Here is a 288358-nt window from a genome sequence, read left to right on the forward strand (position 1 = left end):
TTTAACCAAGGCTCTTTGGGTTACAAGAAGCAGAAGCCCATTAAAGTCGTTCAAGAAATGAAGAGGGGCTCTACTTCGAAGCCCTGGTGGGGGCCTCTTGGGGAACCCAAGGCAGGAACACGGCTGGCCACAGGGACCTGAAAGCCCTCAGGAACTGAGGCCATGTTCCATGTCCCCCAAATCGCAGCATGTCCCCCATCCTTGCTCCTTCTCCCTCGCAGGCCTATCCACCTCCTCCCTCTCCTGACGTGCTCTTGCTTTGCTCGTCTTGTACGTGGTCTGGCATGGCCCTGACACACTGCCGTGACCTCACAACTCTGTTCCCTACAGCAACCTGGAACATCTCTTTGAAAGTCTGAATGCACATTCTCAATGGAGGAAATGGGGCCAATTTTTCATCAAAAGGGGCCATCCCCCAGAGGCAGAGTCCTTTGTAGAAGGCTCTGTCGAGATGGCAGGAGTGCCTGTGACCTGGTTACTTGGTGTCAGGTGTCCACTCCTGGTCCGAACAGCTCAGGGAAGGAGACGAGGGTGGCCACCACCTTGTATATACTGTCACCCTTTCCAAAAGTTAAGGGATGGGAAGAAGGCTTTGATGCACGTGAGTCATCAAGGTGGGAATAAGAAGTGCAGTTCTGCGCCGTGAGTGGCCAAAAGGTGGCATAGACAGAGCACCACAGGACACGATGGAAAGAAACAGTTTCAGCCTGCAGAAATTGGAGAAGACTTCCCAGGAAAGGGAATAGGTGGGTAACATCTTGGAAGAAGAATAAACTGTGACTTATCTTGGTGAGGGGTTTGGTGATGAAGAACATTCGAGAAGAAACAGCATGCTTGAAGGCACGGGGTGAATCAGGGCCTGGCAGAGTCATGGGTTAGCAATAGTTGTCGTGGCTAGAGGATAGCATTTAAAAGAACGCACAAGAACACACAAAAAGCAGTCCAGGAAAAGGGTTTGGCTGCAAGGTTCGGTCATTTTTTTTTTTGCCAGCCACAAAATTGACAGTGAAAAATGCCTGTTAGCCAATGAAACGGTAGATGCAGAATCATAAAATCCATTTGTCTCCATCTCTCCCCTTTCATGAGTCATTTCTGGGTTATCCAGATGTTAGACTTTGTCAAGAGAGAAGCTGCATTCAACCACAGAGACCTGGTTGAACCAGGTCTCAGGACTTGGTACTACTTAAGATGCCACCACTGAGTAGCTCCATGCACTTGGGCCAGTCCGCCTTCCTCCATTTCCTGAGCTACAAAAAAGGTTTTAATATGTGCCCTCTGAAGCTCAGTACTTCTAGCTTTAACACTGGGATTCTAGAATATACGTACATATGTATCTATGATGTATCTCTGTGTGTGTGTGTAATTAAACTGTCCACTGACCTCATCTGATGGAGCATAGCAGATGTCCTTTTGCAATCCCTTGGCTTCATTGGCCTGTGTGCTAGTGTGGAAAAGACACAGCCAGCCATTATGCACATGGCATCCTCAGCACTTTTTCCTGGCGGAGCTATAGCATTCCCATCCCCTTGATTCATTTATTACTTAGAGCAATCTTAGCTGCTGTAATAAAGAAACCCCAGGATGTCGGGGCTTAACAAAACGTTTTAGCATTTCTCACTCACATAATAATCCAGCGAGAATGGTCTCAGTCAGTAGGTGGCTTTCTGCCAGGCAAGGATTTGGGAACTCAGTTTTCTCCCATTTTTCGATGCTGCCAATCTCAGAGGCTTTGGAGTCCTCTTCCTTGGGTCATAGGTGGGAAAGAAATTAGAGAAGGCACATTTCTCATGCCTTGGCTCTGAAGTGCTACTCATCACTTTTGCTCGTATTCCTTTAGTAAAGGTTACTCACTTCAACCCAGTCAAATGCAAAGGAGACAGGAAGTACAATTCTGGCTGGGCTACCACTTCCCAATGACCATTCTATCCTACAAGACATGATTTTTTTATGAATGGTTACCTCTGCCACAACCCCTTGGTGATTAAAGATAGGTATTTTTAGTAGCAATGGCCAAAAGCAATCTGACCTATGTCCATGTTGGAGCTTTGTGGTTTACAAACCTTTCATGTTTTGAGTTGGTTAAGAACCGCAGAAGTAGATATCATTTTCATTTTATCAGTGAGGTTCCTAGAGGTTAAACAATTGACCAGGAGCACACAGATAGTAAGAGGCAGGTCACAAACACAAGTCTTCTAATTGTAAATCAGAATGTCATAGCCTTCCGTGATACACACCAGAACAAAGGATGAGCCCCTCAGAAGGCCATTCTTCCAGTGAGGGACCCTGGGAGGCAGCCAGGGTCCAGGAGGAATAGCTGAGAAGCCAGCCCTCTTGGCCTAATTCAGTCCCCTTCTCCTCCTTTTGTCCCCATCCTTAACTGAGCAAGGACCTCCTCTAGGGGCAGCTGAGTGGACCCAGTAAGAGTCAAACTGTTGAAAATTTCCAAAAAGGGAAATTTCACTGTGATGTGATTTGGGTTGATGAGTCTAATTATTCACAATTCATGATGGTATATTCCCTGGTCCCAAGGAGGGGGTGATTCAAAAGACATCTTAGGAAAGGGTTCCTAGAAAACTGCTCCTAGAAGGCATGCCATATGATATTCATAACATGTTCAGAAAATAACAGGGGAATCAAACTGTCTTCATAAGAAATAGGATTAACCTTTACTCATAAATGTGGAGGGAATTCATCATTCTTTCTTAAGATTCTGGAATGGAGGTGACCCAAGGTAAACTACTTTGATGCCTCAAAATCCTCGGATTCTGATTTCTAATCTAATTTCTAACCTTTCTGCTGTATCTCAGGTTGGTCCCAACTTCTCCATCAGGTGAAACACAGTAGGAGCTGGTTGTCACTCTGTGGCCCCCCCACCAATGACCTTTATCACAAGGTCAGATTACATGAGTGACATTGCTTCCACATTGTGAGGTAATTCACTCTTCTGCTCTGATCACGGCCTCTGGCAGACTCCTTGGTCAATCCGTTTCTCTTTCCATGACTGTGCAGGGCAGGAATTAAGCCTGGTAGGCAGCAGAGTGATGCATTTGATCCATGTATTTTTTTTTTTCTTTGATGGTTACCAGGAAATGGGGGAGTGGACTAACAAGATTGATGTTTTTGTTTTTAATTTATTTTTAATTGAAGGATAATTACAATATTATGTTGGCTTCTGCCATACATCATAATCAATGTATTTTTTAAGTAGAATAGTTTTCAGTGTCTTTAAACAAGCATTTTGTATAAAAATATGGATTTTAACTTCTCTGGCCACACTGGGTGAGCATCCCTTCATGGCAATACTCCAGCAGAGCTGATCGGTGGCCACCCCGTGTTGACAGGGTTTCAGCTCTCAGTTCCCCCGAGTCCCTATCCAGCCTTCCACTCTCATTCACAGGACCTCCTGGTCCCTGGAGCCACTTGTGCGTGTGATACCTACTATGGGGTCAAGGTTTGGGCTTTGCCATTTGACCTTCTACACATCGGTGCTACCCTCCAGTATTCTATGGGGTTTGAATCCCAGTTGTATCATTTTTACCTTTTGTGGGGATTTTTAATCAAGTGACTTTAACCTCCCTGAACTTCATTTTCTTCGACCCAGACATACAGTTGTTGCAAGGTTAAAAGAACCGTTTTTCAAGGCAATTACCATAGTGCCCTGTACCTAGCACATACCCTAGAAATATTCCTTTCACCTCACAATAATGCTTTGTGGTAAAATCCCTTACAACTGGTGCCATTGGGGTCTGACATGTTCCAGGAGCCTGGCAGTGTTCCAGGGGGTAGATGGATGACCTCGGGCCACCTTATACAACATGCCGTCCCTCTTTATGTTGGTCCAGGCAGGCTCCTTGGAGGTGGAGAAAAGCCCTTCATAGTCTTGCTTCTGTAGCAGGAGCAGGTCTCTGGCTTCTTGGCCTGCATGGGGCACAGAGGTTAAGATTTAAAGGGACAGCCAAGGGGCACCAGAATCCCCAGGTCAGGCAAGCCCCTTGGACTTTGGAGAAGTGGGGCAGATATGTTTGGCATCAAAGAAACAGTGACACAGAAAGGGACAGCAGCCCATATGGAGTCTTCCTTGCTAATACTAAAGTGGGTCATGGTGTAGAGAAATACCTGCGGACTCACCGAAGGAGGTGAAGCTTCGGGAGAAGCCATGTAGTCTGGCCAAGGCCATCCAGCAAGTAAACAAGCTGGACTTAACTATGTAGGCCCACCAGATTTCAAAGTCACTGCTTATTATCTTCATTCACACCTGTTAGGTGTGTAAGACATGCTTTGTTTACGTTCATAGAGCTGATTAAAAGAAATGAGCGTAAGTGGGATGACTTGTTTTGGTTTTTCCTGGACTTTCCTGGTTTTAGCACTGAAGTTCCCATGTTTTAGGAAACACTTCAGTCCTGGGAAATGAGGATGGTGGGCCATCCTAAAATATTCTGTCTTACAGAGTAAGACTTATGCATTATTGCTACTACTAGTAAATGTAGTCTCTGCACATGCATCTTCTACCATGTTATACTGTCATCTTTCCCCAACCGTTCCAAATCCCATTACTCTCAGCAAGTATTTCAGTTGGATGAGGTCCTTTACCTGGTGTGATAACTCAAACCTTCATCCCAGAAAATTTGAAATCTTGGTGTTTTGCTCTAGTTTTTCATTGATTGGTATTCTCAGGGAAGGGAGTATGAAAAGGCACCCACAATGAATCCCAAGGTTCCAAAATAGTCCTTGTTTACAAGTACTCTCTTTAGGTACCCCTAAATAACTGGGATAATCACCCTACCCAGTTAAGTGATCTTCTTTGCCTTCTTGATATAAATAATCTGAAACTGTGTTCCCTGGTAGAGGCATTTCTCCCTTAGGCTTTAGGACCGCCAGACCTACTGAGACCAAGGTTATAGGGGCAGAAAGTAAAATTCTTCAAGGAGATTATTAGGCATAATGATGAGAGGGAACACCCCACCTCCACTGTTTAGTCCTCAGACTTATGCATCCCGTCTGGAAGAAGTCAACACTATACTGGTTCCCAATTTAAAGCATGTTGTTGCTGTTGTTACTTAGTCAATAAGTTGTGTCCGACTCTTTGTGACCCTATGGAGGACTGTAGCCCACCAGGCTCCTCTGTCCATGGGATTTTCCAGGCAAGAATGGAGTGGGTTGCCATTTCCATCTCCAGGGGATCTTCCCAACCCAGGGATCAAACCCATTTCTCCTACCTCTCCTGCACTGGCTGGCAAATTCTTTACCGTTGAGCCACCAGAGAAGCAATTTAAAGCATACACTGCATTCAGTAGGATAGCATCACAGCCTCACAAGGTATTACCTCCCAGTTGGTGCTGTAAGTGAGTCTGCAACAGGTCATTTCACTATTATCCTCAAGTCAACCATATTTGAGTGATAGGAAATGTGCTGAGTTAGTGCCTCTGATTAAAGACTGTGTTATAAAAGATATATGGCAATGGATAAGGCAATCTGAATCCATAAATGATGTTAGCAGAGACACTGTGGGCAAATCCACACCCAGAAATTGTGTTCAGCTCCCTGCCAAGACTAACTGCTACCTCTTCCATGATGAAAATGATTCAGTGTAATCACCCAGGTAACTAGCTGATCTTCCTGGAACATATCAAGGGCATATCATATCAAGGGCTTATCAATTACCTCTGCAATTAGCAGGTTGTCCACTTATCAGTGGCAAGAGCCAAATGAGCCTCAGTGAGGCGATCCAGTTACTAAGCTCAAGCATAACTTCCATCCCTGTTGCCAGGGCAATTTTATGGATGAATCCATTGAACAAGCCACCAGAACAGCTGGAGAAAGGGGCCAGCTAAGATCTATAGCATGAGTCATCCTGTCCATCTGATGACTGAGAACTTCTACTACCATGATCATTCTTGGGAAGGCACTAATATCTTCACACTTTGAGCAGCATTCCAGAGGTCCACATATACACATCTTCAAACTTCCATGTCACCAATTACCTTCCTTTCAAAGCTTCAGGGAGCCAGCCAGTCACCCTTTTTTCACTGTGTATGAATCAATGTGGGCTTCCCTGGTGGCTCAGATGGTAAAGAATCCATCTGCAATGAAGGAGACCTGAGTTCAGCCCCTGAGTTGGGACGATCTCCTGGAGGAGGGCATAGCAACCCCCTCCAGGATTCTTGCCTGAAGAATCCCCATGAGAGGAGCCTGATGGGCTATAGTCCACAGGGTCACAAAGAGTCAGACACGACTGAGCAACTAAGCACAGCACAGTGCGTGAATCAGTGTAGATTCGTAATTCAGGCTAAAATGGGCAGTCAGATGATCTGCCTCAAGTTTGGCCCTGAGAGAATTTCCACCACTGTGGTCTCTGAGGGCCATCTCAGGGGGGCTAGAGCAGCGTGCTCTCCACTTTTGGCTGGTTCTGATACACTGTGGATCCACCCGAGATTAGGTTCATGCTTTCCCCGTGTTTATTAACTGGCCACAGGAAATGATCTGTGAAGCCACAATATGGCTGAAAAAGAGGCAGCAAAGCTGTAGGTACAGTTGCTATAAGCATCTAAGTGAGCGAAGTTGCTCATCTGTGTTCAACTCTTTGCGACCCCATATTTGAGTGATAGGAAATGTGCTGAGTTAGTGCCTCTGATTAAAGACTGTGTTATAAAAGATATATGGCAATAGATAAGGCAATCTGAGTCCATATGGTAGCCCACCAGGCTCCTCTGTCCATGGGAATTCTCCAGGCAAGAATACTGGAGTGGGTTGCCATTTCCTTCTCCCAGGGATCCTCCCAACCCAGGGGTTGAACCTGGGTCTCCTGCATTGCAGGCAGATTCTTTACCCTCTGAACCACCAGGGAAGCACATAAGCATCTAAGCCACCTGTTTTTACAGCTTACTGGTGCCTGCTTGACTTGACTGGCTTGGGTTCCATAATTATCTCTTCAATTTTCATAATTAAACAGCTGCTTTGTAAGTCTAATTTTTATAGTTTTGGATAAGGTGCCCAGTTCTACACAGTTAAAGTCTCATGTTACTTGGTTTCACTCCTTCCCTACTTGTGTCCTTAAGATATATAATATGCATGCTCAGTCATTTCCAACTCTTTGCAATCCTATGGACTGTAGCCTGCCCGGCTCCTCTGTCCATGGGATTTTCTAGGCAAGAATACTGGAGTGGGTTGGTGTTGTGTATTTAATTGATGCTGTAACTTGGACTTGGTCCATATATCCCTATCCTCCCAGTGCCTACAGGTGAGGAAGTATTCCTTTAAAGTTTTCTGGGAGGATTTCCAGTTGCTTATGGGAATATTCATAATTTTCATTTGTCTTTTTCCTTATGTATGATGTTTAAGGCCATAAAAAGAGCTGGGTGGCCCCACCATTTTTATTACTGTTCTAAATGCTGCAACACGTTAATCTCCAAACACCTTGCTTTACCTTCTGATAAATTGGGTAATTACAATCCTACCATCTACCATGAACTGCCTTGACCCATTTATCCTCATCCAGGAAGTTATCTTTGGACTCCTCAAATACATGACCAACTGTAGCCCAAAATTCCATTTTATGAGTTTGTTTCCTGGAACCACTTCCAGCATCTGTCCTGTGTCAGTCAGAATCCTAATAGAAATAAATGGCATTTTCAAATTGGGATAATCCAGAAGTGTAGACTGTATTGAAAATCCAGGGCTGGCAGCAGTGAGACTGTTGCCACTTCTTGGCTCAAATAGCAGGGGAGGAGAGATTTTTGGAACTGAGAAGGAGAGAATCATGTCCATAAGTGTTTTGTTTCTGTTGTTGTTCAGTCACTAAGTTGTGTCCAAATCTTTGCGACCCCGTGAACTGCAGCACATCAGGCTTCCCTTCCTTCACTATCTCCCGGAGCTGGCTCAAACTCATGTCCACTGAGTCAGTGATGCCATCCAACCATCTCATCCTCTGTTGCCCCATTCTCCTCCTGCCCTGTCTTTCCCAGCATCAGGGTCTTTTCTAATCAGGAGAAGCTCTTCACATCAGGTGGCCAAAGTATTAGAGCTTCAACTTCAGCACCAATCCTTCCAATGAATATTCAGGGTTGATTTTCTTCAGGATTGACTGGTTTGATCACCTTGCTGTCCAGTGGACTCTCAAGAGTCTTCTCCAGCACCACAGTTCTAAAGCATCAATTCTCGGTGCTCAGCCTTTTTTACAGTCCAGCTCTCATATCCATATGTGACTACTGGAAAGACCATATCTTTGACTATACAGACCTTTGTCGGCAAAGTGATGTCTCTGCTTTTTTAATACACTGTCTAGCTTTGTCTTAGCTATTCTTCCAAGGAAAAAATGTCTTTTAATTTTGTGGCTGCAGTCACCATCTGCAGTGATTTTGGAGCCCAAGAAAGTGAAATCTGACACTGTTTCAACATTTTCCCCCATCTATTTGCCATGAAGTGATAGGACCGGATGCCATGATTGTTTTTTGAATGTTGAGTTTTAAGCCATCTTTTTCACTCTCCTCTTTCATCTTCATCAAGAGGCTTTTTAGATTCTCTTCACTTTCTGCCATTAAAGTGGTATCATCTGCATAGCTGAGGTTGTTGCTCTTTCTCCCAGCAATCTTGATTCTAGCTTGTGCTTTATCCAGCCCGGCATTTCACATGATGTATTCTGCATGTAAGTTAAATAAGCAGGGTGACAATATACAGCCTTGACATACTCCTTTTCCTATTTTGAACCAGTCTGTTGTTCCATGTCCAGTTCTAACTGTTCCTTCTTGACCTGCCTTTCAGGTTTCTCAGGAGGCAGGTAATGTGGTCTGGTATTCCCATCTCATTAAGAATATTCCACAGTTTGTTGTGATCCATACAAAAGCTTTTGCACAATCAGTGAAGCAGAATTAGATGATTTTGGGAATTCCACTGCTTTTTCTGTGATCCAGCATATGTTGGCAATTTGATTTTCTGGTTCTTCTGCCTTTTCTAAATGCAGCTTGTACATCTGGAAGTTCTCAGTTCATGTACTACTGAAGCCTAGCTTGAAGGATTTTGAGCATAATCTTGCTGGCATGTGAGATGAGTGCAACTTTATGGTAATTTGAACATTCTTTGGCATTGCCTTTAGAATTGGAATGAAAACTAACCTTATCCAGTCCTGTGGCCACTGCTGAGTTTTCCAAATTTGCTGACATATTGAGTGCAGCACTTTAACAGCATCATCTTTTAGGATTTGAAATAGGTTAGCTGGAATTCCATCACCTCCACTCGCTTTGTTCATTGTAATGCTTCCCAGGCCCACTTGACTTTGCACTCCAGGATGTCTGGCTCTAGGTGAGTGACCATACCATCATGCAGCAATTTCAGTTGAAATCCAATCAGTACAAGGCAAACCCAAGAAAAGAACCAGGGGAATAAATACCCCTCCTTCCTCCCTTCCCACCCTCCCACCTCCTGCTGGACTCCTGGTTTATCCAGACAGCACTAGAATTCCACTGATAATTCACACAAGCCAGCCCTCCATGGCAGAGCAGGCAGAGTGGAGAAGGGAAAGAATAGATGTAGAGAGCCAGGCAGATTTCTAGCATAGCATACAGAGTTGTTGCAATGATTTCATGAGATAACAGACTTGGCAAAGCGCGTGACATATAGTAGGCACTCACAGGTGAGAATGCTGAGGAGGCCCAGAGAGGGAAAGCTACCTGTTCAAGGACACACAGCTAGTTCATAGCAAAGCTGGCGGGGGTGGGGGGCGGTGGGGGGACGGGGGGCGGATTCCCATAGTGAGTGCTGTCTCCACTTCCCCTCCCTGCCCTGGTGTATCACATGGCTTTGCTTCTGACATTGAAGTGTCCCTTCACCCTTCTCCTCAAGGAATTATCTTCCCATAATACAGCCTCTATCACACATTTCTGCACTGGGAGGTATATGTCACCATGCTATTTACATCTCATTTCACTGCCTCAGTAAGTAAATTTCACCATACCTCCCCCTAGTGGTAGTAGTAGTTTAGTCGCTCAGTCATGTCTGACTCTGCGACCCCATGGACTGTAGCCCACCAGGCTCCTCTGTCCATGGAATTCCCCAGGTAAGAATACTGGAGTGGGCTGTCATGCCCTTCTCTAGGGGATCTTTCTGAGCCAGGGGTCGAATACGGCTCTCCTGCATTGCAGGCAGATTCTTTACAGTCTGAGCCACAAGGCAAGCTCATACCTTTCCCTAAACATCTCATATTTTAGATGCTGACATGATGTATTACTCAACATCACAGTAGACACACTTCTTCTTCCACATTTAATGGACTTCTCTGCTCACATATGTCATATCTCTCTTTAGATGTGCCAAATTAAGCTCCATTAAGAATACTAAATTAAGAGCCAAGAATTTTAATTACATCTCTATCACAAGCTAGGTGTCTGATCTACAGAAGATGACTTAACTTATCGAGGTCTTGGATTTTTTTCATGTATCCAAGTAGGCAGTTTTCCGGGCTCCTCCCAGTGCCAAAGTTCATTGATGATGCAAAGGAAGAGGAGGAAGATGATGACTCACAGAGAGGGAGCCCTCACCTAGGCCATCCTAGAGTGACACTACAAGGTCATCCTCATTACCTCACTGAACCACTGTGGCCACCCTGCGAGAAAGACCCATTATCCCCATTTTACAGATGAAGAAACTGAGACTCAGAGCAGACAAGCGATTTGCCCACAGTTACCCAACTACCTCTTAGAAGCACCAGAATGTACTTGGATTCATCTGACACTAGAAACCACATTCTAACCCAATGATTCTCAAAGTATAGTCCCAAGATGAGTAACATCAGCAGCATATGGAATTTATTATAAATGCAAATTCTCAGGCTTCATCCCAGATTCCAGATCCCTGGGCATGTATCCTAGCAAACTGTGTTTAACAAGCCCTCCAAGTGAATCCAATGCGCAGCTCAAGTGTGAGATCCACTGCTCCAAACCACTATGCTCTATAACGTCTCTCTCCCTCTTACCATGTACGTCTCATCATACGTTCAAATATGCATATATCAATACTGCTCTCTAAAGATAAACCACAGTATCTTTCTGTTTGTATATCTGGTTTTCTTCTTAAATGTGCTAATTGCATAATTCTTCCCATATAAACATCTCAATGTATCTCCTACATCCTTTGAATGTTTTCATATAACTGCCCTCATTTAGGTTTGCAAGGTATTCTAAGCCTAAGGTGGTGACCTTGGTCTAGCTGAAGTAATAGGCATAAGAATTACTGATTGTAATTTGGGTAAGGACATGCGCTTTAGTGGTCAGAGAGGCAGTCTGCTAGGAGCCTGAAGCAGCGGCATTTGATTCTAAAGCAGCATATAATGAACAGAGCAGTTGGGGTTTCTTTCTAAAAGGAAGTAATGCTTGAGTAGTTTCAAATATTAGTCAGAAGAATAATGATTGTTATTGTTTTAATCTTGGTTCTTTTTTTAAAAATTTATTGAAATATAGTTGATTCACAATGTTTTGTGTTGTTTCAGATGTACAGTAAAGAGATTCAGGCTTATATATAAATATATGTATATATATACTTTTTTAAGATCCCTTCCTCTTATAGGTTATTACAAGATATTGAATGTAGTTCCCTGTACTATAAAGTAGGTCCTTGTTGGTTATCTATTCCATATATAGTAGTGTGTATGTTTTAATTACAAACTCCTAGTTTATCACCTACCCCTTTCCCTTTGGTAACCATAAGTTTGTCTCCTATGTCTATATATCTATTTCTGTTTTGTAAATAAGTTCATTGTATCATTTTTTTAGATTCCACTTACAAGTGATATCATATAATATTCACCTTTACTTGACTTACTTCAGTTAGTATGATAATCTCGAGGTCCATCAGATGGCATTACTTTATTCTTTTTTATTACTGAGTAATATTCCATTGTATATGTGTACCACATCTTCCTTATCCATTCATCTGTCAGTGGACACTTGGCTTGTTTCCATGTTTTGGCTATTGTAAATCATGCTCTATGAACATTGGGGTTTATGTATATTTTCAAATAATACTTTTGTCCAGATATATGCCCAGGAGTGGGATTGCTGGATCATATGGTAGTTCTATTTTTTAAGAAGAGTTTAAGATTTTTTAAGGAACCTCCATACTGTTCTCCATAGTGGCTGTACCAATTTATATTCCCACTAATGGTGTAGGAGGGTTACTTTTTCTCCACACCCTCTTCATTATTCATAGACTTTTTGATGACAGCCATTCGGATCCATGTGAGGTGATACCTCACTGTAGTTTTAAAATATCAGACAAATAAAATATTTTCACCAGCTCAAAGATTTAGTTGACCACTCCCCAGTGACAAATTAAGAAAAGACTCTAAAACAGGCACTCCAGTTTTCACCATATTCCTCCTGAAAGCTCAGGACTATGGCTGGGGTAAGATCAGGGTGGTTTGGAAGCACTCAGGAGGAAGCACCAGGAGTCAGACTGGGTGAGCTAAGTTTTGAAGGACCAGACATAACTAGCTATACAAGGAAGACAAATGAGGATGTACATCCCCAGGCAGTTTGGCAATGCTGCATGAAGAAGTGATGGAGAGCTCAGGGTGGCTTATTTGTATAGACCCAGTCTTCCCTGTCCATCACCAACTCCCAGAGCTTGTCCAAACTCATGTCCATCAGGTCAGTGATGCCATCCAACCATCTCACACTCTGTCATCTCCATCTCCTCCTCCCTTCATTCCTTCCCAGCATCAGGGTCTTTTCCAATGAGTCAGTTTTTCACATCGAGTGGCCAAAGTATTGGAGTTTCAACTTCAGCATCAGTCCCTCCAATGAATATTCAGGACTGATTTCCTTTAGGATTGACTGGTTTGATCTCTTTGAGAATCCAAGGGACTCACCAGAGTCTTCTCCAACACCACAGTTTAAAAGCATCAATTCTTCAGTGCTCAGCTTTCTTTATTGTCCAACTCTCACATCCATACATGACCCCTGGAAAAATCCTGCCTTCAATCTTTCCCAGCCTCAGGGTCTTTTCCAATGAGTCAGTTCTTCACATCAAGTGGCCAAAGTATTGGAGTTTCAGTATCTGTCCTTCCAATGAATATTCAGGACTGATTTCCTTGAGGATGGACTGGTTGGATCTCCTTGCAGTCCAAGGGACTCTCAAGAGTCTTCTCCAACACCTGAGAAGGGCTGAGTCTAGGATGGTAATAATCTCCCTAGCAGATTTCCAGAGCAGTCGCCATTCTCCTGAGAGTCTATTCTGAAGTTGCTTAAAATAGCCCACATGCTGCCCTGCAGCGCTCAGTCACCAGTGTGAAAACCTCAAACTCCAGCAGTCTAGCAGAGACACCTCAGCCTATTTCCAGTTTGTTTTTCCAGTTTGAGATGTCTCATTCTTCCCAAACCCTCTTCCTCCACCCTTGCTCCAGGCCTGTTAGTCCTCTCCCTCCTTCCCTCCCCCATCATAATTTTTTCCTCTTGAACTCAGCTTTTCACGACTCTTCATCAGCCGTGACCCTCCCTCAGGGCTCTCTCAGCCACTCCTGATTTCCTTCTTGCCTTTCTTCTGCCTCTCCCTGCACGTGGCTTCACCTCTTGCTCTGCCTGATTCTTATTTCCTCTCTAAACATCTCTGCATTTTTTTTTTCCTTCCTTAGCTGGCAATCGCAGGCCCGTAATGTGGATTCCCTCCAAGGGTGCTTTCTCACTCCTGTCCCGCTTCCTAAAGGTGCATTTGTTGCATCTCCCTGTCCTGTATCTGCCCGCTTTCCTCTGAGAATGCTCAGCACGTCTTCCCTCTCTGTGTGCCTCCTTGTCCCCTGAAAGACACAAACCTCCCGTGGTGCGAGGCCAGCTGCTCTGTGTGCAGTAGAGCAAAAAGCCCAGGCAGAAAGAATCCGTCTTTGAAAGGTGAAGGCAGTTACCTGAAACCAAAGGTAGTTCAACAGCTGAACCAGGATGAAAAGCTGATCTTCTAAGTCCAGGACTCTGGGAAATTAACATCAAGTGTGCAGGTCTACAGGGACTCCAACTTCTCGCCTTAGCTGGACTCCTGCTGCTGCGCAGGGGTCCTCCCCACCATCTCCTGCTGACTCCCCACCACCTTCCTCAAGGAGAGAGCTGCCTTCCCAACCTTCCTGCCTCAAGCAAGTAGACTTCTCTGGTCTTAGAATCTGCTGGCCCCAGGTCTCCTCCAGGCCAAGGATTTTAAAGGCACCTAGGATCAAGGGAGTCAAATTAAACACTCTGGAGTCATCTCTGCCCAGCGTGGTTCTATTGGGTCTCAAGGGTGACCCCTTAGAAAGCAGTGGGCCTGCGTGCTCAGTCACTTCAGTCGCATCTGACTCTTTGCGACCCCATGGACTGTAGCCCGCCAGGCTCCTTTGTGCAATTTTTCAGGCAAGAATACTGGAGAGGGTGGCCATTTCCTTCTCCAGGGGATCTTCCCAACCCAGGGATTGAACCCACGTCTCTTAAGTCTCCTGCATTGGAAGGTAGATTCCTTACCACTAATGCCAGCTGGGAAGCCCCTCAGAAAGTAGAGTCTATGTCTTTAATAGGAAGGAGAGATGTCTATAGAAGAGAGTTGCTAAACATGGGAGAATGGGGGAGGATAGGGAACTGGAAAACCTCGGGTTCCATTTGCAGCTACATAGCACATCTCTGAAAGTACTCCCCTTAAAAAGCTCCAATTCCTTCCCCTGGGCCAGCATCACAGGGGGTTAAAGAAATGGGTCACTCATGGGAATTTAGAAGATGTATTCATACAGCATAGGAGCCCATTGGAGGAGAGGAGATGAACTGGTCCCCTGGGTCCTGTCTGGTCCTGGGGTCAACACCCTGAGGGCGGAGTTATCTAGAGCAGCAGGCCCAATTAGGGCTCTGAGATGGTGGGAGGCTGGAGGTCCCTGGGACTGGAATGGAGCAACCAGAGATTCTCTCTGGGCTCCTCTTCCCTTGCATTCATCACCAAACCCACCATCATAGGACTGTGGTGGAGCAAAAATTTTCTACTTCCCCAGAATTAATGATTAGGGGCCAAGGTGAAAAAAACAGAGATGTCAAGTATCCCAACAGTTAGGGCCTTGATACCCTCCGCTAAGAGAGCATGACACTTGAAATAGCTTTGGAACTGACCATCCTTCCCCAGCCCAATCTATAAAAGAAGGATCAGGGAGAGAGTGGAAGGAGATAGATAAGAAACACTGGGTTGCCTCCTCACCTCCTTGAAGCTGAAAAAGCAGGGAGGCTCTGAGAGAATTGTTCATGAGGGGTGTAAGCTGGATGTTGGTCTGACATCTCTTTTCCCAGTTAGACATCTGTGATGCAGGCAACTTGCTGATCAGCTTCCTCTACCTCGTGAAGCAGGAGCGGGGAGAAGTTGGAGAGATGTAGAGAAGAGGTGATAAGGATTAACCTGCACTCCCACCAACTGGTACAGCAAGGGTGTGTGAGTTTCCCATGGGTAAATGGACTCCCCAGAAGAGAGCCAGGTGTGAGCTATAATTCAGGTCTAAAACCCAAGGCAAGGTCCTAGGGGCAAAATGGACATGGCATCATGCATTGGTGTGCGGAAGTGTGGAAAAGGTCAAGCCAGAATTGGACTTCCCACACACAGGCTCTGTGTATGGGGGGGGGGGGGGGCGGCGGGCCAGGCACCCAGATCTGGCATGGACCCCACAATATCCCATATGGTATTTAAGCATCTACCACCCAGAGGGCAAGCAGTGCCAACCTGAGAAGCCACCACAATGAGCAGAAAGGGAAATGACTCTTGTCTGTTAACAGATCCCCCTGGATTCCCTGGCTGTCCAGTGGTTAGCATTTCATCTTCCAATGCAGGGGGTGCAGGTTGGACCCCTAGTTGGGGAGCTAAGATCCCACAAGCCTAGGGGCCAAAAAGCCCCCAAAACATAAAACAGAAGCAATATTGTAACAAATTCAATCAAGTCTTTTAAAAAATGGTCCACATCAAAAATACCTTAAAAAAAAAAAACAAACAAAAGAGAGACCCCCATGGTTTTCCTTTCCCTCCTTCTTTCCCCATCATCTCAGGAGAGCTGCTTCAGGATAAAGTAGAGGAAGAATTGTCTCAGAAACTGACTGAAGCCCCCCTGCTCTTCTCCTCCAAGCTGCTGGGTTGCCAGTTCACCATTGGGCACCGCAGTATTCTTGGGCTTCCCTTGGGGCTTGGTTGGAAAAGAATCCACCTGCAATGCAGGAGACCGATTCGGTTCCTGGGTTGGGAAGATCCCCTGGAGAAGGGAAAGGCTCCCCCACTGCAGTATTCTGACCTGGAGAAGTTCATGGACTACAGTTCATGGGGTCGACAAGAGTCAGACACGACTGAGCAACTTTCATAGACAGACAGACAGACAGGGAAGGAGGAGCTAAACCAAGCTGGAGACTGAAGCTTTGTCATTGGGCAGAACTGAGCTGGTAAATAACTGAAGTAACCAAGAAGGTATGGGAACTGCCTGAGCTGTCACAAGGAAAAGGAGTACTCAGGGCTGTATATTGTCACCCTGCTTATTTAACTTATATGCAGAGTACATCATGAGAAACACTGGGTTGGATGAAGAACAAGCTGGAATCAAGATTGCCGGGAGAAATATCAATAACCTCCGATATGCAGATGACACCACCCTTATGGCAGAAAGCAAAGAAGAACTAAAGAGCCTCTTCATGAAAGTGAAAGAGGAGAGTGAAAAAGTTGGCTTAAAGTTTAACACTCAGAAAATGAAGATCATGGCATCCGGTCCCATCGCTTCATGGCAAATAGATGAGGAAACAGTGGAAACACTGTCAGACTTTATTTTGGGGGGCTCCAAAATCACTGCAGATAGCGATTGCAGCCGTGAAATTAAAAGACACTTACTCCTTGGAAGGAAAGTTATGACCAACCTAGACAACATATTAAAAAGCAGAGACATTACTTTGTCAACAAAGGTCCATCTAGTCAAGGATATGGTTTTTCCAGTGGTCATGTATGGATGTGAGAGTTGGACTATAAAGGAAGCTGAGCACCAAAGAATTGGTGCTTTTGAACTGTAGTGTTGGAGAAAACTCTTGAGAGTCCCTTGGACTGCAAGGAGATCCAACCAATCCATCCTAAAGGAGATCAGCCCTGATTATTCATTGGAAGGACTGATGCTAAAGCTGAAACTCCAATCCTTTGGCCACCTGATGTAAAGAGCTGACTCGTTGGAAAAGACCCTGATGCTCGGAAAGATTGAGGGCAGGAGGAGAAGGGGATGACAGAGGATGAGATGGTTGGATGGCATCACTGAGTCAATGGACATGAGTTTGGGTAAACTCTGGGAGTTGGTGATAGACAGGGAGGCCTGGCGTGCTACAGTCCATGGGGTTGCAAAGAGTTGGATACGACTCTGAATGCAGAGTTCCAAAGAATAGCAAGAAGAGATAAGAAAGCCTTCTTCAGCGATCAATGCAAAGAAACAGAGGAAAACAACAGAATGGGAAAGACTAGAGATCTCTTCAAGAAAATTAGAGATACCAAAGGAACATTTCATGCAAAGATGGGCTCGATAAAAGACAGAAATGGTATGGACCTAACAGAAGCAGAAGATATTAAGAAGAGATGGCAAGAATACACAGAAGAACTGTACAAAAAAGATCTTCACGGCCCAGATAATCACGATGGTGTGATCAATCACCTAGAGCCAGACAGACATCCTGGAATGTGAAGTCAAGTGGGCCTTTGAAAGCATCACTACGAACAAAGCTAGTGGAGGTGATAGAATTCCAGTTGAGCTATTCCAAATCTTGAAAGATGATGCTGTGAAAGTGCTGCACTCAATATGCCAGCAAATTTGGAAAACTCAGCTGTGGCCACAGGACTGGAAAAGGTCAGTTTTCATTCCAATCCCAAAGAAAGGCAATGCCAAAGAATGCTCAAACTACCACACAATTGCACTCATCTCACATGCTAGTAAAGTAATGCTCAAAATTCTCCAAGCCAGGCTTCAGCAATATGTGAACCGTGAACTTCCTGATGTTCAAGCTGGTTTTAGAAAAGGCAGAGGAACCAGAGATCAAATTGCCAACATCCTCTGGATCATGGAAAAAGCAAGAGAGTTCCAGAAAAACATCTCTTTCTGCTTTATTGACTATGCCAAAGCCTTTGACTGTGTGGATCACAATAAACTGTGGGAAATTCTGAAAGAGATGGGAATACCAGGCCACCTGACCTTCCTCTTGAGAAATTTGTATGCAGGTCAGGAAGCAACACTTAGAACTGGACATGGAACAACTGACTGGTTCCAAATATGAAAAGGAGTACATCAAGGCTGTATATTGTCACCTTGTTTATTTAACTTCTATGCAGAGTACATCATGAGAAACGCTGGGCTGGAAGAAGCACAAGCTGGAATCAAGATTGCCGGGAGAAATATCAATAACCTCAGATATGCAGATGACACCACCCTTATGGCAGAAAGTGAAGAGGAACTCAAAAGCCTCTTGATGAAGGTGAAAGTGGAGAGTTAAAAAGTTGGCTTAAAGCTCAACATTCAGAAAACGAAGATCATGGCATCCGGTCCCATCACTTCATGGCAAATAGATGGGGAAACAGTGGAAACAGTGTCAGACTTTATTTTTCTGGGCTCCAAAATCACTGCAGATGGTGACTGCAGCCATGCAATTAAAAGACGCTTACTCCTTGGAAGGAAAGTTATGACCAACCTAGATAGCATATTCAAAAGCAGAGACATTACTTTGCCAACATAGGTTCGTCTAATCAAGGCTATGGTTTTTCCTGTGGTCATGTATGGATGTGAGAGTTGGACTGTGAAGAAGGCTGAGCGCCGAAGAATTGATGCTTTTGAACTGTGGTGTTGGAGAAGATTCTTGAGAGTCCCTTGGACTGCAAGGAGATCCAACCAGTCCATTCTAAAGGAGATCAGCCCTGGGATTTCTTTGGAAGGAATGATGCTGAAGCTGAAACTCCAGTACTTTGGCCACCTGATGCGAAGAGTTGACTCATTGGAAAAGACTGTGATGCTGGGAGGGATTGGGGGCAAGAGGAGAAGGGGACGACAGAGGATGAGATGGCTGGATGTCATCACTGACTTGATGGACGTGAGTCTGAGTGAACTCCGGGAGTTGGTGATGGACAGGGAGGCCTGGCGTGCTGCGATTCATGGGGTCACAAAGAGTCGGACACAACTGAGTGACTGATCTGAGCGACTGAACTGAACTGAACCCTGAGGAAAGAAGATGCAGTGGAACACAGCTGACAGCCAGGATGGCAGAGGGAGAATGTCACACTTGTACCCACAGGGTGCTGCAATTCCTCAGCTGCTTTCACGGAGAGTTACTTGCTGCCTCTCCAAGTTCTCCAGCACTGGGGCGTGGATAGTTACCTGAGACCTAGCCCACCCCCACCCCTCCCCTCCCCTCCCCAGGGTGGGGCGTGGTAGCTCACAGGAGAGAAGGTGCCTTCATCCTCTGCTTTACCCACAACAGAATGATCATTACCCTAATGATCATTACCTTTATGTCAGAAGTCATTGACATAAAATGCACTGTGGAAACTGTGAAAAACAAGTCTTTTTGTTCTTGGACAATGTAAAAATTGCAGATTTTTTCCATCAATATGGAAAATACAAAGATAATCTATGTTGTGATAGTCATCAGAGTTGTCCACCAAATACTAACTCTACTTCTGTTAACAGATCCCCCTGGACTCCCTGGCGGCCCAGTGGTTAGGGCTTTCACCTTCCAATGCTGGGGTGCGAGTTGGACTCCTAGCTGGGGAGCTGAAGTCCCACAGTACTAATGCTGCTTCTGGGCACTTGCCAGCTGCCCTTGAGCTAGATGGGACCATGTGATTTGTTGTAGTCACTGAGATGCGAACAAAGTGACATGGCACTTTAAGATGGACGCTTTAAGAACCAGGGTACAATGTAGCATGTTCTCTCTCTCTCTCTCTTTTTTTTTTTTTTTGCCTTCACAATCAAGGAGAATGGCACCTCCCTCAACCTGGGTCCCTGATGACAAGAAGCACCCCTTGCTGATGAGTGATGGATATGTGCCAGGAGGAAGACGAATACCTTTGTGACTTAAGTGGGTAGGGAGCAGGATGTGTGTTACTGCATCTTATCCTGGCCTCTCCTGAGCCAATGTGCCCATTATCCAGTGAAGACACCACATCCAAGCAGTCAGTGGCCCTCCACCGCCAAGCGTGTGGATGACCAGGGTTAGCGCATGTGCCACATACAGGATGGCAGACCATTAGCTGCAATCAAAACTTTGGTTAGGAAGACCCCAGACAACAGGACCTTCACAGAGCAGCTACGGGAAGAAGGGGAACAGTGCACACAGTGGGAAGGATGAGGCTGCCCTGATAAGGTGTTGGCACAGAAGAGTATAAGGGGTGGGTCAGATTTGACAAGAAATGACGAGATACCTGCATCACACACCTGACGGGCGTATAATCAAAGTCATGCCCCTTCCTTGTTTAATTCATGAAAGTCACACAAAGGGGCACAGTGATCCAGGCCACAAGAATGAGGGCTTGGTTTGGTATCACTTTGTGAAAAAGATCAAGTTTTGCCTGTCACCCCTGTAAAACGGGGAGGGGAAAAAAGGTCAAATGCCACAGACCAGAAGATCAGGTTTCTAAGAAGCTCTTCAGTGTCCTTGATGGGCACACCTAATGGCCTTGTGGGTCATTCAGAAACCTGGGAATAAATGGTCAGATGAGCAGACTGGCTCCCTCCGGGTTTTTATTCCTACCAGGAGTCTGGTGCTGCCAGATTCCCAGACCCCTGGGGAAACCAGGGATGAGTACCAGCCTGGAGACCCCTCTTATAGTATCTGAGGGACCCCAGCAGCAGTCATCTCTTGACATCCAACTGACAATTTCCCCAGTCTTCCCCTCCCCACAAAGGCCAAGCATGACTCAGAAGCCTTTGGGTGAAGGAATTAACAGGATGGGTCTACGGTTCCCTTTTCCTTGACTGCCACTAGGAATGGTCCTCTCATCTTTGGAGAAAGCAGAGGAAGCCCAAACAGGGCTGCAGGGTCAACCCCAAGTCTCCCAGTAAGGTCCTGGATGAGCAAACACTTCCCTTATTTCTCTTCCCAATCCCTGAAGCCCATGATAGGCATCTGCAAATTAGTGGTTTTTAAATAAGACTCTAAACTATGCAGAGAGAGAGAGGGAAAAAAAAAATGCACTCACAGCTGAATAAAGCCACGCAGAGTGAAGGAAGGAGAAGGCTGATGTTCTAGTGCCTGAAGGAAGGCAGCCCACAGTGGGCAGAGCTCCGGGCATGGAGGGGAAGATCTGAAGGTGATGCCCGGCTCTGCCTTTCCCAGCCTGGTGCAACCCAGCAAGTCCCTGAGCTTCCGAGCCTGTGACCACACCTGTGAGATGGGGGTAACCACACCTGTGGCACTGGGCTGGTGTGAGTATTAGTTCAGGGCCCGTGGACACAGCAGCTCACTGTTAGCCCTGGAGGAGGGAAACCAGCCGGACCCCATCTGAAGGCTGAGATCCTTCCCCAGGAACGCTTAGCTAAAGAAAGGGCTGGGGGCAGGGTCATTTTCAAGGGCATTGTATTCTGTTTACCTGCAAAGGGTAAGGGGATGGAGGTGGCAGAAGGAAGTTCTCAGAGGCGGGAGAGGAAGCCACTTGTGGACACAGCTGCTTGTGCAGAGAGGGAGGCAAAGGGGAAAGATGTCTGTAGCACCAGAAACAGTCTGGAGCCTCATCTCTGCCGCAGTGTCCATGCTGAAGGCCTCTGGCAACGTGAGCCAGACCAGCAGCCTTGACCTGAATACGTGCCCCACAAAACTAGGGCACGGACGGCGTGAACCCCACTGGAGCCTGCTCCCTGGTTACAGTCGCTTCCCAGCCTGGGGTCTTGAGCTCAGGATTACAGCCAACATGCCCACTCCCATCAGCCCGAGCCATGGAACGGGCTCCCCCAGCCCTGCCCGCCAAGCACTGCCAGCAACATCCCCTGCTTTCACGTGACGGCTTGTGGGGCTGGCTGCACAGGGGCGGGTTAGAGGAAGCGTTACAAACAGGGTGCCAGCACTGTAGACAAGGGCCCAGGGGATCCAGGTCTTCACTGCAAGCCTGGCACCACCTCATGGCCACTTCTGGCTCCCTTTCTGGTCTAGCCCCTCAGACTTCCTAAGATCAGAGTGGAGGGCACCTGGGCCACAGTAAACAACTAAAACGTTAAGGAAATGAACGCTTTCCAGCAAAGGAAGCCACCCAAAGAAAGAGGCAACTGCCACCAAGGTTTATGCATTTTTTATTTTTTATAAAACAAGCTACAAACGGTCTCCCTCCCTCCTCACAAAGGAAAACCACACAACTCAGCCTCCACACGTGTGTGAGAGAGAAGATGTCCCAGGGAGATTCCAACTTTCTTCATGGAGGCGCTTCCTTCAGGGCAGGGAAGGAGGCTGAGGTCTCCCAGAAAGTCCACCCAGCCAGCACACGGGGCTTTCTGGTCCAGACTGATGGGCCAGGGCTCTTGTTCCATCCTACCATGTTGGGATGGGGTCTCCAGTCACCCTGACACAACCTCTGGGACTTTCATTAGGACAGCAAGAACCTTCTCCAGTCAGAGGATGGGATGGGATTAGAGATGCAGAGATGCGGCCAGATTTCCAAAAGTAACCCACAAAGGCGCCCATCCTGGAAAACTGCCCACCCTCCCTCCCTGCTGCTCTGGCTGCTCATGGAAAGGAGGGCTCCGTGTCACCCGGCACCCTTTGTTGGATGACTGTCAGATGGGCATGCCCCCACCCCTGCCACCCCGGGCAAGAGGAAGCTGGGGTATGACCAGAAGGCTGGGCTGTCCACGTTGGAATCACAGTAAAACGCCTGTGGGAAGCTAGGCCTGGATTTCCCCATGGCTGGGCCATTCTGTCCTCACTTCCAAGGGATGCAGAAGTAACAGGCCCAACATGAATTTGGCCCTGGAACTGGCCTCAAGCCTGGAAGCCCATAAGAGAGTTTAGGAAAACAGGAAGAACCTCAGTACTGAGTTTAACAACAAAAAAAAAATAAACGGTTGAGTGACCAACAAGGTGATGGATGCAACTCTTCCCGCAGGCTTACGCTGACCTGGAGAACAGGAGGGGAGAAAGAGGACTGCAGAAGTAGCTGCCTAGTCTGACCTCGGCATTGGGCGTTGTCTCAGGAAGCCTCATTCATGGGTGTGTGAGAGGTGAGAAGCCTTGGGTGGGCACTGGACTCACCAGGACAAGCCTTCTGTGCTTCTATCTCCACTGCTCAGATATTACATTTAACTACTAAATACAAGGTCCCGCGGGGTGTCTTTCTTCTCTGCCTCCCCTCTCCTGCTTTACGTGGAGTAGATGCTAAACGTAGCTGGAAATGTTTCAAGGCACCCTAACGCAAATCCTTAGGGCAATTTGTTCAGCGGGCGCCAATGACACTGTGTACCCACTGAGTCTGGGCCACCTGGGGGTCTGGATGGCCTGACCACATGGGCGTTGGAGGATGGGACTCGTGAGGGCTACCGGCCTCCCTCCAGGGGCCACTCCCATTGTCCTGCAATGTCCACTCCCTCCCTTGAGAAGGTCAACCGCCAAGTGACTTGCCGCTCTGACAGCCACGGCAGAAGGTGGCCCCTTCCTCCCACCAGAAAAGATACCCACGGAGTCTGCACTGTGATCACAGTGGAATCCAGGCTGGCCAGGGATGGAGTCCTGGGTTCTAGAGAGTGGGGCTGTGTGTCCGGAGCTCTCACAGCTCAGAGCAGGGAGAGGGAGGGGAATAAACAGATAGCAATGCCAACACCTGTACAAAAGAACTATACAATTTACATATATATTTATATACAGTATATAAATCTCTTTCTTCTCAGTCCCAGAAAGCCTCCCGCCCTCCAAACCCTAAAAGTTGTCAGTAGCAGATTCAAAAACTTAACAATAAAAGAGAATAAACAGTCTTTCTTCCCTTTCCTTTTCCCACTGCGATATTAGATACTAGTGTTTAAAAATGAAGCCGAAAAAGAAAACACACAAATAAGAGTTATTAAAAGTGCAAACACGATGGGCACCACTTATGTTACATGGGATGTGGCTGGGCCATGGCAACGTCGAAGGTTAGCTGTCTGATGATCCATCCTGCCTCCCTGGTCTCTCCACCTGCCCTTTGGCTTTCTGCTCCTTAGACGAGGCGTCCTACTGAGAAGGGGAGGAATAAGCAAGAAATCAGAGCTGGGTTTAAGAGAACTCTGGGCTTCCCTGGTGGCTCAGATGGTAAAGACTCTGCCTGCGATGCAGGAAATACGAGTTCAATCCCTGAGGCTGGAAGATCCCCTGGAGAAGGAAATGGCAATCCACTCCACAGATGGAAAATCCACAGATGGAGGAACCTGGCGGGCTACAGTCCCTGGGGTCACAGAGAGTCAGACACGACTGAGCAACTAAAACACTTTTGTTAGGACTCCAAATACATATATCCATTCCATCACTCGAGAGGGTTTTTCTGTTCAGGGTTAGGCACCATCCTCGGGCAAGTCAATGGGAGGGGTGGTGGGTTTTTTCAATGGAAGGACTTGTCTCCAGTCTCACTGAAAAATAATCCTGATAACTGCGCTTCATAAACTGGGAAGGACCAGTTAAGAAAGAGACCCAGCCCTGAGAACACTGTGCTGGGAAGTCAGCTCCCCAGCGAGGAGTCTGGTGGGTGAAAATGCCTGGATTCATGGGGCATTTCCCAAAATTCAGTCCCTCGGACCCAAAGCTACAATCACCCCCAAACTCTATGTCCTGCCCCACCTGACTTTTGCCCCCCACTAGGTGTGCAAGCCCCTCTCAGCCCACCAGAGGGCACCGCACGACACCAGATGACCAACGTCTGCTTCAGTCCCCACATACAATCTACCCAGGTGGCTTTTCTGCTGCTCCCAGAGCACAGAGACCCAGCAAAGCTGCTGGCAGCCCAGGGCTGTGTCGCTCTGTGTCGCTTCAGTCGTGTCCGACTCTGCAACCCTATGGACTATAACCCACCAGGCTCCTCTGTCCATGGGATTCTCCAGGCAAGAATACTGGAGTGGCTTGCCATTTCCTCCTCCAGGGGATCTTCCTGACTCAGTGATCAAATCTGGGTCTTTTACGTCTCTTGCGTTGGCAGAAGAGTTCTTTACCACTGGTGCCTCTTGTGTTCCTCAACTATTTCTAATTTCTTCTGTGCATTCACTGTAAACCAGGCACCAGCTTGTTAAATCTTCACACCAAAACTGTGAGGCAGATGCTATCATATCCACTTTGCAGATGAGGAAATTGAGGCTCAGAGACTTTGGGTAGCTTGCGAAAGATTACAGAGTTGGGAAGTGCCAGGGCTGCCTGCTTCCTTTGGGTCCTGCGCACCTGGTACCTGACAAAGCTTCAGAAGGCAAGACCGGAGGCCTCCGTGAGCTGCGTGGACCTGAGGTGCTAAGCACACCCAGCCTTCCCCTAGCTGCTGTGTGCCGTGCGGACCTTAACTATCAGCACGGGAAGCGGACCAAGGGCAGAGGGCTGGTGGAGCTCTGTGATTCCAAACCTACTGAGCTCAGAAGTGCTCCAGGTGGGCCTGGGGGTCAACGCAAACACTGGGGAGTCTCTTTCCAACACTGGGCCCCAGCTTGTGCTCTGAGAAATGGGCACAGATTCTAAGTATGCCAAAGCATAATGTGACCACACAGGACATCCCTCTCCCAGCCCTTCGTCATTTGACCAGGATCTAATGCACTGTGCCTGCGGTTAGGAATTGAGAAGGCACACCCATGATGGCAGGGGAGAATCAGGAGCGTGGACTGCATGCAGGGTGATCAGTGCTTCTGACAGCTGCAACTGTCTCATGAAGAACAGTATTATCTACGGAGCTTTCACGGAGGTCCCTCAGTGCCTCAACCACTTTCACAACTGCTTTGACTTGCTGTCTCAGTGCGTTGGCACAATGGCCCTGTGAGGTGGATACTATGGTTATTTCCATCTCACAGATGAAGAAACGGAAATCTGGGATGGTTGAGTAGTTTGTACTTGGGTGAAAGCTGGTCTGTGGCTGAAGCAGGGTTTGAGCCATGATGCTGCACCATGTCCTGGGGACTCAGAGTCATGGGGTCACAGAGAGGCATCCTCATCAGACAGGACTGCCTAGAGGAGCTGACGGACGTCAGGGTGACTGAGATGCATGTTTACAGATGGAAGGAGAGGGGAGGCAGCAGGAGGTGAGAGAGTTTAAACTATATAAGTGTGATGGGAAGTTGTTGAAGGGATTCAGTCTGAGAAACAATAACATCAGTTTTGGTAAAAAAAAAAAAAAATCTTCTGGGGCAGTGTGGGAAATGGATTGGGGATGAGCATCACTCACCCAGGGTCACACCTGCCAGGGTCAGGGCCACTACAGGTCACTTACCCAGGGTCACACATCCCAGAACCAGGGCCAGATCCCAAGACTGGGTACCTCAGCCACCTCCCCAGCTACCTTTCAGGTTTACCCTGTCAACCAAGGGTTAGAAGAAGGAAAAGCCCTTATGTCTCCTTCAAGGCAGTTCTCGGCACCAAACAAGTCAGAATTACCCAAATCGGCATCATCAGCCCAGACCCGTTACCTGCACTGCGACTCTCTAATTTTTGGGGTGCAACCAACTTGACAGGTCCAAGTCATGTCTGTTATCTTCCCCATCCCCTAGACCTGCTCTGCTTTTCCTCCCATGCTGCCCATCTCAGTGAATGGCCCGCCCTCCAGTTGCCCACGCCAGCCTTCATCCCTCTTTGCACTCAATCACCAAGCCCTGAAGTCCTACCTAGTCACCTCCCCCAGGACTCTGCAACCCAGCCGGGTTTTCCCTAACTCAGGCCTCCCTCATCTCCTGCCTGGTCGGTGCTCTGGTCTCCTGTTGGGTCTCTGCCCTCATTCATCCCCTGATCCATTTCCCACGCTGCACTAGAAGAATATTTTTTTTTTAATCAAAACTGATGATATCATTTCTCTGACTGAATCCCTTCAACAGCTTCCCATCGCCCTTATATAGTTTAAAATCTCTCATCTTACCTCCTGCTGCCTCCCTTCTCCTTCTACCCGTAAACATGCATCCCAGTCACCCTGACATCCTTCAGTTCCTCTAATACTCTCCTTCTCCACTTCCACAGCCTCACTCTTCACTTGCCTCAGTTCAGAACACTCCTCCCTTCCATGACTTTTCAGCTCAGCTACCTCTTACTCACTGGTCAAGGATTTGTCCAGAGCAAGGGCGGCAAGCTTTTCTGTGAAGAACTAGATGCAATCATTTTAGCTTTGTGGAGCATGGACAATATACAACAGTCTTGGTTGCATAGTCTTCTTTTTTGAAAATTACATCCTTTTTAAAATAGAAAGGACATTTTCTCTTTGTAAGGAAAGTTATGACCAACCTAAATATATTAAAAAGCAGAGACATTACTTTGCCAGCAAAGGTACATCTAGTCAAAGCTATGGTTTTTCCAGTAGTCATGTATGGATGTGGGAGTTGGACTATAAACAAAGCTAAGTGCCGAAGAACTGATGCTTTTGAACTGTGGTATTAGAGTAGACTCTTGAGAGTCCCTTGGACTGCAAGGAGATCCAACCAGTCCATCCTAAAGGAGATCAGTCCTGAGTATTCATTGGAAGGACTGATGTTGAAGCTGAAACTCCAATACTTTGGCCACCTGATGCGAAGAACTGACTCATTGGAAAAGACCCTGATACTGGGAAAGATTGAAGGCGGGAGGAAAAGGGGACGACAAAAGATGAGCTGGTTGGATGGTATCACCGACTCAATGGACATGAATTTGAGTGAACTCTGGGAGTTGGTAATGGACAGGGAAGCCTGGCATGCTGCAGTCCAGGGGGTCACAAAGAGTCAGACATGACTGAGTTGACTGAACTGAACTGAAAAATAAAAAAGCCACTCTTAGCTCCCAGGCTGTACAGAAACAGGCCGTGGACTAGACTGGGCCCAAGGGCTGTGGTTGGCTGACCTCTGGCTAAGACATCACTTCCTTCCTGAAGATTTCCAAGCCTGATGGGCCCTGAGCAGACGTAGGTGCCTTAGGTATATTCCCACAATACTCTGCACTTGCTGCACTGTGACAGAGACCATCAGCTGTCCACCAGAATCCATGCTCTCCTCCTCTTCCTGGGCCCCAAGCCCTCCTCACTGTGGGGTGTGGTCTAGTGATGGAGATCCAGCCAGTGAAATAGGAGAGGTGATGTATGTCACTTCCAGGACTGGTCCATCAACCCTGCCCCATGGGCACTGCTCCAGGGTTTACGCCATCCGGCTGACTGGAGAGGGAGAAGACCCACAGGGTGACCTTGGATGTCAGAGAATGAAGTTGGCAGAGTCATTCTCAGCCTGGCTCTCAGAGTGACTGCACCTGGAGCAATCTCCACTATCCCTCTACACACACACACACACACACACACCCCCTAGGACCTGGAATCACGGTGAATTACTATATGGGCAAGAGGAACTAATTTCCACTGTGTTGAGCCATTACTTGTGTGGTTCTACTTGTCACTGCAGCCTGGTGTATCCCAGTACACCCTCATGGTGCTCACCACAGTGTATGTAAACGCTTTAGCATCTGCCTCTTCAATAGACTGTGGAAGGATAGGAAACTTACCCTTCCATTCCTCCACTGTGTCAGGTGTCTAGTGCAAAGCACGATGCGCTCCAAGTAAGTAGTCAAATAAACACATACCTGGGAATCTCATCTATTGCAGGGTCGGGGTGTGGGGTTCCCTTGGTCCCCTCCCTCCAGGAGGGGCAAGTCCTGGAGGGCCAGGAGCACAGGCGATCACTCACCTTCTTTGCTAACACCCAGGCAGCCCTTCAGCTCGGGCAGTGAGATGACCTTGTCCTTGTTCAGGTCACAGTAGTCAGTGAAACGCCGGGCACATTTCTTGGGCTTGGCTTTCTTCTTCACATAGCGCTTGAAGGGCTTCATCTCGCGCTTGTTGATGTCGCTGCTGCTGTTGCTGTCCAGCTGGCTGAAATACCAGTGCACCACGCGCTCCTCCAGGGTGTGGCTGGGGTCTGGCTCCGAGAACCTGGGCCACGGGCAGACACCCACCCCCAAGCCCCGCTCAGGATCCTGCAGGAACCACCAGCCCCACCACAAGCCTCTCCCACATGCTCAGATGTCAAGGGTTGCCGGCAGCCAGGTAGAAATGGCTCCTCCAAGCCCAAACCCTCCCTGCCCTGCTCAGCCTGCAGCAGAATCACGTCACCCTTTCCAACTTGAGCCTCCAGCCCAGACAGTTCATTTCTGGGGGATCCCCAACTAGGTGAATCCGCCACACCCTGCCCCATAGCTAGGGATGTTCTCGTGCAAGAGGGATGCTCAGGACATATGGACTAGATTTCATCCACTGAGAAAACCACAGGGATCCAAACTATTCTCCTAGCCTAGTGTGGCTGATGCACAAACTGCCATCACACATGAACTTGACACCCAAATGAGTGTGACTATGAAGGGAGCTTGGAGCCTGTACCACCCACTCAGCACCCAGGCTGGGTCCCAGGAGGGCTTCCAAAGCAGCAGGAGTAGCCCCTGGCTTCAAACAATTGTCTTGGCAAGACAGAGTCAAAAAGAGTGAAACCAGGCAGCAACAAGTCAACGTGAAGTGTGAAGTTCCTGTGGGCCATCGCTGTTGGGTACCAAGTGTGGTAGGAATTGGGAGAAGGAGGCAATTGAGACGGACACAAAGAGAGGTTCTATAGCTGGAGAGTCCTGACCTACTAACGGTGAGTCTCTCCACACAGAGGTCTTAAGAGAGGGCAGACCCAGGAAACCACATGTTAACTCCAACACCTGGGGAATTCTGCTAAGAAGCAGAGTAACGTAGAGTAACCAAGAAAGCTTTCTGGGGGTCGAGATACATGGTGGTGACCGCATCTAACACACCCCTGATCGTAACATGACAAGAGCAATGGCCACACATGTAACATACACAAGGTCTACCCATTCATTTTATTTACTCATGCCTCAAATTTTTCCCCAAAAGGATTCAGGGTGCTAGGTAATACTGAAAACTTTAAAAGCCAATGATGAGTCTGTTCTAGAGCGGGTGACTGGCCAGGAGAACGGAGCCACACGAGTCCCATGGCTCCTGATGCCAGGGTTGGCACAGAGTGAATGTGGTCCAGAACCTTGTGTTTAAAGCCCTGGGTAACCTTCCCTCGGTTGGGGGACTGAGGCTGAGGTTGGCCCATTGTCTGCAGGGAACCGGACAGACTACACCAGGGGTCCTACAGCAGGGATTCAGGACCTGCCAGCACACTCTGAAGCTGTACCTAGCAAGAAAAATATTCAAGGCACTTGCCAATGCCTTGGGGTTCTTCTCTGGAATTTGCCGAGGTTTCCAGGAGGGAAGGGACAACCCTGACCCCTCCCCTATGAATGAGCCGGCAAACTCCCTCCCTCCCCAACACCCAAGTGACCTCACCATTTAGGGAAAAAGAAGTTTCATTACCAAAAAAAGCCAGGCGTCCCTGCTGAATGCCCATTCCTAATTAAGTGTATTATGGTCTTGGGCAGGCCCCACTGGGCACCCTGGACCAGGTCCAAGACAGCACGGTGAATAGATTGGCCAGCAGGACCTCATCCTGACATGCCTGGAGCAGGGAGTACCTGAGGAAGGTGTGAGGGACTGTCTGCTTCTGGCTCTTGGGGAATCTGCTAGGTCCGTCATAGAAACCAGGCTTGGAACAGCTTGCAAACAGGCAGGGCTCAGACTGTTGTCTCTGCCAGTGCACGGCATTTTGGTGGTTTTGAGCTTCCTCTATTTTCACTCCAATATTCACTCTCGAGCCTGAGAGGCATATACCAGGAGGGCCCCAGAAACGTCTCTACCAGGATGCTCCTGGAGCAGGAGGGAGAGTGGTCAGCTCCCTTGCAGAGCACCCTGTCTGCCTCCAACTTTCCCCAAATGAGGGAGGACCCGGGCCAGGGAGGAGAGCCAGGACGGGCCCCAGGGGAGGCGCTCCAGTTATTCCCCTCCAAGCTTTCTAAGGCGTCCAGGGGAGGGAGTCAGGGTTTTCCCCCTCAGCCCCTCCCTTGAGGGGCCACGAGCGCCCCTGGCAAAGGCAGCTCTTCCTTTAACCTTTAGGCTCAGCATAGCGTCATGTCTACCTAGAGGCTGGAATAATAAAGCCTCAGTTGCTGAGACGGAAGGGATGAGGTCATCCCACCCAGACGCCCTGCCAGGAGAGGCTCGCTGCCTCCAGCACGTGTTCCTGGGCTCTCGCCTGCCTGCCCGGTTCTTGGCGACTCTGTGACTGGGGCTCCCTGCACCTTCCTTTGGGCTAGTCTGCAGCAAGAAGCGGCTCTTCTCCCCAGGCGACAACCTCTAAGAGTTTCGTCTCAGGCCAGAGAGTGACTGTCACTTGGCTCCTTACTTCTTTTCCCCTTTCTTCCCCGTCTCCCTGGTCTGGAGAGCCAAGTTTCTGCCCTCCTCACTCCCAGCAGGACCTCCCAGCCCGGAGCAGCCACAACTTCGGACAGCTACATCCCTGCATGTCCCACCCCCGGCCTCCACTGAGGATACTTGCAGAGGAGAGGTGCTCCAGGGGCCCTCCATGCCTGCCTCTGGCTCCCAGAGCTCTGCTGCAACCCACAGGCTGCCTCTTCCCTCCCTTCTCCCCAGCCCGTGCGAGGCTCTCGGCTTCTGAACTCCTCTGACTTCCAGAACCCATGCTGCATCCTCCCCCAGACAACAGGGCCCAGCTCTACATGTATAGCTGGGCAGCGCTAGGGTCCTGCTTTGGAATCCAACCTTTTGTCTAGGCCAAGCTCCAAGTACATTTAAGGCAAGAATTTCTTAGCTTGGGGGAGATCACGGACCCTCAGAGAACACAAACAAAGCCACAGTCCCTCTCTCTGAAATGCAAGTGCACCCAGAACGCTGCGGATTTTAGGGGTTTAATAGATGCTCCAAACCTCATTCAATTTAAGAACCCTCGTCTAGAGGGAAAGAGACTCCAGACATGACCCTAGAAGAATAAGTATGCACCTTCTGGGAGAAGATGGGATGAGACAAAAAAAAACAGCAATTGGAAGGAGCCTGGGAGTAGTTTTCATGTTTCCAGCAAAGCATAACGAAAAAAAAAAAAGAAAGAAAACTACCAAAGGCATCTGGCTCAAAGCTCTGAAAGCAAGGTTTCTGGCTTCACAGCAGCTTTAAGTCCCCAAACTACCATACTTCATACAAGAACTAGTTAAGAGTGAGACTTATCAGGAGTCCTGATTTAGCCAAACCGGCAGTGGGCATGTGTGAAAGACGGGCACCTCCATTAACCGAGATGAGGCTGGGATTTTCCCAGGGCAGCGTGGGGGTGGAGCAAGATGGCCTCCTCCAGAGGCCCCAGGAATCTCTCAACAGTCTTTGCTGGAGTCCTTCCCATCACAGCTAGGCTCCCCACTATTTACCACTGACCTCAAAGCCACACCTCACTGATGCCTCCAGCTCTTGCAGCTTTCTAGCAGAATCCTTTAAAAACACAGGCTACTTGCAGTCCCAGTTCCAGGGTTACACTGACGTGGACTCCAAACTCTCCTGTACACGTGCACACAGAAACCCCGCTGGGGTCATCAAAGCTACTCATCGGGCAAGGGCTGAGCACCCAACATTAGAGCCAATAATGGCTCCTTAGGTCACCTAACAGTGACACCCAGGTCCTTGCTATGGGCTTCCCTACAGGTAAAATTCCACTTCTATTAAAAGGGCTCCTTGGGTGTGCAGAGGATCCAAGTTTTCTCCCGTATGGCATGAAGAGCCAGTAAAATGTTGGTGTCAGCCCTGCCTCTGGGCTTTTTTGGTAGCCGTCCTCGTGCCTCCCGCCTCCTGGGAGAAGGAAAACCACTAGAGCCAGGCCCCTCCCTGGACTGGCCCCACCGAGTCTTCTCCCACACTGAAAAGCGGCAGGTGCCGCCCTTCCCCTGCAGCCCTCACTGCGTCGCTTCTACAGCCTCAGCCAGGCCAGGCCTTGGCTGCAATGCACAGCTGGAGAGCCAGCCCCATTTACCACAAGGAAACCGATGCTGGCCGAGATCTTGGGCCCGATTCTGCTGTCCCAAGCAGTTTTAAACAAGGTGAGGTGGGATGGCCTAGAGGCATGAGCCAAGCCAAGCAGACCAACGGAGCCCCATCTGGAATCGGGTCCAGGCCCCACCAGCTGTGCTGGCGGGTGAGGCTGGGAAATGCCAAGTCAGCCACATTCTCAGCCTCTTCCTTGCAAGACCATCAACAAGTAACCACACTGGGCAGGAAGGAGGAAGCCTCAAGACAAAGAGCCTCTCCTTTCAGGACCACGTGAGGGGCTGGGAGGCTCGTGCAGCTCAGCCCACCTCCTCTCGATGTTGGCTTTTTCTAGGAAGGCCGATCTATGGGGTAGGGGGAGGAGGGCTCTGCTTCTTGCAGGAGGAAGGACCAAAAGCATAATTCAATGATCCATCAACCCTTCACAGAGAAAAGCTATCATCTAGTGATACCTGTGGGCTTCCCCTGTGGCTCAGGGGTAAAGAATCCACCTGCAATGCAGGTGTTGCATCAGATGTGAGTTCGATCCCTGGGTTGGGAAGATCCCCTGGAGGAGGGCATGGCAACCCACTCCAGTATTCCTGCCAGGAGGATCCTATGGACAGAGGAGCCTGGGAGGCTACACAGTCCATGGGGTCACCAAGAGTCAGACACACATGCAATGTAACCTGCTCCCTCTCAGGCTCTGGCCACAGATGTTTCCATGGGTACCCCTTTCACTTGGCCTATTTTTAAATTTGGGCCACACTGCTTCCCCCGAAAATCAAGCTAGATGCCAGAAAAGGAAGTAGACATCTCTCTCTTCCACTCCCTACATCCAATGAGTCTTCAAATCCTATTGATTTCATTACTTGAACTTCAGTAGATGATCCTACCCCCCACATCTGTAATCCACACTCTCATCACCTTTCACTCAGATGATGCTGTAACTTTCCTGCCCCATCCAGCACCCCTCCCGTCCAGCTCCCATAGGAATGCCTATCTAACTCCATGACTCCCTGCAGCCTCTCTGGCATGGATCACAAGGTCCACCAGGGTCTGGGCTCTGCCCAACTCTACAGCCTCATCTACAACCTGCCTCCCAAGACTAAAACTCTGCTCATGATTCCTTCCACAGACCCTATGTGTGTGTGTATGTGTGTGTGTGTTAGTTGCTCACTTGCATCCAAGTCTTTGTGACTCTATGGACTGTAACCCACCAGGTTCCTCTGTCCATGGGATTTTCCAGGTAAGAATACTGGAGTGGGTTGCCATTGCCTTCTGCAGGGGATCTTCCTGACCCAGGGATCGAACCTGGGTCTCCTGCATTGCAGGCAGATTCTTTACCATCTGAGCCACCAGGGAAGCCCACAGACCCTACCTTGTTCATACCTCACTATCCCAAGGGTCCCTCTGCTGGGAAGTTCTTACTCCTGGTCCATCTAGGTCAGGACGTTGTCTCATTCGTAAGTGAAGATGTGGCTTAAACATCATCTCCTATAGAAAGCCTTCTCTCACGTGCCTTCCTCCCGAGTCCCTGCCTGCATGACTTCATCTGCCTCTGTTATCACACTGGCTTTACAGGGCACTCACGTGACTACACAGCTCTTCTCCCAGGAGCTTCTCCAGCCCAGGAACCAAGTCTGCATCCCTGTATGTCCCCAGAACCCAGCACAGAGCTTACACTGGGTGTGAGATGTAAGAGTTTGTGCAAAGCTAAAATCTCCAAGCCTGACAGGTGGTAGTTTGGGACGAAGACACCCTCTCTTCTACTCAACCCAAACATTCCCCCGTCCCTTCTTCCCAACGCCACTAAATAAGACTGTTTCCCACTGGCCCCAGCTGGTGTCCAGCTTTACTTGCCAGACCCTGAGAGGATGCAGGAGGGATCAGCTGTGGCTTCCTTGACTTCGTGCTTACAGCCCCAACTCTGCCTGAATTCAGAGCCAAGGCCTAAACCCAGGCAGCCTGGATCCCCTCATTCTCTTCACGGGCCCTGCTCCTCTGCCTTTGCTCTTCTGTCCTAGAAAAGCGCCTGACCAGGGCTGTCCACACAGCGCCCAAGTCCTGTGGGCCCATCCAGGGCACCATAAAGCTCTGGTGGCAGTGAGCTTCAGGGCTGGCTTTGGCCTCATACTTAGTCTTGAAGTAGCTGCTGGACCCTCAGACATGTGCCAAGGAAAAGGCCTCACTGAGACATCCCTCTCTGTGCCTGACAGAGATCCATCCATCTACCCACCCATCCTTCTGGCTATTTATTCATTTAACAAATGTTTACGGAGCACCTACTGTATGCCAGGCACTTTTCTGAGTTCCAGGAATAAGCAGGGAAGAAGGTGAAAAATGTTCCTTTTCTCACCGAACTTCCATTTTCATTGGGTGGGGTGAGGCAGATATAAATGAACAAACCAGCAAGACATCAGGTAGTGATAAGCACTAGGCTGAAAATTAGAAAGAGGTGTCATGATAGAAGGTGACAGGGCTGTTCCTTTCGTTCGGATGGCCACTGAGAAGGTGCTATTTAAATGGGGCAAGTCACGGGAAGATAAGGGACTCACATTCCAGCCTGAAGAAGCAGCTGGCATGGAGGCCCTGGGGTGGTAAGAGCTTGGCCTGTTTGAGCACCTGAGAAGGACCAGCGGCAGCTGGCATGTAATGATGGGAGGTAGTGGCATACGAAAGGAGGGTGAGCGCCATCAAGACCATCCTTCAGAGCCAATTCACGGTCAGAGTTAGGGCTTGATTTTCCTAAACATTGGGTCGACATCAAAGTTCACTCAGGTTTTTCCGTAACAAATTATGGAAAAACCCGAATGAATTTTTTTGCCAACCCAATATAATAGAGAGATCTGAGAGGGATTTAAATGCAGTAAAATCAGTAACCCTGACCAACTACCCCCCTGTATAACCACTCCTCTCTCCTTCTCCCCGCCAGGCCCACCCCGACTCCCTTGATCTCTAAACTACTTCTCGATTCATCTTGTCTGTCTTTTGATTACAAGTATAGCCTCCAGGTAACACAATTACCAAATGCAGTTCAAACCTTTCATTCTCATCAGAACCAAACACGGTCAAGTTCATATGAGCTTAAAATGAAAAACATGTTTAGGAAAGAATATTAAAAAAAAATTTTTTTTCTTCCAGCTCTCATTATACCTAAAAGAGATTTTTTTGGAAAGAAAAAGAAAATCACTTCCCTAAGGACATAGTAGGATTAAAAGCATTTATAAACTTCTTAGTTTTTATTTTCTGTAAAAATGTCCTCCCCTGCAATTTGAGGGCAGAGCGTCCATCTGAACTTGGTCTGGCAGCAGGCCTGCCTGTGCTTTTGACCCCCCGGCCCAGGACCCAGCTGGGCTCTGCTTTCCCCGTCACTGAAGCCTGCCTGGATCTGAGGCCAGGCAAGGCTCAAGGGCTGGCCTCCTGCAGAAGCAAACAGGATGGAGGGTGAAGTGCTATCTCCTTAGGACCCATGTACAAGCACAAGGCAGGCTCCCTGAGGGGTGGGTCAGAGCCAGCAGCCCAGAAGAGTTGTGAGTGGAGAGGAACCAGATTTTGGATTTTTAGGGCCATGTCCCCTCCTTGTTTCTTTAGTCCCTCTCTTCTAAAAAAACATAAATAGCTCATACTCATTTTTGCATGAAACAACAGGTATGTTTTCACATTCCAATCATGAAAAGCAAAAAGGTATACAATCCTGAATGCTGCTACTGCTACTGCTAAGTCGCTTCAGTCGTGTCCGACTCTGTGCGACCCCATAGATGGCAGCCCACCAGGCTCCCCCATCCCTGCGATTCTCCAGGCAAGAATTCTGGAGTGGGTTGCCATTTCCTCCTCCAATGCATGCAAGTGAAAAGTGAAAGTGAAGTCACTCAGTCGTGTCCGACTTGTAGCGATCCCATGGGCTTCAGCCTACCAGGCTCCTCCGTCCATGGGATTTTCCAGGCAAGAGTACTGGAGTGGGGTACCATTGCCTTCTCCACAATCCTGAATACACCTGTTCATAATTTCCCGTCCCTCTTCCTGGAGATGAGGACACAGCTCTCTCTGTCTTAGACCTCCAGTGGCTGAGCACTACCTCTGGGCAGTTCCCATCTGCCAACCTGTCAGACCCTGTCTCCATCTGCCCTGCTCCTCCTGCTGTTGGGGAGGCCTGGCCCCATTCACAGGGTGAGCAAAACAAACCAGCCTCAGAGCTCACAGGACCACGGAGTAGCTGAGGGCAAGCAACCCCAGACAGGGGGTTTCCTAGAGTGGCAATCCACGAGGCAGTCTCTGCACTCATCATGATGGGACATAAATGGTTTTTACCAAAGGCCACTCACTGTATGAGCCCATCTATATAAAATGTCCAGAGTAGGCAAATCCATAGAGACAAAAGTTAATTAGTAGCAGTAGTAGTAGTCTGGGGGAGGGCCACTGAGGAGTGACTGTTAATGGGTACAGAGTTTCTTTGGGGGTTGATGAAAATGTTGTGGAATTTTGGCTAGTGGTAACTGTACCACTTTGTGAGTATAATGAAAACAGTTGCACGCTTAAAAAAAAAAGCCAGGGGGCCACTGCCCTCGTCTGCCTTGGGACACAGAAGTGCTGAAACCTGTGCTGGGAGTCCTGGTTCCCACCCTAGATACATGCCCTGTGGTCGCGCTGATCGCTGCTGAGGCAGTCAGCCTTCCACCGGCCTGGGGGCCTGGGCCGGTCTCATGGTGGCACTCCTTGCCCGTTGACAGTTCTGCCTCTGAGCAGGTGCGGAGGAATCAGCCCTCCCTCCTTGGTGAACCCCACAAGCTCAGAGTCAGGCTGCCCACTCCTGCCAAGCACATGGTAGTTCCTGTTGCTACAGGGACCTGAACACCGCCCAGCTCTGCCGAGCCTCACCCTCTGGCTTCATAATGGGAAGCACATCGCATGGGCCCTTTGGGACCTGGTCCCCACCTCCTTCTCTGCATCATCTGCCACCTCTGTCATCTTCTCCATCCTCTCCTCTCCTCTTGCATCCGCTCCAGCCCAGCCATACTGAACTATGGCCATGCACTTGCCTGGGGTCACAATGTTCTTTTTCTCCTAGAATGGCTTTCCTTCTTTTACTAGCTAAGTCCTACCTGTCCTTCAAAATCCAGTTCAGGTATCACCTCCTCCTGGAAGCCTTCTCTGATTCCTCCAGACTGAATGAGCAAACCCTTCTCTGTTCTTTCACCTCTTATCTAGCACTTACCACAGAGTTTGCATCTGTCCACAGCCTAGTATTCTCACTGCTGCTGCTGCTGCTAAGTTGCTTCAGTCGTGTCCGACTCTGTGCGACCCCATAGACGGCAGCCCACCAGGCTCCCCCGTCCCTGGGATTCTCCAGGCAAGAACACTGGAGTGGGTTGCCATTTCCTTCTCACTAGGTTCATTCTTTGAAGATAAGGACATGCCTCACATTCCTGGATTCCCAATCCCTAGCCCAGGGCTTGTTGTGCTGTGCATGTTCAATAGGTCTGAGCATGCATGCTCCAACCGACCCAATGGGCCCAAATCGTGAGCGCTGGTGATGCTGGTTGTTAAGGAGCAGGTGGATTTCGGCCCTGTGTCAAGACTGCCTTGGTCAGCATATCAACTCCTGATTTAGGTAGGGTCTGGCTATGGTAGTGTCCAATCCCAACACTCGGAGTCCCTTGGGATTCTCAGGCATGTGGCTCCTGCCTCCTCAGAACACAAAACCACCAAGTGCTCCAGACTTCCTCCTTGCTGTCCCCATCACATGCCCACCCCACTTCCTGCCGTTCTGAACTCACCCTAAGGCATACACTGCTGAGACTAAAGTGCTGGAAGTCTCCAGACACTCCTGGTGCGTGCCATGCTAAGTGGCTCCAGTCATGTCCGACTCTTTGGAACCCCATGGACTGTAGCCTGCCAGGCTCCTCTGTCCATGGAATTTTCCAGGCAAGACTACTGGAGTGGGTTGCCATTCTCTTCTCCAGAGAATCTTCCTGATGGATGGATCGAACCCATGTCTCTTATGTCTCCTGCATTGGCAGGCAGATTCTTTACCACTAGCACCACCTGGGAAGTCCCAGACACTCCTGGACTTACCTGTGATCAGGTAACTACAAGCTAGAGAAAAGCAACTCCCAAGGACTGGAAAGGGGAGAGGGGTGGTGAGATTTTTGGCAGAATGTTGGACAAAGTCACAGCTACATGGTTTCAGGAAAAGGATCAACTTCCAGCCCTTGCGCTACCCAAGCCCTCCCCACCCTCAGCGTCCTGCAGCATCTAAACGTTCAGGGGCCCCGAGGTCCCACTGGCCTGAGTCCTGCCCACACTCTCACCTCCCACCTCCAGTGGGCGCTGCTGAGTTAATGGCCTGCACCATGTCCGTGGTGAGGGCGTCCAGAAGGCTGGTGATAAATTCCAGTTTCTTCCCTTCTGGACAGCCTGAAAGACAAAGCGAGATCTGAAGGCACGGGCCGGGTACGTGATCAAGTAAACCAGCTTCCTCCACTACCGCTGTTTCTTCAACCTCTCCAAGGCCTTCTTGTCCAGCCAAATCCACTTTGGGAATTGTCCACAGCTCAAACGATTCGGTCTCCAGCGTTACAGGCGGATTCTTTACCAGCTGAGCCAGGGAAGCCCCAGATGATTCTCATAAACCTCCAGCGTTCCTCTCCCCACAGCCCACAAGGGACCATCAGACCACGTGGACAATAAGGCTTTCGGTGTTCTTCCATTCCACAAATTTTTGCTGAGTATCAACTCGGGCACTATGGTATATGTTAGGAATATACTAGACAGCGCTCTTCTCCTCATAAAGTCCATAGTCTGCTGGGAAACTCAAGTGGTACAGTGAGACCAGGCTACTCCAGAGGTGAGGACCAGGTGGTAAAAGGGCATTAGGAATGCAAGAAATCCAAGGTCAAAGTTGACTCAATGGACCTACCAGTTTACCTATGCAAGAACCTCTTCCTTTTTTTCCATCTCTCCTCAGCCAGCTTAGATTATAATGATCAACCCTCCCTTAGAAGTACTCTCAAATCCTTTGTTTATTCCTCACGGTGGGACTCCAGCAAAACCCCAAGCATGGATGAACCTTCGCACAGATATGCCTTCTCCAAATCCACACCCCCAGAGCTGCATGTTGCTGGTGTAAACACCACCACACCATTGGAGAGATGGTTTTCCTGTAAATTCATGACTGCCAGCCCCAAACAGTCCCTCAGCACTACCTACAATTCTCCTCTCTGCAGCAACTATTTCATTCTCTTCTCTCTGCAGTTCCCCCAGGTCTCTGGTTAAATGCCACTTTCTCAGTGAAGCCATGGATTTCTTCCTGTCCTTCTCCCAGCACCTCACTCTTCCCCTTTAGAGTACCTAACACCATCTTCATGTGTTTGTATTCATTTATTTGTGTACTCTGTCTCCCACACTACATAAGCTTCACTTCCATTTTGATTACTAGACATACCCAGCGCCTGGCACACAATGAAATCTCAGTTCACATTTGTTGAAGGGATGGCTAGACAGAGGGATCCTGGCCTCTACGACTCCGTTCTCATGACAGAGTGATTTCTACAAACCTCACTTGGGAACCCCCGGACTTTCAAGAGCCTCTGTTTTCAGTTCTCCTTTGGAGTCTTGATGGAAACAGTGGGAGCTCCCATCAGCACTGACCTGATTAAAACTACAGTGTTTTGAGACATCAATATTTAGTAATCATATTGTAACTCACGGGCAGAGAACCCGGTAAATAAGGGAAACCCAGCCCAGCAGCCCTTCAGAGGCCCTGGCCCCTGCCTATGCCTCTTGTGCCACACTCCAGGGACAGTTCTGGGCCACCAAGGGTCATTGCAAAGGCACTCTACAGGGTTGGCAACGGACACTACCATGCCCTGCAGGATAGCCTGTTCTGAGAGTTAGCTTTTCTTTGCAGCCCTGGAGAAAAGGGTCCACAGTCCCCAGATCACTGTCCCAATCACCCTGCTGCTGCTGCTGCTAAGTCACATCAGTCATGTCCGACTCTGTGCAACCCCATAGACAGAATCCCACCAAGCTCCTCTGTCCCTGGGATTCTCCAGGCAAGAATACAGGAGTGGGTTGCCATTTCCTTCTCCACCCAATCACCCTAGGTTAGAGAAAAAACTGGAGCATTTTTTGAGGGTAGGATTTTAAGCCAACACGTGTGCGTGCTAAGTCGCTTCAGTTGCGTCCTACTCTTTGCAACCCTATGAACCATAGCCAGGTTCTTCTGTCTGCGGGATTCTCTAGGCAAGAATACTGGAGTGTGTTGCCATGGCCTCCTCCAGGGGATCTTCCTGATCCATGGGACTGAACCCACGTTCCTTAATGTTCTTTACTATGAGTGCCACCTGGGAAGCCCTTTAAGCCAAGGACTACATTTTAAAGATGAAAAAGGGAAGAGCAAGGAGGAGAAACCATGTGTTTAAGGCTTCGGGACTAATTAGGGACACATACCAGACTGGATGCCGATCCTGTGGCTCCTGCCATGCCCCTGCCCACTGTCCGTCCCCACCCCAGCTTACAGATGAGGAAACAGACCCAGAGGCGGGCGCTGCTTCTGCACGATGAGTGGGTGGCGGGACAGGAAGGGGTGAGGATGTCAGCAAGAGGCAGTGTCGTCTCCTACCTGGCAGCTCCCTGTCCTTGAAGGGGTCCTCCACCTCCGCACTCTTAGCCCTGGCATCACTCTCACAACTGGGCATCACATAGCTGAGAAGAGAGACAGGCAGGGGGTAAGAGGGGCTGGAACCTGAGCCGACTTCAGCCCTTCCACTAGCAATGATCTGTGTGGTCTCCAAGCCTAGAGCACCCAGAGCTGGTGGAAAAATATCGCCCACACTGTCCACTAGCTACAGGGCAATCCCAGCATCAGCGTCCCCACAGAGACACGTTCAGGCATGTTGCCACATGGTCTCAGCTACTCAAGTAGAGTGGTGTCCCCTTATGTCTGCACACAGGATCTTTTTGACCCATAGCTCCTAGTGACTCAGGCAGGGCAATAACCTGCCTGAGTGAACTGAGGCTCAGAGAGATTACCTCCTTTCCCCAAGGCCACCCAGCTAGAAAAGGCCAGCCCTGTGACCAGAATCCAAGATCCAGGTCTTTCTACCAGGACCTCATCTGCTCACGAGCAGAGATGCTGCTCCCCAAGTGTCTCAATTCCCACCTGGCCAGGATAATAAATCCGGGAGATGCGAGGCGCTAGCCTAACAGGAAGCTGGTTGTCCTGCCCCAGGGTCCATCTGAAGGGCAGGACAGGCTCCGGGGGCTTACCGTGTGGAGGTCCCCGGCAGCGGACGCCCAGTGTCCACCAGCACACACCAGCAGTAGCCAGTGGACTGGTGGCACTGCACTGGTTTATAGAGCCCCCCAGGAGCACACTCGGGGATCACAATGCCCTCGCGGGGGTTCTGCCGGGCCTCTTCCAGGGCGCTCTGTCTCTCCTGGTCACACGAGTGAACTTTCTCTGCAAGAAAAGACACAGCCCGTGGTGACTTCCCAATCCTATGCTTTCCCTGTCAGGACCTGGCCTGGCCCCCAGGAACTGATGATGGCTGACTGGTGAATCACCAAGGGGTGCGGGGTCCCCACGCCAGCCCTGAGTGAGGAGCTGGAGGCTCCGAGCACCTCACTCTGGCCCTCGCATGGCCAGGCTGCGGTAGCATTCACGCCGGGAGGCAGGGCTTCTCCTCATCAGAGCTGCAGTTGGCCTGGGAGTGGAATCTCCTGACTGTTTTCAGAACCGTCCCTGCTCATGTCTCCTAGCTCCAGCCCTGCAAGCTGACAGCTGAGGCAGGAATGCCTGTGTGTGTGGACACTCTCCCAAACCCAGACCCCGTAGGACAGGGCCACAGTCACTGTCCTCAGGGTGGGAAGATGCTCTGATGCCTGGCACCCAAGAGAAGCAGAAACAAGGCCCAAACCCACTCCTTCCAGGGCTCCATCAGAGCCGGACAAAGTAGGCTGAATGGAGCTGAGTTGATTACACAACACTGCTTCCATTACACAACACACCTTCCCACAGGAAGGTGTCTGTACTCAGCGGCCTCAGAAACCATGCCAGCGTGTCTGAACAGCCAAACCTGGTTTTCCCAGAGTCAAGCCCAGCTTGAGGCACCACAAGGTGCCCTGTGCACTGGGGGCTTTAGAACCCCACGGCCCCTAACCAGTCAACCTGCCCAACTTCCCCTTCTTGTTTTTTTGTTGATACTATGTGGGGCTTTGGGGTTTGTTTGTTTTTTTTTTTAGTTATTAAAAATAAATAGCATTGGGTTTCTTTTCTCATTATAAAGAAATATTTGAAGAATCGCTAATCCCACCAAAGTTAAGTTCTACCTACCCTGGATCTTTTCTTTTGCATGTACACACATGCAAATACATATGCACACACGAGGTTGTTTTTTTTTTAAAAACAATAAAAGGGACCATATCATAAACTTGTACCACTGTTTTTGATCTACTTATTTCTCTTTTTATTCATTTACTTTATCATCACTTTATTTCTCTCATGAACAGTAATCCACAACTTTCCTCGTGAAGAATGTGACAGGAATCACCTTGGGTATCCCGTGACTTTTTCACAGTGTGTTACAAAAATACCACTCGGAGAGCCAGGAATTTGGCATCAGCAATGTGGAGATTCATCCTGCTCACTGAACAAATGGATGAAAATAACAGAAGCTGAACTCTGATGGAGCCAAAGCCTTTGAAATAATGGCTCTGTTAATGATACACATACGAACCGGACAGATGTTGAAGCAGACTGTAGGTGTGCAGAGATGCAATGCTGTCTTAGAGGAAAGTCAGATGATGGGGAAATGATTTCTGGTCTCCTAAAAAAAATGCTGAAAAATTCTCATTGCAGAGTGAGGGAATATTTCCTTAAGGGCATAAAAATATTGGATGGTATATATATAGCATATTTGCTATTAAAATATAATTCTGATATGGAAAATGAAAAAAAAAAGGAATTACTGTTTTCATAATGCAAACATAGCAAAATTGAACAGAATCTCCTTGGCTAGATGAACAGGCGTTTAGAACAGTTGACAGACAATAGACTTATGATTCTAAACCCAGTTATAACTACCACCAGAACTGCCCCTAGAGCCAGCTTAGGGAAGAGACAGAAACTGCTGGAGAGAGGGGGCCTTTGGGGAGACCTGGCCTGAAGACCCAGTATTTTGAATCGGGCCCCTGGCTAGGATGGAGCCTGGCACCTTCCAGAGGATTACACAAGAGTGTTTCAATAGCTCTCCCAACCCCAAGTGGGTAACTTTATTTTCCTACCTCGTATTTCATGCCACAAAAAAAAAAGTGACAGATGAGCAAAACCAAAAGAAAACAGCTTTTTACTGGCCCCGCGTTCATGTAACAACCTCTGACAGAGACTTTAAATTATAAGATCCTCCAGGCCAACATTCTAAAGCCGTAAATCAGATGGAAGGCGAGATGTGAACAGAGGTGGAGAAAGCTTCCCTGGGGACAGAGCAAATGATGGGCCTGACTTCACACCATCGGGGATCCTGAGACTGCAGGGATGTGGAGAGGAGCCAGCCGAGGAGAGGTGGGAACCCGTAGTCTGGGGGCTGTCGACAGATTTCTGGACGTCCTTGAAGGCTGTTCTGAGATGTTTGCAGCCCACTTCCATAGAGGCTGCACGGAGTTCCACGGAGAATAAAACCATACAAATGATGACGCGAGCTAACTTGGAAAAACTAGGGGGCTAGCAGTGGAATTTGAGAAAAGGCTAAACGCAGGGTTTATTACTTTATTACTTTTTTGTTTGTTTGCTTGCTTGCTTATTACTTTATGATGATCTCTGCAAGTCCAAGTGCTTCTCTAAGAAAGACGCAGGAAAGGTTTATAATCATAGTAATAACCATTTGCAAAGAAAACACAGAGAGTTTGTCTTCCAACAGAGAGAAAATCTCTCCTAAAATCCTCTTTATACTAATAATAGTCAAAGCAAATATTCACTGAGAAGCATGCACCAGGCAGTAGAATAAAGACTCACTTGCCTAATCTCTTCGTCCCTGTGAAGTAGGTGCTGCTATTAAGCCCATTTTATTTTTTAAAAAATATGTATTTATTTATTTAGCTGTGTTGGGTCTTAGTTGTGGCGCATGGGCTATGATGCATGGGCTTAGTTGCCCTGTGGCATCTTAGTTCCTCGACCAGGGATCTAACCCATGTCCCCCACATTGGAAGACAGATTCTTAATCACTGGAACACCAGGGAAGTCCCTTTGCCACTTTATAGACCAGGAGACATTCATGAATTTTCCCAAGTTCACTCAGCCAGGCAAGAGGAGAGCTGAGGCTCTGGTCAAGAGCTCTGACAATCAAGTCTGTCTTGCTGAACTCTAGACAGAGATTGTTGCCTCTAATCATTTGCTTTTAGGGGAAAGTACATTTATTTTTATGGTGTGAAGATTTTCCAGCCAGTCCATTTGCAGACTGCCATAAACGTGCAGCATTCTAAAGCAAATGTGTAAAAACCCACACTTACCCTTTTGACACAGCACTGTTTCTTCTGAACCAACAATTTTTCTCCGCTAGAGCGCACCCTGGACCTCATACCCTCATATTTTTCCCTCTTTGCCTCCGAACCGGAAACCTAAAGCCAAATCTGTAACTCACCCACCACTGACAGACAGTAACATGAATAATAATAGCTAACTGCTCTCTGAGTTTTTACTACGTGCCCAGCTCAGTAATGGGCACTTTTGTTAACTCAAACTCATCATGAGCCTCTACAATAAGTGTTACTATACTCTAATAATAGTATAGTCACTGAGCAGACTGGCTGTGTGATTTCCCCAAAGTCAATAATGAGGAAGTGGCAGAGCCTGCATTCTAGCCCAAACAGTCTGTTCCCAGGCCATGGCCTTCATCCTTCTTAAATATCAGCTCTCACTGCCATGGGCTAATCTGATTTTTATTCTAACATATGTTTTTCTTTTACTCGGTATCGTAGACAGTTACAAGATGGTACCAGTGGATTGTACCTCCCTGTATTCACGCCATTGGATAGACCCTGCACGCTGTCTCTGATTTGCTTTGACCAGTGGAAGGGATAGGGGTGACAGTACCGTTTCCAGACCTAGACCTGAAGACTCCTTACAATTTCCACTTGCCCTTTCTTGCAGTCCACCCTGAGACCCCTCCATAAGGAAGCCAGTCCATCCCCCTGGAGGATGAAAGACCACAAGGAAGAAAACCAAAGGGGTTCAACCCAGAGCCAGCACCACCCACCAGGTGTAAGGGTGAGGTCATCCTGGACATCCCAGCCCAGGTGACCCTCCAGTCGGACAAGTCCAGGAGTAAGTGCAGCCACGATCCATCAAGGAACCACCACTAACACCGTAGAAAGAAGAAATTATTTTTGCTGTAAGCCTTTACATTTCTGGGTGGTCTGTTACCCAGCAATAGATAACTGAAACACTCAGACTTGCTCAACTCTTTATCAAAGTGTGTGTGTGCATGTGCTCAGCTGCTCAGTCATGTCTGACTCTTTGGGACCCCATGGACTGTAGCCCGCCAGGCTCCTCTATCCACGGGATTCTCCAGGCAAGAATACTGGAGTGGGTTGCCATGCCTCCCTCCAGGGGATCTTCCTGACCCAAGGGTCAAACCTGAGTCTCTTGCATCTCCTCTATTGGCAGGCAGATTCTTTACCACTGTGCCATCTGGGAATCCTCTTTATAAAATTATCCCATAAGTATTATATACCCCACAAGTATTGCAGCCCTCTTGGACCCCTCAACCAATCAATCAATCAATCAATTATTCCTTTAGTGCTTCTCCAGAGGTCATGCAAATGCTGATCAGTACATAACGGGAGGCATAAGCTTATTCTGCATCTGAAGACGCAGAAGCCAGCTCCACCCTTAGGGCCATTGCTACCCTCTGCCCTTCTCAATCACTCCCAAACAAATCTCAAAATTGACAACTGTGAAGAAGTCACCTTCCAGAATGCAAGCCAGGGGACCTATTTCAAGGGTCTGTCCACTGGTTCAGAAAGGAAGCTCCTCAGAAGTTGACACTCGCTGTTCTGAAACATTCAGTCTCTGATCAGGGAAGTTCAGGGAAAGATGAGACGATTAGAAGGTCCAGCCTGATAACTCTGAGAATGGGCTGGGACATCTGTAAACACTGGGAAGACATAAACATCGGGGGAGAGGGAACAGGCAGGCCTTGTTCAGGGTGACTCGGGAATACCTAACCACACATTCTTGCACTCAAGCACACTCAGCCCTTCTAATCCATTCCGAGACAGTGCAGACAACAAGTGAGAGCCGATGCACTCCCCACCTGGCAGTGGGTCATTTCACTCTCACTCACAAACCTCCGGCTGCCTGAGAGAAGAAACACAACAGAGAAGTAGCCCGTGGAAGGAATGAAAACGCGGTCCAACTCTTGCCACCGGAAAGCACACAGCCCTCCCCACCAATCACACAGCAGCGGAGCAAAGCAGGGCTGTGCCTGGGTGGGAGTGGGCAGGGAGGGGGGCCGGGGAGAGAGAGACCAGGCCGAACCAGACAACACAAACCCTGTCTGCAGGCCCAGGGTGCAGATTCTCGGCTGTCCAGCCAAGACGGGAGGAGTGTGGAAAACAGCCTTGTCTGCTACGGCCAGCCCCTGCCTCTGCACCTCTCAATGACCCATGGTAATTAGGAGCAATGGAGAGCGTGGACAATTTCAACCCCCAACTAACCCTCCATCTCGATTTTAGCCCAGTTTATCCTTTGTTTCTGGGAACATTTTCTTCTTTATCCTCTGTTTCTTTTTTCTTCTTTACTTAAAAAAAAAATGTCCAACAAACATAAACATGAAAAGATTCAAGTTTCAGGTCCTTGGGCTGGTCTTTCTCTCTGGCTGCTGCATTCCAGAGAAGCTGCTGACGGAAGGAACAGACAGAAAAGCTGGGAGGCTGGGTAACCAAACACCCGAGTGAGCAGGTATTGACGAGCCAGGCATATCTTGAACTCTTTGGAGAAGGAGCTGGGGAGCCATATAGTGATGGAGACCCAGAGGGAGACAGGAGGAGAGAGAAGGCAGAAGTCAGACAGCATCAGCAGTGGTGGGGGCTCTACAGAGAAACTGAACCAATAGAAAAAAAGAAAATATATATATATATTTGGATATGGCCATATATGTGGAGAGAGAGAGATTTATCTCAAAGATTTGGCTCCAAGCTGACAAGCTAGAAATTCAGGTAAGAGTGATGGGGCAGTCTCTAGTCCAACATCAATAGGTCAGGCCAGCAGGCTGGAAATTCAGGCAGGATTTTTATGTCACAGTCTGGAGGCAGCATGCCTTCTTTTCCAGGAAATCTCAAGTTTCACTCTTAGTGCCTTCAACTGATTGGATGAGGCCCACCCACACCACAGAGGATCATCTACTTTACTTCAAGTCAATTGATTATAAAAGTTAATCATGTCTAAAATAATACCTCTGCAGCAACATCCAAACTAGTGTTTGACCAAACTGACTACCGTGGCCTAGTCAAGCTGGCCCCTTAAATTAGTCGACACTGGGTCCCTAAGAAAAATGAGACCCAGAAAAAAGCCCAGTCTTATAGAAAACCATACACAGAAAAGCTGAGAAGAGTCATGGGTCCCAGAAACATGTATCAGGAAAGATGCCTCAGTGAATGATGCAATCTTCCCAGAGAAAGAACCAGAAGCTCTCCTCCGAGGGGAGGATCAGCTGGGAATTAAAGGCAGCTTTTCAGGCTGCCTCGACCAAGCACCGCCTATGTTGCAGACAGGGGAGTGGGGTGTGGACAGGGCCAACAAAAATGTCCTGAGAGCGATCAGTGCTCCTGGGGTTTCAGATCTAATGTGGGATCTGGGGTAACATGGAGATTGGGGCTCACAGAGAGGATGCAGAGGGGGTCGAGGGACTTCCTGGCCCCTGGGACTGGGTGTGTGCTGGCACCATGGCAGGCTCAAGAAGAGGTCAGAAAAGTCTCATAAGAGGCAGCAAGAAGAAAGAACTAGCCACGAGATCCTGACCTACCCTCATTCTAGGCCTCCTCCATCCCCAGAGCTTTCCCTGGGGGCCCCGCCTAGAGCAAGGCCTCCCTCTGCTCTCCTCCTGGACTCCTCACCCTGGGCACCAGGACTTAACAAGACTGCAATCTCCCAAGGGCAAGGGCCCTGTCGCAGCCTTCCTGACCCTTTCCCACATCCAGCCCTGAGCCCCAGCACCGCACTCATAGGAGAACCATGGAGACCCAGGTGTAAAGGATGCTCAGAGTGTACAGCCCCAGAACCCTGCTATTGCTTGAATACTTGCTGTGCCATCCCCAGCTGCAGGATTCTGTGCTAACCTGACACTCCAGAGATGGGTCCCCACGGCTGAGTCACTGCCAAGTGTGTGTGTTGGGGGCAGTGGGAGTTGGGGAGGGATGAGACCACAGAGTCTAGAAAAAGAAAATCTGTCCCTTTGACTCATCCTAGGAAATGCCACACTCAACCCTCAGACCATCCAGCACTAGATTTTCTTAAAAGAAAAATCAATACATGGTACCTGCCTGAAAAACAGGAGCAGTGTATCTATGCTGTAAAAGGAATTGTCCCACCGGGCCAAGAATACCAAGGAAAAAGTAGCGTTGTGTCGTCTACAATTACCCTGAAACCCTTCAAATACCTCACACCCACCTAGTCTCTTATCAAAAATGAATGAAATGCTGAAGGATAACACAAAATAACAAGCTAAAGTTTTTAACAAGTTAAAAAAAAAACCTTTCCTGAAATTCCAGAACATGAAATTCCAGAGGCATAAGAAATTGCGTGGCTCCTGCCTCAGGGTTGGCACGAGTGGCGTGTGCTCTGGGGAGTTTCACAGAGGATCTGGCCGATGAAGAAACTGCAGGAACAAAAGGAGGGACTGGAGGGACCAGGTTTGAAGGCACTGACTTCCTGTTTCCGAAGAGCCAGTCCTGTGACTGGACATGCGGACTCCAGGGAGGAGATGCTGCAGGATGTATGATCTCGGACAGTTCGCACGACACCACTGAGCAGCCCTTTCTATTTATTAAGCCACATGTGTCAGCACCTGCGACCGCTTTTCTGTCCTCCCGTCATGCCGAGCAGTGAGCTTCCACTTGGCTGTCATCAATCCCCTAGTCTCAGAGTCATCCAGGGACTCCAAGTAACCCCTGAAGAGGAGGGGAACCCACAGAACCATTCCTCAGAGCTCCCTCTGAAACAGACAGTGGCCAAGAAAAGGACAGGTCTTGCCAGGGCAGGGAAGAAGCAGACCCCCTGACAAATAGAACAACGTCAACCCTTGAAACTGCTCAGGTGTGTAGCAAGCAGGGGTGGACGTAGAGAGAATAGACACAGAATACGCACAGATTTAAAATGGTCACCTCTACCATGGGAATAGGTTTCTCCGAATGACCCTTTAATCAAGGGAGGGCAGAGGATTCGATGGTTGGATGGCATCACTGACTCAATGACCATGAATCTGAGCAAACTCCGGGAGATAGTGAAGGACAGGGAAGCCTGGCGTGCTGCAGTCCACAGGGTCACAAAGAGCCAGACACAACTTAGAGACTGAATAACATGATGCTAAAGCTGAAACTCCAGTACTTTGGCCACCTCATGCGAAGAGTTGACTCATTTGAAAAGACTCTGATGCTGGGAGGGATTGGGGGCAGGAGGAGAAGGGGACGAGAGAGGATGAGATGGCTGGATGGCATCACTGACTCGATGGACATGAGCCTGAGTGAACTCCGGGAGTTGGTGATGGACAGCGAGGATGGGGTCGTAAAAGAGTCGGACACGACTGAGTGACTGAACTGAACTGAACAACAAAGAGGCCTTGATATGAGAGCTGTTGATGGGCTCGGAGCCCTGGGCAAGGCCCTTATTAGTCTGGGCTCCTTTTTCTCATTTAAAATGAAGCAGTGGTAGACTTCCCTGATGGTCCGGTGGTTAAGAATCCAATTGCTAATCCAGGGGTAGTGGGCTTGATCCCTGGTCTGGGAACATTCCATATGTCATGGAGCAACTTGACTTCTAGCAAGATGGAAGAAGCCAATTACAAGCCTGTGTGCTACCACTACTGAGCCCAGGCACCTAGAGCCCGAGCTCTGCAACAAGGGAAGCCACCATGATGAGAAGCCCATGCACCGCAACAAAGAGTAGCTCCCACTCATCGCAACTAGAAAAACCTGCCTGCACCAATGAAGACCCAGAGCAGCCAAAAATAAACAAATAATATGAAGACTCTTGAGAGTCCCTTGGACTGTAAGGAGATCAAACCAGTCAATCCTGAAGGAAATCAACCCCACATATTCATTGGAAGGACTGGTGCTGAAGCTGAAGCTCCATTACTTTGGCCACCTGATTTGAAGAGTAGACTCAGTGGAAAAGACCCTGATGCTGGGAAAGATCAAGGGCAGGAGGAGAAGGGGACGACAGGATGAGATAGTTGGATGGCATCACTGACTCGATGGACATGAGTCTGAGCAAACTCCGGGAGATGGTGAAGGACAGGGGAAGCTTGGCAGGGTGCAGTCCATGGGGTCGCAAAGGGTCGGAAACAACTGAGCGACTGAACAACAATACATCTCTTTAAAAAGGCAAATGCAGCAGGGGTACTAGAGGTGGCCACCGCCATAGCCCACCCCTTACAGCCAGGCCAGAGTTTCCCCACGGCTCCGGGCCTGAGCCAGCTCAGGCTCCCCCACCCCAGGAGAGCCCTAGAACCAGGAAGCAGCTGAGCACAGGGCAAGGCTGCCGTTTTGCCCCCAGGCCTCGCTCCCCCAACCCCCACTCCTGCCATGGCCGTACTGCGTCCAACTGCCTGTGGCTTAGAACCCACCCCCGCCAAACAAAACTAACAATGCCCGCCTCGTGTCCCCGACACACCCACTCACAGGCGTGTGTGCAGTAGGCTCTGTAAATAGGGCCCGGTGCTCGGATGAAGTGCTGTGGGTCAGGAGGCGTAAGGGAAAATTACAAACCAACCAGCCTGTCTAAATAATTTCTCTCTGGGGCACCTAAAATGGGCATGCACGGTTCACCGTTGTCTGAAGTCGTACCCTCTGTCTTCCCACACAGACAGACGCTGAGAACTGGAGGAAAACAAGATCTAAATTCTACAGAAGATACTTCTTCTAGGATAGACTGTCCCAATATAGCATATAGGCACTTTTTTTAAACTTTTTCCCCAAAGCATCACTGACTCACAGCCACTCGAATTTTAGAAAAGGCGCCATCTCTATTGACTCATGCTCATATGACCCTTCCACCAAAAAGAATATGAAACTCTTCACAGTGGTTTTGCAATGACAAGTACTCAGAAGTGGCAAGCTGGCATCTCTGTAGTTTTTCTCACTAACTTCGATGACCTTGACCTGACAAGCTCTTCCTTTAAGGACAAGAGCTAGCAAACAAAAATTCAGGTGAGAAGGAAGGAGGGGTCGTGGAAGGGGGAGATGGAAGAGAGATCTTTTTTAGTTTGTCAAATAAAGTATCATAATTTCACTCTTCTCCTCCAAACAATAACGTGGCACATATGAGTGTGCTCATAAACTATATACCCTGTCTACTTCCAAAGTCTTCTTACAAATAAACCCAGAATGAGGCTGCTCAGACCAAAGCAGAGATGGCAGCTGACTTCTAACAAGTTGGAAGAAGTCAGTTACAATTATCTCAGCAGGGCCTTCGATTAGTTTTTTCTTTTTTTTTTTCCAGCAGCAGAGGCCAAAAGTAGAACATTAGGATGTGGTGTGTTTGCTCTTACCACCACAAGCATACAAACTCAATAAAATCTTTGCTAGTGGAGCAAGTTCCAGACCCCTCCCAGTCACACTGCACCTCTATGTTCCAAACAGACAACATGGGGTGAAGGAGCAAGGCGACTGGGAAAACCGATCTTAAAACAAGATTAAAATGGACTGTGAGGCTAGGCTCTCTGGGGCCTCCAAATGTGTTTCAGATTCTCTTAGCAAAGGGAGAACTTAAGAAAGGCCTTTGTTGTCGGAGAGAAAGTCATAAGAATGACCACCCATCCCCATCCCTGGCTCTTATTCTACTGGCCATGATGGACCAAGACACCTGCAGAAGATACGTGGGCAGACATCCAGAAGGCCAGTGATAGAAATAAACATCAAGGATTTGTTTTTACATAGATATTTTAAATGCACCCCAGCCCAGCCCCATCCGCGGCTGCTAACGTTAGTGGATTACTCATTCTTCCTTCCAATCACGTCATGCGCAAGTCTCCAGGTGGCTGTGGGGTATTTGCTTACAACGGCTACCGCTGGTTTCCCTGAAAACTGTTTGTTTTTCCAGGCCTCAGGTCATTACATCACCCCGCGGTTTCTGGGCAGACCAAGAGCACTGGTTTAGGGGGTGGGGGATCCAGCTGGGAGGTGCTACTGCCTTTGTGACCCCAAGTCCCAGCTCTAGGAGCAGCCATCCCAGCAGGAACTTCCAGGTAAGGGAAGTGTATCCAAAAGGTGACCGAGGGGCCCAAAGTAGGCCTAGGAGAGCACTGTTCCGACCCTGGCAGGTCAGGACAGGATGCTGAAAACAGCTTACTTGTGATTCGGATGGTATCTGAGGCAAACACTCTCACGTTCAAGGAGGGCGGGGGTGCATTTCCACCTGTGTCCCCCCTGGTGGCTGGTCTCCAGGGAGCAGAGTTACCAGCAGCTGCTGCATTTGCAGATGGACAGAAACAAGGTCTGCCAGGCAAACAGGTGAGGAAGGAAAGACACAGTCTATTTGAATTGAACCCACAGCGCCAGGTGCTAGGGCCTCTTGAAGTCAGATCATGACGTTAACTAGAAAAGACGGAGATAAAGGAAAGAAAGGGATGGGAGGAGAGAAGTCAAAGGACCTCACAGGTGGCCACCGGTGAGAACCAGGCCAGGAAAGAGGGAAAGGGCTGTAGTACACGCCTTCAGGGCATCATCTGCATGAACAGCAAAGTGAAGGCTCACACGACCACATTTCCTGAGAGAGAATATTTTCCTAGAGGAGAAAGCACAGAATTTTGTCACACAGAAAGAGAGAGAGGGAAAAAAAAAAGACTTTTATAAATCACATGCTGTAGCAACATGTCCGCATGTAACAAAATTAGAAGCAGTTAAGATATGGATGAAAGATGAGATGAAGCCTAGTTTTTGTCATTTCTTGGATCTCTGTACTCTCTTCTCTAACATGTAAGTGATTACAGTTTTTTTTTTAATCTAGTTATAATAAGAAATGCTTTGATCACTAGCCCCTGGTACCAAAATCTCAGCAAGAGTTTGTTTTCTTATAAAAGCAGTTTGTTTTCTTATAAAAGTGTTTTCTTATACACATGTTTCTGGCCAGCACGTGTATATAGGAGAAGATGCTCGCTGTCAAATTCTAGGATGTTCGCTACCAGGTGCATTGTCTGCCTGGCTGCAAGAAGAACTCCTGGTACAAAGGAGGCGAGAATCAAACACAAGTTCAACAGGCCAACTTGCTGCTGTGGACCCTGCCATGTACTCAGAGGGTGACCCTGACCATGATAAGCCTACGACAAAGCCTTAAAAACAGGGACCAAAACCTTCAGGAGGAGGGAAGGAGACAGGATAAGTCTGCAGGCCTAAGTGTCATGTTGTTGCAAAACTTCAGCTGCCCGGTGGAACCTTTCCAACGTCAACAGTCCCCAGGCCAGAAACCAAGCCTGGCGTCACAGGGTCTGAGCGTGAAAGAAGGATGTTTGGGGTGTAAGAGAAGCTGGGATGGCCTTTTTCCTCTGGGAGAGAGAGAGCTGAGGAGGAGAGGGCTCACTCAGTCGGCTCACAGAGTTCCACTCCAACCTCCCCAGGGGTGTGGGTGGAAGCTCTCCGGACTCAGAATCTTTCATCAAACTCTAATGGGGAGTGTCCCAGGGGCCCCATGCAGAGGCTGCTGTCCATTCCAGACCCCAGACCCAGACAAGTTATCATTCAAGTCTATGTGACTTCTCATCAAACCAAGTGAAATCATGTGAAAAGGGGCCAATACAGCACATCAAGGTAGTCCATTGAGGTGTTTTCAATAATTTATGTGCTCCTACTGGGTGCCAGGCCTTTTAGATACACTGAATTCTCAGGAAAATCCTGCAAGGCATTAACGACTTTATCTAATAAATAAGGAAATCAAGGTTCAGGGTAGCTAATTATTAACTTTCTCAAGGTCACCCAGCCTCTCGGTAGGAAGCAGCCAGTTCTACTGTTGTTCAGTCACTCTGTGGTGTCCGACTCTGCAACCCTATGGACTGCAGCACACCAGGCTTCCCTGTCCATCACCATCTTCTGGAGCTTGCTCAGATTCATATCCATTGAGTTGGTGATGCCATCCAACCATCTTGTCCTCTGTTGTTCCCTTCTCCTCTTGTCTTCAATCTTTCCCAGCATCTTTGCATCAGGTGGCCAAAGGACTGGAGCTTCAGCCTCAGCCTCAGTCCTTCCAATGAATATTCAGCACTGATTTCTTTTAGGATTGACTGGTTTGATCTTCTTGCAGTCCAAGGGACTCTCAAGAGTCTTCTCCAACACCACAGTTCAAAAGCATCAATTCTTCAGCTCAGCCTTCTTTATGGTCCAACTCTCACATCCATAGAATTGCCTGATACCAGACCATGCTCATGCCATTACATGGTTGAGCTCTTCTGTATACAAAAGATTCCCTACCCTCCCACCTAAGAAGGCCAAGCCTCAGGATGCTTTCTGGGCAACCCCCTTGTGAGAGCATGCACGGGAAAGGATGTTAAAGCTCACAGGAGAGGTGAAAGTGCTACGTGAGCCACCTGAAGAATTTAACGCTAATACAGGCTTCCCACGGCACGTCAGCAAACATCTCAGGAGACACAGCCCCTACTTCCAAGAAAGAGACCACAAAATGTGAGAAAGACACACTTCTACTCACGATCCCACCCACATGCTTCTACTTCAATCTTATATAGGCTTCCCTGGTGGCTCAGTGGTAAAGAATCCGCCTGCCAATGCAGCAGACATAGGTTCAATCCTTGGGTTGGGAAGATCCCCTGGAGGAGGAAATGGCAACCCGCTCCAGTATTCTTGCCTGGGAAATCTCATGGACAGAAGCCTGGTGGGCGACCGTCCATGAAGCCACAAAGAGTCAGACACGACTTAGCGACTGAACAACAACAATGCAGCAATCATATACCAGCAGCCAGCACACTTTTTTAATGTAAAGGATCAGATCATATTTTAGGCTTTGTAGGCCAAACAGTCTCTGACACAACTCTTTAACTTGACAGTCACAGCATGGAAACAGCCATAGATGACTGTACATAAACAAATGGACATGGCTGTGTTCAAATAAAACTTTATTTGCAAAATCAGTCATGAGGCCTTTTGCCAACCTGTTATGCATGTATGAGACATGATGGCCTTCACAAAGAATTACATCAAAAAGGTTGGCAGGCACTCTGTCAGTATTACCACTTGACCATGATGGAGAATGTCCCAGTTTCTTAGAAAATGCCCACGGTATCAATCTTTGATAATGATCTCTGGTCTCAGTTTCTCTCTTGGAACCTTTAGCTCTCTCCCAACTATCTTGTCCTATATGCCAACCTCACAGATATAACTGGGGCCAACCATGGAAAAATAAGGTGACTGGGCCCCTCTGACAAAAGTAAGAGGGTTGTACCTGCCTGGAAACCATTTCTCAGCATGACCCCATACTCATGCAGTTGGAAACTACTCAGAGGAAGAAGGAGTGGAAAGAAGGACTTGAGTGGAAGCAAACATTATCAAACTTGACATCGCCCTTCATCACATACAAAGAACATAGCCCCAAAGTAGGCACTGTATTCCCAGAGAAATTGTTTTCTTCAGCCCTGCCACTTACTACAAAGGTCCATCTAGTCAAAGCTATGGTTTTTCCAATAGTCATGTATGGATGTGAGAGTTGGTCAATAAAGAAAGCTGAGTGCTTAAGAATTGTTGCTTTTGAACTGTGGTGTTGGAGGAGACTCTTGAGAGTCCCTTGGACTGCAAGGATATCCAAGCAGTCCATCCTAAAGGAAATCAGTCCTGAATATTCATTAGAAGGACTGATGCTAAAGCTGAAACCCCAATACTTTGGCCACCTGATGCAAGGAACTTACTCATTTGAAAAGACCCTGATGCTGGGAAAGATTGAAGGCGGGAGGAGAAGGGGACAACAGAGGACGAGATGGTTGGATGGCATCATCAACTCAATGGACATGAGTTTGAGAAAACTCCAGGAGTTGGTGATGGACAGGGAGGCCTGGCGTGCTATAGTCCATGGGGTTGCAAAGAGTTGGACATGACTGAGCGACTGAACTGAACTGAAATGAACCACTTACTAGCTGTGAACCAGGACATGTTACTTCCTCTCTCTTGGCCTTTGACTCTTCATCTATAAGACAAGGATGACAACACTTATCTCAAGTGTTATGGCGATGCTCAAAGAGAACACATAGCTGATACAGGTAGCTGATGGCTGTGAGGACAGTGACAATTCCGTCTTTATTGATGAAGACCCTTTCTGCTGCATCCTTCTCCGAAGCAATCAAATGCGTTAAGCAAAATTCTCTAATAGATATGACACACAGGCACTAAAGCCCTTGCCTTCACAGAGTATAGCCTAGATAGAGAAATTAACCACTGGTAGGTGAAAAAGGGGTTCCCAGGTGGCCCCAGTAGTAATGTACCAAACTGCCAATGCAGGAGACAGAAGAGATATAGGTTTGATCCCTGGGTCAGGAAGATGTCCTGGAGGAGGTCATGGCAATCCACTCCAGTATTCTTGCCTGGAGAATCCCACGGACAGAGCCTGGCAGGCTACAGTCCATGGGGTTGCAAAGAGTTGGACATGACTGAAGCAACATAGCACACACAGGTGAAAAGAATCACAAAAGCAGTTGCTAAAGGTCAAATGTTTCAGGCAAAAAGTACCACATAATTTCAGAGAGAGCTCTCCCTCCTATCTACCCCTTGGGCACCAGATGAGAGGTGAGCCCCCTACTGGGGACTTTTTGCAGATACCACTTACAGATAGCACAGGTACCAAGACTTCTCTTTGACTTACCATATTTGCTTAACAGTGAGGGAAGAGTGGAGGAAAGGTCGAAGAAGAAGCTTCCTAATAGATGCTTCTGCTTAAGGTGACAATTACAAATTCTTTCCTAATTAAGGAATTCTCACTATAAGCAGTATCATTGAAAGTGAAAAGTGAAATTCGCTCAGCCGTGTCCAGTGCTTTGCCACCCATGGACTATGCAGTCCATGGAATTCTCCACGCCAGAATACTGAAGTGGGTAGCCGTTCCCTTCTCCAGGGGATCTTCCCAAGCCAGGGATCAAACTCAGTCTCCCGCATTGCAGGCGAATTCTTTACAGTCCTAATTTTCCCACCAAAGATGATGATAGTAATAAATATAATGTAGTTACAATTTATCATGCACTTACTGTTTATCACTTAGTCAGGCATTAAGTAATATACAGACTAACTTAGTTAACCTTTACTCACCATCCTTTAAGGGGGAGATTATTATTGCAGCTGAGCACTGAGGCTTGGTGGGGAGGGAGGGAGGCATTTGACCTCAGTGGGTGTTTGACTTCACTTGATTTGACTTCACTTGACTTCACTAAGCGTTGGAGCCAGAAAGAGAACCCAAAATCAGTGTTTTAACCATGGCCCCTGTTCTGTCAAAGACTCTGGCCCACAGGATGTCACATGGGCTCCTTCCCACCCCAGTGTCCCAGGTCTCCTCCAGCTTCTGTCAAACAGGGAACCAGACATGGGCCAGGGTCCTTGGCCAAGAAAATCAATCGATGCCATGTGGCTTCACCTCACGGTCTAAACCATTCCACGCACCCCAGTGTCCACAACCTTTAGGACAAAGCTGGCAAACCATACAGATAACCAAAAGGGGGGCAAGGACAGCTCACTCATTCACTGATGCTCATACAAAACTCTGCCTCCCAGGTGAAAGGGATGTATCTTTAGTTCACAGTCCTTGCTATTTATCAGGAAAAGATGATATGGCTAAATTCAATAACCAGGCAGAAATATGCCAAGTGGCATTTCTCAGAATGAAGTCTGAGGCTGAAAGAAGAATAAGTCCCCCTGATAGAGAAATAAATTGGGTCTGTTAATAACACATTGATGGACATCTAGTTTCTATTGATGGTAAATGAACTTTATCAACTTTGGTCTTCATTGATGGTAAATGAACTCTATAATCTGATCACTCTTCAGAAATTATTACCTTTCTATAAGAATTCCGGTTTCCCTGGTGGCTCAGTGCTAAAGAATCCGATTGTCAATGCGGGAGACGTGAGTCTGATATCTGGGTCAGGAAGGAAGGAAATGGCAACCCATGCCAGTATGCTTGCCTGGGAAACCCCATAGACAGAGGAGCCTTGTGGGCTACAGTCCAGGGGTTCGCGAAAGAGTTGGACACGACTTGGAAACCAAACAACAACTACAAGGGTTCAACCAGTACTAAAACCTGGACACTTACAAGATCTTGAAAGATCAAATTAGAAAAGACGTGATTGCAGGCAGTTAGTTAGAGCCTTAAAAACACATAGATCCAAGGTTCTTAAGGTTTGAAGTCCAACTTCTCTATGCCCAGCCATTCTTCCAAATCCTTCTGTATTGCACATAGAAAGTCAATTAAAATATTAAAACATACCATCAAACTATTTTTTTTTTAGCTAAAAGGATCAACTACTTATGAAAGATGATCCCTGAGTCCTAATTGAAGACAATTAAAGTTGGAAGAGATTAACTCATCTCATCTCCTCATTTTACAGCTGTGGAAGAAACTGAAGGCCAAAATGGTGAAATGACTTGCCCAACCCCACACAGTGACAGTCATGGAGTAACCATGTGGCACCCATGGGTAGATCAGGTATGCACATAATCCAAGGCAGATAATTTACCTGAATTTCTTATGTTGGTGTTGTTCAGTTTGGAGTCCTTGATTACCAAGTGCTTAATCCAGAGAGTGGGAGCTGTGATTTCTGGAAAAAAAAAAAGAAGAAGAGAGAAAATAAAGTCTGGGCAACAGAGAGTATGAAACTTGGGATGTAACCCCCAGACTTTTTAAAAGCCTGAGGCATCAAAGATAGAGCCATCTCCCTCATCCCATGTCCACTTCATCCCAACAGCCTCTTGCTTCCTCCCTATGGAAGCTCCTCTCTATCCGCTCAGATGAGCCAGCTAGGGCCTCTTGTGCTGGGAGGCAGAGTGGTCAGAGTCCAGAGGCATTGAGCCACTCCATCCAGGAATAAAAATATTATCCCAGGAGGTGAGCAAAATGGGCCAAGCCAAGTCTCTCTCAGCTGCTTCCCTGGAAGAAGATTTAAAGGAAATAAATCAACAAACCAAAGCCAAAGAACCACAGAGACCATTTTGGAAGAAACAGCTGAGCCAAAGCAGCTTTTAGCTCGCTGAGACTCTGCTCCACATGGGAAAGAAAGTAATGGGCCTAATGTGTGCTCCAATCTTTTTTCTACTGGTTTCTCATCAAACAGAGGCTAAATTCTTCATCCAGAGAGCTCCAGGAGGCCACCAGGCTCTCCAGGGCTGGGGTCACCCAGTGGACAGGTGATGTGGAAATCTGAGGATGCCCCTGAGCACTGGAGATGAGACCTTTCGTGAGTACATTGGAAAGGTCTTCCAAGTTGACGTGGTCTCCATTTCCTACCCAGACTGCCCAGGGTCCAGGGTCCCAGACTCGCCAATGATCTAGGACATTTGTGGATCACAGAAACATTTGAACTTCTAGGCATGAACACACATGTGTTCCACTCCATGGCCAGCTGCAAAGGCTATCTTGTGTTTCTGTCTAGAGCTGAGCCTGGGCTAGGGCCATCCTTAGCCAACAGTTCCAACAAGTGGCATCACTTCTTTTTGTTCCTCTGTCTCACTGTCCAGTCTTAGGATCCAAGCCTGGATATACTCAGCTGAAAGCTGCTAAAAGGTTGCTGTATATTGCACTGAGTGCCACATCTCGTTGTCAGACTTTCTAGAAACTGCACTCTGCCAAGATTCCTGCTCCCCCTCATGGGAACCTGGAGTATTTAGCAAAGCACGCTGAAGGAGGTAGGCCCTGAGCAGCTCAAACTCAAACTGAAGCCAGCCTTCTGCACCCAAGTTCCAGTTGTCCACTCCTCAGACCTCCAGAGATACCCAGCCTGTTTTGCCACCAACTACCGCTATTTCTCTTGATCTAGCATTTCTCTTCCCCCAGTGTCTGGACTCAACTCTCATGGCCCCTACAAGTCAGCCAAGCCAACTCCATGCACCAGTCTCTTTCCTGTGACTTTCCTCATTACACTGTTTTCACCATCCTCCCTCCTTCGTCCCTGCCTGGAACACCCTGATTCTTCCCTCACACTTTCAGATCCAGCTCAAGTTCCCTCTCTTCACAGAATCTTTTCCCAGACCACTGTGATCTCTTTCTTCTGGAAATGTCTATCACAGAGGAAATAAAACTGAGACCATGTAGCTTCATACATAAATTCTCCAATAGTTGCCACTCTGTTGAGAGCAAAGACTTTCATCTTATCTATTTCTCCTTCGTCCCCAGCAGGCCTCGCACAATGCTGGGTACAGAGCTCTACAAGGACTTGTAAGAGCTGACTCATTTAGAAAAATGATGCTGCCGGCCTGTCTTTCTCAGCCATGGCTCCTCGGTCTTGGCAGTTTGCAGGGTCCATCCAGGCTGTGTTATTGTTGGATGTTAGCGGCCAGGCAGGAAGCCTGGTGAGAACAGAGGGCCTTTCCAGAAGTGGAGGGTGTACTAGTTCCTGGGAGGGTTTACATTTTTTAAAAACGTTAAAAACAGCCTGGCTTAAACCGGGAAAAATTGAAATTAAAAAAGGAAAAAAAAATAATAGTAAAGCTTAAACAAACATCCGAAGGAAAGACCTGTCCCAAATCTGAAAACAGCGGGACAACTCAAATCTGAAGTAATACAGGAGCTTACCGTCTCCATCGAACACCGGCTGGGTCTCCATCGTGGGTGTCGGCTTAGACCCGTCATCTGAATTGAGGGTTAAAAAGAATCGAAAGGAGACTACCATTATTGAGGTAAATACTATCTACTCTCCAGCACTGTTGAATGGTTGGGGTTTGCACATGGCCCGGCCAAGTCCCAAAGAACAGATCAAAGAAAAAGAAAAGAAAGAAGAAAAGAGCAAGAAAGAAAAGAGCATCACAGAAGAGACACCAACAGTAAGACAAATCCAGGTGCATGCTCGCCATTCCAGGGAAGGAACCCAAGTTATCACGGCTCTGGGGGACCCATCTCATGACTGCAGCAGTGTGACTCTGTCAGCCCTTGCTCTTTCCCCAGGAAAGCTGGCAGCCCTGTCTTCCCAGGAGCCCTTAGCTCTGGCCAGGCACGTTGGGAGATGCTAGCACATCATAGCATCAAGCGCTGATGTCCCCAGCTCCTTCCTGCCCTCTTGTGCAAGGTGCCAACCCAGTGCCTTTCTAGTGGCCCTCACTGAAGAGTCTGAAGAAAACCAAAGACCATGGCGCCATTCCCTCCCAAACCCCTAGCTATTTTTCCGTCCTCATCTAAAAACGAAGTGAGGGTAAGAAGGACCATTCTCTCTCCAGCATGCTGAACTGAAAAGAATTGGGAATCCTTAGAACACTTTTAACTGTGAAACCAATTCCCAAGGAGAGATGGAGGCAGACAAAATGAGAGGGAACATGAGTAATTGCACTCTGGATTTCCTTTGAAATTTCTAACACAGATGCTAGGAGCAGAGAGTTCTCAGTGATAAAGTCCTAACACTTATGGTCATAGTAGTGTTGGCAGCTCTCTCTGCAGACCAAGAACCTCTACAGGTCAGAGTAAGTGCAGACTTTATCTCCCTTTCAGGACTTTGAATTATGTTCATCAAGATCCCCAAACCTTAATTTTGAACACTGTTTCTCAACTTTTGTTTTATTATTGTCTAAGGAGTATTTTTAGGCATTTTTCTCCTTAACTAGTTTCCTAATGAAATTTTAATAACAAAGATACACTGTATCTCTGTATACACTGTACATATCTCTGTATACACAGTACATATTTATGTACTGTATGTATGTCTGTACTTTATATGTAAAAATAGAAAGGGTTCTTTTGCACCCTCCCAAAACAATTTTCACCTCTTTGTTGAAAGCTGGGAACAGGTATCTTTACTTACATTGAGAATGCACAGATCCACGATTTTTCTCTTTTCTCCCTCAGCAAGAGGAAGGAAGGTGAGCACTGTGGTCTCAGACACTGTGGTTACACAATCCCTTCTTCCCAAGACCCCCAGCGATCTATGGGGACTAAACACTATATTCTCCAAGCATTAACTATTAATGGAGAATACAAGTTCTCATATCGTCTGCAACGCCGGTCAGATCATCAGTAATAACAACCTCCAGCATTTGGAGCTCCCAGAACTCTTGGCAGACTTCCCTGCATCTTATCAGGGGAAGGAGAAAGAACACAGAGAGCGGATCCCTTTTTTCACACCAATACCCCACCCCTGGGATCTTAAGACTCAATAGCTATGGAGATCCTGACCCTTGCTGGAGGCTGAGGCCAGCAACCTGAGAGTTGTGTGACACCTGACGCTGCTATTATTGCCATGTGCCGACGTAAGACCCAACTCCCACAGGGGCCAGGGCGATCCTGAACAAGCCGACAATCATCCCCGGACATGAGATGCCTCAGGAGGAGAGGAATAATGAAACTGAATATCTTATTTGCCTCAAACTGGAGTCCTGAACAGTCATCTTTTGACACCAAACTGCCCATTTGATCTGGAAGTCATTGAGGGAGAATAAACACAGTGAAAAAACACACAATGTCATTTTTTTAAATAGCATCACTTCCCCGACTCTATTAACACCCTTTCCGTTGAATTCAATGAACCACTGAATGAAGTCTTTTGGCAGCTGCAATGCACATTTGGTTGCTCCTGCCGGATGCAGGGTTCACAGTCTAAATAGCCCAGCACAGTGTGCTCAGCCCCTCCACACAAGGTGGCTTCCTTTCAGGAGTCTTTAAGGTAACAAAGAGAAAGTGAGAAATCAAACATTCTCACAGGGACAATGGTGACAAGCCAAGTGCAAAATGGCTTATGTGATATCTTGATATTCAATTAAAATCATCCCATACTCCAAGAGCTGTATCTCTCTCTCTCTCTGGAGCAGGAAGACAGAAAATACTCTGTTTATTTCTCCCATCACTGACAGGAGAGGCTGGGACGGCCCATCTGGTCCAGCAATCAGCAAAGAAGTCTGCTGCTCAAGGAGAGGAAGGAGGGTTTCCAGTCTCCCCCTGCCCCGGGGAAGTCGAGGACCTCCACGATTGCCCAGATGCAGGTTCAGAAGCCCACAGAGCGTGAAGCCATGTGTAGGGAGCGAATCTTCCTGCAGGGTAGGGTCACCGAGGGTGAAGACATACACCTGCACAGCCACCATGGAGGCCCTAGCTGGAAATCTTTATGAAGTGAGAAAAGACAAGGTGCCCTGCTGCCAGGAGAACCACCTGTGACATCCAGCATGCCCCAAGGATGGGGAGCCAAGCCAAAGCCAACAGGACCCTCTGACCATCATCTCCGGGCACCTGGGCACCTGGCGTCCAACCCAGCAAACAAGCGCACCCTTCTCCCAAACATAGGTCCAAGGCCTGGGTCCAAGGTCCACATCAAGCCTGCTTCCTGGCAAGCCCTGGGGCGACACCGGGCCCCACGCTGGGCCCTGGGGAAAGAGAAAAGCTTCTACGTGTATCCCTGGCCTCCCAGTTTCCAGTGGGGTCACTGTGCAGACTCCGGCTTTATATCCACTAAGTTAGATAACCTGAACCCCTTGCTTTTCTTCTCTGGGCAGTGATATCCTCTTCTAAAAGTGAAGGATGACTGCATTCTAGCCTCAGGACACTGTGGCTATAAAAGACTCTACAGGCCTCTTAAAGAAGGCATTAAATCATCAAGTGTTAAATCATCTTATCCAACTGCTTACTTTTAAAATTGGATTTGCAGCATGAAAATTCGACAGTTTTTAAAATAAAAAATCAAGTAAACCTTACAACTCAATAAGAAGACCAACAGCCTGATTTCAAAATGGGTAAAATATTTCAATAGACATTTCCAAGATCGACAGACAGCTAATAAATACGCAAAAAGGTGTTCGATAACATTAACTGTTAGGAAACCACACATCAAAACCATGATGAGATACCACCATGTACCTACTAGAATGGCTAAAAATTTTTTAAAAGACACTATCAAGTGACAAGGATATGGAGGAGCTCAAATTCTCATTCACTCTTCATGGGAATATAAAATGGGGTAGCCACATTGGAAAAGAGTCTGACAATTTCTTTAAAAATTAAACATAAACTTACCAATCAATCTTGAAATTTTACTCCTGGGAATCTATCCAAGAAAAATAAAGACATATCCGCCCAAAGACATATATACACATATTCATAGCAGCATTATTCATTAATAGCCTCAAACTGGAAATAATCCAGATGTTCTTCTATTGGTGTAGAGGTAACCGAATTGTGATACATTCATACAATGGAGTATTATTTAGCAATTAAAAAGAAAGAATTACTGATACATATAATAATATAGCTGGCTTCAAAAATATTACACTATATAAAGAAGCCACACGCAAATACTACATATGGTATGACCTCATTATGTAAAATGCCTAGTAAAGGTAAATCTATAGAGACAGAAAGCAGATACATGGTTGCCTGGAGGAGAGAGTCAATATAACTATAAATGGGTACAAGGTTTCTTCGGGAAGTGATGGAAATGTTCTCTGGTGATAGCTGTACTTCTCTACAGATGTTCTAGATTCACTGAATTGTACATTTACTGTGGGTAAATTTTATGGTGTGTAATTATAGCTTAATAAAGATTTTAAAACAAAAGAGGGACAGAGTACCAAAGCCATCACAGATACACCATCAGGAGGCAGGAGCTAGATTATTTGAGCAATCCTTAATTTGGGGGGAGACTCTTCCATAGAGCGTAAAGAAAAATACATCTGAACTTCAGTTTACACATATGCACATGATGAGTTCACGTGTGTGTATGTTCACTCTTGGTGATTCTTACAGACCTGCAATAGTAAGACTTTATTTTTCTTTGATGCCATAATACTCTTCTTGCTGGAGGAGATGGAATACTGAAAAAAACCCAATTCAAAGATGATCATTTCTCTTACAGGGAGAAAAGGTAAATTTGGAAACATTAAAGAAAAATAGGGGTTTACAGGTGGCCCTAGAGGTAGAGAACCCGCCTGCCAATGCAGGAGACATAAAAGACAAGGGTTTGGAAAAAAAAAAAAAAAAGACAAGGGTTTGAACCCTGGGTCGGGAAGATCCCCTGGAGGAGGGCATGGCAACCCACTCCAGTATTCTTGCCTGGAGAATCCCATGGACATATGTAGATAGAAACATAACACTCATTATTCCAAATGATGCAGTCCTGAGATTGGGCACAGAAATACAGAAATCTTAAGGCTGACTTAGGATGTTGTGAAGCGCCAACTCATTGGAAAAGACCTTGATGCTGGGAAAGACTGAAGGCAAAAGGAGCAGGGGGCACCAGAGGAACAGAGGATTAGATGGCATCACCGACTCAGTGGAGATGAATCTGAGCAAATTCCTGGAGACAGGGAAGGACAGGGGAGCCCAGCGTGCTGCAGTCCATGGGAGTCGCAAAGAGTCGGACACAACTGAGCAACTGAACAACAGCCAACGAAAAATTAGTCAAACCTGAGAAAATTTCTCAAGGATGTTGTCAAGATCAAGAATAATATGTGTTAGCACATTTTGTAACACTCAAGAGTTCCTAGCAGGTTGCTTTCTTCATCTATTCTTGCCACTGGCCAGGGCAGAGGAAGTCACCAGGCAGATAAAAAGAGATTGAGCTTCAGTGCAAGGAAGTGATTTGTTCAAGACCCCAGAGGCAGTGGGCAAGTGGTGCTGGCAACTGCTCAGGCCCAGAGCAGGCATCTGGCCTCCCCCAAAATTCCCCGGCCCCCCAACCACGCCTCCCCTTGCAGGTGCAGCCCCAGAGACCCGCAGCCCCCGCACAGGCCCTGTAAGCCCATCCAGACAGTGGGTTTGTGTGACACCACAATTCCCTGCCCTGCGAGAAGGCCTGGCCCACGCACAGACAGCTGGAAGTCACTTCAACCCCCAATGACACTGTTCAAAGCCTCCTCTGTTTGGCTTTTTGACTCCTGATTGACATTCACTGGCGAGTGGAGCTAAATGCCGCGCTGAGGACAATGTTGACCCGCTCTGACTATTCGCAAGGAAAGACTTTTCAGAATAACAAACAAAACAAAACAAAACCCCCAAAACATTGGTGTGCTTAAGGGACTGAATAGAGCCCAAGAGGTCCAAGGAGGCAGGGCCGGGCCTTTCAAGGGGCTGGCAAGTCCATTGAGGAGTTAATTGTTTGGGTGTACAATGAGTTTATTCTGACCACATACAAAGAGCTTTCTCTTCCAGGTCCTTCAAAAGCAAATGTGTCAAAGGGGCCAGAGGAGGAATCTGTATTAATGGCATCTCTTGGGGTCTTGAGACTGAGGAGCCTTGGAAAATGAGAGAAAAAGAAACCACCACCCTCATCCCGAGATTCAGAAAGTCTCTCAATGATCCCAAATCCCCTTCGATTCTTGGGTTCTGCCCAAACCCTGGTCCATCACTGGTCACCCTCCCTCTCGGATTCATTCAGGCTGCAAGACATGGAGATAAACTTCAGCCCAGTAGAAGTGTTGGAAGGTTCTTGCTATTGAAGGGACTACATTTATTCCTGCGCCATCATCCCCCTCAGCATGTGACTCAGATCCAGGGTGAAAGTCGAGACGACTTATTCCGGGCATCACAGGGAGACAGCAGTGCCTGTTTACAGAAATGTCCCTTAAGCACCTGGCCCGAATCGTACCAGGGGGAGGAGGGAATTGTTAGTTAACCTCAACATTTCCTGAGGTCCCATGACCAAGGCTCAGCAATGTACTCTGAGCTGTCCTGATTCTGACCATTGAGAACACAAGTTATCTGAGTCCTTCGGGTCCTTTCCAGAGTGAGAGATCAGTGCTCTACATTCTGCCTACCCACCTGCACCCTCCTTCCCAATACAAGTGAAAACAAGCTTAAAACTGTCTTTTTGCAAGCAGTTCCCCACATCGTCAAGCTCTTTCTTGAGTAAGAACAGAAACAAAGGGCTGGTGAAAAGGGTAAACCAGAGACGGAGGAGGGTGGTGAGAGGGCTGGGGTTTAGGGGATCAGTGGCACTGGCAGCAGCAGAGCTGGTTCAGAGCTGGGTTCACCCAGAGCCTGGGCTAATTTTTTAAACTAAAAATGACTTTGCAACAGGTAATTGCAAACAGAGAGGTCCCATGTACCCTCCACCCAGTTTCCTCCCATGTAGCATCTTTACAGTTAGCATAATTATATAGATAACATCATAAGAGTATAATACGAAAATCAGGAAATTAATACTGGTATAATCCAGGGGCCTTATTCACATCCCACCGGTTTTGTGTGTACTTGCTCTGGGTGTCTGGTTGGGTGGGCGGTGTGTAGCTCTATGCGATTTTATCCACGTGCAGATTCATGCAACCACCGCCACGGTCAAAATATAGAACTAGTCCATCACTACAAAGATATCCCATGTGCTATCCTTTTATAATCACACTTCCCCTTCTCCACCTCATCATTCACCCTGGTAACCACTAACCCTTTCTCCATCTCTATAATTTTGTAATTTTCAGAATGTTATATAAATGGAATCATGCAGTAGACGATCTCTGGGGGTTGGACTTTTTCACTCTGCCTAATGCCCTTGAAATCCATCCAGCTGTTGCCTCAAGTGTCAACAGTGTGTTCCTTTATGTTACTGAGTAGTATTCCATGGTGTGGACGCACCTCAGTCTGTTTCACCCATTGAAGGACGTTTGGGATGTTTTCACCCTTGGCTATTACAGATAAAGCTGCTGTGACTACTTGTGTACAGGCTTTTGTGTGGACATAAGTTTTCATTTCTCTGGAATAGATAAGCAGAAGTGCAATCACTAGATTATATGGTAAGCATATGTTTTGTTGTTTACTTTTTTAGGAAACTTCCAAAGTTATCTTCCAGAGTGGCTGTATCATTTTACATTCTTATCAACAAGTTATGAAAGATCCAGCTCCTCTGCAGTGACATTTGGTATAGTCACTATTTCAGCTCTTCTAATAGGTGTGTAGTAATTATCTTACCATGTTCTTAATTTGCACTTTAAAATTTTTGATCAAAGTATAGCTGATTTACAATATCACGTAAGCTTTGGGTGTACAGCACAGCAATTCAGTTATGCATATATATATGCATATTCTTTCTCAGATTCTTTTCCCTTATAGGTTATTACATAATACTGAGTCTAGTCCCCTGTGCTATGCAATAGGTCCTTGTTGGTTAATTTGCACTTTTTATAGCTAATGATGTTGAACATCTTTTTGTGTGTTTATTTGCCCTCTGCATATGTGCTTAGGTGAAAAGCTTATTCAAGTATTTTGTCCATTTTTAAATTAAATTGTTTTTCAACTGTTAAGTTTTTTAGCATTCTTTATATGTTCATATGTCCTCTGTTAGATAGGTGGTTTGTAAGCATTTTCTCCAAGTCTGTAGTTTTTCCTTTCCTTAACAAGATATTTTGAAAGCAAGTTTTCAATTTTGGTTAAGTCCAATTTATCAATTAAACATTTTTTTGAATCACATGTTTGGTATTCTAAAACACTAAAGCTCAAGGTTCATCTACCTATAAGTTCTAAAAATTTTCTCCTATGTTTTCTTATACAAGTTGTAATAGCTTTAGATTTTACATTTAAGTCCAAGATCCATTTTGAGTTAATTTTTGTATGAGGTGTGAGGTTTAGGCTGAAGGTCTTGGGGAGTTGTTTTTGTTTTTGTCTACTGGGTGCCCGATTGCTATAGCACCATTTGTTGAAAGGACTATCTTTACTCCACTGAATTCCTTTTGCATGTTTCAAAAATCAGTTTGCCGAGCTTGTGTAGGTCTATTTCTGGGTTCTCTGTTCTGTTTTGTTGATCCTTAGGTCAACAGACAGTGAAAATACTCTATATGACACTATAATGGTGGATATACCACTACTCCTGTGTCTATTCCCACAGAGTATATGACGCCAAGAGTGAATCCTAATATAAACTGTGAACTTTGGGTGTTAATGATGTGTCAATTTAGGTTCATCAGTTGTAACAAAGGTACCCACTCTGGTGGGGGCTGTTGATGGTGGAGAAGGTGACACGTGTGGGGACAGGGGGCATATAGAAAATTTCAGGACCTTCCTCTTAATTTTGCTGTGAACCTAAAACTACTCTTAAAAAACTAAGTCAAAAATAAAAACAGAATAAAATAGACATTTAAAAATATGGAGTCACCACATTTGTTTAGATGACCAAAGGAAAGCAAGGATTGAAAATTCATAAAGGGTCATGAAGGGAGTAAAATATTAAAGATATCTTGGTTAAAAAAAAAATCACATACAGTGACTCCTCTCACTTTCTTTTTAAAAGTTGTTTCAGCTACTCGAGTACCATTGCCTTCTCTGGGAGATAGTAAAAGACAGGGAAGCCTGGCGTGCTGCAGACCGTGGGATCGGCAAGAGTCGGACCCAACTTGAGGACTAACCAACAACAACACCATTGCCTTTCCACATAAATTTTAGAATAAGCAGCCCTTGAACCTCATGGTTTTCCTTCAACAGGTACCGGAGAGTGACAACTCCTTGGCCTTGACCACAGGAGCTACATGGCGCTTAGGGCTGGAAGAGTGGTTCAGATGTGGCCCCAAGGCCTATCTGTCCACCCACAGGCTGATATCCCTGCCTCCCTCCAGCTTGCTGGGCCACACTTGGAACTGAACTCATTCAGCCAAGGAACATATCCTCAGTGGCCAGGCAAGCTCGGAGCCGTCCCCTAGACTTCGGGAGCCCCACAAAGGTACCAGGCAGAAGAATCAAGAACTTGCCAGTGGACCATGCTCATCCCAGGCAGCCTCCTCCAAGGGTCTCTCCTTAGAGGCTCTAATCCTGGAAGCCACTGGCCAGGGCATTTGGAGGAGCCACCTGCCATCCCTCCCCTGCTTCCCAGTATCCCAGCATCTAGAAGTCTGTGCTCCTCTGGGAGGCTTCCCCTCCATGACGATGCCTTCGACAAGAAGAGGCTAAGACCGTCAGAGTGTGAGCTCCACAAGCTGAGGGCTCTTACATTTCACCCACCACTGGGTCCTCAGGGACTGTCACAAAGCTGGCACTGAAGTCTCAATGAATATTTGTTGAATGAAAGAATAAAACGGCCACGTATAAAACACCAGCGGTCACTAACAACACCGGGGCACTCGTTAGAATCCACGGCTAGAGGGCTTTTCCAGATCACAAACCCTGTTTCCTCTCCACTCCTTGGAAATCAGGTATCCTCCATTCGTAAACTTTCTTTTGGAGACCACAGAATAGGGGCTGAGATGGAGGGCGGGCAGTTGAGTAGATGGAGCTACTCCCTGCTGGGGGAGTAAGGAACTGTGGGTAGTGGGAGATGAGGGGCAGACGTGAATACTCAAGCACACTCGTGCACACCGCTTCTGCAACTGATCTCTTCGAAGCTGATATACTGATATGCCAGGCTTGTCAGGGTGGCTCAGACACCAGCCCCAGCAGCAGTGACCTGCATGCAGAGAAGAAAAGGGCTGCATCTCATGGGCCTGGAGCTACTTAGGTGCAGTTTGTAGCAGGCACACATCAGAATGAATGGTTCACAGGGAAATCCAATGTGAGCCGAGGTCAACACATAGAGGTCATCAGTTGCCCATCTCCATTCAAATCCATTCAAATCCAGACCAAGCTGGAGGGTAATCAGACTTAAGCCATCTGGTGGCAAGGCTGACAGATCACCTATGAATCTAGCCGCCCTCTCTGGGCTGAGAGAAGAGAAAAAAGAGGTGGCTGGGAAGAGGTGAAAGACACGTGAACGGGGTGACATTCTGTGTATAGGATGCTCTGAGACAGCTGACTCTGCACACCTCCACCATGTTCGAAGCAATGCAAGGAAACCCCTTCAGGTGTACTTAACCCCCATGAGAGCAGAGGCTGGAGACCACATGAGCCCCTTCATCTGGGAGACCTACCATCCATCATCCCTGCCCTAAGTACATCCCTCGGCCCTGAGAGGGAGTGCTGATAGCTCCACCATTTGAGTGACAAAGGTCTCCAAGCTGGCATCAACTTGTAGACCAAACACCATGAGAGATCCTCAAAACCGAGACCCAGAGACGGACTCTGGAAAAATAACTGTGATCCATTCTTCACTTGGAACACATGCTATGGAGCAGTCAGTGGAGGGGCGGGGGGGTGGGGGGCGCAATAAAAGAAGTCTCTATGAGTTGAATTTTGGAAGTTCCGCTTCTCTCCAAGACTGGCTTGACAAATACAGGAGCATGTGCAGAAAAGAGAGCAGTTTTCTAAATGTTTTTATTCTTCTTTCACTTTCCTTACACTGCTCACTCCCAGAGCTCTTAGAAGTAAGAAAAGAGTAAACTGCAGAAAACTCCCTATGACCCTAAATTTTCATTGGCCACGTATCCTAGGCGCTCCGGAGAAAAAGTTCCCAGAAACTGCCAGAAATCATTGTCCAAGTCCTCTCCCACTAGTCTCCCATTCTTCACCTGCCCCACCAACACCCCACTGGAAGCTGAGAACATCCTTACTGCACCTCATAAGCAATGAAGCCTAGGACCAGTCGTTGACTCTGTTAGGTTATCCTGGAAACTCCCTCAAATTGCCCACATTTGTTAGCATCTAGATCCCTGAAAGAGGCACCTCAGGAACATCCACAAGCCCTGGTGGGCCAGGAGAAGCTGCTCAAGGTAAAGTCACCGTTTCTAAATCACATTTTGCTTCCCAGTCACTTTTCTACTTCAATGGAAACCCCAAATTCCTTCCTCTCAATTTCTGTAGCTTTCAACTGTTTTAGCAGCAGATGGTCAGAACTCAGGGGTTGCTGGGGGGTCCTTTCCTCTCTTCTGATATTCCTCTGTCAGCATCAATAAAACACATGTGGATGCACGTGTGCCCCCACCCCCACAAAATGCACACATACCCCTTCCATCTCTCTCGGAGGGTGAGGACCATCAGAGAAGGGACGGCTGCAGGATGGGAGTGTCCCAGATCAATGGATATTTGAAACTCAAACACATGGCCCGGGACCTACCCCGCATGTGTTAATTACCACACATGTGCCCATAAAGGAGTCCGGGGAAACACAAGGGGCCCAAAGAACAGAGCACAGTGAAGACATTCCAGGGGATTAAGTAAACAGTCTGAAGTTCTGACCCTCCTCCTCTCCTGCAGCACGTGCATCTGGGTAAGATAACCGGGCCTCCCTCCCTCCTTCCCCCGACTTCTCCCCTCAGGCCCCACACCTGTGGACCCAGGAGCAGGAGCGACCCAGACCTGCTTGCTGGCCAGACGCCTGTGACCTGCTACCGCCTGGCCTCTCTCCCTCTCTCCTGCCTCCTGCTATCTCCCCGGGCCTCCTCCCCCAGCCTCCTCCCACTCTGCCTTTCTCCTCCTTGCCTTCAGAGGACTGATTCCTGGCCGGCAACCAGACCCTCCGTCACACAATACGCCTTTTCATTCCTCCCAGGCGGAGAGAACCGATCCCTCCAAGTCCGGTCCATGGAGCATATTCAAAAAGGCAGAAGGGTAGGGAAAGAAAGAGCTGGGTGTGCTCCTCCCCTGCTCCCACCCCCCCAGCCCCCACACACACATACACCCAGACCCCCAGCCTCGCCTCCTTTCTGGACGTCCTCTGGGCCGAGCATCCCTCTGGGCAGGTCTCTGGAGCTGCGGCTCTCAGGAGATGCCTTCTGGGAGACCCCCCATGTGGGCACGAGCTCAGACAAGGGCCCTTTGTGTCTTCCCACCTGCTGCCCTCCGGAGCACATTCCATTCTCAAGTGGCAGCTGAAGAGGCACCTCGGCGGGGCCGACACAGGATATTACCAATGCCCTCTCGCACCCTGTCCCCATTCAAACCCCAGCTTCCTGGACAGGTGTGGCTTCAGGTGGGCCTTCCTACAGGTGGCTTCTCACTGCCCTACCCGTGGCAGACAAAGAGAAGAGATTCAACACCTCTGCTGTGGTTCAGTTGTGTTTGACTCTTTGTGACCCCACAGACTGCAGCATCTCTGGGAACCCTCCAAAGTAGAAGGAAAGAGAGGCCACTGGGCAGAAGTCAAGTCTCCAGGGGGCAAGTGAGCCCTAGCATCTTTCCTTCCCCCCTGCCAGGCCTTTGCACCAAAGAGGAAGCCCCTACACCACCATCTGGGACACAGGAACCCGCTGGGATAAGGGAGTGAAGAGGTAGGAACTTGAGGCTTCACACTCTATCCACCCTCCTCCCTGGAGGAATCAGATTCCCCTGCCTTCTCCCACCTGGATCAGCAAGAGCCTGCTGTGAGCACAGTCCGATTCCTATTGTCATTCACAACATACAAGACAACCTGGGAAGTTATTTCCTTGTGCAGTTTAAAAGCCAGATCCTCTAGTTGGCCTTTCTTGGGGCAGGTGCTTCATCCAGCATCATGCACTCTGTTCCCTTTGGTGGGGAAAGTCTGGGTGGTCTGTTCTGCATGGCTGCTCTTTCTTTTTCCTACCACCAGGACCTCATGCCCAGGATTAAAGCTTATGCTCCTGAAGACTTCAGTGGCAACAAGCAAAACTGAAGGCAGTTCCCTTTTCCAACCCCAATCAATTACAGGCAGACATGCCACTCACAGTGTTGATGATTTCAGATCTTTGCAGGAAGAAATGTTTATCCCCTCTCCTGCCTTCCCTCCTAGAAGGGAACCACCAACATTCAAGGCTGTCTCCCTGGGGCTGCGAAGTACTTTCTTTTTGCCCACTTACTCATTCTAGTTTGCTGGTAGGGGAGCAGCCCATTGGGTCCTTTGGTCCATAGTTTCTAGAAGGAGGTGGTATCACCAAGCTCTACTCCCATATGTTCTTGGAGCACCTGCATGCAGGGAGAGCAGGTTCTCCAGACTCTCAGTTCCTCCATTCAAGCAGGGGGACTCTGCCTCCTCTTTGGGTCCCCACGGAATTAGCTGGGGCAAGGGCCAGGGCCTCACCCTGGTCTCTCTGTGACTGCAGTGTAGGATAAGCCTGCTTGCCCTACTCTGATCCCTGCAGGCCCAACTCTCCATATAGCTCTTATGAGCATGAAGCTCCCAAGGCTCAGAGTCAAGTAGGAGGGCTCAAACTCAGCTGAGATCTCCCACCTGGGTTTTACCTGAGACCCCAAAATGAGGCTTCTGGAGTGTTTGCATGGGCAATAAGATTGAAACCTGTTTTCCATGCAACCACCAGCTGTCTGTGTGTATGCTGTTCTGGAGGTAAGAAGTGGTGAATCTTAGCGTCTTCCATACTGGAAAGTATGGTCAGCACATCCCAGAGGCCCATTCCTCATGTCGGTTGGTCCACTAACCAGCACTTAGATAAATGCCCTCATCAAGGCCAACTGCACAATTTGTAGGACCCAGTGCAGAGTGAAAAAGCCTTTTCTTCAAAACACAGGAGAAAGGGTGCCATGAAAGACACTAAAGTATTAAGTCTGATCCTCTCCTCCATGGTCTCTCTCTTGATTTGTCATGGTGTTTTTCAACTCGTTATTTATCATTGTTCTAGGTAAAGAAAGGCTTCCCTAGTGGCTCAGACAGTAAAGAATCTGCCTGCAATGCAGGAGACCCAGGTTTGATCCCTGGGTTGGGAAGATCCCTTGGAGAAGGAAATGGTAACCCACTCCAGTATTCTTGCCTGGGAAATCCCATGGACAGAGGAGTCTGGCGGGCTACATTCCATGGGGTGGCAAAAATCAGACAACGACTGAGTAACAAATACTTTCTTACTTTCTAGGCAAAGAAAAATGAAAATTCTAAGCAGGTTATGGAAGACCCGTAGCCCTCATCACAAAAGCCATCTGTCAATGAAGCCACAGTGAATGCGCACAGTACACGTGTCTCTACTGCCCACATGCACGCTTAGTTGTCCCATTGCACTGCACTGACAAAACCCAAGTTCAAGGGCAAAATAAGAATTTCGAGACCACAGCTGCCCAGGTCACATGCCCATGGAGCATCCTAGTCTTAGTGAAGAGACTCTGGATTGCCAGAACAATTGTCAAGGAGACTCAAAGAGGCAAAAAAATGCTCAGATGGGTTTCCAAAAATGAAGAGTCTGGGTAAACCTGGGCATGCCTGCCTTCGCTGTGCTTTTCTGTTTAACGCTTGCTACACACCGGTAGTTGATTGACTGAACTTCCCAGGAACCAAGGGTCTCAGGGTCCTCGCCTACAATGTGCACTGCTCATCTCTCTCAGAAATTCTGGGAGGTGATGAACCTTACTTACCTCCAGGGCTTCTGGGAGGGAACAGAATAAGAATGCAGATTCTCTGCAGGGCACTTTTAGCTTTCACCCCAGGCTCCTTCCATCTTGTCCAAGAACGCCTGCTTGGACGGGCTTTAGAAGCAAACATTTAGATAAAGCGTGAAACTCCACTCACCTTTCCTTCCTGAGTTACCCTGGCTCGCGGGCTTATCGGTGACCGAACCTTGGGTGAGAGGGGAAACAAAAACACAGACGTTCAGAATGCATCGCGGTTGGTTTCTTTCAAAGAGTTGGTAAAGCCTGCTGTTAGGAGCATATGGTTATGTATATAGATACTGTATACACAACTAGGAACATTATATACAAAGTGAGTACATACATACATGTGAGTGGGGTTTGTTTAACATCAATGTCACTGGTATCACAGCACTGTTGAGATGAACCATGATTTCCAGGCTCCCTGGCAATAGTTTTGAGCAGATTTTTACAAAATTCCACATCCACATAACTCCTTTGTTGAACATTCCACTCACTGCCCCCTCGCCTCCACTTCCCACCAGTTCCACGTTCTGAGCCACGTTCAGTCAGTAGGGCCGACGGCAAAGAAAACCCCTCTCACTGCAAATGCAGTGACTGACATCCCTTGCTGGTGAGGGCAGGAAATCGGCGATTTTCCATCTGCATTAAGTAGAAAATTGTTGGCCCAATTGTACTGAATGGGCCAAAATAGTCTGAGGCATGGAAACAATTTTCTAGACGCAGCCCGATCCTCAAGGAGGGTGGGTAGCGGGTGGGTTTGGCCAAATGCGGTGCCCTGCATGTACTCGGGTGCCCTGCGCCCCCATCTGACAGTCCTGAGCCTGCCGCACCTGCCTTCCCCGGGATGCCCTGCCCCACGCACGCAGGGCACAGCCAGCTCAAGCATGGAACGGCATCAGGGGAGGTCCCCACGACAAAAGAGAAGAAATCCATCCCTGTTCATATCCGATCCCTTCTCCATATACAAGCTTTGTGCGAATTCAATTATATTACCCTGCATGACTTGTTTCTAGCACATTTGTTTGCTTTAAATGAAACTTTCCAGGTCATTTGCAAGAAGGTTTCATTCCTCCCCCTCCCCACACCAACCCCAATTAAGGTTTCCAGTTTCCATGTAAACCACAAATAAAGTAAACTTTCCTTTTTGGCCTGCAAATTTTGGTTTCCTAATGTAGATACTTACTGCCCTTTCCACTCACTCTTCCCCTTATATAGCAGGGCTGGTCGAAAAAAATGAATAAATTTAGGGGAAAAAGAAAAATGTTAGGACAGGACTGCTGGAGTTTGGAATTTCCCATAGGCGTTAGAATAATGTTTTATACTTTGCTTGCACTTAAAAATTAAAAATACGTAAATACATAAAATCTCATATACACAGATTACAGAGAAATAGGAAGCAGCTGGTGGGTGGGACAGACTTTTTTTTAACATGGGCTGAGCTGCATAGTGAATTAAGGGAGTGACTTGAATTTCCTTACCATCAGAATGGAAGTGTGGGGCCTCTATAAATCCATAATACACAATCCCATAAAACTGACCTAAGAACAAAGTTTCTCCAGGCCCATAAAGTTGGAAATAGAAAAGACTTGATTTTTCCTATGGACTTACTAGGAGGGTTGCTATGAAAGAGTGGTTCCCAAATTTGTCTCAGCATCAGAACCACCTGAGAAGCTTCATAAGCATGTAGACTCCCAGTCTCAATCTAGACCTACTGGATCCAAATATTGAAGGAGAAGCCTCGACATTTGGGTTCTTTTTGAATTCCCCAGGCACCACTGATGACAGCCGGATTTCAGGGCCACTGGCACGAGTGTTTTCCATCACTGTATGTTACACCGGTGGCAAGCATATGGCAACATAGACCACAACTTCCCTCTCCTGCACCCGTGAAAGGCATCACTAATTGCTTGACATAGCCTTTGATGCTGAACTCCCGTGCAGTCTTGAAATCCATCTCGATAAAGTGTGCCTAGGGTCTCTAGCAACCTAGAGCACCCAAGCTATAAACTTATAGACCGTGCTCTCTCGAAGTTACAGCTGATCCTTGGGAAAAGAGCAATGAACCAGAAACCTAAACTCAAAATAAAGAAATACATACCCAGGGACATATACTGACCCTATCATCCAGCTCCCAACAGAGCAAGCATGTTCAGGTGGACTCCTCCCTGACCAGGAAGAGGACTCATAACCACCAGCAGTCTTTCAAAGGTCCACCCACAGATGCAGGAGACCGGCCAAGGCATCTCTCTCCAACCCTTTTCTTTCTTCCCGCCCTTCCCTACGGTACCTGAACATACAGGAGTTTTATTCTGCACAGAAGAGCCACTGATGGGCTTCCCGTCTGGGGTGACACACCAGCAGTACCCGGTGTAAGTATGGCACTGCACCTGTTCGGGAAGTGGGAAGTAGAAAAGAACCATAAGTCTTGGGTCACAGTATCAACAGTGGCCTCCCATCCGTTTCAAACCCTCCCCCGGCAAGGCGGAGCGCTCCTTCCACCTCTCTCTCCAGCAGCCCTCCCCCAGCATGTCCCTTGAAGATGGGCCAGAAAACACCGTTTTCTGCGTGACTCTCAGGCGCAACCACAGCCATTTCCTTATGACATTTAACACTTAATCTCTTACACCACACTCAGAAATGTCCACTGCGTGTCCCATCTCTTTGTAAGAAGTTCGGATTGGTGAACTAACTTGGCAAGTACAAGTTGGAATGTCATCGCTGTAGGTTGATACAACCCTTAAGAAGCAGAGACAAGTGAAAGGCTTTTCTTCTTTTTCTAGCTTTTCCCAGCATCTGTTCCTACAGTCCGCTTGCCTATTGATCACGTGACTTTCCCAAGAGAAGGCCACACGTGATGGGGCTAAGACCACTTGGGGCTGCAGGTGCTAGTTCTAGATGCCCTGCTGCACCACGGCTTGATCTTCTTCAAGCCTCCATGGTCAGGTCCATGCTGCCTGGGAACAGTACATAAAAACGAGGCTTTGTGCTTCATTCGGGGTCACTCTTCTTTCTCTTTCAATAGTTGTCACTCTGCTCACCTCCTCCACCGCACCCCACTATCCCTTTTCCACCCACTTTCTACACAAATCTGGGCATCAGTCCCCTGCTTAAAATACCTCAAAGACTTGCCATCAGACTCAGGGTGGAGATGATGTTGATTTGTATGAGCTTAGGGATCCCCATGATCTGGCCCTGCTCTCCCCACATCCCCAGGTCTCCACATATCCTCCATTCCAGCCACAAGCAACTTGTTGAGGCTCAGAAACACACCCTAGTGTCTCATGATTCTAAGCCTCTGTTTGCTTCAACCAGTCAATCTTTCCGGAATACCATTCCCCAACCCATCCCAGCCTACTCCCAAACCTTTGTCTTCCCACCTCATTCAGGATACACCTTCTCCTTAAAGTGGTCCCAGGCTCCCTACGTCCTCCGCCTCCTTCCTCTGACCCTCCACACAGCCTGGTTCCCCTAATTCCCCCTATTACAACAAGCCTGATGATCTGTCTAGTCTATCTCCCCCATTAGACTGTGACCTCCCAAAGGCAAGAGACTGAAACTTGGCTGTTTCTATATTCCAAGCATCTAGCACAACGCCTGAGATTTATTGTAGGCATTTGATGAGTTGAATAAATGCATGCATTATCATATTTCCTGAATTCTTGGTCTCTATCCATCCTAAAAATGTAACATCAATTTAAACAGCCCTGCCACATTAAATGTAGACCTCAATTACAAGATGTGTGCCATTAAAGTGTGGGGAAAAGGTGCCTCTTGGGATCAAGGACATATCAGAATCGAGCATACAAACTGAGAGGTGAGGGATACAGGGTACAGAAGGAAAGGACAGGTCAGACAGCCTCTGTAAAATCCGTAAGTTATCAGCAATTCAGAAAAGCTACAGAAAAGACTTCTGCTCTTGTGACGGCACCAAACACCACAGTTTCCCCCAAAACTAGTTGCTTCATTATAGACCTGCACTCAGAAATTGGGATTTAAGAAAAAGACGCAGGGCATCTCACTACTACCAGTATGATGACTGTATAATTAAGGCATTTACCTGAACCATGCATGCAGGGAAACTGTGTTCAATGCCTTCACCAAAGGACCACATTTCACTCCCGCTTCATCTCGTGGAGACAAGCCCTGAATCCCAAGATCACACTTGCTACCCCAGATGCTCACTCAAGATCAGTGTCCTCTGGCAGGTTAGTGCTACCTTCCAAGGAGGCCTAAGGGTGGAATGGAAAGCAACCCAGATATACCTGGATTTGAATCCTGGACCCAGCCAGTTATGGATTTGGCAGTTATGTTGCTTAGCTCTTTGAGCCCCATCTATAAAGCGGGGATCCTAGCACCGAACCTGGAGGGCACTGGCCAGGAAAACAGCGAGTGTGAGACAGTGCCTGGCCTGGGCCGATGGCTGGATACGGCTGGGGCAAGATTGCTCTCGGCTGTGTCAGAGAGCCTGGCCAGCCGGCCTCCAACGTGGGCCCAGACACCCCTGGGCAGCCCGGGAGACTCTGGTGGGGAGTACTCCCGGAAACTTAGAGTCCACCCCTTCAGACTCAGTACGGCCCTCAGGGGACGGCTCCTCGCCAAGGGCAGCATTTTAATGGGGCCTGACTGGCTGCTTCTTCCTCCGTGGGGAAGTCTGTCCCTGGGGCCAGTGGCCACGCTGACTCACCCCTGGGCCCCTTGGCTCTCATGGCCAAGGCCAGCGTGTCTTTCTTGAGGATGGTACCACCCCCTCCCCCAAGTCCGGCTCCTAGACAACACGGAGCGCCCCTCCTCCTGGGCCTGCAGAGTCCCTGCTGAGGCTGCTGGGGACAGAAGCACATGCCTGAAGAAGAGACAGAGTCCAAACCTTTGTTCCAGGGGATATAATCTGACCTTGGGGCTCCGAGGGTCCCCAGGGCCACATGCTACCTGAGAGTACCCGCTGTGCTCCTTTGGACATACAGATGCTGCCTCCCAGCCCCCACGCCAGGCCCACAGGCCCAAACACAGCCCCGCTTTCTCCCCAGGGCCCTCAGCATTTTCCTCAGACCAGGCTCCAAGGAATAGACTCCAGACGACAAAGTCCACAGGCTGAAGGCTGCTTCCAAGTCCTTCAGAGTTTTACAACTGAGCTTGAATGAGGAATTGTTGCCATGTTCCTCTGAGGCTTGGAATCCACAGTTATGGGCACACCTGCCCCAGGTGTGCTGCAGAGGAAAGAACAACAGTGAACAAAAGAAGACCCAGAGGACCCAGACGGCTGCAGGAAGCACCCGGCAAGGTCACTTTCCTCTGCTGAAGGATCTCCAAGTGAATGGACCCACAGTTCTCCACCTACAGGCTGTCTGCAAATTGTCTTGAGAAGTTTCCAAGATGTCTTCTTGAAGAAAAAGAAGTCATATGAAGACAGAAAGCAGTGGTCACAGAGTCAGACTGTAGCCTGCATTCCTTAACTAACCAGCTTCACCACTTCCAGTTAACCACTGAACTTTCCAACCCTCTGCAGCCTTGAAAAGGCCTCAGACTGTCCATGACCATTTAGAAAGAGGGAGATAATAATACCTACTTCACTCAGTTGCTGGGCGGATTACACTAGATAATGTAAATAAAGCACTTAGCTCACATGGTAAGTGCCCAGTTAAACTTAGCTATTTATTTTTATTATCATGGTGTTATTTTTTTAGCCAACTATCTGCACTCAAAGCACAGCCAGATTCTCCAATGGAAACTAGAGAACATTCTATTCCAACCAGCCCCAAGGGAAGGGGCAATTTGAAATCAGCAAAAAGTGTGAAAAAGTTTGAGTAAAAGAAGGGGCAGTTTATTTTCATATAGAAATACTTTCATTACTCTCAGAAGAGAGAAGTAACATTTCTTGTAGAAAAGCGATCAGGATGTAAATTATAATGGTTTATATATACATGACCAAATGTTAAATCCTACCTAGTTTCCCCTCTTCCCTTGCAAACTTTATTGTTTTAAATTAATAAGCAATCCTCCTTGTTTAGATGGTGACTGCAACCATGAAATTAAAAGATGCTTGCTTCTTGGTAGAAAAGCTACGGCAAACATAGACAGTGTATTAAAAAGCAGAGACATCACTTTGCTGACAAAGGTCTATATAGTCAAAGCTATCATTTTTCCAGTAGTCATGTACAGATATGGAGTTGGGCCATAAAGAAGGCTGAGCATCGAAGAATTGATACTTTTGAACTGTGATGTTGGAGAAGACTCTTGAGAGTCCCTTGGACTGCAAGGGGATCAAACAAGTCGATCCTAAAAGAAATCAGTCCTGAATATTCATTGGAAGGACTGATGCTGAAGCTGAAGCTGCAATACTTTGGCCACCTGATTTGAAGAGCAGACTCATTGGAAAAGACCCTGATGCTGGGAAAGATTGAGGGCAAGAGGAGAAGAGGGTGACAGAGGATGAGATGCTTGGATGGCATCACCGACTCAATAGACATGAGTTTGAGCAAACTCCAGGAGATAGTAAAGGACAAGAAAGCCTGGTGTGCTGCAGTCCATGAGGTCACAAAGAGTCAGACACAACTGAGCAACTGAACAACAACACCTTTGTTCTATCTGCCCCTGCTCAAAACACCAGCCCCCAATTCATGAACTTTCAGGCTTAATCTATGTGAAGAGCATGGACCAAGAGGAACTGACAAGGTAACTAGCCATTTCTAGGGTTTGGCATCTAGTTCAGTTTTCAAATCTCAGGGTTGTTCTAACCACAAAGGTATAGATACAAGCCATGGCATTTCTTCCTACCCCACTCTGGAACAACCTTGAGAAGGTTAAAATGTCAACTGATGGGTCTTCCTTAAAAGACAAAAAGTGTTTTTACATCAATCTAAGTGAGGCTACTCTCTGCTTAGACTGCAGTGTGTTCTTAGGTAGGAAATTTCATCTCTGACTCATATACTTAAATATTTTTGGCAAGAAGCCCTTTGCAAAAACAGCCCAGTGGTTTACTTCGGGTCAACCTCTCTGTCCAAATGAAGACAAATCTGAAATTATTTTAAGCTTGTTAGTCTTCAACATTAGCCCGACTTGTGGACACCTGGGAAAGCGGGAGGCCAGCACTGCCAATGAGTGCAGTTGAGTAACTGATGAGCAGAGAACAGAGCAAACACCAGCTAACAGAGCAAAACAAACCAATGGGGGCATCAAAAGGGAGGAAACCATGAGAAAAGCAAAGCAGACGATGGGCCATATGTGCCCAAGGAGCACTCACATGTCACACCCCAAATGGAAAACACCACTTTCTGTCTTTACAATGATTTTCCAAACACCGCCATGACTGAGGCAGTATCTCATTTGGGTCTCAAGTTCACCCAGTGTGCAAATCCTTCATAGGAGAGGTGCATGGAGCAGAGGTTATTTGTTCAAATATCACAGCTAGTTCATAACAGCACAGGAATTCAGATCCCAAACTCCAAGCTCTCACAAAATTTCAGAATTGACAGAGCTGGAGAAAAATCTAAAGAGATCACTAAAGAGATCTCTAGAGAGATCACTAGTCTCACCCAAACACTTTACAAATGGGGAAACCAAGACCCAGAGACAAGAGAGAGAGCATGATGGCCAGTACCTAGTCCTGGCAGACGGGACTCCCCCAGACCTGGAAGGGAGACCAAGAAAGGCCTGGGTCCCAGGGCTGGTGTATAAGGGAACTGCCCAGGTATCTTTATTCTTTGTAATTCTCTGGAAAATGGAACTCTTTTGAGGGAGAAGTGGAGGAAGTGGGATAAATATTCAAATCAAGAGCCTTTTGCTCCAGTTTGAGTGGAAGGCCATTTCTGGAGTAGTTCGGATGACAACACGGGGGCCTCTGCTGTGCCCCCTGGCCAGCCTGCTTTCCTCTAGCTGTTCTTGGGGGGCTCCTTGGACAGGGTCACACCTCACATCTCAAAGTAGCTTATTTGTTGTTGGACTTTTGCTGTTTTTCCTACCAGCTTCCCTAGGAGAACAGTCTCCCCAAGTGTGGCTACTTTCCTCCCTTCTCCTGGAACGTGAAGCTGCTGTTCCTCCATCTTTCTATCTGTCACTTTGCTATAGCGATGGATACAGTTGGTGCCCTTTGGAGTGTGACCAGGAATTATTGGGGATGAAAGGGTTCTCTAGCCAAATAACTTTGGATATATTGAGCCAAATAAAATAAAAAGATTTGTTGATGGCAGGACTTCTCAGAACCTTAAATCAGTTCACAATTCAGCTCTAAGAGGAAGATACCATTTGCAGCAATTCCTAAACTTCTTTAACTGTCGGAACTTCCCTTAACTGTGAGTGAGTGAACCCAAATCCCCCTAAAACTGAGTTCCCCTGCTGAGTTTATGATTAATCTCTCTATCCAAAACTTTATCCCCTTTCTGGTCCTGCTTGTATTCCCCTCAGAGGGTAGAGGAATATCAAAGGAAAGGTGGAGTTGAAACTGAACAAGACCCTGTGTGGCCCTCTCAGGTATCAAAGCCCATTCCTTGTTTGTACAAAAAGGCTTTAGTCTCCTAGGCCTTCCCTGAGTTCCAAAGAGCAGACTCAAGCAGTTACTAACTAGGGAAGTGAGAGAATGCAGAAACAAAGGAAGAACAGTCAAGCAAGAAAAGTAATGATAGCTTAAACACTAGGTCTTCAATAAAACAGAGCCCCAGCTCCAGCTCAGTAAGAACCTAGAGAGGTGAGATGGGGGGAGAGGTGGAAGTGATGTCCAAGTGTGAGACGACATAGGTAAACCTGTGGCTGATTCATGTTGATGTTTCGTAGAAACCAACACAATACTATAAAGCAACTATTCTTCAATTAAAAATAAATAAATTTTAAAAAACAGCCCCAGTTCCTCCTCAAGGAATCTACATAATAATCTGATGCATATCTTTGGGTTGTTTTGCAGAAACTATGACCTCCCACACAGATAGATGGATGATGATGACTGCCTGCTGACCACAGCATACAGTCCCTAGACTGGACGGAACCAGACATTGATGATTAAGATCCCAGAAACATCACTCTATTACCTCGCCACCAACCAATCAGAAGAAAGTCCACAAGCTGCAACCTTCTTTCCAAATGTTGCTTTTAAAACGCTTCCCTGAAAGTCATGAGGGAATTCAGGTCTTCAGAGAATAAGCTGCCTGTTCTCTTTGCTTGGTGCCCTGTGATAAATGCTATACGTTCCTTCACCTTAACTTGGTGTCAGTTAATTGGCTTTGCTGAGCATAGGTGAGGGAGCGTGAACCCAAGTTCAGTTCAGGAGCATTCTATGGTAGTATTAGTGTTCTCTGAAACATGCTTTTAAAAAAAAAAAAAAAGACAGTATAATGATGTGCAGGGCCTTGCCATATTTCTCTTTTTCCCAGTCATACTTTCTTACTATCCAGGTATCAGGCTTTCATTTAGTTCACTCTTCTTGAAACAATTTCCCTCTGGCAAATCCCCACCTCCTTTTCTGTAATGCTTTCTCATGTTCTATTTATTAAGAAATCCATCTTGAATTGCCTCAGACCTTCACTGACAACTGGGGTCCCCTCCAAGGCACCTTCAACCCAGTGGCTACATCCCTCCCACATCCCTTTTCTTTGTGCTTCTTTTGTAAAACAGAAAAATGTGAACCATATGCAAAAAGACAGGCTTGATTCAGCATTCTTAGTAGCAACTACCAAACTTGTAATGAAATGACTACTATCATGTACAGGAACATTTCCCAGTGGGAAAAAGTTAAACTAAAAGCAGAAGGCATGTGGATATTGCTCTAACTCTCCTTGGCAGTAGGATTATGAAACATATTTTTTTCTTTAATCTGCCAGTTGTTCCAAAGCAGTTAGTAGGTTTTTTGGATTAAACTAATGCACAAAGTTAAACATCTTGCTGTAGATCTACCCAACAATTTAGTCTTAGTGCAGTATTTTCAGCAGGCATATTTTCCTTTCTTCTGCATTCCCTATAGGACCTCTTGTAGGAAATTATGTTTTTCCATTGGTGCCATGCACCCTAGCTGAATGACTGAGTCTCCAGCCCATCTGAGGTGGCCACTTATCCCCCTAGAACCTCTCTCCATCAGAAGCTGCAAGAGAACATTGCTTATTGCACAGTAAGATCCATGGGGAGGGCTTATGAAAACAAATTGCTAGGCCCTGCTCACAGAGTTTCTGGATTCATTAGGGATGGAGTCAGCTGGAGAATATGCATTTCTAACAAGTCCCCAGGTGATGCTGCTGCTGCTGGTCCAGGGACCACACTCCAAGCACCACTATTTTAAGAGACACTTCATCACGCCATCCTTTCCAGCATTTATCATGAAATACTCAAGAAACAAGCACTTTTCTAGGTGGGAATTTGGGAGCAAGGGGCCGTGGGACAATACTTCTTTCCAAAGTTTTTCTGTTCCAATTGTTTTGATGACACGTGGTCTTTTAATTCAGGCATCTAGCGATTGTGGCCTTAAAGCTTCTGGGTGATTTCACACATGGAATAAAGTTTGACTGCAGTGAGAAAAGCAAGGGTAGACAGGAGAGATGGTGTAATCCTTTTGGTCTGGCTAGCGTGAGCTGTTTTTCCCTCAGTTTGGAAGAGGTTATCCCACAAATGTCCCCCTCATCTTTAGTCAGGTTTGGATGAGAAGCAACAGGATGCAGAAGGAAAAACATGGCTTTGGAGTCAAAATGACCTGGGTTTAAATACCATTTCTGTGTGACTTTCACAAAGTCACTTAACCTCTCCAAGCCTATTTATGAAACAAGACTAACGGTGCATACCTTGAAGGTTATTGAGAAGACAAAATGAGACGAGATACATAAAGCATCTAAAATAGTGTTGGATGTAGAGAATGCACTCAGCACGAGCAGATTTTGTCCTTTTCCCCTTCCCGTTTGCAGAAAGGATGTCCTTTGTAGCTTCAAAGCACTGCTATTCTTGCTGGCTGTAGACACTGTCTCCTGCTCAATGCCAAGTCTAGGGAGGACTGTCTGCTGGGGAATGAGGAATTTTCTTTTTAGAGTATTTACCTGGTCTTCCAGAATTTAATGGAGGAGAGGCAAGGAGGGAAGGTAACCCCTCAATTTCAAATTCTGTGGGAGTCCTTGTTGACTATGTTTTTTATGACTTGATGGTGTAACATGGCTGCCAATGTGATATTAGTCAAGCAGTAGAGAGTTAAGAATAAGAGATAATACCATTCTTTCCTAAGCTCTTTCTGACCATACCTGAAATACTGTATCCAGTTTGGGGAAGGACATTCTATAAGGGCAGGGTTGGTGGGGTTGCGGTGGGGGTGGTGGCTCAGCAAACTGAAATCAGAGGAAAGAAGCCAAGAGGAAAGAGAGACATAAGTCTCTATGATATGGGAATGAGTGCTAGAACTAAATATCTTTGCCAGGGAGAAAAGAAATATTTCTTGGCTGTAAGAGCAGACTTTACAAGGACATAATGGTGTTTGTCTTCAGATTTTTTGTGGAAAATGAGATTTCTGTGGATTCAGTAAGTCCCTTAGATAGAATGGGGGTCATCTATTGGAAATCACAACTCTCATGTCAACACAGAGAAGGACTGTCCAATTAAACTTGCCCAAAATGCATTATGTTGCCATTGGTAGTAATACGTTTCCTGTCTTTGGTGGCAATCAAGCAGAAGATAGATGATGGCTTGGTGAGAGATTATAAGTAGAATCTGAACCCTGGATGTGGTGAGACAGGGAGAGGAAGGAAAATATGAACCAGATTATCTCTAAGGTCCCTTTTGATCCAAAACTTCTGTGATTCTACAACTGTACCCCAAGTTGAACTTCTGCTACTTAAGAGTAAGATCAAAATTTACAAATTGGCACCTACTTGCCAGGGTTAGGACCACTTTTCCAAATACATGATGAAGAACTTTTTTTTTTTTTTAGTTTCCAAAAAGTGTAAAGAGCATCCCCCCAACACACACATAAAGATACTTTTAAAATCTTAGTGTCAGGGTTTTGGAAGAACTTTGTTTTCTTGACTTCTTCCCTCTTGTTTGGTGCCTAGAATGACCCAGGTTTTGTAAACTGCAAACACAACACCTCTCATTTGTTCACTTCTACTTCCACTTCAGGGGGGAAGATATCAAATACTTTTTATGTTTTTAAAATATCCAATAAAAAATAAGTTCCTTTGTGTAGGAGCTTTGTTCAGAGCAGAGCTGTGGTGATCCGGCCAGTGGTGGGATAAGGGTGGCCTGCAGGAGTGGGGGTTCTTTCTTGCTTGCCATATCTGTGCGTGCGTGCGTGCATGCTAAGTCACTTAGCTGTGTCCGACTCTTTGCAAAGAGCCCACCGGGCTTCTTTGTCCATGGGATTCTCAAGGCAAGAATACTAGAGTGGGTTGCCATGACCACCTCCAGGCAATCTTTGCAACCCAGGGATCAAACTTGCTTCTTCTGTCTCCTGCATTGGCAGGCAGGTTCTTTACCACTAGCGCCACCTGGGAAGCCCTCCTATATCTGATTTCACTTTAATTAAACTTTTCTGCCTTCATATCTCCCTCCCATGTTCCTTTTACTTTTCCAGACTTTGACAGGGGAAAAAAAAAAAATCTGATCCTGTTCATTTTTCAGAAGAGTTTAGTGAAAGTGAAGTCGCTCAGTCGTGTCCAACTCTTTGTGATCCCATAGACTGTAGCCTACCAGGCTCCTCTGTCCATGGGATTTTTCCAGGCAATAGTACTGGAATGGATTGCCATTTCCTTCTCCAGGGGATCTTCCCAACCCAGGGCTCAAACCTGGGTCTCCCGCATTGTAGACAGACGCTTTACCATCTGAGCCATCAAGAGTTTAGTTGACTTTAAAAGTTGACTTGACCTCCCCCCAACTTCAGAGGCAGCATTATACTATGACACAGTGTCATGTGTCACGACCTGCACCTGCAGGGTCACCAGCTGGCATGTCATATGCACCCACAGCAGAGTGGCAATAGCCTTGGATGTGTGTGTATTAATGGGTCTGCCTGGAAGTTTCCTGAAGAAGAGTTTGCTGTGGGTCAACTGTGTGCCTACCCACCAGACTGAATATTATACTCATAAAATCATAGTAGGTGTGAAGGAGACTCCAAGAGGTCATCAGTTTAATTCCCTTCCCAGGGCAGGAGCACCCTCCTTCCCCACAGCACCCCCACATGAATGCCCCTTGAGTCCTGTCTGTCCTCTTCCTGGGATGGGAAGTCCTCTTTGAGTAAAATATTCCATCTGTGGATTGCTCCTCTTGTAAAAAGTTCTTCCTGGGTTTGAGTCAGAATCTGAGTCATTAAACATTTCACTCAGTGATCCTGGGTCGGTTCTGTGGGACTACTCAAGAAAAAGCAATTGGCATCGACAGACCAAGGTGAAGATGGCCCTCATGCATCCCTTTGGTTGTCTCTTTCTCATCCACCCATTGGTTCTTCTCATCTCCAAACCAACCTCTGGCTCCTTTGACTATTCCTCATGTGACATGATTTCCCCAACCTGCTCACCTGAGTTATCCTCCTGGATAAGCTCCAGTTTGGCAATACCACTATAAAAGAAGGCCATGCCCTTTAAGAGGCAGTATGGTATAATGGTTAGGACCAAGAATTCTGGCACCAGGCTGCTTGGGTTTGAATCCTGACTGTCACTTGCAAGCTATGTGACCCCAAGAAAGCTATTCAGCTTCTCTATGGCTCAGTTTTCTTATCTATTAATTAAGAATACAATAGTACCTACTCATAGGTCATAGTGAGGGCTGAATAAGTTAATGGGTGTCAGGTACTTAGAAAACACCTTGGCACAAAGTAAGTGCTATACAGATGTTACTGCTATCATCTGAAAAAGAAAAGAACAGCAAAGAGAGTGATGGAAGCCTCCATCACTGAGCCTCCCCTTTACCATGAGCAGCAGGAAGACCAGAGAAGCAGGTCTCATCCATCCCTTTCTCCCAAGTACACCCCCTTGCAGAAGAGCAGCTGTGGGTACTGCCTGGGGCTTGCTCCTTTCATTTCCACGGTAGACTTAGGGGCAGACTCACCAGAGACTGCAGGGAGGTCAGATGCCCAGGTGGGAGCACCCAGAGCCTACAACTTGCTCCAAAGCAAATGATGCCAGCCAATCTGGGAGAGGAAGCTCAGGGGCCATGCAGCCATTGGAGAGGAGGACAGAGCAGTGGTTGGAGTAGGCAGGTCACCACCGAACACAACGGATACGGCATTGGAGCTCCACCCAGCCTCATCTTGCCCTCCTCTGTACTTGTGGGTGCCCACAGGGTTCTCTCATCGAAAAGATGGCAGCAGTGGTTCCCACTATTTGTGAGAGATGAGATGAGTCACTTACTAGGCAAGTCCTTCCTGCATGTGGAGGCATCAGGCCCTGTCCCTGCCATGACTTACAGAATTAAACATTTACTTTCATATGACCTCCAGTGGGTACATGGATGTGTTCTTGGGTGATGAAAATATTCTGGCATTAGATAGTGGTAACGGTTGCACAACTCTGTAAACATACTAAAAACCACTGAATCATACATTTAAAGGGATACATTTTATGGCATGTGAATTCTACCTTAATAGAGCTGCTATTTTAAATAATAAAACCATGTGGCTGGCCCACAGGATGACCTCTGGAGGAGCTCAGCTAGCTCCCCCATTATACAGTTGAGCAAACCAAGCCCAAAGAGGAAGAAAACTAACATTTGCTGAACAGCAGTTATGTGCTATGTTGTGAGCATTTTTGTATAAATTACCATATGCAGCATCTGGTTGTTTGGAACAAAAGCAATTCAAAGAAAAACACATGTAGAACAAGGAATAAGATGCTCTGGGCACAGTAGATGCTCAAACTGTAACAATAATAATATGTTTATTGAACACAACAGAAAAGGACAAAGAAAAGCGACAACTGACGCAACGGTGGGTCTCTTGACCACTATGCCATCTGTACATAAAGGATGGACTTAAATATTTAACAGTGTGACTGCTTTAAAAAAAAAAAAGTTGGCACCATCCATAAAACACACAGAATTGGCTGTGTTTGGGGCATCCAAAGGAACTTGATATGGCCAGAGAAGCTCAGAAGAGTCCAGCTGTGGATGCAGCCAGGCTCTTAGTACTTTACCTACAGAACCCTCTGCACTGAGGAGACGCCCACACTATTGCTTCAGGTAAGATAGTCTCACATTAACACAAAACGATGTAGCCCTTGGACTCATCAAGGATGGGACAAATCCCCCCCCATGATGATACTCAGTGCTCCAGCCTGCCAGTGTTTTATCAGAGGTTCAACAGTTGGTCCACAAAGGCTCACAAGTGATGCAAAGCATCCATACCTTCAGCACTTCCTGAGAATCTGGAAGACGGAGGCCAAGATGGCAAACACAGGTGTTTCCAAGACAAGCTGGTCATACAGCTCAGCCGGGGTGGGGGTGGGGGGGTTGGTTGCAGGACATGCAGTTTTGTACTGTGGGGGCGGGGAGAGGAGTCACTGCAAAGGAGCCTCAAGTCTGGCTTCAGCTTCACAGCTCAAGCCCAAGCACTTAGGAGACAAGCTGCAGTCCCCAGGTTTGAGAAAACTGTAGGAGCTACAGAAATGCTGACAAGGGGAGCCCACCATCTATGCCAAAAGCCAGAGAACTTTCTCTTTGCACTTCCAGCTTCTAAACAAAGCATTATCAAGAAGAAATTACAGCTCCCCAAACCCATACGACAAAAAAAATAATAATAATAACTAACCTTGGGAAATAAAAAACCATATATGTGTGTGCTGGTGTGGGGAGCAGTGATTGGAATGAAGAGAAATGGGGACAGTGTGGGTGCCAGACAGAGCTAGATCAAGAAATCCTGTTCCTGGAACATGGGGCTTAAAGTGGGATACACAGCACATTTTTTTCATGTAGCAGTAATGTTACAAGTGGTGTTTTATACTCTACAGTATTATTAGAACTACAATCTATCTACATAAAATAAATTAAATGGCTTGAGGATGTATCTGGTAACAACCACTAAATCAACTACATCGTTGCTCAACAGAAGGCAGTTTGGGAGTATGCATCAAACGTCTTTGAAAGGGCATGTCCGTTTGACCCAATATTCAACTTTCTGAAATTTAATCCCCAAATTTCCAGAATTCATGGTACCTACATACAATGGGACATATGGCGGTTTTTTAAATGACATAGGGTAATATGCAATAAACCTGGAAATAAGTAAATCACAGTATAATTAGTATAGAAAAGCATTAGAGGGCTTCCCTGGTGGCTCAGTGGTAAAGAATCTGCCTGCCAAGGCAAGAGACACAGGTTCGATCCCACAGATTTTCTTGTGGCAGGAAACTCTCACATGCCACAGAGCAACTAAGCCCGAGTGCCACAACTACTGAGCCAGAGTTCCAGAGCCCAGGAACCACAAATACTGAGCCCACGTGCAGCAGCTACTAAAGTCCACATGCCGTAGAGCCCCTGCTCAACCACAAGAAAAGCCACCGCATTGAGAAGCCTGCACGCTGCAACTAGAGAATAGCCCCTGCTTGCCACAACTAGAGAAAGGCCTGTGTGGCAACAAAGACCTAGCACAGTCTAAGATAAATAAATAAGCAATTTTTTCTAAATAATAAGAAAGAATTAGAAAGTGATATATGACATTTTATTATTTTTACCCTCAAAAATGATAAGTACACAAAGGAAGAAAAACTAGTGGGCTATAGACTTAACAGCTGCTACTTCAAAGAGATGAATTCACTGACTTTACCTTTATACCTATGTACTTCTGCACTCTCAGAATTTTTTTTTTTTACAAAGTGTGTGCAGCTTTTCGATTTAGAAGAAAATGAAAATATTTTTTCTTTTGAATATTTGATTGTCTCATATATATATATGTCTCTTATATATATGTGTGTATATATACATAACACATACACACACATACTGTGTGAAATGAGCGTCTATAACATATCATTCTACTAGCTGCACAGTATGGCGATGTCATAATTTGTTTAAGCACTTCTCTATTTTGGATGTTTAGATTAGATTGTTTCCTAATTTTTGCAACTATAAGCAGAACTTAGATGGAAATCCTTGTGGCTAAATATTTGCATATATTTTTAATTATTTTTTTTAGAATAAATTCCTAGAAGTGAAACGTCAAGCTCAAGATTTGGACACAATTAAGGACTTTTGACTCATATTGCAAAATTCTCTCATAAAATGTCAGTGCCAATTTACTTTTTCAAGTATGATGTGGGGCATAATCCTTTCCCTTCACCCAGGCCTGAATATTACTCTTTTCCAAGTTTTAACAATTTGGTAAGCAAAATGCCACATCATTAGTATTTATATTTCTTTAATTACTAAGGAAAATATCATTCATAGTCATTTATTGGCTATTTGTTATTATTGTATAATCTGCTTATTGATATCTCTTGCCCACTTTTCTACTAAGATCTTTTTCTTCCTGGTTTTTAAGAGTTTTTTAAATCTAATATTAGCCTTTTTCATTAAGGCTAATATACATCATTTGCCTTTTGCTTTGTTTAAGGCACTTTAACGTTCAGAAATGTTTAATTTTGATGTTCAGAAATGTTTAATTTTTATGTTCATAAATTTTTAATTTTGCATATTTTCTCAATAATAAAATTACTCAGAATTCCAAATTACTGACTTATAACTGGGCATTTGAAATATACCCAATTGTACATGTAGGGTCTTATATACTAGCTACTTCTTGGTATGTTTTCATATCTTTTCTGCATGTAAGCTCCTTGAAAGCGCAGGCCATGGCATTTCTTGAATGCCCCAGAGCAACCAGCTCATAACCCAGAACAGAGCAGAGCTCCAAATGTCTGAGATGAAAAAATATTGTGTCTGGGATCTGCTTTGAAGCAATCCAGTTTGGCATAGGAGATGAAAATAGGGTAAAGATGAAACAGAATCAGCCAGATGTTAATCATTGTTGAAGCTGGGTGATGGGTACATGGGGTTCATTATACTATTATTTCTACTTCTTTGTGTATACACACACACACACACACACACGTATTTTTACAGAGGCAGGTGGGAGGCACGTGTCCTATAGGTTGCAGAATCTTAGTCCCCTGATGAGGAATCAAACCCATGCCCCCTGCAGTGGAAGTCTGGAGTCTTAACCACTAGACAACCAGAGAACTCTAGCAACTTTTCTGTATATTTAAAAATTTCCATAAGCAAAGGGATTTTTTTTATGTCTGTTTGATTGATTGGCCAACAGCATCAGAGAGGGGACTTCTGGAATAACAATGGCAATGCAAATTAATTACATATACATCAAGGACACTTTGGTAGCATAAAAAAGTTAAGGGCATAGGCCTTGAAATTAGGTAGACCTGGGTACAAATCCTTAGTGACCTTGAACTTGTTATTTAACCCCACTGAAATTCAGTTTTCTGGTATAAATAAGGGTATTAATAACCACCTCAAAAGGTTCTAGTAAAGATTAATGAGTGTAAAAATCAATGCCTGGCAGCAAACAGCACTCAATAAAGAATTGCCATTACAATTATTCAGTGATGCACAAGCTTGACAAGCCAACATCCTAGTGTGGTGATCCAATACCATTCCTCTATGGCTGTGATTTCAGTTCATCATATTGGGCAGCAGACAACAGCTTGGCAGAGGACTCGGAGAACAGATGTCAGGAGTTAACATTCCTGATTACCCAGAAGAGAAAGCAGACAGGACCACAGCAAAGGACAAAATCAATAGCTCCCATCCTCACACAGCAGGTCATCAAAAAGCCTTAACTCTATATTCCAGTGATGCAACCAAGAACAAGAGTGATGAAGCCCTTATAACAGCAGGTCATTCACAACCTGGACCAAACACTGGTATCATCTGGAGAGCTTGAAATAATCATAATGTCTGGGTCCCTCACCCGGAATTTGATTTAATGACCTGACATGTGGTCTAGATATCAAGGTTTTTAAAAACCTGATGTTCTAGTGTTTACCACTCTGCTGTTTGAGTTTGGGTGCAGGGTAGCAAGAGAAGAGGTCAAGGGAAAACAAATTAGAGAACAGAGACCACTGCATCCCATATGAACCCCATTAAAGCCAACCTAGTCATGTGGTCCCAAGTTGTGTCCCATGCCAGACAAGCCCAGTCCCATGAGGGTCCCCTCCATAAACTTCAAGAGCACATTACTGTATAATAATTCACAGGACAAAAATATGTTATTAACACCAGGATGCATGCATGTCAATAGTCTAAGCAACGTTGAAATAATGGACCTGGTCTCTGGTTTTGGTCTTAAAGAAAACAAAACCAAAAAAAGTCCAGGTCAGTGATAGTGGAGGTTGGGGCAGGCAGAAAAACATTTTTTTTTCTCATAGCCTTTTGGCAGCCTGTCAATGCAATTGAAGCACACTCAAAGAGACAGCCTCATTTTGTGAAGTTATTGCAGCGTCTTTGATCAAGGGAAAAAGCACATCCATTTCAATCACTGTGATGGGGTCGGACCGGCTGTCTGGCTGCCTGGCTGCCCACCAGGGTGAGCCAGCCTCCAGCCCGTAGACACATGGCAACGCTTAGCGTGTCAAACAAATGAGGGGCTCTTGACTGTCTATCCAACCTCTGCTGAACTTCAGGGGCCCCCTCACTTAGCAATTCTGCCCAGACTAATCTGGAAGTTCCCCTCCCCAGCAAACACCACCTGGTCCAGCCTGGCCTCCCTCAAACAAAAGCTGGCCAGCGGCTGTCTGTCACGAGGCAGCAAACACTTCAGAACCAGGAGGGCAGGGGTCAACCGTTCTCGTAAGCAACACACTCAGGATTACAGAAGCCTAGAAAGGGGGAAAAAAGGATTCCGCCTCCTCCCTATTACCTTGACCCCTGTCTCAGCCCCAAATGCAGCTGCAAGAGGTTTAATATTCTCCCACACACGTGAATTTTCAGCACAAAGATCACCTGGATTCTTTTCACTAGAATAAATGATAAATAAAGAACCCATGGAGGAAAGGTTCAACAGAAGATTTTCTTTTTGTTGGGTGACATCGTCTGTAACATCTTGAGAAGATCTGAGTAACAGAACCAGAGTAGAGATGGGGCTAATGTTGATAATGGCAGATATTTATACAGAATTTATGTGTTCCAAGCATTTCACATGTGTTGACTCATTTAATCCTTATCACTACCTCATGAGGTAAACTACAGTAATACTCAATAGTAATAATAATAGTAACATATAAAATGTATAATATAATAATTTGCTGTTGTTTAGTTGCTAAACCATGTCTGACTTTTTGTGACCCCATGGACTGTAGCCCACCAGGCTCCTTTGTTCATGGGACTTGCCAGGCAAGAATACTGGAGTGGGTTGCCATTTCCTTCTCCAAGGGATCTTCCTGACCCAGGGATCAAACCCACGTCTCCTACATTGCAAATGGATTCCTACCACTGAGCCACCAGGGAAGCCCATAATAATGATAATTACTATATAAAATAACAATAGAGATAATAATCTCTATTCCACACTTAAGGAAATTACGACCTAGAGAAATTAAATGACGTGCCTGAGGGGGTGGGTGGATTCACGCCCAGGCGATCTGGCTCTAGGAATGGTGCACTAGCCACAGCACTAGACTGCCTTTCTCTAGTCCACACCTCAAAGCCTCCTTTACTTTTTTTTCAATAGGCATTTTTGTTTCTATCAAAAAGAAACCAACCAGTATAATATTCAAATTAAAGGAGAGAACTTGACTAAACTCTAAGAATGGAATTTTACTATGCATTTGTTTTATGCTGCTGCTGCTGCTAAGTTGCTTGTCGGGTCCGACTCTGTGCGACCCCCATGGACTGCAGCCCATCAGGCTCCCCCATCCCTGGGATTCTCAAGGCAAGAACAGTGGAGTGGGTTGCCATTTCCTTCTCCAATGCATGAAAGTGAAGAGTGAAAGTGAAGTCGCTCAGTCGTGTCCGACTCTTAGTGACCCCATGGACTGCAGCCCACCAGGCTCCTCCGTCCATGGGATATTCCAGGCAAGAGCACTGAAGTGGGGTGCCATTGCTTTATAGAGATATGAGTTTAAATATTTTTATAAATTCGTCTAAAATTTTGCACCATGTGTTTATTTACTATGATAGCTACAGAGTAAAGAGCTACATTTCTGGGAGAATTTTGAAAGGGGGTACTGAAGCGACTTAGCATAGCATAGCATAGCAAAATCAAGATAAAACAGGGCATGCTTTGCACGCAGGGGCCGTGCTAATCTTCTCTGTATTGTTCCGATTTTAGTACATGTGTCACCAAAGTGAGCGCAGAGAGCATCCTTTTAAGCTGTCAGCTCGGAAAACAGCAGAGTGTGGAGGGCTCCAAGGGAGCTTGGGTGCTTGAGACATCTGAGTGTGGCTTCCAGTTCCTGGACCACTCTGCCTCCCACATCTTCTGTAAGGCTCGTGGTGAGACTTCAGTGAGAAGATGAATAAAAGCACCTCTCACAGGGCGGGCAGCCAAGGTCAGTTTAACTCTGTGGCTATCAATCTTGGCTGAACACTGGAAACTTTAAAAAATACAAGGCCCCATCCCTACCCCACCACCTCCACCAGCACTCAGCCTGAAATCAGCAGTCCCCTGGGCCCAGCCCCCAGTGAAACCTGAAACCCAGCAGACCAAAGGCCAGACCCGTCCTTTCCCTCCTCCCCCACCCCCTTGAAAATTCTGGGACGATTACTGGGAAACTTTGAAACTCCCAAGGCGCCCGCCTCCAGCCCTCACGTGGCAGAGGTCCCCAAATGACACTACATTCCAGTGGGAGTCACCCTACCCCAATCCAGTGGCTGACCCTCCCTGTCCAGTGACCCTCCCCACTCTCACCCAGCTGTCTCAGCCCCGCTAGACTGTCCCCAGCTCCAGCCTGAAAGCTCTACCACCCCGTTGTCCCACGCTGCCTGCGTTCCAATCTGTGCCAACTTCAACATAGCCGGCATTACTTTTACCCAACCTCCAGCCAGAAGATCACACTGGATCAGAGGGAAGACTGCCTGAAAGGAGATTTTAGAATGTGAGCACACGCATACATGAGTGCACACACATGCTAGCACAGACACCACACATGCACATGTGCATGTCGATACCATATACCACACAGCACATACATATCACACACACACACACAGAAACCACACAATACATGCACAGACACACATGCAGATACCACACACCACACATCACACACATACACCACCACACCCAGGCATACACACATGCAGGCAGAAACCACACCACACAAACACAAACACACATGCACACAGATATAATACATCACGCACATATACCACCCACCCACACACATACCAGAAACCACACAACACCCACAGAGACACACATGCACACAAGAACCACACAACACACACAAACACCCACCCACAGGCACACATACACCACGCAACACTCATACATCACACACACTTTACATTCAAAAGGAACACGGCTTCAGTTGAAGCTTGGGACAGGATGAAGAGGTGTGCAGAAGGGGTAGCAATGAACAGTGAAGGGAATACAGAGGCTGCCCATGGAAACCCACGAGGATAAGAAAAAATAACCAGCCTACATTTGACAGAAGAGAACAATGAAGACGGGCAGCGGGAGGACGGGGACAAAGCAGTGCCAGTTTCCTGGCTCGAACTCGCACAAGCCTTTCAGGACCCACTGCCAGCGCTGGCACCGAGTGGCGGGGGGCCCGGGAGGGGACACAGGCACGGGGGTGTCACAGAGCCCTCGTCTGTTTCCAGGAAGCAAGGCTTTCGGGGCCCTCCTGCTCCCAGGCCCCCAGGACCCGGGCCTGAGAGAGTAGCCAAGGCCTACCTGGGTAAAGGAGCCATCCTCGGTGCACTCCGGGACAAACACCGCCTCCTGGGGCTTCTTGGCTTGCTCCAGGGCCTGAGCCCGCTCCAGGCGACACTTGCTCTGGCCAGCGTCTAAAGAGGGAGGTATGCACATCAGAGTCACTTGGACCCCACACAGGAGCCACAGACTCCAGCTGTAGAAACGCTGAGAGAAAAGCACTGTGTTGTGGGGGCCCACACACCGCCACACATCACACACACACACCACACACACAGGCAGAAACCACGCCACACAAACACAGACACACAGGCACACAGACGTATAAAAGTGGCTGTTCCAGGAACACGAGGGCAGGGACTAGCGAATGCCCCACAGCCTCACCTGCCTCTTAAAGGTATTCTTAGAAAAAGTCAGGGGGGTCATATTTATACCCAGTTCTGTTTATTCCTTTTCTCCCAAATATCCCTAATCCCTCCTACGGGAAAAAATGTTCTACTATTTTTCACTGACTTTAAAAGCATGCAAGCCCAAGGAGTCTCAAAGATGTCTTGCAATTCAAAACCTGCAAGCTCTTTTCTTTTTTTTTTTCTGGCACCACCATGGATTTCTTTTTTTTCACTATTTATTTGTTTATTTATTTATGTGACCATGCCAGGTCTTAGCTGTGGCATGTGGGATCTAGTTCCCTGACCAGGGATTGAACCCAGGCCCACTGTACTGGAACACAGAGTCTTAGCCACTGAACCATCAGAGAAGTCCCCAGCAAGCACTTTCTTTGGGAAATCAGAGGCCCTATGGCAGCCGGCTTGCTGCTGCTGCTGCTAAGTTGCTTCAGTTGTGTCCGACTCTTTGTGACCCCATAGACGGCAGCCCACCAGGCTCCGCCATCCCTGGGATTCTCCAGGCAAGAACACTGGAGTGGGCTGCCATTTCCTTCTCCAATGTATGAAAGTGAAAATTGAAAGTGAAGTCGCTCAGTCGTGTCCGATCCTTAGCGATCCCATGGACTGCAGCCCACCAGGCTCCTCCGTCCATGGGATTTTCCAGGCAACAGTACTGGAGTGGGGTGCCACTTCGCCTCCCACAATTTCTGTAATAGCTCTGATCAGTCCACGGGTCACAAACTCAAATACCAAGAGGGCGTAGGAAAGCGATACAAATTAGAGAAGGGGCTGGGTGTATTAAGCGTGGCGCTCAGCGTGGTGGCACCACAGGGCATGCTGCGGACTGTGGCGAGCTGGAGAACAGGCTCCCTTTTAAAGGAGGTAGCCACTCCTCAGCAGCAGCTGCACGTTTGCCTTGAGGGAGGGAACACAGACCTCATATCACCACACTTTCCAATTTTTTATGGGAAATACAAACATCCAGATTTTTAGGTTGAATTTCCCAATTTTTAAATGTTGTCTCAAACGTTTTTAATATGTTTAAATGTGTGAGCAGAACAAACAAAACACATTTGTTGACTGTCAATGTGGAATCCCTAGTCAAGAGCCAGCCATCATGCTTTGCCATTTTAAGCCTCTCTACAAAAAAAAAAATAAAATAAAATAAAGAATTACAAAATTAAAAGCAATAGCCAAATAGCAGCATCTCTAAGCTCTGGTGGCAGTGTTTGAAAGCCAGAAAAGTACTTATCTTTCAGTGGGCCAGTCCTCCTTTCCATATTCCCTGGTGGAAAGGGTAGGGGAGAGGCTGCCAAATGAACAGACTCATTCTGAGCTCCCTCCTCGGGAGCGCCCACACAAGGAGCGTGGTGCGCAGGCCTGTCTCTCCTCCGAGGGGTGCATGCACGCTCACCTTTGCATCTGCCTCGATGCGCCACAGCCAGGGTTGGGTCTCGGCACTTAGCTCGCTGGTACTCACACATGGACTCGTAGGACCTGCCGTCGGAGGCGCAGACAGGTTTGGGTTGAGTCCTGGAGCAGTGGAGGTTGCACTGAGGGTCACGGTCACTTATGAGAAACTGGGTTGGAAAAAAAAAAAAAGGTGAAATGGTACAGGGCTGACTTTTGCAAGAACAGGAAAGATGAGTTCACAATTAACAATATTAATTTGCCTTTGGGACGCAAGTCCAGAATAATTCCAAAGTTATTAAACCCTAGCAGTGGTAGGAAACCAAGCGACCACAAACTCTAACCAAGGATGGCATCCTGGACTCAGTAACTCACATGCAGGACCTCATTAACCCTATGAAATAGGAACTACCTATTTTTTAGATAAGGAAACTGAAGCCCTAGAGAGAAGTAACTTGCCCAGTTTCACACAGTTCTAAGTGGTGAGTCTGAACCTAGACTGGTCAGAGGTCAAGTCCAAGCTTTCACCACTGGGAACTTCAGCCTCTGGTCCACACTGATGGTCTCTGCACTTGGCCCTATTTGGGTACCTCCCCAAACCAGGAATGCACCAGGAATCTCTACTCTCTATCTTTGGAAAGTTTTATTGTCTAGAAAGTATTACTGAGCCCCCAAATCTATCACCCTTCCATTTCTGCCTACTGCTCTCTGCCAGAATACAGGTTAAGTAATTTTCTATGAGAAGGGAATTTCCTAATTTAACATGAACGTCATCATCAGATTGTGAAATGCTGAGTTAAAGTTTTATTTACGGCAGGACTTCCCAGACACCTTTGGTACATTCTTATGCGTTATTAATCTCCCAGAGGTACGGTAAATTAAAGATAGATAGCTGTAAAGTATTTGCTACTCTTCCTGTTGAGTGTGGAGTCTTCCCTTGAACCTGGACTGGCCTCAATAACTTGCTTAACCAATAACATGCTGTGGCAGTGATGTTGTGCGACTTCTGGACAAAGTCATGTGAAGCTTTGCAGCCTCCTCCCAGGTCTCTTGAAACACTCAGCCTGGGGGAAATCAGCCACCATGTAAGAAGCCCAACACTGAGACCACCATGCTAGGAGGAAGCCCAAGCTAGCACGGGGCAAAACCGAGTGGAGAGAGAAATGCCCAACAAACACAGGCACAGAGACATGTGAGTGAAGAAGCCTTCAAATGAGTCTAACTTCAGTAGTCACTTCATTGTAACTAACAGAGATGAAAAGGAGCAACTGCTTGAGAGACCCCTGCCCAAGCAAGACCCGCCCAGCTGAGCCCAGTGGACTCACCAGAACTGTGAGAGATAATGATAAGTTATGTCATTAAGTTAAAATTCTTTTTATTGAAGTACAGTTGATATATAATGTTTCAGGTATGCAGCAAGCCATTAAGGTTTGAGTAGTTTGAAAAAGAGCAATAGCTAACCAGATCAAGAGCATATATGATGCTGTATCTCTCAAACTTATTTGACCATGGACCCCCTTCTCAGTGAACCCCTGTTCACAACTGTAGGATACAGTTGGAAAATAATAACTGGATTCTACAACCCATGAGCTTCTGTTGAAGAACCCATGATTAGACTGCATGGGCCTTGAGAGCTGGATCCACTTTCATTCATCCCTCTATAGCACAGCTCCGGACACACTGAAGGCTCTTCGTCAGAGTGAACTGAGAGAATGAAAAGCCCATCGTGGCACATGGCAATGTGGTGCACACACCTCTGGCCATCAGTGATGTTAGATTTGACTGGATAATCGCACCACGCTCATAGAGGTTTGGAAAAGGTATGACTACACCCCCTATTTCTATCTGCACGCCCTTCGTGTGAAGCAAATAGATGAGAACTTGTTGATCTTTTTCCAGAACATCCAAGGGAGATCCAGAGGCAGTACCCCTCCCTTCAAAGGAGCACAAGGCCCATACTGGCCAAATCCAAAGAGAGTCCAAGCCTGTCAGTGAACACACGTCGCCTCCCAGCTGTAAACCCAGTCCCTCCCACTCTCCTGACCACACGCTTGGATGCTGGCTGCTCGGCACAGGGAAGCAGCAGCTGAACTGAGACCACCCTGCACACACAGGCTTATCAGGATAGACAGCACGATGCAGCCTCTCTTCAGATGCTCTGGACAGCCACACTCACACGTCCAGCCTGAGTCCTGTCCAAAGCCCAAAGGGAATGTCCTGATAGTGTCTTAGTGTCCCCAGGTAACACGTGATGGCCCAGTGGGTAAAGAATCCACCCGCAATGCAGGAGACACAGGAAATTCAGGTTCAATCCCTGTGTTGGGAAGATCCCCTGGAGGAGGAAATGGCAACCCATGCCAGTATTATTGCCTGAAAAATCTCATGGACAGAGGACCCTGGCAGACTATAGACCAACAGGTTGCGAAGAGTTGGACATGACTGAGCGACTAAGCACGTCCCCAGGTAAAAAATCTGTCGTATATAGTCATCTCCCGAGGCAGCCACGCCCCCAGGCTGCCACAGAGGAGGGATGAGCAGATGGAGAGAGGGGTAGGCAGTGTCGTCCACACTTCAAAACCCTTGGGTGGTGCCCCTCTGTCCCTGGGGACCTTCACAGGGTCTCCTGCCCTGGCAAGTCTGACCCTTCTCTGGCCTCAGCTGTTCCTGCTCTGACCTCACTCTGCTCACTGCTTAGTGGGGCACCCTGGCCTGCCTTCCAGGTCCCATTGGCTCTTACCCCTAGGCCTTTATTTTTACGTAATATTTTCTTTTCTTTCTTCCTTTCTTTATTCGGCTGTGCCAAGTCTTAGTTGCTGCATGCAGGATCTAGTTCCCCGACCAGGGATCGAACCCTGGTACCCTGCATTGGGAGCCCAGAGGCTTAGCCCCTGGACCACCAGGCAAGTACGCCCCCCCACCCCTGCCTCAGGCCTTTAGACACACTGTTCCTTCTCCCTTTCCTCCCACTGCTGCTCAGATTTGGGCTCATCTGGGAGGCTCTCCCTGACTCTCACAGGTGAGGACGGGTCCCCCTATAAGAACCTCTCACACCTCACTTTTCCTTCAGGGCTCTTACCACAGTTTGAGGACAAACTGATTTGTGGGATTTGATTAGCAATGGAATCCCCCACTCTGAGCACCAAGAAGACAAGGAGACTGTCTCTTTCAGCCTGTGAACACATCTCTGGCATCCAGCGCCATGCTGGGGCGCTTGATTATTTGGGGGCAAACGCATCCCTGCAGCGGTCTTTCCCACACGACATTATGACAGGCCTGGTCTCCCAGGCTCCTGCCATCCCTGGTGGGGAGCAGGGGTGGGGTGGAGGGGGGTGGTCCCTGGGCCACTCCCCTACCCTGCCCCCAGGCCCTCCTCTCTGAGCTTTCCCCTCCCTCCCTCAAAACATGGTGGGTCGAGGTGGGCCACAGCCTCCTGCCCTAGCTCCACTTCAGAACCTAAGTTATCTCTGAGGCTGAGAGGTGGGTCTCTTCTCTCACCATCCCCACCCCAGGCCCCTCTGCCACTCCTGCCTTCCCAGCCTTGGACCAACTGGGCACCAGGGAAAACTTGGGACCCAAGGTCCAGCTGACTGATTCAGGCTTAGAAGCCCTGGTCATGCGCACCTGCGTGGGCACAGGACCCAGGGGGCTGCAACCAGCAGAGCTGGCCTCGAAGTCTCTCTCCCTCCCTCAGACCCATTCCTAATCTGTGTGCAGCCTGGAAAAGCAGCCACCTGGCTCCGTCATCCTGCCTGGTGGGCAGTCGGCGCTGGCCAGAGATCAGTGCTCTCACACCCTGGCTTGCAGGCCGGCCAGTGGCCTCAAAACTGTCCCAGAGCAGGTCAAGACACTGCTGTCCCACCGCTCTCTCCTGGTCCATGGGAGTCGGGGTTACTTCACAGGAAGCGAGACCTGTTTGTTAGCAACTTTGCATGTCAATCTGCAGGAGCTAGGGAACGGCTGGCTCTCACAATCACACAAGGATAGAAATATCAGTATCTTCCAACGCCTGGGGAAGTCAAGAAACTCATCCTTGGTCACAGAGGAATTTGGTAGCCAGACCTTGTCTGAAGAGTGATAAGAGCTGATAATATTATGTCACTTATGATATGTTAACCAATGTAACCTCCACAGTAGTCCTAAGAGGCAGGGTCAGTGCTGAACTTGACACCCAGGGCCTGGCTCCAGAGCCACAACTTCTAACCACTACACCACACTGCCTGGCAATATTATAGAGAAACACTGCAAACAGAAACTCTAACCCAATTGAAAAACTGGATTCGGTTTCAGATTAGCAGATACAAACTGCTATATATAAAACAGATCAACAAGGCCCGAATGTATAGCCCAGGGAACTAATTTCAATATCTTATAATTAACTATCACGGAAAACTAAACAAATAAACTGGATTTCCAAGTCAAAAACTCTTTTACCCAAGAGCTTACTGCATGTAAGACACCAGCTGCTGAAGACTCAGTTAGGACAGCCCTGCCCTCCAGGCACTTTAAACCTACTGTAAATAGCTCCTCATATGGCTCTCTTCACCTTCAAAGAAGAGGGATTGAGCATTGCCTTGCTGTCTCCTCTGTAGCTCACAGGAGAGGGGAGATACGGGCATCCCCGTGGTGGTGAACTATGGGCCATAAATTTGGTTTGGAAATGGTTTGCTTTGGGCCAACAGGGATGCCACGGCAGCTGTGCCAGAGACCTGCTTCATAACTCGGAGAGCGCTGCCTAGAGACGGACAGGTTAAAGTCAGCTTCAGAATAAGCTCCACCTGCTCTCCCCTCTCCCTGAGATCCTTCCTGGCTTCAGAAGAGCTCCCAAAAGGGTCCATCCAGAAACGACTGGCCCCCAAGGCCAAGTGAAAAAGTAACAGAACAGCCCAGGACCATTGCTAAAGACCGTCTCCAATCATCTGTGGTGTCTCATCTTTATCTGTTTTAGGAACTGTGGGTGTTTGTGATTGCTTTCCCCAAAAAAGATGAGTTTTATAAAATGGAGCTTTCATTATTATTATTATTATTCAGGTATAGTTGATGTTGAAGCTGAAACTCCAATACTTTGGCCACCTGATGCAAAGAGCTGACTCATGTGAAAAAACCCTGATGCTGTGAAAGATTGAAGGCAGGAGGAGAAGGGGATGACAGAGGATGAGATGGTTGGATGGCATCACTGACTCAATGGACATGAGTTTGAGTAAACTCTGGGAGTTGGAGATGGACAGGGAGGCCTGGCATGCTGCAGTCCATGGGGTCACAAAGAGTCGGACACAACTGAGCAACTGAACTGAACTGATAGTTGATTTACAATACTGAATAAGTTTCTGGTAGAAAATGCAGTGATACGCAATTTTTAAAGATTATACTCCATTTATAGTTTCATAAAACATTGTATTCTCTGTGCTGTATAATATACACTTTTAGTTCATTTAATTTATACATAGTTGTTTTTAACCTCTTAACCTTTTACCTCTATCTCACCCCTCTTCTCTCCTCTCTCCCCACTGGTAACCACTAGTTTGTTCTCTGTATCTGTAAGCCTGTTTCTTTTTTATTATACAAGTGATGTCATACAATAATTTGTCTTTCTCTATCTGACTTATTTCACTGAACATGATACCCTCCAGGTCCATGCCACATTGTTGCAAGTGGCAACATTTCATTCTTTTTTATGGTTGAGTAGTAGTCCATTGTGTGTGTGTGTGTGTGTGTGTGTGTGTGTATCATCTTCTTTGTCCATTCACCCATTGATGGACACAAGTCGCTTCCGTATCTTGGAACAGTAAAATGACCAGGCCTTAATAGAATCACCCAAACCTCCAGGGGCCCTAGGACACTGTTTGTTCGGTCATCCACTGATCTATTTCTATGCTTAACAACCAAGCTCTATGATGCGCCCTGCACTGCAAGGTATGGAAAACAGAACACAACCAGCATAGGCCTGTCCTCAATGAGCTTGCACTCTAGGGTATCGAGAACAAGCAATCTGACATTGACCATGTTAACAAGGGAATAGGAAACCACTGGAGGAAGAGAAGATTTCATCCTTGGGACTCTGCAATCCCACAAAGCCACAGAGCCCAGTAAAACTTTCTGCAATGATAGACACACTCTATATCTGTGCCATCTAGTTTATGGAAGCCACAAGCCACGTGTGGCTATGAAGCATTAAAACATAGCTAATGCAACTGAAGAACTAAATCTTTGGTTGCATTTAATTTTAGTTAACTTTGAATAGCTATATGTGGCTAGTGGTTGCCAGATTCAAGAGCACAGCTATTGCAAGGGATAGGGGATGGGGGCGTGATGGCTCACCCTCGCTAGAGTTTCTCCTAGTTGAGCCAAGGTACAACAGATTAGACCAAGAAGCAGATTCTGAGATAATTTCTGCATTTGGAAACTGGACATGGAAACATGAATTTATTATTTATAGGTTTCAACAACAGAACATCCCAGCAGTTCAACACAGTCCACCTAAAGTCACAAAGGCAGATTTTTTCCTCTCTTCTTCAGGAGACAGGAGGGACAGGATGGAAGTCCCCAGCACCACCCATGACTGGGTCATTTCTCCCAGCACACAGACAAAACTCAGAGTCTGAGTCACCCTGCTGGGACTGAACTCCCGGGCCAGAGAAGTCTGCTGTGGGCTCAAGAGCAACCAGAGTCGGTGGAAATTTTTGGAGTTAAGCAGAGGCAAACCGTCTCCCCAAAGAAGCAAACCATTTCCCTCTGAGGAAGAAATAGCATTTTCATAAAAATCTTCACAACCCTTCCTTCTTCCTCACCAAAGGACAACAAAAACAAAATAATTATGTTAAGTATGATTGTGTAATATGGGAGCCAGACAAAAGGGGCCAAGACAATTGTTCATTTGCAAATGGCTCCTATTCCCTCCCTCTCTCCTTGGGGAGTGAGTGGTTCCAAAGCAAACACGCAGAATTTTCGTGTTCTGCTCATATTTGTAAAGTAGGACAAGCACTTGAAATATATTTAAACAATCCATCCTTTCTACTGGAAAATTAAGCTACCGATGGGGACTATCTTCACCAGAGAAGAGACGTGGGCAAATGAAATCAATGTTAGATAACAGTCCCTCCTGTCTGAAATGTGTACATGCTGATCCTTGCCCTCAGTTTCCAGCAGAGTACAATGTAAACCCTGCCACAGCTTTTGCTCAGGGAGACCATTCCGCTACCACAAACTGTGTTGGGTTTACCAGACTGCCAAGTTTCCATGACAACAGAGGGAACAACAGAGGCAGCCTAAGTTTCCATTGGGGAAGAGATGTTCGATTCTTTATAATAGGGAGTTGGTTTCACAGTTCTACCTGTACCATGCTGATTTCACCAGCATCTAAAATTCTAAAATGGCATTTTGCTAGTAACATGCCTATTTCTATAGTTTTCTCAAGTGTAGAAAGGGGGGCAGGAACCATACTATACAAAGCAATGGTTTGGAAGTGTGAGATCCACAATTTGGAAGAGCAAGCAGCATTCCCTTTATGATGTTGTTGTTGAGTCGCTAAGTTGTGTCCAACTTTTTTCCACCCCATGGACTGTAGCCCACCAGGCTCCTCTGTCCATGCGATTTCCAAGGCAAGAATACTGGAGTGGGTTGCCATTTCCTTCTGCATGGGGTCTTCTGGACCCAGGGATTGAACCCATGTCTCCTGCATTGTAGGCAAATTATTTACTGCTGAGCCACCAGGGAAGCTCCTCTTTATGATATCAGACTCAAAAATCAGAGGCCAAACTCAAATAAGTTGAGTTTTTTTTAAATAAATTCATTTGTAACACAGCTTCAGTTACTCACTTTTAACTTTTTTGTTTCACTTATAGATTGCTACAAAACAAACCATCCCCAGACTTAGTGGTTCCAAATTATTCATCATGTCTCTCAATTCTATGGGTTGGCTGGGCTCCGCTGGATGGTTCTTCTGCTCCACATGGTTTCAGCTGAGATAACGCACAGGCTTCATTCAGCTGGGAGCTTGGCTGGGGCTGGAACACCCACTGTGACTTCACACACTGGTGCCTAGTTGGAGTGGCTGAAGGTGCAGAGGGCCTGGTTAGGTCTCCCTCTCCAGAAGACTTTCTTCTTTTATCCACGTTGACTTCTTTCAATCCTTAGTCTCTTATCTAGATGTCTAACTTTCTGTCACCAAACTTTTTTCCCCATCCAAGTTCCAGTTCCACACTAACTGAAGTTACCACTCTAAGAAACCAATGCCTTCATGTTTTAAACACTACTGTTAACTTCCTCAGACCTCCTGCTACACTGTCTTCACACATCTATCAAAACCTTCTATATACTCCGTTAACATTTATGTATGTACATGTCTAGAAAAGACTGTGTCTTATTCCTCTCTATACACACAGGGCCTAAGCCAGAGCCTGATCCAATGCAGTTGTTTAACACATGTTTGAAAAATGGATGGGGGAATATCAAACCTTACCTAAAAGATATCCCAAAGCTCCTTTTTCTATCACTTACTGTAAAAAGAGATATTCTTTGTCAAACCACCACCAAGTGCTTAACACTCGCAAATGTTTTTTTCCTTTTTTTTTAAAGAAATATCTATTATATAAAGGAAGCCATTCATTAACCACAGGACTTTCCCCTTGAATTAAGGAGGAAAAAATTTCCTGAGCCATTGAAAAGAATGCAGCTGACTGGCTGAGACAGTGTCCATGGAATTCATTCCCAGTGAAACTGGCGTTAGCCTGAGAATCCTCCTCACAAAACTTGGAAGTCATTCCACCCCCCAGATAACTCACGTCACCCACAAGACAGGCAGTAATCCGAGATGCCCAAGGTTGCTAAGCCTGAAATGTGTATGTTAAGGCAGGAAACCCTGACAATTTAACAGCCAATGTGATTAGCACTCTGGTTTTTCTGGCAGCTATAATATGCATGTACTTGAGTAAAAACAAAAGCCAGATTCATTTATAAATCATATTTTTGACACCCTGAATTTACTTTTTTTCCATAGAATCAACGTTGTAAATAATGGTGAGTGTCCCAGCCCAATATGCTAATGTCAAATTGGAAGGAAGAGAAGGAGTAGGAACCTTCCCCGTGTGCCTGATGAGTAGGTAACAGGCACAGTCAAGGCTTCCAGTGCCAGGCCCCCCAGCTGGGTAGAAATCCCTGGCCCTTCACACTGTTCCTTCCTGCCTCAGGACTTGGCATGTGTGGACCCTTTTCCCTGGACTGTGTTTCCACCTCATAAACTCCTATTCATCCTTCCAATCTCCGTGCAAATGCAGTTTCCTCAAGGCATTGGACTTCTCTGTTAGGTCAGGACCCTATGATAAGCCTCCACACACCCTCTACTGTCCACTGTGGCCTGTGTCACGATCGAAATTAAATGACCAACTATTTTATTATGCATTTCGTGCCCCCTCCTCCCCACTAAGCCACTGCTCCCTGCAGGCAGGAACCATGATCTGCTGGGTGTCACCCTGCTGGATCCCCAGTGCCTGGCAGGGGCCTTGCCCAAAGTGGGTGTGTAATAAATATCTATTGATTGAATGAATGAAGAGGAAACTGAGGCTCAGCCAAGTTAAGCTAGTAAGTGGCAGAATAAGTCTATAAGTCTGACTCAGTGGCCCAGATTCTCTCTATGACACCACATGGCCTCCTTCAAGGCAGGATGGTGAGGGCTGAGCCCTGGAGGCTGGCTGGGGAGGTGGGCAGGAGTGGGGGTGGGTGGGACAAAGGGAGCTCTGCTGTTAGCTCTGGTATCAGTGGCAGGGTTCTTGGCGGTAGCCCCTCTGGTGGACAGGAGAGGAGACTGGCTCTGCAAGCAAAGAGAGCTTTCCTAAGGGAGGGAATTTTTTCCTCCTTACATTTGTAAGTCCAAGTCCAGCTCAAGGTTTTAGTACTCAGGCACTAAAAAGCGTTTCTGGGAGATAAATCTACTACTGGAAGAGGGGGAAAGGCCACTCATGGAGCCAGGAAGTCAAGAAGCACACTCCAGGACGTCCGGCTGCAGCTCGGCCCTGTCCCAAGCTGGCCCTGTCCACCTGCTGCCACCGGCTTTGCCGTCTGCAGAACCGGGTTTCGGCCCTGTTCTCCGGGGCAGGGGCCGCGTCCTCGGGAACGAGGAGGAGCCGAGTCACACGAAGACACCCCTCACCCACCCACTATCTAATCCATCATCGGCCCTGAAAATCCACATCCCCACTTTTGCCCGCGCTCTCACCCTTCCCTGACCTCACAGCCCCCGCATTTACACAGGTGCACAGGAGGGCCTCGCTCAGGGCACCTCAGAGCAGTCCCAGAGATGGAGGAGGGGAGATAAGGGAGGTCAAAGCGGGTGGGGGCTGCAGTGTGGCGGTGTCTGCTCTTCTTCTCCACACCTCCCCGGCAGGGCCTGACAACAGCATGCCGATTAAAGGGCTTTTCATGCTGCTGAGGGAAAGCAGACGGCCCCCTCCAGCTGTTGGGCAGCTGGAAGCACTTGTGTTGTTTTAGCCAGGAGAGGCCTGACCCCCGTCACCCCAGCCCCGCCCCCTCCCCAAGGGAGGAATTCTGTGGCCACCCCGGCCTGTCCACCCAGCTTCCCTCCTCCACTCTGTCCCCCACAGCTCTGGAGATGGTCAAGCAGGACCCAGGAGACAAAGCTGTCTTACACCAGGTGCCGTTGTTGGGGAGGGGTGAGGAGGTGGTCAGTGGGTTCAACAAAGCAGCTGAGACCCTAGGTGGAAAGAAGCACTAACAAGGTTGCAAAGGTAAACCTTCTAACTCAGACCCCATCCATATCCCCAAGCCATGCCCCATGCCAGCCTATTAGAATGGCGAGCACAAATCAAGCATGAGTTAGGGCCCAGGCCATCAGATTTCTAAAATACGAAGCCTTCTTCTAAGTAACGGAGCCAGACTCAAAAAGCTACATACTGTCTGATTCCATTTATGTGACATTCTGGAAAAGGCAAAACTATACAAATAGAAATCAGATCTGTGACTGCTGGAAACTGGACGTAGGGGGAGAAAAGGAGAAGTGGTGATATGCTCTATCTTGATTATGGTGATGCTGATACAACTACATAAACTTGTTTAAAAAAATCAAAGTGTACACCTAAAAAGGAGGAAGTGTATGGATGTAAATCATATCTCAATAAACAAAAAAAAGAGAGAGAGAAAAGCACAAAACTAAAAAAAAAAAAAAAAAGCATGAAACCTCCCACAGGCACACAAAGAGGTTTCTGGAAATTTTTCTGCCCACTCCCTTCAATGACCAAGCATCATGCAAGGTGTGTTGGGGGTTATGAAAATAAACAAGAACCAAGGCCCTGCCCCCAAAAGTTGTTCCAGTTGCCAAGATGGACATGTGTACAGCTAACTTCATCGGGACAACATTTTCCAAATCAGCAACCAGGAAGCAAAGCCTGAGTCACAAACAGACGAAAGGAGAGAATATTTGAAAATGGGGTGCCCGGAAATCCAAGATGTGAGATGCCTAACTCTGAGAGAGAGAAGACAGGAGAGGAAGGAAAAGGAGGCATTCGTTCAGCAAAGAATAACTGAGCACCCATGCTGAGTGTTGGGGGCAGAGCAGACAGAGTAAGTAAGAGACTAACGCAGACTACAAGGAAGCAGGTAGATTTCTCAGAAAAGGGGCTGAATCTGGGTGGCAAAGGATTTCCCCAAGCAGGAAAGCACCCTGAGCAACAGCAACAGGTACACAAAAGTAAAGCACAAAATTCAAAACACAGTTTTGAAATGACCATTTATAGAGGATACAAAGCTTTAGGGCTAGGGTGGGGGTAAGATCATGGAGGGTCTTGAAACGTCCATTTGTCTTTTTTTTCCTTGAAGAATTGGAAGCCAGTGAAGAAAGTAAAAGAGAAGATCAGAAGATCAGACGGGAGCTTTAGAAATCTCTGGCAGGGATCTGAAAGACAACGGAAACACTGATTCAAAAGTTCCTATGGCTGAACAGAAGAACAAGAGGAATCCCGAAAAGAGGGGGCATATGTGGGCCAAGGAAGTGGCCGAGTGAGGCAACTGGATGAGATTAAAGCACCAAGAACCAGGTAGCTGTAGGGCTGCTGCCCAGAGGAGACGGTCTGTGCTCTCCATCACAGCCCTGCGGGATTTCCTCAAGGCTAGGAAGGGAAAGGCAATGGCACCCCACTCCAGCACTCTTGCCTGGAAAATCCCATGGATGGAGGAGCCTGGAAGGCTGCAGTCTATGGGGTCGCTAAGAGTCGGACATGACTGAGCGACTTCCCTTTTGCTTTTCACTTTCATGCATTGGAGAAGGAAATGGCAACCCACTCCAGTGTTCTTGCCTGGAGAATCCCAAGGACAGGGGAGCCTGGTGGGCTGCCGTCTCTGGGGTCGCACAGAGTCAGACACGACTGAAGCGACTTAGCAGCAGCAGCAGCAGCAGGAAGGGAAAGGGGGTGTGCCACAAGCATGCATGTCAGCAAGGAAGAAGGAGACACAGAGGACAGGTAGGGATGAAAACATTTCTTTGAATGAGTGGAATCCTTTAGCTTAAAATCTGTTTAGGTGTTAGCCCTACAGGGTGTCAAGCCTTCTGATCAGAGACACAGAGCATTTATTTTTGTTTCCTGCTTGCAACACCCCAGTCACTAAATCCCAGCCAATGGAACTGAGGGCATAGAGAAAGTCACCCGCCCATCCCCCATGCCCCATCCCTCAAAGTCTGCCACCAGCATAAATAAAAAACTCCTCTCTCTCCAAATCAAATAAACAGTACACTCTCCAGAACCCAGATTTTTTTTTTTTTTTCAGTTCTCTCAGTCCATTAGCACTGGAAAAAAAATAAAGGTTAAGTCGATGGTATTAACAAGGAACAACAAATTGGTCTTGTATTCAAGATGCATTCAGGAGATGGCAATTTACAAGAGAGAACTCAGACATGGGATTCAAAGCCCAGAGGACCGTGAAGGTGTTCTTAGGACCTGTTTTGTTCTAGGCACCCCACCTTGCGTCCCAATGACACACACGTCTGGCAGTCAGGGTTTGCTAAATTCGCTCTATCTCTCTACCCGGCAAGAGCAATTTATTCCACCAAGGCTAGTGCCTCCTTACATGGTTACCCTTGGATGCTCCCACAGGCTCTGCCTAGGGCCATGCTCCAAGTTTTCAGTGGGTTTTTCTAAGAATGCAACTATCTCACACAACACTGAGCATCCTGGCTAGTGGCAACATGGCCCAGACACGACTCCTGCACATCCTGGCCCTGCCCACCATCCTCTGCCCTCCCCCCACCACTAGCAGCATTTTACTGATACGTGACATTTGTTTATATCCAGGGGAATGAGGGATGATATTGGTCAGGCTTGGGGGTAATGACTATTGTGGGAGAAGACTGGGGTTGGTCCTGATCCAGCCAGGTGCTGGGCAGTAATTGAGCCCCTCTGGCTGGAAGGATGAAGTCCCAAAATAGAAGTGTTTTCACGGGAGGCTGAGTGAGATTATGGGGAAAGTAGGAGGTGTGGAGGTTCAAGATCACTTTGAGAGATTCTGGGTGTACATAGAGCAATTTCAGGGTCTAGGTGACCAAGAAACACAGAAGCGAGGCAGGTCCTTCCCCCCCACCCCCCAGCTGTCTGAAACCCAGCCTTGCTCTGGCAACTGAACCAACAGCTTTGGCAACAGCTGGGAACAGTTCCATTGGCCCAGGCTAGGGTGTTCTCTTGATGCATACTGCCAGAAGTGAGGTTCCTTTTAGGCAAAGGGGGAAATTATGACTAGTTTGTGGAAGCACCCCAAAGTACAGACTGAGAGGAATTGGTGTTTGAGCAGATGAGGGTCTTGTTTCCTTTGTAATTTGGGAGTAAAGGTCGATATGACGCCATTTTCTCATAGACAGACAAAAGAGACTTGGAAATACCAGTTCTAAGAGAGACGCTAGTGGGAGTGCAGGTCCACTCAGCAGGCTGCAGGAGTCAGACAAGCACCAGAACATAGGGAGATTTGCAAAGACCAACTGAACATTCAAAACTCCATTTTCCAAAATGGCAATACCGGATACAGCTGTCAGGCTCCCAAGCTGGTCTACAAAATGCCTCAGTAACTTGTTATGTAGCTAAAATAAAACTACTAACTCACAGCCCAGAACAGCAGGGTGGGAGTTGGATAGGCCCCACAGGGCTGGTCATCTGTTTGTGAGCTTAGGCCTGAGTATGTCCACTGTACGGACACACACACGTGTGTGTGCACACACTCACACACTTGCTAAGAGCCCTGAGCAAGTACTCTTTTGTAGGGCACAATCAATCTGGTTCAACAGTGTAGGGTTAAGAACATTGGGTGGGGGAAGCTGCTCGCCAAGTTACTTGCTAAAACAATGACTCTGGAAGTCTTCATTTTCCTCTCCTTGTAAATTTGCTCTGCATCGTCAGCTGTAAGTCCTTTAACACCACAAAATGTTCCTTAAAGGAGGGGAATGGCACTCTGTTTAGTGAATCCCATGGTTCCCACAGAGGTCATGATCAGACACTCCTGCCCCCCCAACAATGGGTCACTTGTGCAGGTGATTCCCTACCAGCGTGGATCCTGCCCCCACCCCTCACACTGCCCTCCCTCCAGTTTTCCTGAGTGGTGGAGAGGCCCCAAAGCCCACTTTGGCACTGAACCCCTTAACCTGAAAAACAGACTCTGGTCTTGGCCAAGCCTCCCTCCTTGCCTCGCTAGAGGGCCACCACCTCACCATCCACCCCTTGGAATTCTTGGTGCTGTTGCTGCTCGTGGTGTTCTGCTGTTAGAAGATGTTTGTCCACTCACCCATTTTGCAGTTGAGGCCTCTAGCCTTTTCCTCTTACTGCTCCCCTTATCATCACAGAAGGGCCCCCAAACAGCCTCACCCCAGCCCACCCAAGATAAAAGACTTCCACACAAAGTCTAAACACAGCGAGAAGTATTACAGGCAGGCATATTACACCCTCCCGGCCCCTTTGAATTACTTCATGGCTCCATGATAACTAAAGGGAGAAATGGGTGTACTTTCAATGTCATGGAATTATCACCGAGGAAAATGTCATTTTAATGCCCATCTTGCTCGGACCAGATCCTACAGCATATACACACAGGCTCATCTTCGTCTCTACTTAAAGAGTGGAGCAATTTATCCTGACAAGGAAGATAACAGAGGGGGAAAAAAACACTTTATCCACAACACTTGAGGAAATCCACTCCCTTACAGCGCTAAGCCCTGGGGATGAGAGCTGAACAAGCACAGACTAAAACAAACAGAAGAGGAAATCCCAGTCCTGCTATGTCATCAAATTATGTGGGGGCGTGTGTGTTTCCTTTTTACTGCTATTTCCACTGTCATCTTGAGACCCCGGTGCAGCGTGCCGAGCTCCAGATCACCAAACACACAAGCAGAGGCACACACACCCAAGGCCTTCAAAGTCACTTACAGACAAAAGAGAAGAAAGAGTGGAGCCCACGTGGGACGGCCATGCGCCACATAAAACCTGATGCTGTCACGTCTCCAGGCTGAGAGTCCCTGCCGCGCAGCTCAGACAAGGATTAATTACTGCTGTCCAGAGCCCAGGCTCACATCTTACTTTGCACAAGTGTGAGGCTGTTCTGGGCAGAGGAGAAATCCTGTTGACCCAAACTGGGGCCAAAGAAAAGTAAATACAACCATGACAGGTTCTACAGACAGGAAAGGAAGCTGACTGGAAACCCGGAGCAAGCCCACTCCTGAGAGAGAGAGAGAGAGAACGGTTCTTCCAATCCTTTCAGATCCTAGGCACAGAGAAAAGCCTTTCTTTAAAGGATTAAAAACTTGTAATTGACTTTTGAGGACCTTTTTCTTTCAGTCCAGACATTTCTGGAGTTCAGATCTTCCTCAAATGCTGGATGACTGACCTGACAGAAAGGAACATCTACCTCTGCACTTGGCAGATCCCATCTGAGTAGCCTATCCTGTGGAAACGAGGTGGCAAGGGGCAGGCCGGAGCCACTCAGCAGAGCCTGCAGGGCACGCTGGGCAAGCCCGCACAATCCCAGGGAATGGGACTGCTCGGGCTTTGTGCTTCAAGGTTCATGCCCCCAGAGACATCACGCTAAAGACTGTTAATCCAGGCTCAAAGGGGTCTCAGGCCAAGGAAATGCTCATAATATAGAGTAAATAAAAGCAAAGCAGAATATCATATGTATGTGTGTGCAGAGAGATAGAGATAGGTAATACTCAGATGTTCAAGCTGGTTTTTGAAAAGGCAGAGGAACCAGAGATCAAATTGCCAACATCCGCTGGATCATTGAAAAAGCAAGAGAGTTCCAGAAAAATATCTATTTCTGCTTTATTGACTACGCCAAAGCCTTTGACTGTGTGGATCACAATAAACTGTGGAAAATTCCTCAAGAGATTGGGAATACCAGACCACCTGACCTGCCTCTTGAGAAACCTATATGCAGGTCAGGAAGCAACAGTTAGAACTGGACATGGAACAACAGACTGGTTCCAAATAGGAAAAGGAGTATGTCAAGGCTATATATTGTCAGCCTGCTTATTTAACTTCTATGCAGAGTACATCATGAGAAATGCTGGGCTGGAAGAAGCACAAGCTGGAATCAGGATTGCTGGGAGAAATATCAATAACCTCAGATATGCAGATGATACCACCCTTCTGGCAGAAAGTGAAGAGGAACTCAAAAGCCTCTTGATGAAAGTGAAAGAGGAGAGTGAAAAAGTTGGCTTAAAGCTCAACATTCAGAAAACGAAGATTATGGCATCCGGTCCCATCACTTCATGGGAAATAGATGGGGAAACAGTGGAAACAGTGTCAGACTTTATTTTTTTGGGCTCCAAAATCACTGCAGATGGTGATTGCAGCCATGAAATTAAAAGATGCTTACTCCTTGGAAGGAAAGTTATGACCAACCTAAATAGCATATTAAAAAGCAGAGATATTACTTTGCCAACAAAGGTCCGTCTAGTCAAGGCTTTGGTTTTTCCAGTGGTCATGTATGGATGTGAGAGTTGGACTATAAAGAAAGCTGAGCACCGAAGAATTGATGCTTTTGAACTGTGGTGTTGGAGAAGACTCTTGAGAATCCCTTGGACTGCAAGGAGATCCAACCAGTCCATCCTAAAGGAGATCAGTCCTGGGTGTTCATTGGAAGGACTGATGCTGAAACTGAAACTCCAATACTTTTGGCCACCTCATGCGAAGAGTTGACTCATTGGAACAGATCCTGATGCTGGGAGGGATTGGGGGCATGAGGAGAAGGGGATGACAGAGGATGAGATGGCTGGATGGTATCACTGACTGGATGGACATGAGTTTGAGTGAACTCCGGGAATTGGTGATGGACAGGGAGGCCTGGCGCAAAGAGTCGGACACGACTGAGCAACTGAAATGAACTGAACTGAACTGAAAAAGAGACAAATGTGTGTGTTTAGACATACATATATACATGCATACACACACACACATATATATGTACACATTTACTTAAGGATATCTTCTTTGCACTCCAGAGATGGAGAGAGAGACAGAGAGGACAAAAAATAGAAGGCAATACACCAACATGTTAACGCTGGCTCTCTCCAAATGGTGGGAATATAGATGGGTTTGTTTGGTGCTTTCCTTTATGTTGTTGTCCAGTTGGCAACTCTTGGTGATCCCATGGATGCCAAGGCCTCCCTGTCCCCCACTTTGCCCAAGTTCATGTCCATTAACTTGGTGATGCCATCCAGCTATCTCATCTTCTGTCTCCCTCTTCTCCTTCTAACTTCAATCTTTCCCAGAAACAGGGTCTTTTCCAATGAGTCAGCTCTTTTCCTTTAGACTCTTCGTTTCCCAAGGTTCCTACAATAAGCTTGTTTCAAGGGAGTTTGAAAGTGAAGAACACTCAAAACTGCACTGACCCAGGCCTGCCTCTTTCAGCTAAGTTGCCACCAAAACTGAGGCCAGGGGCTGGGAGAAGCTTGCCTCCCTGGAAGTGGGAGGGGAGGGTGCCTTCCTCTGGGCTTTTTTATCTCCTGGCGTCTGATCAGCTGTCCTGTTCTGCATCACACACACAGCTCTTGTAAAGAAGACACAGAAAGACTTGGCCTCCTTTCCATGGGCTGTGATGCTGGGCCCAGATGGTCCCTCCACCCAGGCAACAGCCTGGTCACCACGTCATCTCCTGCTCCAGTTCAGGTGGCCGGGTGAGGCAGTCTCAACCTTCCCGACTGAAGGAACTCTGACTCTCATCTTCCAGTCCAACACTGTGTATGACAGGGTTTGCCAGTGCATTCAGCAGCCTTCCAAAGGGTGCACGTGTGGCCTGCATCGGCCATCATACTACAAGGTGATGATGGGTGCTGAGTATGCTGTCTTATGGGGTGGGGTGGGGTGGGGGTGGGGGCGGGAGGAGGATGGAGGAGAAGTGTAAGTCCATGCCTAAAAATGAGGCCTTGGGGGACAAGCAGCTCAACTTCAGGTATGGGAGGGAAATGGGCTTCCCCAGTGGCACAGTAAAAAAAAAAAAAAAAAAAAAAATCCTCCTGCAACACAGGAGCTACAGGAGATGTGGGCTTGATCCCTAGGTCAGGAAGATTCCCTGGAGGAAGGTATGGCAACTCATTCCAGTATTCTTGCCTGGAGAATTCCATGGACAGAGGAGCCTGGCGGGCTACAGTTCATAGGGTCGCACAGAGTCGGATACAACTGAGCACCTTAGCATGCACACACACATGGGAGGGAAACAGAGGGCCATCTGTCCTCCCATTCCTGCAAGATGCCTTTAGAACAAAATTGTCCCTGCATTTCCTTCCTTGCAAAATGAATCAAAACTTGCAAAGTAGTTTTGTACCCTGGCTTCACAAACTGCCACATTCATTCATGGGATAAACATTTACTAACCTTTCTATGGACCAGGCATGGTGCTGGGCAGTGGGTGCAGTAAGGGACACAGTGACATGGTTCCTGCCCTCAAGGGCTGTGCTGAGTCTGCAATCCTCCCGTTCATATTTCGCATACAGATAATGTCCTTCTAGGTCCTCGGTCCCTCCAAGCTCTACAGTGTCAGGATCCAGGCACGGACTTCAGAGCAGGGATAAGTCAAAGCAGGACAAGCCATCCACATGTAACAAACTCCTTGGGGAACATTCTTGGTCTAAAGCATAATAGCTGGAGCCCCCAGAAGCCAATGCCATTTCATGAGCTGATCCAGAAAAGCAGACCCACCCTAAAGAGAACCTGAAAACCTGCTGTTAAAGGGATTCATGAGGCCCCCAGACCAAGTCCTGATTTTGCTCAGGCTCAGACTGTGTCAAGATCCAGGAGAGACTGCCTCCCAGTTTGATCTCCAAAAAGATAGGGCTATTGGTAACATGGGCTTCCCTGGTGGCTCAGACAGTAAAGAATCTGCCTGCAATGCAGGATACCTGGGTTCAGTCCCTGGGTTGGGGAGATCCCCTGGAGAAGGGCAGGGCAACCCATTGCAGTGTTCTTGCCTGAAGAATCCCCATGGACAGAGGAGCCTGGTGAGCTATAGTCCATGGTGTCACAAAGAGTGAGACATGATTGAGCGACTAAGCACAGCAAGGGTAACAAGCTCTAGCACTTGACCTTGTGCAGGAAACGTCCTCCCAGGGAAAGGAGAAAAAGACAACTTCCAACTGCCCCTTTTTACCTCAACAGAGTATGTCCTCCCAAGTCCTGATGTATTTTAAAGCATTTTGAAGATGCTTAAAGTAGAAGCATCTTTGCTTTAAATAGATTCTCCACATCAGATCTAAATCTGTTGGGGTCCACCAGAAAACAGCCTTGAAACACCATATTTTAGTGCAGAAGTTCCAAGAAAGAAGACTATATTTATCTAACCTAGGCTATAAAGTGCCTAATTGCACAGCTAAAATTTAAAAGCACTCTGAAAGAAATTGGAGGGGAAAGGGTCATAATAGAAATAAATTTGGGAGAAAGAGGCAAGGGGTTCTTATTTATTGTAGGGCTTCCATGTGCAAGGCACAATGCAGCCATCTTGCATAAATTATTTTCAGTGACCCTGACAATCTAAGAGGTAATACTCTGTGTCCCACTTTGCATATGAGAAAACTGTGAGGCTCAGAGACGCTAAGCAACTGCCCAAGGTCACACAGTCAGAATCCAGAACCAGAGCTATGACTCCATAGTATCGCAGCTAGCAAGGATCAGAGAACAATTTTACCTAGCGTTACCTGATCTAGCCTTGGTCTACAAAAAGGCTCAGCAATTTGGAAAAAAATGCTATCTGACATGGATATGTCCTCACACATAACTACTGAATCAAGACAATGTCATCTTCTAATACTCTGTCCCCACACTCTCACCACCTCCCACCCACCCCCTTAAAAAAGGACAGGACAGGAGGACAGCAAGGAAGAGAGTAGCACTAAACAGAGACTCTGGGTCCTTAACAGGCCCCAGCACCTGGCGCAGCAGCACTTTCCCAGGGCCCCTCACTCCCCACCCCTGCGGCCCAGCTCAACCCCATCTTCCCAGCTACCTGCACCCTGGACTGTGGGTGCTCTGTATCTCTCGGGGAACTGCTCTCTGACACAGGTGAAAATAAGAGGGGTTAAAGTTCAGAGTCAATGCCATTCTATTTCTGATGTGGGGAAAGGGGACTGTCCTTATTTATGAGTTGGGGGGAAGATGGATGACAAACTCACTCAATTCTCCAACTGCCAGGCAGCTATGACATTTGTAATAGGAACCAGGTCTCAGCCTTTCACAGGACACAACAAAGAAAATGCTATTTGGAAAGTGCTCTGTACTCTGCAGAAAATGCAGGTGTTAAAAGCACAGGCTTTGAGTAGACAGACCTGGGATCCAGTCCCTGAACTTCAGACCTTGGTCAAGATACTCTCGACCATAGATGAATCTCCATTTCTTCATCTATGGAGATAGGAAATGGAGCAGTTCTACCATTAAAAGTTGATCTGAGGATGAAAGATTAGGTGGTTACCTTAAAAGTTCTTGATAAATCTAAGCTATTACTATATTAATACATCTATTATTAACTAAATCAAGGTTGTTCAAACTACATTCTGAGTTCTACATGTTCTCACTGAAAATCTTTGGGGATAGGTTGGCAAGGTTAAACTTTGGATAGAAATTGCCCATTTTCTTTGCATTTTCCATTTGTGTGAGTGCATTTCTTTCTAATTTCATAGTACAGTGATTTTCAGCCGTATCATCCAAAACCATGGCAAAAGAAGTGGAAAATATTTAAGTTCTAAAAAGTTACAAATTAAAGAATAGTACAACTGTTACTAACTGTAATCAAAATGTCTTTATGGAGAGGGCAACAATGAGTTTTTTTCAATGGGAGAATAATGTTACTACAAACCCACAATTGCCATCTGACTTCCACAAAAAGTAAATATTACTCCTCTAAACACTGTTTTAGACCTCATTCTTTCCAATAAGGGTCACTGGCTTGAAGTAAAAGATTAAAATAAAAACAAAAACACTTGGGTTGCAACAAAACTGTGCCCTTTTTTACTTGAGCAAAGAGTACAGTTTTGTTGCAAAATGAATGTCAGAGAAGCATATCACTTTTAAATTTTTGCTTTGCACATAATAAGTGTGTCCCCTTGCACACACTAAAATATGGTTTGATTTCATGTAAGAGCACCATGTGTTCAAGAAGTCTCAGAGCAGCTGCCCTAGGTGGGTCTTGTCTCGTATAGCTCATCTCAGAATTGCTCAGAACTCCTCATGGGGTGACAGAAGGAGAACCAGTATCCCCATCTCCCCATATCTTTCAGCCCTGCCTGACAGAGCATCTTTGCCCCTCTCTACATCCCTCCCATCCCAGCTCCTGTGATCACCAGGAGACCATTGACATGGCCATGCTAGCCAGCATCTCTCTTCTTCAGGCTCAAGATTACCAAAGCAGAAAGATCAGTCCCCAGACCTACAAAACTGCCCTTGAGTGAACAGTGGAGCAGAGACCCACTGAAGGCAACTCATCTGGCCGTGGTGAGCAGGGAAAGAGGTCTGCACCCATGTGAACCATGCTACATCTGTAGCCCAAATGGGTACCCAGAAGGCCCCTCTGGCTCCCACTGCCCCCTCCCTCTTGACTCCTTTGTTTTTCACATCCCCCGCTCCCTTCCCTCAGGGCTACCCACTCCACCCCTGGGGAGATGGGAGTAAATAGGGGACAGCAGGCAGCAATCTGAAATACACTCCAGAAAGCACCCCAAATAGCAGAAGAAGGTTATCCCTGGGGTGTGGCCTATTCTAGCCAGGCAGGCATGCATTCTACTGCAAAATACAACATGTTTCCTAAAAAACCAGTGTCCCACCCCCTCATCCCCGCCTCAGATGGGTCCTTTGAGAAACTCTGACTGTGGAGGAGCTAAACCCATGGTTCCACACATCTCTGGAAAGCCAAAGCCCCTTCCCACTTCCCTGGTGGCCAAGTTGAGTTGGGGGAAGGTGGGGACAGACGCTGGCACCTTCCAACAACTACACACCTGGCTGCTGGTTGATGAACCGCTCTGGTCTCAGGGGACAGAATGGCATAAGCCACTGTTTGGTTGGGGATGCCCAAAACAAGAGGATGGCTCCAAAGTTTTAGCCCTGGCAAGGTTTTGCACACCTCCCCACCCCACCCTCCCCCCTGCCTGTCTCTTGTTTCCCTTCTCTTTCCACCCCTTGAATCCAATTCAGTTACAGCCAGACCAAGGCTGGGTGACAAGACAGAAAAGCCAAGAAAGCCCTGAACCAATGACAAGAATCAGAAATGGGGAGGCAGAGAGCCTCTGTAAACGGAAGTTACAACCAGACGTGGCTTTTTTTTTTCCTTCCTCCCCTTTTTCTGCTGCCAACACTGCCTCCACAACCCTGACGACAATTCTCAGGAGAATCTTCTCTGATTTTTCATAGATGTTACAAGAACTAGTGCTGCTTCAGCCTTCTCAGTCATCCTTTCGAGACATCTGGAACATCTAACTGCTCTCTAGAAATTCCTCCTTAAGGCTCATCTAAATCCCTCGCACTGGGACTTTCCTGGTAGTCCAGAGGTTAAGAATCTGCCTACCAATACATGGATGTGGGTTCGATCCCTGGTCAGGGAACCAGGATTCCACATGCCATGGGGCAACTAAACCCATGCCCCATAACCACTGAGTCTGCGTCTAGAGCCCATACTCCACAACAAGAGAAGCCACCACAAGAGAAGCCTGTGCAAAACAAAGAGAGAGCAGCCCCCACTCTCGGCAACTCGAGAAAGGCCCATGTAGCAACAAAGACCTAACACAACCATAAATAAAATTTTTAATTAAAAAAAAATAAATCCCTTACACTGCACCTGATTTCCTATTGATTAAGCTGATTTCCTATTGATTCATCCAACAACTCTTTCTTGAGTATAGAGATCTGCGTGCATGTGTGCTCAGCCGCTCGCTCAGTCATGTCTGACTCTACGACTCCATGGACTGTAGCCCGCCAGGCTCCTCTGTCCATGGGATTCTCCAGGCAAGAATACTGGAGTGTGTTTCCAGGCCCTCCTCCAGGGGATCTTTCCAACCCAGGGATCGAACCTGCATCTCTTACATCTCCTGCATTGCCAGGCGGGTTCTTTACCACTAGTGCCACCCGGGAAGCCCCTGTTAGAGGCCTGACCCAGGGCCAACCCTCAGGCTACAAAAGAACTTGATCTGGCTCCTTCCTTCCAGAAGCCAATGCTCTGGTTGCAGAGAAGAGATGGACAAGCAGGAAGGCACCATACCTTGCCCGCCTCATCCCCTAACTGTCACGAGCAGTAAAGGCAAGTGAGCTACAGGGTGTCTAGAAGGATGAGCTGGAGCAATCGAGGGGACCACACAGCAGGCAGAGGACATGGGCACCTCTTTGAAGAGCAGATGCGATTTCTGCTCATGGCTGAGAGGAGGAAGGGAGAGAGCTTTTGGCAAAATGACCACACATGTGCAAGGGACAAAGGCAAGACCAAACTGCCTGCAGCAGAATGTCTATGTCAGCACCAGGCGGGTCCCTCAGTCCTTCAGGCCAGAGGCAACCCTGGGAGGCTTGGGCAGGAAAGTCACTTCATAAAACTGGCATTTTCAGCTAGTTTTTCTGGCCACCGTGGGTAGAAGAGACGGAAGAGGAGACAGAATAAACGCAAAATGGACAGTTAAGAGGCATGGCAGAAATCCAGACCCGAGGTGTTGACAGGGATCTGGGCTACCCAGTGGCAGTGCGGATGGAAAGAAAGAATCAGCTCAGGAGATGGTTTAGGGGAAGATTCTGGAAACGGCCGTCACCATCTTCTGCGTCCAGCCCACTTCAGTAAATGTGATGTAACTGGGTCACCTCCTGCCTTCCCCGCTCCAGGCCAAGTGCTGCTTCAGGCGCTGGGGGACGCAGGTCTTCATTAGGAGCAAGCTTCACACGTGCCCTCTCGCCAGGCTCCTCTGGCACCAGAGCAAACTTTCCCGAAGCCCAGCCCTGGAGCCTAGCAACTTCAACCCGTGACTCAGTCTACAGTGTCCTGGGGGACCCTCCTCAGACCTCAGGCCCTCCGAACTCCAGCCCAGGGACCCAGCTGCTGGCTCCCAGCCAGGAGTGTTCAGAAGTGGCTGGGTGGTGTTACTCTGCACCCTATCAGCCGCCAAAGGGAAAAAGACACCCTCCCGGAAGCCTCAGTTTGGTTCAGGCATTGGTGGTGGTGGTGGTTTAGTCACTAAGCGTGTCCGACTCTTGTGAACCCACGGACTGCAGCCTGCCAGACTCCTCTGTCCATGGGATTCTCCAGGCAAGAATACTGGAGTGGGTTGCCATTTCCTTTTCCAGGGCATCTGCCTGACCCAGGAATTGAACCCAGGTCTCCTGCATTGCAGGCAGATTTTTTACCAACTGAGCTATGGTTCAGGCATTAATGCCTCCAAAAGAAGACTTGGTATCCCCTGACCCTTGTCCCAGGCACACATCCATCTACCCTCAGAAAAGTCTCTGGCACGAGGCCAGTGCCACATGCGCTTCTTGAGTGAGGTGGACCTCATGGGACCCACTGGAGATGTGCAGAGGTGGGAAGGGCCCGTCAGGGGTGTCAGTCTCCAGGGACGGGAGGCAGTGGGAGGCAAAGGATGGAACAGAGCCAAGATGATCCAGAAGCGAGGGCAGCAAAAGCACGTGTGGATGCCGCAGCCCAGTCGCCTCTGAGGTGGGCTTGGGGGTCGGGCTCCTCTCGGGGGCTGTGATGTCCTCTGGATACCCCCCACCCAACCCCAACACGGGCCCTTGTTGAGTTCTGCACCAGACCCTGGTCAAACCTCCAGAAAGGAGACGGTGCCCAGCTGGATCCAGACGCCACAAAGAGGTATTCTTGTAAGAAAGTTTCTCTCCTTCACCCACCTGACGCCCCTGGGCCTTCCCCCTTCTGTGTCCACACTGAGAAGCCCCATGGCATCTAGCCAAACTCTCAATTAGTACTACTGAGAAGTCCCACCTGTGTTTAATCCAGTCCCAAGAAGCTCTTTATTGGCTTGTACTTTCCCCTGGAGGTCATGTCTCTCTCCCCTCCTTCTCTGGGAGTTCACATTCCGAAAAGAAGCCTCCAAGATTCAGTACCCTATGCTCCAGACTTAGCTCCCAAATGGCTTCCAGAATCTTCTTTAACATTCTCTGGAACACTCACCCCAATGTCCCAGAAGGCACACTCAGTTTCCCAGGCGTTGCTGTGGCCTATGCAGCACATTTAAGGCAGAGCAGAACTTCAAAACCCGAGTCTAGCACTTACTTGCTGTGTGACCCTGGGACAGTCATTTAACCTCTCTGAGCCTCAGCTGCTTCATCTGTAAAATAAGAATAACGCCCACTTCATGGATCTGTCATGAGGACCAGAGAAATGACGCATATTAGTGTGCTCAGCCTGTGCCTGGCACACTGTAGACACTCGATAAATGGTAGCTATGCTTATTGGGACCACTCACTGCTCTCAAACCCAAATAGGACAGGCGAGTGGGGTAGCTCCAGCCAGTTTCTTCTTCTTCCTCTGCTAAGGGTCAGAGGTTCCAGGGACCTCAAATATGGCAGACACTGGTCCCAAAATGGTCCTTTCCTATGACCTTTGGGAGCCTGTCTCTCCTGAAAAGGCTCCTATTTCTCGAAGAGGTCTTACCAAGAGATCCAGACACTCCAGACAGCTACCGCTTCAGGGCAAAGAGACTTGCAGAGGGCAGTTCCCTGTCCAGAAACACTTCTGTCCTTGTCAAACATCCTGGCACTCACACCATCTACCACTTGGGGGTTCAAGAGCTCTGCTTCCTGACTCCCTCTTGGAGAATTTATGATAAAGGTGGAAAATAAGAATAAACACAAGCCTAGGAAGCATATACATATGTGGTTTAACTATTTGGGCTCTGAAGAAATGTAATGTAATATTAGTAACCCTACCCAGATGGACATATTAACTGGGAAAAATGAATTAATCTAGATTTTCCTACCAAGTAGTCATATAAGGCAGATTCTTATTTCCCTTGCCTTCTGAAGGAAAGGTCCCAGGAAGCAGAAAAGGGGCCACCAGAAAGCACCCCAAAGTAGGACTCACAGGAAACCCAAGACCCCGCCCAAGTACATACACCAAGGATGAGGAGGACCCAGAGCTGGAGCTGCACTGGAGTCTATAAATCCAGCTACAAAGCCGCCTGGGCTGGGCTGGACCCTGACCCCATCTGGCTCTGACTCTGGCCTCAAGCACACGGAGCCTGCATAAACAAACAGGGGATCACACTCACCAGGGCCAGGAGGAGACTGCAGTCTTGCTTTCTGAAAAAGCTGCAGTTGGCCAAGAAAAATCATCTCTGATACAGACAAGGAAAATCTCAAAAAAGAATCAGAGCTGTCCCCAGGCACAATGGCGCCAAGGAAGCCGGCCAGCTTCCCGGAGGAGGAGGCTGATTCACCATCAGCCCAACCTCCTGCCTCCCAAGCTGGGTGCCAGATGCAGACGTTCACACACACACACACACACACACATGCTCCTCCAGGGCTGGCCCTGGGCCAGTCTCTTCTCCCATCCGGGTCTCAGGTCTGAAGCCTCCTGAACTTACTCAAGGCATCCCTTCTCTTCAGCAGGAGCGCCACTGCACAAAGGCCAGCAGCCGTCCACAACCTCATTGCCCGCTCCCTGTTTACCCTCTCTTCCCTACACTGACCCTTCTTCTTGTTTTGTCAAGGGCTGTCTCTTAACCTCGTGTTACAGGACAGAAGGGAACCCTGGCCCAGGGGGCTTGGCGGCCCAGCTGAGCAGTTTTGCCGAGTGCTTGGTTCAGCTGTGAGCAGGACAAGAGGACCAAGCCCTTCCAGCCTCCGCCCAGAAAACCAGAGCAATGGCTGGAGAAGCGGCCTCACCCCAAACAGTCCTGCACCCCCTCTGAGCCTCACTGGCATGAGGAAGAGCTTTCCTGTGACCACCTTACTGAGTCCAGCTCCTTACCCTGCTGGCCCCCTCACATTCTCACATAATCACCAGCCCTTCCCGTCTGGTGTTTGTCAGGCCCAGCACACGCATGGCAAAGGCTCAGATGTCAGTGACCTCCAAGACCAAACCCAAGGCCTGGACCCTCCTTGGAAGTATAATACCGAAGCAGTTGGAAGTCAGCCAGTACTTGACAGCACATCCTGCCCATATTATCTCAACTGGTCATGAGAAATAGAGCTCTGCTCTGTGGCCTTGGGCAGGGATTTTAACTTACCTCTGCCTCAGTTTCCACATCTGCAAATGAGCATGATCACAGAACCACCACATCAGGGTATTGGACGTCAAGTGAAGTGCCAAAAAAGACATGTAAAGAATATAGCATTACGCCTGGTACCAGGCAGTTCTCAGTAAACGCTGGTCATTGTTCATGTCACCATCATAACACTCAGGCTCTCATAGCAACCTGGCAGAGATTAACTGAGGTTCAGAGAGGTCAAAGGGGCTTCCAAGGTGGTTCAGTGGTAAAGAATCTGCTTGCCAATGCAGGAGACACAGGAGATGCAGGTTTGATCCCTGGATTGGGAAGATCCCCTGAAGAAGGAAGTGGCAACCCACTCCAGTATTCTTGCCTGGAAAACCCCATGGACAGAGGAGCCTGGTGGGCTACAGTCTATGAGGTCACAAAGAGTCAGACACGACTGAGCCTGCACACAGAGAGGTCAAGCAACTTCTTCAAAGTCACCAGGGAAAGAAGGGCTAGAACACATTTTTCAGTGAGGTCTTCTTCTCCCAAAGCATTTTCTACCATTCAACATCCAAGCATGCTTATTTGATGCCTACGCACTATTCTGCTCAAGGAGCTACAACAGTGAGCAAGGCAAACATGGTCCCCAACTATGCCCCCTGGAGGAGCAGAACTTGTGAAGACGGCAAGCTGGTTTGGAAGCAAAGTGACAGGCTGGGTCAGAGGTGCTGGTTGTAAGATAGAGCAGGGCTCAGCTGCCTCAAAAGAAAAAGCCATTTGTCCTCAGCAGAGCCCCTGGGACTAGAAGTGATGAGTGGGAGATACAGCAAGAGAAGGGCTCCAAATCTCCCCTGTATCCACGGCCTGGCCCCTGGAACCGTATTTTTTTCCACTTCCTCTTCCCCATGCTCCCAGAGAAATCAGGACCTTTTCTGCACCATGGCTTGACCCAGAGCTTGGAGCAGGGAGGATGGTTCAGGCCTCCTTGGCCCCCTGGCACAAAATCGAACACTGAAGTTCAACCTAGTCTTCAGGGGAGTGATTGGTCCTAGTTCTGAGCCTTCTCCGCCAAGAACTTCTCCTCAGAGGAGAACTTCACCATTTAGAGGCTCAGCTGGCTTAGCTTCCTTACTGCCTAAGACTCCACCATCAGAAAAGTCCTGTTTCTTGCCCTCACTTGTGTTTGTTCTCTAAACGTGCAACTTCCAGTCTTTGTCAGGGTTTGGGTAATACCAAGTCAGGAGATGGGAAAATAATTCGAAAAGACTGTGATGTTAACCAGCTCTGTAGGCCTTGGTACCAGAGGGTTCCTAAGACAAGCCCCTTGCAGGGAGCTGAACCATCCCCGGGGAGGTGTGTCTTCACTTGGGAAGAGCCAGAACACCCCTTCTGTGTGTTCTCAGATTTTTCCAGATCATCTGTCTTTCCTGGTGGTCTGAGGTATAAGCAGGAAACTGGGGTTTGTTTCCTGCTCTGCTTATTTTGATAAGAAAAAGCAGAAGTTGTTGGAAAAAGGACAATTTCTAACCTACAATGAACTTTCTGGATAGAGCTGCCTGGTGTTAAATGGGCCCCTGAAGATTCCAGAGAGCTGCAGCCCTCGCATCTCTTTATTTACTTCTCCTAGTGCTCAGTCATTCAGTCAACACATCCGTGAACCTAGTCTGTGCCCAGCACTGTTGCTGGTGTGGGGGATACAGTGGTGGGTAAAATACACCAGGCCCCTGCTCTCATGGGCTTTACACCTTAGGGGGCTGAGACAGACAGACCCGTGTGCAAATAAATGGACAAATCATTTCAGACAGGAATTTGTGCTCTGAAGAAAATAAAACAGTTGATGGCACAGCAAGTGACTGGATCATGAGGTTGAAGAAAGACTGGAGGGTGGATGACATTTGAGCACAGACTTAAATGTCAAGAATGTGCTGCCCACACAAAATCCAGGGACGATCATGGCTCCTCCTTCAAGAGCCTCCCAGCCAAGTTGAGGAGAAAAGAAGCACAAACATGAGACATGTCACACCTTACCTACTTTACCATACCCTACCTGAAGCAGGAGGCGGGAGACGATGGGAAGGGGAGAGGGGACAAAGGTCAGATTATGTAGGACTCGACACAGGGCTGAGGAGTTTGGATTTCATCCTAAGTACCATGGAAAGGCATTGAAAGATTCTATACAAGGAAATGATATGATTTGATACAAGATTTTTAAAGATTCACCCCTAATTGAAAAAAAATGGGGATCAATAGGTACACACAGCTATATTTAACCAACAAGGATAACCAACAAGGACCTACTGTATAGCACAGGGAACTCTGCCCACTGTTATGTGGCAGCCTGGATGGGAAGGGCTTTTGAGGGAGAATGGGCTCATGTATACGCATGGATGAGTCCTTTGCGGTTCATCTGAAATATCACAACATTGTTAATCGGCTATACTCCAATAGGAAATAAAAAATTTAAAAAAACAAGTGAACCAGAAACTTTAACAGACATCTCACCAAAGAAGGTATGCTGCTGCTAAGTTGCTTTAGTTGTGTCTGACTCTGTGCGACCCCATAGACGGCAGCCCACCAGGCTCCCCCATCCCTGGGATTCTCCAGGCAAGAACACTGGAGTGGGTTGCCATTTCCTTCTCCAATGCATGAAAGGGAAAAGGGAAAGTGACACGACTCTTAGTGACCCCATGGACTGCAGCCTACTAGACTCCTCCATCCATGGGATTTTCCAGGCAAGAGTACTGAAATGGGGTGCCAGTGCCTTCTCCGAAAGAAGGTATACAGATAGGCAAATACGCACATGAAAAGATACTCCACATCATCAGGGAAGTGCAAATGGAAACAAGATACTACTACACACCAGAAGGAAGGCCAAAACCTGGAACACTGACATCAAATATTGGCAACAATGTGGAGCCACGGGAACGCTTTTCAACTGCTGCTGAGAACGCAGAATGGCCCAGTCACTTTTGAAGATGGTCTGGTGGTCTCTTACAAAACCAGACATATCCTTATTATGCAATCCAGTAATCAGGCTCCTTGCTATTTAACCAAAAGAGATGAAAATTTACATCCACACAAAAACCTACCCATGGAAGTTTATAGCAGCTGTATTCCTCATCGCCAAAACCTGGAATATTATTCAGCATTAAAAAAAAATGAGCTATCATGAAAAGACATGGAGGAAACATAAATTCATGTTACTAAGTAAAAGAAGGCAATCAGAAAATGCCACACGCTGCATGATTCCAGCTACAAAACATTCTGGAAAAGGCAAAATGATGGAAACAGTAAAAAGATCAGGAGTTGCAGGACAGGGATGAACAGGCAGAGCACAGAGGATTTTCAGGGCAGTGAAAACACTCCACTCCATATTAAATTATAATAATGAATGTAAGTGTAAAGTCAAAGTACATGCCATTAAACATTTGTCCAAACCCACAGAATGTACACCAAGAGTGAACACTTATATAAACCCTTATATATTTGGATAATAGGGATACATCAATGTTGGTTCATCAATTGTAATAAATGTACCACTCTGGTGGGGGATGCTGATAATGGGGGAGGCTGTGCATATGTCAGGGTAGGGGACATATGGGAAATCTCCATATCCTCTTTTTAATTTTGCTGAAAACCTAAAAAATAAAGTCTTAAAAAATATTCACCCCAGCTGCTATGTGAAGAAAGATCAGAAGCAAGGTGATCAATAGTGAGGTTATGAGGCTCTCCAGGGCCAAGAGCTGGGGGTGGTTGGTGAGGGGGGGGGCGGTATCAGTTTGGAGCAGGATAGTATAAGTGGAGAGAGTGAGAAGTCATTGCATCTGGGATGTAGATGCAACAGGATTTGCTGACAGAACAGATGGGTGGTTAAGAAAAAAAAAACAAAAACAGGATTAAGAGTGATCCCTAGATTTCTAGCTTGAACAAATGAGTGGTGCTATCCACTAACATAGGAGCAGTCTGAGGAGGACAAAGTTTGCAAGGGAAGATCGAACTATGGTGTTGGAGAAGACTCTTGAGAGTCACTTGGACTGCAAGGAGACCAAACCAGTCAAGCCTAAAGGAAATCAACCCTGAATGTTTATTGGAAGGACTAATGCTGAAGATGTTCAAGCTGGTTTTAGAAAAGGCAGAGGAACCATAGATCAAATTGCCAACATCAGCTGGATCATGGAAAAAACAAGAGAGTTCCAGAAAAACATCTATTTCTGCTTTATTGACTATGCCAAAGCCTTTGACTGTGTGGATCACAATAAACTGTGGAAAATTCTGAAAGAGATGGGAATACCAGACCACCTGAACTGCCTCTTGAGAAACCTATATGCAGGTCAGGGAGCAACAGTTAGAACGGACATGGAACAACAGACTGGTTCCAAATAGGAAAAGGAGTACGTCAAGGCTATATATTGTCACCCTGCTTATTTAACTTCTATGCAGAGTACATCATGAGAAATGCTGGGCTGGAAGAAGCACAAGCTGGAATCAAGATTGCCGGGAGAAATATCAATAACCTCACATATGTAGATGACACCACCCTTATGGCAGAAAATGAAGAGGAACTAAAAAGCCTGTTGATGAAAGTGAAAGAGGAGAGTGAAAAAGTTGGCTTAAAGCTCAACATTCAGAAAATGAAGATCATGGCATCTGGTCCCGTCACTTCATGGGAAATAGATGGGGAAACAGTGGAAACAATGTCAGACTTTATTTTTGGGGGGCTCCAAAATCACTGCAGATGGTGATTGCAGCCATGAAATTAAAAGACGCTTACTCCTTGGAAGGACAGTTATGACCAACCTAGATAACATATTGAAATGCAGCGATATTACTTTGCCAACAAAGGTCCATCTAGTCAAGGCTATGGTTTTTCCAGTGATCATGTATGGATGTGAGAGTTGGACTGTGAAGAAAGCTGAGCACCAAAGAATTGATGCTTTTGAACTGTGGTGTTGGAGAAGACTCTTGAGCATCCCTTGGACTGCAAGGAGATTCAGCCAGTCCATCCTAAAGGAGATCAATCCTGGGTGTTCATTGGAAGGACTGATGCTGAAGCTGAAACTCCAATACTTTGTCCACCTGATGCGAAGAGTTGACTCATTGGGAAAGACCCTGATGCTGGGAGGGATTGGGGGCAGGAGGAGAAGGGGACGACAGAGGATGAGATGGCTAGATGGCATCACCGACTCAATGGACATGAGTTTTAGCAAGCTCCAGGAGATGGTGAAGGACAGGGAAGCCTGGCATGCTTCAGGCCATGGGGTTGTAAAGAGTCGGACAAGACTCAGCAACTGAACAACAAGCCATAGATGCTTATTGGACAACAGTAGTAGAATCCCTCTCAGGCTAGTGCATCCATCCCCTAATTGCTCAAAGTACTGGACACCTTCTCTACAGACCTGCCCTGATGAAGCTCTACCCAGGGACACCAGGTACATGCCTATTCTCCCAACCCCACCCAGTATATCAGGCCCAGGCCAGACATTTCCTGGAAGCATATTATTTTTTCCTCAGCTTTATTAAAGTATGATGGACAAAGCTTGTATATATTCAAGGTATACAACATGATGTTTTGGAAAAATAAATATTGTAAAATGATTACTACAATCAAGGCTAATTAACACATTTATCACCACACAAAGTTACCTCTTTTGCGTGGTGAGAAACACTTAAGATCTACTCTCTCAGCAACTTCCAATTATACAATACATTATTATCAACTATAGTCACCAAACTGCACATTAGTTTCCGAGAATTTATTCCTCTTATAACTGGAAGTGTGTACCCTTTGATCAGTATCTCCCCACTTCCCCCACCTGCTCCCAACCCCACACCATTCTACTGTTTCTGTGAGTTTCACTTTCTCAGATTCCACACAGAAGCAAGTGGGACCACATCCTTGCCTAGCCTCTTCCCTGCCCTACCCCGTCTCCCTCATTCCCTTTCCCCAGAGAGCATCCTCTCCATAAACCCTGCGCCAGAACCCCTGTCTCAGGCTCTGTCTGCACCAGGGAACACAAGTAAGACAGGACCTAAATGAAGATGTCCCCTAGGCAGCTAGCATAGGAGGTTGGAGTGAGGGCTAGAGATGCAAATGTTAGAGTCACCAGGGCACAGATTTAAAGTCATGGGATACGATGAGATTGTCAAGAGAAAAATAGAGCGTCCAGGACCAAGGTACGGGTCAACCCCACACTGAAAAGGGGCAGAATAGGAGGAGGTGTCACAGAGACCGAGAAGGAAAACCCAGCATGATCAAAGGAAGGCCAGCACTTTCACTTTCATGCATTGGAGAAGGAAATGGCAACCCACTCCAGTGCTCTTGCCTGGAGAATCCCAGGGACGGGGGAGCCTGGTGGGCTGCCGTCTATGGGGTTGCACAGAGTCAGACACGACTGAAGCAACTTAGCAGCAGCAAGTCTCTTGCTCTTTCTAGTCTACACCAAGTCATCCCACACTTCTACCACACCCCCATCTGCACCTTGGTTTCAGGACCAAGAAGAGGAAACTCACATGTCCATGGAAATAGATTTGCTATGTTCACTCAGACATGAGTCCTCCAGCGAGGCAGACAGTGAGCTGGCATGGAGGGGGTAAAGACAGCAAGGAGACCCTGCCCCTGGAGCTCACCTAGGGGAGGAAGGAGTCAGCAGGTGAGGGAGGTTCCGTATGTCAACTGCTGGGATGCAGAAAGTCACAGGTCAAGTTCTATTGGTTTTCAGTTATCTCATCTGCTCGTTCTGCTCCCCTCCTCTTTCCAGAGGTACCTTCTCCTCCACACACCAAAAACAGAGTAAGGCCTCTATGCCCATGAGCTAAAACAGTGTTGAGCGGTGCTTCTCGAACTTTAAGGTACATGCATCACCTGGAATCTAATAAACATGACGTCAGTGGGTCTGGAAGGGGCCTGGGATGCTGCATTTCTGATAAGCATCTAGGCGATGCCATGGATGCTGGCTGGGGGACCACACTTTGAGCATCGAGGATGTAGAGAACACATTACGTCCAACAGCAAGGGTCCAGGGCAACAGCAGACAGTCAACCTGAGCTGTGACTTCCCCCACAAAGCAGCAAGGACTCAGCTAACCCCAGGGCCCATCCCAGCATCTCTAGAAGCAGCACATACTACTCCTGAGCACACAGAGAGGCACAGAACCTTGACCGCCTGAAGCAAGATGGGAAGAGTGAAACAAGCATCCGCCTCTGGTTCTCAAGTTCTCTGACTTGATGCCAGCCACCTGTGAAGGACATTAAGCGTGTTCTTCCATCTATCTGTACAGCTTGTGGTATTTGCACTTATATCTTGCCAACAAGAAAGGGCATTACTTGCCCAGGACAGCACAGCCAATGCCCAGGCAGTCCCACCTGGAAGGCTGCACTCTGCATCATGACATCTGAGCTGATCTTCAGTGAGCTATGGAGTAGCCAGCCCAGTGGCTCTGCGCTGGGCACTGCCTGATTTTGCAACAGAGCACTGGGTCTGGAGACAGAGGTAGTGCGGCACAGAGGAGCTGTATGCCCAGTGGGGCATCCCATGACCACCACCAGCCAAACTGACCAGGGGTTCCTTCAGGGGTCCAGGGGAAAAAGGGGGCCTTCTCCCCTTGGCCCCCATCTTTCCTCACCCTGCTGCCCACCCTGATATTTCTGGTTGCCACCACAAAGTCCCAGAGGCTTCAGGACTGACTGAGCATTTTATAAAAGGAAAAAAAAAAAAAAAAAAAAAACCATGAGAAGCATCGGTTCATTCTCCAGCTGGATGATGTAGCTGGACCACCCAAGTTAGGGCCCCAGCTCAGCCCTGGGGAATGCTCATCTGCTGGAAACAGAAAACTAATAAGATTCTCCTGGGGTTTATGTCAGCTGTCTCCATCCCCAGGATACAAAGCCCTGCACAGATATGAGGTTTCATTCACCCACCTAGCAGACCAGTCCAGAGAGGGGGAGGGGATTAGCAATGGCACCAGGCTGGGAGCCCCAAAGGACAGGGAACGGAGCCATTTCACCTTGAAGGCTCTAAGAACCAGAACCCAGAGGCTCAGTACATGACATATCGGGGGTGTGCAATAAATGTCTGTTCAATGAATTGATATCTCCTTCTGCTCTCCTGGGAAACTTGGCCCAAAACAGTGAAGAACTCATCACTGTCAATTTTGCAGTAAGTGGAAATGGAAAACCAGGGGCGCTGTGAGCCTCATGGCCCAGAAAGGTCCAGGCACACTGCATGAGACGCGCAGGGCTGTTCTTGCTTCTCCGTCTCTCCCCCAGCCGGCAAGATCTTGCCCACGATGGAGTGATCAAGCCTGAAGGCTGTGAAGCTGGGGACTGCAGAGTCCAGCTCACTCCCCTCCCTGTCCCTGGGCTCCCCAGGCTGTGACTCAGGCAGAGGCAGAGCTTAGGAGGCACCTGGCTAGCCCTGAGGCAGGAAGTCGGTGTGAGAAGAGGTAGCTCATGGCCATTCCTGGCAGCCAAGTGTGGGCCCTCAGCCCCTTGGAATTGTCTCAGAGGGCCCAGGGTGTGTCAAACACCCTGAGGAACCCAGTGCTAAAAAGGCACAGAACAGGGCTCCCCATTTGCAAGGTGACTGGTGACTGGCTTAAAGGGCCAGTGGAATTTCAACAGCCACCTCCAGCCACCAAGCCTTTCCCTGTGCTGAACCCTTGGCCTGGAGCAACCCCCATCTCCCACTCCTCGCTGAGTGAGCCTTCCTCCCCGTCCAGACCTCACCTGGAGCAGCACATCTTCAGGCAAGCCCTCCCGCCCCTCTGATCCTCCAAGAAGAGTCAAAGCCCTGGGCCAAGCAGCTCTTCTCCCACTCCTCTCACCACGTGGAAGCCGCATTCTGTTTCTGTGATTATTTTATGGCCTCCCTGACCAGCCACCCGCTCCATGACTGACGGCAGCGTGATGTCTGTGGAGCTATCGCTATTGCATCTACACCTGGGTGGGGCTGAGTCCAGCACAGAGCACAAGCAAATGCGTTGGATGCATGTTAGGATACGGTTGGGAGGACAGAGTAATGGGATTTGGGGTGGAGCCAATAGTTTGAATATGGCAGGAATGGGCTGTGATGCACGAGCATCTGGATTATAGCTCCAAGTCCCACTTCTGGCCACAGCTGCCGACGATAATAACACAGGGGCTGCCTGCTCCTGGTGAAGGCCCCCTCCTTCTTGTCTGCACCTGCCTAAATTGCATACCAGTAAAACCTACAGCCAGGTAGGTGAGCAAGGACAGAGCTGGCCTGAGCACGGATCATATCTAGGATCAGCACATTAGGGTTCTTTCATTCACAAAGAGTCAATCACAGCAAAGCCCTAAAGAAACCAGTCACAGAAGGAGCTTCCCACAGCAGAAAATAAGGGCTCTGGGCCTCACTCTGATGAGATCCCTCAAACTGAATCCATTCCACAGTTGCAGCCTTGGCAGCCACTCGGGAGAGAGGAAGACTATTCACACCTCCAAGGAGATGGTGGGCATGGCAGGTGCCCACTCTGGTCTTAAGGTATGATGTGTGCCCCTTACCTCCAGTCCAGGAGAGAGAGAGAGAGAGAGAGAGAGAGTGTGTGTGTGTGTGTGTGTCTGTGTGTGTGGGTTATTTGTCAAAAGATAACTGAGTCCAGATGCTAATGTTAACATATTAACATAATTAATATGTTAATTCTATATTGGCTAATCCTCCAAATTTAGGCTGAATAATTGTAAAATAAAAACTCACTTTTTGAAAAACCTGCCTCTGGCAGGTTTCCACTGATTTCCTTGAAGTCAGGAGAGGGAGTGAAGACAGGGTCCCTGCAGGTCTTAGGTCCATCCACCCCGACTGCATTGACAATGGTGGGTTGGGAGCAGGAGATCTGAAGTCGCCATAAGGGCTTGAACCCCAGTTTCACATTCACAAGCCAAGGGACCTTGGGTTTAGGTTAAGTTTAATATCCCAGTTTCCTCTGTATGTCCATCACAGGTCTGTGAGGATAGGGCATGTGCCTGGCATCTTCCAGGTCTCAGTAAATATTAGTAGTAATACTTGCTGTGATTGAAATAATCATCATTATAATTTTTAAAGTACAGGAGGCAAAGCATTCAGGGTATGTGTGGGGAACTTCCCTTCTGGCTGGAACACAAGCTGGACAAGGGACATGGAAGACTGGGAGACAGAGTCCAAATTGGGTGGAAGGGGATGGGAGGGCCTACAAGGGGCCTGGGTGTCATTCTTCAGCCTGTGGGAATACATGGGTTTCTGAACACCTACTCTAGGCCAGAATAGGGTTGCTTAGTCCAGCTCTTCCCATGGGCCTGACCTGGCTGTACGAGGCAGTAACAGGGTTTCCCAACGGGAAGCCAGCCCCATGAGAAAAAAAGATTCATTCTACTCACTTCTACAAAAATAACCCTAAGTCAGCACTGCTCCAAACCAAGTGTGTGGACCCCCAAGAAGCAGCAGCAGGAAGGGAGGTGAGGCAAGGTTTTGTCTTTTAAAGAGGACTCTGCATGTTGCTTGGAGAAGGAAATGGCAACCCACTCCAGTGTTCTTGCCTGGAGAATCCCAGGGACGGAGGAGCCTGGTAGGCTGCCGTCTATGGGATCGCACAGAGTCAGACACGACTGAAGCAACTTAGCAGCAGCAGCTGATGTTGCCTTCCCTTCTGACTTCCATTGTGTTCATTCAACATCTAACGTTCACTAATTGAGCATCTACTATGTTCCCAGACTTCAGAATCGTCCCTAACAGCCCTTTGGAAAAGACATCAAATTCATTGGCCTACTGCACTTTGCTCAGTAGATTTTGTTCATGTATAAACCAGAGAAACAACATCCGCTGTTTCAAAAAAGAGGGTGAAGAAAGAGAATAAGTCATAAGAGTCTAACTGTGTTAAACTATCCTTTAAACAAGCTGATACGTTATAGTCCAACTGTTAACACACAGAAGACTACAAACACACAGTCTCACGTTCCCCCCAAGGCTTTTGCACAACACTCCTAACAGGGTTTTCCCCAGGTCATCACTGTGCGATACTGAAATGTTTCTTAAATGTGTCATTCACTGACCAAGAAAATGTAGGTCTCTCTTTTCTGTTTTAATTCAGGCTGTGCATGTCTGTTCATGTGAAATTCTAAAAACAAGTCAAGGTCGCCACATCAGCACACGTGCACTAGGTGGAATGCACAGGCACCTATATTCAGCAAGTATTCTCTTCAAAGAGTTTGGGTCAATTGTGCAAGAACCCATGAACGTGTAACTTATCACATCATAGTAGCAGCCAGCTATTGGCAGTTGAGACACTATTATACATTTGGAGACTTATTCCCTGACGATGGGGGGCGGGGGTTGTAGTGGGGGGAGAACAAACAGCTGTTAAATGTCGCTAGTAACTCAACTTTGTAATACATATATTTTACTATCCTCCCTTCAAACTCTGGGTCAGTTTAACTCAAAGGTATTCTGCTATTGCAAAGTATATCCAGACTTTCTCAACACTTTACAGAAAGATAACAAAAACAACATAAAAATCCGATAAATTCAAACTGATCGCGTATCAATGATATCTGTCCTACAGATCGACGTTCTTTCCAAATTTTTGGAGGAAGAATTATCTTGCTTTTAAAAAGTCCGACAGCCGCTGTCCTATGATGACGCAGTTGAACTAAGTCTGAGACGTGAGACTTCATTCATTCCGCCTGCTGCCAGCACATTCTAGATCCCAGGCACCATTCTAGGCCCTGGGTCACTGCCCTCACTGGGGCTTTGCTTCCAGCGGAAGGACACAGCTAGTAGACAAGTAAATGTATAATCTAACAGGTATGAATGTTACTAGGGAGGAAAACAAAGCCCGACAAAGGATATCAGTTCTTATCAACAGGGTGGTCAGGGAAGATTCTCTGAGAAGGTGACATGTGAGCAGACGGAAGTGAATGAGCTAGCCCGGCAGTTTTCTGGGAGGAGACCCTTCTGCACAGAGGGCATGGCAAGTGCAAAGGCCCTGAGGAGGAAGTGTACATGGAGTACTCAGGGAGAAGCCAGGAGGCCAGAGCAGCTAGACCAGAAGGGCAGCTCAGAGAGGCAGCAGACAGCGGATCCCACGGGGCCTTGGAGGCTGCTGTAAGCTGGGAAGCTAGGCAGTGATGGAGCCAATCCTGGGCACAGAAGGCTCACTCTGCTGCTATGTTGACTGAACTGAAGACTGAATGTATAAAGACATACTGAAACAAGGTTACCAAAATTGTATTACCTTTTAAATATATACACTTGACAAATGAAAACTTTTTCCCCATACAAAAAACAATTTACTATAACTGCTATTTACCTCTTTCAATTCTGAAAATTATAACCTCATCTGAAAGCAATACCCAAAACATTTAAATAGAAATGCAAGTTAAAACCATGGTGAAAGGCCACGTACCTATTAGAATGCTCAAAACAGATAAAAATCATGACAATACCAGGTGCTGACAGGGACAGAGAGCAACTGGAAACCTCATACATCAATGATAGAAATACAAAATGGTACAGTTAGTCTGGAAAGAAGTTTCTTTCTCACAAAGTTAGACATACACTTACCCTATGATCCAGCAATCCTACTCCTAGAAGTGAAAACTCATGTTCACACAAAAACCTGTATATGAATGTTTCTAGCAGCTTTATTCATAACAGCCCCAAACTGGAAACAACCCAAATATCCTTCAGGTAATGAGTGGATAAACGAACTGTGACATATACTCAGCAATAAACAAGAACAAACCATCGATCATGCAATAACATGGATGAATCTCAAAAGCACTATAATACATGGATGACGCCAGACTCAAAAGACCACATCATCCCATTTATAGGATATTCTGGAATAGGCAGAACTATAGGGAGAGAAAACAGATCAGCAGCTGTCAGAGCCTAAACTAGGCCAGGTCGGTAAAAGGAGCAACGTGAGAGAATCCGGCCCGGAGTCGGGAGGTGATGGCCCTGCTCTGCACCTTTACTGTGGTGGGGACGCAACTCTGTGCATTTGCCAGAAGTCACAGAACTGCACACCAGGAGGTGTTTCATTTACTCCATGTAAATTAAAAGCCAAATTTTAAAACAGTGTAAATGAAGGCCCTTCAGGAAAATAGACCTGAGCTACACAGCCTTCCTGGGATGCCGCCCTTAGCCCCAGCCTCACTGTCTACACCAATCTATTCTATCCCCAGCCCCCAGCCCCAGACACTGTCTGGACAAACCCCCAGAATCTAATACAGTGGTAGGCAGAGAGGATTCTCTGCCAAATCCTGGATACATTTTAACACCAGCCACTAACTGGCACTCCTGAAAAGCAGAACAATAGCCATATTGTATGTGGCCCATACAAGCCACTGCATAAACATTAGCAACAAGTTCCATGGTGACTCCCTGTTACTGGCCTTTGCAGCTGCCCAGCTCCCAGGACTTGAGGATCTGCCCAGGGTAACATGGAGCCTGGATACAGTTCAACGTGTCAGTTAAATCTATAGCTCATAACAGTCTCAGGCCTTGAAAAACCCCTGGGAATAATACAGACAACGGGCCCACTCCCACCGGAGGCCCCGGTTTCAGGCTTCCTAACCGTTTTCCCTGATGACCTGCCAGAGGACACGGTACCCTAAAAATTTGCATGTCCAAAGTTAATTCGTGAGACTCAAGCCATGAAAAATCCATCGGCCTCAGGAGGGATTCCGACCAGGGGCGCACTCAACTAGACACCTCCTCTGCATAAACACAATGTGTCTCTCTTGACCTTAGGCAGCTACTAAGCCTGGTTTATTAAAAACCGAGTATCCAAGACTTATTGCAAAAGCGGTACTTTTGTCGACAAAAAAAAAAAAAAAAAATGCCTCTAACATAAATCATTTAAGGCAGCCTCCACATTAGCTGGCATGAAATAAACAGAGCTTGTCTTGTGGGCAGTAGGTGCCAGAGTCACTCTGCCAGCTTCAGGCCTCCTGCCTGGCCATCATAAACTCCACCCTACATGCTTCAACTACAGTAAAAACCTTCACGGGAAGGTTTCTTCCCAACTGTTTCTTTCCACCCACCTGTGCTTGGTAACCCAAAGCCTGCTCTCCTGGGCTGTGAAGGCAGCATCGTGTGTTGGAAAACACAAGGACTTGGTGATAGACAGACTTGGGATTCATGTCCAGTCTCTTCCTAGGCGCCTGAGCACTCTTCTCAAACCTCAGCTTGCTTATTTACCAGTGGGGATAATAGGTGGCCCCCTCTGCAGGGCAGGCTTTCTCCCTGGTGGCTCAGACAGTAAAGAATCTGCTTGGCAATGCAGGAGACGCAGGTTCAATCCCTGAGTTGGGAAGATCCCTGGAGGAGGAAATGGCAACCCACTGAAGTATTTTTACCTAGGAAATCCCATAGACAGAGGAGACTGCCAGGCTACCATGGGGTCTCCAAGAGTCAGACACAACTGAGTGACTGAGCACACACACGTACATATTGTTTTCCATAATAGCTGCACCAATTTACATTCCCACCAACACTGTAGAAGGGTTCCCTTTTCTTAATATCCTCTCCAGCATTCATTATTTTTATAGACTTGTTAATGTTGACCATTCTGACTGACCTCATTGTAGTTTTGATTTGCATTTCTCTAATAATTAGCAAAGTGTCACCTTGACTAATAATCACATGGGTTCCCGTCCTAGGGAGTGTTATACCAATAAGCCTCTGGTCTCTCCCCTCATCCTCACTCACGCCCAGGTGGAATCTTTCTGGCCCAAGAATCAATGAAAAACAAGTTAAATGGCCAAGGTCCATCAGAACACAGATTTTTTTTAAAGTATTTAACTGTTCCTACTCCCTAGGGTGCTCTTGGAAAATGCCCTGACATTTTCTGGAAGCCTTTTACACAGCCTAACTTAAAACCCAAGATTGTTTTCCAATAGAAAATAGCTCTTTGCAAAAATAAGAGACTGAACATTCATGAAAGATACAGTCACAATTTTGAATAACTTTTACATAAACTTTTGCCAGAATTCATGTTACCCCAATCCAGTTACCCTCTGAACTGAAAGCTGTCTCCCACCCCAGGCTAACTTTACAGCATCTAGACACTGCAGGGGGAACTTTGTAAGTCAGAATTCAATGTATCAGTCTATAAAATCAACATGAAGTCCATCAGAGACATGTATTTGTTTAGAGAAGTTTCCAACAAATAGAGAAGGGCATAAGCCAATCCCTGCTATTGGATGGAGTTTATCACCTGTTCAGATCATAAGATCATATTCACATGTTAAATTACACAGCATATACAGTAAACATGTAGTATGACTCAGAGATGCAGGAAACACCCCCACTTATGATGAAATGCTGGCTGGTACCATTATCAAGAGGTTGCTGTTCGGCATCCGATACAATATGGTCCTAGAAATATAGAGACTGAAGAGAGATATCTTGTCTTCTGAGTTCTTTTGACATAGTTAGTAATGAGGTTCCTGCCCTCAAGGAGCCCACAGTCTAGTGGGGCAAAAAGAGAAATTACAGCGAACAAACCGACCCATCAACATCAAGGAGTCTGGCAGAGATGAGTATAAAATGCTGGGGGACAGACAGGAAGAGGAGAAAGTGAAAGTGAAAGTCACTCAGTCGTGTCTGACTCTTTGCAACCCCATGGGCTATACAGTCCATGGAATTCTCCAGGCCAGAATACTGTAGTGGGTAGCCTTTCCCTTCTCCAGGGGATCTTCCCAACCTAGGGACTGAACCCACGTCTCCCTCAATGCAGGCAGATTCTTTACCAGCTGAGCCACAAGGGAAGCCCAAGAATACTGGAGTGGGTAGCCTATCCCTTCTCCAGCAGATCTTCCTGACCCAGGAATCGAACCAGGGTCTCCTACATTGCAGGTGGATTCTTTACCAACTGAGCTATCAGGGAAGCCCCCAGGAAGAGGAGTGGGATCTGGAGAGTTGAATTCTCCCAAATAAAATTCTGCCTCAAATAAACACACACATACAGACACCCCAACACCTCAGATCAACAGGGAAGGGGGTAAGGAAAGAGAATGAAAACACTCCCCTGCCCTGTTTCAAGCCTGAGCACCCCACGTCCTAATTGTACCTGAGGAGGTTACCACAATAGACCAAAACGGTCCTCTTCCATCCTCCAACACTCACAGGAAGGACGTCGCAGGGCACCGGAAGGCCAGCACACCACAAGCAGAACCCAAGGCATCATCAGAGCTAGAGAAGCAGCCAAGATATACATATTTTTTCAAAGAAACAGGACGGAGGCCAGATGAGGCCAGATGAGGCAGAGGGCAGAAAGGCTGCAGAGGTCCAGGCCCTCCCAGTCTGGCTAGCAGACTCTTGGGAATCTAGCAGTGTTCCTTCCTTTTCTGAACTTAAACACAGCCCGTCCTATGGCCAATCTATCCCAGTTTCCACCATCCTCTGGGCAGCAGCCAGCATGAAGGTGCAACATGGTTTCATACAAGAGGGCAAAATGTCAGGAAAGGCAACAGCCAGGCCTTACCTTCTTGCAGTAGATATCTGTTCTATCCTACCGCTCAACGTTCACATTTGCAATGAACCAGAACAATATTCAGGTTCAGTGGTGATTCCATTTTTATTAATTGTATTTATACACACAAGAACCACATCTTCCTTTTACACGAGAAAACTGAATATCTTCATAACCCCACCACCCAGAGGAAACTATTAACATTTTAATGTGTACTCTTTTTCTGTGTATATTTATCATTTACAAAATGGGAGTTCAGAATACAATATATAACGTTTGGACCTCCCTTTTTTCCACTCTAAATTCACTGTGAACATATTCATGTGAAAAGGCAGCACCATTTTTATGGAGTGTGCCATAGGTCTATGTCATATCTTATTCTCCTACTTTCTATTTAGGTTCATTCTTAATTCTTCTCTTCCATTTCTGTCTTATCCAGCCTCATTTTACTGAGTGTCACTGAATTAGAGGCACATTGCCTTTACCAGCACATTCTGTGTCTGGTGAGGACCCGACTCCTACTTCATAATGGCATCTTCTCACTGTGTTCTCACAGGGGAGAGGGGCAAGAGAGCTCACGGGGTCTCTTTTTTCAGGGCACTAATCCCATTCATGAGGGCCCCACCCTCATGACCTAATCACCTCCCAAAACAACCCCCACACACAATACCATCACATTGAGGGGTTAGGATTTCAACACAGAAACAGAGGTGGGAACACAAACATTCAATCTGTAACCCTTTAAAGCTCAGCAACTTAAAGCAACAATTTTTCCATGCTCACAGATTCTGTGGGTCAGAAATTCAGAAATGCCACAGTGGGAATGGTTTTTCTCTGCTCCATGAAAAACTCAAAGAGTTGTTGAGTGGTCTCCCCTCAGGTGTGTGTGCTAGAGAAATTAGCCCTTCTGAAGACAGTGGGGGTGGTGGTTTAATTGCTAGGTCATATCTGATTCTTGTGACCCCATGGATTGTAGCCCACCAGGCTCCTCAGTCCATGGGATTTCCCAGCCAAGAATACTGGAGTGGGCTGTATGTCCTTTTCCAGGGGATCTTCCCAACCTAGGGACCAAACCCAGGTATCCTGCATTGCAGACAGTATCCTGAATTGAAGGCGGATTCTTGACCAATGGAGGCACCAGGGAAGGGCCTTTTGAGGACACTGGGACTTATCATTCAGGTTAGTTACACTAACATGAGCGAGAAATGGATTCCATCAACAAGTGAGTTTATGCACACAGCCAACAAGTGAAGATCTATACGTAGATAGCTGATTTCACCACCTTGATGGCAGGGGTGGGAAGAAGTTCCACAAAGGTCCATTTCTGGTCAAGCTTAGTTTATTACATAACTACATTAATCAGAACTATTGCAAATCAGTCTCATTTGCAATGATGGCAAATAACATCAAACTGACTTAAGCCAAAAAGGAGTGTATGAGCCGTTATTGACGTAGAACAAAACGTCAAGATTTAGTGGCTTAAAATAACAACTTACGATTCTGTGGGCTGACGGGGAGCTTCCTCTGATGGTTTCACTCGTGCAGATGCATTCAGCTGCTTATTAGGCTGGAATGTCCATTAGGCTGTCAGGCCCTCCCTGACAAGGTGGGCAACTGGTATCAGCAGTTGGCTAGAGCACTTCAGTTCTCCTATGCATGGCCACTCATCCTCCAGTAGGTTAGGCTGACTTTCTTACTTGGTGGCTTCAGGGCAGAAGTCCCAGAGGGTGAAGGCAGAAGCTACCCTAACCCTAACCCTGAGGCCTAGTCTCCAGACCTCACAAAGAGTTGCTCCCAACACATTCTACGAGTCAAAGCAAGTCAGAGACCAGCCCAGATTCAAGAGGCAGGGACATAGACTCTACCTCCTGTGGAAGGAGCCACAAAGAAACTGTGGCCATGCTTTATCTATCACAGGAAGTTACTGACATATATAAATGGGAGAAAACAGAGGCTCTTTAAGCATAGCTGTATTCAGATGCTCACGACATATTATCAGAAACCTGTCTCTTTCCTCTCTCTGCTTTGCTTTGCTCTGTGCTGGCTTTATTCTCCAGCAAACTGTTCATTCATAAGGATCAAGTGACCACCAACCACTCTAGGCCTATATCCTCACAGTGTCCCAGCCCAACCAGAACTTCCATCCCCCAACAGTTGGACCTAAGCCTTAGAATCAAATTCATGGGTCCAGGTTGGGTCTCATGACCATCCCTGACCCAAGAGAGAGCACATACTCATTGATCAAGTCCAGGTCACACCTGTAGCCCCCAACTAGGAGGAGGAATCAGTGCACTTCGATGACGGGCACTGAGAGTAAAAAGAAGACAGAGATTCTATCACCAGGGAAGAGAGAATAGATATTAGGCAGACCAAAACCACAGATGTTTATTACAATAGGCTTCTCAATAGGTCACAGGAGAGAGTCCCCACAGAATGCAAGGAAAAGCTCTCTCCCAATACATCATGCTACTCTGCCAGCTGAAATGTCCCAGTTTCCCAGCAGGGTAGTACGTGCACCATTGAAGGATTTGTTGTGCATTTGAAAAACAAAGATGTCAGACAAAGCCTCTAGTGACATGCACTTGCACAATGCTTCCGTCTGGCAAAAGATGTCCTTTCTCGGGCATTTGTCACATTGCTCCCAAAGATGGCTCTCCCCAGTAGGAAGCAGAATGCTTTGTCTTTTAACTCAGTGGTTTTTCCAGATCAGAGGCAAATACAATTTTCTCCTTACCTGCCAAGGACCCATCAAGGGGCAACTCGAATAAATGAATGAGAGAATGAATCAAGATGCCCCTCCCTGATCAGAGTTGCTCAGATCCAAAGCTCCCAGGTCCAGGAAGCAAAGATGGTCATAGAGAAACCCAACCAGTCTGTCTCTTTGGAACTTCTTGGAGTCTGCTATACTAATCTACATTGGAGCTCTCTCATCTTTTCATCTTCATGGACATTCCCTGAGTATGGGATAAGGAGCTGGAAAAACAAATCTTTGTTTTAAATTTTACCACATGGTATAGCAGTTGCACATGGCCCTTAAGACTTGTCTTCCACAGAATTGGACACCACCCTTTTAAAACTGCTACCCAGCTAAGATCCTCAGTTTCATGCCAGCACAGGAATGGCTCCCATCCCAAAATAAGATGTTCCTCTACCCTCAAACATGAACTTAACACTTGGAAGAGCAGAGGCCAGAGACTTCAAGAAGCTCACATTTTTCCAGGGAGCTTGTCTTAATATATGTAAGTGAAAATGAAAGTTGTGTCTCACTCTTTGCAACCCCATGTCCATGGAATTCTCCAGGCCAGAATACTGGAATGGGTAGCCTTTCCCTTCTCCAGGGGATGTTTGCAACCCAGGAATCAAACCAAGGTCTCCTGCATTGCAGGCTGATTCTTAACCAACTGAGCTATCAGGGAAGCCCTAAATATATGTAAGTAATTATCAGCAAAAGCAAGTGGAGGAATTCCCTGGTAGTCCAGTGGTTAAGAATCTGCCTTGCAATGCATGGAACATGAGTTCGATCCCTGGTTAGGGAACTAAGATCCCATATGCCTCGGAGCAACCTAAGCCCTCGTACTCTGGAGCCCATGTGGCACAACTACTGAGCCTGCGCACCACAACTGGAGAGTCCAGGCACCACAGCAGAGGGTCCACATGACGCAACAAAGACCCCACGTGCTGAATTAAGACTCAGTATAACTAAATAAATATTTAAAAAAAAAAAAAAGGCAAATGGAATTTGCATTTGTTTATGTTCTTTTGGCTTCCCTGGTGGCTCAGTCAATAAAGAATCTGCCTGCAATGAGGGAGACCTGGGTTCGACCTCTGGGTTGGGAAGATCCCCTGGAGGAGGGCATGGCGACCCACTCCAGTATTGTTGCCTGGAGAATCCCCACAGACAGAGAAGCCTGGCAGGCTGCAGGCCATAGCATCGCAAAGAGTCGGACATGACTGAGTGACTAAGTACAGCACACATGTTCTTTTAAGTCACAGGTTGCATAGGTCATGGATTCTAGTCCCTGTCTGATAGATTTTATTCCTTTCTACAGTTTTAGCCTAAAGAAGCCTCAAGCTAGAGTAAGCATGGGAATCATCTGAGGCACTTTTCAGAAATACAGATTCCTGGACCTTGCAGCATCTGAGGTGAGCTACAGACTCTACTTTAGGAAATACAAGTCTACAGGATGTAACAAGATTCCTATCTGCTGGATCTCAGCTCCTCAGAGCTGGCATGACTTAAGGGTCCATGAACTGGGCCAGACTTTTGTGATTTTATGGTCATGAGCCCAACCAACCTCAGTTAACACAGGCATGGACAAGCAATCTACCCTGTGATGCACAGCTGACTTGCTCTAGCTCTGAAGAATACCTGATTAGCAGGTTTTCCACAGTTGACACAACACCCTTGGGTGCTGGAGATAGGCAAGAACATGTACCAGGGTCTCACAACTATCAGGGAGGAATCTCTCCATGCTTCCAGCACAGAGAGGGAAAAGCAGCCTTTTTGAACTAGCCGGAACATTTTGTTCATGCTATTAATAATGCCCACTCTCAAGAGAAACTGTTTTACCTGGGTCTAACTTATTAGGGTTTTATCAGAGCTTAACTGACCTGGGGGAAGAGAAATACCCCATTCCAGCCCCCTTCAGCCATCCTGTCCCACCTATGGAGAGGAAAAGGCTGAGAACACTTGGGAGGTTCCCCGTGCAGAGGCCCAAGTCCACTCAAAGACTGACCCTAATCACAAGCCTACAAAGCACCTCCTGCTCCTACACCTTCCCACCACACCACTAAACGTCTATTTATTTGCAGTCACTTTTACTCAAGATATCATGTCTGACTTTTAATTAAAAATTACAAGGCTTACTAAAAATACAAAAAAAAAAACCCCAAAAACCACATAATTTGAAGAATTAGAACAACCACTGGAGTCAGACTCAGATATGGCAGAGACATACCAGATCAAGAACTTTTAAAAAACTATGATTAGTATGCTAAGGGCTCCAATGGAAGAAGCAGACAACATGCAAGAATGGGTCATGTAAGGAGAGAGATGGGACTTCTAAGAAAGAATCCCAAAGAAATGCAAGAGATAAACACTGTTACAGAAGTAAGAATGCTTTTGATGGGATTATTCGTGGACTGGACCTGGCTGAGGAAAGAATCCCTGAGCCTGAGGATACAGCAACAGAAATTTTTCAAATAGAAAATTGAAAAGCAAAGAAAAAAGACTAAAACAAAATAGAACATAATAACCAAGAATATTGGACAACTACAAAAGGCATGTAACATGCATGTAATAGTAATATCAGAATGAGAAAAAAGAGAAATGGAATAGAAGAAATATTTGAAGAAATGATAAATGAGAATTCCTCCTCCAAGTAAATGTCAGACACCAAACCCACGGGTCTAGGAAGCTCAGAGAACAGCAGAAAAGATAAATTCCAGAAAACTACACCTAAGCATTTTATGGAGAAGGCAATGGCACCCCACTCCAGTACTCTTGTCTGGAAAATCCTATGGACGGAGGAGCCTGGTAGGCTGCAGTCCATGGGGTCGCTAGGAGTTGGACACGACTGAGCGGCTTCACTTTCACTTTTCACTTCCATGCATTGGAGAAGGAAATGGCAACCCACTCCAGTGTTCTTGCCTGGAGAATCCCAGGGACAGGGGAGCCTGGTGGGCTGCCGTCTATGGGATCACACAGAGTTGGACATGACTGAAGCGACTTAGCAGTAGCAGCAAGCATTTTATATTCAAACCACAAGCAAGACAAAGAAAGAAATGTTTTAAAAAGTCAGAGGAAACAAACCCCTCATCTATAAGAAAGCAAAGATAACAATTGCATTGGGGTTCTCCTCAGAAACCATCCAAATGAGAAGACAATGAAAAAAAGGGTTAAGAAAAAAAAAAAAACAACTCATCAACCTAGAAGTCTGTATCCTGCAAACTTGGAGAAAGTGAAGGAGAAATAAAGATTTTCTCAGACAAAAACTGAGGGAATTTGTTGTTTTATAAGAAATGTTAAAAGAAGATTTTCAGAAAGAAAGAAAAGTATGTAAGTCAGGAACTTGGATCTACATAAAGAAAGGAACAGCATTAAAGAAGTAATAAAAAACATTCACATTTCTTATTCTTATTTGATCTAAGATAACAGTTTGTTCAAAACAATAATAGCACCAATGTATTCAATGACAATAGCTTATGTATAACTGAAATGAGTGATACAAGGAACAGAAGGAAGGAATTTGGAGTATTTTGTTGTTATAAGGTACTTGCACCACCCAAGAAGTAGTATGCTGCTGCTGCTGCTGCTGCTGCTGCTGCTAAGTCGCTTCAGTCGTGTCCGACTCTGTGCGACCCCATAGACAGCAGCCCACCAGGCTTCCCCGTCCCTGGGATTCTCCAGGCAAGAACACTGGAGTGGGTTGCCATTTCCTTCTCCAATGCATGAAAGTGAAAAGTGGAAGTGAAGTCGCTCAGTCGTGTCCGAATTTGTGCGATCCCATGGAAGTAGTATAGAGTTATATGAAAGTGGACTTGAATTAGTTGTAAATGTATATTGCAAATTTGGAGAAACCCACAAAAAAAGTTTTAAATAAAGTATAATGGATATGCTAAGAAAGGAGGGAAAATTAAATCATGTAAAACACTCAATTAAAAGCACAACACCAGAAAAAGAGTGGTAGACAAAAAAAATAGGAACAAAGAACATGAAGAACAAATAGAAAACTGGCAAATATGGGAGATATTAATTCAACAGCACCACTAGTCACTTTAAACGTCAATGGTCTAAATACACCAAGTAAAAGTATTTGTTCTCAGTTGCTCAGCTGTGTCCAACTTTTTGCAACTCTTTGGACTATAAGCCCACCGGGGTCCTCTGTCCATAGGATTTTTCAGGCAAGAATACTGGAGTAGGTTGCCATTTCCTCCTCTAGGGGATCTTCCCGACCCAGGGATCAAATCTGAGTCTCCTGCGTCTCCTGCATGGCAGGTGGATTCTTTACTGCTGAGCCATCACGGAGGAAAAAAAGTGGATATGGTTGGCACAAGCCATCCTATCTGGAAATAGCCCTTCTGGAAGTCATGCTAACAGCAAGGATTTTTGTTTCTGAAATGCTCTAAAAGCAGCCTGGAGATCAGGTGCCGGCCCACCCACAGGCTCACTGGGACTGGCTTTCCGATTCCAGATAAGGGAACGCTCAGCATCCAGTGAGAGGAGGAGGTGGCCGGGCAAAACCAGGCGCTGCTCCTCTGGCTCCACAGACTTTGCCTGGGGACCAGATCTGGACATGTACTGTGCAGTCACCAGCCTGACCCCTAGCTCAGAAATAAGGAGGGCATGTCAGCAGGGCCTTCTGGTTACCTCTTACCAGCAACCTACCATGCCAGGAAAAGAGAAGATGAAAGAAGACTTCAGGAAGGAGAGAGAGTACAGTCCCTCAGAGCAGACATAGCCACATGGCACACGGAGGAAGATCTCACCAAAGAGCATCTTTCCTCCTCCACCCATTTCCATGAGGGGCTTCTCCTGACCTACACTGGATTGCAAAAAGGAATGGGGGATGGGGATATTTCATTTATTGCACACAAAACTAACTTTGTTTTAAACAAAGGAAATAGAACCACAGAGGAGAGAGCTCTTCCATATATATTGATGAGCTTTTTAGCTTTAATTCCAGAGGGGAAAACTATAGGGAAAAAAAAAAATACTGGGTTCTCATATGAATCATCTTTTCTTGTTACATCTGTTCTTTTTATAAGTAGGTAATGCCAAAGCCTTTGACTGTGTGGATCACAATAAACTGTGGGAAATTCTGAAAGAGATGGGAATACCAGACCACCTGACCTGCCTCTTGAGAAACCTATATGCAGGTCAGGAAGCAACAGTTAGAACTGGACATGGAACAACAGACTGGTTCCAAATAGGAAAAGGAGTATGTCAAGGCTGTATATTGTCAGTCTGCTTATTTAATTTATATGCAGAGTACATCATGAGAAATGCTGGGCTGGAAGAAACACAAGCTGGAATCAAAATTGCTGGGAGAAATATCAATAACCTCACATATGTAGATGACACCACCCTTATGGCAGAAAGTGAAGAGGAACTAAAAAGCCTGTTGATGAAAGTGAAAGAGGAGAGTGAAAAAGTTGGCTTAAAGCTCAACATTCAGAAAACGAAGATCATGGCATCTGGTCCCATCACTTCATGGGAAATAGATGGGGAAACAATGGAAACAGTGTCAGACTTTATTTTTTGGGGCTCCAAAATCACTGCAGATGGTGACTGCAGCCATGAAATTAAAAGACGCTTACTCCTTGGAAGAAAAGTTATGACCAACCTAGATAGCATATTCAAAAGCAGAGACATTACTTTGCCAACAAAGGTCCGTCTAGTCAAGGCTATGGTTTTTCCAGTGATCATGTATGGATGTGAGAGTTGGACTGTGAAGAAAGCTGAGCACAGAAGAATTGATGCTTTTGAACTGTGGTGTTGGAGAAGACTCTTGAGAGTCCCTCGGACTGCAAGGAGATCCAACCAGTCCATCCTAAAGGAGATCAGTCCTGGGTGTTCTTTGGAAGGACTGATCCTGAAGCTGAAACTGCCATACTTTGGCTACCTCATGTGAAGAGTTAACTCATTGGAAAAGACCCTGATGCTGGGAGGGATTGGGGGCAGGAGGAGAAGGCAACGACAGAGGATGAGATGACTGGATGGCACCACCGATTCGATGGACATGGGTTTGGGTGAACTCCGGGAGTTGGTGATGGACAGGGAGGCCTGGCATGCTGCGATTCATGGGGTCGCAAAGAATCAGACACGAATGAGCAACTGAACTGAACTGAACTGAATATTTACTGAGCATCCTGCCATTACTTCATTTAAGCTCCACAATGACCCAATGAGATACATAATATCTTCAAATTACAGATGAGGAAGCTGAAGCTTAGAGGTCAGCTACTTTGCCAAAGGACACACAGCTAGAAAGCAGTAAAGCCAGGGCTTAATCTTAGGCCTCTTTAGACCCCAACCACTACACTACACTACCTTCTGAATGGGCAAAAAAGCTCGAATGGTAATGGCTCAGGCTTCTGTTGCTCAGCAGTGAGACGGGGGATGTATTTCATTCTCAAGGTAAATGCAGCTTTAATGAAAGAAAAGGTACAAACTGGGAATCCGCAACAGATTCGGGCCTGGTCTTTTTCTAAGCCTCTCCCTTGATGGGAGAAGAAAATACAATAACACACCATCAGGAGAGGGCACCTGGTCCTCAGGGCAAAGGAGAGGAGAGAAGGATGGAAATGATGCATCTTCTCCTCTGGGCAGCTCCTGACTTTAGGCTACCTGGGGCCAGGGCAGCTGTGAACCTGCCCCAAGAGATACGAAGCATCCACAGAAGGAGGGCTGTGGACACTTTCAGATGCTCTTCAACAAACACAAAGGGTTTCCACTTCAACCCTCAAATTGAGTATTGATTTTAAAAGGTCTCCCAGGAAAACACCGTGCCAACCAAAAAACACCCTCTCTGTGCTCTGGACCATTTGCCATTTAACTTGGACAGATGTGCACTGACTGATTGCTACCGACAAGCACAAAGAGCCTTACACCAGATCTGCCTTTACTTCAAACTGCGTCTATCACTGGCTCCTTGTTCTATTTGCTCTGCTGCGCATTTAACTGAAACCATCAGAATTTGCAGAAACCAGAAATCCATGTCTTTCAGGGACGAAGAAACCAGAACCCTAGGAAATGGAAGGTATAATAACGAGGATGGTTGAAGACTCGCATGTCCTGAGTTTGTGGCCACATGTTCCAACCACTTTATGCTGGTGAACTGGCCAAAGGCAACTCAGAAATACAATCCTCTCCTAAAATTCAGGCTATTTCCTCCCCTTGGCCAGACTTTTGACACTTTCCTAAGTTCTCCAGGATATCTTTGAATGGAAAAGTCAGGGACAGAGCAATGGAGATGGAGATCTGGGTTCTGGCTCCAGCTCTGCCAAGGGTTAGCTGTGTGGACTCCGGACAGTCCACACGGCTAACTCACGGAGGAAATAAGGCACGTCTGGTGTTCCTTCCATCTGTGGGCCTGTGATGTCACGTTCTCTTCAATGGGTCCAAAATGACCACCACTGCATTAACATCCCTTGATGGCGTGTGCCTCCTGATGGAAGCACACCCATGAAATATACTTAATGGAAAAAAATATCAGATCTACATCTGATCAAGCCTCTGGGTCTAACTATCATTTTCCAGGAAATATAAAAGATAGAGGAATATGTTACACATATTCCTGGGCCCTCTGGGATCATCTTCGTGTGGCCTACTCTACTCTGAAAGCGTCCAAACCTTCCCTACATTCCCTTTTTCCTATCAGCTCCTCACCTGGGAATGTCAGCTTGGAGGTCATTTATTCTCCTGTGATGGTACAGGAGTTGGTCACACAGCAACAGGAGATTGCCCTCTCTGGGCTCTGACCAGGAATGTCCTCAGACTTCCCACTCCACATACCGCCCACCACTCTGCTGAGCTACAAATCCCCAGATGGATATTGCGCTTGTTGCCCCAACATCCTTTCCACCCTCCCACCTTACACAGCCATGTGGTCAGGAGGAAGGAGGAAAAATAACCTGACCCTCCGCACCAGAAATGGGTATCCCCCCTCCCTCGCTACACAGGGATGGTCTAAGGAATCCAGGCCTACATCACTCACAGCACGGCACTTTCCTGGCCAAAGGGACTGGTTAAAAGAGTGGGCATTTGATTCCATTTAGATCAATAATCTAAAAGCCAAAGTTATCTGAGAGCACCCAGGGAAGTGTGTCTGGAGGCCAAGTCTCTCTTCCCTCCCCTGGAAAGTGTGATGTTTATTTTGAAGCGTGGAACCACTGCAGCAATCCTGCCACCAGGAAAAGCTAGGCTTTGGGTTAAACAGACACCACAAAAAGGCAGAGGGGAGAACATGAATGCACTGAGTGTTTGATGACACCGTTAAGCTGCTGAATCAAACCAGTCTTGAAATCTGCTTTGTATCTGTACCTTCTATTACTTGAGCCAATGAATCCCCTTCATTGGATAAGCCAGTTCAAAACATGGTATCTGTTTCTTATAAGATAAATTCCCAACTGATATACACGGTACCAAAGATCACACACAAAGCTGATCTACAGTCACACTTCAAAGGTCTAGGGATTAGCACCAGAGAGTAAAACCAGCTCCCTTGTGCTCTTACCACTTCCACCAGAAACCAAGGAAACGCCCTTCCTAGGCCACCAACCAAGAAATCAGGCAGATTTTCTCTCACAGTGCTGGGGTCACATGCAGTCTCAGCCATTGGGAGGCCACTGCTGAGAAGGGAACACAGCCCCTTCCTCTGCAGCCCTCCATGCCAACTCAGAGACAAGAAAGATGGTCCTGCCACACGAAAGGTAGGAGAAGTGCTTTTCAGTATCACTTGCTACTTGTTTAAAAATCAGTGGCGATGCCTATCAAATCAATGGGTCCAAAATGACCACCACTGCATTAACATCCCTTGATGGCGTGTGCCTCCTGATGGAAGCACACCCATGAAATATACTTAATGGAAAAAATATCAGATCTACATCTGATCAAGCCTCTGGGTCTAACTATCATTTTCCAGGAAATATAAAAGATAGAGGAATATGTTACACAGCTCTATGGGCATATAATCCCAAAAAAGCTAGCATGAAAAACCCTAGAAAAACCTGTTTATTCAACAAATAAATTACAAAGTGAAAAGGAGATGGAGAGGAAACTGGTAGATTAAAAGAGGATTAAAGAGAAGGCACGATGTGGACCTTAACTGGATCTTGATCTGAGACATAATCAAGGAGATTTGAATGTTGATTGAATTCTATTATATTAAGGGATTATTGTTAATATTCTTTGGTTGTGATGTGGTTTTGTGGTTAGGTGCTTTTTAATGAGTCTTTATCTTTAGAGATATATGAAAATATTTATGGATAATAAGATATAATGTCTGAACTTGGTACAAAATAATATGATCAAAGGACTAGAGGGACAGGTGAAAAAATCAAGTTTGGCCAGGAGTTGTTCATTGGAATTCACTATACTGGTCTTTGCCTTTGTATATTTAGAAGTTTTCTTAATGAATGGAAAAGACCCAGAGATGAAGCAGAGTCTAAGCTCTTTGCCAAAGTCTTAGCGTCATTTCCAAGAAAGCCTGCTTACTCAAAGTAACACTTTCTATATAAACTTCCCCCAAGTAATAACCTTGACAGAATATTTCTGGTTGACATATCTTCTTTCTAAATGTTATTGGGGATTTCTGAAATACAAGACAAGTGCTCCTTCCATAGGGGCTGCTTAAGAAGTTCCACCAGGGAAGCCCATTTCCCACACAAATGCATATCAAACATTAAATCGATGGATGACCCGTGTACTGCATTTCTAACAGCCTTTAGAAACTTATGCACCCTAATTTCTATAAACTTAGGAGGAAGAGACCTTTCTCATCCTGACACGAAAGAGAGAAACCATAATGACAGATGGGTTACACAAAGGCGTAAAATTTAGAAGATTGAAACTAGTATTTTTTCATAATGAAAGGCATTTGCCAGACATGATAGCAAAACAGACTGATATTCTTAGTATTAAAAAAAAAAAAAAAAAAAAACTCTTCCCAAGTCAGTCTGTGAGGTGAAGAAGAAAAAAAAAAAAACTACCACTCCTATTTTAAAAACTAGCAAAAATACTTGACAGATGACTCCTGGAAGAAAAGGAAATAATGTAGGTTTGCCAGATACAATACTGGACACCCAGTTAAATTTGAATTTCAGACAAATAACAAAGAATTGTTATAGTAAGTTATTATATTTAGTATAATAAGTATACTAAAACATTATCTGTTGCTTATGTAAATGTCAACTTATGCAATTTACATTATTTTACATTATATTATTCAAGTTTATGCAATTTACAATTTAGGCAACCTTATATTAGTATTTTTATTTGCCAACTCTGGTGACCCTAACCAATGGCCAATAAATTCGAGAAAATGATCAACCTCATCTCTAACTATCAAGGGATAGCAAGTACAACAAGAGCAGAGGGCCCACCAGGCAGGGATGGAAAAAGGCCACTGCACCTGTGCCCACCTAGCCCACCTGGAGCTCAGGGGAGGAGGCACGGCCTCGGGGCCTCGCAAGGGCAGGAGGGAGGTGGCCAGCACTTGAGTGCTTGATGGGGATCACAAATTTGGTTGAACGACCCTGAGCATGGCCTTCGGGGGAAAGGAAAAACATGATCAGACACTTGGAGCAGAGGACACTGTGCAGAAACAGCACTTCTATTTCCTACTCTTAGAACTGTGTTGTGATCTATCCAAATGCATTTTTATCTTTTATGGACAATGTTATGATATAGTATGTAATACATGTAAAAAGGAATTTATCCATGTACTCACCTTCCACTTTAAAACCATGAAACAATACTAACCAGTGTTTCTCCCTCTCCTGACCTCGCACCCTAGGTAACCACCATAATCTGAGCTTCAGAGTTATCATTACCCTTAATTTTCATATATTTATTTATTTATTGGCCATGATGCGTGGTATGTGGGTTCTTAGTTCCCAGACCAGGGATGTAACCCATGCCCCTACAAAGGAAGGACAAAGTCCTAACCACTGGACCACCAGCGAAGTCCATCATACATTTTTATGTATGTTCAGTTCAGTTCAGTTCAGTCGCTCAGTCGTGTCCAACTCTTTGCGACCCCATGAATCGTAGCACCCCAGGCCTCCCTGTCCATCACCAGCTCTGTGAGTTCACTCAGACTCACGTCCATCAAGTCAGTGATGCCATCCAGCCATCTCATCCACTGTCGTCCCCTTCTCCTCCTGCCCCCAGTCCCTCCCAGCATCAGAGTCTTTTCCAATGAGTCAACTCTTTGAATGAGGTGGCCAAAGTACTGGAGTTTCAGCTTTAGCATCATTCCTTCCAAAGAAATCCCAGGGCTGATCTCCTTCAGAATGGACTGGTTGGATCTTCTTGCAGTCCAAGGGACTCTCAAGAGTCTTTATGTATGTATGTACCCCTAAATCAAATACATATAATTTTCACATGCTTTCAACCATCATATAAATATAGCACCACGATGTATGCATTCTATAATTTGCCTTTCTTCACCACATATTTTGATTATGAATTTGATCCATAATAATAAGTGATGCTTTATGTTAGTTTCAGCATTGTGTAATATTCCACTATTTGTATATATCAAAATTTCCATTTCTAGTTTCCTGTTGATGGACAGTTAGCTGGTTTACAATTTTTCCAACTAAAAATTGCTCCTGTGAACATCCTTAAATACATCTCTTAATACAGATTTCAGCCCCATTTCTCTGGGGTATATGCCAGAGTGGAATTACAAGCTCAAACGGTGTGTGCAGCTTCAACTATAATTCTACAAAGTGGTTGTACTAATTTATATCCCCACCAGCAGCAATAAATATACTTTTTACAGTTATGTCCTGCTGAGGTTAATTGAAAACTCTCCTTTAAAGCAGACTGAGTTCAAAGCATGCAGAAATTGAGTCAGAGGCCGATATTAATAGTTACTAACTTAAAAATCAATCCCACATGAGCATAGGACTGACTGTGTCTGATGTAGAAGGGGGCTTATCTGGATTAAGACAGTTTCAGGGATTTCTTTGAATCATGCCTGTTTTAATCTATATTACTTTCCTCAGATATTAAAAATGCTCACTGTAAACAAAATTATTTTAATAATTACTAAGACACATCTCATAGAAATGGAATATCCCCATAATAACCACCATTAACAGCATAACATATACCCCACCTCATTTTTCTAAACGTAAATCAACTTTTTTTTTTTTTCCACAAAGGGGATTACATATTTTGGTTTACATTTTACTTCTTTCTACTGTGTAATATTTCTTTAAAAGGAAAGAGACAATCCACATTTATCAAAAATTCTGTTATTCAGTAATTATATACTAAGCACAGAATGAAGTCTATAAAGATAATTAAGCAATGCCACCATTAAGAGACTTCCATTCTAAAAGGAAAGAAACTCACAGCTGTAGATCACAATAATGGCCCCCACTCACCAAGTATCCTCTATGACCTAGGCACTGTATTAGACCTTCAATGAATGTGGTAGGCAGAATAATGTTCAGTCACTAAATCGTGTCCAACTCTTAAACACCCGGACTGTAGCCCACCAGGCTCAGACTCTGTCCATGGGATTTCCTAGGCAAGAATACTGGGGTGGGTTGCCATTTCCTTCTCCAAAGCAGAATAATGCCTATGTCCTAATCCTAATGCTGCTATTAACTGCCATGCTATACATACTAATAACTAATACATGCTAATAACTGCCAAGTTATACGGCAAGGAGGAACTAAGTTTGCTAATCAGCCAACCTTAAAATAAGGAGAATGGTTTGGGCCCTCCTGGTGGGCCTGATGTCATCAATCACAAGGGTCTTTAAGTGGGGAAGAGGGAAGCAGAAGAGTCAGAACCAGCGAGATGGCAGCATGAAAAAGCCCTAACCTGGCTTTGAAGGTGGAAAGGGGCTACAAGCCAAGGAATGCAGGCAGTTTCTAAAGGTAAGAAAATGGATTCTCCCCTAGAGCTTCCAGAAGGGAACTCAGCTCTGATGATTATTCAACCCACTGAGACCTGTGTCAGGCTTCAGACCCCAAAAAATTTGTGTTGCTTAAGCCTCTGGGTTTGTACTATTTGTTACAACAGGAAAAGGTATAGGAGTAGGAAGAGGAATAGGAGGCTAAGACTTCTCACTTCATCCTCCTGCCACCCTGAAATGTAGATGCTATGACTTCCACTAGACAAACTGGGGAACCAAGGACCCAAGAGGTTACATGACCAGCCCAGGCTCACAGTGGCAGAGCCAGACTCAAACTTGGGCGTGTCTACCCCTGAAGGTTGTGCCCCATTGCCCTCCCTCTCTGGTCAGCCTAGAATCCAGGGCAGACGGGGACACACACTGCCCTGGGGGTAAGCAAAGCACAGGGGGCCGAGAGAACCCTCCTGGGCCGAGGCTGGAAGGACTGTGTGGAGGCTTTCGAATGATGGGTGGGATTTCGACAGAGATGAGGAGGGAAGGAGAGGTCAGGAAATACAGTTCAGCTCAAGGCAACCAAAGTCTGTATATCCCCATGTGGGGGCAGGGATATGCAGTGAGAGGCAAGTTGGGGTACTTCGGAGAGGGCCTAATGCCATCCAATACGATAGCCACTAGCCACCTGTGGCTATTGACATTTACGCTTAAATCCATTACGATCAAGTTAAAAAGCCACTTCACCACAGTTTTATGCACCACATTTAACACTTCAATAGCAAAGAAGCAAACAAACAAACAACACAAAACTCCCTTCAATAGCCACGTGTCTAATACTGGACAGGACAGATATAGGACATATTCATCCCAGCCAAAAGGTCTGCTCCACAGCAACACTGAAAAAGGGAAGTCGTTGGAGTCCTTGTTTCTGAGCCCCTCAGGGGCACTGAGCACCTGGAGGGGGGCTCAGGTATATAACACTGTCCACCTCACCATCTCACTTATTACTACTGTTGTGTCCTCTCCCTTGGGGCTTTGCAGAATTTCTCGAGAGACATAATTAATATGCCCCATATTTTGAACTCCCAGTGCTGTCTGATAGATGCTATTTAGTCCTAAAAATGAACCATTCTGGGAAAGTAAGTCCAGTTTTTCTCCACTGCCAACACTTAAAAAAAAAAAAAAAACAAAAAAAAAAACACCATTTGGCCTTTATCTAGTAGAATCAGATCAATGCTGCAGTGAGAAATAGTTTTTAATGGGAAGGGGCACAGTCGCTGACATTTATAGAGTATTTGTCAGGTTTCAAAGCACCTGACACATTATCTCGCAGAACCTCACTCTGTCCCCATCCTCCCTGATGGTGGCGGGGTTTCTTCTGAGACTCCAGACTTTCTGAGTGGCTTTGTAGAGGCCGCCCAGCTCCAGCTCCAGAAGAAAGAGGCTGAAATCAACAGAGGGGACGGCCGAAGTACACAGAGCTCCATACCTAACATGTCTGCCCAAGTTAAGATTAATTCGTGATCTAGCAATTGAGTTTAGAACAACATCAGGTGCAAAAAGAAGTCCAACTAATCGTTCTACTGACCTATGTCGCTTGGGGTCCTTATAAGGCTGTTGGGAGTGTTGGTGGAGATCCAGTTCTCTTACCCCCTCAGGGACTCAGGGTTCACACACTGCACGTTTGCACAACGCTAACCCTGTTTGGCAGCCTCACAAGCAGCTCTGATCGATTTCCCATCCGCAGCTCAACCCTTGTCCTCTCCCAAACTGCTTCACGGTGACAAATGCAGCAGGAGGGGGCCTCCACACTGACATCACCCCCCCACCAGCAGCAGCAATGCCAAGAACTTGGCCTCTTAAACAATAGAACTCTATGTGGTCAGGAGAGAAAGGGTGCCCTGTACCTGCTAAGTGGGGGCCATGCTCCCCTCCCCAGCCTCTGCCATTGGGACTGAAGAAAGAGGCCGGAATGAAGGCAGGGATCAGCCAGAAACATGCCTCCCCCACCCCCACAGGCAAGTAAGGCTTCTGGCCCAAGCGTCAGCTAGTGAACCTTTCTGCTCCGCAGGGCTGGGAACTCAGATGTACAAGGTCGATCCCCCTGAGCAAGGAAGGTGCACGATGGCCCACAGAGGGCTCAGCTTTACAAATGAGCCCGTTGGCCAGGTGATATAGGTATTTACACCAGAGCCTCAGCTAGCTCAGGGTCTAACCAGACAAGAATTCAAACAAAAACCAATAATCACTCCCCAACATGGTATTTCGGGTAGTTTCTAACTATGCACATCTGGAAAGGGTGACAGGAGGGAGCAGAAGGAGACAAGAAAGGAGTCCCTACTCAGGGAATTTGTGTTCATCTGATCTCGGGTGCAAAGAACTGAATTAATCATAATCTTTGGCTATGATTTTTCCAGTGGTCATGTATGGATGTGAGAGTTGGACTATAAAGAAAGCTGAGTGCCAAAGAATTGATGCTTTTGAACTGTGGTGTTGGAGAAGACTCTTGAAAGTCCGTTGAACTGCAAGGAGATCCAACCAGTCCATCCTAAAGGAGATCAGTCCTGGGTGTTCATTGGAAGGACTGATGTTGAAGCTGAAACTCCAATAATTTGGCCACCTGATGCGAAGAGCTGACTCATTTGAAAAGACCCTGATGCTGGGAAAGATTGAGGGAAGGAGAAGAAGGGGACGACAGAGGATGAGATGGTTGGATGGCATTACCAACTCAATGGACATGAGTTTGGGTAAACTCTGGGAGTTGGTGATGGACAGGGAGGCCTGGCGTGCTGCGGTTCATGGGGTCGCAAAGAGTCGGACACGACTGAGCGATTGAACTGGACTGAACCTGGTTCATGACACACTCAATATTGGCCTTTGCAGGAGCCACACTTATTGTTTATACACCAGCTATTTTGATCTTTGCCAATGGACAAATAACTTCAAACTCACCTCACCCCCCTTCTCCTCTGAAAAGGTAAAGTATTGATACTAACTTACACTAATATGATTTTCCCAGCCAATCCAATATCTGCCTCACCCTAACCTCCCCTGATCTTGTATACCTTGTTTTTCTTTTCATATAGTTTTTTTGCAGCTCTATGTATTCCTAAAAGTTTTTTCTTTGATTTTAGCTGTTTATAAATTTATAAAAGATGTCACATTGCATCTTTCATTGTATTTCTTTTACTTAATATCGTATTACTCAGAGGCATCCATATTTTTGCATGTCACTGTTGATCATTTGTTTTGACTGACTATAATTCTTCACCCTCCAACTGATGGCTTATTTGGCTCTTTCCAGGTTCGTGGTAGTGTGAACTCAGTTGCATATGTCTCTTTCTGGACATGAGTTTTTCTTGGGCGCATACACCTAGAAGTGGAATCACTAGGCCGTAAGAAATGTGAATGTTTGGGACATTCACTTACAGTCCAATGGTTAAGACTCCAAGCTTTCACTGCCAAGGGCTCGGGTTCAGTCCCTGGATGGGGAACTAAAATCCCACAAGACAAGCGGGGTGGCCAAAAAAAAATGCCACCTTCAACTCTGGGACATAATATCAAAGTGCTTTCCATTTGCTTGGATTTCCTAGAGTTTCTAAGACGATTGCTTCCTCTTCCTGTCTTCCTCAGTTGTGCCAGCTCCATCAAAAGGTTTAAATCAGATTCTTGGCCTAACACCAGAGTAGCCTCTCAGCTAAATCCACCACGTGGAAAAAAGGGGAGAAAAAAGGCTCTTATTCTGAACACAGATAATAAGAAGAGCATCTCTGCAGACACAAGGCCCCACCCTCATCCAGACACTGAGACAGGTTAGTCAAAGAGAAGGGAACTATCTACAAGCTGCTTCACATTTGGCAAATGCAAGATTTTTTTTAAAAGGGTTTACATGGAGCCAAAGCTTGTTCCCCCATCCAAGTTTTGCTTGCTCAGTCTCTCCACCCCCACACCTCCCATAACCACCCCACACACTTTAGGAACAAAAGCCTAAAATGGAAAAAAATAATAAATTGTTAAGTAACCAATTTCATTTAAGTGAGAGCAGGGAGTCCAGCATGGATGTCACAGTACAGTCAAATTCATTTCAATAAATATTTACAGTACACTTTGCAGTGTGACCAGCACACTGACAAATAACATCTTTACTCTGCCCTCCAGAGATTGTAAACTTGTTCACTTAACAAGACAAGATCATGGACGGACTGCCAAAGGGGCAAGTTAATGCTAAGAGGATGAAGATGCGGGTCTGATCTCAAGATACTCACTGTAAAATTAGCGAAAGTTAAGAACACAAGTGAATCAGATATTGAAGCTGTGCAAAGGTAGAGAGTGATCAATTCTAACCAACTTGGAGAGTGATGCTAGAGCTAGGTTTCAAAGGAGGAGTTCTCGAGAGGAGAGAGGATAAAGAATACAGCTAAAAAAATTAAGAAATCAAATTTTTCTTCTATTTCTCAAACTTCTTAAAATCTATTCCCTGCCTCCAGTCCTGGACCAAGAAAGTGGAACCTGTGAATCACTGATAAACACGCATCATCTGGGCACTTGCCTGGTGGCCCAGTGCTTAAGACAATGCTCCCAGTACAGGGGGCAAGGAGTCAATCCTGATTGGGGAGCGAAGATTCGGCATGCCACTCAGTGAGGCTGACATAAATAAATAAATAAAATGTTAAAGCACGCATCATCTGCATTTATTTGTTCATTCCACAGGTGCCAGGCCCTGTGCTGAGCTCTGGGGGATACACCGATGGACAAGCTGGATACGAACCTGCCTTCACCCAGCTCCCAGTCTGCAGAACAGATGGAGGTTTAGACAAAGACAGGCAGTGGCTTAGCTTGGCTGTCAGACTCCATGGGCCCAAGAGAGCCCCTCCCACATCTAACCCTCCCCAGAAACATTTTCAGTAAATTGTGCAGGATTAAACAAATGGCTGCCTTCTCCATAATTAAAAAGCTCCTGACCAGCATCCCAGGTAGCCATGTGGCCACTCAGAGCCGAGAGACCAAGAAATCAGGTGCTTCCTACATAATAGCCTCCAATCTGATACCTGATAGCTTCTGGGAGCCAGAGTCAAACAAATGTCAGGCATTTTATGAAGGCAGGAAGCAAATAAGGGGGCAAGGATTGGAGTCTAGGCCTCAAGGGAGCTCAATTAGTGAGCCAGATAAAGTTAAACCGAAAGGGCATGCTCTGGGTTTCCTAGAAAGCCAGCTGGAAAAGATGCCAATCCCTAAGCCTCTGTCACTCAAAAGATTAACAGAAGAGACCCAGGGATGCCCAAGGGAACGCTGCAACGGCCAGATGTTTCTGCTCCTCTCATGACACCGCTGCCCACAACCAGGACCGCATTTCTGACGCCACCAAGAAGCCACAGAAGAGAACTGCAGGCTTCCGGAATAGGTTGAAACTCAAAGGCATCACCCTTTAGTGAGGCAGACACCAAAAAATCTTGTTAATAGTGCTTTATTACAGACAGACTCGCCTGATGCCCATTTAACAGGAATGGCACCGCTAGCCAGACGAACACTTCCTGCAGCTGCTTGGTGGTGTGAAAAGCACACAAGCCCACAACGCGCACATCCATATATACTGGGATGTGGCTCCCACCGCTACGCATGCACCATGTTCCAAGCAAGGCTTTTACCCTCCTGAGTCTCACTTTCAAAATGACACTAAAAAGACCCACCTTCTTGCTCTTATAAACATAAGTGATCATGGAAAGTGCCCGGCCCAAGAATTCATAAATGCGGGCTCTTACTGAGGTCTATAAATGCATCCAAGTCAACACAGCAGCTTTCCCTTGGTACTTTCTATATGTGTGTGTGAGTCTGTGTGAGAAAGAGACAGAGAAAGGGAGAAAGAGAGAGAAAAAAATTCAGCTGGAACACACACAGGCCTATTTACACTTCCTATTTGTGTTCCACCATTTCTATCAAATTAATAAACTAAAGAAGCCCGAGGGAAAACTAACCCATGTCTCTGTTTTCCCTTGAAGTCCCTAGCTTTCCCCTAAGAGCTGCTTCCTCCAGTTTCAGGAGGCAAGGAAGGAGAGCCATATGGCTTGAGACCCTAGACTAGCCCAGCAACAAACGAGCCCCCCACCATTTGTCTCCGGGCCTCTCATGTGGGCGGGCATCCAGCTTTTAGTCGGGTGCTCTGGTCTGCGTCTCTGTCTTGACTGTTCCTAATTATTGGAGGGAATGCCATGGCTCTCCTGACCTCAGAGTTTAAAAGCTGCGAGTCCTAATATCAAACCAAGCAGCTTCATTTAAAAGGCATCCTCATCTGCATCCATAAAAGTCACTCCCGGAGCCCTGGCTTGCCCCAGCTTCGGGAATGCCTGCTGTCGAGGATTTATGACACGCCCTGGCTCTAATCGGCCGCACTTTAACTGCTGCTGTTGCACATCTGGTCATAAAAGCAAGGGCCGGCCCAACATGGGGACAAACACTTTTCTTTCCTAAGTGGCTGCAAATCTGATCTCACAGTGATAGCCAGGCTCAGATGTAATCAGCCAGCATCTGGGCAGTCATTAAGGCTTGTCAAGCTTTGCGAGGCTTTTCCCACACACACGACAGATATAAAGATGATTCTCACAGAGCAAGTGCTAGGAAGAAAGAACAAGCAATCTGAACAGGTGGCAATGGGCTAGGCCAAACGATATCCAAGAAAGCACAAGCTGGTTAAGGAGCCAATCTTTTCACAAAGATACTAGCTACTTCCACATGGACTCCCCTGCTGCCTGGAGAAGGCAGGCAGCTATCTAGACAGACAACTGCCCTGACATAAGGTAATTCTTGGCCAGAGATCCTCTAGTCATCGTTGTTGTTTAGTCACTAAGTCGTGTCTGACTCTTTTGTAACTCCGTGGACCGTAGCCCACCAGGTTCCTCTGTCCATGGGATTATCCAGGCAAGAATCCTGGAGTGGGTTGCCATTTCCCTCTCCAGGGGATCTTCCCAACCCAGGGATAGAACTCATGCCTCCTGCTTGGCAGGCCCGAGTCGTTACCACTGAACCACCTGGGAAGCCCCATCCTCTGGATAAGTTTGGTCAAATGAACCAGTGGGTGGTTTAAGAGTACACTTTTTAAGGTAGTAGAATCCTTCATTAGACAACTGGGTTATATGGGAGCAAGAATCTAGCCCAGAAAGGAACACAATGTTGTCGGTTCCGGATGTTTTACAATGCCCTGGACAGCCTGCCCTGTGCGCAGAATTGGCACGTTTCACATCGTTCAGGAACTCCAATCAGACCAAGGTTCAACAAGTAGTGCAACCTCCCGGGCGGAACGCAAGGAAAGAGCTCCTCGAACACTGCCAGTTCCTCTCCACCAGCTCTCCACAGCCCCCCATCTCTACCCCTCCTCTGCGGCTGTGCCCAGCAGGAGGGAGCATTAAAATTATCTGCTGTGGGTTTTACGAGCAGCGATCGCTTTTTAAAACAACAACAACACAAGGTCCTTGTGTGGCTCTTCGGTAACCTAAAACCCTGGAGGCAGAGCTGCTCTCCCCTCAACCGCCCCCCGCTCCTGCCGCCGCCGACGCCTCCTGCCAAGGACGCCAGCGCTCTGGGACCCCGCGCGGGGTGAGCCCACGGAGCAGCCCTGCTTGAGCGGAGAGCCAGGAGGCACCTCGGATGCAGGAGGCACATCTAAGGGTCTTGGAGCAAAATGCCCCGAGAGGAGAGAGGGGGAAAGAGAACTCACCAGTGACAGTAGGGGGAGAGGGGGAGGAGGGGGAAGGCAGAGTCGGTGCTGCAAGAAAGAAGGGGTGGGGCGGGGGGGAACAATGGGAGAAATTTTAATTTCAGCAACTTCGCCAAGAAGCCCACCGGCGACGGGGTAGTAGGTGGGGGGTGGAGGGGGCACAGGTTCTAATACCTCCCTCTCCGGTCCCCAATCTCCTTCCGCAGGTGGGCGCGCGGCTGGGGGCGCACTTACCCTGGGGCCGGTGGTGCGGTGGTCGTGAGCCGGGGACAGCTGCACTAACACCAGCAGCAAGTGGGGCGTGAGCAGGCCGGCGCAGCGCGCGGGCAGCATGGTGCCAGGCCGGTCCGGGCAGAGGGCTGCGGGCAGGGGTGGCGGGCTTCACGGAGCGCACGGCCGCGCCGGCCTTCCTGCCTTCCTTCCCACCCAGGGGGACCCTGGCGACGGCGGGCGGCGGCAGCGCGGGATCGCGGAGGCTGCAGCCGAAGCGCGCGCTCATGAACCACCCCGAGAGCGGAGCTGAGCGCGAGCGTGTGCTCTGCGCGCGGCGCTCTCCGCTCTGCTGGGCCGCGGCGGCAGCAGGTTGGATGCCAGAGCCCGGGCCATGGGAATTCCCGTTATAAACCCCCGGGAGGGGCGGGGCGGAGCCCGGCGGCCCTGGCTGACTGGCCGAGAGGCCCGTGGCAGCCGCCCCTCGGGCAGGTGAAAGCCAATGGGAGAGAGGAAAGAGGGGCGGCTCGCGACCGTCCCCACCGAGGAGCGACACTCGGTGGCTCGGCCGAGTGGGATCTAGGAGAGACCGGCATAACGAGGAACTTTATCTTGGCCCTTCGGTCCAGAAAAGTGTCCGAGAGCTCCAGCAGCCTGAACGTACCAGAATGCCCGCCCGCTAATGATCACACCTTAAGCATGTTTAGTTTTCAGTAAGTGAGTTGTCACATCAGCCGGATGAAATAGGTAGGGAAAACACTCCTAGCCCCGTTTTCTCAGATGAGGGTACTAGGGCACAGGAGGGGCTGACAAATCTGCTTCCCGGCTGCACCAACACCAAGAACAACTGGGAAGTCGCCAGGTCACCAGCGTTAGGAGTGGGACTTGGGCGCATTCGCTGCTTGCAGACAAAGTAACACATTAAGTTCTACAGCAGCGGTCCGGGAGCAGTGTCAGGGAGAGAGAGGAAGCTCCTGCTGGGCATCTCCTTGCTGGGGAGGACCCCTGTGGGTATGAAATGATGCCAACCCATGGTCCGGTGGTGGATACAGGATTAGAACCCAGGTGTCCTGGCTCCCTGCCTGAACTAGAAGGCCAACAGGCAGCTTCTCTGTGGTCCAGGAGCCCTGGCAGGAGAGGTCAGAAGGGACATGGTCTCCTGACCGGGGAAAGAAAGAGGAAAAAGCACTGATAGGAGGGGTAATCTGTGGATGAAGAGACCCCAGAGATGGGTCAGAGGAGGCAGGCAGACCTCTCCTGAGTGCCAGTAGGATGTTAGAAGGCTCTGCCCAGGACGATCCCCAGGAGTTCATCTTGGGAATGGTCCAGGCACATCACACCAGCCCTTCAAAGGAGCAAGAAGGTCCACTGCATTCAACCTAAGAGAACCATGGTTTACCTTCGTAAGTGGAACACAACCCTTAGTGTTTATTTTCTTTGGTATGGACCACTCATTTGAAGGCGAGGGATTCTTTAACCACGCTGGAAGCAGCGCCAGGGCTTAACTCCTCTCCCTGTGAGCTTAAGAGGTCCTGACAAAGGTTAACTCTGCTCCCTCACAGCCTCTCTCCTGGGTTGCATAAACAAGCTTCCCCACCCAACTCCTGCATTCAGTTTTGCCCACCCGGCTTGCCTGCCACCTAGCCTCTAACCAGCAGCCAGTCACACTTCTAAAACTCAAACCTGAATCATCACTCTCTGCTTAAAAGGCTTCAACTCTCCCCAGCGTCATCAGATCAAAAAGCCCTGACTGGATGTTAGAACAATTATTAAGTACTGATGGTTCTTCAAACAAAAATGAGAAACTGCTCTAAGAGAATTGTCTGTCTTCCTTTGCTGGGAAATAATGAGAAATAGTTAATGCTCTCTGGAGCCCATCGGCATGGGTTCAAATCCTGGGTCTGCCACCTAGTGGTATAACCTTGCACAAGTCACTTTACTTATCTGAGGTGCTGCTTTCCCTTCTGTAAAATGGGAATAAAAATAGTTCCCACCTCATGAGTAGTTGTCAGGATTGAAGGAGATGGAATATATAAGTCCCTTAGAATGACTGTGTTATGAATATCACAATCAGGCACCTGAAAAGGGCAGTACAAATGCCTCATCTCATTTTACCCTCCCAATGATCCTGTGAAGTCGACAGAGAGACCCAGCTTTACAGGTAAGTAAACCAGAAATCCCATGCGATTGGGACTTGCCTGGCCTCGTTTGGCTGGTAAACGACAGCAAACATTCAAGCACAGGTTTTCAGAGTCTAATTCTGCCTCCATCATCTGATAACTGCGATGTCCAATCACACAGAGTTCGACAGTTCCTGTGTGCTTCCTGGGAATTTTTTCAGTGGCCTGCAAGGAAGCTGAGATTCTGAGCTTCACTGAGTTTCAGTGAAAAGCGTGGAAACAGCAAGGGTCAGCCTTTCCTGGAAACAGCCCTTGTGATCTGGCATCCTGGGAATTTGCCCAGCTGGACTTGTCCGTTTCTCCCATGCCTCATGAAGCACGTACATCAATTTCCCTGTGCCTGCCTAAGTGCTCCTCCATCAGGGGCTCCCCAGGTTGAAAATGTCACCATCAGGCTCAGCAGTGTGGTAGGTTTGTCCTGACTTTACCACCTTACCACATGCACCCATCAAGCTGGTCAACTTCTTTCTGTTGCTGGAATTATTGAGAAATCTACTGGAGTCAGTAAATATGCTTGAGATGGCCCCCCAGTATCTGGCAGCACAAAGTGCAGAGGGAAAAGACACTGCAATAGTCCTTTCCATCCGTAACACCACAGGCTGTTCTCTAGCCAGAAAGCTTGTTTCCAAGTGGTCGCTGGTCCAAAAGTCTACATTATTCTGGATTTCAACCATATAGCTTAGTTTAAAATATGAGCAACTGCTTTCCAGTTACTTTGCTCAGCAAAGTAATTTTGCTTTCCCTCCGGTTGGCATGGGAGGCCTTTCGTAACCATGGCTATCATTCAAACGATGCATTTTCTTCTCCCAACTCCTCCCAAGCCCAGAGAAGGTTAGAAATTCCAGAGAACTACTAGTCCCAAACATCGTCTCTCTGCCAGGCTCAATCGTCTGATCCAAGCAAAAGTGAAATTGACAAGTTCCTTCTTTCCCTGGAGGCCAAGCTTACGGTCCAAAAATAAATCTAGCTCTCCTGGCATCTGGTCTGTCCAGTTTCAGCCTTGCTCCTTGTCCTGTGGGACTTCTGTTTGCAAGGGGATATTTCAGTGAGGAAAAATAATACTTTATATCCCATGTTGAGGTCTGAGAGCTTCAAATATTTATTAGCAACTAGGAACGCCCATTTCAAATATATGTTTCTGTACAGGCCAGGAGTCTTGTCTCATATTCAGAATAGATTCTTTCTATTCATTTTAACAAGCACTTTGATGCATCTCTTTCTTTGCCTAACACAATGCTCATTATAAAAAGGATCTTTGAATGCATACCCTGCCCTCTGAAAGGTTATAATCTAAGACACAGCAGACAGAGACCTGGAGAATATATTTAAGAATAAAGACTGCAGTGCGTTTTGGGGACTCAGAGAGCAGAGACCTACTAAAAACCTAATGGCAGGGAAGGTTTCAGAAAGGCAGGTCTTTAATGGTGCTTTGGAGAAAGGTGCTTCTGTAACATAAATACACCTTGATTTATACTTGCTTCACTTGTGATACCACTACCAACAGAGAAAGGTGAGTGGTGTCTAAGGTTCAGGACTCTTTTCAAATATACGACAGAGATCAGAAACCTGGAACATCAAGAATCCTGGGCTCTGTTTCTAGATTTGTGACAGACTTGCTGAAAAACTTAGCATTGGGCTGAGATAGCTATTATTATTTCCATTATGCAGGTGAGATTGACCCACAGAAGGTAATCTTACCAAGGTCAGTCCTTACACTTTAAATATACATGACAACTGATAACACACACAAAAGTAAATAGGTGAGGTAATGGATGTGTTAATTAACTCGATGGGCAGAATCCTTTCATAAAATGTATGTATTACATTGTACACTTTGAATATCTTACAATTTTATTTGTTATTTATACCTTAATGAAGCTGAAAAATATATATACATGACAAAAATAATTTAGAATGACAAAAATTTAGATTATCTCTTTTGGACACAAACTCCCTTCGAGGTCTAGGGTAGCTCTCTCTAACCCAGGCTTCTTCTATTTGTCTATTTGTCAGCTTGTCTATTTGTAACAAGCAACTTCTCCCTCATAATCCAAGATGCGTGCTCAATCGCCACGCATCACATTTGTCTTCCAGCCCACAGGGAGGAAAAAGGGGGAAAGAAGAGCATGCCCCTCTCTTTAAAGATAACTCCCAGAAGTCACAGTCACCGTATCTCATCGGTTAAAACCTAGTGACCTGACCACACTTAGCCACAAATAAGGCTAAAAAAAATTGTTATTAATTTAAGGTGGCCACACGTGTCCAGTTGAAAATCAGAGTTTATGTTACCAAGGAAGGAGAAAACCCTGGGACAAAAATAGAAGTAGAAGCCATCATCATTATCATATCTTGAGTTGCCAAATGAAAGAACCATGGGCAATGCAATGCAGTCCAGAATGTTTAGCTGTGGCTTTCCTCTTGCTCTGCACATCTAGCTCCCTCATGCTCAAAACATTAATGGCCTAAGGGCCAGACACCCAGAGTCTCAATGCCACAAAAATTTACTTCTGGTATTTCCCTCTCTTAGACACCTTCAAGTGGGAGGATCTGAGAACATACTTGGATGAGGCTCAAGCCACACAGTGCCAGAGTGGCAAGAAAGAAGCCCCCTGATGAGACGAGCAGTCAATTAGGACCACTGGGAAGAATGCCATCTTTGTGAAAATATTCCGGGCAATCGCCTGTATTCTTCTGTTTCTGTTTCTTTCCCTCCCGCATCCACCTACAGGGAAATCTCTTTTCACCTGGTTACTTTTCTGTGACCTGGATTCAAAATGACTAAGAGAGCAATAACACGAAGACTTTAATACATACTCTCACATTTACTCTACAAGGTAGGTACCATCGTTTCCCCTGTTTTACTAATGAAGAAGCAGAAACTTGGGGAGGTTACATAACTCAGCCAGAAACAAATAGCAGAATCAGAACTTGAGCCCAATCCATCAAGAGCTGAATTTTTTGCTAAGCACTTTTTCTACATGATCTTATACCCTCAGACTAAGCATATGAGGTCAGTATTATTGGTCCCATTGTTCAGATGAAGAACTGAGGCTTAACCAACAAAGATTACCTTACCAAGGCACACCAAAAGTTTTGGCATCCTCTGGATCTAGAGGTTGTCATACTGAGTGAAATAAGTCAGAGAAAGACAAATATTTTATGGCATCGCTTACATGCAGAATTGAAAAAGAAATGATACAAATGAATTTATTAATGAAACAGAAACAGACTCATAGACTTAGAGAACAAACTTATTACAGTTACCAGAGGAGAAGGATGGGGGTGGAGGGAAGGGATAGTTAGGGAGTTTGGGATTGAAGTATACACACTACTATATTTAAAATTGATAACCAACAAAGACCTACTTTATAGCACAGGGAATTCTGCTCAGTATTACATAACAACCTAAATGGGAAAAGAATTTAAAAAGGAATAGATAAATGTGTATGTATAACTGAATCAACTATACATTGATATAAAGTAAAAAGTTTTTAAAAATAAAAAATCAAGTTTTCACATCGTCTTAAATCTCTCCGTCCTAGGAGTCAGAGCACATGCTGTATTTGCACATGCTCTTTTGTGTATTACTGAAAGTTAACTCCTATTTCCATGTGTATGAATTCTCCCCACTTACCTGCTTTATCTTTCATTTGCCAGCTTTATTGGTCTGTATTGTTCACGTGGGATCCCCTTAGACAAGGAGCCTTTCCCATCTATAGGCTCATAATCAGCATGCTTGGGTGCTCCAGAGAAAGCATTGTCAAGAGGATACCACCGAGACGGGGGTTTAAGACTCCATTGCAAATCATCACTGTTTGTTCCTGATTCATGAGCACAGAGACATACCAATCAAATTTTGTTGCATCCCTACTATGTGCCAGGCACTGCACTAGGCACTGGTATACAGTGAGCACAAAGAAAGAAGACAACTGACCTCAAGGACCTTACACTTTAGTGGAAAGACAGACACTAAACAACAAATTATCAGTAATTAACTCACTAGTCACAAGTGCCCAGAGTACCTGCAAAGATGTACAGGGTATTTGCTGCTGCTGCTGCTTCAGTCGTGTCCAACTCTGTGCGACCCCATAGATGGCAGCCCACCAGGCTCCGCCGTCCCTGGGATTCTCCAGGGTATTTGAGGAGTTATTAAAAAGGGCACCTAACTCAGTCTTGAGAGTCAACTTAAAATGTGATGTTTAAGTTTAGATTTAAAGGATGTCTGGTTTAATCAGTACAAAGATTGGAGGAGGGGAGCATTATGGGCATAGCAAACAGCATGTGCAAAGGCACTGAGGCAGGAGAAACATAGCAATAAATTTTCAATCAACTGGATCACTCATCCTTTTAACTCTCAGTATCCCAGGAAAAATAGTTATCATCATTCACAATCTGGTCTGGTGGATTCATTTTATATTTCTAAGTCATTTTACAAACAATTTACAAAAGTGGGAATAAAGGAATAGTTTATAAGCTATTTATTCCATAAGCTATTCATTGCTATGTAACAACGTACTCTTTGTTTGAACAGTTTAAAGCAACAAAGATTATCTCATAGTTTCTATGGGTCAGGTGTTTAGGAGGGGCTCATCTGGGTGGTTCTGGCTCAGGGTCTCTGAGGTCACAGTCAGGTCCAGTGTCATAGACATGCAAGCTGTGCAGTCATGAAAAGTCCCACATTTAGCTTAAGACTCTGCAATTGCTGAATTTAAATTTATAAAAATTTTTGAAAATAGAACCATCCATTTTCACTTTACACTGGACCCCAGCAATTATGTAGCTGGTTCTCACTGCAGTTGACCTAGCAGCCAGGGTTACAGTCATCTAAGGCTGAAGGACCCACCTCCAAGTTCACTCCCATGGTTGTTAGCAGGCCTCCTTCTTCATTGGTTGTTGGCAGGATACCTCCATTTTTCTCCACATGGGTCTTAACAAGATAGCTGGCTTCTCCTGAGAGCAAGTGATCAGTGAAAGAGCCCAGATGGAAGCCACAGTCTTTGGGTAATAACCTTTTCTTGGGCTCCAAAATCACTGTAACTGCAACCATAAAATTAAAAGACACTTGCTCCTTGGAAGAAAAGCAATGACAAACCTAGATAGCATATTAAAAAGCAGAGACAATACTTTGCCTACAAACATTTGTATAGTCAAAGCTATGTTTTTTCCAGTAGTCATGTATGAATATGAGGGCTGGACAATAAAAAAAAGGCTGAGTGCTGGAGAACTGATGCCTTCAAACTGTAGTGCTGGAGAAGACACTTGAGAGTCCCTTGGACAGCAAGATCAAACCAATCCTAAAGGAAATAAACCCTGAATATTCATTGGAAGGACTGATGCTGAAGCTGAAGCTTCACTACTTTGGCCACCTGACGCAAAGAGCCAATGCACTGGAAAAGATCGTGATGCTGGGCAAGATTGAAGGCAGGAGGAGAAGGGAATGACAGAGGACGAAAGGGTTGGATGGCATCACCGACTCAATGGACATGAGTTTGAGCTAGCTCTGGAAGATGGTGAAGGACAGGGAAGCCTGGCGTGCTGCAGTCCACAGGGTTGCAAAAAGACAACTGAGAAACTGAACAACAAATCTCAGGAGTGACACACCATTACTTCTGCCATATTCTGTTGGTCACACAGAACAACCTGGTACAATGTGGAAGGGACTCTAAGGGTGCAAATACCTGGAGGCGAGGGTCAGAGGGAGTCATCTTGAAGACTAATGACCTCAGATAGTGAAAAGCGACTCTGTCAGAACTATTAATAAGAATTTAAATATAATAAACCCAGGGCTTCCCTGGTGGTCTAGTGGTTAAGAATCCACCTGCCAATGCAGGGGACACGGGTTCGATCCCTGGTCCAGGAAGATCCCACATCACTCATTCGGGAAGATCCCACAAGCTCCCACATGGGACCAAATAAATCGAGATGCCACAACTACTGAGCCTGCTCTCTAGAGCCCGCAAGCTGCAACTACTGAAGCCCATGAACCCTAGAGCCTGTGCTCCACAACAAAAGAAGCCTCTGCAATGGAGGCCTATGCACCCCAATGAAGAGTAGCTCCCACTTGCTGCACTAGAGAAAGCCCATGCAGCAACGAAGGACCCAGTGGAGACAAAACTAAACTACTCAAATAAATAAATAAAATTTTTAAAAGATTACAAAAAATAAATATAATAAACCCAAATTTGGGGAGCGCCAATGGTCCAATGGTTAGCACTGTGCCCTTTCACTGCCAAAGGCCAGGTTCAGTCCCTGGTCTGGGAAATAATATGCCACATGATGCAAAGGACAGCCAAAAAATAAAAATTAAAAATAAACACCAAACCGTAACATACTTGAAACAGACAACAAACTTTGATGAAACCATCCACTGATCAAATGTCATGATCCTGGAACTTATTCACCTGGAATACTGATTCCAGAACTCAAATATATCTCTAATTGGTCTAGTTTATCAATCCTTATGGTTCTTCTGTTTACATTTGCACCATCAAGACAGAACTTTTGAAAGCTTTGGTGGCTCATTATTTTGTTGAAGAGAGTACGGCCATCTTCTTCGCTCTGTAATTGCAAAACATTTCTATCTGTAGATTTATAAACATAATTTAAAATCTTCAATCCAGTTAATATTTTCATTTCTACGTCATCTATTTCCTCTTTGCGTGCACATCTGCCTTCAAAATTTGTCTGTTTACAAACCACTCCAAGTAAATTTTGGTGCACAAAAATCTAAAAGATTAATGAATATTACCATACGTCTTTTTTGCAAAATAGGAAAGTTCAGCCTCTTGTCATAAAATATTGTGTAATTAAGTCTTTCTTGTTGAGCAATAACTGGATGAAAATATCACATTTCCTTTTTGTCCTTAAAAGTTTGAGAAAAACCATCTAGGTTTTTGAGTTTGAGAAAATTCAGTTGAGTTTGAGAAAAAACATCTCAGATATTATCATCTAAAGATTCACAGGCTAAGATTTCTCTTCCATAACCAATTTCACTGTCATCATTTGCTTATATTCTAGAATGCTACTCCCTCTTTGCATTTGTCTTCTGATTTATGTAATAATTTGAAACCTCTTCCTCTATCAAATTTTTTTCTTGTTGCCTATGTAAGTAGAAAATGAAAAATTCAGAATATCCAACTGTATCCAATGAAAGCTAAACACAGACCACAAAGATGGCATCCCCAGTTTTCTTTTATATCTTCTTGGAAAATGATATTACACTTCAGGTACTGAATTAAGAAACCTGCAGGATGATAAAATCTGGATGGTTTATGACATTATTCCATCATTCTTCTAGATAATTCTGTTGCTCTTCAGTTTTCATACTGTTTTTTAGTCTTTTTCAGCATAGTTGGGAATAATTGGTGAGTAACTGTGAAGAAGGCTGAGCGCCGAAGAATTGATGCTTTTGAAGTGTGGTGTTGGAGAAGACTCTTGAGAGTCCCTTGGACTGCAAGGAGATCCAACCAGTCCATTCTGAAAGAGATCAGCCCTGGGATTTCTTTGGAAGGAATGATGCTAAAGCTGAAACTCCAGTACTTTGGCCACCTCATTCAAAGAGTTGACTCATTGGAAAAGACTCTGATGCTGGGAAGGATTGGGGGCAGGAGGAGAAGGGGACGACAGAGGATGAGATGGCTGGATGGCATCACTGACTCGATGGATGTGAGTCTGAGTGAACTCCGGGAGTTGGTGATGGACAGCGAGGCCTGGCGTGCTGCGATTCATGGGGTCACAAAGAGTCGGACACAACTGAGTGACTGAACTGAACTGAACTGAATGGTAAAATAATTCCTAGAATGACAAAATAACACAATGTTTCAAGACAGAAGAAAAAATAAGATCATTAAGATCTCATAACGTATCTTACATTTACAAAACAATACACACGTACCCATATCATAATTGTGAGGTTGAATGAGTTTTATTCTATCTTTAAAGTGAAGTCGCTCAGTCGTGTCCGACTCTTTGTGACCCCATGGACTGTGTAGCCTATCAGGCTCCTCTGTCCATGGGATTTTCCAGGCAAGAGTGCTGGAGTGGATTGCCATTTCCTTCTCCAGGGGATCTTCCCAACCCAGGAATCGAACCCAGGTCTCCCACATTGCAGGCAGACGTTTTACCATCTGAGCCACCAGGGAAGCCCATCTTTAAAAAATTCTATCTTTAAAAAATAAGTCAATTTATTTTGTGCCTTGGAAGATACCTTAAAAAGAATAAAAGTCGAGAAATACCTTTAAATATTTGTTTATTTTTGGCTATGTCAGGTTGCAGCACACGGGCTCTCCAGCTTGAGGCGCTAAAGGGCTCAGTAGTTACAACACACATGCTTAATTGCTCTGCGGCATGTGGGATCTTAGTTCCCTGACCAGGGATCAAAAGCCCTATCCCCTGCATTGGAAGGCAGATTCTTAACCACTGGACCACCAGGAAAGTCCCTCAAGAAATATCTTTATAAGAAAGCTATTTACAAGAAATGCTTTATAAAAGATACAAATGCTTTTAAAAATCAACAAAATTAGGTCCAATGGAGCCTGGATGGTATTAACACAAGTAACCTAGCAGATCTGGGAGCGGTGGCACCAGCAACAGGACCTGTAGCAGACACTATTCACGCCCCATCCACATCCCCCAGATTTCTGCCCAGGCTTCCTCTGGCTATGGGTGCTAGCTCATTGTTTGCAGAGAGCAGCTGGAAGCTTCTGGAAAATAATAACCCTACCTCCTGACCAAGTGAAACCCGCAACCAATTCGGAACCAGGATTAGTGGGTAGATTTCCCAACTTCCTCACCCCCCAGCAAGACAATTCTGAGGTGTGTTCCATAATCTCTCAGTGGGCCCCCAACAGGATTAAGCCCCAGTTGTTTTCTCATTAATGAATCATTAGTTGGCATTCTTCCTTTCCCTATTGTACTCCCCTACTCCCTTACTGTGCTTCCTTGGATCACCTCCAAATAAACTATGTGCACTGAAATTCCTTGTTTTAGAATCTGCCATTGGGGGGAGGACAAAAAAAAAGAATATGCTGTCAGGAGAATCTAAACCAAGACACAAGTTGAAGGCACATCATGATAAAGCAGCTTCAGCTCCAAATATCAATCATAGGGCTCTTCTTGTTCTACCTGGAGGCCTCACTCACAACAGAGCAGAGTGAGCGGATGCAAGCAAGCCAAACAGAGAGGAGACTAGTTAATGATGGTAGACTGCAGTTTAGGAGAAAGAATGCTTTTAGAGGTCATTAGAATAAGGAGCTGTCTAAAATCATCAGAAATGCTTTCTCCATTTAGCAAAACGTTGGAATGGGTTCCCAGGGTGGCCGATGGACAGTCTGATCTCATTTAAGAAACTGCCTGAGGCAGTGGAACCGTCCTGAGTGTGGAGATGGAGGACTTGGATTCCAATCCAGGCCTCTCTGAATTCAACTGCAGTTTCTACTGAAGAGGGATCACAAACTCTTCATAAAGTTGCTGGGAGTAATAAATAAAACAATGCATTGTAGGAGAATGCTCTGTCTTTTTCATTTTCTTTACCAAGGTATTTAATAATCTGACACTAGCTTGGGGTGCAGATAGGGACAGACACCCATCTTAAAACAGACAGCCTTGTTCCAGAAAAGTCACTCCAGTCCCTTTGAAAGTGAGACTAAAGTGAAAGTGTTAGTCACTCAGTCGTGTCTGACTCTTTGTGATCCCGTGGACTGTAGACTGCCAGGCTCCTCTGTCCATGGAATTCTCCAGGCAAGACTACTGGAGTAGGTTGCCATGCCTTTCTCCAGGGGATCTTCCCGACCCAGGGACTGAACCTGAATCTCCTGCATTGCAGGCAGATTCTTCACCATCTGAACCACCAGGGAAGTCATGTAAATGAGGGGTCGGTAGGCTTTGGCGTCCTGGGGAAAAAAGTACAGCAAGCTCCTTTTTTGTGCTATAAACAGTTTTGCTCCTTTAGAGGAATCTGGCCACTGGAGAGGCAGAGGGACTCTGGTTCTACATCTGAGCAGTGGCATGGCTGGGGCCTTCCTAACTCACTACCTTCCTGGAGCTGTTCCCACCCTGGGAGGGCTGTGTAAGAAAACTGGGACACATGGAGAGCTGGGCCCCAGAGCTCAGGTTTAAGAGGAGGCCCGTGGATTCCATGTGGCTACGGTGGGGAGAAGCCACCAGCCCATCTGAGCACCTGCACCAGCAGCAAGATCAGAAGGCAATTCAGAGACTTGCCTGGTGGTCCAGTGGCTAAGACCCCGTGCTTCCAATGCAGGGGGCCCAGGTTTGATCCCTAGTCAGGGAACTAGATCCCACATGCCTCAACTAAGAGTTCACATGCAGCAACTAAAGATCCCACATGCCGCAACTAAGACATGGCAAAGCCAAATAAGTAAGTACATAAATATAAAAACTTTTTAAAAAAGAAGACAATTCATCCTCCATCCTCACCTAGGCCATCTTATCTCTTCTTCCACAAGTCAATTGACCTCTTCCTTCCACTGAGGTTAACTGTGACAATGTAGCTAGAGTGACAAAACCGTCCAACCATAAGAAGAAATAAATATCAATCTAGTGGGTTTTTCCACTTTACATGTATATGCATTTTTTTCCTTATTATCTCTTTTTGGCTGCACTCGGACTTCTCATTGCCACGGCTTCTCTTGTCACAGAGCATGGGCTCTAGGGCTCGTGGGCTTCAGTAATTGCAGTTCACAGGCTCTAGAGACTGGGCTCCGTAGTTGTGGCACATGGGCTCAGTTGCCACACGGCGTGTGGAATCTTCCTGGACCAGGGATCAAACCCATGTCCCCTGCCTTGGTAGGTGGATTCTTTATCATTGAATCCCATATATGCATTTTAATGGCTTCTATTTATTGTTTGCCATATACCAAGCACTTTACAAATATCTTATTTCATCTTCATGCAACCTTATTACCCCTGATAAAATTCCCATATTTCAGAAGAGGGAACTGAAACTCAGAGGCTGAGACACTTTCCTGCTACAGCCTCGGTAGAGCTGCTTTCCAACCTGACCACATCTGACCCCAAAGCCTGTGTTCATCACCACTAGCCTGTGTTGGAAGAACTGGACAGCCAGGTGGAGCTTTTCCTACAAGGCAGTCTAAAGGCTGGGCTGGCACCAGAGACAGGAACCTTGTGATCTCCATGGGACCTGGGTCCAAACCTAATGGTGCAATCAGGGGTGGTGGCCTCTGCACAAAGTGGCACTCAGAAAGGGTCTGGAGAGCCTCCACAGAAAGTTCTGGAGAGCAACCACAGCCTCCTCTATCATGAACTGCCTGGAATTACACCAGGCCTTGCACCCAGCCATGGAGGCAGCCTGCCCCTCAGCCAGGAACACTCCCTGACTGTCCACAAGGTCACTGCAATCAGCCTCAGTCTCCTGAATTTCATCCTCCCAGCAGCCCACCGTTTCCTGTGGTCCTGTGTCTGTGCTGCTGCATAATGCCTCTCAGGTGGGCACATCTCTCTGACCAAGTAGACCACAAATATCTCGAGGTTAGGGTCCACACTTCCATTTTCTGGCTTCTCCACTCTTCCCCCTAAGGTCAAAATCCATGCTCACTCACACCATTAAATAGACCAGTTAAATGGTCAGATAACATTGAGGTAAAGGGCTATGGGTCAGCCAACTTGAAAAAATTTGAAAATTAACTAGGATGAAACATAAATTAAGGAGAAATTATTTGCTATTACTGTTTTCCCATGTGAGAGGTGTATTTTCATTAAGAACATGTAAAAACTCCTTGGACATATTTAATTCCTAGTTTTGTGCCTTTACCAGATGTCTTGCACAATTAGACATCTGTGCAAAGACAGAAAAACTTGTATTTGAAGGCACATATTAGAGGCAGGAAATATAACAGTTAAGAGTCCCAACTTGAGAGTTAGACAAACTTTGGTTCAAATTCCATCTCTGTGACTTGCTGGCTAACCACGGAGAAGTCATTCCACTTCTCTGAGTTTCAGATTTCTCATCTGTGAAATTGTAATTAAAAGTGCCTTCCTTGTTCACCCCCATTAGGATGGCCATTATTCTAAAAAAATAAAAATACATTAAAAACAGAAAATGAGCATCGACAAAAACGTGGAGAAATCATTGCTGGTAGAAAGGTACAAGGATGTAAATGTGCTGTTTACACAGTGGCGTAAACAGGGTGGTGGTTCCTTAAAAAGCTAAACACAGAATTACCATGCGACCCAGCAATTCCACTTCTGGGCATATTCCCCAAAAAATTGAAAGCAAGGACTTGAACAGATATTTGTACACCTATGTTCAGAGTAGCCTTGTTCACAGTAGTCAGAAGATGTGAGCAGCCCAAGGTCCATCAACATATGAGTGGAAAAACAAAATGTGGTATGTACCTACAGTGGAAGATTATTCTACTTTAAAAAGGTAAGAGATTCTGACACAAGCTACAACGTGGGTAAACCTTGAAGACATTGTGCTAAGTGAAATGAGCTGGACACAAAAGGACACACACCAGATGATTCCACTTACATGAGGTAACTAGGATGGTCAAATTCATGGACAGAAAATAGATCCGCTGTTGCCAGGGACTGGAGGAAGGAAAAAAATGGGGAATTATTGTTAAACGAGTACAGAGTTTCAGTTTTGGAGATGAGTGATGATAATGGCTGCACAAGGTGAATATACTTAAATGCAACTGAACTATATACCTAAAAATGGTCAAAATGGTAAATTTTATATATAAAGGAATATTATACAGTCACAGAAAAGAATGAAATCCTGGGACTTCCCTGGTGGTCCAGTGGTTAAGAATCTGCCTGCCAATGCAAGAGACACAGGTTCAATCCCTGGTCCAGGAAGCCTCCGCATGCCACAGGGCAACTAAACCCTTATACCACAACTACGAGCCTGTGCTCTAGGGCCCACGAGCCATAACTACTGAGCTCTCATGCTGCAACTACTGAAGCCTGCTCTCCCTGGAGCCCCGTGCTCCACAAGAGAAGCCACCGCAATGAGGCCCGAGCGCAGCAACAAAGACCGAGAGCAGTCAAAAATAAATAAATAAATGTTTTTTTTTAAAAAAAGAATGAAATCTTGATGTATGGGGACAACCTGGAAGGACTTTGAGGGTTTTATGCTAAGTGAAATAAGTCAGGCAGAAAAAAAACAAATATCATATGATTTCACTTATATGCAGAATCTAAAAGAAAACAATAACAACAACAAAGCCAAGCTTATAGATACAGAGAATAGGCTGGTGGTTGCCAAGAATGTGGGGTTGGGAGTGAGTACATGGGTGCTGGGCTATGCTGTACTTAGTCGCTCAGTCGTGTCCAACTCTTGCTTATTCCATGGACTGTAGCCCACAAGGTTCCTCTGTCCATGGATTCTCCAGGCAAGAATAATGGAGTGGGTTGCCATGCCCTTCTCCAGGGCACCTTCCCAACCCAGGGGTCAAACCCAGGTATCCCACACTGCAGGCAGATTCTTTACTGTCTGAGCCACCAGGGAAGCGCAAGAATATTGGAGTGGGTAGCCTATCCCTTCTCCAGGGAAACTTCCCGACCCAGGACTCGAACTGGGGTCTCCTGCACTGCAGGTGGATTCTTCACCAGCTGAACTATCAGGGAAGCCCAGAGTAAATGGGTAAGTGGAGTCAAAAGATTAAAAACCTCCAGATATAAAAAAATTAATAAGTTATGAGGATGTAATATACAGCACGGTGACTATAGTTAATATTAGTGTATTATATATTGTTAATATAAGTTAATGTACTGTATATTCAAAAGTTACTAAGAAAGTTACAAGTTCTCATTACAAGAAAAATGTTAATTAGACTTGCGGTATGATCATTTCATAATACATACAAATATCAAATCAATATGCTGTACACCTGAAACTATTATAATACTGTAGATCAATTATATGTCAATTTCTTTTAAAAGGTAAATTTTATGATATATATGAGTGCTAAGTTGATTCAGTTGTGTCCGACTCTTTGAGACCCCATGGACTGCAGCCCGCCAGACTCCTCTGTCCCTGGGATTCTCCCAGCAAGAATACTGGAGTAGGTTGCCATGCCCTCCTCCAGGGGATCTTCCTTGGAGGGGAAAGTATATCTATCTATCTATCTATATATATATATATATATTTTCCCACACAAATGCCTTCCTTCAGTTTTATTGTGAGGCTAAATGGATTAATGTTGGTAAACCAATCGACAGTGCCTGGTGCATAGTACGGGATTATTAAATTACAGCTATCACCATTATTGGCTTTATTTTTTTTTTTTTCTGGGACCGCCCGCCACCCCCTCCCGACCGGAACCCCGACCCACCCATTATTGGCTTTAGTCCTCAAACCAGTGGCTGAATCTTGACCAAGCCAACAAGTAGGACTGAAAAAGGAGGAGGTGAGTAGAAAAACTCCAGACTAAGACGTGAGGGAATTGCAACCAGACACAAAGGTAGAAAGACAATAGGGAGACCTAAATTCCAAAAGGACCAGGGATGAAAGGAAGAGGTCTTAGAAAAGACCAGGAGAGATAAAGCTTTTCAGGGCTTCATGCAAAAGAAGACCAGAGCAGGGTTACCAGAAAACTATAGGCTGCCCTGTTAAATGAACATCAGACAAACAACAAATAATTTTTTGTAATAAGTTATGTCCCAAATACTGTACAACCCTATTTTATTGCAAGGGACATACTAATACTAAAAATGTATTCATGTTTACCTGACATTCAAATTCAACTGGGCTTCCTGTGTTTTTAGTTGTTAAATCTAGTCCTAGGCCAGAGGTACCACTCATCCTTCACTACTTTGCACTGTCAGCTTACCATGATTATAGATCCTAGAATATCCTGGTATCTAACAATCTGGACAGCCCAGCGGGTGGGAGAGCAGAGAATGGAACAGGATTCTTCACTTTACAAATATACTCATTCACAGCTGAGGTCCTATAAATAGCAAACTCTTAACAGTCTTATCACAGAAACTCATTTTTAAAACTTAAATGTAACAGCCCCACTTTTGAAGCAGCCCACCTGTCAAAACTGAAGGCAACTGCCAGGCACAGTCCCAAAAGCTGTGGTTCTCCTGGCTTCAGAGATCAGGAGAGGGGATAACACCGTACCAGGGGCCACTGCAGAAGAGGGGCCCCCACGATAAAGGCTGAAGCGCCACCCTGGGCCCCAGGGTCTGGCCTCTTCCCCGCAGGCCCGGCTTGGATCAGCCCCAGCACCTCCTGCCCAGGCTGCTGCAGCCACTTGCAGAAAGGGCTGTTGAAGATCCTCTGACATTTCAGCAGAGATCTAAAAAAGGGCTCTCTGTCTATGTCCAACCAAACGCAATTCCCCAACCTCAGCCCTAAACTGATTAAAAGCTGGAGGCCATTCGTTTTGTTTTGAGAAGTGCCAGGGTTTTAAGCCCGCGGTCCCCCTCTTCCCTCCTCACTAGTTCCAGCTGCAGGGGCACTTCAGTGTGAAAGACCACACACCAGCAGGCCCAGCGGTGCGGAGGCCTGGCGGAGATTAAACCCCAGGCGGCCGCGAGGGGCGGGGGGGCGACCCCCCTCCCCACCCCCAAGAAGGCAAGCGGAGCCTGGAGCGGGGAGTTCAAGAAGAGCCCACCCGGCCAACCGGGATCGCGCTCCCCCCGGCCACGCCCCTGCTCCATCCCCCCCATCAGACCCGGGAGGGCGCAGGCCAGGAAGGTGACCAGATGTCACTTTTTTTTTTTAATTTACCAAATTTATTTATCATACAACAAGCTTATTTTAGAAGGAAATCCGGGATCGGAGGCAGAACCGAAAGGAGGCATAGTCTGAGTTTTCATCCGGCTCTACCAGCTCACCAGGCAGACCTAGGACCATTGCCCCTGCTTGGTCCTCTGCCTGCTCTCCAACCAGGGAGGCTGCGAACCAAGACTAGAAGCCCTTTCCTTGGTCCTGCCCAGGACAATCCGAAGGAGCTTGTCTTCTCACTGGGTCCTTGTCCGTCTCAGCCAGCAGGATGCCACAAGCTCAGGGCTGGAGCCAGACAGGCTAGCAGGCGACCAGGCATCAAGTATGGCCTGGACACAGTTTTTTAGTCGCCTGGAAAAAGTATGGAAGGGACGCTGATGAGGGAAGAGAGAGCTGCCTTTCCCACCTCAGGGAACCTTTCCTGTTGCCTGTGATGCTATCCCAGTATCAGAAGGGACGTTTTTTGAGTGCTTGGGGTTCCTGAGCTACTCTTGCACCAAATTCTGAAGCACACGGAGGTCCCACATATGGACTCAGGCGTTGGTACCTTAGTCCTTTCTCCTTTGCATTTGGGACCCAGTGTCCTCACTGATAATGCCAAAACCCTGCCTGCAAGCACTCTCCCTGGAAAATGGGGTGGTCAGAAAATACAGGAAATAAAAAGAAGGCAGAAAGTGGACTTCCCTTGTGGTCCAGTGGTTAAGAGTCCACCTGCCAATGCAGGAGACATGGGTTTGATCCCTCTTTCTGGAAGATTCCACATGCCTCAGAGCAACGAAGCTGGAGTGCCACAATTACTGGAGCCTGCGCCTCCTAGAGCCCTTCTTGAGGAACTAGAGAGTAGTCCCCACTCATGGCAACTAGAGAAAGCCCACACAGGATAACAAAGACCCAGCACAGCCAAAGATAAATAAATTAATTTTTTTTTTTAAAAAAAAAGGGCAGAAGGTACTTGAGGGAGGACGTTAGAGTTTCCAATGCTCCCCAGAGCAGAAGCCAGCATAGACCCAGTGTCACATAGGCATGTGTGTCCTGGAGAAGATGGACGAGGGGACCTCCCATTCCCACAGAATGACTTTTGCTGCTTCCTACTCCCCTCCTCCATACATCCCCTCCCATGACATAATGAAAAATTCATGTTAAAAGCTTCACATGTGATCTGATTTTTCAACACTTTAATTGGATTCATAGAAGCCGGGAATGTAGTAAGCCCAGGGCCCTTCCACCCCAGGGTCCCCGTCCCCATACCTTCCTCTCCCTCTCCACCTTGCTCCTTCTCCTGCTTAGCTCTTTCTCCCTAGACACACTCTTCTGACTTCCTCTACAATATGCTTCCATCCAGACCTCCCTTTCTTCCTTTCCTTTCAGCTCACCCCCAGCAGCCTCTTCCTCTCAGCACCCAGCACCTTTTTGAGAGCTCAAATTTTCTCTTTCTTCCCTAAAGGAGGGAAGAGAGCAGTCCCATCACTCAAAACCCTGATGAATGGACTGTTTCCAAATACTTGGTGAATGGAATGCAGCTAAAGAAATTTGATTTTATTGCATTCTAGAATGTACACTATCTACCAAGAGTTCCAGGACAACGGCACTCAAAGTTTTTAATAGATGCAAATTAAATATAATTGGTATATTTGTCATGAGTTTGCAAGGGTTACTGTTAAAGATCCTGATTCTTGAGGTGACAGACATTCTCTGGACACAGTGGTACCACCACCTCATGTTGTATAGATAAAGCTGAACTACAGAGAGGAAAAAACACCCTACACTGTTTCCCATGATTGCATAGTTGTTCAGGTGCTAAATCCTTAACAACAACAACAACAATCCAAACAGCTAAAAAGTTCTAGACAGGCACTCACCTGAGTCCCAGTGCCTGCATGGTGCCAAGACTAACTCACTTTGAACACATGGCTTGATTTCTTTCCCCTCAATTACCTCATCTATACTACCAGAAGATCAGTCTGGATGGGTGAGATTCAAATTCTTTTATTGTATATGTCTACCAGTAAAAGAAGTAAAAGAACTGTGAAAAGAAGAGAAGTGAAAAGCAAAGGAGAAAAGGAAAGATATAAACATCTGAATGCAGAGTTCCAAAGAATAGCAAGAAGAGATAAGAAAGCCTTCTTCAGCGATCAATGCAAAGAAATAGAGGAAAACAACAGAATGGGAAAGACTAGGGATCTCTTCAAGAAAATTACAGATACCAAGGGAACATTTCATGCAAAGATGAGCTCGATAAAGGACAGAAATGGTATGGACCTAACAGAAGCAGAAGATATTAAGAAGAGATGGCAAGAATACACAGAAGAACTGTACAAAAAGATCTTCACGACCCAGATAATCACAATGGTGTGATCACTGACCTAGAGCCAGACATCCTGGAATGTGAAGTCAAGTGGGCCTTAGAAAGCATCACTACGAACAAAGCTAGTGGAGGTGATGGAATTCCAGTGGAGCTATTCCAAATCCTGAAAGATGATGCTGTGAAAGTGCTGCACTCAATATGCCAGCAAATTGGGAAAACTCAGCAGTGGCCACAGGACTGGAAAAGGTCAGTTTTCATTCCAATCCCAAAGAAAGGCAATGCCAAAGAATGCTCAAACTACCACACAATTGCACTCATCTCACACGCTAGTAAAGTAATGCTCAAAATTCTCCAAGCCAGGCTTCAGCAATATGTGAACCGTGAACTTCCTGATGTTCAAGCTGGTTTTAGAAAAGGCAGAGGAACCAGAGATCAAATTGCCAACATCCGCTGGATCATGGAAAAAGCAAGAGAGTTCCAGAAAAGCATCTATTTCTGCTTTATTGACTATGCCAAAGCCTTTAACTGTGTGGATCACAATAAACTCTGGAAAATTCTGAAAGAGATGGGAATACCAGACCACCTGACCTGCCTCTTAAGAAATTTGTATGCAGGTCAGGAAGCAACAGTTAGAACTGGACATGGAACAACAGACTGGTTCCAAATAGGAAAAGGAGTTCGTCAAGGCTGTATATTGTCACCCTGTTTATTTAACTTACATGCAGAGTACATACATCATGAGAAACGCTGGACTGGAAGAAGCACAAGCTGGAATCAAGATTGCCGGGAGAAATATCAATCACCTCAGATATGCAGATGACACCACCCTTATGGCAGAAAGTGAAGAGGAACTCAAAAGCCTCTTGATGAAAGTGAAAGTGGAGAGTGAAAAAGTTGGCTTAAAGCTCAACATTCAGAAAACGAAGATCATGGCATCCGGTCCCATCACTTCATGGGAAATAGATAGGGAAACAGTGGAAACAGTGTCAGACTATATTTTTCTAGGCTCCAAAATCACTGCAGATGGTGACTGCAGCCATGAAATTAAAAGACGCTTACTGCTTGGAAGGAAAGTTATGACCAACCTAGACACCATATTCAAAAGCAGAGACATTACTTTGCCAACAAAGGTCCGTCTAGTCAAGGCTATGGTTTTTCCAGTGGTCATGTATGGATGTGAGAGTTGGACTGTGAAGAAGGCTGAGTGCTGAAGAATTGATGCTTTTGAACTGTGGTGTTGGAGAAGACTCTTGAGAGTCTCTTGGACTGCAAGGAGATCCAACCAGTCCATTCTGAAGGAGATCAGCCTTGGAATTTCTTTGGAAGGAATGATGCTAAAGCTGAAACTCCAGTACTTTGGCCACCTCATGCGAAAAATTGACTCATTGGAAAAGACTCTGATACTGGGAGGGATTGGGGGCAAGAGGAGAAGGGGACACCAGAGGATGAGGTGGCTGGATGTCATCACTGACTCGATGGACGTGAGTCTGAGTGAACTCCGGGAGTTGGTGATGGACAGGGTGGCCTGGCGTGCTGCGATTCATGGGGTCGCAAAGAGTCGGACACAACTGAGTGACTGATCTGATCTACCAGTAAAAACATTTTGAGCATTCATTCTCACTATACATTTGTCTGAAGTGAAGTGAAGTCGCTCAGTTGTGTCCAACTCTTTTGTGACCCCATGGACTGTAGCCTACCAGGCTCCATCCATGGGATTTTCCAGGCATGAATACTGGAGTGGGTTGCCATTTCCTTCTCCAGAGGATCTTCCTGACCCAGGAATCGAACCCAGGTCTCCCACATTGCAGGCAGACGCTTTACCGTCATACTGTATTATTTGTACTGATATATTCTGAACACAACATATAGAAATTATTTTAAGGATAAAATAAACCTGAAATCAGAGGTATTTTTATGTTTTATTAACCATGAGGGCTTCAATTTATCACTCACTAATATTTCAAGGCCAAATATTTACTTAGGATAAGACTCTTCATGGAGTGTTGCCGTAAATCCATTTTTCAAGTAGACTTAAGATAATTTCCATTTGTTTTTGTCGCTGATTTCTTGCCAGACCATTGTTTTTAACCTCATATTGTGGTTGAAAAGGGGAATTTATGAAAAACTGGAGAAGTCTCAACTCAGCCATTGCCATTGTTTGCTTCTGCTTGCAAAACAACGTTGGATTAATAATATTATCTTTAAAATAGTTTGTTGTTTTTTTTTTTGCAAGAATCTTCTATGGCTGCCTGTCTACTTTGTGAGGGTAGATATTAGTTCAAGCTAAATGATATACTTTGTACATGATTGTTAACAGGCACAAGTATACTATAATACATCACAGTATGCTGGAAAAACAGAATAGGGTGAAGGCACCCCTCCTAATGCAGATTTCCTCTCACACAGTCGGCATGGCACACGACATCTGATGGATGGACCAATGGAGGGAATAAGAGCCACTCTGTGAGTAAAGATTAATGAGGACCTGTGTTTCTTGTTTTTAGGAAGACTGCAAATAAGAGTTCTATTCTTCTCCTCCGACTGTCCAGAGGACTGGGTTGGGGCCACCCTTTGTCAACCACTGTAATTCTCTTATCAATACAGTTCTTTGACTCTCTGGTGTCTCCATAGACGGAGTCTTTCTCTGCTCTGCATTCCACTTGCTGCTGGTGAGCACACCCTACTTGAGAGCTCAGCCAAGGTAATGTCATGCCCTGGGGTCTGCACACCTCGAAGGGCCATGCTGTCTGGTGTGAATAGCACTGAGTGCCCCTTGGACATAGCTGGGCCCCTAACCCCAGCCTCACGGGGTGGGCTGTAACATGGGGGTTTTGCTCTGGGGAGTGATTCTTCACTTTTGCCCCCACTCTCCATGCCCAATAGTTCTCTATTTATCCCCTTTCCCTCCCCTTTTCTTCTCCCTGGGAACCCTTAGTCAACCCCACCTCTCCTGCCAGGAGAAATAAGGAGAGGATGTATAAAGTGTTCACACAGGTGGAACTACATTCCACTTCTAGGGAACCCAGGTTTTTTGCTCTGGGTCACAAAGCTACATGGCAAAGCTAGTATTTGACGTTGAGGTCTAGATAATTCCAAAACCCATGCTGTTCCCAAGTCTCCAAAAGCAGGGAGTGACTACTGTTTGTATGTGGAGTATGTGTTCCCCTATGCGCATGTAAACAGATGTATCTCGCCACACAGTGCAGTTGAATACAGGGTGAATGGCTAAATAAGGGACTGAGCAGGGAGATGCTGCCATGTCCCACAAAACACGGTGGTCCAAACGCAGACCGACAGGCTGAGTGCCCGGGGCAGGCCATCTCCTCGGCCAACGCCTGAGACCAGCTCTTGATGGTCGGTAAGGAATGAGGGTATGCCCACTTATCACCTCCCAGGGACACTGAAAAATAGCCCAGATTTGTCTGCTTCTGACTAATCTATTTGGCTTCTTTGAAAGGATGGCATTTACCCTGGCTCTGCACAGAAATGTGTTCTGGTTTGAAGAGAAATTAGATCTCTTTTCAAGGTGATAATGACCCAAATACCATTCGGGACCTCCTGCCCCATCCATCCAAACTTGAGGGAACAAACTCGGTGTGGAATCTGTGGTCCTTCTGCATCTTCATAACTGTGTGACTGGCAACCAAGAGCAAGTTTTAAAAGTAAGCGAGCAGAGGCATAGAGGCAGCAACACAGGGCTTGGCTCACCCCTCCGTACCTGTGGGTGGAGAGAGTATTAGCGGGGGGAGAGTATTTTGAAATAGAAGTCTGCACTCTCTTTCATCATTCACCCCCATGGTATTGCCAAGCCTTAGACCAGCCCCAGTCCCAGTTAGGAAGGGTTTCAGCATCAGGATAACGATGATGACTGTGACCACGATGACAGTGGTACCCCATTTGCTGTACATGTTGAAGATACTTTTCAAATGTTATGTCGATTCACCCCACGGTCCTATGGGGCCACTTTTACCATCTTCAGAAAAGGAAACTGAGGCTCAGAGGTGCTGGGTGATTACCCCAAGTTCGCATTACTCTTGAGGGGTGGAGCCAAGATTTGAAATCAGATCCATCTGGCTCCAAAGGCTGTAATCTTACCTCTGCTCTAGGAGCCCCCAAACTGGAAACCAAAGAGACACTCGCCAACTTCTTACAGTGGGTTTCTCTTGAAATAATTTGATCCAACAAATATTTAGGGCCAGGTACTCAATCTTCACTGAGTGCCAAAGAATTGATGCTTTTGAACTGTGGTGCTGGATAAGACTCTTGAGAGTCCCTTGGACTGCAAGGAGATCAAACCAGTCAATCCTAAAGGAAATCAACCCTGAATATTCATTGGAAAGACTGATGCTGCAGCTGAAACTCCAATACTTTGGCCACCTGATGTGAAGAGCCAACTCACTGGAAAAGACCCTGATGCTGGGAAAGACTGAGGGCAAGAGGAAAATGAGGCGACAGAGGATGAGATGGTTGGATGGCATCATCGACTCGATGGACATGGGTTTGGGTGAACTCCGGGAGTTGGTGATGGACAGGGAGGCCTGGTGTGCTGCAGTTCATGGGGTCACAAAGAGTCAGACACAACTGAGCGACTGAACTGATACAGCATGAACAAAACAAACAAATTCCTATTCTCATAAAACTTAGTATGTAATAAGAGAACACTGATAACAAACAAAACAATTAATATGTAATATGACAGAGATGATAAGCAGCACAAGGAAGAACAAAGCAGGTAAGGGAGCTAAAGAGTGATGGTGGTGGGGGCGGGGAGTGCTGTTTTGAGTAGGGTGCTGGAAGAAGACCTCTCCAAATGGGTGACATTTGGGCAAAGGGCTGAAGGACTGAGGGCCTGAGCCCTGCAGAGATCTGGGGGAAGAGCATTCCAGACACAGGGAACAGCAAATACAAAGAACTAGTGGCGAGAGCAAGCCTGGAGACCAGGTTGGCCTACCTTTCAGGTTCTTAAGCCTGCTTTCCATTTTGCTAATTTGTAGGACCACGTCATTATCCTTATTTTGCAATGAGGCTATCAGAGGCCTCAGTTCAGAAGGTTCTTCCCCTTGCTGGTTTCAGAGAGAGGACAAGGAAGTCATTTTTGTTGTGTTTACTTACCTGCACTTATTTGTCCTTAGAATGGCTTGAAAAGTAGAGGTTTTAAAGTTATAATCTGCTGGCTCCAAAGCCTATGCCCTTTCCATCATACCATTTGGAAGTAAACCAAGTGATTTCAGACTGATATAATTCCTTCCTTCTTAAGAGCACAGAGCACCAGGAAACCAGACTTCAGGTCTTCATCCATCCATCCAGTGTGAGCTGAGAGCCTCATGTGTGCTGGGCTCCTGCTGGCCATTGTAGGGATACAGTGCTGAACTCGACAGGCACAGCTCCTCCTTCCAAGGATGGTTCCAATCACTCAGCAGGGCCGCTGCCAAGGCACACCCCGCCAGGGTGTCATGCGGACTCTCACCCACCCTCCAGCCCCAGGCCAGAACCCCAGGGGAACCCTCCCATTCTAGTTCTGGCAGAAGGAGAATGAGTCCCAATTTTCTGATACTCAGCAGAATTTGAACTGCCAGTTGGAGCTCAGTACCTGCCCCTCCTTGCTCTCCACTTCATTGTGTGAAGACCTCCCTGATAAGAGAGAGCTGGTTTTCCAACCAAATTCTCCTGCTCTTGCCCCCAGACTGAGGTAGAGTGAACGACGTAACAAAGATTCTGTCTCTTTCCAAGGAATGGAAACTCCATCGAGAAACTCCATCAAGTGGGCTAAGCCATAAGGAGCATCCAAGACGGGTCTGGGGATTCAGACAAAGGTCTAGCCAGTTCTCATTTGATCCAAACAGTATGCCTGACAAAAAGTCCACCACACCCTCTGCCTCCAAAGGGAATTCAGCCCCATAGTGTTGCCAGGAACCCATCGCTCCGTTCTCCCATAGCAGGGTATAACTTCTAAACCCAGTGGATCAACGAACAGATCCAGGGACAGCCGACAGAGGAGACAGGAGTGTGCCTGGAGACTGGCAAAGCTTATTCAATACAGGCCGGGCAGCCCACTGCTTCCCTCCATCCAGAAAAACTCAATGCCCGCCAGGGTAGTTGGAGATCAGACCCGGAGGGAGGGCAGAGGGGAAGAGTGTTAAATTGCAGCTGAAACCCACCTCCCCCAACCTCAAGGCCTGCTCCTTCAGTGTCAACAAATATGCAACCAATTAATGTAATTGCAGAGTTATTTATGGTGCCCAGCAAAGTGCAGCTGGATCCTAACAGACAAGGGTGGAAGCAGAGAAAAAAAGCTCTTTCTCGGGTTTGGCTGTGTGATTGTGTTGGTTGAGTTTTTTTGTTTTTTTTTTTTGTCCCCCCTCTTCTTTCAGATGTTTCAATCAACTTGTGGTATCCATGTGTCTGGTGGTCATGGCCCCTTCCAGTCAATATGCAGGTGTTCCTGCCTGGCGGGCAGAGGAGGGGAGGGAAAGGAGGGGGAAGCCAGAGGGAAAAGCTAAAGGTCTTCGGATTTCCAACTGTGGCCTGACAGAGAAGACTTTTTCAAGGTTCCCCACCCCAACTGCACCTTGGTCTTAATCCTCTCCCACTGACCCTTTCCATAACAACCACCACCCAAAATTGCATCGAGAGCCATTTTTTTTTTTTTTTCATAGCTCTGTTATGGGATTGTCTGGAATGACAGCTGTGTGGCCATTCAGCTCCCCACACAAGACAGGTTTTAATTAGAGTTATTGAGGGGGTTGAATTGGCACAATTAGGCCCCACATTAATGGGGTCTCCATGTGTTCTTTTGAACAGTTTGGCCCTATTTTTTGTCCCAGGGAAGGAGGGGGTTGCAACTAATCAAGTTGGATAGTGCAGATTATCTCAGCAAAACAGGGCCAGTGTGAACCACCCAGGGGAGGGGGAACATGCAGAGAAAAGAAGCAGTTACCTATGGTGCAAGCACACAGACACATATTTTCCTGTCTTCCTTCTGTTAACATGGTCCTTTAGGATTTCCCTAGCGGTCCAGCGGCTAATACGTCACACTTCTGCTGCGGAGGGCACGGGTTTGATCCCTGGTCAGGGAACTAAGATCTCACATGTCTCATAGGGCCGCCAAAAATATAAAACAAAAAAACAGTCCTTTTAGAAGGAAGTTGTGGCCACCAAATATGTATCATTGGCTAAGAGGGGAAATCGAAAACGTGTGTGTCTTGGACCAAACTAAACTAAGGATGTGTGTGTGCGGTGCATACATACTCAGCCTCATCTGTTATCCATGGTTTCCGCCATATCTATGGATTCCACCAACTGCAGTTCAAAAGAAAAAAAAAAAATTTAATTACAGAAAGTTCTGAAAAGCAAAACTTGAATTTGCTTCACTGGCAACTATTTACATAGTATTTACATTGTATTAGGTATTGTAGATCTTCCCTTTAAATTTAAAGTATAAGGGAAGACCTGAATAGTTCATATGCAAATAGTATACCATTTTATACAGGGGACTTGAGCATCCGTGGATCTGGGTATGGGGGGAGGTCCTGGAACCAATCCCGAGGGACAGCTATACACATTTTTGTGCTTAATCCAAATGCTTACAGATATATTAGAGGAAGACCAAGACACAAACTTTAGTTATCAAAAGTCCTAACCTTTTGTTATCTGAGATGTAGATTGCTCTTTACTATCCCAGTCTCCCATTTCCTTTCTTTACAGAGGTCTGTTCCTCTCTTTAACTCCTTGGAGTCCTTATCCTCTATGCTCTCTTGACAGGGTGCCATTAGAAAAGATAAGCTCCATCTCCAAGTCTCTGAGGGCCCCATCCCCATCAACTGCAGCTCGGAAGGGTACTGAGGACAAGAGGAAAGCCTGGTAGGCCCTGGTGTCTCTGACTTCCTCGTGGACCTGACACTCCTTCCAGAGGGCCTTCTGTAAATGGCATTTCCCATAAAAAGTCAACACAGCCATTTAGATAATAGGAGGGTCAGCACTGGAAAAACAAATATGAGATTGCCCAGTTATCAATCAACTTTAAGTGAGAAAGAGGCAGCTGGACGGACACGGGCCTCAGTTCAGTGGGGCCCTAGAGCCTGGGGGTGGCTTTTGAGTGACCTGAGCAGCTTCGGGGACTGGGGAGCGGGACCACTGAGGAAGCTAAAGCAGCAGCAGGCCACAGCAGGACAAGGAGGTGGAGGAAAGGTCACACGCAAGTTGCAGCTAAAAATGTTGTGAGCACTTACTTATGAAAGTCAGGCTCAAGCCCCTTCCCATCATCGTGGGCCAACAGGGCGGCTGACTGCTGGCAACAAGGTCCCCTTATTCCACAGTGAGGCTCAGGCTCTCTTAAGGGTGACGTCGCCTTCCTTCATACTGCCTTCACCGGCTGCGATCCCCAAAATTTCAGCCCTTCCAGTGGAGAAGGCTGCATTTGCTCTTTGGCAGAGTGAATGGAGGCAGGAGGTTGGCTCACCCTTTGCAGGACCGTCTTGGCAAAGAGAAATGGGGAGAACAGCTGAAGGGTTTGAGGGCCACCCCAGACAAACAGACAGACATCCAATTCAAAATGCCCCCCAGTGCTCAACATAGCTTTGGGTTCTGGAGTCCAGACAGTCTGACCTTGTCATTTTCAGCCGACTCTCCTACCACACCCTCGACAAACCACAGGGCTGATCTTTATGAAAAGAATTCCACATTGCTGGTCCAAATGGTTTCCCCAAAAGATGAAATACTGAGCCCAGTGCAAACCAGCATACCAGGACATGCAGCATGCCAGGCTTGTTTGAAAACACTGCCTCTTGGCAGAGGGTGAATTTGCCCCCACCCCCAAGAGATATTTGGCAATATCTAGGGACATTTTGGTCGCCATGACCAAAAAGGGGTGCTATCACACATCTGCAGGGCTCTGGACAGTCCTCAGCAAAGAATTATTGAGGCTAGAATGTCAATAGCTCCCAGGTTAAGAAACTTAAAGTCAACAGCCCTGGGTTCAGATTCCAGCTTGGCCATTTCCTAATGGCAATTTTAGCAAGTCAATAACCTCTCGGTTCTCACATCTGTAAACCCAGGACAGTAAATACCTCACTCCTAGATAAAGCATTGTACTCATTCTTTCCTTTTTTTTTTTTCTTTTTTATAAAGAATGTGCTGAGCTATCTTTATTAGAATCACTAAAAGAATGTGGCATTTGGTAATCTCTACTGACGTCTTCCCGCCCTGAAACTGTCTGCACTGGCAACTGTCACCAGCCCTCTTCCCGAGATGTATTGATATTTCTCCCACAGAAACTAGAAGGCATGGCGCCCCAGCCCTAGGGTAGAAACCCTCTGGACACCTGATCTTCCGATCAAAACAACACTGGGGATAGGATTCTGCAGGCGCGCGTTCCCCCGCGCAGTCTGTGGCCAGCTGCACTGTGGTCCCCGGCTGCGCCCCCAGAGACTGACCCCCGGGGTGGGTGGGGGAGGGCGGCCTCATTTCCGGTGGAAGTGGACTTGAGTTCGGCCTTTTCTTTTGAACCTACAGCGACCAAACGTCAATTAGCCGAGCCCTGAAAAATGAGCGCGCTCTGGGCTCTCCGCGGGGAGGGCAGGGCGCCCCGGGCCGGGCCTGGGGTTGCTGCCCCGTTCCCCCTATTGTGCCGCCAACAAGAGCGTTTTATTGAAAAGAGCTGAGTGCGTCTAATGCAGTTATCCGTGTCCACCCCGTCGGGCCGTGGGCTGGGGGCAAGGCTCGCAGCTGCCGCCGCCTCACACGCTCGCAACAAAGGAGCGCGCCGTGAAGAATGTGCTCCCCTTTGAACGGTTCATCTGGTTTCCATTTTTTGAAAGGTTCCCCCATCTTCGCTTCCAGTCAGCCCCCTCCCATCGTCTCCCCACCTGCCTCCTCCTCCCCTGTACTCCAGCCGTGCCCCGTGGAGAGGGGCGCCCCATGCGATCCCCCCATCCACAGAGTTGGAGTTGTGGGCTGACCCCCTCCAGGCAGGGCCCTGGGGCAAAGGAGCCTGCCGGCCTCTGCCGCTTTCCCAGGCCTGGACCTCAGTTTCCCCACCTTTAAAATGCCATGGTTGGATACCACCTGGATGCCTTTCAACGCCAGTGGTCTCTGAGTTAAGGAACTGATTTGTACAATATGTGGCAAGTATGTAAGAGTATAGTTAAAAAAAAAATTTTTTTTAATTGCTATTAGTTTCACAGCCTGGAGAGAACCACTATCAATATTTCAGAGTCTTTTCTTTGGGCCTTTTTGTATGTGTAATAAGTCATTTATAAATTTATCATTGTTTAATGAGGTATGTCATAGAAAGTTTTTATCTCCTTCTTTTACTTTATCTGGGGCATTTTCCTATGTTAATAGTCCTGGAAAATATTTTTAAATGGCTGCAAAAATACACCATCAAGGGCTTGTACCATAGTTGAGTTAATGGGTTCCTCTATTGTTCATCATTTAAATTGTTTTCCTGTTTGGTTGGGATTTGTCTTTTGGTTTCTTTTCCCCAGCTCCCACCCCCACTGTTATAAATTACAAGGCAATTTTCTTTTAATAGAATCTTCAAGTGGCTTCCTAAGTTGATAGCGGGAACTAAATCCCATGCCCCCGCTATAAATCAAGGCATAAGAACACACTTCCACCTCTTCTGAGGGCTGGCGTGAAGGGAAAAGGTCATCACTGGCCTCTCCTCCCCTCCTTGACACCTCCAGGCACCTGCAAGTTGGAAATTCACTTGTGAAATCATGCCTCCGGCAAGCTCTATAAACTGCAGAGTCCTCAACTACACAATAAAGATACAACCCTACCGACTCCAGGCTAGTGGGGCTGGGAGGGGAAGGTGGGCGGTGGGCCTTCCCAGAGCTTTACCCCGCTGCTCACAGACCAGAGTGTGCAGCTGGCACACAGCTGCCAGGCCGTAGCATTCACTAACTGTGTAACTTCGGGCAGGTTTCCTAATTCTTTTGTGCCTCAGTTTCTCCACCAATAAAATTGAGTTTTGATCATTAAATGAAGTAATACACAAAAAATACATAATACCTCACATCTGGGACTTCCCTGGTGGTTCAGTGGCTGAGACGCTATGCTCCCAACACAGGGGGCCCGAGTTCAGTCCCTGGTCAGGGAACTAGATCCATATGCTGCAACTAAGACCCAGCATACTTTAATAATACCTCACTTCTGTGAGAATGGCTGCTATCAAAAGGGCAAACGATAACACATGCTGGTGAGGATGTGGCGAAAAGGGAACTCTTGTGCACCGTTGGTGGGAATGTGAATTGGTGCAGCTGCTATGGAGAAGAGTATGCAGAGTCCTCAAAACATTAAAAAACAGAATTAACTTAAGACTCAGCCGTCCCACTTTAGGGTATATACCCAAAGGAAGAAAAAAACAGGATAATGAAGATAAATAATATATGTCCTCCCATGTTTATTGCAGCACCATTTACAATAGCCAAGACATGGAAAAAGCCTGGATCAGTAGTCCCCAATCTTTTTGGCCCCAGGGACCGGTTTCATAGAAGACAATTTTTCCATGGCCTGGGGCAGGAGGGATGGTTTCAGGATAATTCAAATGCATTACATTTTTTGTGCACTTTATTTCTATTATTATTACATTAGCTCCACCTCAGATCATCAGGCCTTAGATTCCAGGAGGTGGGGACCCTTGGGCTATACTCTGGAATGTTAGTCAGCCATGAAAAAGAATGAAATCTTGTCATTTTCAACAACATGAATGGCCCTTGAGGGCATTATGTTAATCAAAATAAGTCAGGCAGAGAAAGACAAATACTATATGATTTACACTTATTTCTGGAATCGTTAAGAATCTGCCGTCTTCCACTGCAGGGGATGTGGGTTCCATCTCTGGTCGGGGAACTGAGATCCCACATGCTGCGATTAAGACCCAACTCAGCCAGATAAATAAATTTAAAAATAAAATTAAAAAATAAAAACAAACTCATAGATACAGAGAAGAGATTGGTGGTTGCCAGAAGCAGAGGGTGGGGAAAGTGGGTGGAAGGAATCAAAAGATAATAACTCCAGTTATAAGATAAATAATATTCTGGGGATGTGATACACAGCATATGACTATACTTAACAATGCTGTGTTGTATATTTGAAAGTTCCTAAGGGAGTACATATTAAAAGTTCTCATCACAAGAGAAAAAAAATAGTAACTGTGAGGTGATGGGTGTTAGCTGAACTTCCTACGGTGCTCATTTCAAAATATATACAATTATCAAATCATTATGTGGTATAGCTTGGACTAGTACAATATTATGTCAATTATATCGCAATAAAACTGGAATATAAAAGTGCTTAAAACAATGGCTGGCACATACTAAGTGCTCTCACAATAAACTGTGGAAAATTCTCAAAGAGATGGGAATACCAGACCACCTGATTTGCTTCTTGAGAAATTTGAATGCAGGTCAGGGAGCAACAGTTAGAACTGGACATGGAACAACAGACTGGTTCCAAATAGGAAAAGGAGTTCGTCAAGGCTGTACATTGTCACCCTGTTTATTTAACTTCTATGCAGAGTACATCATGAGAAACGCTGGACTGGAAGAAGCACAAGCTGGAATCAAGATTGCCGGGAGAAATATCAATCACCTCAGATATGCAGATGACACCACCCTTATGGCAGAAAGTGAAGAGGAACTCAAAAGCCTCTTGATGAAAGTGAAAGTGGAGAGTGAAAAAGTTGGCTTAAGGCTCAACATTCAGAAAATGAAGATCATGGCATCCGGTCCCACCACTTCATGGGAAATAGATGGGGAAACAGTGTCAGACTATATTTTTCTGGGCTCCAAAATCACTACAGATGGTGACTGCAGCCATGAAATTAAAAGACGCTTACTCCTTGGCAGGAAAGTTATGACCAACCTAGATAGCATATTCAAAAGCAAAGACATTACTTTGCCAACAAAGGTCCGTCTAGTCAAGGCTATGGTTTTTCCTGTGGTCATGTATGGATGTGAGAGTTGGACTGTGAAGAAAGCTGAGCGCCGAAGAATTGATGCTTTTGAACTGTGATGTTGGAGAAGACTCTTGAGAGTCCCTTGGACTGCAAGGAGATCCAACCAGTCCATTCTGAAGGAGATCAGCCCTGGGATTTCTTTGGAAGGAATGATGCTAAAGCTGAAACTCCAGTACTTTGGCCACCTCATGCGAAGAGTTGACTCATTGGAAAAGACTCTGATGCTGGGAGGGATTGGGGGCAGGAGGAGAAGGGGACGACAGAGGATGAGATAGCTGGATGGCATGACTGACTTGATGGACGTGAGTCTCAGTGAACTCCGGGAGTTGGTGATAGACAGGGAGGCCTGGCGTGCTGCGATTCATGGGGTCGCAAAGAGTCGGACACGACTGAGCGACTGATCTGATCTGATCTGATTGTGTATGTACCTGCCCTGTTTATGATAGGAAAAGTCAGCTTTCCCCAGGAACCAGTTTCCTCTTTTGTCCACAAGGACATGTTTTAGTTGCTTAGTCATGTCTGATTCTTTTGTAACCCCATGGACTATAGCCTGCCAGGTTCCTCTGTCTATGGGATTTCCCAGGCAAGAATACTGGAGTGGGTAGCCATTCCCTTCTCCAAGGGATCTTCCCAACCCAGGGATTGAACCCGTGTCTCTTGCATTGGCAGGCATATTCTTTACTACTGAGCCACCTGGGAAGCCCTCCCACCAAGGACTAGCACCTTGCAAACCCTATCAATCAGGCTCCTGGCTTCAGCCTCCAGGCCCAGCTCCACCTGGAGGATCCCAAGGCCTTAGAAAACTGGACAGTGAGGGGATGCGGAGCTCCAGTATAGAGCCCAGGCTTCAGAGAAGTCCTCACAGAGCAGCCTCACCGCATCCTCACCTCCAGCCTCTGCCTCTGGGATTTGGGCTGCCCTCTGGCTCAGAAAAGGGGATAGGTTGGGAATGAGGGGGCTGATTTGCCATTACCTTGAATCTGCTCTCTTACCTTCACAGGACTTTCTGTTTGCTTGTCCAGATAAGAGTATCATCTATAGCAGCTACTGTTGACTGAGTGCCCACTGGATATTGGACCATTTAATCCACAAAGAAACCCTATAAAGTGTTATAAGGGCATCTATGAATTAACAACCCTTTGCACGATGGAGTGTGGAAACTGAGCTCAGAATTATCAAGCAACGGGCCAAAAGTGGCAGGGAAGTAAGATCTGAACCCATGAGAGTCTGACAAAGTCTGTCTCCAGGACACCACATGGCTCAAGCTATGGGTCAAGTTGAAGTTGCAGTCACCTTCCCTGGAGTTCCTGCCCTGAGGAGCCTAAACATGTGAGGGCATTTGAGCAGGGGCACCAGGATGCACCACTTTGAATTTTGGATAAACAACAAATAACTTTTTAAGTATAAGCATACACTCGTGTCTTGATGAAGGTGAAAGAGGAGAGTGAAAAAGCTGCCTTAAAACTCAACGTTCAGAAAACTAAGATCATGGCATCCTGTCCCATTATTTCATGGCAAATAGATGGGGAGAAAGTGGAAACAGTGCCAGATTTTTATTTTCTTGGCCTCCAAAATCACTGCGGAGTGAGTGACTGCTGCCACGAAATTAAAAGACGCTTGCTCCTTGGAAAAAAAGCTATGACAAATCTAGAGAGCATATTAAAAAGCAAAGACATCATTTTGCCAACAAAAGTCAATATAGTCAAAGTTGCGGTTTTTCTAGTAGTCATGTATGGATGTGAGAGTTAGAACATAAAAAAGTCTGAGTGCTGAAGAATTGATGCTTTCAAATTATGGTGCTGGAGAAGATCTTGAGAGTCCCTTGGACAGCAAGAAGATCAAACCAGTCAATCCTAAAGGAAATCAATCCTGAATACTCATTGGAAGGACTGATGCTGAAGCTGAAGCTCCAACCTTTGGCCACCTGATGTGAAGAGCTGACTCATTGGAAAAGACCCTGGTGCTGAGAAAGATTGAAGGGAGGAGGAGAAGGGGACAACAGAGGATGAGATGGCTGGATGGCATTACCAACTCAACGGACATGCATTTGAGCAAACTCTGGGAAATGGTGAAGGACAGGGAAGCCTGGCATGCTGCAGTCCATGGGGTCACAGAGTCGAACATGACTTAGCGACTGAACAACAACTACAATATTTGGGACATACATATACTAAAAATTCCTCATTACTCATCTGAAATTCACAGTCGGTTGCATGTCCTGTGTTTTATCTGGAAGCCTAGTTGGGGGGGCCTCATTCACTTTCTGCAGCAGCCAGTTCAGCAGATGAGGGGCTCAGCAGATGAGGGGCACAGGACTGGACACAATGTGGCGTCACTTAATCCCCTCTCATCTCTGTGCCCCTTTACTAACTCAGAGTCTGGTTACATGACTTGTCTGTCCCACTCCCCCCCATCACCCTCCCCCGTCTCCCAAGCCTCCGGCTGTTTTTACAGGGCTCAGCAAAGTGGTCACCACAGCCCAAGAGAGGATGGGTTCTTTCCAGGGTAAAATGGTCAGTCTGCTGCATTGACATAAGAGAAATATTGGCAACGTGTGAAATGTTCAACAAGTAATGCAACCTACATAATCCCTTAAGAGCTGTTAAGAATCCTGTGGTTACAAATGACAGAAACCCTCACTTAAACTGACTTAGACTAAAAAGGAATTGATAGCTTGTGTCACTGAAAAGCCAAGGTGACCACAATGATGGTAGCCAATTGACAGACAACCACCCCCCACCCGCCAGTACTCAAAGTTGGAACAGTCTGAGCAACAAAATAAATAAAGTAGCATTGGATTATATCCCAAAGTATAAAATAAATATGCAGGAGTCCATACTTACATAAATAAATGGTTGAATACATAAATGAGAAGAAAAATCTCCCATGCAAAAGAATTCCAAATAATTTATGTAGAATACTCCATCCTCAAAGGGAAGCAACATAAATCCCCTCTCCTTAAGCATGGGCTGCACGTACTGAAATCTTTCCAAAAAGAAAGTATGGAAAGGACAATAAAAAATAACTTGACAGAGCTTCCCTGGTGGCTCAGTGGTAAGGAATCCGCCTGCCAATGCAGGAGATGCGGGTTCGATCCCTGATCGGGAAAGACCCCACATGCCTCGGAGCAACTAAGCTCGTGCATCACAACTATTGAGCTTGTGCTCTAGAGCCTGGAAGCCGCAACTACTGAGGCCTTCACACCCTGGAGCCCATGTTCCGCAATAAGAGAGCCACAGCAATGAGAAGCCATCAAACCACAACTAGAGACTAGCCCCTGCGCTCCGCAGCTAGAGAAAGCCAGAGCAGCAATGAAGACCCAGCACAGCCAGAAGTAAATAATGGAAAAAGAAAAAGACAGCATCCAGCAACCATTGTCAAGTGAGGCATTCTTAAGATTTTTTAAAGAACATTTAAATAATAAACGTAAGCATTCCTTACATAAATCAATAACTTGGCAGTGGAGAAACCCGACAGACCCCACCTCAGTTAGGTGATCAAGGTCAACATCAACCGTGATGTCCTGTTGACCACTGGCACCCTTGATGTGATGTGATGAGAACAACACTTCGCTTCTATGGTCTTCCTCCCAAAACATACAACGCCAACCTAATCACAACAAAAACATCAGACAAATATCAGTTAAGGGGCATTTTACAGGATATCGGACCAGTATTTATCAGAAGTGTCAATGTCACCAAAAACAAGGAAAGTCTGAGAAACTGTCATAGTCAAGAAGAAATCTACATAGAATGTGGTATCCAGAGTGGGCCCCTGAAATAGGAAAGGGCATTGGTGAAGACTAATAAAGCAGGAATAAAATATAGACCTTGTTTAATAATAACATACCAGGGACTTCCCTGGTGGTCCAGTGGCTAAGACTCCGAGTTCTCAGTGCAGGGGGCCCAGGTTCAATCCCTCATCAGGGAACTGGATCCCACATGCCACAACTAAACACCCCATGTGCCACAAAATAGGACCCAGCACAGGCCAATAAATAAATAAATACTTTTAAATAATAATAATAATGCACCAATACCAGTTCATTCATTGAGATACATGTGCCACAATAATGTAAGTTGTTAATAATAGGAGCAACGGGGTATGGGGTCTATGGAAATTCTCTATACTATTTTCACAATGTTTCTGTAAATCTAAAACTGTTTTAAAATAAAAAGGTTATTTAAAAAAAAAAAAATCCAGAGGCTTCAGGCATCGCTGGACTTGGAGCTCAAAAATCTTCTTCATCCTTTGATTCAGCCTTCCTCCCTGTTGGCCTCAGGCTCCCCACTGCTCGGAATATGACAGGACCACCTCCAGGCTGTGTGCTCTCAGGTCCCAGCTCATCAGAAAGGACCAGCTGCTTTTTCCCCAGAATTCCAATCAGTCTCAGCATCTGGTTGAGCTTCATTGCTGGGGCGGAGGAATGAGGATCCCTGACTGACTTACACTTGTCCCCAGGCTTCAGCTCTGAGTCAGGGGCTGGTTGTGCGGGAGAGATGGACACAGCAAAACAGGGGCTGTTGGCTAAAGCAGGTGAATGGATGCTTGGTGGTCAAAACGCATCAATGTCCAATGTTCCCTTTCAACATTTTCGGTGCTAGAATGTCCCTGCATGAAATAATGATGGTTCTTTCTTTAATATTCCCACTTCCCCAATAGTCTGTATCTATCAGTTTCATTTTTAAATCTAATTCAAGAAATCCCAACATTCAAGTCTGGCCCACAGGGCTAAAGCATCTCCAATGAGAATATGAATGATGACTTCCTTTTTGAACTCCATCTTGAGGGCGCCAAAAGCTGATGCACAGTCTGTATAGGGACCAATGAAGCAGAAAAGCCAGAGGGCTCCCCAAGAAGAGCATTTCTTGGGCTGAAGCATGAAAAGTTGAGAAACTCCCAGGATCATAATATTTACTGATACTTAGGATGAGCCAGACACATTCCTCAGCAAGTAGATGCGTGAACACCTGTGGTCCCCATTAGTCGCTCAGTCGTGTCTAACTCTTTGCCACCCCAGGGACTGCAGCCCCCCAGGTGCCTCTGTCCATGGAGAGTCTCCAGGCAAGAATACTGAAGTGGGTTGCCATGCCCTCCTCCAAGGGATCTTCCCAACCCAGGGACCAAACCCAGGTCTCCCACATTGCAAGCGGATTCTTTGCCATCTAAGCCACCAGCAAAGCCTGCAGTAGGTATGACTATCCTTGTTTTATAGATGGAGAAACCAAGGCAGAGAGTGCTTAAGGATTGTGCAAAATCACACAGCTGGCAAGTGACAGAGCTGGGATCTGATTTCAGGCTCTGACTCCATAACCACTGTTATGAAATTCAAATAGGAAAATGATGCAAAAATACAGATAGTACTCAATATCTAGCTTATCACTCCCAGTGTTTTAGATCTGGGTTACCATTGACCTTCCCTGTGGTTGGAAAGTCACTTCACTTCAAGTGCCTGGACCTTGCAGGGGAAAAACTATATAATTCATCTCTCTGAAAAAGGAAATAAAAACAAACAGGTTGTGGGGGTGGGCAGGGGAGCGCCTCTTAGCCCCTTGCTCCATGCCAAACTCCAGCACTGTCAACGGTCCCCAACTGCTACCACTAATCCAGTTCTGGGGAGCAGGTCAGCAGTGAGGGAGCCCCAGCTCGTGTGAAAACAGCCCCGCTGGCCCCAGCAGCTCACACCTGCACTCTCCATTCATCCCCACTGTTTACACATTGTCATCCGCAATTAATGCTTTCCCAGGAACTGCAGCAGGCTGATTGCCCCACCGCCTCACAGGGACCCCATTCTGAGCCCTTGTGTCTGTTAAATTGAGCATGGGGCCCTGTGATTAAATTAGGGTTTGTGGATCTGCCATTCTGGCCCCCACCCCCTTCCCCTCCCCCCTCTTCCCTCCTCTTCTTCATCCCTCTCTCCCCCACCCTCCCGTCTCCCTCCCTCCCTCCCCTTCCGCTTTCCTTTCCCATTCATCACGGAGCCTCTTGGCAGCTTGGTGGGGGGAGGTGGGTAAGGGACAAATGGCCCTGCCCCTGGGTAGGAGGAAGAGTGGACTTCCTTCATAAAGCAAGGACAGGAGAGGAGACATGGCCCCTGGATGAGGACACAATGGGGAGAGTACACAAGGCAGCAACAGGAACCAGAAAGAAGAGAATGGTGTGGAAAGCGAAAGTGAAAGTCACTCGGTCCAGTCTGACTCTTTGCGACCCTGTATAGGTCTGTATAGTTCATGGAATTCTCCAGGCCAGAATACTGGAGTGGGTAGCCTTTCCCGTCTCCAGGGGATCTTCTCAACCCAGGAATCGAATTGAGGTCTCCTGCATTGCAGGCAGATTTTTTACCGACTGGGATATGAGGGAAGTGGTGTGGAGCCTATGCTAAATCAGTGATTTAATTCTTAGACCCAACATGGCAGAGTGGTTAAGAGGTCAGGCTCCAAGGTAAAGCAGGCTGAGTTTGGGTTGGATTCCTGGCTTCTGTCACTTTCTACCTTTGGAATCTTATTCAGATTGAATCAGTCTTATTTTCTCTGAGCTGGACAGAGGAGTCAGAAACAGCAAGAAGACAGAGGCTGTCTGTACCCTTGCTACAATGGGAAGAGAATGGCATGATACTTCTGGGCTCCTCCTCCTCAAACCCATGAAGTGAAGTGAAGTGAAGTGAAGTGAAAGTCATTCAGTCATGTCTGACTCTTTGCGGCCCCATGGACTATACAGTCCATGGAATTCTCCAGGCCACAATGGGTAGCCTGGAGTGGGTAACCTTTCCCTTCTCTGGGGGATCTTCCCAACCCAGGGATTGAACCCGAGGTCTCCCACATTGCAGGCGGATTCTTTACCAGCTGAGCCACAAGGGAAGCCCTCCCCAAACCTATAAACCCAATCTAATCATGAGAAAAACATCAGACAAATCTCAGCTGGGGGACATTCTACAAAATATCTGGCCAGTCTGCCTCAAAAACAAGGAAGCTGCTGTGGCCAAGGGAAGCACAAGGAGGAGGATGACTGCAGGTGACGTGGAGTCCTAGATGGGCTGAGACGGGAGAGGATGTTAGTAAAAAGTGAGGAAATCTGAATAAAATATGGACTTCAGTTAATAATAAAGTATTGATATTGGTCCATTTATTATAATGAAGGTACCGTACTAATGGAAGATGTTAATAAGAGGACAAACCCAGAGGCAGGGTATATGGGATCTCTCTGTATGACCTTTGTAATATTCTTATAAATCTAAAACTGTCAAAAAATTTAAAGTTTATTATTAAGATGTAGGGGTAAGAGTGGATTCAGAGAAACTGGTGGCGAGGGCACAGCTTTTTAATCTCCTATAGCTCCCCCAAACACAGATGAAGTCATCAGGATAGCAAAATCAGAGGCCTCGGACAACAGTATTAGGTAACAGGGTACCCCCAATCTACTAAGTATCCCCAAACCCCCAAAATTCATTGAAAAACACAGCAAGTTAATCTGAGAAGAAAACCCAGAAGGTGCTGGAAATAGTATCCAAGTGGAACAGGCCTGGACAATAGGAGCAAAGGATAAAAAATGTGAAGCAGAGGAAACTAACATCAGAAAATGCCACACCATATTTTTTATCTCTTTGCAAAAACAACAGAAGGAGCTCCAGAACCAAGAGTCTAAAAAACTCTTAACTCTTTTCTCCAAAAATACTCAATTCACTTTTTTAAAATAAAAAAAGCAGTAACAGAAAAGAGAAAAGGGTGGTTTGGGAATTCCTTGACGGTCCAGTGCTTAGGACTCCACACTTCCACTGCCAAGGGCCCGGGTTCAATCTTTGGTTGGGGAACTAAGATCCCATAAACTGTAGAGTGCAGCCAAAGAAAGAAAAGAATTGACATCCAAGCAAAAGACTGAATCACCTACAAGGGAAAGAAAATGAGGTTGTCCTCGGACCCTCTGACAGCAATGCTTTTTGACAAAATACAACCAAATACTCAAGAAAAGGAAAATGTGAGCTGCGGGTTTTATATCCAGCCAAACTGACCTTCAAGTATAAAGGCCACAAGTAAAACTTTTGATAAGATGCGAGAACTCTGGAACATTTTTCCATGATCTTTTTCTAAGGAATCCACTAGAGAATTAGTTTCAGAAAACAAACAAACAAAAAAAATGACTGGAAAGATACCTGCATAAGCACTGGTGGTGGCCATTAAATACATATTTACCTGTAAAATTAAGACTGAATTATGGTCGTGAGACAGGACAGCATGTAGTGCTTACATTTCTGATAATGTAAATAAAATGCAACTATCATAATAAAGCAGGTAAGAATGGAGGGTATGGACGAAAAGTAGAATAAACATGCTGATTGCCTTATAAGTATTTTTTAGAAATATGACAGGTACTACTTCAAATACTGGTGTAAAAGGAGGGGGCGGGGGAAAGATGTCAGTACCTGATTTTAACATTGTTTAGTATTATGGCACCAAAAGACAATGGGCCACCTTCAAAGAAGAGAGGGTACTTTATATAAAGGTATGACTGTAAAGATGACCATTAGAATAAAACTTAAAACCTTCCCAAATACCAAAAGATGTATCAAGAGAGAAAGAACATAAAAGTCCACATAGTGAAAGACACACAATAAGAAGTATGAGAAATAAGAGATACGTGCCACGTCGTAATAATATGACAGAAATGAGCCAAACATATTGATGACATCACTTTCCTTTCAAGTCACCTATTAAAAAGAAAAGATCTGGGGGACTTCCCCGGTGGTCCAGTGGCTGAGACTCTGCGCTCCCGATACAGTAGGCCGTTTGATCCCAGGTCAGGGAGCTAGATCCCAACTAGGAGTTCACACGCCCCAGCTAAAAGATCCCACATGACCCAACTAAGACCTGGCACAGCCAAATAAATAAATGTTTTTTTAAAAAAGGAAAAGATTTTTAGACTGGCCAACAAAACAAAACGAAGACCTACGCAACGTACAAGGGACACACTCAAAAGACAAAGAAATTCAGATAGCATAATAATTTTTAAATGGACAAAGGTATGCCGGGAATATGTAAATGCAAGAATCAACAAGAGGAGTGACACTAAAAGAGACCAGGAAGAGCATTTTATAATGATAAAGCCTGTAATTCACCATGAAGATATAAAATTATTAATATACAGCAACCATGTTCATAAAGAAGAACCTTTAGCAATTGCAAGAAAAAATATAAAGGAACGTTGATAAAAGTTCATGGCATTTTTATGAACCGGCCTCAGATGGCATGTAGTATCATTTCCACCATACTCCGCTGACCATGGTGGTTACAGAGGCCACTGCACAGAATTCTTCTGTTGACTTAACGTGTAGGTAGAACTCTAGACATAACACATGAAGATGAGATAACAGGTATAACTGAGACCTCATGACCTGAGTCCTGGGTTCCAGTCCTCACCCTTGTGGATCATTTTGCCTCTGTGGCAGCTCTCTGTTGCTTGATTCCACTTTAAACTTTTCACTTTATTTTCTATGGCCAGAAGTTTTGCTGTCGTTATTTATTTCCACAGTACAGTGAGCTCATTGGCAACTTACTGAATGCTTAACTTAATTAGCGCACTCTATCAGAAAATGTAAGTTAAATTATCAATACAGAAAATATACAACTGAAAAAGAGAGCAAGCGAGGGGACGGGAGAGGTAAGGTAGGAATTGTGAGACGAGCAGGTGGAGGAGCCATCTGCATGTACTCTGAGGCTGTTCCAGGAGGAGGATGAAAAGGAAAACTGAACCAGCCTGTCCAAGCATCATCGAGAATGTCTTCCAGGATCAGTCTCCTGCCCAGATGCAGGCCCCCAGTACCACTGGAACATCAGCATTAGATACTGTTTTGGTCCATTTGGGCTACGATTATAAGCTTATAAAAAACAGAAATGTATTTCTCACAATTCTGGAGGCTGGATGTCTGAGATCACGGTTGAGTTCTGCTGGCTTGCAGACGGCTGTCTTCTTGCTGCATCTTCACACGGAGGAAGGCAGAGACAGGAAGCAATCTCTCTCATGACTCTTAAAGGGCACTAATCCCATTCATGAGGCTCCATCCTCACGACTGCATCTAATTCTAACCACTTTCTAATACCATCACTTTTGGGGGTAGGGTTTCAGCACATGAATTTGGGAACAACATGGACATTCAGTCTGTAACAGATACCAAACCCCAAGGCAGGGGCTCAGAGCATGCAGGGTTTCCGCACTAAAGGTCACAAATTTCCTGGCACTACGGGGATCCACTGGGAGCTAACTCTTCGCATGTGAGCCGACTTCACCTCATACCTCATTTCTGCTCATGTAACTAACTCAGTCCCACAATCCCAGTTGTGGCTGCATGTGAAGACAGCAACATAAGATGAAGGTGGAAGCCAACTGAGTTGGGGTTCTAGTCCTCCCAACAGAAACTCAATAAAATACATTATCTTAATATCTTCAGCCTAGCACAGGACGTGGCACCCAGATACACACACACATACACACACAACACTGGCTCAGTGATGGATGGAAAATGGAATAGAAAACAGACTCACAACGACAGTAAAAACATTGGAAAGGTTTTCCTGTGTTATTTGCATCGTTATAAACCTTCTCAAGAATGAGAAATTTAAGAATAAATTTCAGCTTATACAAATAATATGAGATACCGTGCAAATATCCCTGAGTCTTGACAATCACAGATGAACAGGCTTCCCAGGCATTTGCCCTCACTCCCAGCCCTCAACTTCCACCAAACCCCCAGGGTTTCTTGACCAGCCTGGCAGCACGTAGCTTGGCTCCAGCCGGGCGGAAGCACCAATTATCCTTGGCAGCAAGACCTAGGCTTGTGACTGACCAAAGGAAGTCTGAGGGCCATTCCAGTGTGAATCTCTTGAACTGTTTATTTTCAAGCAGGCTTAGAATGGGTGTAGAGATGTGTCTAAGACTTGGAGAAACCTTAGACCCATTTCATTTTCCGACACAGCTCATCCTAAAACATGTGTCCTGTCCCGGGCTTTCCTTGGAAACTCCCAGGAATTTGAGGCAGTAGTCGTAAGAGGAGAGGAAGCAGGTCAGCAGGGCCTCAGCTTTATCTTGGAAGTGGGGAAGGCCAGCTGCAAGGAGGGAAGATTGGAATCCCAGTGAGATTCTGTAATGGAAAAAAAATTCCACATCTGTGGGGTTTCCCACAATTTAGGAGACAAGATCCACAGCCTAGCTCATCACAACACCATCATGACCACCTCCATCAGGTGGCACCGCCACACGGCCTGATGACTTCCATGCGTGGGTTTCATAACCCCAGTTCCTGATCATCAATTCAAAAACATAATATGGTTCTTGGGAAATAACAGCTTAGCGGGCAAGGGGGTTGATTTCAGGATGATTAAATGTTTTGGAACTACACAGAAGCAAGGGTTGCCTAACACTGTAAATGTGCTAAATGTCACTGAATTGTTCACTTTAAAATGGCTAATTTTATGTTGTGTGAATTTCACCTCAAATTTAAACATAAGATGGTTTAATACAGTGGTTGAATAGAAAATTAACACCCAAGAATCAGTTACCTTGACATAGAGCAGAAATACCCAGTTAGAAAAGGAAACTGGAGGGAAAGTTCATTTTAAAGCAGGGACAGAAACCATGAAGTACCAAGGATTAAACTGAACAGGAAAAATGTGAGGTCTATGCATTTTAAATTATCACACTTAATTTAAGGGTAAGGCAGAAATAACTTGAATATGTATGGGAAAATCAGCCAAAGTACTAGGTAGGAATTCTGACTATTATGTATGGTAATTCTACCCACAGTATTCTCTAAGTTAAATGCAATCTTAATCAAAATCTCAAATTTCTTTCCGGAACTTGACAAATTTATTATATAATTCAGTTAAATATAGAGAAAGTAGTATAATCTGCAATTTACCCATAATCCTAAACAGCACAGATTACTTCTTTTGACAATTTTACTGGATTGTCTTACATGTGTACACATTTTTGGGAAAGATATACAGCACAGTTGCAGATATTTCAGGCTCTTTAGTCAGAGTTGATCCCAGCTCTGCAGTTTAAGATTGTAATGGATGAACTTAACTATGTTACCTAAACTTCTAAGGCCTCAACTATCTCTTTTGCAAAACAGATAGGATATACAATCCTTGTAGATATGAGGATTATGTGTAATTATCATGTCTGAGTGCTTAGTCTAGTAATTCAGGCATAATGGGTCTCAGCATTCAGTAAATGGTTATTATTACCATTATACCAATATATGATAGCATATATGTGATTTTATTACACACTGTGAGCTGAAGTTTTTTAATTTAATAATGTATTATGGACATCTTTGCAAGTCAAAACATGTATTTCTTTATTATTCAGCACTTAACCTGGCACCTACACATACTATGTGCCCAGAATATATTTGTTACATGAGTGAATGAAGAAATGAATCTTAGCTGGTCTTTTTAAGTTTGCTGCTGGTTGTAATGATTGCATTGGGTTCCAGCATATGGACGTACTATGAATGAATAATCAGTCCTCCCGACACACATGTATTATTTACAATGTTCAAAAAACTGAAAACAGCTCATAGATATAGAGAACAGTCTGGTACTTGCCAGAGTTGAGGAGGTTGGAGGTGGGAAAAATTGGTGGAAGGGGTCAAAGGGTAGAAGCTTCTAGTTAGAAAATAAATAAGTTGTGGGGATGTAATATACAGCATGGTGACCATAGTAATAACGCTGTATTGCATGTTTGGAACTTGTTGATAAAAGCAATCTTTTTTTTTGTTGTTTTTTGATAAAAGCAATCTTAAAAGCTCTCATCACAAGAAAAAAAATTCTGTAACTATGTATGGTGACAGTTGTTAGCTAGACTTATTGTGGTGAACTTTTCACAATATATACAAATATCGGGTTTTATGCCTGAAACTATAATGTATCTCAATTATATCCAATAAAAAAATTTAACTGGGAAAAACATTATAATTATCCATTAATGAGGATTATGGTTAGACTTTTGCTTTGAGTGATTCCAAATGTGTAACAGTCCCACCCCATACTAGTTGTGATCAAGTATATCTAGAGGTCATCTCAATTTTATTTCCTCAAGTAAAAATGGTAAAGACAGTTCCATTTGTGGGGGATGAGGGGAGGTTTGGAGGGCCGTTATGTCTCTTCTGCAAAGCTGACTGTACCCCCTCCAGAAGGCTGCTGTGGGTGAGGAGCCCCCGGCTGGTGACAGAGCCTGGCTGAGCCCCACCTCTCAGTGTGTCTTTGGGTCCTTGACTCTTTTCTGCTTTTCCAGAAGGAAAAAAAAAAAAATGCTGTTTCTTGGTGAGAAATGACCACCAAGTGAGAAATACAGTGAAAATTTCTCTAGAGAAAATGTGGATTTCAGGAGAAAACCTGGAGCCCTAACAGGCTTTTTCTGTTGGCAGATATCGTGATTCTGAGGTCTTCACGTTGATGGGTCAAAAATGTGAGAGCTACAACCACACCAGCAGCTGGGGTCTGGAGAGGCCACCCGCATATCTGCAGGCTGAGTCAAGATTCCAGGGAGGCCCCTGCCAAGAGCCTACCATCCTTTTCTTCCCACCTCCACCACCATCCTTCACAGAAGGAGCCCTGCGTGTGTGTTTGCGTCCAAAACGCATAGTTTGCATGTTTAGCATGCCTCCCTCCCCACTCAGCAGACACACTGAGCCACCCCTCGGGAGCAGACGTGCAGGCGCTCCAACAGCCAGGAGAACTGGCAGTGAGTCCTCACAGGCCCTGGAAAACAGAACGTGGTCCAGAAGAGTGGGGTTGTTCCAGGTGGGCATGTCTCCTTGGTTCCATGGACTCCTTGCCCTGTGGGGAGAGCAGTAGCTGGAAGGCAGCTGGAGCAGGACTTTCAAACAGCCAGCACCTCGCAGAGCCCTGTCTCTCTGATCTAAGGCAGCACCCAGAAGCCCAGGCAAAGCTTCCAATATATCAGTGGTTCTCAATTGGTCATGGTTTTGCCTCCCACAGGGTATTTGGCAATGTGGGCAGAGATTTTTGGTTGGCACAAGTCGGGAGATGCTGCTGGCATCTCGTGGGTAGAGGCCAGCGATGCTGTTAAACATCCTGCCATAACCAGGATAACACCTGCACCTCCCCCCACCCCACTGCCCACCCCGCCAACAAGGAATTATCCAGGCCAAAGTGTTAACAGTGATGATGCTGAAAAACCTTGTAAGACATGCATGAGAGTGGAGGGGGTTCAGACCTGACTGCCACTGACTTGTTATGGGACCAGCTTTCTAAGTCTCCATGGGCCTCAGTTTTCTCGTTTGTATCATGGGGTTAATGGTAAATATTTCAGGGCACGGTTGTGAGAAATGAAAGGGATTTGATACATAAAATGCCTCACACAACGTAGGTCTTCAATAAAGGTCACAGGTGCTCCTAAAGGAAGCCAGTTTTTAAATCTTAAAGGTCTTTTTAATGAATCAATTAGAAGTGTTGGAGTTTGGAAGAGAACATTTAAACCATGAAACAAGAGAAGTTTACATTTCACAACTACTGTATAAAAGATGAGGAGGAAATATGAATGTAAATAGTCTTAAATTAGGCTAATCAACAAAAAAAGTTGAAGTTATTTATACACAGTACTGCAAGACACAGTGAATTGTGTAAAGCTTAGTTATACTTCTAACAGGTTTTCCCTTTTCCACTAAGAATTTTCTAGATCAAAAGTCCATCCCAGGAATTCCCTGGATGTCCAGTGGTTAGGACTCAGCACTCTCATTGCTGAGGGCCAGGATTTGATCCCTGGTCCAGAAACTAAGATCCCACAAGCATCACCTGTTTGCTTCGAAGATCCCCAAGATGACATAAGCCCAGAAGCATAAAGCAGGGGATAACCTCCTACACCAGAAATTTTCTTGATATAAAGGAAATCAAGGCTCTTCCTCAAATGGAGCTTTCCCTGGGCAGAAATTAGGGGCCACGTGGAGACATGGCTCAGAACCAGTGAAACCTGGGTGGGTGAGCTTCATGAGGGCTCAGGGAGTTTCCAACGTGTCTCCAGAAACTGGTAGCCAATAACTGTAGGAATGTCACACATTAAAGCCATGACTTTAAAGATGCCTCTTGAGATTACCTTATGAAGTGAATTCAGAAAGACAAACACCATATAAAATCACTTGTGTGAAGAATCTAAAATAAGACGCAAATGAACATATCGACAAAACAGAAACAGACTCCCAGACGTCGAGAACAGATTGTGGTTGCCAAGGGGGGGAATGGGTGAGGGATGGGTGACTTGAGAGCTTGGGACTGGTTAGCAGATGCAAACTAGTATATATAGAATGGTCCGACAGTATAGCTCAGGGAACTGTAGTCAGTATTCTGTGATAAACCATAATGGAAAACAATATTAGAAAAAGAATATATATATATATATTTATATGGGCTTCCCTGATTTATATGGGTAAAGAATCCACCTGCAATGCAGAAGACCCGGTTCAATTCCTGGGTTGAGAAGATCTGCTGAAGAAAGATAGGCTGCCCACTCTAGTATTCTTGGGTTTCCCTTGTGGTTCAGCTCATTAAGAATCCGCCCGCAATGCGGGAGACCTGGGTTTGATTCCTGGATTGGGAAGATCGCCTGGAGAAGGGAAAGGCTACCCACTCCAGTATTCTGGCCTGGAGAATTCCATGGACTCCATAGTCCATGGGGTCACAAAGAATCGGACACGACTGAGCAAATTTCACTTTCATTTGGGCTTCCCTGGTGGCTCAGATGGTAAAGAATCTGCCTGCAGTGTGGGAGCCTTAGGTTCGACCCCTGGGTTGGGAAGATTGGCTGGAGGATAGTATGGCCACCCACTCCAGTATTCTTACCTGGAGAATCCCATGGACACAGGAGGCTGGCAGGCTACAGTCCATGGGGTCACAAGGAGTCAGACAAAACTGAAGGGACTTAGCACACACACACACATGCACACACACACACACATATAAGAATTCTCCTGACAAGAATACTGGAGTGGGTAGCCATTCCCTTCTCCAGGGGATCTTCCCCACCCAGAGATTGAACCAGGGTCTCCTGCATTGCAGGCCAATTCTTTACTGTCTGAGCCACCAGGGAAGCCCAATATATGTAAGAATATGCATTATATATATTCTTATACATACATACAATATATATATTCATATATATATATATATATGGCTTTCCAGGTGGCACAGTGGTAAAGAATCCACCTACCAATGAAGGAGATGCAAGAGGCATGGGTTTGATCCCTGGGTCAGGAAGATCCTCTGGAGTAGGAAATGGCAATCCACTCCAGTTATTCTTGTCTGGAAAATTCCATAGACAGAGGAGCTTGGCGGGCTAAGGTCCATGGGGGTGACAAAGAGTCAAACACGACTGAGCACGTGTGCACACACATATATAACTGAATCACTTAGCTGTACAGCAGGAACTAACACAGCTTGTAAATCAACTGTACATCAATTAAAATTTTTCCAAAAAAAATTTAAAACAGAACCTGCAAGGCATGTGGCATGGCCAAAATCAAAAGCAAATAAAAAAACAAACAAAAATGTCATTCCTACCCTTTTCGTGGCCTTTACATACACCCGTTTACTCTCTGGTCCCCAAGCCCCAGCTGGCCTGGGTGTAGGGCAATCCCACCAGAGGTGACTTGCTGCCATCCGGTGGTAGACTTGGCAAGGGCAGCTAAAATTTTGTATTCATTTTTATTTTTTCTGGTAAAAATAACAGAAGGAGATCTAGCACACACAAAGCTTTTTTTTCTAAATTCAGATATGATTGACATGTAACATTCTGTAAGTGTAACATGGGCATGTTGAGTTGATACATTTATACATTGCAATATGATTGCCACTGTAGCAAACGTTTATTTCACAGTGCTCTAGGAGCTACAGGGAATGTAAAGATGGACCAACATGCCCACGCTCCTCCCAGCATCAGACGGAGACATTTGGGTTCCTGGCAGCTGATGATAACTTGGCACCCCTTCAACCTGTTTTAACATATGTTTAGTTGGAGTACGGATTCTCTATTTAATAAAAACAGAAATTATATCATTCCTTGTGCTCACATAAGAAATCTCCTCCATGAACTCATAGAAAGTTCTAAACATTCTAACCAAGGAAAGAGATCATTTACAAGCACACGGATATAAAAGAATATCCAAAAGTGCTTGAAATTTTTCCTTCTGATTTTGTAAACAATGTATTTCCAACTTTCCTGTATTTCTTCTCTCTTCTGCTTTCTTTTGCAATTTGCCTAGTTGGGCAACATTCTGAGAGGCAAATTTAAAGATTTAAAGTGGAGATAATAAATGACCCCATTGGATAACACTATGTCATAAATATTTGATTTCAGAATTTTAGCTGATTTCAAATGGCAGTCAGAGCTGGCAGTGCAACCTAGCATTGCAGTGAAGAGGTGCATTGCCAGGTCACAAAAGTACCTACTAGATCCAGTTTGGAGCTACCAAGGACTTTTTTTTTTAAGGACTTTCTTATTCCTAATTTAGAGCACAAAATCAATGAAAACAGGACCAGTTTACTTCTTCCCTGATACAGAGTGTCATGTGGAAACCTGAGTAAACAGGCATGAGATTTCCATTCACTCCAATGATTTTTCAAATGTTCATATTTATTACAAAATATTCTCTATGTCCAAATAGTGCATATATATAATGAATAATAAAATATATACTTCAGTATGGATCCCCCAGACCAAGAAATAAAACCTGACAATGACTTCTAAGGCCCTGTATGCTGTATCTCTGTGCGCCAGCCCCCATCATGGCAAGGGGAATCCAATATAATAATGTTTTTGCATCTTGTGTGGGCCAGAGTGCCTGATTGAAAACCACAGGGAAAAACAACTTTAATGGTCTTAAACAAAAGGGTGGATGTTAAAAGAAAAACGGGTTTTCACAGAATTCATAGGAGGTTGGAAGGTCAGATCAGACTAGAAATAGACAAGCAGCAGCAGGGTTTAGGGTAGGCCTGCCGCCCTCAAAAAGGGTACAGGGCCCCTCTGCATCCTTTATTCACAATTTCTTTTCTAAACCTGGATCCTGTGTCCACAGCAGGTAGGGGGCTAGCTAGATCTCAGTGGTTCCCTCAGGCCCCACCCAAGAAAGATCACAGGTCCTCTTTGCTCACAGAGCCCCCAGATTCATTCAGGTGACCATCCCCAGGCTGGGTCATGACCCTGAGTGGGATGCAGGGACAGAGTGCAACACCTTTCCAAGGGGCTTCATTTCTCTCTGGCTTCCTCTCTGATTCTCTTTCCTCCCACTCCCGGATCCTCTGAGACTGTTGTTCAGACTTCGGTCTTGAAAGCGATCAAGACTCCTCTCTGTTTTAAGTTTTAAATAAAAAGCCTGCGTATTCCCTTGCTTCTTTCTCTCTGCATTTCTGAAATCCTCCTCTGAAGGCCAGAGAACTCACCAGACAGACAGCGGAGGAACCTCAGGATGAAGGTTCGTGTGGGTTTAGGGATGAGAAAGGTTAATATTCAGCGTTATCATCTCACCACTTATTAAAAGTTATTTCTTTTCAAAGACGTTTACCATGCTTCAACAATAAACACAAAAGACAGAAGCTAAAACGATCCGTCATGTGACGCAACGGCACCACAGTGTGTTACAAATTCACCTCTTGCTGCGCAAGCTGTGACTCCCCTGTGAGGTGTACGTCCACGTGCAAAAGGGAAGGCCCTAAGCCTGGGAGCCTTGAATCCAGACCTGCACTGTGAGCCGCCTGGGACCCTGTGTGATTTCTCACGAGTGCCCCTTCCCATGAGGCTGCAGCCTGCCGACCAAGACACGTCTATGACCAGTGCTTGTGAACGCCCAGAGCCAGCAGAGGCACGCATCGTCCTGTGCTGGAGGTCCCCACAAGGTTACTGCTCAGTCAAGCTCACCTGTGTGTTTGTTTACTGCAACTTTTATGTGGTTTTTCCCTTCTTTAATTAAATTCTAACTAGCATTTTTGGAATCCTAAAAGCACCTTCCGGCTCCTCCAAGAACCCAGTTGGAAACCACCAGGCTGAAATATTAACCATGCTCACTGCTGGTGGCGAGACTTTTGTTTTCTTCTTTGTGCTTATCTTCCCTTTCTGCCTACTCTAAAATCCACCTGTGCCCCTTGTGTAATTTTGTTTAAGCTGAACAGAAATCAATGTTAAAAAGGACTGCTGACCTTCTGGGTTTACAGCTCTCTGTCCCCAGGGACTTTAGTCTCCTATGCCCTTTGCTCTCTCCTGACCATGGAATATTTGCTTACACGTAGGTAAGAAGTTGCTGCAGGAGGGGAAGCTAAACTCCACCCCACCAGCCTCAGCATTTTCCAGGCTGAGTGGAGTAGGAACCACAGTGAGCATGGCAGTAATCACAGCCCGAGCGATACTGGGAGGACCATTGAAGAACTTCTTCACTAAAAGTTGTAAGACAATGCGAATTGTCTTCCCCATCCCCCAGTTGAAGCTCATAAATGTCAGGTCAGTCTTGGTCTGTCAAAGGCCTAATGCCCTCCAGCCATCACCGCCTTCGCCTCAGGGAATCCTCCAGGCCTCTGAGCTCGCAGAGGTGGGCCAGGTTCTTGATAATCAGTATCAATGACTACCTGAGAGTTGGCTGTGGCCCCAGCAATGAAGCCCCCAAATCAGACAGTTACTGATGTGTTTTGTGGACTAGAAAAAGTCCAGACATACTCCAGGAGTGGTATCACTATGTCTAGCCATAGAAAGCACAAGGATCAGATAGCTGTTCTTTCCACACCCCACATGGACCTTTCAGCACTTTTCATATTTACTTTGTAGGAGATCAATCCTCCGAGAGTGTTTGAGAGACCATGTTTGCTGTCTTGGATACACATTTCCCAACCACACGTTACAACACTGAGAGGATGCCATTTTGCTTTAACCACAACAGACTTGCAACTAACAGGCAGTGCTTAGGATGGAATGAACCCCCTCTAATGTATCCCCCCCTTCAACCAGTGTAACCCTAGAATCTCTGTTTGGATAGTTATTTTGATACTTCGGCTACCTGATGCGAAGAGCTGACTCATCGGAAAAGACCGATGCTGGGAAAGATTGAGGACAAGAGAAGAAGGGGGCGACAGAGGATGAGATGGTTGGATGGCACCATCGACTCAATGGACAGGAGTTTGAGTAAACTCTGGGAGATAGTGAAGGACAGGGAAGCTTGGCGTGCTACAGTTGATGGGATCACCAAGAGTCAGACACGACTTAGTGCCTGAACAACAAAAACTGAGTCTCATGAAAAAGGGTCATCTCTGCCTGAACCTCACCCACCCCACCTCCAGCAGTGACAGGTACCTCAAGGTACTTCATCCTTTTTTAGAGAGTTACAGGTTAAAGGTTTTCCCTATGTGGAATTGAAACCAAGCTCAGAAGAACCAGTTTCCCTTACTGCATTCATAATTACTCTCTCCATCCCAGACTTTATTCCCTTGCTTGTCTCGTCTGACCACAATCCCTTCCTTGTCCCTTCTGACCTCAGTCCTTTGGTAGCTGGACACTAATCAAGCAGTCAGATGACTGAGATTAGTGTGGTTGATAACATCGTTAATGTGCTAAAATTACTATTATAGATATCACCATTAACTTACAAACTCAGGTTGTTTCTCCAGGACAAGATGAGCTCACAGATCACCACCTCCCCTCCACACCAAGCCATGGACTACCTTCCCAGAGAATTGTACACGAAAATCTTTCTAGCGTCCAAAACCACAATCAAGAAAAAATCAAAGAAATGTCGCAAAACAATGATAAATCTCAGTTTCTTTGTTATTCCTCTTTAAATCATTCCTAACTCAAAGACAAAAATGGAAGGGATCTGACACTTACCTCCCACTCATTGCTTGGGGCCCTGCAAACAAAAATCCTTCCTTTGCTGCAATACCTGCTGTCAGATTTTGACTTTCTGAGCCTCAAGCTAACTCTGTTGCAGAATCAGAAACATATTCACCTCCCAACTCTTCAATTCCTAAACAAAATGTTCTGAAATCTGAAAGTATTTTTTTTTCTTTCTGTAGTTCCTTTGACAGCAAACCCTGTGATGAACTGGTATGAGGCTATCTGTAGTCCTTATTTATCCTGTCATAATGATTTACAGCAGAAATACCAGTGTGTTTGATTATGGTACTGCCCCAAGCCCCAAATCCATACGTATTATATAGCATCCCAAATACTAATTGGGATGATATATAATATATGTTTATGATGCTTTTGAACTGTGGTGTTGGAGAAGACTCTTGAGAGTCCCATGGACTGCAAGGAGATCCAACCAGTCCATCCTAAAGGAGATCAGTCCTGGGTGTTCATTGGAGGGACTGATGTTGAAGCTGAAACTCTAATACTTTGGCCACCTGATGTGGAGAGCTGACTCATGTGAAAAGACCCTGATGCTGGGAAAGATTGAGGGCAGGAGGAGAAGGGGATGACAGAGGATGAGATGGTTGGATGGCATCACCTACTCAATGGACAAGAGTTTGAGTAAACTCTGGGAGTTGGTGATGGACAGGGAGGCCTGGCGTGCTGTGGTTCATGGGGTCGCAAAGAGTCGGGCATGACTGAGCGACTGAACTGAACTGATATGTACCATATCACCTTTTCAAACTTTGGAAAATTACAGAGGGTTTTGGATAAGGAATTGTGAACCTGTATCTGTTTCTCCAAATAGTATATTTTGGTCTTCTACATCCAATTTATTTTTTCTAGGTATTCAAGATCAATCATTGATTGAAAAGAGGTGAATTAAAGTCTCCCACTATTTGTTTGCCTATTTTTTCTGTATCTCCTGTAATTTTAGCTTTATGAATATTTTTCTTTTTTTCTTGGTAGACAGGCATTCATAACTGTTATATCCTCATTGTGACTTGCATCTTTGAATGTTATAAAGTGCCTCTCTTCATCTTCACCTGATGTGATATTGAGATTATGACTCGTGCCTTCTTTTCTTTGCATTTGCCTCATGTATCATTATACATTAATTTTCAGCCTTCTGGGAAACACTTTATCTTAGATGGGTCATTTGCTTGACAACAGCATAAGGTCAGTTTTGCTGAGAAATATAATTTGAATTTTTCTTTTAATAGGTGAGTTAAGCCTATTTAGACATTTATTGATATGTCACATATGTTAACCTTAGTTCTATCACACTAATACCATATTATACTTTTTAATTCTATAGTTTTTCATAATTTCTTACCATGTAGCCTGTGGTCTTGTTGTAAGTTTTTGGAAGTTACTTTTATAATAAAAACTTTAATACCTCCAGCTTTCTATTATCTGTTTTCAAATATCTATTAGCTCCTTACTGTGAACAATGGTAGAAAAAGTCAGCATATTTCCTCTTCTTTTCTTTTGTCTCCTCTCCTGGCCAGTTTTAGTCAGTAATATAGTTCTCAGAATTTACCTTTGTATTTAAAAGTGCTTATTTTATCACCTGGTATGTCAGCTCTAATGAATATTTTTTTGACTCCCAGTTATTAAAGGTGTGCTGCTGCTGCTGCTGCTGCTAAGTCCCTTCAGTTGTGTCTGACTCTGTGCGACCCCTGAGACGGCAGCCCACCAGGCTCCCCAGTCCCTGGGATTCTCCAGGCAAGAACACTGGAGTGGGTTGCCATTTCCTTCTCCAATGCGTGAAAGTGAAAAGTGAAAGTGAAGTCGCTCAGTCGTGTCTGACTCTTAGCGACCCCGTGGACTGCAGCCTACCAGGCTCTTCCGTCTAGGGATTTTCCAGGCAAGAGTACTGGAGTGGGGTGCCATTGCCTTCTCCAATTAAAGGTGTAGCAATCAGTACACTTATTATTCTACTTCTCATTACTCTCTCACTTCCACTGCAAATATCCATTAGTTACATTGTTTATATATTCTCAGGACATTTCATTTTTACATACTTTCTATCACCCTAATGTGTAGAATTACTTTAGCTTTCATGCTTATTCGCTCAGTCATATCTGACTCTTTGTGACCCTGTGGACTGTAGCCTGCCAGGTTCCTCTGTCTATGGGATTCTCCAAGCAAGAATATTGGAGTGGGTTCACAATAAATGTGTTCAAAACTTGCAGTCAATCTTTTTTTCCATAATTTCCTCAATTATCTCTTAGTTGGCTCTGGTTATCTCCTTAAGAAAGGTTCATAGAATTGATATTCTCTGAATTCTTCCATGTTTGAGACCATCTCTTCACATGGTTCGAGACCATGTCTTCACAGCTGAAGGGAAATTTGGCTGTTGATAAGATTCATGGGGTCGAAAGTAGTCGGACACGACTGAGCGACTGAACTGAACTGAACTGAACTGAAAGTCCCTGGGTGACACTTTTCCCTTGAAGATATTTTAGGTATGAAACCACCATCTTCTGGCATTGAATGTTGCTGTAGAGGACTGGGAGGCAAGCTTGATTTTTCTCCCCTATAAGTGACTTGGTCATTTTCCTTGATGGATCATCTTTGTAATCTAACTTTACCAGGATACTATCTCTAAGTTAACTTTTCTGGGGTAATTTCCCATGATACAGGGTATAAATTAAAGTCTTCTGTATTTCCAAAAAATAGGTTCCTATTTGGAATGTTCCACTGTTTTGGTTTTCTTCTAAAGAGACTCCAATTATGTACATAATAAATTTTCCTGTATTCTATATCTATCATGTTCTCTCCACCCTTTCCTTACATCTTTATTTCCTATTTTGTCTGCCATTCTTATTTCTTTCCTCCATGCCCCTTTATTTATTTATTACTGTGTCAGGTCTCTGTTGCAGCATGCATGATTTTTCTGTGTGTTTTCCCCTCCATTTTTCTTATGATCATTGAATGATTTCCAAGAAAAGAAAGGAAAATTCTAATTTCTCCTGCCACTTTCATAGCATAAATCACCAGCATATTTTTTTTAATGGCTACATTAATTTAAATGCACCATAACCAATCACCTATTAATAGGCATTAAGGTTGTTTGCAACGGGCTTTCCTGGTGGCTCAGTGATAAATAATCTGCCTGCCAATGCAGGAGACACGGGTTTGATCCCTGAGTCAGGAAGTTTCTCTGGACAAGGAAATAGCAAACCATTCCCAGTATTCCTGCCTGGGAAATCCCATGGACAGAGGAGCTTGGAGGGCTACAGTCCATGGGGTCACAAAAGAGTCGGACACAACTTCGTGATGAAACAACTGCAACAAGATTGTTCCCAACATTTCACTGCTACCAACAGTGCTGCAGTGGAAATCCTTGTATGTATAACCTCACACTCAAATATTTCTGTAGGAGCATTTTCTATAAGTAGAATTTGGGAGTTAAGGGCAATAGCTGATTGAAGACTTTTTATGACACTTCAGAATACGGGAAAACAACTCATTTTGCTAGAGCTGAGGCTACAGTGCCCTTTAATTTAAATTCCCTCAACTACTACTATCCTTATTAAATCATTTGGATGTTGTGTCGCTTGGTATATCCAGCCCAAGAAAAAACCAGTCCAGTCAAATTTGGGAAGAAACATGTAATTACAAGCACTTTTCCAGTCAAAGCTTCCAGGTCTTAAAAGCAGGGTGAGTAGAAGGTAGGATGGGCCAGAAGAAGGAACACAACAAAACAACTCAGCATCACGGTCAGGGGCACAGAGCCAGGCTGGGTGTCCACACCCAGACTCTCGGACCTGCGTATGAATATCAATTCCACCAATCAATAGCAGTGCAAATTGAGCAGATTGCTTAACCTCTCTGAACCTTACTTTCCTAATCTGTAAAATAAGGATAGTAATAGTACCTACTTCGTGAGGCTATTGTACTGAATAAGAAATATAACTGAAACCACCGTGTCTGTCACATAGCATGTGCTTAATAGCTGTCAGTTATCATTAATGTAACACAAAATACCTGCCTGCCTTCCAAATTTTATGGCATTAGAGTAGGTGCAGAGGAGATATGGAGAAAAGGATGAAGACTGTCAGCTTCCTAGAAGAGATTTTTCCATTCTTTGCAAAGGAACAAACAAAATGGATAAGGGAAGAGTCAGGAGGGAAGCAAGATGAGAGCAAGAAGATGTGTTTTCAAAAGGAAAAGATTCACAGTAGGAGGTAGAACTTTAGTTTTCTGAAAAGGGGAAAGGACAAACAGTTGACAGAAATTAAATGGCTTAGTATCCAGTTTCAGTTCAGTTCAATCCCTCAGTCGTGTCCGACTCTTTGTGACCCCATGAACCACAGCACGCTAGGCCTCCCTGTCCATCACCAACTCCCAGAGTCCACCCAAATCCATGTCCATTGAGTTGGCGATGCAATCCAACAATCTCACCCTCTGTCGTCCCTTCTCCTCCTGCCCCCAATCCCTCCCAGCATCAGGGTCTTTTCCAATGAGTCAATTCTTCATGTGAGGTGGCCAAAGTATTGCAGTTTCAGCTTCAGCATCAGTCCTTCCAAAGAACACCCAGGACTGATCTCCTTTAGGATGGACTGGTTGGATCTCCTTGCAGTCCAAGGGACTCTCAAGAGTCTTCTCCAACACCACAGTTCAAAAGCATCAATTCTTCGGCACTCAGCTTTCTTCACAGTCCAACTCTCACATCCATACATGATCACTGGAAAAACCATAGCCTTGACTAGACGGACCTTTGTTGGCAAAGTAATGTCTCTGCTTTTGAATATGCTATCTAGGTTGGTCATAACTTTCCTTCCAAGGAGTAAGCATCTTTTAATTTCATGGCTGCAATCACCATCTGCAGTGATTTTGGAGCCCCAAAAATAAAGTCTGACACTGTTTCCCCATCTATTTCCCATGAAGTGATGGGACCAGATGCCATGATCTTCATTTTCTGAATGTTGAGCTTTAAGCCAACTTTTTCCCTCTCCTCTTTCACTTTCATCAAGAGGCTTTTGAGTTCCTCTTCACTTTCTGTCATAAGGGTGGTGTCATCTGCATATCTGAGGTGATTGATATTTCTCCTGGCAATCTTGTTTCCAGCTTGTGCTTCTTCCAGCCCAGCGTTTCTCATGATGTACTCTGCATAAAAGTTAAATAAGCAGGGTAACAATATACAGCCTTGATGTACTCCTTTTCCTATTTGGAACCAGTCTGTTGTTCCATGTCCAGTTCTAACTGTTGCTTCCTGACCTGCATACAAATTTCTCAAGAGGCAGGTCAGGTGGTCTGGTATTCCCATCTCTTTCAGAATTTTCCACAGTTTATTGTGATCCACACAGTCAAAGGCTTTGGCATAGTCAATAAAGCAGAAATAGATGCTTTTCTGGAACTCTCTTGCTTTTCCATGATCCAGCGGATGTTGGCAATTTGATCTCTGGTTCCTCTGCCTTTTCTAAAACCAGCTTGAACATCTGGAAGTTCACAGTTCACGTACTGCTGAAGCCTGGCTTCGAGAATTTTGAGCATTACTTTACTAGCGTGTGAGATGAGTGCAATTGTGTGGTAGTTTGAGCATTCTTTGGCATTGCCTTTCTTTGGGATTGGAATGAAAACTGACCTTTTCCAGTCCTGTGGCCACTGCTGAGATTTGCAAATTTGCTGGCATATTGAGTGCAGCACTTTCACATCATCATCTTCCATGATTTGAAATAGCTCAACTGGAATTCCATCACCTCCACTAGCTTTGTTCATAGTGATGCTTCCAAAGGCCCACTTGACTTCACATTCCAGGATGGGGAATTCACATTTTTACCTATAGGAAAAGTATTGAAAAGTTACATTGTTAAAGTGTTTTTAAATATATATGCATGTATTTTTCCAAGAGCGAAAGATTTCCACTGGGCTTAAAACACTATCTTTATCTATAACTTTAACCAATCTGGTGTTTCTATCCAAATAAACGACAATGATACAGTTTGAGGTAGTTATTTGATTTCCGTTTATACTTTTCATCTCATATATTCTTGGGTGCTCTTTTACTAGCTTAATTCTCTTTTCTTTAGAATGCTCTTTTGAAGCAATATTTTACATTCTTTTCATTTTTTAATGTGAAAAACTATATACATTTTAAAATCAGTGTCAACTGTCCAATGTATGTGCTCAGTCGCTCAGTCATGTCTAACTGTTTGTGACCCCTTGGACACTAGCCCGCCAGGCTCCTCTGTTCATGGGATTTTACCAGCAAGAATACTGGAATGGGTTGCCATTTCCTCCTGCAGGGGATCCTCCCAACTCAGGGACTGAAATGGTGTCTCTTACATCTCTTGATGAAGAATCTCCAGATTCTTCACCACTGCACCACCTGAGAAGCCCCAACTGTCCAATAAAAATGAAAAAAGAACAAAGAGAAGGTAAAGCATCCAGAGACAGCTATTTAAAAGAGACTCTTTCTAAAGTCTAAGAAATGTCTGTGCCATATTCTTTCGTACACTTCCACACTCAGACCAAAGAAGAGCAGAAAGGTGAGGGCAAAGGCAGTGCATCTAAGCCAGTCTGTCGACTAACAGCTGCTGAGCACCCACAACACATGGCGCTGGGCAGGCTCAGTGAAGGTCCCCACCGCCGGCACCACTGGATTCTAATCGTCACGTAACACAAATCAAAAACCAGGCAATACTAGGCTGAAGCAAGATAACTGTCTTAAGCCAGAAGGAAACAAGCAGCATCCTGACTCATAAAATCGAATTCCTATATGTTCCTAAAAGCCGATCTCGTCTCATATTCCTGCTGGTTTCCAGTAGGGTCCCTCACTTAAAACTCTTCTGGGAAGCAAGTGATGTTCTTGAAACTCCTGCTGAAGCCAGGAGGATCACTACATCTGCCTCCCTGCAAAAGAGCTCCCAGAAGATGAACTCTTAATAAGACAAAGGCAACGGTGTCAGGCAAAGCCGCCTGAGGCCAGACCAGGAATACTAGTAAAACCAAAGCATTCCCCAGAATATCAAGGGCATCTGAAGTCCGAACACCTTCACTGCACTAAAACTCCTTAGAAATATTTCTTCATGATTGAAACCTGGGAATGCTCTCTGCTAGCTCTGCCACCACACCGTTCATCTGATGCACCGTGAGTCCATGGTGCCCAGAAATGGACAAGGAGGGACTTGGCTCTGAAGCACGAAGCTCCTCAAATTGCCCAGCTGAGCCTACACCCACCAAGGCCGCCAGCACCTCAGCCATCCCTGCCGCCATGCTGTCACCACCAGACCGCATGAAACCCTTTAAACAGATACTGACTGATTACTCCTCACCTCCTTGGGCATAAGGCAGATGCATAAAAACCTGTGGCTTCACAGGGTGTCTGAGTGAGTGGTGTCCCTAGGATTGTGCAGTGCACAGCCTGAACAACTGCTCATGGCAGCCCTGCCTGGACCCCACCCTTGATTACTCTTTCTTTGCATTGTGAATCATGGTATGGTCCATAAGTCTCCTGAGGGCAGGAACATGGATTATATAGTTTTTAATGCTCCCACAGTGCCTAGCACTCAGTTGATGATCAGTAATTCTCCCCTAGCAATTCTGTTAGGGGTCTCTTCTGACCAGCTTTAGAGAAAGAAAGCAGCCTTTTTTGGGCCTACCCCAACTCTCCAGGCACATTCAGTCCATGCCCCACCCACCCCATGAGCATCTGAACATTCCCACTTGTCCTGTCCCTTTCCTCGAGGCCAGATCAACTCAAGCACCAGGAAATCATTAGTGTCAAAGACTCTCAGAGGGAAAAGGACTTCAATTTCATGTCACTGAGATCACGGCTGACAGGAGCTACCCTGCATCCGAGGTCAGGGCCGGCGGCCAAGAGGAGCAACCCCACATCCGAGGTCAGGGCCTGCGGCCAGGAGGAGCAACCCCATGCCCGAGGCCAGGGGCGGCGGCCGGGAGAAGCTAACCCACACCCAAGGCCAGGGGCTGCGGCCGGGAGGAGCAACCCTACGCCCCAGGAGCAGTGGCTGCGCAGGCGCAGGAGGGCCTAGAGGCGCTATCCCACTTTGAAGGTCAGGAAGGGCAGCAGTGAGGAGATATCCTTCGTCCAAGGTAAGGAGCAGTGGCTGCGCTTTGCTGGAGCAGCCATGAAGAGATACCCCACGCCCAAGGTAAGAGAAACCCAAGTAAGACGGTAGGTGTTGCAAGAGGGCATCAGAGGGCAGACACACTGAAACCATACTCACAGAAAACTAGTCAATCTAATCACACTAGGATCACAGCCCTGTCTAACTCAATGAAACTAAGCCATACCCGTGGGGCAACCCAAGATGGGTGGGTCATGGTGGAGAGATCTGACAGAATGTGGTCCACTGGAGAAGGGAATGGCAAACCACTTCAGGATTCTTGCCTTGAGAACCCCATGAACAGTATGAAAAGGCAAAATGATAGGATACTGAAAGAGGAACTCCCCAGGTCAGTAGGTGCCCAATATGCTACTGGAGATCAGTGGAGAAATAACTCCAGAAAGAATGAAGGGATGGAGCAAAAGCAAAAAGAATACCCAGCTGTGGTTGTGACTGGTGATAGAAGCAAGGTCCGATGCTGTAAAGAGCAATATTGCATAGGAACCTGGAATGTCAGGTCCATGAATCAAGGCAAATTGGAAGTGGTCAAACAAGAGATGGCAAGAGTGAATGTCAACATTCTAGGAATCAGCGAACTGAAATGGACTGGAATGGGTGAATTTAACTCAGATGACCATTATATCTACTACTGCAGGCAGGAATCCCTCAGAAGAAATGGAGTGGCCATCATGGTCAACAAAAGAGTCCAAAATGCAGTACTTGGATGCAGTCTCAAAACCAACAGAATGATCTCTGTTCGTTTCCAAGGCAAACCATTCAATATCACGGTAATCCAAGACTATGCCACAACCAGTAATGCTGAAGAAGCTGAACGGTTCTATGCAGACCTACAAGACCTTTTAGAACTAACACCCAAAAAAGATGTCCTTTTCATTATAGGGGACTGGAATGCAAAACTAGGAAGTCAAGAAACACCTGGAGTAACAGGCAAATTTGGCCTTGGAATACAGAATGAAGCAGGGCAAAGACTAATAGAGTTTTGCCAAGAAAATGCACTGGTCATAGCAAACACCCTCTTCTTCCAACAACACAAGAGAAGGCTCTACAACATGGACATCACCAGATGGTCAACACCGAAATCAGATTGATTATATTCTTTGCAGCCAAAGATGGAGAAGCTCTATACAGTCAGCAAAAACAAGACCAGGAGCTGACTGTGGCTCAGATCATGAACTCCTTATTACCAAATTCAGACTGAAATTGAAGAAAGTAAGGAAAACCACTAGATCATTCAGGTATGACCTAAATAAAATCCCTTATGATTATACAGTGGAAGTGAGAAATAGATTTAAGGGACTAGATCTGATAGATAGAGTGCCTGATGAACTATGGAATGAGGTTCGTGACATTGTACAGGAGACAGGGATCAAGACCATCCCCATGGAAAAGAAATGCAAAAAAGCAAAATGGCTGTCTGGGGAGGCCTTACAAATAGCTGTGAAATGAAGAGAAGTGAAAAGCAAAGGAGACAAGGATAGATATAAGCATCTGAATGCAGAGTTCCAAAGAATAGCAAGAAGAGATAAGAAAGCCTTCCTCAGCAATCAAGGCAAAGAAATAGAGGAAAACAACAGAATGGGAAAGACTAGAGATCTCTTCAAGAAAATTACAGATACCAAGGGAACATTTCATGCAAAGATGGGCTGGATAAAGGTCAGAAATGGTATGGACCTAACAGAAGCAGAAGATATTAAGAAGAGGTGGCAAGAATACACAGAAGAACTGTACAAAAAAGATCTTCACGACCCAGATAATCATGATGGTGTGATCATTGACCTAGAGCCAGACATGCTGGAATGTGAAGTCAAGTGGGCCTTAGAAAGCATCACTACGAACAAAGCTAGTGGAGGTGATGGAATTCCAGTTGAGCTATTCCAAATCCTGAAAGATGATGCTGTGAAAGTGCTGCCCTCAATATGCCAGCAAATTGGGAAAACTCAGCAGTGGCCACAGGACTGGAAAAGGTCAGCTTTCATTCCAATCCCAAAGAAAGGCAATGCCAAAGAATGCTCAAACTACCACACAATTGCACTCATCTCACACGCTAGTAAAGTAATGCTCAAAATTCTCGAAGCCAGGCTTCAGCAATACGTGAACCGTGAACTTCCTGATGTTCAAGCTGGTTTTAGAAAAGGCAGAGGAACCAGAGATCAAATTGCCAACATCCGCTGGATCATGGAAAAAGCAAGAGAGTTCCAGAAAAGCATCTATTTCTGCTTTATTGACTATGCCAAAGCCTTTAACTGTGTGGATCACAATAAACTCTGGAAAATTCTGAAAGAGATGGGAATACCAGACCACCTGACCTGCCTCTTAAGAAATTTGTATGCAGGTCAGGAAGCAACAGTTAGAACTGGACATGGAACAACAGACTGGTTCCAAATAGGAAAAGGAGTTCGTCAAGGCTGTACATTGTCACCCTGTTTATTTAACTTACATGCAGAGTACATACATCATGAGAAACGCTGGACTGGAAGAAGCACAAGCTGGAATCAAGATTGCCGGGAGAAATATCAATCACCTCAGATATGCAGATGACACCACCCTTATGGCAGAAAGTGAAGAGGAACTCAAAAGCCTCTTGATGAAAGTGAAAGTGGAGAGTGAAAAAGTTGGCTTAAAGCTCAACATTCAGAAAACGAAGATCATGGCATCCGGTCCCATCACTTCATGGGAAATAGATAGGGAAACAGTGGAAACAGTGTCAGACTATATTTTTCTGGGCTCCAAAATCACTGCAGATGGTGATTGCAGCCATGAAATTAAAAGACGCTTACTGCTTGGAAGGAAAGTTATGACCAACCTAGATAGCATATTCAAATGCAGAGACATTACTTTGCCAACAAAGGTCCGTCTAGTCAAGGCTGTGGTTTTTCCTGTGGTCATGGATAGATGTGAGAGTTGGACTGTGAAGAAGGCTGAGCGCTGAAGAATTGATGCTTTTGAACTGTGGTGTTGGAGAAGACTCTGAGAGTCCCTTGGACCCCAAGGAGATCCAACTAGTCCATTCTGAAGGAGATCAGCCCTGGGATTTCTTTGGAAGGAATGATGCTAAAGGTGAAACTCCAGTACTTTGGCCACCTCATGAGAAGAGTTGACTCATTTAAAAGACTCTGATGCTGGGAGGGATTGGGGGCAGGAGGAGGAGGGGACAACAGAGGATGAGATGGCTGGATGGTATCACTGACTTGATGGAGGTGAGTCTGAGTGAACTCCGGGAGTTGGTGATGGACAGGGAGGCCTGGCGTGCTGCGATTCATGGGGTCACAAAGAGTCGGACTGAACTGAACTGAACTGAACTGAGGTAACAGTGTATAGCTCTGTGACCTGCAAAACTGCAGAGAGCAGCCTTCTTGAGCACACAATGTGCAGATCCTATCCCTCAACCTTTATCTATGCAGGATTCAGGAGGCCCTGGGGCCATTAGTGGAGAGCTGGAATTTTTGGGTGGTTCCTCATATCAAGACAAAATCTGTCTCCACCCTCCCTACAGAGTGTTTCACATTTTGGTCCCTGTGTATCCTCTGGAGCCTCACACAGAAAGCCTTATCTCATGTTTCAGCAAAGATGAAGACAGGAGATCCCATTCAGGCCCCTTGGATTCCAGCCCAAGCTAGAGGCAATTCTTTTGATGCTGCTCCTTGTCCCTTGCTGAAGATGCTTGACTTTGCAAGGCTGTGATGGGAGGAGAGAGACCTAGGCCACGCCCCCTCCCCCCCACCCTGACCAGCAGGTGTGCCTGCCTCTGTCCACTGCCACCTTCATCCAGAACCTGGCTCCCGGATAGGTGCAGAGCAAAAGTAGAGCAGTCCGGAAATCAGAAAGAAAAACCTGCATTCCTGCTTCCTTCTAGGCAAGTCTCCCAAGCAGCAGGGCTCCTCGGGCTGTTGACTGCAATACATCTCCCCTGCCAGGGTTCCCCCAGAGCTGCCCTTTGGGCAAAGTGCTTCCAGGCTTCCTTCGAGCCCCTGGGTCATCCCATCAGGCTCCTCCCTGGTGGTAAGCCTGCTTGGGGGCATGTTCCTTCCCAAGAACTCGTGTGGCCAGATTTGGGGTTAAGACAAGTGTTTCCCAGGCTGAGTGGGAAGGACACAGGCACTTCTCCTCTTCCAGGAGAAGGGTCATGGACACATCTAGAAGCCAGTAATTCACCTGTCCTCTGTCCCACAACCTCCTTTCCAAGAAGGAAAGGTAAAATTCAACGCTTGTTACTTCCTTGGGTCCGGACAAGGGGAGGCACCTTCCCCTGAATGAGAAACTGTGGCCTCTGGGACTGAGCAGAGAATGAGGGGCTGGACCCAGATCGGTCCTCAGGACACAGTGCCTGTGGGCGTGCTCGGAGGTGGGAGGGGGGGAGCAGTGAGGGGATGTGGAGAAGAGATATAAGGCCTCTTGCCCCAGAAGCAGCCAGGAGGTGAGAAGAGGTGTTAGTGGCACCCAGGAAGGCAGAAGAGGCTGAGGAATTCAGGAGGGGCAAGAACAGCCCTACAGAAAAGGCTCTGGGCACACTCTCTCTCTTTTGCGGCCAAAGCCAGTTGCATAATCTTTCTATTTGCTCAGATCTACATTTTGCCCTGAAGCTCCCTGCCCTGGGAAGTGATTGAGGAAGGCACCCAGCAAGGACTGGGCAGGGCAAGGAGTCAGTAGACCAACCAGGGGTGTGCAGGGTCTTCAGCCTTTCTTCCACCACTGCCGTCCAGGAGGATGGAGGCCTTCAACCAATCTTCCCCGTTCAACTTCTCCCTCCCGCACAACTTCGGCAAGCGGCCCACCGACCGGGCGCTGAGTGTCATTCTGGTGATCATGCTGTTAACCATCATGCTCTCGCTGGGTTGCACCATGGAGTTCAGTAAGATCAAGGCGCACTTCTGGAGGCCCAAGGGCCTGGCCGTCGCTCTGGTGGCACAGTTTGGCATCATGCCCCTCACTGCCTTTGGACTGGGCAAGTTCTTCCAGCTGAATAACGTCGAGGCCCTAGCCATCCTGATCTGCGGCTGCTCGCCGGGGGGGAACCTCTCCAACATCTTCACCCTGGCCATCAAGGGGGACATGAACCTGAGGTAGGACTGGGGGTGAGAAGGAAGCTACCTGGGGAGATTGCAGTCAAGGCGAAGAGCCAGGAGGGGAGTGAATGGGGGCTGGGAGGGTGTTAGGGCAGGGGGTGGCAGCCATTTATGGTCAAAAGCTAACACTGGGCTGGGGGCAGGTGCTGGGGTACATCTTGGCTTAGGCTCCAAGCCAAAGGGGCTCAGCTGGTCCAGGGACATCCTGGAGAGACCCCGCCCCTACTCCCAGGGTTGTCTCAAATGGGGCGCAAGGACTGTCTTGAAGGAATACTGTATTGATTTAAAGCAAAGGGACCTCTGGTGAACTTTCACCCATCTGCCAGGGTAGGCAGAATTCTGCTTCAAGGCCAGAGATACGAAAGGGAGTGCAGATTAGTCCCAAAGATCTCCAAGGAGATCAAGGCGGCTCAGAACTAAAGAGCACCTCCAGTTCCTGCAGACCAGGAAGGAATTGCCAAAGATCCCCCCAACTGTCTGTGCAAGTGGGCTGTCCTCTCTGAACCTCCCCTCTCCACCCATCAGAGGCAAGAACACCTCAGCGTAAAGACACAGCCAGGTAGATCCTGGAGTCCCCAGCACCAGGTCAGGGTCCCATGTCAGGACAAGCCTCACCTCAGCCAAACTGGGAGGAGGCAACAGCAGCATCCCCCCACCCAAACTATTACAGCAGAAGTCAGTGAGGGTGGAATCCTGCAGGGGGCAGCTGAATACTGGTCCTTCCAAAGAGGTGGGACTCTGGTCTGGAATGCTTCCCAGGGCAAAGCCACATCAGACCAGCTCCAGCTACAGCAGCAGCTTCTGCTGGCTGAAGAAAACTCACCAGCATAAAAGCTCTGGCTGTTACTTAATTGTCCATCTCAAGCCTGTCTCTTATGGTTCAGTCCTCAGTGGAGAGGCTAGTCCATGCCAGGCAGGGCAGTAAATTCAAAACAGTCCATCTGCTTGTGCCTGTCACTACCCTGCCCCTGACTGAACTGTACTAAGGAAACCAGCCAAGTAAGGAATCCTCTTCCTGGTGATGCCAAGTGATGCTGGAGCTGACACTTAAATGAAAAAATGATAGTGATCATGGGGGGTTACCCGGACCTGCCGCCTGAGAAGCTCTGGACTCTCCACCCATATAATTCAACCCTTACTGAGGTGTTTGATGGAGAGAGAGCCTGGCTTGTACAGTCTCTCACGGGAACATGTCCAGTATTCAACTACTTCACTGTGAGGAAGTTCTTCCCCTTATCTGATCCAGGTCCTTCCTGCAGCAAGACAAGCCCCTGACCTGATCTAGACAAGGCCCAATGCAGCCTCTGTGTCCCATACAGAGAAACCTGAACCATATCTTAATTCTGATGTAGAAGGGTTGCAACCTTGCCTGGTAGCTCAGCTGGTAAAGAATCCACCTGCAATGCGGGAGACCTGGGTTCGATCTCTGGGTTGGGAAGATCTCCTGGAGGAGAGCATGGCAACCCACTCCAGTATTCCTGCCTGGAGAATCCCCATGGACAGAGGAGCCTGGCAGGGTACTCAGGGCCTTATGGCTCTGTATCAGCAGAGCTGCGCGGGCGGGTGGGGAGGTGGGAGGCAGTGTAAAGTATAGTAGGGGAGTCTCTAAGTGTGAGTGACCAGATGTCCCAGTCTCTTGAGCCAGTGGGTGCCAGTAAGGTCCCTTTGGCAATGCCTGCTTTTTGGGGGCTTTAGGCCTCCAGCAGTGGCGCCTCCAGTGACTCATGCTGTCTTGCTCAGGCTCCTGGTCTGGGTGCCTGGGAACTGTCACTTCCACCTAGGCCCCTCAAGAGATAATACTTTGCAGGACAGCCACCTTCTGCCATAAAGCCCCTTCCCACAGACCAACCTCCCATGTACATGTAACCAGGCCTCTGACCCCACTCACCCTCCACCATCACAAGCTGCCAGAAACTTCAAATTCCAGATTGAGTTCACCTGGGACAACTTGTTACAGGTATTATAGTAATGATAATGGTGCTGATAATAAAAGACAGACGCAATGGGCCAAAGGCTCTACATGGGATCCTGATATGGCTTCCAGGAGGAGGTGCTATGAGGAGCTCCATTCTAGAGACGAGGACACTGAGCTTTAGAGAGGTTAATACATTTATCCGGGGCCTGGGGGCTCCAAAGCCTGTGCTTTCACTCAAATATCTTCAATGCCCGGTGTGGCTGGAGGATGACCGCCAGCCTCTGAGGTGTGGGCCTCCCTGCACAGGGCATATGCCATCCATCTCTGCCGTGGGTGTTGTGGGATTAGGAACTCATGGCTGGCATAGCTTCCCGCTTTTCAGGAGAAGACAGAATCTCCCTTTGAAGGTGAAATCTCCAAATTTTTCATTGTTGGCAATGATTTCAAATTTTTTAAAACACTGTGCAAGCCAAACTGTACATGTCAGAGGCCCAGATGCCACCCAGAGGCTACGGTTTAAGGCCTGTGTACAATACCATGCTATTCCCATGTGGACTAGAAAGGAGTGTTGAGACCGATTCCCTTTACATGTGAGAAAGCTGAAGTCCAGAGACTTGCTAGAGGCTTCCTGAGAATCTGTGGGCAAGCTGTGTCCGGAGCCAGTCCCAGGGTCTCTCTTGCCCGTCATTCTGCTTCACGGCTGGAGTGAGGCTGAGGGAATCCTCGTGGGTGAAAGGGGGAGGAGGCACATTCCAGAAGGCTGGGCGCCCCGCCCCGGGTGGACCTCTCAAGGCAGCCAGGCACAGCAGCTCTTTCCTCTAGGATGCCGAGAGTCATGCTTCAAAAGAGACAGTGGACCCACAGGCAAGAGAAATTGCCCTCCCTGGGGGACAGAGGAGAGAGGGCCAGTGAGAACTGGGCCCCTTTGACGACCACCTATGCCACCCCTCAAGTTCACCTGCTCACCCCCACCCGTCATCCAGCCTACAGCAGACAGCAGAGCCAATGGCTGTGGAGACAACCCAAGGATTCTCACAGCTCTCCCCACCATGAAAGACTAGGCAGGAGACAGAAGCTACTCAGGTTCCCCGAAGTCTCCCACTTCACCACAGAGACTGAGCGGTTCCCTCACAGCTCCCTCAGCTTCTGCTGCCAGTGCCTCTGTTAACAGGAGCTCAAAACCTGTCCCTCAAGCAGGGTATATACAGTTGCCCCAAAGCAGGCTGTGTGGAGGGCTCCGAGAATTTAAGCAGGAAAGTTTAAAAAAAAAAGAAATGTGCTCCATTCCCCCTGGTCCCTGGACCCCTAGACAAGGTCCATAGCAGACTCTGGGTCCTATAGACAGAAACCTGGACCATGTCTTAATTCTGATGTAGAAGGGTTGCCAGCTTCCCTGGTAGCTTAGCTGGTAAAGAATCCGCCTGCAATCCAGATTCGCAGTGTTACTACACGACAGGTCCATCTCAGAGCTACAACAGGACTGCCCTCCCAGCACTGCCCTTCAGGGTAACAGGATCACAACCGTTACAGATACCAGAAATGTAGGCCAAGAGCCCAGCCCTTGCACGGGCGGAGGAGGTAGCAGGAGGTCTGGGAGCACAGCTCCCACACACACGCCAGTGCACAAGGCACACCAAGTCCCAGAGCAAATTCCAAAGCTCCCGACATGCCAAGCCAAAGCAAGCATGACTCCTGTTCAAGGTCATCAAAACAAGCACACGAGTTTCGTGTGTGGCCTTTCTCCTAGGCAGAGGTCAATAGCTAGCGCTGTGTAGCCTACTGAATGCCCTTCCCAATCTCATTCCCCTCTTCCTACACTCAAGGAGCACCTCCCAGGATTTGACTTTCAGCCCTTCCACAAACCCTTTTATATTTTATATTATACTATGTATGTATATATCCACCAGTAAGATACACTCCTACATTTGTATGTTTTTAAACTTTATATGAACTGTATCATACTACCCGTATCATTTGACAACTTACTTTCTTTGAGATGATAGGTTTAAAAATAAAAGAGCTATTTTGTGCATTTGAACTGCAGTATAGTTTGTACCAGGCTTCCCTGGTAGCTCAGTCAGTTAAGAATCTGCCTGCAGTGAAGGAGACCCGGTTTCGATCCCCAGTCAGGAAGAGCCCCTGGAAAAGGAAATGGCAACCCACTCCAGTATTCTTGCCTGGAAAATTCTATGGACAGAGGAGACTGGTAGGCTACAGTCCATGGGGCTGCAAGAGTCAGACACGGCTTAGCAACTAAACCGCAACCACCATAGTTTGCTTGCATTGTCCTGTTGGCAGGCGTTTATGCGGCTTTCCTGCTAAGCAAGTCTTGTGCCTGCTACCCCTATGCTCACATGTGAGAGCATACAGGAACACAGGACTGCTGGGTCTTGAGGTTCACACGTTTTGATCTAACATCTATCCAGACTACTTGTTCTACTTCTCACTCCCCAGGGCAGTGTATGAAGATCCCTGTTTCTCCATGTCGTCATCTGTATTTGGAATTGTCAGATTTTTCAATTTTGCTATCTGGTGAAATGTCATGGTGGTTTTAAATTTAATTCATCATAGGCTTCCCTGATAGCTCAGCTAGTAAAGAATCCACCTGCAATGCAGGAGACCTGGGTTCAATTCCTGGGTCAGGAAGATCCCCTGGAGAAGGGAAAGGCTACCCACTCCAGTATCTGGCCTGGAGAATTCTATGGACAGTCCACGAAGTCAGAGTAGGACACGACTGAGCAACTTTCACTTTCACGGGAGGTCTAGCACCTATTCAAATCTCGTTGGCCATTTGGGTGTCCTTTCTGAAAATAATGCCCTTTGCCTATTTTTCTATGGGATGGTGGTGCTTCCTTCTTATTAATTGGTAGTCATTTGTTGTTTTTACATGTTTCAACAGTCTACTCACAGTTTGGGGCTTACCTTATGTTTTGATAATGATATAAAACAGTGTGTATTTTAACTTAACCAACTGTATTAATATTTTTCCTTGACATTTTATATTTTGGGGATTATTTAAGAAACACTTTACTGCCTTCAAGGTCATATATACATTCACCTGTGTTTGAAAAGTTTTAAAGCTTTGCATCTCACATGAAGATCTTTACTAGTATGTATTATGTGATCTAATTGTATCTTTTCCACCTGAATAGAAAAAATTCCTAGGATCAGTGAATTTTTTTCCAGCAACTTGTAACACCACCTCTTGTTGATCAGATGCTCAAATAAGCATGGGTTTATGTCTGAGATCTCTCTTCTATGTGGCTATTCTTGTACCAATATCACATTTTCTTAATTATAACTCTATGATAAATTTTGATAACTGAAAGGAATTGCTCTACCTTGTTATTCTTGGAAATTATGTTAATTATTTTTGACCCTTTACTCATTCATTTGAATTTTGAGACTAACTCTCAAGTCGACAAAAGTTATTTCTGAAAGTTTGGTTAAGTTTGCATTAAATTTATAAATCAATACTGCATTTTCCCATCCACAAAACTGGTATAGGTTTCCTTTTATTCAATCATTTCATATTAGGAAGTTCTTCCATATAATTAAAAATTCATTTACTAATAATTTTTTGTAGTAATTTCTAATTATTTTCTTTTATTGCTAATGTATTCAGAATTTCATGGATTCTATTTACTAGTTATAACAGAAATTCACTTGAATTTCCTCTGTGGACAGTTCTATCATCAGCATATTTTAGTTTCTTCCTTTCCCCTCTATATAGTTTTCCTATCTCTTGTTTTGCAATGCTAGCAAAGACGTACAGACTATAATTTACAGCAGGTAATGTGATGAGAACAGGTATCCTTCCTTTATTCCTCTAATTTTTCACCATTAGGTTTTCTATTTCCTGTAGATTTTTTGGACAGATCACCCTTTTCAGGTTAAGGGAATCCATTCTGTAGCTGCTGCTGCTGCTAAGTCACTTCAGTCGTGTCCGACTCTGTGTGACCCCATAGACGACAGCCACCAGGCTCCCCCATCCCTGGGATTCTCCAGGCAAGAACACTGGAGTGGGTTGCCATTTCCTTCTCCAATGCAGGAAAGTGAAAAGTGAAAGTGAAGTCGCTTAGTCGTGTCCGACTCTTCACAACCCCATGGACTGAAGCCTACCAGGCTCCTCCATCCATGGGATTTTTCCAGGCAAGAGTACTGGAGTGGGGTACCATTGCCTTCTCCGATTCTGTTGCTAGTGTGGTGATTTTTACCATGCATGAACACTGGATTTTGTTGAGTGACACTTTTCTATACCATTTTTTTTCTTTAATCCAATAATGCAGTGATACATATCAGTAGATTGCCTAATATTAAACCATTTTTATATTGCTGGGATAAACCCATTTTGTTCATTTTATTATTTTATAAAGGCATGGCTAGATTTACTAGGTAACATTTTGTGACTTTTGCTCCTGTGTTTGTAAATGAGAATGGTCCCTAATTTTCCTTTCTCATGTGACTTTTTTACCTTTGGTTCTAAACTCATACTAATCATATATAATTTGGGGCATGTTTCCCCTTTCTTTACTCTGAGACGATCTATACTTTGAATACTTAGCAGAACTCTACTGTAAAATCATATACATTTTGTGTGAGGTTTGTCTGGATAATAGGTTTCAAAGTGTTTACTAAATGTCTTTAGTGAGTCTAAATTGATTCAGGTTTTCAACTTCATTTTAAGTTTTTGTAGATTTCCCAGGAAATTGTCCTTTCAGTCTGAATATAAAAATGAAAATATAAGACTATCCTTGATTTCTTCTATGGTCCTCTAAAATCTCTATTGTATCAGAAATTATTTCTTTTTGCATTCATGCTAAGATCAATTTGTGCCCATTCTCCTTTTTCTTGGCTAGCCTCGCCACAAGTATTTATATTATCGGACTTTGTAAAGAACCTGCTCTTGGTGTAATTGATTCTCAACTTATATCATTTTTAAAGGTTATTCTCTCATCTTTAATATTTTCTCTTTCATTGGGTTTCTCTTTCCAACTCTTGAATAAAATGCTTAGCTCATTAATTTTTAATCTTTCTTCTTTTCCTTTATAAACATTTCATGCTATAAATTCTCCTCTTAAGGATGAATTTTATTTGTCCTTTAGATTTTTAATATTATTTTTTAAGATATAATTCACCCACCATAAAATTCACCTTTTTAAAGTGTGTAAGTCAGTAGTTTATAGTATATTCACACTGTACAACTATCACCAATTCCCAAACATTTTAATCATCCCCCAAAGAAACCTAAACACATTAGCAGTCACTCCCCATTCTCTCTCTCCAGCCCCCAGCAACCACAAATCTATTTTGTCCCTATGGATTTCATGTAAATGGAATCATATAATACCTAGCCTTTCGTGTTTTTGATTCCTTCACTTGCCGTGTTTTCAAGATTCATCTTTGTGATAGCTGATATATATAGTGGTACTTCTTTGCTTTTTATGGCTGAAGAACATTCAATTACATGAATACACCACAATTTGCTTATCCATCAATATTTTATATTCCACTTTTCAGCTATAACTAATGTTGCTCTGAACACTTGTATGTACTTGTGTAAACATATGCTTCCCTTATGGGTATATACCAAGAAGCAGTAGATAGCTCTATGTTTAACTTTTTTACAGCTGTCAAACTTTTCCAGAGCAGTTACACCATTTTTACATGCCCATCAGAAACATGAGAGGATTCGTTTCTCCACATTCTCACCGAGACTTATCATTTTTATTGCTTAGCTCTGCTAGTGGGTGTGAAGTGGTATCTCATTACCACTTTATCATTTCATTATCAGTTTTAATTTGTATTTCTTTTATAACTAATGGTGTCGAGCATCTTTTCATGTGCTTGTTGGCCAACTTTGTATCTTTGGCGAAATGCCTATTCAAGTCCTTTGACCATTTTTAAATTGAGTTATTTGGAGTTTTTTAGCTGTTGAATTATGAGTTCCTTATATATTCTGGATACTGGACACCTAAATGATTTGCAAATATTTTCTCCCGTTATGTGGGAGACTTATTTTGAGTATCCTTTGAAGCAGTTTTTTAGGTTTTGAAGTCAAAGTTACCTGTTTTTCCTTTGGTTACCTGTGCTTTAGGTATCACATCTAAGAAGTCATAGCCTAATCCTAAGTCAGTTCAGTTCAGTTGCTCAGTCATGTCAAACTCTTTGCGACCCCATGGACTGCAGCACATCAGGCTCTTCCTGTCCATCACCAACTCCCAGAGCTTGCTCAAGAGTTGGTGATGCCATCCAACCATTTCATCCTCTGTCATCTCCCCATATTTTAAAATACTATATTCTTCTATTCCTTTTTCCATTATGATTTCATATTCAACCCATAAGAGAATTAAATGTTCTATTTTTCCAATAGTCCTTTTGGAGTATTGATTACTGAGTAAACATTTGTTTCATCTCTCCTTTTTTCATAGGCTTAAAGTCTCAATTCTGGCCCCTCCCTTGGGTATTAAAACATAAACACCAGATTACCAAGACTAACACCCTATCATCTACTCCTCCACATGCTGCAGCTTAAGCACAAGCCTACTAATTACTCGACATTCTTTGTTTCTAGTCCCTGGAATCCTCCCTCCGTTTCTTACAAGCTGGAGTTTGTGCTTAAGTGTTTTAGGTGTTCATGAGTATGTTGGGGGGAGGTTCTCATTCAGTCCACAGTATCTTTTGAGGGTCTCTCCTCAGCTTCTGACTCCTTGTGATACATCCACCAATTATGTTCTTGATGGCTATACTCCAGACCCTTTGGACTAGGATGTAGTTGATGGTCATATCAAGCCCTCATCCCCAACCTTCTCACTAGAATGGACGCCAAAGCATATATTGTAAAGTAAATGTCTACAAATCCAAGAATGTTCCCTAGCAGCTTCCTCTCCCCGTTGGTCTTTCTGAAGGGCCTCTTCCTACACAGTGTTCTGAGATTAACAAGGATGAGATTCCAAATGCAGATAGCAATAGGGCAGTTAGGGTACCAATGAGAACTGGGAAGATACATTGTTATTCAGGATCTGAAACTCACACTCAATTTATCTTAAATAATGTTAAAGCCAAGCCAAAACATAAAGGACATGAGAATATCAATGTTGGGTGTGTGTACGTGTGCATGCTGCTTCAGTCGTGCGCAACTCTTTGTGGCTCCTGGACAGGAATGTAGCCTGCCAGGCTCCATGGGAATGTCCAGGCAAGAATACTGGAGTGGGCTGCCATGCCCTCCTCCAGGGGATCTTCCCAACCTAGGGATCGAACCCACATCTCTTACATCTCCTTTATTGGCAGGCAGGTTCTTTACCACTAGCACCACCTAAGAAGTCCTCAAGTGTTGGGGACTAGATTATTATTCAAGATATAAAACAGGTCTGATGAGCAGATTATCTTGTCACTTGACAGTGGTAACTATTGCTGCCTTCTCTAATACTCCACTATTGTGCTCCTTCAATTAACGTGTTTTTTTACACAGTCTTCTTAATCATATGGGCTTCCCTCATGGCTCAGCTGGTCAAGAATCCACCTGCAATGTGGGAGACCTGGGTTCAATCCTGGGTTGGGAAGATCCCCTGGAGAAGGGAAAGGCTACCCACTCCAGTATTCTGGCCTGGAAAATTCCATGGACTATGGGTCGCAAAGAGTCAGATAAGACTGAGTGACTTTCACAATTAATCATAACCTCTGTTTACTGCTTTTTCTTTGCATGTTTTTTGGTTTTTGAAATCCCTCCCATGCCACCCACTCTCAAAGACCAAGTGCTCTATAATTGTGTATACATTCAAACTCCCTGAGAGAAAATGTTCTTGATGTGCTTGATCTTTGTTATTTTAGTCAGACAGAACCACTATGTCCAGCCATGCCCTAGACTCTAAAGGCAGGCACTTAGCCACTGTAGATCAGATGTTATTCTATGATCCAACGGGCTATAGTCAGTGATGGGATCGCACAGCTTTTTTCAAAATGGGCTGTGCATATGTACAAGTATAGAGAGCAAAAAGAGTTCTATTACGGAGGAGATCAAAATGGCTCCTTTCACAGTGAAGTGTACAGGTACCTGGGTTCAAATCTCAGCCTTCCCACCTTTGTGATCCTAGGCAAGTCACAACCCTTCAAGTCCCCAGCTTCCTCATCAGTAAAAAGGAGATCATATGCTTACCTCCTCAAACTACTGGCAAGAGGAAACAAAGCAATGCATTCAAGATTCTTCACGCCATGCCTGGCACACAGCAGGCACTCCACAAATAGTACAGGCATACCCTGGAGATACTGCAAATTCATTTCCCTACCACTACCATAAAGCAGAATATCACAATGATGTAAGTCATGTGGATTTTTTGGTTTCCTGGTGCATATACATGTTACTTTTAAACTATACTGTGACTTATTAAAGGTACAATAGCATTGTGTCTAAAAAAATTTACATATCTTAATTTAAAAATACTTTATTGCTAAAAAATGCTAACCATGATCTGAGCCTTCAGCAAGTTGTAATGTTTTTGCCAGTAAAGGGTGTTGCCTCAATGTTGATCAGGATGGTGGCTGCTGAAGGTGAGGGCGGCTGTGGCAATCTCAAGAAGCAACTCCGTATCCATTCAGGTTTTACCAGGTGTTGCAGCACTTCAGTCACATTTGCAGGCTCCACTTCTAGTTCTCTTGCTATTTTCCCCCCAGTCACGTCTGTAGTTGCTTCCTCTAGTCTTGAATTGCTCAGTCATCCACGAGGCCTGAAATTAACTTCTTTTAAACTCCTGTAACATTGATATTTTGACCTCTTTCCAGGAATCATGAATGGCCATCTAGAATAGTAAATCCTTTCCTGAAGATTTTCTGTTAACTTTGCACAGATCCATCAGAGGAGTTACTATCTGTGGCAGCTGTAGATGCATCTTCTTCTGATAGAACACTGTTTCGTCTGCACTGAAAATCTCTTTAGCATGGCCATCTTCACTGATGATCTTAGGAAGATCTTCTGGATAACTTGCAGCTTCTACACAAGAACTTGCTGCTTCCCCTTGCACTTGCACATATATGCATATGGCAAGAAACATCCATGTTTCTTCTGCAGATTCCTCACCTCTCTGAGCCTTCCTAGAATTGAAGAGAGTTCAGGCCTTGATCTGGATCAAGCTTTGGCTTAAGGGACTGTTGTGGCTGGTTTGATTGTCTCTTTAGATCCCTACAACTTTCTCCATAAGGCTGTTTTGCTTTCTTCTCATTCCTGAGTTCACTAGGGTAGCACTTATAATTTTCTTCAAGAACTTTTCCCTTGCACTTACAACTGGCGTTTGGTGCAAGAGGCCTGGCCTTCAGCCTGCCTGGGATTTCCACAGAATTTCCTAAGAGTAAACATTTCTACCTTTTAACTTAAAAACATAAGAGACATCTGACCCTACCTTTCACTTGAACACTTAAGAGACCAGTGTGGGGTTTGTAATTGGCCTAATTTCAGTATTGTGTCTCAAGGAACAAGGAGGCTCGAGGAGACAGAAAAGGGGGAGCAGTCAAAACACACACAACATTTATATCCTTGAAGTTCGCCATCTTACATGAGCATGACTCGCAGTGCCCCTAAACAATTACAATAGTAATATCAAAAATCACTGTGACAAATACAATGAAAAAGCGTGAAATACTGCAAGACTTACTAAAACATGACGAGACACGAAGTGAGCAAATGCTGTTGGAAAAACAGCACCAATAGACTTGATGCAGGACTGCCATGAACGCTCATTTTATAAAAACACAACTGTGAACTGCAATAAAATGAGGTACGCCTGAATTAATGAGCGCCCTCTCTCTCTGCATTTTTCCTATGTCTCCCTCTCAGCATCGTGATGACCACCTGCTCCACCTTCTTTGCCCTGGGCATGATGCCCCTCCTCCTGTACCTTTACTCCAGGGGCATCTATGATGGGTCCCTGAAGGACAAGGTGCCCTACGGCGGCATCATGATATCACTGATCCTGATTCTCATCCCTTGCACCATAGGCATCATCCTCAAATCCAAACGGCCACAATACGTACGCTATGTCACCAAGGTAAGAACCTGGGGGTCTGGGCAGGGAGTGAGAACCCCACCATCGTAGCAGTAAATGGCTTGAACCGAGTCATTTGGGCTTTTTCTGTGTCAGTTTTCTTTCCTTGCTTAAAAAAATAGTCTGCTATTGATACAACCTACTTCATGAGATTGTAATGCATATGAGAGCAATTTTTGAAGCGTTAACAGGAAAAAAAGGAAAACACCACACACAACATACAACCATTTTGATAATTAAGCTTTTATCATGTACCTACTAGATGTTACGTTTTATGCTACTCTCTAAGGATTCACTGGCCTCAAAGTTTAATCACAGAAAATCAGTAACACGTGAGAAACAAGACCCAAGAGTGTATAGTCAGGCATTAGCAGAATGCAAGAAGGTAAGGTTAATAAGGGCCAGGTAGTCAAGAAAGGCTTCTCTGGAGGATGGAAGGAGGGGTGGCCTTGAGCGAGATCATGAATAAAGGGTCAGATTTGGGTAAGCCTAAGGAAATGCCTGAATAGAGTTCAGAGGGAGACCAAAGGCAAACATGGCTGACTAGATGAGAAGGTGGAGGGGAAGAGACCAGAAGAGCTGGTAGGCACACTCATAGCACTTTGGGAATGGGATGGGAGGAAAGTGGAGAGTTGGTCCCAAAGGGTGTGGGGGAGTGCTGTGAGGGCACCATGCCACTGCCTTGCCTTTGGAAAAACCAGACCCTTAGAGAGCTCCCTCTGACAACTCTTATGACCTTGGAGCTCACTCCCCATCAGTCTCTCCTCTGGTTCACTGCTCACCCCTGGGATCCAAGTGCCAACCTGGTCCTCAGGATAAACTCTGCCTCCTGAAGGCCTGTTTTTGTTCCTGCCCCTGGGTCTATGCCTTTGAGCCGGTCTACAGGGTACACTACTTGGAAGCGCAAGGCTTGGCAGCAGCTTTAGGTCTGGAACAGAGGTTTGGTCGGGTTTCCAAGGTCTTTCCATTTTCACAGTGCCATTGTCAAAGGTAGATTTTTGCCCTTGCCCTGGTGCAGTCCTAATACCACAGCCACAGTTCCCCTCCTGACCTGTTGGAAGATGTGAAGTCTCCTGCCAAATGGCTGGTCACCCCACTCTGCTCTGGACAGCATCTTCCGTTTTCACCCTTGCTTCTCAGTAATCTCCTTTTATTCATCACATCCTGTATCCCCACAGCCTCCTCCTCACTCTCATTTTTAGAATGACACCATATTAATTCTTCCCAATCAACATCGGTTCTGGTTTACATCTCTCCTTTTTTTTTTTAGTTAAGTAGTCACTGGACTGTACGTCCTTCAGCCAACACCTGTCTTTCCTCCCCATCCTAGCCGTGCTCCCAGCAGACACCCACTGCCCCCACCTACCTTCCACTCCTACCCAGCCCCCAGGGCTGTTCACCAGTGACCAACCCTCATCAATCAGTGTCTACTCCTCAGTCTCCCATCCACTCACATTTTGATGACCACTTGCTCCACTTTCTTCCCCAAATCCGACAGACATGTCTCAACTATTCTTTTAGTGGTTTTTGATATGGCTGACCACTGCCTCCATCTCAGAAATCTTTCTCCTCAGCTTTAGTGACAGGGCACCTGCTTTCCTACCACCTCTCCAGCATTTCTTTTCAAACTCCCTTGTGAGTTCCTCTGGCAAAGGTTACTTCTCTGCATTCAGCCCAAGGTTTCTGCTTTTCTTACCTAAGCCCAGGACCTTCCCACCATGAGATCTGGCCCATCTCAACAGCCATCTACAAGCTGATGACCACCAGAACAATAACTTCAGCGCTCACGTCTCTCCTGACTTCAGAATCCATGTATTAACTACCAAATCTTTCTACTGAATATGCCTCAGGCATTTAAAACTCAGTATGTTTTAAATTTAAACCATTTCCTCAAACTTGCTCTTCCCTCCTCCCTGTGTCATCATCTCAATGAAGCATTTAATGTGCCCAACTGCCTGAGCCAGAAACCAGAAAGCCATTCTCCGCGTCCTCTCTCCCTCCCCACCCACACTAATCACCAATTGCCAGTTCTGCCTTCTTTTGCTTGAGTCCATGTCTCTCCATCCCTGCATCCACTGTCTTCATTCAGGCCACTCTTCTCTCACACTCAGCTACTCAGTCTTCTAACCTGGTTCCCTTACCTAATTTTAACCTGAGTCTGGAAAGAACAAACTATCATGTCACTCTATTGCTTAAAGCCCCTCATTGGTTCCTTATTCTGCCCCAGGAGTCATGAGGCTCCTCAGCCCTTTCTTAATTTGGTCTCAACCAACCTCTCCAGTGTCAGCTCTTTTCTTTGCACATGCCCTTCCCTCTGCCTGGAATACTCCTCTCTCCAAAGTCCCACCTCCCTCACCACCACCTTTCACTGGACACATCCTTCAAGTCTCAACACAATTAGCACCTCTTCCGGGAAGCTGTTCTCAACCCACAAGCTTGGACAGAATGTGTGTCCTATTTGCTCCCTTATCACCCAACATCCTTGTAGCATTTATTGTATTCGAATTAAAAATACCACTTGTTTTTATTCCCCACACACCTGCAAGAAGATCCTAAGGCTGTGTCTTAACACTGAATTCTCTAACACTCACATCTAATGCCTGAGAATAAACAAAGGAATAGAGGACAAATCCTGTCTCTCCCACACATGAATAGAAAAACAAAAAACCAGAAACATGAACCTGTCATCTCACTGAAGAGCTTGTGGAATGTAGAAACAAAAGGAAAAATATATCACAGAAGATAAAAATGTGAAATGACCCCGATATCACTTAAGCAACTCTGCCCTCCTCCACTTTGTAGGTGAAACCAGAGACTAGAACCCCAAAAGCAACTGATATAACATGTCTCCTGATCTAAGTATTCTTCTGAGAATGACAAATACTGTAAGCGATCACTTATATGTGGAATCTAAAATATGACATGAATGAACTTAACTGTGAAACAGAAACAGACTCACAGACATAGAGAACAGACTTGTTGCCAAGAGGGAGAGGGGCAGTAGAGAAGGATGGAATGGGGGTTTGGGGTTAGTAAACTGATGTATACAGATGGATGGACAAGGGCCCACTGCATAGCACTGTCAGCCATATTCACTATCCTGTGAGGAAATGTAAAAGAATATGAAATGTATCTGAGTCACTTTGCTGTACAGCAGAAATTAACACAACACTGTAAATCAAGTACACTTCAATTTTTTTTAAAAAAGTCTTCTGAGGATGGAAAAAAGAATCTCAGATCTTAAAGCTAGAGAGGGCTTCAAAATGAGGTAGTCTCCTGCCTTATTCTCATTTTATATATAGAATAACTGAGGCCCAGGGAATGTCTCTCATTCCTGTTTTGTTACACATCCATGACTCAATTCTACAGCAAATGACCCCAGAGAACATTAAAAGGGCTGAGGTATACCTGGACAGAAAAAACAGGAGCCAGTAACAAAGAATCACATAAAATGTAAGTGTATCTTGGGACCTGCTTTGCCGCTGGCCAAACCTCCAAGGTTAGACAAGCAGAAGGGCAACAGCTCCATTTATCAATTGCTCCCAAACAAGATATCATTCCCGTGAGGTTGCAGATAAAAGTAAGTGGCCAAGATGTAAAGGCTGAAATTTTCTTGCTTTTACATTTCTTTGAGGACTATGCTCATTCTTAATCTCCCCGATTCATAATGTAGTGAGTTACAAGCTGCAACAACTGTCCCAGCTTCTTTGCATACCAAACACTCCTAGAGACTTTCAAACCAAAATTACCCAACTTCTGATAAGTGGCTCTGACAGAAGCTATCTGTTCAAACTCTGCTCAACCAGTTGCATTCCCTAGTGAGAGGTCACATTTGGACACACCAAGATACAATTTTAAGGATGCCCTATTTGGGCTTCCCTGGTAGCTCAGATGGTAAAGCATCTGCCTGCAATGTGGGAGACCTGGGTCTGGAAGATCCCCTGGAGAAGGAAATGGCAACCCACTCCAGTGTTCTTGCCTGGAAGATCCCATGAATGGAGGAGACTGGCAGGCTACAGGGGGGTCACAAAGAGTCAGACACAACTGAGCAACCCTTTCACCATTTGGAAAGGTAATTCAAGTAATACTGTAACTCACCCATGCAGGAGTTTATTCAAGCCTATGTGGTTAGAAAGTTGGTGAACCTGAGCATGACAAGAGTCCAGGTGCCACTCAGCATAAGCCACTCACCACTCTCATTATAATAAGGATCCCACCCTGACATTGACTCAACCACGCTACCTATGCTTTCCCCATACCTGTTGCTACTGATCGAAGACCTGACTCTCCTTTGTCTCAGTTTATGCCACCTTGTGACTTCTGCAGCCTGCGGGCCTCCGTGTCAAAATTTTCACACTTGTCTCTGCTCTTGCCTCCCTTTCTCTGTAACTCTACAAACTCCCTAAATGAGAGGACTGATTTCCTCGTTGGGTCACTCACCAACCAGGTCACCTACATGGGAAGACTTTGGCCAGGTTATCTCCTGGATCACTGGCAAGCTGAGCTGGCTGCCCATGAACAGATGGACACTCAAACAGCTTTAGTCAGCAATGACAGGGCAATGCAGGTGACAGAAAACATGGTCACCTATGGAAAAACAACTACTGTGGCCTCTCTTCTTAGCAAGAGGTCATGGACAGGAGATCCAAGTGACAAGAAACTGTGGGATGTTACACTCCACTCCTTTCCCTACAAGCTACAAAGCAGTCAGTGGTTCTAAGATGCTAGGTGCTGTGCTGTCAACCTCATTCCAAAAGCTGAAGGACTCACCAGTTTACATATCTTGAGAAGGGCTAAGCCAGTTTTCACACCCGGGTCACATCAATGTCTATGCTGACAACCACTCTAAAGGCCCCAAGAATGGGAGAATGGGAATGAGGGCTTGAGATTAATCCTCATGCAGGCAAAGAGGGCTTCCGGATTCACAATCCTTGTAGCCCAATACCTCCTACATTCTTCATTACCCTCTTCAGAACAAAATCTGGACATCAGGTAGAGGACAAACCCAAGAGGCAAAAAATCCAAAAGGAGAAATTAACTCAAAACCCAAGGGTGAACTAAGCAGTTAATCAGTTAATTTTTGTTGTTCAGTCACTCAGTCATGTTCGACTTCTTGCAATCCCATGGACTGCAGCACTCCAGGCCTCCCTGTCAGTTGTATCAGCTAATAGTCTCTCAATAAAACTTGAAGTCGTTACTAGTGAGATTCCTTCCTATCCTGGGACAGGACCACCAACAGTATACGTGCTGTTTTATATGATTATCAGTTGCAACATGGTTTAGAAACACGGAACTGCACAGTTGCAAGTAGAGCAACATAAACAAACGTTAAATTGTCACTAGGACAACATTGTGAATGTAATTAATGCCACTGAATTACACACTCAAAAATGGTTAAAATGACAACTTTTGTGTTCTATATATTTTACCACATTTTTTTTTTAATTGCATTAGGAAATACCAAACACAGGTGTGAAATGAGCTAGAAATGGAACCATAACCATTACAGAACACAGTAAGTTCAAGGAAGGTTTGCTGCACACACTTGTACTGAGAAGACAAGGCTTCCCTGGTGGCTCAGGGATAAAGAATTCGCCTGCCGGTGCAGGAGATGAGGGTTCAATCCCTGGGTCAGGAAGATCACCTGGAGAAGGAAATGGCAACCCATCCAGTATTCTTGCCTGGGAAATCCCATGGACAGAGGAGCCTTGTGGTTGCAGTCCACAGGGTTGCAAAGAGTCGGACACAAGTTAAGTGACTAAACACCACAGCTCAGAGGATGAGAGGGACAGAGCTTAAGTTTATGCATGTATTTTCATCAGTTTAGATGTCACTCTCTAAAATGCAGACACGTAACACTCTTTGAAGCCTTGAATCCTCCTTAGTAGAGAAAATTCTTAACATTCTAATTTCATGATAAATTGCCTACTGAAAATTCTAAGTGGTATGTAAGATCCAACTATAAAATCGTAATTTTAAAATAAACAAAAACATACCACTGTTTCTGCTGACAGTTGCTTTCACAGCTCTCACCTGGGGTAGGGTGGACCTGCACTGTTTCTAAAGATGCATTACCTGAGCTATCTGAAACTCCTTTTAGGAACTTTCCTATCATCCCAATTTGCAAGTCACTCAAGAAAAGCACTCATCCCTATACATCATTCAGATCTAAAACCACATTATCTGACTGCATTACCTGCTTTAATCAGCATTGCTTCAAATTTTTGGCAACTTCCAGAAATCAGATTCATCCTAAAATAGATGAAGTCCCTACCCATAAAAGAGGTATTTAAGACAAGTACGACAAGTTCTAAGAACAGCTTCTACTCAGTTCCAAAATATCCAGAGCATCCAAAGTATTGCTGGGATGCGTAAAGAGAACTTTCATTTACAATACCCACTTTGCCAGAGGGCTGAATAGTCTCATCCTTCAGAGTCACAGCACTTCACTGAAAACCCGCTACTCAGAGATGTCTATCAGAAACTATGTCTGGCTGAGCTTTCAGTAACAAGGTAATCAGATCTATGACCTCCAGCAAGCTGCCCAGCTACAGGTAAGAATTCCAAGATGACGATAAAGGTCTTGCGTACTCCCTTCCACTTCAAATATGTTTATTAAAATGTTTTCCACCTTCGGTATCCACCAGCGCTTCCCTAGCTCTCTGTGTTCCTCCGTATCCCCACACCCTTTTAACTGCCTTTTCTTCTTGTCCTTATTCGCAGGGAGGGATCATCCTCCTGCTTTTGTGCAGTGTGGCTGTTGTAGTGCTCTCCGCCCTCAACGTGGGCAAGAGCATCTTGTTTGTCATGACACCACACTTGCTGGCCACCTCCTCCCTGATGCCTTTCATCGGCTTCCTGCTAGGCTACCTTCTCTCTGCTCTTTTTTGCCTCAATGGACGGTAGGTATTATTGTTTTAGGTCCCACTGTCCCACGCCTTTCAGGAAAAAGATAAGATCCACAATCTGGGGAAGATAATTTTTAAACAATATATTCAAATGCAAAAATGGAACAAGGCAATTGGACTGAGGAACAGTGGGGAGGTACTGGATGAATAACACAGAGAAACAAAATCCAAAGGTATCTAATCACACAAAGAGGAACAGTTCATGGCGAAGTGCTCCCTAGCAGAGCCTAGATTCCACCACCTGCCCAACTCCCTGGTAGTAAACGGCAGCGGAATAGCTCCATGTCTTCATGACAAGCCTTGATGAGGAAAAGGATCCCTTCCACTTTGCCTCCTTTTCTGTCTAGGTTTTAGTTGTAACACACCACCTTGGGGTGGCAACTTTATTAATAAATGTGCAGAGACCATGCTTACAATTTTTTAGCAAAGATCTATTTTAATCACTAATTGCAATTCAGTGAATAAAATGTTGTATTAAATATAACAGTACATTCTTTAGCCCATAAAGTGTAAAGCAAGAGAATGTGTCCTAAAGGCAGATAATGGAACCAAACTTTCAGTTGTGAAGACATCCAAGCCAGAAATCAGACCACAGGACAAGGTTCCCAGACATTTAGACAATCTTTTACTTTATGCTGAAATCATATTTGTCCTATATGTAACCCAACATGTGCCAATGAATGATACTGGATCGTATCTTTTCTCCCCATAGCCATTTTCTCTAAAATTCATTTTGGTAATTCCACAAGTGACAAACTGTAGATTTCTAAGCTAATCAAAAATTCCCTCATTAAAAACTCCCCAACATGGACCTACTGGTCACCATTTTCCACAAGGCTGGATTAGTGACCTAAGAAATGGGTCAATTTGACTTTTCTCAAAACCCTGTGCACGTGGCTCAGTTCCCTCTTTCTGTGTTGGACTGTCAGTCTCTCTTATAAAGTATTTGGGAGAAAGATGACCAAGTGAAGTTGCTTCACTTCTCTGAAGGCATTTGGTTGTTTTTTAATCAACACAGATGCAAACGCACAGTCAGCATGGAGACTGGATGCCAAAATATTCAACTCTGCTCCACCATCCTCAATGTGACCTTCCCCCCTGAAGTCATCGGACCACTTTTCTTCTTTCCTCTCCTGTATATGATTTTCCAGATTGGAGAAGGGCTTCTCCTTATTGCCATCTTTAGGTGCTATAAGAAATTCAAGACTCCCAGAGGTAAGTACTGAATCATTCCCCTTTGAGCTCTACTCTCACCTGGGACATGTTTTCACCAGCAATTGTCTCTGGCAAGGACCTTTCAAGAGGGGCTGTAACCCATAAAGTCATTAGGAACCAGACAGCACCAATGTGCAGGAAGGAATTTCAAAGACTCAAACTACCCATAGTAAGTGTATCTCATTTTCGCTGGGAGAGTAAGCTGTGGACTTTGCCTCATGGAACAGAGGGGATTTGGGCTGCTTTAACTAGGGAGACCACGCGGATGAATCGGACAGAACGGTCTTAAGCGTTACATGGTTACGAGATCAGTAAGATTCTGTGTTAAGAGTAGGTTTCTCAAGCCATGAAACCAGGTCAGAGCCCCAGCACCACTGGCATTGCTTTATGAGGGAAAACATGAAAGCAATGCAGTCTAATAAACCAGAACCAAAAAATGAGGATTCCAACTCTGGTTACACAGTAACAAAAAGTCAACTATTAATCTAGATTTAATCTAATTACTAAGGGATTAACAAATTCCTAGCCAATAGCATCTCTTTTTTAAGATGCTCAAGAGTATTCATTCTCTTCAAGATACAAACTTCAAGAAAGCCCACTGACTCCTTTCCTCAAAGTGAACATCAAATCTTTTTTTTTCTTCAGTATCTTTTTTCAAACCCAGAAAACTCAATCTCACTTGGTAACATATTTCAGTATTTTGTAACTCTAAACATTAGTATATTCATCTTAACCACTCATTCTTCAACTGACTCAACTTCCTATAAACTTGAAGATGTCTTGAAGACCTCTTCAAGACCCAGAGACTGATTCACACCCTAGGAGAAAGAAACAACTTACCCTGGTGGAATTTATCTTACAGTAGCAAATGAAGACTTACAGTAACTTAAAAGATGTAATCTTGGTTATCAAGCAGCCAAAAAGAAACCAATAAATAACTGATCATTACTTATGAACCATTTTTACTCAGCTCTGCTTGAAAACTAGAGCTATAGATAAGTATGCAGTCTGATACTTCTCTAAGATTAACTCAAGCTATTTGTTACCATTCAAGATTTCCACCCTCTTAACAAAAAAATTCCAGATCCCCAGGCTTGCGGTTTTAGTACCACAAAGGGCTGAAATGCCAAGAGGCCATATTCTACAGCCTCTGGCTCTAGAAATCAATGTATGTAGGAAGATTTCTTGTGAGAAAACTAAGTGAAAATTACTCATCTCACATACTGTCTGGGCCCAAGTAGTGTTCAAGTTTAAGGATCTGTCAGTTTTTGCACTTGGGACCCTTGTACCCTTCTAGAAAGATGGGAAAATGGGAAAAGTGAACCCTAAGCATCTCTCCTTGCTACCACCATGTAGGCAGAAGTAAACCCAACACCACAACAGGCGTAATGGAAACACCTCTGGGAAGACTTCTCACTTACAGTGCTTTGCTCCCTGCCCCCACTGGTCCCAGAATGCAAGTCAACCATTGCTTACATGGACTCAACTCAACTGTACCGCTTGTACTAAGATGATAGAGACGGAGTGAAGCAGAGTCAGTGCTCTCTAGACCTTAGCACTCTTTATTAGACCCTTTGTTACTAGTATTATCATTAGAGTTGTTGAGGGGAAACCTAATTTTTCCTCAGTTTGACTAAGTCATGGGGAGAGAGGTGGTCAAGAGATACGAGAAAAAAAAACAGCACACCCTAAGGGTAAGTTGATATTATCCCCCAGACAGAACAAGTTTCTTAATCACTCTTTTGTTCTTCCTAACCCATGACCCTTTTCAACTTTACAGATGACACAAAAATGACCTACAAAGTTGATGCAACTGAAGAAACCCTCCCAACAGCTCTGGGAAATGGCACTTACAAAGGGGAGGAGTGTGATGTTGGGTTTACTTCCGGCTTCCCCAAAGAGATGGATTCTGGTCAGAAGGCAATTGAGCAACTCAACATGGCAAACTGAAGAGAGAGCAGAAAGAGGATCCACCTGTGGTGTGATTAGTCTCTCTCCAGCATTTCCAGCATAAACTATTAGTCTCTCTCCAGCATTTCCAGCATAAACTATCAGAATCATTAAGCCTTGCATGGAGAACAAAGTGGGAGTCTACCCCACAAGGCTTACCTGTCCTCAGGACTTGATACCTGTTTTAAAAAATCAAAGACTTATTCAAGGACAGCCCTATAAAGGCAGGCACCAAAACTGCCTTTGCATCCCTAGAACAGTGCCTAATAGGCATATAAAAGCAATTTCTGAGCTGGTCAATAAATGGGCTTTCACCCTAAAATCAAATATCAAAATTCCGTTCCCAGTTTTGTGACCCAAAAGGGAAATAAGACGCTCAGGGTATTGTAGGATTAGTAGACTTCAGAAGTCATTTCTAACCTTTAGATTTAGAAAAATCTAGATCCCATTCTTTCCCTTTTGACATCATTGGCACCAAAGCTACTGAGAACATGACACCAACTGGCTAAGACAAACTCACAACCATTCTGAAATGAAAGGACATTCTGGAGAACACAATTCTGGAAGAGAGCTTTAAAAAAGAAAGGGAAGGAGAAGAAGTATAAATACCAAGAGAATAGTTTCCCTAATCTAATAATCTACCCCATCAATTCATTAGGTATCAGTAGTTTTCACGTTATGTTCAAATTTAAAATCGAGAGTAAACTATTGCCAAAATTAGTGATTGCTAACTTCAAAGTACTGAAATTCTTAAATTTCCAATTTTTCCCAATGAAATTTAGACATTTTCCACACTGCTCATAGGCAAACACATAAACACACAGGCACATTAAGTCAAAGATAAATAAAAACACTTGCAAACAGCTGACTATACCCAGGTTCCTTGTGAATTTCATATCCCTTAATGTGATTAAGTACAAACGGAAACCAAGGCAAGGTAAACATCTTTGCATCCATCTGGCAAATCTCCAGAACTATCACTACTCCCAACAGAACACCAACTTGGATCATTAACCACCTCTTAAAAATGCTAATTTGTTTTTTAAAAAATTGTAAAGATATCTGCCACCTATCAACCTTACATTCTACCTACATTTACTTATCTGTTCAAATTGTCTTCTCTCGTATCTAGCTGACATCATCTACTAGAAGACCTGGTTAGGAAGAATAATTAAGTTCAGCTTTTTGAGTTAAGTACGGCTGAACTTGAGATATATTACACTCAAATTTCTTCCCTTAGAGGACCAAGCTGAACCCTGAATAGCCAATCTCCATGTTGCTGAAAATTCGAGTATAATTTAGTCAGCTCTCTGTATCTGAGATTCCACGTCAACTGATTCAACCAACCATGGACCGTGGAATACAGCAAGAGGTATTTATTCAAAGTCTGTATATAAGCAAACCCATGCAGATCAAACTTGCATTGTTCATGGGCCAACTATATATAGAAAAGTAATTACAGGAAGATCCCTGGTGGTCCAGTGATTAGCAGGACTTCACGCTTCCACTGCAGGGGGCAGGGGTTCAATCCCTGTCCGAGAACAAAGATTCTTATGCCTCACAACACAGCAAAAAAAAAAAAAAAAAAAAAAAATTACGTCACACCACACAAAACCTGCAATTGGACACAACTGAGCAACTACCTGTAAAACCTGGTCCTAAAACTTTGCTTAGGATTACAGCCACACTCATTATTTCTAATGTTCTGTATCTGGGAATTCAGGCCAACTTATCAATTCAAAATTAACTTGGTCATCTATGCCATTAGTTTAAAGAAAGCGCTTTATCCTATTTAGAGTGGCAAGCCACTGATAACTATGTATTTAATGATAGAGGTGAAAAGTCACTGGTAAAACATCAAAGTACATACAGCATGCCCTTCTGAGTTACCATATCTAAAAAGCCTAAGGGGAAAAATAATCACACCTCTCCACTTTACATCAGCCACTTCTGGCTGAACTGTACACCCTTCAGATACACTACAAAGAAAAAAAACCTAGGTTTCCCACAGAGGTAACCACAAAATGCCCCACATTCAAGTGAATCAACAAGTACACCACACAAACTCTCCCAAGAGTTGTGATCAGCTTCACAATTCTATGGCCTAAGTTCTATATTCTTGAACACAGGAAAGCTTTCATACCAAGAACTCTCAAATGCACTGCCTGCTAATGCAGATTCCCACTATCAAATGCCACACTCTGAGGAAGCCCAATCTGTTCCGAGTGCTGCCAATTCTGCCTTCCTCAAATTCCCTGAAAGGCTAGGGCAGGTAAGTGTGGTTTTGGGGTTCTGGAACTAGACTTCCAAGGTTCTAATACCAGTCTAGCATTTACTTGTTGTTCCAGGCCCTGGCTGGAGAAGGCAATGGCACCCCACTCCAGAACTTTGCCTGGAAAATCCCATGGATGGAGGAGCCTGGTAGGCTGAAGTCCATGGGGTTGCTAAGAGTCGGGCACGACTGAGCGACTTCCCCTTCACTTTTCCCTTTCATGCACTGGAGAAGGAAATGGCAACCCACTCCAGTGTTCTTGCCTGGAGAATCCCAGGGACGGGGGAGCCTGGTCGCTGCCGTCTGTGGGATCACACAGAGTCGGACACGACTGAAGTGACTTAGCAGCAGCATAGCAGCATTTACTTGTACCAGGCCCTGGCTGGAGAAGGCAATGGCACCCCAGTCCAGTACTCTTGCCTGGAAAATCCCATGAACGGAGGAGCCTGGTGGGCTGCAGTCCATGGGGTCGCTAAGAGTCGGACACGACTGAGTGACTTTACTTTCACTTTTCACTTTCATGCACTGGAGAAGGAAATGGCAACCCACTCCAGTATTCTTGCCTGGAGAATCCCAAGGACAGGGGAACCTGGTGGGCTGCTGTCTATGGGGTCGCAGAGTTGGACACGACTGAAGCAACTTAGCAGCAGCAGTAGCAGACAGGCCCTGGCTCTCCTCTTGGAAAACTTTGTATTAAAAAATAAAATTATACATACATAAATACTTCTATACAAATACTACATGTAATAGTTAAGTGGTTTAGCATTCAGTGACATTACATACGCAAGGAACTTAACAGAGCTACTACGTGTTACTCATTTTAACAAGTACTTGACTAGCATTCAATCAAACCAGTCTGAGATATTCCTAGAAGAAACAATCAAACTAATTTCCTACAGATATAGGACTCTAACATTTAATAAAGGTGGATGTAGAACCTTAAGCAGTTTCACTACCGTTTTCCCTTCAACAGACTGTTACACCCTATTAATAAAATGCATGTGAAAGCCTCTTAAAGCATTTACATGCAGTTATTTTTAAGTTTTATGGAATGATCCTGGACCATCAAAATCACTTCACAACCGTTAAGTTAGGCATGAAATATTAACTTCTACAATCTGCTTCCCAAACTGTCCATCTCTTGGCTATGGAAACCTAAGTAACCTGATGCCAAAATCAGATAGGGTCACACACAAGGGAAACTGTCATAAAAAACTAAGTCATCATTTGCTTTCAATACTTCACACTTCATCCATCTTTTGACTAGCCTGGAAATGTCAAAGGCACTAAATTAAAAAAAAAAAAAGCTCACCATACCTCACTAAGGTGGCTTCTCAGGTGCCATTAGTGGTAAAGAATCCACATGACAATGTAGAAGACTTAAGAGATGTGTGGGCTGGATTCTTGGGTCAAGATTCCCCTGAAGGAGGGCGTGGCAACCCACTCCAGTATTCTTGACTGGAAAATCCCATGGAGAGAGGAGACTGGCAGGCTACAGTGCATGGAATCTCAAAGAGCTGGACATGACTAGGACACACACACCTGCCTCACTGCTACAGCATTCCCGACGACGGATTTTAAATGCATCAAAAGTGCATGGGGAAGGAGAAGTAGGTAGCCATAACTCCTTCAGACAAACACACAAAAGCAGTTTTATAACCTTTTATTATCAACAACAAACAGCTGTCTTAACGTCTTTGCCAGACAGCTGTTAAAGGGTGGGTGGGTGGACACCCTTAACCCTAACAAGGAAAATTCATATTAAGCCTTTATGTACAAGCAAATTAAGAGCTCTTTTAAGTGTCCAAAGCTATTAATTAGTTTAATTGAAGCATTAAACTAATTTCGCATTAACATTATCTGAATAACCAGGAACTAAAACGTTCAAAATTTTTCTAGTACAAAAAAATTAAATTTGCTTTAGTAATAAAAGAGCTCTGTCAATATACACAAACTATATACTTCAGACATTCACAAAAATGTGAGCAGAAGGCTTATCAAAAGACATTTAATACAATTGGTTTGCAACAACCCCTGGTGGTCCACATCTACAAAGATATCCAGCCCAACCCACCCCCCTCCAAATCCCACCCCACAGAAAAGCACATACTTACCAGAATTTTTAGCAAGTATGGTTTGGGAATTTTTTTTTTTTAAAAAAGGCCCCTAGGCCAAGTTATTTACAGTTTAATTGCCACTGTCAACTGATCTGGACCTTGATCGGGACCGGGACCGGGACCTCTGGCGATCCACAGATGCTGGAGACTTAGATCTACTTGAAGAACCACGTTTCTGGCTCTTCTCAGGCACAGGAGACCTACTAACAGAACGAGACTTGCTCCGGCTCCGACTCCGGCTCCTGGACCGGCTGTAAGACTTGCGACTCCGGGAACGAGATCGGCTACGAGACCTCGAGGAACTCCTAGTACGGGAACGAGACCTGCTTCGTGACCTACTAGAAAGAAAAGAAAAAAAAAAAAAACAAAACTAAGTAGCAGACCCCACAAATCCCTTAAATAAAACTATCACTTAAAAACATTAGAGATACCTGTGCCTTTTGCTGCCTTCAATTAATTTGATTTTTCTCCCATTTATTTCTTTTCCAGAAAGTTTTTCAATAGCATTCTTTAAGTCACCATAAGAGGCAAACTCAACTACCCTATAAAGAAAAAATACACTATTTGTAAAGTTACACATATTTCTTGCTGCTGCTGCTAAGTTGCTTCAGTCGTGTCCGACTCGGTGCAACCCCATAGACGGCAGCCCACCAGGCTCCCCCATCCCTGGGATTCTGTAGGCAAGTTCACAAACCGTTATCAGTCTAGTTTAATTACTTTTTAAAGTTCATTTTACTATTGCTATTATTGAACAGGAAACCTCAACCTCCAAACCGTGGACATCTTAAGCCACATAATTCAATGGGAGTGAGGCGCTTTCCTGTGCACTACAGGAGGATCAATACCATCTCTGACCTCTACTTTAGCCACCTGGTGCGACGAGCTGACTCACTAGGAAAGACCCTGAAGCTGGCAAAGACTGGAGGCAAAAAGAGGAGATGATAGAGGATGAGATGGTTGGATGGCATCACGGACTCAATGGACATGAATATGAGCAAAGTGCAGAAGCCAGAGAAGGGAAGGGAAGTCTGGCGTGCTGCAGTTCTTAAGAGTTGCAAAGTCGGACATGACTTAGCGACTGAACATGACCTCTACCCACAAGATGCAAACAGTAACCTCAATTCTGACAACCAAAATGTCTCCAGACACTGCCACATGTACCCTGAAAAGCAAATTCAACCCTGATTGAGAACCGCTGCATTTCAGGATGTCCAAATTTTGAGAACGCTAACATTCACGGCACAACTTTAGAACATTTTAAAAGGCTCTCATACGCCAATACATACTCACCCCTCATTTAATTTAGGTCGATGTGCATCCGCAAAGGTTACTTCCCCAGCTTGTCTCATGAAATCTTTGAGATCCTTAACACAAGATGATCGAGTTAAGCAGAGAAAAGGAAACATGACACACAAACAACCACAATGTATAAAAACAAGACTACTGAAAGAGAAGATGTTAGATAAAGTACAAACATGGTATTTATTTACCACACTTGTAGTCTATCAGAATTTTAAAATAATATATGTCAGGGCACGAAATAAGCAAATAGCATATTGCTTTTAAGCAAAATGCCAGAGGAAGTTTAGATTTTAACATTAAAGTAGTATTAGTCTATACTGAGCTCAATACAAAAAGAAAAAAAACAAAACAAACAAACAAAAAAAAACAAAAAGAAACAATACATATTTTTAAAGACTAAAGTAGAAATTTTATATTTAAAAACAGAACATTTACAAGACACCAGTTATTTTGTGCCCCATATGTCATTAAAAAAGTTTACTTTACCTTTATTATTATTTCCCTAGGCTAGTCAAGCAGCAAACCATTTATCGGTCGGAGAAACCTTCATGACATATGCCCGACTGGCTCTTCGCCACCCACTTGAAGGACACTACCCAATCGATGGAAGCCTTTAATCGCACAGCCCTCCCTATTAGCAGACTATTGGCGGATGCAGACAGGTTCTACTCTTGTGTAGTTACCAAGGACCACTTTACTGCGATCAGGATTCCAACGACCACCTAATTTCGAATCTTTGAACTCTTTTCGACCAGGACCTCTTATTCGGAAGCGTTACAGGAAGACAGCTCTCAACTTAGGGATCAGATCACGTTATCAGCGCTCTGGGATCGCTGCAACCTGGCACTTCAAGAAGTGCACCGATTACGTCTAGACCGGCAAACACAGATCTAGAGGTGGCCAATTGATCACTGTAGGAGCTGACTGGAAAAGTCAACCAGGCCCAACCAAGAGTGACCAAGACAACGATTAGGATAACCCACAGGCACTCCTCGTCATAAGGCCAACGACACAGATAGGCTGGCAAATAAAGGGTTTAATATTTGGTTAAAATTGATTTTTAAAAACAAGAAAATATATCCTCAAAACATTTACATTTGATCACGAACATTAAAATTTGAAATATCCCCCAATTACATTTAATTAAAATTTTAAAATTACAATTAAAAGTCCATTAAAGATAAAACTACTTTTAATAAAACATTAATAAAAACATTAACTACCCACTAATATTTAAAAAACCACATCAAAATATCTCAAAACTGTGTTTCAACAAACCTGCCAGCTGACTCTTGAAGATAAATTCTCAACTATAAGCCGATTTTCTGTTCTTACAGGTGGAGCATTTCTGAGGAAGAAAATGAGTACTCACAATGGAAGAAATGCAGCAACGTGCACCTATTGTGTTCAGTTGTGGGCAAGTTCAAGCAATCAGGTATGACAAGTCATTCAAATGATTTCCACCAACAGTTTCTGCATTATTTTATGACTCACCCTTATTAGAAACAGTAAACTAATACATGAATGACAAAACTGATTATACATACACAGCAAATCACTTTTGCTAACAACTTTAGAACACTAAGACTCCTGCAGTAATGCTTGCTCAAAGCAGCCATCCACCATTCATCACATACCGTCTATCATTTCGAGGTCTGCGACTACTAAAACGGTCTGAGTAGCGTCCTCTACCTCTTCCACCTCGAGATCGAGCCCTAGCATGTTCAATTGTAACCCTACAGGAAAGGAAGAAAAATCTTCATTATCCACTTTAAGCTACATAAGAGATCTATTTACAAAAACACCTAGCCCAATACCTAGCTTATCTTTAGAGTGCTAAGTCATAAAACTAAAAATAAAATTATCACCTTTCACTGCAGAGTTCTTTCCCATCAAGTTCATATACAGCATCATCCGCATCCCTGGGATCTTCAAATTCCTAAAACACAAATATATACATAATGCTTAACACTGCTTTAAAAGTCTATTCTACAACACATTAAAACCACTAAATACCTGTGAAAGAGTATGTTAATGACAACAGCATATAGATTAAGCCCAATCAAAAAGGGACCGGAAATGATTTCTCCAGCCAGGAGTGCAATTCTTTTCTCCTTTAAGAAAATTGACTACCTTAAGAATGCATGTGTCCCAAACATACTCTATTGGGACTCAAAAAACTCAAAAGCACTGCTTATAACAATCTTCACCCACTAATAGATATTTCAACCAGTTGTAAACACTTACCACAAAACCAAAGCCTCTTTTCAGATCAATATCTCTTATTCGTCCATACCCCTTGAAGAATCTTTCCACGTCTTTCTCCCTGGCCGCCGGATTTAGCCTCCCGATGAATACTCGACAGCCACTCATGTCCGGCTAGTACTTTCTGTCAGGAAATAAATTCAATTGAGATAGTACCAGTGAATGTCAGAGGAATGCCTGGTCAAGGGACCAAAAACATAAACAGCATAAAATAAAATGTTTACCCGGTGATGTTATAAACAAGATTGCCAAGAGTGCCTCTTATTAGGCCGGGTCCCTTGCAGACAAAATTAAAACTCGGCTCCCAACACGATCCTTCCCTGGGCCCAGACCGCAGCAACCGCAACGCCCACTGCCGCCTCTGGAACTGCGCAGCCGCACACTGTCCCCGGCTCTTCTGGCCCCCTCCCATCTGCCGCAGTTAGGAAAGGCCGAGAAGTGCGGGCGGAGCCGACCCCGCCCTCCGCAAGGCCAGCCCAATGGCGACGGGCTGCACGCGCGTCGCCGCCTCCCGGGAGCGTCACAGCGGGTGGAAGCCGGAACCTCGCGACGCCACCGCCGCGCCTGCGCAGACGGCGGCGGGTGGCCGCGGAGCAGCCACAAAATGGCGGCCTCGGAGCCGGCGGTGGGGGGAACCGCGCGTGCCAAGCCCCCCCCGTTCCCTCCCCGTCTCCCGACCCCACCGCTCCGGATCACTGTACCCACCCTGGGACAGCCCCGACCACACCCCGAGCAAAGGTCTCGGCCCACTACTCCCGGGGTTCAAACAGTGAAATAAAAAGGCAGGGAGGGGCGCACGACCCCTCTGTAAAAACGACCCTGCCCAGGACCGCCCTTCCACCTTCAGGTCCCCTCACACAATACCCAAAGGGAGACGTGCCCCAGCGCCCACCTCGAATAAACTGCGCTCATTGGACGCCGTCCTCCGCACAGAGAGCAGCCCTGACCACTCGCGATCTGAGCGGCCATGAAGAAGCCTCGATCCGAGAAGCCTTTCCCTCAAAGTGAGCCACTCACCTACCGGACAGGATCTTTGGCAGCTGAGACCCAGAGAGGTCCGTAGTCTGCGATAGAGCCGGCCGCCTCCCCGCAGACCAGGACTCAACTCGTCTACGTCTCTCCACAACTGACGCACTTAGCTGCTCTGGCGTCCCACAAAATGGAGGGCGCGTCCCTGCGTCACTTCCGGGTCCGCCCTTGACAACACCCCTTGGGTCGGGGGACAGAGGTGTCCGCGGGGCGGGGCCTCTTTACGGTGCTGGCCCCAGTGACCCTGATTCGAGGTGGGCGGGGCTGAGGGGCGGGGTATGGTATGGGCGTGGCCGTCAGGTGCTCGGGGCTGGGAGGCCAAGGTCCAGAATGTTCGCACCTCCTAGGCCATGACGTTTGGTTCATCATTACCCCGCCCATAAAACTACCTTAAGGCAAATGGTCACCTTTTATATCTGAAGTTTTCTTTTAATACCCGAAAGAGTATTGGGTGAAAGGAACTGGGGCTTTGCAAACAATGTCTGACCATCTCTGACCCCTTGCTCCTTAGCTTCCTGCATAATATTTTTTATAAAAGAAATCAGTCTTTCAGTTGCAATTATTCTCTGCATTCTGTGTTGAATATGGAAGCAACATCTTGTGAATTCACTCACTAAACATTATTTTTTGTTTGTTTGTTTTTGTTTTTGTTTTTTTTTAATTTTATTTTATTTTTAAACTTTACATATAAACATTATTTTTGCTGCAATGAGAGTAATCTGGAAAATATTTTCTGGGGTGAAAAACAAGAATAACAGTGCTCTCCGCCATTTAAAAAGTTGCTGCTCTCAGGCCGAAGTGGTGTGATTTTCTTCAGGATTAATTTTTTAATACAGTATCTTGACTTATTTAACGTTAAAAAGTTTCTGACTTCTACAAAGGTAAGGCAATGGCAACCCACTCCAGTACTCTTGCCTGGAAAATCCCATGGATGGAGGAGCCTGGTGGGCTGCAGTCCATGGGTCGCTACAAGTTGGACACAACTGAGCGACTTCACTTTCACTTTTCACTTTCCTGCATTGGAGAAGGAAATGGCAACCCACTCCAGTGTTCTTGCCTGGAGAATCCCAGGGACGGGGGAGCCTGGTGGGCTGCCCTCTATGGGGTGGCACAGAGTCGGACACGACTGAAGTGATATAGCAGCAGTAGCAGCAGTGCCTAGTGACTTAATCTATTGTATTTTAAACCATTTGTCTTCTGCAGTGATTGTTTTTTCTGTGAAAACTGTTGAATAAGTCTCCCTACTAGATTTTCTGACCAGCTTCTCCAATAAAGAAAGTCATATTTCATGAGTAGAATTACTCTCCCTTCTATGTGATCCAGCGGTAGTCTGTGTACACCCCAATAATTCCTTCAACACTGGCATAAAGAAGATACATGTTATTCATATTTTGTTTTCCAGAAATGCTTAGCATAGAAAAGACTCAATATTTGTAGAACTGGGTTTACATTAGCATTTTTTTCTCAAGTGTTCCTGTTCCTGTATTAATGTTTTAACAAAATGACTTGGCATCCTTTTCCTAAGATAGCCGAGTAGCAAATCTATAGTAAAGGAAAAAAGATGCAGAGAAATAAGATTAAAGTTTATCAAGTCATCTCTTTGGGAGACTTTCAGCATAACTGGAATGTTTCCTTCATTACATCCCTGAGTTTATCTAACCGGCAATTAAAAAAAAACCCACCTCAACCTGTGTCACTCGCTAAAGCTGCCCCATCTCACCTTTCCTAAGCCAATATATTTAGCTACAGACCAACTAGTTTCTTGCTGTTTGGTTTTTTGGCCACACCTCGAAGCATACTGGATCTCGGTTGTGAAATGTCATTTCTGCAACCAAGGATCAAACCCATGTCCCCTGTAGTGAAAGCCTGGAGTCTTAATCACTGGACCGACAGCAGAGTTCCAAGAGCAGGTAGTTTTTACACTCTGAGGTGCCACTTTCTCAAGCTCTCATTCACCTACAGCCAGACCTCCACCGCACCTCTCCACTGAACTGCTTTCAATGTTCATCATCAATCCAACTACAAAATCCAGCAGCCTCTTTACAATTTTCAGCCTCCTTAATGAAAGCTGCTGTTCATTTTCCCTTACTGTGCACCATGCATAGTGCTTGCGGCTTTGGATTGATCAGCCAATTCAGCCTTTGTACAACTCTCTGATGTCAGTTCATATCCTTTTCTTTTTTTTTAATATGTTGAAACCAAAGCTCAAAGTTACACAGCTGGAAATGGTAGGACCTTGATTCAGCCCCAGGCACCTTTTCTAAGTCTGTGGATCTAAAGGATTTTCTTTCTAAAGTTAAATGACGTACTCAAAGGGAAATTCAAAAACCTATAGCATTTTTTTTAAATCAGGAGAGTAAATTCACATCATGGACTAGTAACTTCAGCTATATTTTTGTCTCTGCGTTACAAAGGTGTGAGCTAGAAGGTGTAAATGGATTCAGCATCAACTCTTACTATCAAGGACCAAAGCATCTAGTCTGCGTTACAGGTGACATCCACAGGGGAAGCAGTTGAGCCCATCAGTGAAATGTGCAGAGCTGGAATCAGATGTATGTTGGAATTTCAGGCCCAACACTTAGTTGGGAAACTCCAGAGAATAAAATAGGGCCTGGCATACCACAGGTCCTCCAACCATATTTGCAGAGGAGAGAATGCATGACTTTGAGCATGGTGCTGGGCCTTTCTAAGCCTCAGTTTTCACGTGTGAGAAATAGGTCAAAGATGGAGAGGCTGTATACAGTCAACAAAAACAAGTCCAGGAGCTGACTGTGGCTCAGATCATGAACTCATTACCAAATTCAGACTGAAATTGAAGAAAGTAGGGAAAACCACTAGACCATTCAGGTATGACCTAAATCAAATCCCTTATGATTATACAGTGGAAGTGAGAAATAGATTTAAGGGCCTAGATCTGATAGATAGAGTGCCTGATGAACTATGGAATGAGGTTCTTGACACTGTACAGGAGACAGGGATCAAGACCATCCCCATGGAAAAGAAATGCAAAAAAGCAAAATGGCTGTCTGGGGAGGCCTTACCAATAGCTGTGAAAAGAAGAGAAGTGAAAAGCAAAGGAGAAAAGGAAAGATATAAGCATCTGAATGCAGTGTTCCAAACAATAGCAAGAGATAAGAAAGCCTTCCTCAGCGATCAGTGCAAAGAAATAGAGGAAAACAATAGAATGGGAAAGACTAGAGATCTCTTCAAGAAAATTAGAGATCCCAAGGGAACATGTCATGCAAAGATGGGCTTGATAAAGGACAGAAATGGTATGGACCTAACAGAAGCAGAAGATATTAAGAAGAGGTGGCAAGAATACACAGAAGAACTGTACAAAAAAGATCTTCACGACCCAGATAATCATGATGGTGTGATCATTTATCTAGAGCCAGACATCCTGGAATGTGAAGTCAAGTGGGCCTTAGAAAGCATCACTATGAACAAAGCTAGTGGAGGTGATGGAGTTCCAGTGGAGCTATTTCAAATCCTGAAAGATGATGCTGTGAAAGTGCTGTACTCAATATGCCAGCAAATTTGGAAAACTCAGCAGTGGACACAGGACTGGAAAAGGTCAGTTTTCATTCCAATCCCAAAGAAAGCTCAAACTACTGCACAATTGCACTCATCTCACATGCTAGTAAAGTAATGCTCAAAATTCTCCAAGCCAGGCTTCAGCAGTACATGAACCGTGAACTTCCTGATGTTCAAGCTGGTTTTAGAAAAGGCAGAGGAACCAGAGATCAAGCCAACATCCGCTGGATCATGGAAAAAGCAAGAGAGTTCCAGAAAAACATCTATTTCTGCTTTATTGACTAGGCCAACTCCTTTGACTGTGTGGATCACAATAAACTGTGGAAAATTCTGAAAGAGATGGGAATACCAGACCACCTGACCTGCCTCTTGAGAAGTCTGTATGCAGGTCAGGAAGCAACAGTTAGAACTGGACATGGAACAACTGACTGGTTCCAAATAGGAAAAGAAGTACGTCAAGGCTGTATATTGTCACCCTGCTTATTTAAATTATATGCAGAGTACATCATGAGAAACGCTGGGCTGGAAGAAGCACAAGCTGGAATCAAGATTGCCAGGAGAAATATCAATCACCTCAGATATGCAGATGACACCACCCTTATGGCAGAAAGTGAAGAGGAACTCAAAAGCCTCTTGATGAAAGTGAAAGAGGAGAGTGAAAAAGTTGGCTTAAAGCTCAACATTCAGAAAACGAAGATCATGGCATCTGGTCCCATCACTTCATGGGAAATAGAAGGGGAAACAGTGTCAGACTTTATTTTTTGGGGCTCCAAAATCAATGCAGATGGTGATTGCAGCCATGAAATTAAAAGGCGCTTACTCCTTGGAAGGAAAGTTATGACCAACCTAGATAGCATATTCAAAAGCAGAGACATTACTTTGCCAACAAAGATCCGTCTAATCAAGGCTATGGTTTTTCCAATAGTCATGTATGGATGTGAGAGTTTGTGAAGAAAGCTGAGCGCCAAAGAATTGATGCTTTTGAACTGTGGTGTTGGAGAAGACTCTGAGAGTCCCTTGGACTGCAAGGAGATTCAAGCAGTCCATTCTGAAGGAGATCAGCCCTGGGATTTCTTTGGAAGGAATGATGCTAAAGCTGAAACTCCAGTCCTTTGGCCACCTCATGCGAAGAGTTGACTCATTGGAAAAGACTCTGATGCTGGGAGGGATTGGGGGCAGGAGGAGAAGGGGACGACAGAGGATGAGATGGCTGGATGGCATCACTGACTCAATGGACATGAGTCTGAGTGAACTCCGGGAGTTGGTGATGGACAGGGAGGCCTGGGGTGCTGCTATTCATGGGGTCACAAAGAGTTGGACATGACTGAGCGGCTGAACTGAGCTGAATAGTAGTTAATTCATAAGATGATCATGAGGATTAAGTGAGATAATTCATGTAAGGCATTTGATCCAGTGCCCGGTGCACTCCTCACATTTCAGCTCTAATGAGTGATCCAGGCGGCCCTCTCAGGTCAGAAGGGACAATGATCACAGGGGAGTTTAAACTGCTGAAACAAGGGGACCCAGCAAGACAGAAGTTTAGGTTCTTATTCATGACCCCAAATCCTTTGCAGGTAAAATATAAAAGACAAACCTCCCAAAGTCAAACAGTTCATAGCATTTAGAAAAGAGAGAAAGAACTGGACAAGGGCCATTTCTTCCCAAGAGCTGCCTCCCAGCGTTGGTTGTCCTCTACACCTACTCCACCCAACAAGCTGTCAGGAACTGGGGACTGGCCAAGTAGCGGGCTCTTTACGTCTCTGATATCCAGAGGGAAGCGTCCTCATAATGGTAGTGCTGTGATCCTATAGACATGGTACCTTTATAATAGAGGGCTGGACACCACAGCTTTCTTTCCGCCATGTGAGGACATAGCAAGAAATCCCTTTAGCAAGCCAGGAGGAGGGCTCTCACCAGAACCTGACCGCTGCTGGGACCAATCTCTGGAACTGTGAGAAAATAAATAGTTGTTGTTTAATCACTCAGGAAAAAAAATAAAAAAGGAAGCTTCAGAATACCAATTCTCCAAATACTGATTCCTAACGAACCATTGTGGTGGGGCACACGTGTTACTAAGGTTCTTGGCCTTCTTAATTGATAGAAATTCAGGCAATGCTTTATTGGGGCCCCTGCTGCAGCAGGAGTGCACAAGAACAAACATGTTCCCTTGCTCACTTGCTGAGTGGGGTGCGCTTGTTGCTTATGGGGTGAGGGTAAGGGCAGGTCTAGGAGTCCCACCAAAGGGGTGGCTTAGGTGGTTGGCCCACCCCTTTGGTGGTGTTGAGTCCAGGGGGCATGTGGAAGTACATTGCTTTTGCTCCCAACATCCTGTTTTTTGCTCCAGGCTCTTCAGAAGTGGCAGTTGGTCTTTTTGTTCTTTTTGTATCTTGTTTTCCATAATTTGCCCCAATTGCCCACGCACATGGTTATTTTTAGTCCCTTATAGTTTATTTGTATTTTGTTGCTGGAGGAGATGTTTGTCCAAGTGCAAACACTGCAGCAAAGAGTCCCAGGTTAGAGGACCCACGCTGGAAGAGGCTCCGTCCCCCAGAGCAGTCCGAATCCTGGCAATGATTCCTTCCCTAGTACAATAATTAGAGTCAAGTCACACAGGACCAATCCAGTGAAGAACACTTGACATTTGTCTGTTTGATAAATCAAAGTACCCTGAAGTAGGTCAAGTTTAGTCCGAAAGAAATGGCTTACTCTCAGATAAAGAGTTGTGGAAGGAAACGGGAAGCTTCTTCCTGATCTCTGTACCTCAAATAAGCAATCTCCTGACTTAAGAGCTTTGATATTGAGTATTGAATTCAAATGGCCTTGGATAAGGAGAATTGGGTCAGATATCCTGCTGGTGAAGCAATTAGACATCCTATGGAGCAAGGTGGAGATCTCACTGCATCCACAGTGAGATACTATTAGGAACCAGAGCAGCAGAAACTTGGATCCTGGTGACCAGGACAAGCCCAGCACCTCCAGTATTAGCACATAAGAACTGGTGCGGCTACTGGGTCTAGGTCTGGGGCTTCCAGGTGATCTTGAAGTGTGTGTGTGTGTGTGTGTGTGTGTGTGTGTGTGTGCACGCAGGCACACGAGCTCAGTTGTGTCCATCTCTTTGCAACCGCATGGACTGTAGCCCTCCAGGCTCCTCTGACCATGGATTTTTCCAGGCTAGAATGCTGGAGTGGGTTGCCATTTCCTTCTCCGGGGGATCTTCCCGACCCAGGCATTGAACCCCCATCTCCTGTGCCTCCTGCGCTAGCGGGCAGGCTCTTTACCACGGCGACACCTTGGGGAGGCTGGTTCTAGTTTTCTCTGATGGTTTTCACCACCCTAATTCCTGGTCACAACTCATATGCTCCCAGACTCTCTTCAGAACAGCAGGGTACATGGTATAAGTAGTTGACTGTTGTATAAAATGGAAGCAACGAAAGAAGAGGCTGGATATAGAGACAGAGCCCATAATGGTGGGTCTCAACTACCATGTTAATGAGCTTGGACTTTATCTAGAGGAAACTGAATAGATGTTGCAAGATTTTATGCAAGAAGAAAATATGATCAGATTTATGTTTTAGAAGGGGAGGACTCAGAGGGACAGCAGCCACAATCAGAACTTTTTATATGGCAAGGAACAGAAACCCTGGTACAACCATCTTAATAAAATGAGTTTATCTATTGGCTAGTATAACTGAGCGATTTATAGACAGGCCCTGCGGTAGGCTTGGTTGGATCCAGAGTTCAAGAGAATCTCTGGCATCCTTCTTTTGGCTCAACTTCCTTTGAGTATCAGTTTCATTCCCAGGCAGGCTCATCTTGTGTTAGCAAGATGCCAGAAGACCTAGCCTCACAGCCTCACTTCACCAAGGCCAGAGGAAGGGAGAGCATATTTTCCAGGATCTTCCACTGAAGCATCTTAGATCCTCGCAGAATCCCTAGCAAACACTTCCCTATGTCTCACTGCCTTTCATTTGGGTCATCTGCTCATCCCTAATCCTATCACTAAGACCAGAGTGACTGGATGTTAGTCTGAGCCAGCAACTATAGCAGAAGACCAAGGATTCATTGGCTTAAATGACAAATATTCATTTCTCACAATTCTGGAAGCTGAAAGTCAAAGAACAGGATATCAGCATGGTCAGATTCTCAATGAGAACTCTCTTCTAGCTGTGTCCTCATAGGGCCTTCCTTGGTGTGAGCACAGAGAAAAAGCGATCCTGTGCCTTCTCTTCTTTTTATAAGGGCGCTAATCCCATCATGTTCCCTTGGTATCTCTAATTTTCTTGAAGAGATCTCTAGTCTTTCCCATTCTGTTGTTTTCCTCTATTTCTTTGCATTGATCGCTGAGGAAGGCTTTCTTATCTCTCCTTGCTATTCTTTAGAGCTCTGCATTCAAATGCTTATATCTTTCCTTGTCTCCTTTGATTTTCGCTTCTCTTCTTTTCACAGCTATTTGCAAGGCCTCCTCATACAGCCATTTTGCTTTTTTTTCATTTCTTTTCCATGGGGATAGTCTTGATTCCTGTCTCCTGTACAATGTCACGAACCTCATTCCATAGTTCATCAGGCACTCTGTCTAGCAGATCTAGTCCCTTAAATCTATTTCTCACTTCCACTGTATAATCATAAGGGATTTGATTTAGGTCATACCTGAATGGTCTAGTGGTTTTCCCCACTTTCTTCAATTTCAGTCTGAATTTGGCAAAAAGGAGTTCATGATCTGAGGCACAGCCAGCTCCCGGTCTTGTTTTTGCTGACTGTATAGAGCTTCTCCATCTTTGGCTGCAAAGAATATAATCAATCTGCTTTCGGTGTTGACCATCTGGTGATGACCATGTGTAGAGTCTTTTCTTGTGTTGTTGGAAGAAGGTGTTTGCTATGACCAGTGCGTTCTCTTGGCAAAACTATATTAACCTTTGCCCTGCTTCATTCCGTACTCCACGGCCAAATTTGCCTGTTACTCCAGGTGTTTCTTGACTTCCTACTTTTGCATTCCAGTCCCCTATAATGAAAAGGACATCTTTTTTGGGTGTTAGTTCTAAAAGGTCTTGTAGGTCTTCATAGAACCGTTCAACTTCAGCCTCTTCAGCGTTACTTATTGGGGCATAAGCTTGGATTACCGTGATATTGAATGGTTTGCCTTGGAAACGAACAGAGATCATTCTGTCGTTTTTGAGATTACATCCAAGTACTGCATTTCAGACTCTTTTATTGACCAGGATGGCTACTCCATTTCTTCTAAGGGATTCTTGCCCACAGTAGTAGATATAATGGTCATCTGAGTTAAATTCACCCTTTCCAGTCCATTTTAGTTCACTGATTCCTAGAATGTCGACGTCCACTCTTGCCATCTCTTGTTTGACCACTTCCAATTTGCCTTGATTCATGGACCTGAAATTCCAGGTTCCTATGCAATATTGCTCTTTACAGCATCAGACCTTGCTTCTATCACCAGTCACATCCACAGCTGGGTACTGTTTTTGCTTTGGCTCCATCCCTTCATTCTTTCTGGAGTTATTTCTCCACTGATCTCCAGTAGCATATTGGGCACCTATCAACCCGGGGAGTTCCCCTTTCAGTATCCTATCATTTTGCCTTTTCATACTGTTCATGGGGTTCTCAAGGAGATCCAACCAGTCCATCCTAAAGGAGATCAGTCCTGGGTGTTCATTGGAGGGACTGATGCTGAAGCTGAAACTCCAATACTTTGGCCACTTCATGCGAAGAGTTGACTCATTGGAAAAGACCCTGATGCTGGGAGGGATTGGGGGCAGGAGGAGAAGGGGACGACAGAGAACGAGATGGCTGGATGGCAGCACCGACTTGATGGACATGAGTCTGAGTGAACTCCGGGAGTTGGTGATGGACAGGGAGGCCTGGTGTGCTGCGATTCATGGGGTCGCAAACAGTTGGACATGACTGAGCGACTGAACTGAATGGAATCCCATCATGAGGGCCCCACTCTCATGACCTAATCTAACACTGATTATCTCTCAAAGTCCTCACCTCCAGATACCATCACATTGGAGGATAGGGTTTCAATATATGAATTTCAGAGGAACACAGACATTCAGTCCATAGCAAAATATGCTGATACAGACCTTCATTAAACAGGACCCACACTACAAATGGGGATCCTCACCAGAAAAGGGGGTGAGGCAACTCCACTCAAACTGTAGCTTAACAGTGGGGGAGAGGTGGTTCCCCAAAGGAAAAGCAAGAGTTCATTTTACCCAACAGAGAGGATAAATGGATGCTGTGGTAGCCAACTCCCGAGATGGCCCCCGGGCCTCACATCTTGATATTCACATACACTCTCCTACATATACCAGGTTTGGTCTATATGACCAGTAGAATATGGCCAAAGTGAAAATGCTTGAAATTCAGTTCTAAAATATTATGGGGGTTTTTCTATTTCTTTAATTTTATACCTCAATGAGATGATGAATATTCACTAAACTATAATAACCGTTTTATGATGTATGTAAGTGAAATTGTTATGCTGCACACCTTAAACTTATTCAGTGCTGTATGTGAATTATACCTCAATAAAACTGGAAGGAAAAAAGCAAAAAATCATTAATGAGAAATAAAAACACAGGCTTCCATGGTAGCTCAGTGGTAAAGAATCCACTTGCCAGTGGAAGAGACACGGGTTTAATCCCTGGTCATGGCAGATCCCACAGGCCACAGAACAACTACACCCATGAGCCATGACTGTTGAGCCTGTGCTCTAGAGCCAGGGAACTACAACTACTGTGTCCACACCCCGCAATTACTGAAGCCCACCCACCCTAGAGCCTGTGCTCCAAAAGGAGAGACACCACCACAGTGAGAAGCCTGAACACCATAACCAGAGAAAGCCCCACAGCAAAGAAGACCCAGCACAGCAAAAAATAGAATAAATTTTAAAAATATTTTTAAAAAAGAAATAAAAGCATAACAAAGATTTACTATGTAACACAGGGAGCAATATTCAATATCGTGTAGTAACCTATACATAATGGAAAATAATCTGAATATATATATATATATATTAAACTGAATCACTTTGCTGTATACCTGAAACTAACATAGTATTGTAAATCAACTGTGTTTCAATTTTAAAAAAGAAACGAACTTAATTTTTAAGATTTTATTTTATATCTACACATTAATATAATAAATATATATTTGGGGGGCTGCAGTGGTCTTGGTTGCTGCACTGAGGCTTTCTCTAATTGTGGTGAGCAGGGTCCACGCTACATTGTGGTGCAGTGGCTTCTCTGGTTTCAGAGCATGGCTCTAGAGTGTAGGCTCAGTAGCTGTGGCTCCACAGCATGTAGGATCTTCCTGGACCAGGGATTGAACCATGCCACCTGCATTGGCAGGTGGATTCTTAACCAATGGACCACCAGTGAAGTCCCTTATTATGTTTTTCTCTAATTATGTTGTTTAAAACATAATTAGCATTCCATCTAGAATGCTCTCTCTCTCACACACACACACACCACTTCCTCTGGGGGAAGGCAGTTGCCAAATTGTGACCCTCAGACAACCTATTGGGAGGGTGACTGAAGCCCCCAACCAACAGCCATAAGGGAAGGGAGGCCTCCCAACAACCACGTGGGTGAGCCTGGAAGCAGCTCCTTCAGCCCTAATCAAGCCTTGAAATGACTACAGCCCTAGCTGACAGCTTGACTGCAGCCTTGGAAATGACCCTCAAAACCACCCAGCCAAGCCTCTCCCAGATTCCTAATCCTCAGAAACTATGGGAGATAATATTTTTTTGTGGTCTCAAACTACTAAGTTTTGGGTAGTTGATCACATAGCAGTAGATAACACGGATGGTGAGGCAAAATCAGCAGTTGTGCATTAAGTCAATTATGGGATTGATGGGGCAATAGTAGAGGAAGGGGACAAATCATAACAACTTGGGGACTGATTTAATGTGGTGGGTAGGGGCGATAAGGATCAAATTTCACTTCCAAGCTGTAGTATGGGCACAGGAGAGGATACAGGATAAAGGGGTAAAGCCTATGTGCTTGCTCAGGTTAGTCGCATTGGAACATCCTGGAAGGAGAGTCCATGAACAGCAGGATCCATAGGTCTGAAGTACAGGAGACAGATACAGGAGAGAGCAGTTTCTGAGATCACGTTAAAAGAAATCCTCGTGTATGTAACCAGGAAAAAAAAAATAGCCACCCAGGTTTTTGATGAGGCAAAGACATGAAGGGAGTATTTTGTGAACAGATTTAAGAATGTGTTCACCTTGGAAGGATCTTTCCGGTGACCAGTGGGGAAAAGGCATCAGCCCAGAAAATCCCAAGCACGAACACCGTGAGGACAAGGGTTAGGGGAGGCTAGCTGACCAGAGGCCGACAATCTGGGCTGGGGCCAAGGGTATAGGAATAGGACTATTGACTAATTGACTGTTCAGTCTCTGAATCGTGTCCAACTCATGGACTTCAGCACTCCAGGCTTCCCTGATCTCCCCAGGTTTGCTCAAATCCATGTGTGCCAGGGTCCAGCCCCAGCAGGATCCAGGGATTCCCTCAGGAGAATGGCGTCGGCGATTAGGGATAGATAAAAAAGAAGAGAAAGAGGCTTTATTTTCCTTGGTTTACACAGAAAGCCAATAAAGCCCCTGTGTTCCAAGGAGTCATCCTGAAAGAAGAACAGAGAGAGAAAAGGAGAGAAAAGGAAAAAAAGAATGACACGGGGAGACCAAGCTCTGATGAAGCCGGGTCTGTAACTTCATTTTCAAAAGGAGCTTTTATACCCTAAGTTACACATTTCCAGAAGTGAAAGATACAGAGTTATACAGAGTCAGCTCAACATTACATCAGTTTCACCTTTATCAAAACCAGGACATTTTCTGCATAGCTTTTCATAAACAAGGGTCTTATGTTGTGCACATCATCTTCTGGCCCTGTGCCCTGCTAACATTTTGTAACTCTTTCTTGATAAAGTTTGGTCACCCAGAAAACCTGCTTTCCCTTTATCTTTCCAGTCTGCAGTCCCCCTCAGGAAACAGAGCTACATTCTTATGGAGCAAACGGCAGTGGGTTACAGCAAAGAAAGAACTTATTAACTCAAGGGTCTTATGTTGCTAATGCCAAGGCTACTGCTTGTTTTTCTTGCATACCAACTATACTTGCTAATGCACTCCCAGGCACACATTGGGTAAAGGACAAGGAAACTCGGTAGCAAACATTGGCTCAACAATGCAGTATTATTCTAATAAAGCTTTTTTATCGCTGGAAGGTTATGCTTGGGGTGTTGTGAACAATCATGTGCGTTAGTTGCAAGTGTGGATAAACCTGCCAAGTAAGCTAAAATAGTAACAGAGGGGTTAAAGTAAAAATGCTCCTTTCAAGCCCAGGAGACTTAGTAACTAGAGCCCTAAGTTGATTTCCTTCAGAGAAAGGAGGTCAGGGATAGCCCCCTGTAAATGTCAGAAGAGTTGGTGAAAAGCATAATATAATAAACAGTACACAGACAGATTTTAGTTTCAGGGTAGATGCTCGAGCAGATCCAGGGAATCCCTCTGAATCTGGTTCTGCCTTTGCCTGTCAGGTCCTCTCCGCATGACCTTTGTCATGGGTGGGATCTCCCGTGGTGGCTCCCAGCACATGTGCATTGAGTTGGTGATGCTTATCTAACCATCTCATGCTCTGCCACCCTCTTCTCCTTTTGCCTTCAACCTTTCCCGGCACCAGGGTCTTTTCCAATGAATCGGCTCTTCACATCGGGTGGCCAAAGTATTGGGATAGTGCTACTTTGCCTTCAAATTCAGGCAGGACCCTGGCCCAGTAGAGTGTGTCTACTTTTCACCTGGTGCATTTGCTTGTGTCACCATGGCTCAGTGAGACACTCTGGATCCATCCATCAAAAATGCATTCTTGTTTAATTGCATTTAACGTATAATTATTTGTAAATATCTGGTCCTTCTGGTTGTTATCATAAGGCATGTTAAGTGTATTTTCAGTGTTTCACTCAATAAATCTTTTGCTCATCTTGACATGGCCTGGAGCCTGGGCTGTAGTCCCCATGGCTCAAAGGCATCGCTCCTGTCTCTAAACTCCTGTGGTGCTTCATCTTTGTAGGTGTCCTCTAGCAGCTGCCACAGGATGCCTTAGAGCATTATTCGTGGGAACTTATAAGCTCTTTGTTTTAATTCCAAAGAAGGGCAATACCAAAGAATGCTCAAACTACTGCACAATTGCACTCATCTCACACGCTAGTAAAGTAATGCTCAAAATTCTCCAAGCCAGGCTTCAGCAATACGTGAACTGTGAACTTCCTGATGTTCAAGCTGGTTTTAGAAAAGGCAGAGGAACCAGAGGTCAAATTACCAACATACGCTGGATCATGGAAAAAGCAAGAGAGTTCCAGAAAAGCATCTATTTCTGCTTTATTGAGTAGGCCAAAGCCTTTGACTGTGTGGATCACAATAAACTGTGGAAAATTCTTCAAGAGATGGGAATACCAGACCACTTGACCTGCCTCTTGGGAAATTTGTATGCAGGTCAGGAAGCAACAGTTAGAACTGGACATGGAACAACTGACTGGTTGCAAGTACGAAAAGGAGCACATCAAGGCTGTATATTGTCACCCTGCTTATTTAACTTATATGCAGAGTACACCAGAGAAACGCTGGACTGGAAGAAACACAAGCTGGAATCAAGATTGCCAGGAGAAATATCAATCGCCTCAGATATGCAGATGATACCACCCTTCTGGCAGAAAGTGAAGAGGAACTCAAAAGCCTCTTGATGAAAGTGAAAGAGGAGAGTGAAAAAGTTGGCTTAAAGCTCAACATTCAGAAAACGAAGATCATGGCATGCGGTCCCATCACTTCATGGGAAATAGATGGGGAAACAGTGGAAACAGTGTCAGACTTTATTTTTCGGGGCTCCAAAATCACTGCAGATGGTGACTGCAGCCATGAAATTAAAAGACGCTTACTCCTTGGAAGGAAAGTTATGACCAGCCTAGATAGCATATTCAAAAGCAGAGACATTACTTTGCCAACAAAGGTCTGTCTAGTCAAGGCTATGGTTTTTCCAGTGGTCATGTATGGATGTGAGAGTTGGACTGTGAAGAAAGCTGAGCGCCGAAGAATTGATACTTTTGAACTGTGGTGTTGGAGAAGACTCTGAGAGTCCCTTGGACTGCAAGGAGATCCAAGCAGTCCATTCTGAAGGAGATCAGCCCTGGGATTTCTTTGGAAGGAATGATGCTAAAGCTGAAACTCCAGTACTTTGGCCACCTCATGCAAAGAGTTGACTCATTGGAAAAGACCCTGATGCTGGGAGGGATTGGGGGCAGGAGGAGAAGGGGACGGCAGAGGATGAGATGGCTGGATGGCATCACCGACTGGATGGACGTGAGTCTGGGGGAACTCCGGGAGTTGGTGATGGACAGGGAGGCCTGGCGTGCTGCGATTCATTGGGTCGCAAAGAGTCAGACACGACTAAGCGACTGAACTGAACTGAACTGATAAGCTCTTTGATATTACAGACCCTGTTCTATAAACCTTTGCAGCCCACTCGGTGAGATGCACAATTCCCCGTGTGCAGTCAATTGTAAGAACCAGCTTGCATAAGACGTCACTTGCACTGGCTGACCAGTGCCCACTCCTTGTTCTTGGGGAGCAGCACATCCTGACCTCACAGTACATTCTCTCAGCAACTGTACTGCTCAGCCTGGAGCTCCCCACGGGTATCACTAATGTACCCATCACCCATCAATGGGGTTCTCTCCACCACAGGAATTTAGAGTTTTGAGCTGAAATACCCCACGCTGAGGCATCTTCACGGCAGCCTGTCAGAAAGAGGTTGGTTTCCCAGTCTGTGGCTGACGTACCCAGAGCTGCCCTGATGCCAGCACCTCCTGAAACTGATTTGAACCTCCTGAATTTCAGGAGATACCCCAACACCTTCCAGAAAGTTCCTCTTTGTATTTCAGCTAGCTCAAGTTGGCTTCTGTAACTTGAGCACAAAGTAGCTTAACAAGCAACATTATCAAGTGCAAGCCCCAAATACAGGCTCATCCCTACAGATTCAGCAGTGTCTCATGAAATCCCAGGAGGAGAATGTGCCCATGTAAGAGGAGTCTGGAAACAGGAAGTGGGAACTGTCAAGAACTCAGAAAGTCTCCCTTTCCCCTATCTGTTTTTTGTTTTTGTTTCGTTTCTTCCCCTCTGGCAGCCTGGCTTTCCCTACCTCTTGATTCACACAGCAGAAGAAGGCCCCACCCACCATGTCACCCAGTTTTGTATCTCCTCCACCCACAAGCAGAACCCAGCATGAAGGTGAAATCTCTTCATCCCAATTCCAAGTTTCCTGGAGAGGAAAATCTGATTAGCCCATTTTGGATGAGGTGTCTGTCCTGATCCCCTCAGAGAAGATGAGGTCACATGGCACAAGCACGGCCATCAGAGAGCCCACCTCATAAAAAGAGTCTGTAAGCTAGGATGACACCCCAAATGTTGAACTAGCAAGCAGTTCAACTTCAAAATGGCCCAGTGTGCCCTGGATTTAACTCACAACCACCCACCACTCTTCTACCGGAGCTGGCCAAACCAGCTTATCTATCTTCCTACACTAGGCTCTGTTTGGGCAAGGGTGTGTGAAACCATCCCATCCGCCTGAGTCATGCCTGTTTTCCTCGCTATGTCTAACTAGAAAGATAACCTAATAATTACCTATACTGGGTAGCATTCAGAAATAACTGGGGGCCTGCTATGTGCCAAGTGTTGTACCAGGGGTTTCATGGACTTATCTCCTTTGACCTTCACCTTAACCCTAAGATACATATTGCTGGACCTATTGTGTAGGAGAAGAGCTATGTCCCAAGAGGTCTATTTCCCAAGTTTGACAACTTGGGAATCACAGTGCAGGATTCAAACCCCTAGTTGGTCTAACCTCTTTTCACGGCCAAGGTCACCTTCAGTATGGATCAGAGCGGTAGGTAGAGTGCACTCAGGTGCCTCAGCAAGCAGAAGTTGAGGGTGAAATTGAGTTCAGACGGAAGGGCTCAGGCACTGGGAGACTTGCTTCCTTTCTGAGTCGGACACTGACTCCCCCAAGCCCTAACTCAGCACACTGCCCCTCTGACCCCACCTTCCCCAGGAAAACGGAGCCAGTAAGGAGCAGAGTTAACATGATGGAACAACAGGGTCGAAGACCTGTACGGTGATCTCTCTTTACGAGCATTGCCTGTCCCAGGAAGACTTGAAAGGCCAAATGTAGGGCAACGGTCAATCATAATACATTTATGATTGTATTACAGCTCACATCTATGGCGTGCTCACTGCTCCTGACACTGTGCTCAGAACATCCTGTGCATTCAGTCACTGAAACTTTGTAACAAAACAAGTTTCTGTAAGAGAAGACCAAGGCTTAGAGAAAGCAACCTCCAAAGGTCGCACAACAAGTAAATATTTGAACTCAAGTTGTTTATCTCAGAGAGCTCAAACGTTTACTACCATGACCAAGCAATAAATACTGGATATGTGCTGAAGAAAAATTTAAGGACATACCCAGAGAAGTTAAAGCAAAGAATTTGCCACATAAAGGGGGAGGATGAGGCCGAGGAGCCATTTTCCCATGGAGGGGAAACCAGCTGAACTGAGAGGCAGCTCCGGGTGCGAGGGGCTCCAGAACACTCCTGGGAGCAACTTCCACCTTCTCACCAGTGGGTCGAGTTATCTTTACATCATTCTCATCTGCAGCAGCTACTGCATCTGGCTTGTATGTGAATGCCTGGGGCAGGTGAAACCCTGGGGGACACACCCAGACTTCCCAAGGGATATCTGGGCACTAAATTCCACTTTAAGAGATCCATCTGCCATTCGGCATCCTTGTCTTGGTCAATGTGGGCTGCTCTAACAGAATACCACAGACTGAGTGGCTTTTAAATAAATATTTATTTCTCACTGTTCTGGAGGCTGGGAAGTCCAAGATCAAGATGCCAAAAGATTGGGTGTCTGCTGAGGGCCCACTTCCTGGTTCATGGACGGTCATCTTTCCATCATGTCCTCACAATGGTGAATGGGCGAGGAAGCCCAATGGGGTCTCTTTTATGAGGGCGCTGATCCCATTACCTAATTATCTCTCCAAAACCCCAGCTCCAAATACCATCTGTATGGGGGCTAGGATCTTGACATATGACTAATGGGGGGGGGGGGGGGACACAAACGTTAGCCTGTGACAATCCTCTGCTGTGATGTGAACGCTTTCCCAAGTAGATCTGATTGTGAACTCTATTGTTGGTCCAAGCATCCCTTTCCAAAGTCCCCTTGCCCCCTAGACAAATCTTCAGGATGAGTGAGAGGGTATCTTTTGTTCAGTGGGAGAGGAGTGCCTCCAAGGCACCAAACTATTAGTCACTCAGTCGTGTTTACTCTTTGCCACCCCATGGACTGTAGCCTGCCAGGCTCCTCTGTCCATGGAATTCTCCACGCAAGAATACTGGCATGAGTAGCCATTCCTTTCTCCAGGAGATCTTCCCAACCCAGGGATGGAACCCAGGTCTCCTGCATCACAGGCAGATTTTTTACTGTCTGAGCCACCAGGCATCAAACAAAGAGATCACTAGAAACACTGTTGGTTAGGTATGGAAAACTCAGCAGTAGTCACAGGACTGGAGAAGATCAGTTTTCATTCCAATTCCAAAGACAGGCAGCACCAAAAAATGTTCAAACTACCGCACAATTGTACTCATTTCACATGCTAGCAAAGTAATGCCCAAAATTCTCCAAGCTAGGTCTCAACAGTACATGAATCAAAAACTTTCAGATGTTCAAGCTGGATTTATGAAAGGCAGAGGAACCAGAAATCAAATTGCCAACATTCATTGAATCATCAAAAAAGCAAGAGAATTTCAGAAAAACATCTGCTGCTGCTGCTAAGTCACTTCAGTCGTGTCTGACTCTGTGCGACCCCACAGATGGCAGACCACCGGGCTCCACCGTCCCCGGGATTCTCCAGGCAAAAACACTGGAGTGGGTTGCTATTTCCTTCTCCAATGCATGAAAGTTAAAAGTGAAAGTGAAGTCGCTCAGTCCAGTCCGACTCTGAGCGACCCCATGGACTGTAGCCTACCAGGCTCCTCCGTCCATGGGAGTTTCCAGGCAGAAGTACTGGAGTGGGGTGCCATTGCCTTCTCCAGAAAAACATCTACTTCTGCTTTATTTATTGACTACACCAAAGCCTTTGACTGTGTGGACCACAACAAACTGTGGGAAATTCTGAAAGAGATGGGAATACCAGACCACTTTACTTCTGAGAAATTTGTATTCAGGTCAAGAAGCAACAGTTAACTGGACATGGAACAATGGACTGGTTCCAAATTGGGAAAGGAGTATGTCAAGGCTGTATATTGTCACCCTGTTTATTTAACTTATATGCAGTGTACATCATGAGAAAGGTTGGGCTGGAAGAATAACAAACAAGAATCAAGATTGCTTGGAGAAGTATCAATAACCTCAGATATGCAGATGACACCACCCTTATGGCAGAAAGTGTAGATGAACTGAAGAGCCTCTTGACAAAAGTGAAAGAGGAGAGTGAGAAAGCTAGCTTAAAACTCAACATTCAGAAAACGAAGATCATGGCATCTGGTCCCATTATCTCATGGCAAATAGATGGGGAAACAGTGGAAACAGTAAGAGACTTTATTTTTGGGGGCTCCAAAATCACTGCAGATGATGACTGCAGCCATGAAATTAAAAGATGCTTGCTCCTTGGAAGAAAAGTTATGCCCAACCTAGACAGCACATTGAAAAGCAGAGGCGTTACTTTGCCGACAAAGGTCCATCTAGTCAGAGCTATGGTTTTATGGTTTTTCCAGTGGTCATGTATGGATGTGAGAGTTGGACTATAAAGAAAGCTGAGCACTAAAGAATTGATGCTTTTGAACTATGGTGTTGGAGAAGACTCTTGAGAGTCCCTTGGACTGCAAAGAGAGCAAACCAGTCAATCCTAAAGGAAATCAGTCCTGAATATTCGTTGGAAGGACTGATGCTGAAGCTGCAATACTTTGGCCACCTAATGCAAAGAACTGACTCATTGGAAAAGACCATGATGCTGGGAAAGATTGAAGGCAGGAGGAGAAGGGGACAACAGAGGATGAGATGGTTGGATGCCATCACCAACTCGATGGACATGAGTTTGAGCAAGCTCTGGGAGCTGGATGGACATGGAGGCCTGGTCTAGAAGTTTTCCCTACTTTCTTCAATTTAAGTCTGAATTTAGCAATAAGGAATTCATGATCTGAGCCACAGTCAGCTCCTGGTCTTGTTTTTGCTGACTGTATAGAGCTCCTCCATCTTTGGCTGCAAAGAATATAATCAATCTGATTTTGGTGTTGACCATCTGGTGATGACCATGTGTAGAGTCTTTTCTTGTGTTGTTGGAAGAAGGTGTTTGCTATGACCAGTGCGTTCTCTTGGCAAAACTTCTGTTAGCCTTTGATTTGCTTCATTCTATACTCCAAGGTCAAATTTGCCTGTTATTTGGGGTATCTCTTGACTTCCTACTTTTGCATTCCAGTGCCCTATAATGAAAAGGACATCTTTTTAGGGTGTTAGTTCTAGAAGGTCTTGTAAGTCTTCATAGAACCATTCAACTTCAGCTTCTTCAGCATTACTGGTTGGAGCATAGACTTGGATTACTGTGATACTGAATGGTTTGCCTTGGAAATGAACAGAGGTCATTCTGTCGTTTTTGAGATTGCATCCAAGTACTGTGTTTCGGGTTCTTTTGTTGACTACGATGGCTACTCCATTTCTTCTAAGGGATTCTTGCCCACAGTAGTAGATATAATGGTCATCTGAGTTAAATTCACCCATTCCAGTCCATTTTAGTTCACTGATTCCTAAAATGTTGATGTTCACTCTTGCCATCTCCTGTTTGACCACTTCTAATTTGCCTTGATTCATGGACCTAACATTCCAGGTTCCTATGCAATATTGCTCTTTAAAACATCAGGGTTTACTTCCATCACCAGTCACATGCACGACTGGGTATTGTTTTTGCTTTGGCTCTGTCTCTTCGTTCTTTCTGCAGTTATTTCTCCACTCTTCTCTAGTAGCACACTGGGCACATACCAACCTGGGGAGTTCTACTTTCAGTGTCCTATCTTTTTGCCTTTCCATACTGTTCGTGGGTTTCTCAAGGCAAAAATACTGAAGTGATTTGCCATTGCCTTCTCCAGTGGACCATGTTTTGTCCACCATGACCCATCCATCTTGGGTGGCCCTACATGGCATGGCTCATAGCTTCATTGAGTTAGACAAGGCTGTGGTCCATGTGATCAGTTTGATTAGTTTTCTGTGATTGTGATTTTCATTCTATCTGCCCTCTAATGGAGAAGGATAAAAGGCTTATGGAAGCTTCCTGATGGGAGAGACTGACTGAAAGGGAAACTGGGTCTTGCTCTGATGGGCAGGACCATGCTCAGTAAATTTTTAATACAATTTTCTGTTGATGGGCGGGGCTGTGTCCCCTCCCTGTTGTTTGACCTGAGGCCAGACTATGGTGGAGGTAATGAAGATGATGGATGGTGACCTCCTTTAAAAGGTCCCATGCACGCACTGCTGCACTCTGCTCCGCACCCTGCAGCAGGCCACTGCCGACCCACGCCGCTGCCAGAGACCCCTGGACACTCTCAGGCAAGTCTGGGTCAGTCTCTTGTGGGGTCACTGCTCCTTTCTCCTGGGTCCTAGTGCACACAAGGTTTTGTTTGTGCCCTCCAAGAGTAGTTTCCCCAGTCCTGTGTAAGTTCTGGTGGCTCTGTGGTGGGGTTAATGGCAACCTCCTCTGAAAGGGCTTATGCCACACCCAGGTCTGCTGCACCCAGAACCCCTGTCCCTGTGGCAGGCCACTGCTGACCTGTACCTCCGCAGAAG

At 45.9% G+C, this 288358-nt stretch overlaps 3 protein-coding genes and 1 non-coding gene across 14 annotated transcripts; 1 reads left to right on the plus strand and 3 right to left on the minus strand.

The window, feature by feature from the left end:
• Positions 1 to 22235: 22235 nt before the first annotated feature.
• SMOC1 (SPARC related modular calcium binding 1) lies at positions 22236 to 169084 on the minus strand. 6 transcript variants are annotated; one of them, XM_044924592.1, is made up of 13 exons: positions 168719 to 169084; positions 101070 to 101235; positions 99291 to 99403; positions 78792 to 78891; positions 76641 to 76688; positions 61988 to 62044; positions 59937 to 60017; positions 42280 to 42472; positions 41633 to 41715; positions 39321 to 39426; positions 28796 to 29040; positions 27192 to 27325; positions 24023 to 24161 (listed from the first exon to the last, which is right to left on the minus strand). In XM_044924592.1, exons 1-12 carry the CDS (start codon positions 168815 to 168817, stop codon positions 27195 to 27197), a joined length of 1422 nt encoding a protein of 473 aa, XP_044780527.1. In that variant the 5' UTR covers positions 168818 to 169084; the 3' UTR covers positions 24023 to 24161; positions 27192 to 27194.
• LOC112577856 lies at positions 97636 to 97743 on the minus strand. Its single transcript, XR_003102058.2, has one exon. It is a non-coding gene; the product is annotated as a U6 spliceosomal RNA (small nuclear RNA).
• A 66463-nt stretch (positions 169085 to 235547) lies between the features above and the next one.
• Positions 235548 to 258270, plus strand: SLC10A1 (solute carrier family 10 member 1). Its single transcript, XM_006056139.4, has 5 exons — positions 235548 to 235918; positions 247663 to 247873; positions 254594 to 254772; positions 255797 to 255993; positions 257774 to 258270. Exons 1-5 carry the CDS (start codon positions 235563 to 235565, stop codon positions 257941 to 257943), a joined length of 1113 nt encoding a protein of 370 aa, XP_006056201.1. The 5' UTR covers positions 235548 to 235562; the 3' UTR covers positions 257944 to 258270.
• A 3593-nt stretch (positions 258271 to 261863) lies between these two features.
• SRSF5 (serine and arginine rich splicing factor 5) lies at positions 261864 to 267076 on the minus strand. Of its 6 annotated transcripts, none has more exons than XM_006056142.4 (8): positions 266921 to 267076; positions 265882 to 266023; positions 265503 to 265573; positions 265272 to 265370; positions 264913 to 264982; positions 263623 to 263696; positions 262764 to 262874; positions 261864 to 262670 (listed from the first exon to the last, which is right to left on the minus strand). In XM_006056142.4, the coding sequence occupies exons 2-8, from the start codon at positions 266005 to 266007 to the stop codon at positions 262403 to 262405; spliced, it is 819 nt and encodes a 272-aa protein (XP_006056204.1). In that variant the 5' UTR covers positions 266008 to 266023; positions 266921 to 267076; the 3' UTR covers positions 261864 to 262402. The 6 variants fall into 6 exon arrangements, with proteins under 6 accessions (XP_006056204.1, XP_006056203.1, XP_025151077.1 ...); XM_006056141.4 differs by having other exon boundaries at positions 266917 to 267074; XM_025295292.3 differs by having other exon boundaries at positions 261864 to 262667; positions 266792 to 267056.
• Between the last annotated feature and the right edge of the window lie 21282 nt (positions 267077 to 288358).

The sequence above is a fragment of the Bubalus bubalis genome, chromosome 11, assembly GCF_019923935.1.
Source record: "Bubalus bubalis isolate 160015118507 breed Murrah chromosome 11, NDDB_SH_1, whole genome shotgun sequence".
NCBI classification, from domain to species: Eukaryota; Metazoa; Chordata; class Mammalia; order Artiodactyla; family Bovidae; genus Bubalus; species Bubalus bubalis.

Excerpts from the sequence above, each read along its gene's own strand:
- SMOC1 (XM_044924591.1), bottom strand. The coding sequence starts at position 168,817 with ATGCTGCCCGCGCGCTGCGCCGGCCTGCTCACGCCCCACTTGCTGCTG. Across the intron at positions 99,404-101,069 it reads GCATCGAGGCAGATGCAAAG|ACGCTGGCCAGAGCAAGTGT; the intron begins GTGAGCGTGCAT and ends CTCCCTCTTTAG. Across the intron at positions 60,018-61,987 it reads GCCGGTGTTCGATGGAGACG|AAATCACAGCTCCCACTCTC; the intron begins GTAAGCTCCTGT and ends TTTTTTTTCCAG.
- SLC10A1 (XM_006056139.4), top strand. The coding sequence starts at position 235,563 with ATGGAGGCCTTCAACCAATCTTCCCCGTTCAACTTCTCCCTCCCGCAC. Across the intron at positions 247,874-254,593 it reads ACGTACGCTATGTCACCAAG|GGAGGGATCATCCTCCTGCT; the intron begins GTAAGAACCTGG and ends CCTTATTCGCAG. Across the intron at positions 255,994-257,773 it reads GAAATTCAAGACTCCCAGAG|ATGACACAAAAATGACCTAC; the intron begins GTAAGTACTGAA and ends TCAACTTTACAG.
- SRSF5 (XM_006056142.4), bottom strand. The coding sequence starts at position 266,007 with ATGAGTGGCTGTCGAGTATTCATCGGGAGGCTAAATCCGGCGGCCAGG. Across the intron at positions 264,983-265,271 it reads AGACCTCGAAATGATAGACG|AAATGCTCCACCTGTAAGAA; the intron begins GTATGTGATGAA and ends TTTCTTCCTCAG. Across the intron at positions 262,671-262,763 it reads GAAGGCAGCAAAAGGCACAG|TAGGTCACGAAGCAGGTCTC; the intron begins GTATCTCTAATG and ends TTTTCTTTCTAG.